General features: G+C 40.5%; 1 non-coding gene across 1 annotated transcript; it reads left to right on the top strand.

Moving 5' to 3' along the window:
- Positions 1–265,496: 265,496 nt before the first annotated feature.
- Positions 265,497–265,603, top strand: LOC138762549 (U6 spliceosomal RNA). Its single transcript, XR_011356956.1, has one exon. It is a non-coding gene; the product is annotated as a U6 spliceosomal RNA (small nuclear RNA).
- The last annotated feature ends 22,755 nt before the right edge of the window (positions 265,604–288,358 follow it).

Here is a 288,358-nt window from a genome sequence, read left to right as displayed (position 1 = left end):
ACCTCAAAATCATCCCCTGTATAGGTTCATGATAACCAGTAACCTGTTTGGCTGTCCTGTCAGCCGCCGTGTTTCCCTTCCCTTCCTTTGTGTTTTCTAGGGAATGGCCTGCCACCTTAATTAGGCTCAGAGCCCGGGGAAGCATGACCGCCCTGACCAGTCTCCGTAAAACCAGATCATGACGGACGTTTTGTCCGGCAGCAGTCCGAAAGTCCCTTCTTATCCAGCCTGGTGCTTCAATATGGACTGCACTCCAAGCATACGCAGAGTCAGTATAAATGTTATCCTCGTATGAGCCCTATCACTTCTGCTAATTGTGCTGATGCCGGTTGGGGAATGATAGAGGACTCTACTAGATAGGGTGCATCATCCACCCATCCTACCACTGCATATCCTGCCACATTACCCTCTGAATTCCTGTGGCAACTCCCGTCTGTAAATAACTCCCAATCCACCAATGGGCTCGGGCGCTGAAGGCTTCCTGATCAGGTAGGAGGTTTGGATCTAGAGCTCGGGCTGCCGATGGTTTGGACTGAAGTCTATTAGCTGTGGAGGCTGAGGAAGGACTGGAGGAGAATCCACAGGCACTCAAACTCTGAAGGGACTCTCGTTTGCTTCCTTTTCTCTGTCTGTAAGGGGCGCCAGGCAATTTCTGCTAATGCCGTATCTTTGTCTGGCTTACAGGAGACTAAATGCAATGTTGTGCAATGTTTTATTACATGAAAAAAATAAATCTTGAATCTTGAAAATGGTGACAGTGCAAACAAAAATCCTGCTCGAAAATTAGGTGTTTTCCTGCGAATGCAAAGAAACAGGTCACAGCTCTTTTAGCACACGCATTTGATAAGATGAAGTTCTGGAGAAAAGATATCATGGCTCTCAGTGACCATATTTTTGAGGATCAAACAGATTTCTTCTTCTTATATCAATTCCCATCAAATGCAGAAATCAACCTCATGGAGAAATATTATGGAAAAGAACCCTATATTCATGATGCACCTCCAGCACCTGCGTAAAGTCCATTCCTTTCTCTTTCAACTGGGATAGTCATGAGCTACACGTCCCAATACTATTTTCTACATCAAAAAAACTAAATAAGGATTTACTTGATATTAAACTGCACAAAAATTCTTAGCTTTCTTCAATAATCTTTGTATTGTGGAACTTCTTGATATGATCTCAAACTTAACAATGATGTTTCTATTATGTGCCATTTTAACCTCAGTGGAGTTCTGCGGAGAATCTTCCTTGGACAAGTGAGGTATCAAAGATATTGACTCAACTGAAGAGAGATAGGTTAGGTCCACAACATACATATTAAGGTAAATCTTATGTTGAAAAATATCCTGCTCTCCACTTTTTCCCTTTGTTTTTGTTTATTTTCTCTCTCTCTCTCTCTCCCCCCACCCCCGGATTTCTCTTTCTCCCTCCTAATTAGTATTCTCAGCCATTCACTGTAGATAAAAAAAAGCCCACTTTTAAAAAGAAAACACAAAGCCCACTAAAATTAAGGGGAATAACGCATTTTAATTTTTGATGTAATTTTGAGACACAGCACGGTAACAGGCCCTTCCAGCTCACGAGCTTACACAGCCCAAATGTGCCCATGTGACCAATTAATCTACTAATCCCCTTGCGTCACTGGAAACTGTGAGGAAAATGAAGCACTAGGAAGAAACCGCACAAACATAGGGTGGATGTACAGTGAAGGATTTGTGCTAATATTAATCTTTAGTTATTTTTATACATATACATATTATATTATATGTCTTAGTAAAGTTATTTTGTGGGTTGGATACAGGGTCACATACAGATGCACACATGATTCTTTGAGATGGCAGATGGCAAGCCATTTTCAGAGTCAAAGCATCTGGAAAAATAGGGAATTGAATGCTTCATTCAATTGATAGAACAATAGTGTTTGATGAGGAGAAGCACCTGGGCAAACAAAGCTGACTTTAGATTCAATGGACAGTAGGCAGGCCAGAGTCCATTTGCTCACGATTCATACTTTTGAAGAAGACATTATGAACTTCAAAGACAGAAATTATATCATGTGTCATGTGATGAAACATTTTTAGAAACATATTACTGAACCAGAGGCATTTTTAAACCAGAAGACATTGACCCAATGCAGAGGGAAGAAACACATCATGCCAAATATGAATTGGAATTTGAAGCAGCAAAAAGCAGAACATCAGCCAGACAAATTCTTTAAGCCGCAAAAGAATGATTGCAGCACAAATTCATGCTGAGTAACTGATTAGTACTCCAAAGGGAGCAGAAGTGCATTTATTTGCATGCAGTGCACATTCCTCTTACCTGCAGCCCTCTCTAGACAAGCGCCACGGTCAGACTCAAGAACCACGACTTCCTGTTCTCTCAGCAAGAACAGAATTATCCATTGCTTAGCTATCCATAAATAAGAATTGTATTTCTTAAATGCACCATAACAGTCAATTGAGTTCAGTGATTGCACTTATTTCTAGTGTAGCTTTCAACAATGATCTGATTCTGAATGTACAAGACATGGCATCCACTTTGGAGATTAGTTGATAATATTTCACAATGGTTCAATGAAACATACTGTAGCATCTGCCGGCAGATCTCCATTCTTGCATTGCATCATATTTAAGACAGCGAGTGGGTTGATAAGGGCACCTTGAATGGCCGTCAGCAACATTGCTAAACCAGCAGACACATTTTTATTTTCAGAAACTGGATAATTGATTGAGCTCAGGGATGAAGCAACTCTGTCATCATACAGTCTGCTTCTCTGAGGATAGATCTGGCAGGGTTTGTCTCTTTCTATCACTTATTCACTTACATTCAAACTATATACCAATCTCAGTCCACCCAGAGCACTATCAAAATTGTATTTCCAGCACCAAAAAAAGATCAATTTATTTTGCATTTAATAAAGTGACCGTAAATCTCGAAGGACAATTTTCAAGAGAACTGACACTTCACATCTATCCAGCAATCCTCATAGTTCAAGCCCCTTGAAATTCTGTGAGCGAAAATTACAGGGACAGGGAATGAGAAACTATTCCCACCTGAAAGGGAGGGTTAAAATTCAAGGTTCACATGCCAGAAGTGATTACAAAGCACCAGCATCCACAATCACTCGTCCTCTAGGCATCACTCAGCTCATCGACAGGGTTGGAGTTCAGAATCTCTCAACACCTGTTCACTAAACCCAGCAGAAAAGCCTCAGCCAAACTAATTATTTTAGAAGATTGAGCTAGTCAAGCGGATACTTCAGGTCCTTTCTTCTTAGGAGACTGTAGACCTTCTGGCGTAAATCCAGATCAGACCTGCTACACTAAATTGCTAAATTCTTCAACAAGCCATCAGTCATTTAGTGAGATTAAAATTCATGATTAGAACAAAGGAATATCAGGATTGAAAACAGAGACAGGACAAGATGCCCTGGAGCTTGCTTGGCCTTTCAATTCTAAATCTCATACACTTTTCTGTCTATTCCTGAAATCCTTGAATTTCATTAGTGTTCAAATATCAGTCCATCTCAGCCTAAAACATTTCAACAAATGGACATTCAGAACCCTCCTGGGGACAGAATTCCAAAGATTTGCAATTCTTAGAGTAAAGATGTTTCTCCTCATCCGCGTCCCACATGGATGATCTCTTGATTGGAGATTACCTCTCCTGGTTCCTGTTTCTTAAAGTAATTCTTTTTATTCCTTGAAGAATGTGACGGGCCCAGAGGACCCCAAAACCCAGCAGCAATAGAAATGCAACAAGAGAAATAGTTACTTAAACAATGCTTGCTTTTAATCATCTTTAAACATGAAAACCGGATCAAACTCTAATTTACTATTAATTTAACTTAACCTAATTTAGCCTCCTTCTAATCTAAGTGCATGTAATGTATGTATGTAAATTCATACAAGTTCTTTGATTCATAGTCCAATCTCACTTCTCACACCTCCAAGTTCACCGGTATCAGGCAATTCTTATACTGTGCATAGTATTTAACATTTATGAATCTTCACCAGGCTTTGGTGCTTGAAAGGTAAATGGTTACTGCTCAGGAAGGTTCTTGTCAGTTTTCAGAGAGAGATTTTTTGCTTGTTGGACACACTCAAGCTGATTCCTTCAGATCAGCCACTTCAGTGTCTTGCCCATCAGGGTTTTCCAGATGATAACCTATTGCGTTCAGGTTACCACAGAATTCCTTCTCTGTTTTCCTTATCTCAGGCGAAACATTATACAGCCAGCCATCTCCTCTTGTATGGATCACAAGGGCTTTCAACAGGCTGAACTCAAAACTCACAACCTGTCTTCAAAATGGGGTTTTTCCACAAGCTTGACAGCTTGTCCTGTACCAGTCCCAGCTGCTGCTGCTGAACTATAGAACTACAGAACCGAATTCTCTCTCTCTCTCTCTCTCTCTCTCTCACACAGAGAAAACCACACGACACCCCGAACAGCAAACTGCATTCAGACCGACTGTCGAACCGGACACAATCATCTGAATCCATTCATTTGTTGCTTTAATAATCCATTACTCCACAGCATGTCCAATTAACACCTGCTTGTGAAGTCCTTCAGCAAACCAGTTTCTATGTTCTTTACAAAGGTGCTGGAAGCCTGAACTGTCTGGCTTGAGCAGAGCTCTTGCATTTTAAATTAGATCTGTGTTGTAAAGTGATTGTGTTTGTTTGTGACCTTCACTCAAAAAAAATTGCCACAATTTATATCCTTTAAAACATATCTATACACAATATAAAATATGACATAAACCATCACAAGATGGGCTCAGGCCAAAACATTGACAATTTATTTTAGTTTTTTTTGGACCCTGAAAAGACCAGCTGAGTTCCTCCACCATTTCTGTGTTTTTACTACAGTTACAGCATCTGCAGTTTCACCTGCTTCTGGCAATGTTAAACATTGTTGATGCTGGAATTCTCAAAAGCAAAAATATAAGAAATATTCAGTGGGACATTTTCCTGAAATGTTAACCTTGGTTCTTCCTCTACAGCTGATCTACATCTCCAAAATTCTGTGTCAATGCAATGTACCTTTAGGTGTGTAGAATATAGGCCATAGAACAATACAGCACAGTACAGGCCCTTCAACCTATATATTCCAACCAAATAGAAACAATAAAAAAAAATGAAACCCTTCCTACTTTCTAATCCTCTATTTTTCTTTCATCCATGTGCCTGTTTAAGAGTCTCTTAATTGGCCCTAATTTTCTAGCTTCCACCACCACCCCTGGCAATGCATTCCAGGGACCCACAACTCTCTGTGTAAAGAAAAAAATATCCCTGATGTCTCTTCCTAAACATTCATCCCTTCACTTTGTGCAAATGTCCTCTTGTGTTTGCTACTCCTGCCCTGGGAAAACAGCGTTGGCAGTCTATCTTATCTAGGCCTCTCAGAATCATGTAGACCTCGATTAAGTCAGAAGAAAGCATAAAGCTACTTACATTCTATAGACATTTTGCATCTATTTAGGAACTACCTGCATCACGGTTTAGGGTGTCATTATGGCACAGCTAATAAAGACTTAGTTAGGCCCTAACCTCTTGTCCTGTCTGCATGAAGGTTTGTTCCTTTGACCATATAACCATATAACAATTACAGCACAGTAACAGGCAGACTTGGCCCTTCTAGTCCATGCCAAACACTTTCTCCCACCTAATCCCACTGACCTATACTCAACCCATAACCCTCCATTCCTTTCCTGTCCATGTACATACTCAACTTCTTAACAGGAGCCTGCTTTCACCACATCATCTCATTGCACACACCCACCACTCTCTGAGTAAAGAAGACCCCCATCATGTTTCCTCTAAACCTTTACCCCAACTCTCAGCTCATGTCCTCTTGTTTGCCTCTCCCCCTTTCTTAAAGAAAAAAGCCTCTCCATGTTCACTCTATCTATACCCCTATTAAATTTAAATACCCCAATCAAATGTACTTCACCCTGGTTCTTCACTGTTCTCCTACATCCCAAAGATGAATAGGTTGATTACATATTGCTCCTCAAGTTGGGTGAGTGGCAGAACCAGGGAGGTGGGAGACAGTTCACAAGAGGGGTTTAGGATTAGTCTAAATGGGTGCTTGATGGGGTTGGTGACTCACAAGGCTGAAGGGCCTGTTACCAAGCTGGATAACTAGGAACAAAAGGAAGGATGAAACTTTCATGCACATTGTATTTTCATGACCCTGCACATTATAAATTTTTCATGGTAACTTCAAGATTCTTGTATTGTTGTTGAACAGAACGGAATGCAATTATTATATTAAATTTCACTTCGTCAACCATGTGACAGACTAAAATTCACCATCAGCAGAAAGTGCCAAGTACACCTTACAGTCAGAGAAACAAAAGAGACTTCTCCAGAGTCACTGAGTGCCCATGGATTCACCTCCAGCATTCTTGCAGTCTTCGCCACCACACAGCCTTCAGTCCAAACCATCGGCAACCCGAGCTTCAGATTCAAACTTCTGAAATTATCATGAAGCCCTCAGGACCCTTGGCACCTTCTCGCATCCTGATTCTGAGACCTGGTACTCCGCTTCAGCCAGTCTTGAGCCTGTCTCTAGCTGACTACAGCTTGGTGCAAGTCCCTTGACCGCAGTTGCCAGTAGCCTGCAGCCTTTGTGGGTTCCCCACCTTGAACCACCAACAAGCCTGTGTGCTTTTCAGCCTCAGAGCTCCTCGCTGGTCCTCCACTGTGGTCATCGTCCCATGGGTCATCTCTTCTGCTTATCCTTCTCAAACGGGGGTTGGTCTCCTCATTTTCTCTACTCCCTGGAGTCTGAAACCCCTCAAGGCCTCTGCCCGGACGCAGCATTTGTAGGATTTTAAAATAAACCAACTACTTTAACAGGCCATTTAAAGCCAGTATGGAGCCAAAAGCAAGCCCACAGCTCTGTTATTACAGCAGTCCAGGCAGCGCCACCATTTTTATTCCAGTATAATGAACTAATGAGGTTTGCTTCCTGTAAAAAAAATATGGGGGGGATAATGATAGAAAATTTCAAGCTGAAAACAAAGATAATTTCAGATTTGCTGTATCAGGTAGGAAGTTGGAGAAACATTAAATTAACTTTTTATTGAATTTAATTACAGAACGATGCTTAAGTTCAACTGAGCTAAAAACGTTTTGCTGCTGATTTTTGTTTGTACTCAGCATCTGATGCCTCTCATGTCAGTGTCCTACAATAGTCGGCCAACATTGATGGATTCCAGTTGCCCTGATACCGCATTTCCATGGTCACAATGTCCTGGTGAAACCTATCACTATATTCATTACTGACTGTGGCAAGATCAGTGGGGAAGAAGTATGAATGTAGAAAATGAATTTTTAATGACTTGTTCCTCTTCATGCATTTTATGCTTGAAGTAGACATAAAATATGACAGGAAATCTCAAAAATAGGTTATTTTTTTTTTTAAAAAGCATATGATAGGAACATTTTAAGGTGCTTTTTCTGATCAGCAGCCCCAAATCCTTAAAATACACTCAAAAATGTTCAGGAACCAAAATCTTAATTCTGCAGTGTTATTTCACACACTGTATTCCAGAGGACAGAACGAAACAGGGTGTAGCTAAACACTGCATGCTTGATACATTTTATTTCATTTATGTCCAGTGAATCCTTTGTGACCCTATTTGATGTAATTCTTTTACATCTGAACATTTCCATATGGGGAATTCCTGGCCAGAACTGAAGCCATAATGGCACAATCTTGATGCTCCTTTACCCGCATTGCTGACTGCAGCTAGCTACAAAATTTGGCTGATCATTGAGGCCAGCATCATGCACCAACAATATCATTATCAATTGTATGAAGTGAAATGATAGGTCATTTGCTATGTCTCACATGTGAATTGAAGGTTCATTGTTTAAGCTTTGTTCCCAGACCTAAATACATTATTCAGACAATAAAGAGTTTATTGAATGTTGAAATTGGACAGGAGAGTGGATTAAGTTAAAAAAAAGCATAATCTGATTGAATGGGGGATAGTCGGGGGGGGGGGGGGTCGTCAAAAAGTCTGATCTTGTTCTTTTTTCCTTTGTTCTTATAATCCAGATCAGTGCAATGCAGAACCACACTGCATTGAGGTAGAATGTTATCTTCCATTGAATGCACCAAATCAGAAGTGAAGTAAGGTATAAAATTTGATTCCTTTGAATTCAATGAAGCTCACTTAAGTCATAAAAAGTATGTATTTGACGTAAAGTTCAACATGCAAATATCATTCTGTTCAGCACCTAGCTCACAAAAAAAGGATAAATTTCCACTCTACTGTCTTTCAGATGTGTTTTCTATTTTACTTTCCCATTGCCTGTTCAATTAGGTAGAAAGCTCCTGGTATTTATCACATTCATCATGACCTCAGGTCTTGCCGTACTTCCAACACTTAGCCTGGAACCTTAGATGCTAAGGTGATTCAAGTGCCATCCTAAATGGTGCCAATGACTACGTTTCCACCACTCTCTCAGGTATTGCAATCCTAGTACTCACTGCTCTCAAAGTAAAAAAAAATGCCTTCTCAGATCTTTTACCCCTATCTCAATGTTCTCTAATTTCATCTGCCTCTGACATGGGAAAAAAAATTCTTGCAATCTGCCCTATCAACATCACTCAGTTTGTTTACATTTGTTATCTGAATATTGTTCACACGTTCACGCTGTGTGCAGTTCATTTTTTGCTCTACCAATTCGTTGTAATTCTGCTGCACCCGCAAGAAAAAGGAATCTCAGGGTTGTATGTGATGCCATGTATATAACTGACAATAAATCTGATGAGTGTCTCACCAATGCCTTGTACAGCTGTAACATGACATCACTTTTCATGTCCTCAATGTCCTGATCAATGAAAGAAATGTGTGCCAGATGACTTCTTCTCCCTCCTGTCCCCTGGGTTGCCACTTCCATATAACCCCAAGCCTCTATTCTGTTCTATAAATCTCTGGTGAGACCACACTTATTATGGTCAGAATATTGTGTTCAGTTCTGGTCACCTCATTACAGGAAAGATGTGGAAGCAATGGAGAGGTGCAGAGGAAATTTCCCAGGAAGATGCTTGGATTGAAGAACATGTCCTATGAGGCAAAACTAACAGAGTTAGGGCTTTTCGTTCTGGAGTAAATAAGGATGAGAGGTGACTTAATAGAGGTCTACAAGATTATGAGAGGCATAGACAATGTAGTCAGCCAGTGCCTTTTTTCCCCATGGTGGAAGTAGCAAACATCAGAGGACATAGGTACAAAATGAAGGGAGGAAAGTTTAGGGGAGACCTCAAGGTAAGTTTTTTTTTAAACATAGAAAGTTGTCAGTGCCTGGAATGCATTACCATGGATGGTGGTGGACGTTGGAACATTAAGGACATTTTAGAGGCTCTCAGCCAGGCACATGGTTGAAATAAAAATAGATTCAGATTATAACATAACATAAAAATTACAGCACGGAAACAGGCCATTAGGCCCTTCTAGTCTGCACCGAACCAAACACCCCTTTCTAGTCCCACCTCCCTGCACAATGCCCATAACCCTCCATCTTCTTCTCATCCATATACCTGTCCAACCTTTTCTTAAATAATACAATTGACTCCGCCGCCACTATTTCTCCTGGAAGCTCATTCCACACGGCTACCACTCTCTGAGTAAAGAAGTTCCCCCTCATGTTACCTCTAAACCTCTGCCCCTTAATTCTTAACTCATGTCCTCTTGTTTTAATCTTTCCTCCTCTTAACGGAAAGTCTATCCACATCCACTCTGTCTATCCCTTTCATAATCTTAAATACTTCTATCAAATCCCCTCTCAACCTTCTACGCTCCAAAGAATAAAGACCTAATCTGTCCAATCTCTCCCTATACTCTAGATGCTTAAACCCAGGTAACATTCTGGTAAACCTTCTCTGCACTCTCTCCACTCTGTTTATATCCTTCCTATAATTAGGCAACCAGAACTGCACACAGAACTCCAAATTAGGCCACACCAACGTCTTATACAATCTCAACATCACCTCCCAACTCCTATATTCCATGCAATGATTGATAAAGGCCAGCATACTAAAAGCCTTCTTCACCACCCTATTCACGTGAGTTTCTACCTTATGAGGTAGGGAGGGTTTTGTTTTATTTTGCTGTGTATATACAGGACAAAACAACATTGTAGGCCAAAGGGCCTGTACTATAATGTTCTATCTTCTATATTAGGAGTTCACAAATATATATGAGGCAATTGGAAATGAGGTTTAGCAACAAGGCAAACATTAGAAGACTGAGGACTTTGAGGATTACAATTTACTGCTAAAACACATTTATAAAACATCTGTAACAGCACTAATTTACCAAACCTTCAAACAAATAAAGAATGCACTCACTCGTTTCTATCAGCACACCATGATATCTACTTCCTTTATTATTCATTAGACACAACATTGCATTCTTCAACTCCCCAAACACCACCCAGCCAAACTCCTCTGACCTTCTCATTGGCTCCCTGCCACACAGGTGATCCTGATGGTCTCACTCTCCTCCTTCTGCATCTGAACTCCATCACCTGTATTCTGAAGCTTAACACACCCGCGCACGTGCGCTATTACCCCAGTGCGTCACATCACTCACATCATCAGTGGCGGCCTGCACCACTCCTGCCGAAGGTATGAACGTGACTGCAACACACCCTGCATACACTTTACATGAGTTTCCACAAAATTCACACAAATGTAATCACAACCATGGCATTGAAAAGGGGGAAGTGATTAATTGAGTAATTGCTTAGAACCCAGTCCAATTCTGTTTATAGTCTATGCCTTGATGAGTTAGACTTAAGTGTAGAGGGGGCGATAAAAGAATTAGCAAACAATATAAAATTTGGCCGTGTGGAGGAAAGTTTTAGACTACAAAAGAATGGTGAATTGGGCAGATAAATGGTAAGTCAATTTCATTCTGTAGACATATGCCACAATGCAACACAGCAAAGGAACACAATGTAATACGGAAGAGTATGGGTGCCCAAATGGGTTAATAAAGTGCCTAAGTAAAAGTGCACAGGGGATGGCTTTCAATTATTGGCCAAGAGATTGCATACAAGAGCAAGGAGACTAAGCTAGAATTGCTCTATTTAGTTCCTAGCTTGGAGAGAGTGCAGAGGAGATGTTTGAGGAAAATTACTGTAAGATTGTTCAGGGTGGGATTGTTTTATCTGGAATAATGAGACTGAGGGGAGATTTAAGTCAAGTGCATAGAGGTATGAGAATTTAAAATGAACATAGAATACTTAAAGTATTAGGTGGAATTTTTAACCAAAATAGCTAAGAACTGGTGCAATTCACGGTGGACTGTATAGTGTCCATGTGTGAAATTTGATGACTATGGTTATCAAATGCTTAAAGACAAGATAATCAGTAATATTGGTTTGGATCCAAGATCAACTTCGAAATTCAGGTGCTAGTTCTTTTATGTCCAGCTGTGAAGAAAGGTCTGTGGTTCTCAACTGAAAGATGGAACTCAACACAGTGATCCCTCAGTACTGCAGCCTAGTAAATTCTATCTACACATCAAAAGGTGACAAAATGCCATGGATTTCCTTACAATGACAATAATTTACAGTTTCATATGTTTGAATTTGAAATTCTGTATGAAGAACAAATTACACAGCCACCAAATCAAAACATCAGTAAATTTTAATATCTAAAGCACCCAGGACCCAAGATCTAACAATAACCAAAACTAATTTTAAAAATAAATGTTTATGACTTTGTTTCCCGTGGGCCACGCTGTCTAAGGAAAGGAAATTAAAGCATGAACAAAACCTTTCAAATCTAGCAGAAACTGTGAATGATTTAGCATACCATGGATTGTTATCTAGCCTCCTCATCTGATAGAAGCAGGTCCTTTACTTGATAATGTAAAATTTCTATAGCATGTCTTTTGCACATGATGGACCTATCATCAATAAAATGGAATTAAATCTAGTGGACTCTTTTTCTGAAATAAATTCTGTTTGCTTTATACATAACAATGCTCCCAAAACAAATACACAAATGGTGTACAATGGTCATGAAGAATTATTATCCTGACCAAATAAAAGATAACAAATGCAAACACAAAATCCAATTATGTCAAAAGGGTAGGAATCCTAACCTTTAACCTGAAAAGGAAATTCTTGAAATAAAATCAATTCCTTGCCATTTGAGAAATAATTAATTGAAGAACCATAAAGAATAAAATAATATATGGCGTTTTGTAATGGTGTTATCTTTGAACTTTGACTCAATCAGATTCGCTCTCCTGCCCCTGTCCTGCACGTTTTTCTTTTCTTTGTACAGTAATTCAATTCCACTTTGAAGTTATTAATTAACTTATTCACACCACCTTCTCAAGCAGAGTATTCCAGATCCTAATAACTTGCCTTTAGTGTACCAAGAAGACTGATGAGAGCAGGGTTTTTAACATCTATATGGACTTCAGCAAAGCCTATGACAAAGTCCCGCAAGGTATGTTAGTGCATGGCATCCAGATGAGATGACCAAATAGATACAGCATTGGCTTGATGGTAGGAGACAAGAAGTAGGAGGTAGAAGAGGGTTGTTACTCAGATTGAAGGCCTGTGAGCAGAGGAATACGACAGGGATTAGTGTTGCAACAACTGACATTTGCAATCATGATTAACAACTTGAATGACAATGAAGTTAGCGCGGTGAGTAAGTTTGTAGATGAATACATTTGCAGTAAGTTAACACGGTGAGTAAATTTGCAATAAGTTAGCACGGTGAGTAAGTTTGTAGATGAGTAAATTTGCAGTAAGTTAGCACGGTGAGTAAGTTTGCAGTAAGTTAACACGGTGAGTAAGTTTGCAGTAAGTTGCACGGTGAGTAAGTTTGTAGATGAGTAAATTGGCAGTAAGTTAGCATGGTGAGTAAGTTTGCGGTAAGTTGCACGGTGAGTAAGTTTGAAGTAAGTTGCACGGTGAGTAAGTTTGCAGTAAGTTGCACGGTGAGTAAGTTTGTAGATGAGTAAGTTTGCAGTAAGTTGCACGGTGAGTAAGTTTGCAGTAAGCTGCACGGTGAGTAAGTTTGTAGATGAGTAAGTTTGCAGTAAGTTGCACGGTGAGTAAGTTTGCAGTAAGTTGCACGGTGAGTAAGTTGGCAGTAAGTTGCACGGTGAGTAAGTTTGTAGATGAGTAAATTGGCAGTAAGTTAGCATGGTGAGTAAGTTTGCGGTAAGTTGCACGGTGAGTATGTTTGCAGTAAGTTGCACGGTGAGTAAGTTTGTAGATGAGTAAGTTTGCAGTAAGTTGCACGGTGAGTAAGTTTGCAGTAAATTGCACGGTGAGTACGTTTGCAGTAAGTTGCATGGTGAGTAAGTTTGCAGTAAGTTGCACGGTGAGTAAGTTTGTAGATGAGTAAGTTTGCAGTAAGTTGCACGGTGAGTAAGTTTGCGGTAAGTTGCACGGTGAGTAAGTTTGCAGTAAGTTGCACGGTGAGTAAGTTTGTAGATGAGTAAGTTTGCAGTAAGTTGCACGGTGAGTAAGTTGGCAGTAAGTTGCACGGTGAGTAAGTTGGCAGTAAGTTGCACGGTGAGTAAGTTTGTAGATGAGTAAGTTTGCAATAAGTTGCACGGTGAGTAAGTTTGTAGATGAGTAAGTTGGCAGTAAGTTGCACGGTGAGTAAGTTTGTAGATGAGTAAGTTTGCAGTAAGTTGCACGGTGAGTAAGTTTGCAGTAAGTTGCACGGTGAGTAAGTTTGTAGATGAGTAAGTTTGCAGTAAGTTAGCACGGTGAGTAAGTTGGCAGTAAGTTTCACGGTGAGTAAGTTTGTAGATGAGTAAATTGGCAGTAAGTTAGCACGGTGAGTAAGTTTGCAGTAAGTTGCACGGTGAGTAAGTTTGAAGTAAGTTGCACGGTGAGTAAGTTTGCAGTAAGTTGCACGGTGAGTAAGTTTGTAGATGAGTAAGTTTGCAGTAAGCTGCACGGTGAGTAAGTTTGTAGATGAGTAAGTTTGCAGTAAGTTAGCACAGTGAGTTTGCAGTAAGTTGCACGGTGAGTAAGTTTGTAGATGAGTAAGTTTGCAGTAAGTTAGCACAGTGAGCAAGTTTGCAGATGACACTAAAATTGTAACTGGTGGGCAGTGAAGAAGTTTATGCAAGATTACAACAGGGTCTAGATAAATTGGGAATGTGGGCCAAGGAATATAAATCGGACAACTTCAAGGTGTTGCACTTTGTTGGTAGGTTAAACCAGGGTAGAACTTACACAGCTTTATAGAACAGAACAGAGGCTTGGGGTTATATGGAAGTGGCAACCCAGGTGAGAGAAGGGAGAAGAAGGCATCTGGCACACATTTCTTTCATTGATCAAGGCATTGAGGACAAGAAAAGTGATGTCATGTTACAGCTGTACAAGGCATTGGTGAGACGCGGCTTCAGATTCAGAATTATTGCCAAAGGATATACATGACATCACATACAACCCTGAGATTCCTTTTTCCTGCGGGTGCAGCATAATCATCACTAATTGGTAAAGCAAAAATAAACTGCAGACAGCGTGAACATGTGAACAATCAAAAGAACTGTAATCAGATAACAAATGTAAACAAACTGACTGTGCAATACAGGGAGAGCAAAGAAAATCAACACAGTGCAGAAGTAAGAGCCCTTATTGAGTTTGCTGTTGAGAAGTCTGATGGTAGGGGGGTAGCAGCTGTTCCTGAACCTGGTGGTTCAAGTCTTGTGGCACCGATACCTCTTTCCTGATGGCAGCAGCGAGAACAGAGAGTCTTAGGATGTGTGGGTCTTTGATAGTTGCTACTGCCCTCCGATGGCAGCGTTCCCTGTAGATGTACTCAATAGTGGGGAGGGATTTGCCTGTGAGTTCCTGGGCTGTGTCCACTACCTTTTGGAGGGTTTTATGCTCAGGGATATTGGTGTTCCCATACCAGACTGTGATGCAGTTGGTCAGCACAATCCATCACACCTCTGTTCCCAAGGTTTCTGGTGTCATACCAAACCTCCGCTAACTCCTGAGGATATAGAGGCACTGATGTGCTTTCTTCATGATGCCACTGGTGTGTTGGGTCCAGGAATGATCCTCCAAGATAGTTACTTCCAAAGACCTAAATGTGCTCACCCTCTCCACCTCTGATCCCCCGATGATCACTGGATTATATCCTTCTGGCTTTCCTTTCCTGAAGTCAACAATCAGTTCCTTAGTTTTGGTGACATTGAATGCAAGGTTGTTATTGGTGCACCATTCAGCCAAGTTTTCATCTCCATCCTTTATACAACCCACTCATCAGCAAATTTGTAGATGGTGTTATTGTCATACTGTTGAGTAGACCAGGGGGCTAAAAAACACAGCCCTATGGTACTCCGGTACTTATGGAGATTGTGGAGGAGAAGTTCTTACCAATCTTCACTGATTGTGGCATGCAGGTGAGGAAATCTATGATCCAATTACGCAGTGGGGTGTTAATTTCCATGTCTTGGAGTTGGCTGATCAGTTTTGATGGGATGATGGTGTTAAATACCGAGGTTTGCTTGAAGTATTGTTCACAGTTTTGGTCGCCCAGCTAGAAGAATGATATCATCAAGCAAGCAAGATGCAGCAAAGTTATTGCGTCATGAATTACCAGGAGAGAATATACATGTTGGAACTTTCCTCCCTGAAGTGTAGGAGGCTGAATGGGGACCTGATAGAAATTTATAAAATTACAAGGGACAGAAATAAAGAGCCATATAGTTTTGACCAGGGTGATGAATCTAAAACAAGATGATATCGATTTCAAGTGAGAAGGTAAAGATTTAAAGGAGACGTGAGGGGCACCTTTTGTATACAGGATGTGTTGGGTGCTGTGCCCTTCATCACAACATTACAACAGAGGAAGATGAAATAGTTGTAATGTTCAAAATGATACATGGATAGGAAAGGCTTCAAGGGGGATAAGCTGAAGGCAGGAAAATGGGACCAGCTCGGTCAGTGTGGAGATCAGGACAAAGGGCCAGATTCCATGCTGTAGAATTCAAAGCTTCTATGACTTTAATTCTGAAGGTTGTTTTCCTGTACTAGTTCACAAGTGAGCAAACTTCAATTTCAAAATATGCCATGGTGGAATTGTGGTGCATAACCTCAGAGGATCTATTCCTGCACCAAAGCCACAGGGGCACTCAAAAACCAGTATTAAACTTCCTCAATCTAATTTGCATTGAAAATTTCCCCTTTCTAAAAATAGCTCTCTTTCGCATGGCCATAGTTTTTCTTTGGCCTTGTATTACAAACTGTTTGAAAATGTAATAATTAAGGGAAATGTTATTGGATTATAAATTTTAGTGTTTTTTTTTTCCTTCAATTGCCAACAACATCACTTCCAATTCTACAAGTATTCAACATAATGTGGAATTAAAAAAAAACAAACTAATAATTCATTACTGAGTTGTGTTAACTGCACCTTTAACAGTAGCCTGCATATAAACACAGCTACACCACTTACTTGTTTTCAGATTGAATTGAATCGGCATGTTATGTGGATCAATTTGTTGCTAATTTAATACCAAAACAAAAGATATGTGGCATTTATACTGGTGATAAAATGTCAGAGGAGATATCCATCGCGAGACCCCCAGCTTTAAATAGGGATGCCAGGTGAACATACCATGTGACATTGACTTTACTCTCAGGGGATCAGTTCAGCTAGTGACCAATACATTTAGTGGTGTGACTGGGAACGAATTATTTCCTCATTTTTTTCCATTAGACATGCACTTGCTGAAGTTTAACTCATTAAAAAATCTATAACGAGTGGTGCTTCTTGAAATAAATAATTTCGTTTTTGAAAGATCACCTACTTGAAGTGTTATCTCTATATCTTTCTCCATAATTCTGCAGGAACACTGCTATCAGAGAGCAGCTACAATCACCAAGGATCCACACCAGCTCTGTTCTTGCTACAGCCATCAGGAAAGAAGTATAGGTGCCCCAAGACTCACACCACTAGGTTCAGGAACAGCTGCTACCCCTCCACCATCAGGCTCAACAACAAATTCAATCTGGGGCTCATTTAAGTACTCTTACTTTGCACTTTATTGTTTTTTTAAATTCTCTCTGAATTGTACATTCAGTTTCTTTACACTGCTTTATTTACTCACATGTGTAGGATGAGTACAGACTTTTGGACTACCAATAAGTGGTAATTCTACTTCAGGATTGTATGTGATGTCATGTATGTACTGTGACAGATTGAGTTGTGTTTGTATTGCATATAGATATGTTTTTGCGAGATAAACTGGGGCAGATTTTTTAGTGTAGGTCACATACAAACACTTCAAAACAGATCTTATTTAAAATACAGGAGCTCTGCTCATGCTAGACATGTTGGCTCCAGAGCATTTGCAAAAGCTTTAGAGAGTGCCCAAGAGACTTCACCAATGGATTGTTGTTTAGAAAAAAGCAACAGATGAAAGAACATGTCAGAGCTGCAGATTGCCTGGAGTGGAACTTGCTATTCTAAAAGGGTCATGTGGTTTTGCAAGCAGAGAGAGTAAAACAGGGTTTACTCTCTGTGAGAGAGAGACAGAGAGAGAGAGAGAGAGAGAGAGAGAGAGTGAGAGAGAGAAAGAGTGAGAGAGAGAAAGAGTGAGAGAGAGAAAGAGTGAGAGAGAGAGAGAGATCAGTTCTGCAGTTTTACAGACAGCAGCAGGAGCTGGGACTGGAACTGGACAAGCTGGCAAGCTTGTGGAAAACCCTGTTTGGAAGACGGGTTGTGAGTGCTTAGTTTAGCCTGGCCAAAGCCCTTGTAGTTCATGCAAGAGGAGAGGACAGGCTGTCTAATGTTTCAGTTGAAATAAGTGAAACAAAAAGGAACTCTGTGGTAGCCTGAAAGAAAGAGGTTATCATCTGGAGAACCCTGAGGGGTCAAGTTTCTTCAGCAAGACACTGAAGTAGCTGATTAAAATGGAATCAGTTGTGGGCGTCCAGCACACAACGAATCTCTCTCTGAAAACTGCCAAGAACCTTCATGAGTGGTAACCATTTACCTTTCAAGCACCAAAGCCTGGTGAAATTCATAAATGTTAAATTCTGTGCACAGTATAAGAATTGCCTGCAACCAGTGAACTTGGAGAAATGAGAAGTGAGATTGGACTGTGAATCAAAGAACTTTTCTGAACTTACAAACACATTACATACATATGCACTTAGAATGAGAAGGGGGTTAATTTAGGTTAGTTAAGTCAATAGTGATAAGTTAAAGTGTGATTCTGTTTTCATGTTTAAAGATAATTAAAAGCAACTTTTGTTTAAGTGACCATTTGTCTTGGTGAATATCTATTGCTGCTGGGTTTTGGGGTCCTCTGGGCTCAGTACATTACCCTATCAATAAATATGAAATTTGAAATATAATAAATGTTGCCTGACCTGTTGAATATTTCCATTAATGCCTGTTTTAATTTGACTTGTTGTTTCATGTTTTGATTACATTAATAAACTATTTCAATATTGTAAATCATTTGGATTACACTATAACTGATTAGAATTGGCAGAAATGATTTTGATCTTGAAGCAGAATGGATCCTGACAAATTAACAATACATTTAGTTGCAGCTGCTCTCACTTTGTAACAGGACATCCTATCAGGTTTGCAGTCGTTAGTGGCACCCTGCACCAAGCCACAGCACTGCTGCTTGCACTCTCTTTGTAGAATTAATTAGAGGCAGAGCAAAGGGTGGGACAAAGAAGGGAAGAGAGGAGTCATGTCCACTGTTTCTTAGACCATAACCTTGGAGGATACGTACAAAGGGTTCTTCTATTCCGGAGACAGAAATGCCCATCGTTTTTTAATTGCTTACAATGCATATGTGTCTGATGGGACTCCCACTGCTTCTCGTCATATGCTGAGAATCAATGGCAGTATTAAAAATGTCAAAACTGGCATTTGGATAATGCAGATTTTTTTTTCAGCTCAGATAGCAAATTAACCTTAACTTCTCTACTTCCAAACAGCTGAATATGCAGTTTCAACAAGCCTAGAAATCACTTCCTGATGCTGGTTGTTGCCAATTGCAATGCGACTCTCAAGCGTTGACACATCCATCACTGCCGGAGTCTGAAAGCATCCTTAATAATTGCTTCGACTCAACTGTGTAAGGATCCTTAATACACTGCAGGCTTGAATGAATCATCTTTGTTTGCTGATATGTCACCAATACCACAGTTGTAAATGATGAAGCCACATATGGATTTGTCCTTATCGAGTGTGATCCACCATCATTTTCACAGTACATGGGGGGGGGGGGGTGGAATCATTCTATGCCCCTTACCAGAAGCTATCCACCTGTATTGTGGGTAGAAGGAAAGAAGGTTTGTGCCCTCCTTCTTACCGGTCCTGATGAAGAGTTTTTGAGCTGAAAGGTTGACTGACCATTGCCTTTCCTGTACGCTGCCTGACTCATCTACTCCCTCCAGCATTTTGTATATTTCTCTAGTTTTCTAGCATCTTCATATGCTGCTGCTTCCCATCTGAAATGTTCAGGCTCTAGAATGTTTTTAAAGTGAAACACAAAAGTCTGGAGACACCATGGTTGAAGTAAAAACACAATGCTGGAGAAACTCAGCAGATCAAACAGTGTAATATATGAAGCATCACCAACGTTTCAGACTTGAGCCCTTCAACAAAGTATGGACAAAATGTTGGTAGATGCTCTAAGAAAATTGTATGGTGGGGGGAGAAGGGCAGGGGGGGGAAGCACAATCCCACAGGCAGGAGGTAATAAGTAGATAATAGAGGGAGGCCTCACCAGCAAACAAGGGGAGGAGGAATGGCTCTGTGAATGGAGAAGGAAGGGGTGGAGAGCTAGATGAAAGAAAACAAGGGATAGAGAAAAGGAATGGCAGAAACCGAAGAAGTCTAAGTTAATGCCATCCGACAGGAGAATGCCGAAACATAAAATTAGGTGTTGCTCCTCCAAATTACAGTTGTCTTGGTTTGAGAGTGTATAGTTCATGGACAGACTAGTCAGCATGAGAGTCGGGTGCAGAATTGAAATGGTTGGCCACTGGGAGATCCCTGTCACTGATGCAGACAGAGCAAAGGTCCTCAGCAAAGGTCCTCAGCAAAGCACTCTCCTAGCCTGCATCCAGCCACTCCAATATAGAGAAGGCCACAGTGGGAGTACTTGTTGCAGTAGATGATTCTTGCGGATACATAAGTTAAGTGTTGGAAAGACTGTTTAGAGCCCCTGAATATTGGTGAGGGTGGGGGTGCAGGTGCAAGTGTGGCAATTCCAATGGCTGCAGGGGAAGATGCCAAGGGGGCATTTAGGAAAGGGTGAATGGATGAGGGAGTCACAGAGCGAGCAGTCCCTAAGGCAGGCAGAGAGGGAAGGAGAGGGGAAGATGTATCTGGTGGTGTGTTTCACTTTAAAAATTACAGAGGATAATCTGTTGAATGTGGAGGTGGGTAGGGTGTTTTTGAACTTTATTGCTGGTTTTTAGTAACATTTGAGTGTGTGGTGCACTGGAGCAGACTGGGCAGTGGCCCAACCACAATGGAGTCCCACTCACAAGTGCTTTGGCAAATAGCAGGTGCTCCTCCATTCCAAATTGGAAGATCATGAATGGATGCAAAACACACTCTGCAGAGGAGTCAGGTGTGTCCACTAGCAACTAAGAGTCACCCTTACAAAACATTGATAGCCTCCTTTATATGGTGATTGTATGATTGTCTTCATCCACCACATGCTCCCTCTCCTACACTTCCCTCCACTTCAACTTCCTTCTGCTGAAGGGCTTCAGAAAGATTAGGAGAATGGAGAGAGAAATGATAAATGAAGCATATGGTCATGCACTTCCATAGAAAAATAAATGGGCAGACAATTTTATAAATGGGGAGAAAATTGAAAATATCCAAAAGCATAGGGACCAGAGGGTCCTCATGCAGGATAGCTTGAAGTTAAATTTGCATGTTGAGTCAGTGGTGAAGAAGGCAAATGCAAGAGGAATAGAATTCAAGTGCAGAGATGTATTGTTGAGGCTTTATAAGGCATTGGTGCGACCTCATTTGAGTATTGCGCGTAATTTTTGGTTCCTCATTTCAGAAAAGTGCTGACTTTGGAGAGGTTACAAAGGAGGTTAACAAGGATGGTTCCAGAAATGAAGGGGTCATCATATGAGGAATGACAGCATTCATTGGCCTGCATTCATTGGGATTTAGGAGAATGAAGGGGACTTCATTGAAAGGTGTGGACAGAGTCGATACAGAATGTTTGTTTCACTTGGTGGGAAAGTCTAGGACAAAAGGGCACAACTTTAGGTTAACAATGGACAATAGACAATAGGAGCTGGAGTAGGCCCTTCGGCCCGTCGAGCCAGCACCGCCATTTTACAGATCATGGCTGATCACTACCATCAGTACCCCTTTCCAGCCTTATCCCCATAACCCTTAACTCCTTTGCCCACTAGAGTCTTATCTAACTCTCTTTTGAACATAATCAGCAAATCTGCCTCTACCACCCTCTGTGGCAGAGCATTCCACAGATTCACACTTCTCTGGGTAAAAAAATGTTTTCTCATCTCCGTCCTAAAGGGTCTACCCTATATTCTTAAACTATGCCCTCTAGTCCTCGTCTCAGGTTTGAAGGGTGTCCACTTAGAAAAGAAAAGGGAGAGGAATTTCTTCAGCCAGAGGTTGAATCTATGAAATTTGTTGCTATAGACTGTTATAGGGACCAGGTCAATGGGTGTACTTAAGGTAGAGATTGATACATTATTGATTAACCAGGGGATTCTTCTGGCTATCCATCCCGTAAGATGATGATGGTTCTTTTCAGTCAGATTGTGGAGTTTGATATGTGCATCCTGGAGTAGCTAGAGAGGCCATTCCTTCACAGGTAATGCTTGATACAGGTAATCCACATACTTGGCAAGCAGTGCCTGAGGCCTGGAGGGGCAACAGAGGCAGAAGCTCTGCTGTGGCACTTCCCATACCTTTCCTCTGTTGCCTCTTTGGGCTTTTTTTTTTATACCTTTTCTGATAGTGTCCCTCCACTGCGAGCCAGGTCCTCTCATGTTGATGAGGCAATGTCAGCTTTTTTGAGGCTCCTATGCAGAACATCCTTGAACCATAGTCGCTGGTCTCCTCATTTTCATGTACCACTGGACAGTTGTCCATACAAGATGTCCTTGGGCAGTCTTCGGTCAGGCCTTCTGACATCGTGTCCTACCCAACGCAGTTGGGATGACAGCACCAAGGTTGAAACTGCAGGCATTCCTGTTTGAGAGAGGGCCTCGATATTGGAGACCTTGTTTGCCAGGTGATCTTCATCATAGAGCGTAGGTGACGTTGGTGCAGTTGGTCAAGCTGACGTAAATGACTTTGATATGGGCACCATATCTCACATCCTTATAGCAAGGGTGATATGACAATAGCCACGTTGCACTTGGTGGCCAACCTGATGTTCTGTGACCAAGGAGACTGGCGATCTGAAAGGTGACCTGAAGGGGGCAAGTTTCATCAGCAAGACTGATTGAGAAGGAATCAGTTGTGGATGTCCTGAAAAAGGTATCTTTTTTGGAAAACCAGCAAGAACCCTCCTGAGTGGTAACCATTTGCCTGTTAAGCACCAAAGACTGGCGAACTTCGTTAATGCTAACTTCTGTGCACAGTACAAGAATTGCCTGCAACCAGTGAGATTGGACTGTGATCCAAAGAACTTTTCTAATCTTAAATATACATTATATACACCTGTGCTTAGTATTAGAAGGGGGATTAAGTAGTTAGGTAGGTTAAGTAATAAGTTAAAGTTTAATTCTGTTTTCTTGTTCAATTATAATTAAAAACTACTTTTGTTTAAATAACCCTGTGTTGTGGTGCATATCTATTGCTGCTGGATTTTGGGGTCCTCCGGACTCCGTAACAGTGGACATGGCTCATTGGTAGAGGAAGGAATGAAGGAATTAAAGAGCAATTTTCAGCAGTATTACACAGGAAAAGATATTGTTCTAACAAAGGGGTTTTATTCCACACAAAGTCCTCTTTCAGGTACATCAGATGTTAATTCTTCATTGATTGATTAGATTGCATCATTTCCTCTTGTGTTTTTTTTATTTGTGGGATCCAAGCACAATGGAGATGGATCTCACTTTGCATTCACAATCAGATCAAGAAGCCTTTGGAGCATCCAGCAAATCTTATGTTTTAATTGAAGCCATTCATAATGGTAACAATTGCTGGGTAACCAAAGGCAAAAAAAGGTAATTACAGGTATGTTCCCAACCGTTGGACTAGTCATGCCAAAGTTAACAAAAGCAGGAAAAGAGAAATTGGTTAAATATATTTATAAACATTGAGATTATTGGGTGGTTGTGGGCCTCACTGGCAAGAAAATGATTTACTGTGCATTTTCAGGTACCCTTCATAAAATAATGAGACTTCTTGAATCACCTCAGAATATGGAAGACAAGCAGGAGAACAGCAGGAAAGGATTGTCATTTTTTGTGATTCTGGCAAATTGTTGAATGCCTCTCCAATAAAATAATCAAGAAGTGGCCTGATGAATTCTAAATTGCTATTTGAAAGTAGGGAATCATCTAGTTTGAAACATTTGATTGAGTTGTGGAACAATATTGACAATGAAATTGGCATGAAAGTGCCTCTATGTCAAAATAGGCTTATCCCTTTTTCAATGGATCACCAATTTTTGAGGATTTGGAGACAGATGGGGGTATTAAGAGGATTGAAGATTGATTTGAGGATGGGAGATTTATAACATTTGAAAGAATGAGGGAAACATTTGATGTATCTAACAATACTTTATTTTGTTACTATTAATTTAAAACTTTTTTTATCTGGCATAATAGGTTCTAATTTGACATTACCTAATCAAAGTGAATTAGAATGAATGATTTGTAACTTTATTGTAAATACATTTATTTCAGTAATGTATAATTTACTTCAAACTAAGGCCCCAAAACTTTAGGTGCATAAATCAAGATTAAGGTGAGAAATAGATTTAAAAACTCAAATAAGTGAAAAGGTTTGGATAGATTTGTGTAAGAATCATATGACTAAACTGATAAATGTAAGATATAGGTTAGTTCAATCTAATTTTTTTACATCAATTATATTTGTCTCCACAAAAATTTTCTTCTCTTTTAGGGTGGGAGGATAGGTTTGGGGGTGGGATGGTATATATCTCATGTATATTATCTTTTGAAATAATTTAGAACTGAATGTAATGTGGTTTAAAAATTTATAAGGTTTTCGAATAAAAAGAAGTGGCCTGATGTTTTTGTTTCAGATGAAACAACAATGTGCCTTTATAATTGCCGTGAAACCGGATGGTATAATACCTGACTCTGGAAAATAGATGGCTCTTATAATTATTTTGGCACTGCTTGTATGTTCTCCTCGCGTCTGTGTGGGTTTCCTCCAGGTGCTCCTCTTCCCTCCCACCATCTAAAATGTGTGGGATTTGTAGATTAATTGGTGTATTTAGGCAGCACAGACTCGTGGGTCAGAAAGGCCTGTTACCATATTGAATGTCTAAATTTTTTTTAAAATCATGGTACTGTAGCGGGCGCACAGCGCAGTATTGAGAACCGCCACCGTCAATTCACAGACTTACCCGACACATCACAGGCTAGCAGAGCTGGGCGCCAAAGTACAGCGAGTGGATCAGATGAAGCCCCTGCCTAAAGGCGTGGGGCGCTAATGGCCCCATAGCTTTAACCTGCTGGTCCCGTGGACCAGCAGCTGTTCACTAATGAGCTCATTAACAGACAGAGAATCAAAGGTCTGTGTATGTCTCCAATAAACCAGTCTTGAGTTGACTACCTTTGTATGCGTTTGCTTTTATTTAGTAGCATCTACTGTAGTAGCCGCTACAAATTGGTGACCCCGACGTGATATGAACCTGCGGCCTTCTGATTAAATTTTGAATGAATTGTCAGCCTCTGTATTTGTCTGATACAAAAGTAAAGAAATATGATTGTTTTAAAAAATGGGTGAAGTATCCACCTGGTCAATTAATATTCAGCATGCCATTTTGATAGGTATATTAAATTCACTACAAGCAAGGCACTGAAAACAGTGGGCTGGCAAAGCTATTCAAAAATAACTTCAAGGCAACCATACTGAAGTTTATTTGATGCCATGAAGATTGGAAAAGCTCTTTCTAGGAGATTATACACTTCAGCATAAGGCTCTAATAGCTGGGGATGCAATGTAAAACCAATATTGTAATGTAAAACTGGGCGTAAAAGGGAAGGAAATGTAATTTAAATTGCCGCGGGAGCCTATGCAGTGATTAATTAAAATTGATTTAAGAGATAAGAAGATAATTTTTTTAAAACTGAGAAAGGAAGACTTGTGAATTTGAACAGATTGTTTAATCAAAAAGTGACAGGTTCATTTAAATAGCTGCAGGGAGTGGATTATTACTCATCAGCTATCTATGCCTTCATCAACCAGATCAGTTTCCATATTGAAAGTAAGCCCATGTAAACCATGAGGATACTAACCAGGAACTCCTCTCTCCTTCTCAGAAATCCTGCTGTGATTAAGATTAGGGGTAATTAACCTGTTAATTCTGTTCCTCTCTCTAGCATGAGTTTTACCACAGGAATTTGACAACAAGCCAAATATCAGAATAGGTACAGTTAAATTAAATTAGACATACAGCCCAGTAATAGGCCTTTATGGTCCACAAGCCCATGACACCTAAATACACCAATCTACCACCTCCATACTCTTTGAAAGGTCGGAGGAAACCGGAGCATCTGGAGGAAACCCACGCAGATAGCGCCAGATTCGAACCCATTACAAAACCATTGCACTAGCCGCTACACTAACCTTGCTGCCCTCACCATATTGTCAAAAAGCTTGGATTTGTCATAAACCTTGGACCAAAAAGCAAGGTGAGCAATGACTTTAAAAAGAATAGAGGTGGCTTGTGAAGTTCTTGGAGTTGCTTTGTAATCTTTAGTGGCAAGAAAACTGAATATATGCCACAATATTATAATGTTTAAATGATCAGAACACAGATATCTAAGAAACTGTAGAGCAGTGAGGTGATGAAAGAATTGAAAACAAGTTCACAATTAAAAAAATTAAGATATCAGTCATCTAGCCCCAGAACTCTTCGATTATTGTGATGTATACCTCTCTGATTCCAGCAATATGAATTCCACCTAATCTCAGTGCCATATGGATTGTTACCATTTAAATGTGGACAATAGCCATTTTGATGTTCATGCAAAATGAGGATCTCAATAATTTCACAATAATCAAGAGAGCATATTGTCCTAGCTAACCGCTCTCAAATCCAACTCCTCCCCAAAAGATCTGTAAATGTCACCAAAGCAACAAGTTTATCACTAAATCTCACACACACACACACACACACACAATTTTTTTTTCTGTTAACAGCCTCCAAGTCAAAGTTATAAACATAGGGTTTTGTCCTGAATTTACATTATTTTGAAACTACATAGGCTGGCTACAAAGTTGTACAAAACTGCTAAAACACTCGAAAACAAGAGTCTCTGGCATTCAATTTAAGCAAATCAGATAAATAAATTTGAGAATTTGAGAGTAAAAAAAAATCAAGATTTTTCTTAAATCTAGGTGTTTGTATTTTGGCTAGATACCGAAATGCTTTCACAAAGGACCAAGGAGCAGTGGTCCCTCAGAAGATAACATACTGGAAGCTAGAACTAGAGGGTGCATGCACACTGTATCCATCTGGACCATTTCCCAAGCATAAAATACCTCCCGCTGAAATTAGGTCTGAAAATTTAGTTTACCATTACACAAATGGTTGAAAGCATCTAAAATGTGGAATTTAGACCTACAACCCGATAACAGGACATTTCGGCACACAAGTCCGTGCTGCCCAATTACGCTCAATTAACCTAATGTTTAGAACGGTGGGAAGAAACCGAAGCCCCCGGGGAACACCCATGCAGACCTGGGGAGAATGTACAAACTCTTTACAGACACCGAAGGATTCGAATCCCAGTCCCGATCATTGGTTCTATAACAACGTTGCACTAAACACTGCATGAGCTGTGCTGCCCATCTCCAGGAATTTGACTTTATCCTTCTGATGTTAAATATAAATTGAAGAAGCAATTTTGAGAAATACTTTCTTAATATGTCCATCTCCTGTGCAAAGAAGGTACATACTCAATACGAACATTGTTTCAACTATTTTGAACATAGAAATAGCAAAAAATAATTTTACAGAATAATGTTCATATAATTGGAGAGATGTTTTGTTATAAGCAGAAAATAGCCTGATGTGTACTTGTAAAATCAATAGCTGGCCACATTATTGATTGCATCTAGTTATAATTGTTGAACATTTCAGTTGTAGCTCTTAGCCTACACCAAATCTTGTAATTTCTTCAAGAGTCTGTTCAAGTCAGGAATAGCATTCCCACCTGCTCTGCAAATAGAGGGTGCTCAATCACTCACAGTGTTCTTGTGGCCAACTGTCCAAACCCATGAACATCTCATCTACCTGTTCAGGGGTGGGGAAAGGGGTGGAGTGACTCCTCCCATCTCCACTTGATCCCGCAAAAGGCCAACGGGACAATCAGAGGGTAAATCTTTTTCTGTTACAACAGAATCAGGAAGGTGCAACAGTGACTGTACCTCCTGAGAAGACCGAAGTGGGCAAGGCTACCATCCACCATTATATTAACCTTCTATAGGAGCTCTACTGAGAGCATTGTGGCTGGCTGCATTATAGGGTGGTGCAGTTTCTGCAGAAAAATAGGCCAGAGTTCAATCCACAGGACCATAAGAGTGGCAGAGTCTGTCCTTCTATCGATGCGATCTACTGGGATCACTGTCTGAAGAAGGTGCGCAATATCATTGAAGACCCCCCCTTCCCCACTGCACACAGCATCTTTCAGCTTTTCCTGTTGGGAAAGAAATACAGGAGTCTCAGAGCCAGCACCACCAGGCTGAGGAAATGCTTCATCCCACGGGCAGTGAGAATGCTGAACGACCAAAGGAACTGCTCACACTGATCATCTGAGAATCTCATATTCATGTAATGATATTTATTTATTCATTTCTATAGATGAATATTTTTTCCTGCATTGTTTCCATGCTTTATGTCTAGTTGTGTGTCAATGTGTTTGCAAAGTGGACTGGAGGATGCTGTTTCATCAGGTTGTACTTGTACAATCAGATGACAATAAATTTGACTTGATGGTGAAAGATTGCCTGGAAAAGAACAATTCAAAACACATTACTATATGAACGGGCAATTCAGTTTGCTCTGTGTTCTAGTTACCGCCAGAAGTTCTTAATCTGGGGTTGTAATTTCCTCATAATCTGTGTATTCCAAGTGTAAACCCATTAAAGAAAATCAATGAAGAGTCAGATGATTTCTCTTTTTACAGACCTGATGAGTATTTCTAGATTTTTTTTGTTTTTATGAGAAAAGAGACCTCTTAACTTTAAACATAAATGAAAAACGGCCATTGGCACCATCTGCTGAAATTTCTTTCTTCGCACGTGCTTAATATTCCCAAAACAGACCTGTGTGCAAAGACAGCTGAGCCCTGAGGTCACATTGTCTGGTTTCCACCAACTGCAATCATCTTGAGCATCTGGCAGCAGGAGCCCACAAGCAATTATGGACCCACAAAACCAGGAGTGAAGACCTACACCTGCAGTAACCCACAGAAGACTGAGGGCTGGTTCTTGTCTGTCATTCATATTCCCTCTAAACTCATTTCTAGCTCAAGTTAATGAACTCGCTCGGAAATCTGAGAGCATAAACTTCATGATAGCAAAATTGCTGCTGTTTCCAGAACATTCCGGCTGCATTCTGCTGCTTTACCTATTTAATGAAGCTCTTCAACACTAGTCAAATTCCTGCCCCAACTCTAAGTCTATTAAATTAGTAAAATTATTAATTTCAACCAATGAAATCACAATTTTTTACTCAGTGACCATGTCTTCTGCAAAGTATGTAAGGAATACAACTAGGCTGCCTCGTATTTTGCATTGTTCACTCACATGCATTAAGATGCAAGGTATTTTTAAACTTTGCTGTGTGCCAAAGGTTCTGCATGTTTAACATGTGGCTATAACATGGAGGATATTTCTTTTGCGAAAAGCAATTTACCAATTTGTGCAGAATAACTCGGGCTCAACCATTCCGTGTGACAGCTATTTAACAGCTATAATTTAGATAATGGAGGAAGCCAGCGGAGCAAGAGAAATTGAAGAGAGGCATTGTTTGCGTCATAACAGGAGCAGAAAGCCCCTGTCTGCTGGGCAATTTAAGTGAGAATGCTAGGAAAACATAAAACAATGTGTGTGCATACACTGGGGTATGGAGTTAGGGTTAGATATTACTTATATCGTTAGTATTAGACATTCGCCTCATGTCAACTTGCAAATTGGAATGTGCCCAAGAGGAGATGAAGAATTCAGGCAGCTGAGTAGAGATCAAACTGGCAGTATGTGTGGAAATTAATGTAATAGGCAACTGGAACTTGGTCGTCATGCATGCTGACTGAATTGAATTGTTCGAAGCAGTCTCCCACTCCTCATTTGGTCTGCCCAGTGTTGACAGGACCACATTATAAGCAGTGGATAAAGGATGCTAAATTGAACAAAGTAAAAGCATGTGCTGTTTTGCCTTGGATTGTGCATTTTGTGAAGGGAGGCGGAATAAGTTGGATTTTGCCTCTCCTGTTATTTTGCGTGGGAGGTTGCAACAGGTATCTTCATGGATTAACAGCCTGTTACCCTGCGCCATCCTTCTCGTGATACTTACCTCTTGCATTGCAATCTTACACTTTCTTGTCCTTCTTCACTTCCCAGAAAGAGGTTGACTTCCCTGGTTACCACACAGAACTAAATTCTTCAAGCTTCTTTTAGTGTCGTGGAATAAGACAGAAAATGCAATATTACAGGTAATTTCCTTTGGTGTACCATAAGGCAGATAAATCCTTGACATTAGTATTGCCTGACACCCCTTAAAGTGAGAGAAAGGAGAGTCCCTTCAGAGTCACTGTGTGCCTGTAGAATCACCCCCAGTGTTCCCGCAGCCTCTGCAGCTGAGCTGAGCCCTGTTCCATCCATTGGCAACCCAAGCTCCAGACCCAAACCTCCCATCAAATCAGGAAGCCTTCAGCACCCGAGGCCCTTTTTGCCCTCAGCACCCTCTCAAATCCCAGTTCTGATAACTGGTTCTCAAGAGCCCGTCTCCAGCCCACATCTTGGTGTGAGTTCTTTGACATCAATTTTCCAGCAGCCCACAGCCTACTTGAGTTCCTCACTGCATGTACGCCGCTGTGTGTGTCCTTTAGCCACAGAGCCCATTGCCCCTTCGCCACCGAACACCAACCGTACATTCGTCTCCTCTACTTTTCCTTCTCAATGGGGGATGTTCTTCCCATTACTAATGCCCTGCACCAGTCTGCTGCTTCCCCAGAGTCCGCAAACCCTTGTGATCACTGCTGATCTTAGGCACTGCCATCTTGGGCCCAGTCCCTGCAGTCACAGGAACCACAAAACCATAGAAAACTATAGCACAAGAAACAGGCCATTTGGCCATTCTAGTCTGGGCCAAAACTCTAGTCCCACTGACCTGTGCCCATTCCATGACCCTCCAGACAACTCCTATCTCCTATCGATCCAATTCATTCTTAAAACTTAAGAGTGAGCCTGCATTTACCACATCAGATGGCAGCTCATTCAAACTCGCACCACTCTGAGTGATGAAGTTCCCTAATGTTCCCACTAAACTTTTCAGCCTAAAGCCATGCCCTCTCCTAATCTAAGTGAGAACAACCAACTTACATTTACTCTGTCTGTACCTCTCATACTTTTGTAAACCTCTATCAAATCTTCCCTCATTTTTCTATGCTCTAAGGAATAAAGTCCTAACCAGTTTAATCTTTCCTTGTAACTCAATTCCTGAGGATCCAGCAACATCCTAGTAAATCTTCTCTGCAATTTTTCGATCTTACTGATATCTTTCCTGTAATTTGGTGACCAGAACTGCACATAACACTCCAAATTTGGCCTCATCAATGTCTTATACAACCTCATCATAACATCCCACCTCCTATTCTCAATACTGTGATTTATGAAGGCTGGGATGCTAGAAGTTTTCTTTACAACCCTGTCCACCCGTGACGCCACTTTCAGGGAATTATTCCCAGATCCCTTTGTTCCTTCGCACTTCTCAGTGCACTGTCATTTACTGTGTATGTCCTACCTTGGTATGTTCGTCCAAAATGCAGCACCTCACATTTGTCTGCATTAAATTCCATCTGCCATTTTCTGGCCCATTTTCCTGTTGGTCCAGATCCTTCTGCAAAGTTTGAAAGCCTTCCTCACTGTCCACAACGCCTCCAATCTGAGTGTCATCAGTCAACATGCTGATCCAATTTCCAACATTATCATCCAGATCATTGATTTAAACAACAAACAACAATGGTCCCAGCACCAATCCCTGAGACATACCACTAATCAAAAGGCTTCCAGGCTGAAAAGCAATCATCCACTACCACTCTCTGTCTTCTCTCTTTGAGTCCATTTCAAATTTAAAAGAAACTCCTTTGGTTCCTTTAACAGACTATTTAAAGCCTATATGGAGCTGTTGGCAATAGGACTGGATGGTAGGACCCTTCGGGGGAGTGCTGTGTCTCTGCTCCCTGCTCTCACCATGTCCACATCAGCACCAAAGCTGTCGTTACAGCAGCTCTGGCTTTTCTGCCACTTTTTTTTACTGAGACATAATCAAAAATATTCCATATTTGTTGAAATTTGACAAAAAAAACTATATTTCAAAGTGAAAAAATAAAATAGAAAGCTCAGTGTTAAGTAATTGTCAGGTGTTAATTTTTCAGAACTGCTTCCTTCCCATCATTGGACCTTATATTTTGCAGGTTTCTTTCTTCTTTGGCTTGGCTTCGCGGACGAAGATTTATGGAGGGGGTAAATGTCCACGTCAGCTGCAGGCTCGTTTGTGGCTGACAAGTCCGATGCAGGTCAGGCAGACACGGTTGCAGCGGTTGCAGGGGAAAATTGGTTGGTTGGGGTTGGGTGTTGGGTTTTTCCTCCTTTGCCTTTTGTCAGTGAGGTGGGCTCTGCAGTCTCCTTCAAAGGAGGTGGCTGCCCGCCAAACTGTGAGGCGCCAAGATGCACGGTTTGAGGCGATATCAGCCCACTGGCGGTGGTCAATGTGGCAGGCACCAAGAGATTTCTTTAGGCAGTCCTTGTACAATCACAAAAGGGCACCTCTTTATGAAGATTTAACAGGGTGCCTCATGAGTTCGTGGAGGTTTAGAACTACCATGACCATTTAACTTTCGTCTTTCCACAGTTTGTTGCTTCAAAATCAGCTGTAACCAGTTAGAAAAGGAAACTGCTTGGTTGTGTCAGGAAAGGGTAATTTTGACAAGTGAACCATTGTACTAAGAAAACCTCCATGGGCAAAGTGAAAGTTAACAGTTTTATCCATATTCGGGCATGGTTCAGTTATTCTCAAAGTATTCTCAAAGTCACATTTCTTGTGTGATATCTAAACAATGACAGTCAAAGAACTCCCCGAGCTCTTACGTAGATTCAATGGCTAATTACACAGCTGAACATGGAGCTGAACCACGATACTAGCTGCAAGAAAAATGATGGCTCAAAATTGATCGCAGACTTCACTCACCCACCTGTGTTAAGTTAGTCAATATCAATGATGAGATTGGAGGGCTTCATTGCCTTCTGCAACTCCTCCCACTAAAGCAGGGATGGTCATAACAGAAAAATATAAGGAGTCGCAGGCCAAACAATATAAAGCCCGGCAACACTCAAAGAAAAACGGTGTTTTGAGACCAAAAAAAGCTTTGTGCTATTGAACATTTGTTTTCCATCTAAATAACTGTACCACATTACTGAACAGTTTAATTGTTGACATGACAGTAGTTTATTGATGTGCTCACATATTAGTGGGCAATTCTGATCCTGCTGCTCTGAAATTGAATTCAAATGAATACAATAATATTCTTATAACTCTTATTTAAAAAGCTGTGCAAAATAAAAAAACCAGGATACAAATTAAGAACAGGAGAAAAGATCCAGAAAGGGACAAGGCAACCTCCAACATTCCTCCGCAGCTCTCAATGAATACAGTTCATCACCCAAAAGTCCACCTTAATGATTATGATGCAATGTGTCAATCTGTAATAGGCTGTTAAAGATTGGCTATTACAATCAACAGATTCCTTGCAAATCAAACAAACACACTTCCCCTTGACTTCTGTGAAAAAGTATTCATTTTCCTATGTTGTCTGAAATTTTCGATACTTCCTTGCTATTTTTCCTCTTTTCGATTCCATCATGTTTAATCAAGTGAGGAAAACATTTTTTTAATCTGAAGTAAACATTTTCATCGATGAGTAACATTGCAATGGTCAGTCTAGTAATTGTTCAAAATGGCAGCAACATCTAATGTTAAAACTAAGAAGTGCAATTTACACACAGTGCAATACATTGCTGGAGGCCATGTTCTAACGGGTCTCTTAAAAATGGGCAATGGGACGCCATTGTCCCAGGGGTCATAGTTTGGCCACACTCCCTTCTAAAGGAAAGGCAATGCAGAGGGAATCTTTTAAAAAAAAAATCGGTAGGGCAAAGTGAGTACGAGCACATTTTGTTGTCTCTCTCTAGATAAGTGGTTCTCAACCCCTTTCTTTCCACTCAATACCACTTTAAGTATTCCCTATGCCGTAGGTGCTCAGTGATTAGTAAGAGATTGCTTAAGATGGTATGTGGGAGGAAAGAAAAAGTTTGAAAACCACTGATTTAATCGTACCTAATTGACTCGTTATGTGCATGGTTTCATAACTCCAAAGGAAATTGGCCAATGACAATTTTTCTCAAGCAAAATATTTCAGTAATAACTGGGTCTCAAGCAGTCATTCTTATCCTTCCCTTCCCACTCACATACCACCTTAAGCCATCCTTTGCTAATCAAAGAGCACCGAAGGCATAGGGATTATGAAGAAAATCTGTAGGCAGTAGAGTTTCCATGCTTATTGACTGTGTCCCTCTCAGTGGCAGAAGTTATGAATTTGGGAGGTGACGTTGGAGTAGCCTAGAGGAGTGGATGGTTACACTGTAGCCAGGATTCAATTATATAACCATATAATAGTTTATGGCATGGAAACAGGCCATCTCGACCCTACAAGTCCATGCCGGTTCACTCAAACAACTCCGCTAGTCTCGCCAGCTATTCTCCGCCCATAACCCTCTAACCCCCTCCTATTCATGTATATATCCAGCCTCCTCTTAAATGAAAGAATTGACTCTGCCTCAACTATTTTCTGGTGGAAGGAATGAATACAGTAAAACCTCTGGTAATAGGCACCTATGGGGATTTGTAGATGCCGGATATAAATACATTTTCCAGTTGCATGAGATTGTGTGCTGTGTGGATTGGCGGACTAATGGCAAGGGTATGCCAACTTTAAACTTTTTTAATTTTTAACTATTCACGTTCCTCGATTTATTTGCTGGTTGCTTGAGGTTGCCATTGTTTGAATTCCAGAAAACAGAGGTTTTACTCTATTTAGTATCGGATGCCAAGCATCTAGGTGATGCTGAGCTACTTGAGTGTTGTTGGAACTTCAGTTATTCTGGCACGAAAAAATTACTGCATCATGTTCCTGACCTGAGCTGTGTAGATCGTGAAAAGTCCATAGATATCAGGAAGTGAGTTATTCACCACCATATATCTAATTTTTGTTGTGAAGGGGTTACTGAAAGAGTGGATATGGGGAAAGTATTTCCAGTAGTAAGAAAGTCTGGGACCAGAGGCCTCAGTCTCAGAAAGGCCATCCCTTTAGAACAGAGAGGAGGGGAAGTTTCTCCAGTCAGGAGGCTGTGAAAATGTGGAATTCGTTGCCAGGTATGGCAGAGGATGCCAAGTCATTGGGCATATTTAAAGTAGAAGTTGATGGGTTCTTGATTATTACAGTCGTCAAAGGTCACAGGGAGAGTTCTAGTGAACCGGTGCGGACTCGAAAGGCCAACATGGCCTGTTTCCGCTCCGTGAATGGTTATATGGGTATAAGGTGGGAGATGGTGGTTAAAAGAAAAATAATACAAAATTTGAATGGTGGAGAAGACTCAATGGGCTGAATGGCCTAATTCTGCACTTAAGTCTTATAGGTGGTGGGAGGGTTGGCAGTGTGGGTGGTGGCATGTTCATTTCTTCTGTCTCTCCCAATAGTAAACTATTCTGGATAGTGTAGATGAGGCGAGGATTAGGATTAACTGGGATGTCAAAGGGCCACACGATCCTTATCATTTAGGTTCAAAAGCAAGTCTGCTCAGGTTTAAATACATGCAAGTGCTTGCACTTTGAGGATAAAACAAACAAATGTCAGGAAAATGCAGAGGTCAGGATTCTGCAATGAAAAGAGGAAATGCTTTCACAGCTTCCCTGTCATCTAAGGTGTCTGTTCTCGTTCTTTTTTCTTATTTCATATTCACTCCGTGCGAGTTAACTCGTGTAAAGTTTTGAATTAATTCTGCTAATGTCATCATTAGACTTGTGCAGAGGGCAGAGTGTTCCAATTAAATACATACTTTGATCATTTTTATTGTTGCCACAGCCACATCCTGCTGAACTCTTTATAAGTCATTCATATGTCTCGTGGCCACAGCAGCTTTATCTCATTTAGAGTCTATTGAGAGCCTTCAATTTGTTCTGCAGCAAGCCAAAACCTAGCAAATGTTGAATCAGAAATTAGGTGTGACCGCAATTTCACTTAGTTTTTTTCCCAGGTCATTCTGGGTCTTCCCATTTATATACTGCATGACTTGCTGCACTTTCATATCATTTTCTGATTTTTAAACAAGTTACTGGCTGCTTCAGCTATATCTGTGTGAGAACCTCCTGGACTTGTGCCAATGTGCTATAGCTGTGGAATCTTGATGTATGCATCAAATCCAACAGCAGAGCCTGGTTTGGCTGGGATTCCTCAAATCTGCTGAGGGATGTCCATGTCCAATCTTTTTGCAGACCGAATATTAGCATTGATAGGCTTCCTGATTGGCATGGATAAGCAGAAGTTAGTGGGCAGATGCAAAAGGGCACTGGGCTGTGGCAGTGCCCTGACCAGAGGGCGGCTCCGGAGCCTGCGGCGCCGCTGCGATGCTGGGCATTCCCCCAAGCCCGGGTGCTGATTCCTGCGTCTGCCTGAGGCATCTGGCCCTCTGAACATGGCGCCACCACCTGGGATGTATTCGGATTAAACAGTGGATACATACAGAGTCTGAGCGTAGATCCAGCCCATGGAGCATAGAGATCATTTGGGTATCATTGTTCATGCTTCTCTTGATCTCAGTTTAACATGCAGCCACTGTTAAATTCCCCACTAGTTAAAATTCCCCGTTGGTTTATTTCGCCATTTGTTTTTTTTACAGAGGAGCCAGAGCAGCGCTCCAGCGAGCTTTGACAGCATTGCACCTGTACTACAGTTAAATCTACAATATCCGGAATTCAAGCAACCGGCAGCCTCAAAATTGCAGAAAATAAATAGGTAAAAAATACATAAGTTTAAAATTAGTGTGGTAACCAGCATATTCACATATCCGGCATATACCAACCCCCACAGGTGCCAGATACCGGGGTTTTACTGTACTCCATTGGTCATAGCAAACAAGAGTTCCAAGACATAAAGGACTGTTCTGACACCTCTCTCTCCGCTTGCAATATCTAATGCAGCTTTTATAAAACGGTTATTCTGAAATATCTGCTAAGATGGTTCAAGAATAGCAGAGCTGATGTGTGATACCAATTTGATGAGTTCAAATATTCACTTGTGGAAGAAAAATCTACTAAGCATGATGTGGTTCTGGTTTTAGATCAGATGTACAATATCTGCAGGTTTTTTTTGCTTTTATCTGTTTTATTCCATTTATTTTGCATATTTTAGTGCCTCAAAGACATATTTCACAAACCATTGCACAAATTCACAGTGCCATGCCATTTTGAATTTTTTTTGTGTGTTCGTTCGTCAATTTTGGATTTCTTTTGGATTTTTGCAGAGGTTTTCCAAAAATAATGAATTACATTTAAACAGGATTAATGCTTGTGAAAATGGTAAGATTACATCGTGACATTATTAGTCTATAGCAGATTTCTACTTTTTAAGGGTCCAGTACATGAATGAATTGTCATGGAGATTAACAGTTTTACAGCTGGGAAATGGCTCAACTTGTCCAACCCTGTTGTCAACTCAAGCCAGTCCCATTTGCCTGCATTTGGCCCACATCCCTTTAAACCTTACCTATCCATGCCAGACCAGATACTATTTACAGTATTGTTATGTAATAAAACAGAAATGCAATATTACATGAAATTCCCTTTAGTCTATAGGTGACTCCTTTCCTTCCTTCTCTTTTTGAACGGGGGGGGGTTGGGGAGGATGTTCTCCTCGATACTGGTGTCCTGCGCCACTCTGCTGCTCCCCCGGATTCTGTAACCACTCATTGCTGCTGCCGAACACAAGCGCCATCACTTTGGGTCCAGACTCCACTGACACAGGACTTTAAATAAAACATCTTCAGCTCCCTTAACTGGCCATTTAAATCATCCAAGGAGCCATTGGCAGTCGGACTGGGTGCTCCCATGGGGTAGCGATGTGTCTCCATTACAACAGTTCCTGCAGCACCACCAATTTTTTGTCTAAATATCTTTTGAACATTACAATCACTCCCACTTCCTCCTGCAGCTCCTTCCATATACCCAGCATCCACTATGTGAAGAAGGACACCTTTCCATCTTTCCCTCACCTTAAATCTCTATAGTTTTAAATTACCCTAGCTTGGGAAAAGGATGGTGACTATTTACATTTGACAATTAACATTATCTGTACCCCTCATGATTTTGTAAACATTTATAACTTAGCATATGAGGTTGAGGGGAGACATAGCTTCTGTGTTTCTGGCAGAACTCCTGCAATTTCTTTCCCAGGTTAGCTATCAGAAATATCCAAGGATACACAATCAAAACTCTGGGGATGTATCGTCCTTTATACATCTTAAGAGCTCCAGCACCACCTCTTCTGTGATATGGAAACTTCAACCGAGCGACCGCACGGTTAGATGGGCCAAATTGCCGCCCCAGTCGTCCGACTCAAAATGGCACGGGTCCCCCTTCATTCCCAAGGAGAAGTCCTGGGTTGACAACACGTGTTGCCCAGGGGACATCCCCACTTCTGTGTGGCACACCACTGGTCAGGGAGTGAAGCCGCGACGTGCTGACGTCACTTCTGGAAGCCGGAGTACACTTCAGCAGAAGCAGGTGTTTCCCTGCACATAGTGTGAAGAATTCAAACAATAAAGTCAGTTACTGATTCACCCTTGCACCGTGTGAACGCCTTTTTATTGCTGCCGTAGCAGTCGCTACAGTGGGGACCCCAATGGTTCCAATGTTTTTGGAACCCACCTCAAGCGCGACAGAATTCAGGATGCTGCTACCACTACAGTCGCAATGGCTGCGACCAAAGCAGTGAACATGCCTTTGCCGCCCTTCTGGGCAAACAAGCCCAGGAATTGCCTGTAACTGGCCGAGTCCCAGTTCCAAATCAGAGGCATTGTCTCAGAGAAGACCAAGTTCTGGCATGTCATCAGTGCCCTGGACGTCGCCACCGCAACCAAAATAAACTCCTTCGTGGAAAAACTTCCCACGGAGTATAAGTATGAGCAATTCTGGCATTTCTTCCTCGATTCCCTGGAACTCAGCCGGCATGAGCGTGCTGTTCGCATCTTAAATATGCAAGGCCTGGTCGATAGGACCCCCACCGAGCTCATGCACAATATGGTGGCCCTAGTGGATGGACACATGAACTGCTTTCTTTTCGAGGCCCTGTTCCTTTCCAAGTTGTCGGTCCACGTTTTCTCATCAGTTTTAGCACCACACATCTGGTAACCAAGGAGGCAGACAGACTTTTCCATACCCTGCAACTGTGTTCGATCCACGTGCAGCCCATCTACACCATTGGTGCCATCACCTCAGCAGTCCCACCAAGCCCCCCAGCAGTAGCCGTGGCCAAACCACAGCGCAACGAGAGCCCAGACAAACAGAACAAATACTATTTCAACCACCACAGATGGGGCCGAAATGCCCAGTGGTGCACCTCCCCCCCCCCCCCCCCGCGTGCTCCTACCCCACTGCCAAATCAAACACAGCGACAGCATATGGGCAGGCTGGCCACAGATAGTGGCCTTGGCGGTTGGTGATCATAAAGGCCTAATCTACCTTAGGGTCCAGCAGACACGGAGGGACTTTCTAGTCAGCACGGGTGCAGAGATAAGCCTCATCCCACCGATGTATTTTGAGACCAAACACAATCCCAAAGGCCTCCCTCTACAAGCAGCAAATGTCTCCTCCATTTTGAGTTATGGCACCCGTCTGGTCACAATCCACGCCGCGGACACAGTTTTCCAGTGGAAGTACACAATCACGGCCGTGGGACAGGCCCTACTCAGAGCAGATTTCCTACGGGCATATGAACGTGACCGGATGCCATTTGGTGGACACTACCACGTTCCATTCATACCCTATTACTCTGAGGCAATGTCCTTTTCTGCCATTAGGAATCCACGTTTTGGACCAAAACAAGTATGCCCACCTAATGACCAAGTACCCGGCCCTACTGGTGCCAAATTTCCATGATTCCAGACTGCCACATGGCATGGAACACCACCACAGCTCAGTGCCCTAGACGTCCTCTAGCGGTTGAGGGTCGAAGTGGGTAAATAGAAGCCACCGCTACCTTCCTTGCATGGCACTCCAACCTGCCACATCCTCACAGACCTGCAGTCCACCTACTATGTTTTAGTATGGAGAAGACAGCAAGGAACACCCCTACAGTGTCCCTACGAAAGCCCATTCAAGGTGCTGCAGCAGGATGGTGTCGTTTTTACACTGGACATTGGCGGGCGACAGGACAGGTTCATGATCGACTGCATTAAGGCAGCGCATCTAGACTCAGAACAACCTGTCCCAGACCACCAGGTCAGACACAGAGGCTACCCGCCCAAAGACTGCTCAGAGAGTGGCAGTGATTCAGGGTGTAATGGGCCGAGGGACTGCGCAGTGAGATGGACCAAATCTCCATCCCAGTCATCCGACTCAAATGGCAGGGGTCCCCCTTCACACCCACGGTTGATGACACGTGTTTCCCGAGGACATCCTGCTTCTGGGTGGCACACCAACTGTCAGGGATTTACGCTGTGATACACTGACATCACTTCCGGAAGCTGACGCCCACATACAGTGCAAGGAATTCAAACAATAAAGTCAGTTACTAGTTCTCCCTCGCACCATGTGGACATCTCATATTTCTGTAGTGCTGCCATAGCAGTCACTACAACATCACTACTTACTTTCCTGAATTCCGTAGCCTCCATGTCTTTCTCCACCGTAAATACAGATGTATTTATATAAATTATATAAATACTTGGGTAGGACTTCACTCATCTTCTGTGTCTCCACACATAGACATTCTTGTTAATCTTTAAGAGGTTCTATTTTCTCCATAATAACTCTTATGCCTTAAAAATGCCCCAGTGGAATCTTGGGATTCTCCTTAACTTTCGATGCCAGAGCGATTTCATTTTTACTCTTTACCTCCTGATATTCCTCTTAAATAAGCTCTTACATCCACTGTAAAACCCAGCAGCAATAGTAATTCACCAAGACAAATGGTTACTTAAAAAGTTACTTTTAATTTTCTTTAAACATAAAAATATGATCAAACGTTACCTTACGGATGAGTGAATTGTATTAAAATGAATATCTTTCCCCGAATTCAATATCTTTTTCAATCCTTTCCTTGTAGGATTCCTCAAAAACTTTTTTAAAGATTTAAATGCTTTGGTGGGAAATTTTTGTGAAAAGATAAAATGGCGAAGGTATCATTACAGAAACTAACTTGGAAATATGCATTAGGCAGCTTGCAACTTCCTAACTTCCAAAATTATTATGAATCAGCTCAGTTGAAATTTATTAACAAGATGTTTCAAGTGGATAAACCCTTTGATATGGGCCAATATTGAATAATCTCAAATTGCTGAGAAGAGAATGGATTAATTTATTTACCGATGGAATTCTCAGTTATTAAGTAATTATAATTTACTTGTGTTAAAATATTTAATGGAATTATGGAATAAAATAAATGGAATTATCAGTACCCAGTGTAAAATTTTGACTAAAACACCTTTATTTCAAAATAAGCTTTTTCCTTTATGGTTAATTATCAACTTTTGAAGTCATGGGAATAGAAAGGAATTAAATTGGTAGAGGATTGATATGAAGTGGGGTATTTTATTTCCTTTCAAATAATGAAAAATAAGTATGAAATACCTTCGACAACTCTTTTTTCTTATTATCAAGACAAAGCATTATTAGTGGATAATTTTGGGCATACTTTAAGGCTACGTAGACTGTAAAAATTTGAAATTTTATTGACTGATGGCAGTAAGAAAGGATTTATATTACATAATAAGATGCTTAAACTGGATGTTTATAAATCTAGAATGAAGTGGGAAAAAGATTTGGCGATATCTAGTTCTCAGGATGATTGGATGACTATATGTATGTTCAGTATGACTAAAATTGTCAATGTAAGATATATATTAGTTCATTATAATTGTATCCATTAATTATATTTGATTCTGGAGAAATTAAGGAAATATAAATATATTTCATCCAATTTATGTTTTAGATACCATAAGGAGTGGGTATGTTTTTACATTCGGTTTGGTTCTGCGAGACAGTTAAACCTTTATGGAATAAAATTAAGGAATTTTTGGAGGTAATGTTTAAATGTCAAATTTCACTTGTCCCTATAATATTTGTATTGGGATATATTAAAAAAAATTGAGTTTGGAATTAAAATTAGATGAATTTCAAATTGCTTTTTTGAGACTGGCTTTAGCCATAGCTAGGAAATGTCTTGTAATTACTTGGAAAAACGAGACTAATTTGAGTATTCAAAGATGGCATATTGATATGAGATCTTGTATTCTTTTGGAAAAAGATAACATATAATTTATGAACCTGGAGCCTGTATATGGAATATAACAGATTTAGCCATTAATATCTTTTTTCCCATACATTGATGGTGTTGACACAAACCATGGCAAATAACTGGAGGGTATTATGTTAAATGGTCTCCTCTTTTTCTTTTTTTATTTCTCTTGGGGTAGTTTGGGGGGGGTTGGGAGGGGTGGGTGGGATAGGGTTGTAGGGGTGGGGGAATCATATGGGATAAAATATTATGTACTGGCTTGTATTTTGATTGTATGTTTTATTGTGATTTAGAAATATTTTTTAAAAAAACTAACTTATTACTATTAACTTAACCTAACTTAATTCCCTTCTAATTCTAAGTGCACATGTATGTAATGTGTATATAACTTCAGAAAAGTTCTTTGATTCACAGTCCAATCTCACTTCTCATTACATTCGGTTTACCGGTATCAGGCAATTCTTACACTGTGCACAGAATTTAACATTTATGAATCTTCACCAGGCTTTGGTGCTTGAAAGGTAAATGGTTACCACTCAGAAAGGTTCTTGTTTGTTTTCAGAAAGAGATTTGTTGCTTGTTGGACACACACAAATTGATTCCTTCTGATCAGCCATTTCAGTGTCTTGATGAATAAACTTGTACCATCAGGGTTTTCCAGATGATAACTTCTTTCTTTCAGGTCACCACAGAGTTTCTTTTCTATTTCCCTCATCTTAGGAGAATTATACAGCCAGCCATCTCCTCTTGTATGGACCACAAGGGCTTTGAACAGGCTAAACTCAGAACTCACAACCCATCTTCAAAATGGGATTTCAAATAAGCTTCCAAACGCCACTGCAGAAAACCAGCAGCCACGCTCTCTCTCTCTCTCTCTCTCTCTCTCTCTGTGTCAGACTTAGAAAAGCCTGTTTGACTCTCTCTGCTTGAAAAACCACATGACCCTCCTAAAACAGCACACTCCACCAAAAAACTTTGTAGGCACCGTCTTATGCATAACTCTTGCATTTTGAAATTACCTCCATTTTGAAGTGTTTGTAGCTGTTTGTGACCTAATTAAGACCCCACAATCTATCTTCTAAAACCATGCCTATACATAATATAAAATATAACATAATCTGTCACAGTACTCCGATAGATTTACCTGACTTCACTTATCTATTACTGATAACATGCCTCCTTATTTGCTTGACCAGAGCTGAATATCTCTAATATCTCTAGTCATCTTGGGTTCCCTAATCATCCTTGCCCTTCCCTCTAACAGGAATATGCTATCTCTCTTTCAGATATCCTTTAACCTGAAAATAGTCTATCCCAATTAATTTTAAGTAAAAAATTTAAATGCCGGTTTTGAACTCTGGTCCCGATCACAGACATCGTAACAGCAATGCATTACCTTCTACACTAATCGATGTTAGTTCCTGTCCGAATGCCCTCAAAATAGCGTCACCCCAATGTAGGATTTTAATTCAGTGGCCCACATTTTTCCACAACTATTTTAAAGTTAATGGAGTGACAGTCAAAGTGCTCCCCCACTGGCACTTCAGTCATTTGCCCTGCTGCATTTCCTAACAAGAGGTCCAGGGCTGTGCTATTTCTAGTTAGGTCATTTACAGATTGTTTGAGAAAGCTTTCTTGGACATTCCACCCTTTCCAAGCCCTTTGCTCTGTGAGAGTTCCAGTCAATGTGAGGAACTTGAAATCAGCTCCAATCACAACCTTACTATTCCTATAGCTATCTACAATTTCCCTACACACTTGCTGATGACTGAGGGACCAGTAACACTGGACGATGGCTGTTTGGCTTCCTGAACACGTTTGGGTGTATGTTAGGGATTTTGGGTTGGTGTACACTAAAATTACTTTAGAACTCTCCTATCACTTACCGCTTTATAGATGTAATCTATTTTTTGTGATTTCCTGTCACATTTAAGTCTACTAGTATATTGCCCACAAAGCAAGCTGTTTTGGTCAGTCGAAGCATACCTGGGCATGCGCTCAGTGCAGATGTTAGTGAGGCTGCAGAAAATAGCTTGGAAGGCCTTTAAAGATACTGTTAAGAATTTTCCTGGCAACTACAGAGCACCAAGCTGCATCCATCTGATTGACGACAGGCTTTAAGATCTACAACCACAAAGTGCAACATGTCATTGAAAATTTGTTTTCTGCATTCACACTTGGACTTCTTCCCTGTGACCTTGGTGAAGTCAGTGACAATAAAGTGAAAGGTTTCACCAGGACATTGTGACCATGAAAAACCGGTATCAGGGCAACTGGAATCCATCAATGCTGGACGACTATTGTTGGACACTCTCATAAGAGGCATCAGATGCTGAGCCCAAATAGCAGTAGCAAAACATATTGAAGTCAGTTGAACTAACGCAATGTGTCAGCATCATTCTCCGATTAAATGTGCTAAATGCAATAAAAGTTAAGGTAATGTTTCTCCAACAGCAAATCAGAAATTATCTTTGTTTTCAGCTTTAAGTTGTTCATCAGGAACCCCAATATTTGTTCAGGAAGCAAAGCTTTTGAATAAAAATTGTTGTCCAGTGTAATACAACCGCAAAGTGATCACCTCCTTATTTCTTGCATTTAGCTCACCAACTGGGATCACTAGATGGATTTATCTGGATCGTATATGGATAGACAATCACCACTGCTAAGTTCTCAGTGACAAGTAGGTCCCAAGTAAAATGTTACTGAAGGTCTTGCCTATGAACAACCTCGAACAGGAGGAACATTGAGATCTGTGACCTCAAATGCAGCAGATGCATCTGAATTACTTAACTCAATTATTCAGAGCCACAGCCACTCTATTTCAAGCCATGCTATTGCTGATCACTGCTATTTCCTGTGTGATGCCCACCAATCCATTTGGGAATCATCCCAAGTCCACTCTCAAAGAGACTTTCATCACTATTCCTTCGGTCTAGAAGTGCAGCCAGAGTGGGCATGGACAGTTGCCTGCTTCGCAGACCTCCCTGAATATCAGACATTCAGAAGTTGCATTCATTTCCTGACAGAAATCACCCCAAAAAAATTCACTGCAGAGCACTTAACCATAGTTATGGAAGATCCTCATGCCTTTGTCTCTGCAAAAAGAATGCATTTTCTGCAAGCACTCTGCCCAAGGACATTAAATTCTTTTCCAGTACGTGATTTGTAGCATGTCCCTTCAAGAATTGCATGCAAAGATCACATCTGCACTTCAGAATGATTCAATAGAGCAAACCACTATGAAACTAATACTGTCTATCAACTTTAGTCCAGTATAACAAAACAATGCCTTGTACTTTATATTGGAAGAGCTTGCTTTTGTTGCTTCCTTCACAAGGACCATCGGGAAGTCCTGAAGGACTATTTTAATTGGTCCGGCACAATTAATTTTAATTGGCGGCACGGTTGACGTAGCAGTTTGCACAACACTATGACAGCACTATTGACTAAGGATCAAATCTGGCACTGTCTGTACGGAGTTTGTATGTTCTCTCAATCTCTGCATGGGAGTCTTCTGGGTTCTCCAGTTTCCTCCCACCCTCAAAACATAAGGCGGTTGTAGATTATTTGAGGTATTTCGTCGTCGTAGGCCCGTGGGCCAGTAGGACCTGTTACCATGCAGTATGTCTAAATTAAATTAATAATTAATTTGTAAAACCAAGAATAAATTGATACACCACTGCTCCTTTTGCTTCACTTGGCAATATTTGCATGAAAAAAAAGTGGTAAGAAGCTGTGGATAATGAAAGGCTTTTGGTGGGGGGTGGGGGGGGTGACCATTCTGACAATGGACATTCTCATAACAAGATCAGTTGCCGCTCTTCATAAAAGCAGTTCAAGAGCAGCCTTTGAGGGTTGCTCTATAAAAAAGGTATGTTCAGATTTTTCTCCGTGGATGGAGCTGGCCTTGAAGTGGAGGCCCTCCATAAAAACACACCTCAAAAAACCATCACAGTTTCTTTCTAACTGGAGTCGAACAAAAAGATGTTGGATGTTTTAAAAGCCCACTGGTTAATTATATTCCAGCCTTTTTTAATTTGCTCACATCATAGCTCATAATGATGTGTGCAAGAGACATTAAGCTTGAGTACACTAATTCCATAAAATCTGCATTTTCCCCAAGGCTAAACCAACACTGCTTCAGGAGAAGTTAGAAGTTAGTCCTGGAGGTAAAAGAAGCAAATTAGTAAGAGCATAACAGCCTGTATGGACACGTAACAGAAAAAAAAAACTAAGTCGAAGAACACACAAAGTACACAAGAATATATGACATCAAGCAGGACCAGGTCACCAAATCCATTGAGCCTGACCCAATGTTCAAAATGATCATGAGTGATCGAAACTGAACACAACTCGTCTTCTGTGTCACTTCCCCATTATGTTCAATCCCTCTTCATGTATTTATAACTTTACTATGTGTTTATTGTCATTGAACAATGTACTTATGCATCATAATTCTTACTCGTTGCACCCAACTAGGTACTTCATTAAAAAAGATATCTGCAGTAGTATCCATAATTTGAATTAAATAAGAGAGAATGAATACAAAAGGGAAAGATAATAATTTTTCACTATTACCCTAATACAAGAAAAGATTTTGTATGGTCAGACAATCCATGATTTGTGCAACAAGGGGAGGTTTAAGAGTTTGGCACCTATTGGAAAGAAACTGTTCTTGAACCTAGAGGTGCTGGTCATCAGGCTTCTGTAATTTCCGCCTGAAGTAGCAGTGAGAAGAGATCGAGACCAGCGTAATGGGGGCCCTTTATGATACTGGCTGCCTTGTCTTAAGTACTTCCATCTTAGATATTTCTAATGATCTGGCCTCCACCATCCTCAAGGGCAGTGAATTCGAAGCAGTCACTCCCTTCTGAGAACAAAATTTTTTACGGATGTCTGTTTTAAATGACCAGCTCTTTGTTTTGTAGCCATGTCCCCTTATTTATGACTCTCTATGGCATTTGCAAGTGTCAGTTTCAGTTTGTTCCCATGTAGCCATCTAAACAAGTGGGAAACATGCAGTGGATCAGATGATACAGTAAAACATTTCGGTATCCAACACCTATGAGGATTGATAAATGTCGGATAAGTAAATTTGCCAGTTGCTTGAGATTTAGTATTGTTTGGATTGGCAAACTGACCACTAGAGGGTGCCAACTTTAAACTTTTGTATTTTTTTAACCTATTTATATTCTGGTTGCTTGAGGGTGCTGGGTTTGCTTAAATTCCAGATAACGGGAATTTTACTGTAATGCTAATTATTTTAAATGGAAGATTATGGGTGTGTTGTACAGTCATAGATGTTTTATTTTGGCTGAGATATTAATCTTAGTCGGAGATTATTTCAAAGAAAGAGCTGAGGAAATAATCTTGGTGTCCCAGCCAAAATTTATCCCTCTATCAACTTCTTAAAAACGAACAGGCCTCATCACATTATTGATTGCTGAAGTTTCCTTTGTACACATTCCCTGCTGCAACTTCAAGTCAAGTTGTCACCTTACATCGCACGGTAAAGACGCGATAGCATAACCTTTTCTTTTCTCATTATTGCAGTCATAATGTCTCTGCTAGCCCACTTAAAATTTAGAATATCTTTTAGAGAATTCTTTGCCATGTTTCAGAAACATTGTTAATATTAAGGAAGCAGGGTGAATTCACTAGAGTCTCAGACTATCAGTGAAATTCTGACATTGATAGTAAATACTTTCTTTCTTTCTTTGGCTTGGCTTTGCAGATGAAGATTTATGGAGGGGTAAATACTACTGAAAGGAGTATTGGTCAGGATAACACAAAAACAGAGTTAACATTCATTTGAAAAGCTGCAGAGCTGAAAATACATTGGTCCGGTGTCCCGGTTATATTTCTGATATGAAACAAATTTAACTGATTTTTTCCAGTTAGAATCAGCCAAACTATGTCTATTAGGAAAACTACTTTTTTAAGGCTAATTAGGCTGTCTCTAACTTAACAGGCTACATCATGTGCTTATCTCTTGTAACATTGCTTGTGCCATGCTGCAGGTCCATTAGAAAGCAACTACCACAATAAACCATTCTGGTTTACTTGATGGCTGCTGTCTGATCGAGGAATATATTCAGCTCTGTACCAGTTCAGAAGAACAGAGATTAAACTGAATGATGAAGATCTGTTTGTTTGTTTGGCTATAAAATGGCTGTGAGAAATATTATTTTAATAGAAAATGTCAGTTAGAAACATGGGAGAAAGATAATTCCAGGACCATAATATAGCAAGTGAGTATTTACTTCACTGTCAGGGCAGAATCCATTCCAATAAAGACAGTCTGCTCGTAATATTTCTGCACGAGGTCATCATCCAGTAGTCAGGTACAATGGACCACAAGGATGGCAGTAAAACGAGAACAGTTTCAGTAGAAAAATTACCATGGCTGTATTCCTCTAGGGACAGTGAAATGAGCATCAGTCCAATACAAAAAAAAAGGTTTTATGAATGCACAAGTTGGCACTTGCTTTCCTCTGAATCAGGAGTAGAAGGCAAAGTCCAGACAGTCAATCCAATGTATTGCTTGAGAGAGCACTGCCAGAAGCCCCGTTCGCTCCTTTAAAACATCCTCTAGCAATAGCCAAAATGGAGCATGCTCATTCCATGTCCCAAGCAAACAGGACTAAAATACAAAGTACATAATTCTTATCTCATTGGTGAGGGTTTCCTTACAACTAGGGGCCCACATTTTGAACATCATAAGTGTGATAAATCTTTGCATTACTGAATTTTGTTTAATCCAGGATATGTATGACTCAGAACAGGGAGAGACTGAATCAAATGCAAGCACAAAATACCGTTCATATTAAGTATGTATATCATCTGTATGTATAGTTTTTTCTGAATTGGCAAAAAATAAGTTTTGAATTATGGCAGAATTCCATTCACAGTATTGTTTTTTTCAGATGTACGGCACATTAACATGGGCCCACGAGCCCATGCCACCCAATTACATTGACCTACAGCCCCAGTACATGTTGAGGGGTGAGAGGAAACTGGAGCACCAGAGGAAATCCACACAGACATGGGGAGAGCGTACAAGCTCCTTACAGACTGTGAACTCCACTCACTGGGTGCTGTAACATCATTCCCCTAACTGCTATGTAAACCAGGCCACCCTGAAGAAATGTTGACTAGGAAAATAATTGGTTTAATATAGGACCTTGCTAACCAATTTGAAATGTCAAGTTAGCAACATTTCCAGGATCAAGAAACAGAGGCAGAATTCAGGGGCAAAAAAATAAAACCATCTAGTTGGCTCCTGATTTCAGCATCTTTGCAAGTGTCCTGAATCCGGGAGACACACAAGAAGCTAGCAAAGGTGATTTGGTATCCTGTGGACCTCTGTGAATGACAGGGGAAGGTGTTCAAATGATTGTTCTGGTTGACAGGGTCAATTTGCCGAATGAGTAAAGGAGATTGCAAGAAAGATGAAATCGTGTGAAGGCCAGCATCAAAGAAAGAAAAAAATCAGATGTAGCGCAATATTGCTATGTATATATGCTTTTGCGGGTGAGATTATCATTCCCTATTGCTATGGTCTGTAAACAAATTATGGTGATGGTGAGATTCAGGTTTTGATGACCATAAAATGCATTATGCTACTTGAATGACAAAAGTCTATGGCCTCTCCAACCCTCAGCCACTCACTAGCCATTCATACAGCTGTTTCAGATTTGGGACCTCAGTTTCTTTGTCCTATGGCTGATCATTCATGCATCACGTCACCAACACGCTGAGCTCTGGCGTACCTCAGGGCTGTGTGCTCAGATCGCTCCTGTTCACGCTACTGAGCCATGACTGCAACACCAGATCCAGCTCCATCAGTGCTATCAGGTTTGCAGTTGACACAGCAGTAGCCAGTCAGCCTTATCAGCAACAATGATGAATCATAATGCAGGGAAGAGGTGGAAAATCTCATGAAATGGTGCAAGAGAAACAACCTGAGTCTCAACGTGGACAAGACAAAGATTCATGATTCAATTTATTGTCATGTAATAAAACAGTGTCATATTACATGAAATTGCTTTTGCCTGCTGTTAGACAAACAGATTCGCCATTGGCCAAAATTCCCTGAGGCGCCTCTTGCTGTCAGAGAAAGAGAATCAAAAGAGAGTTCTCCCAGAGTCACCGTGTGCCCGTAGGTTTGCCTCCAACACTTCTGCAATCTCCACAGTCACACAGTCCAGTCTAAACCATTGGCAAACCAGATCCGAACCTCCAACAAGATCGGGAACCCTTCAGAGCCTTCAGCATCCTGTCTCATCCCAGTTCCGACACTTGGTACTCCTTCAGACAGTTTCAAGTCAGTCACCAGCAGTCTGCAGCCCAGCCTGCGTCCCCTGACACAAGTCTCCAACAGCCCATAGCCTCCATGGGTTCTTCACCTTGAGCCAACTGCAGCCTGCCGCATGCATGGGTCTTCCAACCTCAGAGTCCCCTTACTGGTCCACAATCGTGCTTACTGTCCTGTGGGTTGTCTCCTCTGCTTCTCCCTCTCAGCCTGGGGAGGGTGTGATCTCGAAGTTTTCTGGTGCTCTATGCTAGTCCTCCCCTTTCCTGGAGTCTGCAAACCCTCGTGGCTGCTGCCGATCACAGGAGGCACGTGGAGAGCAGATACCACAGTCACGGAATTTTATATAAAACTACTGTTCGCACCTTTACTGAGCCGTTCAAAGCCTGTGTGAAGCTGACAGTAATTGACCGGGCAGTTGGACCCTGCGGGAGTTCTGTATCTCTGCTTCTCCCTCTCCGTGGGTCTGCACCAGTGGTAGCGCTGCTGTTACAGGAGATGATTGTGGATTTCAGGAGGACCAGGAACGACCACCCTCCACTACACATCAACTCTGTAGTAGAGAGATTGGAGAGCACCAAGTTCCTTGAATTTAACTAGTGACCTAGCATGGTCATTATCTCCTCATTTATCAGGAAGGCGCAACAGCGACTGCACTTCCTGAGAAGACTGAAGCAGGCAAGGCCAGCAGCCACCAATATGTCATCCTTCAATAGGAGCTCTATCAAAAACATCTTGCTGGCTGGATCACAGTGAAGTATGGTTGTTACAGAGAAATGGAGTGGAAGTTAATCTACAGGACCATAAGAGCAGCAGAGATGATCACTAGAGTCTCCCTCTCCCCCATCAACATGATCTGCCAGGATTGTCATCTGATAACCCCCTTCCAGCCTGCGCATAGCAACTTTCAGCTGCTCCCGTCAGGGAAGGGATACAGGAGGACCAGAGCCAGCACCATTAAACTGAGAAACAGCTTCTTCACACGGTAGTGGGAATGCTGAACAACCGAGCGAACAGCTCACACTAACCATCCAAGATCCTCATATTCATGAAACGACATCTATTTATTTATTTCATTACATCGATGAAATACCTACCCTACATATGTACTGTTTGTATGTGTGTAACGTCTAGTTGTAATGTCTGCATGTTTTTACACCAAGGACCGAAGAACGCTGCACAATCAGATAACTATAAACTTGACTTGATACTTCCCCTGGCTTTTGTCCTGTGAGCAGCCACCAGGATATAATGCTTTCCTGACGAAGGTCCCAGAGCTGAAACACTGACCGCCTTTTACTTCCTATGGATGACGCATGTCCTGCTGAGATTCTCCAGTATGTTTACGTGCTGCACTAGGCCCCAGCATCTATAGATTTTCTTGTTTAGCTCCTTCAGGAAATAATGCTTAAGGGCGAACTTTCAAATCTTGACAGGCCAATTAAATCATTTAAATACAAACTTGGCGAATGAGAGGGAGCTCAAATGCTCTTCTAGAAAGAATGGGACTCAGCTTAATTGTTCTGAGTTTGAGTTTGAGTTTGCCTGGATTTCTCCTGCATAGTTTGGCTTTCTTTCCACACATCCCATACATGAGTTGATAGATTAATTGACAACTTTATATTATCCCGAATGCACTTGAGTGATAGGTAAATATGGAGTGGAATTGATTGTCATGTGAGAGAAGAAAGTACAGAGCAGTAGTCATAAGAATGAGGAGAAAGCATTTATTGACAGCATAGATTTGGTGGGCATATGTACTCCTTCCATGTCATAAGATGAATGAAATATGTAAGAAAATAATACGCTAAGATCTTTGGTACGGTGGAAGGGTATACCAGAGATTCAATAAATTGAATAGTTAGAGTAAAGCAAGGGGGGCAAATTGCAGGTGGGAAATGAGAGACAGAGGAATAGCCCATCAGGGCATTATCAGCTCAATGGTGGCAAATGGAGTATTTGGATACCAAAGATATTAGAAGCTAGTTATCTCTATACAAAGTAAAACATTGATCTCATATCTGACGAACGGCCCAAGTCCGAAACATTGGTTACCTTTTACTTTCTGTGAATGTTGGAAGACCTTCCACATTATTCTCAACCCCAGCAGCTGTAGACTTTATTGTTTAACTCCATAGTTCCCATAAGTGGTCCTCAGAATTGTAAATTTGGTTAGGACTGCAAATGTACCTACTCCGCAAAGTCTTGTGGATGTCTGTTCTGAATGAACATTTGTTGTGTTCTTTTATTCTGCAGGATTTGATCTAAACCATGGCCTGCAAGTCACAGAAGACTTTATCTTGCACTCAAAGCTTCAGTTGTGGTCTTAGCACAAGTTTGGAATGTTTATCTGAGAATTTGTTTTTACTGAGATATTGTGAGAGATTTAATGTCAGAATTAGTTTTTAAAGGACTTTACAGAGAAACAGTTAAAGCCGTAATTTCATTAAAATTGAGATTTGTTAAATGCAAATATTTAAACAAGTCAGGATTTAATACAAATGGGCCATCAAATTAATGCCATATTATCAACTTTTGGAGTTTTGCCTAACATATTTGTTGTGTACTTTTTCTTTTCGCATAGTCAATTTCTTGGAATTCAGATGCTGTGTGGCTTGAGTACAATTGAGCAGCCAGTCAGGAAACTGAATTACTTCTTAGATCTTTTAACAGTGTAACAGATTTGTGTTAACCTTTATTTTAATGTTAAACCATATTAAAGTAAATTATAGAGTTAAAATATTGTATCTGTATTCTTAGTTGTGGGCTGGTACAGAAGCACAGCACATTTATAGAGAACCATTATTTTCAGAAAAGAGAGTTCATACTCTATGTCGAAGTGTCTGGGAAGGACAGAGCTAATGGATTTGAAGTGGGTCTTTGTTGTTAAACTAAACTACAAGACCTCTTGAACAAGAGAAATGAAACAGAGCCATATGAGTGATATACTTAAGCCTTTGAAATAGGTTACATTGTCTTCGGGACAGAAGTATGAAGATCACATGATTTACAAGAAACTGAGGTTGGCAACTGTTAAAAATTCCAGTAACTGTTGCAAGTTTTGGATCAGTTCAGTTGGAGTTGACAGATGTCAAAACCCTGTGACATGCAGGAGCTGAAACCTTGTGAAAGACAGGATTGAGCTACAGTAATCAGAATTGGTGCTGCTATGTGTGTTACTCTTGGGGAAAGGGGAACACAGAATCAGTGGCTTTTGAAATAAGGAAGACCATTTCATTGTCTCTTTCGAAAAGAAGACAGATTTCTACTATTTTTGTATGGCCAGTTCATTTAACCCTTGTCTGGTTTGTGACTTACCATGGAAGAAGATGATCACATTTGTTTAACCCTTATCTGGGTTTGTCAATTCATCATGGATGAAAATAGCCATATTGTGAGTAAAGAGGCTGAAGATATGATGTTTAAAATGCATTATAATTATTTCTGAACTGAGACTTTAAGACCTTCAAGCAAGGCTAAAATGATGTTGAACTTTTAAAGAATGACTTTTCAGAGTAGGACTATAATTACGCACGCACGCAAGCACGCACGCACGCACGCACGCACGCACGCACATCTACATTTGTGCATAGTATGGTTAAATTTAGCATTAAGTAAGTTTAGGGATAATTAAGAAATGTTATGTTGTTGATAGGTTAATGCAAAAAGCCTATTATTTTGCATTTACCATTTTCTGGTGTATTTTACATTGCTGTTTCAGTGTTAGTGCCAACAAAGTCCTTTTAGTCCCAAAAATAATTAAAAGGATTGTTAGTTTGTAACAAGAGGCAGTTAGCACTAGAAGTGATAAAGGAAACAACAATTTTACTGGGTGCAAATTGGAACACTAACAAAAAAATGTAGGAAAGTCTGGGATCTGGAAAAGATTTCTGGAAATGATCCCTGATATCCTTAGATATTAAATATCCAAGGATATCAGGTAATAAGGCAAGGGAGGTGGGGTAGTGCTCTTGATTAAAGATGAGATCAGGGCAATAGTGAGAGATGAGGTAAGACCTAAAGAACAAAATGTTGAGTCCATTTTGATAGAGATTAGGAATAGTAAATGGAAAAAATAACTAGTGTGAGTTGTCCATAGACCACCCAATAATAACTTTGCCGTGGCACAGGCAATAAAACAAGAAATATCAGAGACATGTGGGAAACTTTAACATGCATATAGATTGGGTGAATCAGGTTGGTCATGGCAACCTTGAGGAGGACTTCATTAAATGCATATGGGATGGCTTTCTTAAGCAGCATGTAACTGAACCTGAAAGGGAATCTTGGATCTGGCCCTGTCCAATGAGACAGGTAAAATTAATGATCTTGTAGCTAGAGAACTTCTTGTAAAGAGTGATCACAGTATGATTGAATTTATCATATAAATGGAGGGTACAATATTTTGGTCTAAAACAAGTGTGTTATGCTTAAACAAGGGAAACTACAATGGGATAAGGGAGGAGTTGGCTAGAGTAGACTGGAAACGCAAGCTACATGGAGGAACGGTTGAGGAACTTAGATTTTTCACAGTGCTCAATAAAAATAGACCTGTTAAAAAGCAAGGACAGTAAGGGTGAGGGTAGCCAGCCATGGATAACTAAGGAGATCAAGGAAGGCAGCAAACTAAATGCTCATGCATTCATAGTCGCCAAGAGCAGTGGGAAACCTCCAAGAAGCAACAAAGAACCATGAAGCAAGCAATAAAGAAAGGTAAGGTAGTCTATGAGAAAAGATGAGCACAAAATATAAAACAGGACAGTAAAAGTTTTTATAATTATATAAAGCGCAGAAGGGTGGCTAAAGTGAAGGTTGGAACCTAGGAAGATGTGAAGGGAGAATTGTTATTGGATAATGAGGAAATGGCTGAGGGTTTGAATTACCAATTTGTGAAAGTATTCAAGGTGGAAGACTCATCAAATATGCCTAAAACAGATGTTATGGATGTGATTGGAGGTGAGGACCTTGATATAATAGCTATCACTAAAGAGGTCATACTCAGAAAACTTGATGGCCTGAAAGTAGATAAATCCTCTGGTCTAGATGAGATGCATTGCAGGTTATAGTTAAGGCTTTGGTGATAATTTACCAAAATTCTCTGGATTCTGCACAGGTCCCAGTGATTGGAAGATAGTAAATGTCACACCCCTCATCAAAAAGGATGTAGACAAAAGGCAGGGAACTATAGGCTAGTTAGTTTAACATCTGTTGTTGGGGAAAATACTTGAAGCTATCATTAATAAAGGAATAGCGAGGCATTTGAAGCAAAATGGATCCATCAGGCAAGCACAGCATGGATTTAGCAAATGTAGTTCCTGTTTGAAAAATTTACTAGAGAGCTTTGAGGATATAATCTCAGTAGATAGAGGGGAGCAGATGGACTTTGTTTACCCAGATTTTCAGAAGGCTTTCAATAAGGTGCTGCATAAAAGACATACAGAAGATGAGGATGCATGGAATTGCAAGTGATGTATTAGCATGGATAAATGATTGTTTAACCAATAGAAAGGAGAGAGTTGGGATGCAGGGGTGTTTTCTGGTTGGCAATCAGTGGTGAGTGGGGTGCTGCAGAGGATGGTGCTGGGCCCGCAACTGTACATAAACACCTGGAGGAGGGGACAGAGTGTGGGGTATTTAAAATTTGCTGATGACACTAAATTGAGTGGAAAACCAAACTGTGCAGAGGATATGGCGAGTCTGCAGAGAGATATGGATAGAGTAAGTGTGTGGGCAAGGGTCTGGTAGATGGAGTTCAATGTTGGCAAGTGTGAGGTTATCCATTTTGAAAGGAAGAATGGAAGATCAGAATATTATTTAAATGGTAAATGCTTGCAGCATGCTGACTTGCAGAAGGACTTGGGAGTGCTTGTGCACGAATCATGAAAGGTTGGTTTGCAGATGCAGCAGGCTATCAAGAAGGCAAATGCAATGTTGGCTCTCATGGCTAGAGGGATTGAATTTAGGAGCAAGGAGGTTATGTTGCAACTGTACAAGGTACTGGTGAGACTGGATCTGGAGATCTGCATGCAGTTCTGGCTTCCTTACTTGAGGAAGGATGTACGTGCGGGGCAGAGGAAGTTCACCAGGTTGATTCCAGGGATGAAGAGGTTGACCTATCAGAGAGATTGATGTCTGGAATTTAGAAGAATGATAGGTGATCATAGAGAAATTTATAATTATGAAACGCATAGATAAGATAGGTAAATTGTCTCCAATCTTTAGGGGGACCAAAACTAGGGGTCATAGCTTCAAGATTTAGGGTAATAAATTTAGGACAGAGATGAGGAGGAATTGCTTTTGCCAGAGGGTGGTGAATCTATGGAATATGCTGCCCATCAAAGCAGTGGAGCTGACCTCAGTAAATAGATTTAAGGAAAAGTTGGATAGATTTCTTCATAGTAAAGGAATAAGGGATATGGGGAAAAAGCAGGTCGGTGGAGATGAGCCGAACATTGGATCAGCCATGATCACATTGAATGGTGGAGCAGGCTTGACGGGCAAGATGGTCTACTCCTGGTCCTATTTCTTATGTTCTTAAAAGTGTCTTTCAGATTATTTGGAGTTGTGTGAGAAAATAGGGAAATACCAATCTAGGGAGGGAAAATAGTAAACCATTTAATGTGACACCATTTAAATTTCTCAGCCTGGAGTTCATTGTTTCCAAGGGAGATATTTGCATTAATCAAGATTCAGAATACCTACTGAGTTTATGGCTTCTAGGAGTGACAGTTTGAAGAGGTAGGAGGTGCAGCAGCTTGCCCTAAAATCATAGAAAGCGGCACTTCTGGTCAGAATTATTTGCAACGTGTTGCATGCTGATAAAAATATGTTTTTAATGGTGTGAAATTCAGGACAAGAATCGAAAACAAATAAAAGCCTGAACCATGTGCAGTCTCCATATCTACTTTGTGGCCTCGTACACAAGGTTCAAATTAGAAGAAATATAGCATTCTTGTTATTGTAATTCCATAGTATTTTATTCTGCACAACTCCAGTGGGGGTAACATAGAGGAGATTGAGATGATGCTGGAATTGGAATCCAGGGTTGGTGCCAAGGGAGGGCATCTGCAGGCATTGCCCCCCAAAATGAGGTGCTGTGTCCTCCCCACACAGTCGTGGCCATCAGACCTGCCTCCACCCCCTCCCACATCACTGGCATCTAGGTTGGCACACGTTAGCGATTCTCCACCCAACCCCAGCCATGTCACTAGCGTGGTCAAGCGTGAGTACGCTTGGTGCAATAAAAGAAGTGCCCTCATCTCCTATGTCGGAGGGGCGGATGACGTTAGTGACAGGTAGGTCCTGACACCCAATAGCGCCCCTCCTGTCGACAAGTAGGTCCTGGGTAGCACCCCCCTCCCCACTACGACTGAACAAGCTAACATGCTATTGCCCCCTCTAACATTCATTCTGTCATCAACCCTGTTGGAATTACCTGATTCTGCCCTGCTGCCAGGGATTCTGCAGGGCCTTGCAAGAAATAGGACTCCTGCATATATCTTAAAAGGCCGAGGAAAGTCCACTGATATTCATGCATTTCCCAGCTTCAAGAGGTGCACCAAAGAAAAGGTACAAGGACTGCCTAAAGAAATCTCTTGGTGCCTGCCACATTGACCACCGCCAGTGGGCTGATCTCACCTCAAACCATGCATGTTGGCGCCTCACAGTTCGGCGGGCAGCAACCTCCTTTGACAAAGACCGCAGAGCCCACCTCACTGACAAAAGACAATGGAGGAAAAACCCAACACCCAACCCCAACCAACCAATTTTCCCCTGCAACCGCTGCAACCGTGTCTGCCTGTCCCGCATCGGACTTGTCAGCCACAAACGAGCCTGCAGCTGACGTGGACATTTACCCCCTCCATAAATCTTCGTCCGCGAAGCCAAGCCAAAGAAAAAAGAAATTGGAAGAGCAATCATAGGAGAGTAATGATGAATCTGTGTGCTGAACACGTTGGCGAACAATTATGCTGGAGTCTCTGCAGTGTTTGTACCATGCTTTATATTCAGAGCTGAATGACAAATTCTGCTTTGAAGAAATATGTTGGTGGGGGGGGGGGGGGGGGGGCATGTGAGGATTATTGTCTTTTAATTCACACTGCTATAAAAGATGGTCAACAATTAGACCTTTTAAATGGATATGAATGCCAACGATTGTACATGAGAAGCAGCACAAATTCTTATTCCGACCCACACTGGCTGGCGCCAAATATTTAGAGTTTACTGTTGTAACCTTCACCTGTTCTTGCTCACCTCTCATCTTTGAGCTCATTGATTGGCTCCCCACCCAGCTGGGCCAAGATTTTAAAATTCTCATCCTTGTTTCAAAACTTCCTCATAGTTGCAGGCCCCTCACTGTTTGTGTTGTTTCTTTCCGATTAACAATCCTCTGAGGTGCCTTTGCTCCATTAGTTCTGGATCAGTCCATAACATATCACTGCCCAGAACACTGGGGCTTATCTCCAAAGTCAATTAATGACCCGAGGTCCCTTGCAATCTTCGGGAAATCTTCTAATATTACTCTTTTTTTTTTGTTTCAGTTATAAAAAAGGTGCATTTTAAATTGTTTTGTATGTAATACTTTTCACTAACTGTGGTATGTTAACACCAGCAAAATGGTTGGGTAAAAATATACATCTACTATATATAATTTTTACTTATTTAAAATCATTTTATTTCAAATGAGAGAATTGATGCTGAATAAAATATTTTGTTACAAGCCCAAAGGAACCCAAAACCCAGCAGCAACAGACACTCACCAAGAGAAGTGGTTTTTAAGACAAAAGTTATCTTTAATCAACTTTAAACATGAAAACAGAATTAAACTTTAACTTATCTCTATATTTAACTAACCCAAATTAACCCCCTTCTAATTCTAAATGCACATGTATGATGTCTGTGTAAATTTAAGAAAAGTTCTTTGGTTCACAGTTCAATCTTACTTCTCCTTCTGGATGCAGGCAATTCTTATACTGTGCACAGAATTTAACATGTATAAAGTTCACCAGGCTTTGGTGCTGAAAAGGTAAATGTTTACCATTCAGGAAGGTTCTTGTAGGGTTTGCAGAGAGAGATTTGTTGTTCCAGGATTTCCACAACTGAGGTTCCACCATTAGTCACCTCAAGGTCTTGCCCCATTAGGCATTTCCAGATGGTAACCTCTTTCTTCAGGCCACCACAGAGTTCCCCTCTGTTCCTCCCATTTCAAAAGAAACATCAGACAGATACCACTTCTAGCCATCCACTGCTCTGGAACTTTCTGTTTCCATCCAGCTCTTCCTAGCTTGTTTCAGTCGTGACTGTTCAGTCTCTCTTCAGTGACACACACACTAGCTGGGAGAGCTTGTTAACTTGTCTCTCTCTCTCTCCAACATACAACTGCCTGAAAGCCCATGTGACTCTCTCACTTGCAAAACCCCCACCTTCTTCAGCAAACAAAAGTTCTTCTCCTTGGTCAAGCTGTTGTCTTAGATAGTCAAAACCCAGGAATGACCTTTCTGTGAGCACACTGTAAGTACTTTTTAACAGATAGTTTGTCTCCTACAAACATCGATAATTCATTTCATGATGTCATTTCAATTAGCACCTACTTGTGAAATGTGCATAAATGTCTCCAAAGATCCTGCAATGTTACTGATTATGAATTCTTCAGTATTTCAAATAAGATCTGTTTTAAAATGTGTGAATGTATGTAACCTACTCTAAATCTTACCAAATTCTCCCAAATATTTATCCTCCATTACAATTTATTTAAGGCCTATTTGTTTATTGTATTAAATTAAAATAAAGGATGTTACCATTCTTAAAAATATCAGAAATTATATTCCACAGCACACATTAAAGCAAAAAGGTACCTTGAAATGCTGTCCAAAGCAAATTTGGCATTTGATGTTATGTAAAATGATTTAAGCAGAAGTCAGGGAAGTTCGCTCAAAAGTAGTGAGTGGAATCTTAGTTGGAATTTATTCTTGCTTCCAAAGTGGATATTCCGATCCACTGATCTATCCCATGATGAGCAAAGGTTGCTGAATATGTAAGTAGGTCAATGCACGTGTCCTCCTTTCCTGAAAGTTCCCCTTTCCAATTCTCTTCATGTGCATGTGTTTCCATTGAAGTCAATATGACACAGCATGCAATCATTCTACTGCCTTGCTGCTCTGAATTAATTCTTCCATTTTATGCTAATTTAGTTTTAATAACTTGTAAGTAAGCACATTTGGGTTTGCATATTAATTAGGAGCAATGTAAGTGTGCCTACTATCCTTGCCTGCCTGTCTACCCACCCTCACCTTGGCCAGATGGGGAGAGCTTGTCTCGCTGGCCCTCTGCACCTATTATGACAATGTGGAAGGAAGTTAAACCTAGGGATGTGGTCCATGAAATTCTGTGAATTTTAGCCTTTAGCAATTTTGAGATATTTCAGAACTATTTTTTAAAATATCATTTTTTTTTTGTTTTAAATAACTGACTTTAAAACACACAAGTAATTGAAATGCTGAAGTGGAATAATTCTAGAACGCCACATTTTTGCCTTTGCTATCTGATCTGCAAGCCAAGAATTATCACCCTGAAATCAGGTTGCTCCTCCACTTTGACTCATCACGAGGTTCAAGAGGCAATCCCAGCAGGGCCATGCTGGTAACCAGATACAGTGCCGTCTGTCACTCCTGTAGACCTGCACCTAGACCTTTGGTGACAGCAGCCAAAAACAGTGGGTTTCCATCTGAAGAGCCCACTTCAGCCAGCAAGGTTCACCAGGTTGATTGCTTGCAACAAGCATAAGTTCTGAGCGAAAGCCATCTTTAAACGTGATCACATCATCTAATTTCCATTTCTCTTTTCATAGATGCTGCCTGACCTGCTGAGTACTGTTTGAATTTCAGATTTCTATCACCTGCAGTTTTTTTTTTGATGTTCAAACCCCTCGTCTGTATAAAATATACAACTAATCAAATTGTAACACCTCAGCACCCAAATTGGAATTTGAACTCCAGATTTCAAGAATTTAAAAAATGCAGATACCACATCATATACTGTAGCGTAGGAACATGCTGTTAAATCCATCACGTCGGGGATGACCATGAAGCCAATTTAAACTCTTCCTGGTGAACCTCTTCTGTGCACTCTCCACGCCTTTCACATTCTTCCAATTGTGCAACAACCAGCACTATATACAATGCTCCAAATGTAAACAAACCAAAGAGATCAAGCTGCATCATGACTTTCTGCCAATTATGCTCAACACCCTGAATGCTGAACACCTTTTTCACCACTCTATTCACTTGTGTTGCCATTTTCAAGGAACTATGGACTTACACCCCGAGATCCCTCTCTGCATCAATGTTCCTAACATCCCTACCAGTTTCCTCTAACAGTTGACCTGCGTCACACATGTGGAGATTAAAGTCCATCTGCTATTTCTCTGCCCATGTTTCCATCTGGTCTGGATCCTGCTGAATCATAGGAAACCTTCCTTATTATATGCAGCTCTACTACTCTTTGTGTTGTTTGCAAAGTTACAAATCATCTAGCTTTTCATCCACATTATTTAAGTCTTATCATGAACAACATGGGTAGAACAATAGCTATATTAGCCTGGAAATGCCTGATCTTGCCTGAACTCAGAAGTTAAGCAGTCTCCAGCCTGATTAATAAGTTGGATGGGAAACTGATTGGGAATACCAGGAGCTGGAGGCTCCTTAAACATAGAAACATAGAAACATAGAAGATAGGAGCAGGAGTAGGTCATTCGACCCTTCGAGCCTGCTCCGCCATTCAACGAGATCATGGCTGATCTTAAAGTTCAGTACCCCGTCCCCGCCTTCTCTCCGTAACCTTTAATACCCTTATACTGAAGAAATAGATCTAATTCCCTCTTAAATAGATTTAATGAAACTGCCTCTGTGGCAATGAATTCCACAGATTCACCACCCTCTGGGTCAAGAAATTCCTCCTCATCTCAGTCCTAAATGGTTTGCCTATTATCCTCAAACCATGGCCCCAGGTTCTGGATTTTCCCATCCTTGGAAATATCCCATCTGCATCCATTCTGTTCAGTCCTGCCAGAATTTTATAGGTCTCTATGAGATCCCCTCTCAATCTTCTAAACTCCAGCGAGTACAATCCCAATTTGCGCAATCTTTCCTCATAAGTCATTCCTGCCATTCCAGGTATCAGCCTGGTGAATCGCGTTTGCACTCCTTCCATTGCAAGAACATCCTTCCTTAGATAAGGTGACCAAAACTGCACACAATACTCCAGGTGTGGTCTCACCAAGGCCCTGTACAGCTGCAGTAAGGTATCCTTGTTCCTATACTCAAACCCTCTTGATATGAAGGCCAACATACCATTTGTCTTTTTAACCGCCGGCTGTACCTGCATGCTCGCCTTCAGAGACTGATGTACAAGTACCCCTAGGTCTCTCTGCGCTTCCCCATCTCTTAATCTATTGCCATTCAAATAGTAATCTGCCCTCCGGTTTGTATTACCAAAGTGGATAACCTCACATTGATCCACATTGTAGTGCATTTGCCATGTATCTGCCCAGTCCCTCAATTTATCCAAATCACACTGGAGCTTCCTGACCCCCTCTTCCGTGCACACAACCCTTCCTAGCTTAGTGTCATCTGCAAATTTGGAGATATTACATTCAATCCCATCATCCAGATCATTAATGTAAATTGTGAACAGCTGGGGTCCCAGTACAGATCCATGTGGCACCCCACTGGTCACCGCCTGCCACTCAGAAAATGAGCCATTTATCCCAACTCTCTGCCTTCTACCTGCCAGCCAGTACTCAATCCACATCAATACTTTTCCCCCAATCCCATGAGCCTTGATTTTGGAAGCCAGTCGTTTATGCGGGACCTTATCGAAGGCCTTTTGGAAGTCCAGGTACACCACATCCACTGGCTCTCCCCCATCTATTTTACCTGTCACCATCTCAAAGAATTCCAATAGATTTGTCAAGCACGATTTACCTTTTGTAAATCCATGTTGACTCCGTCCGATCCCTTCTCTGCTAGTCATATGCTCCGCTATTACATCCTTAATAATGGATTCCATCATTTTGCCCACTACTGATGTAAGGCTCACTGGCTTATAATTCCCCGTTTTTTCTCTACCCCCCTTTTTAAATAGTGGGGTAACATTAGCTACCCTCCAATCCATGGGTACTGATCCTGAGTCTATCGAGTTCTGGAAAATAATTCTTAAAGCATCTGCTATCTGAATGGCCACTTCCTTAAGTACCCTAGGATGTAGATTATCAGGCCCTTGGGATTTATCTGCCTTCAATCCCATCAATTTCCTCAAGACCATGTCCTTAGAGATACTGATTTCTTTCAGTTCCTCCCTTGCATTAGTCTCTATGTTTCCCAACAACCTTGGGAGGTTATTTGTATCCTCTCTTGCAAAAACAGAACTAAAGTAAGAATTTAATTGGTCTGCCTAACACTCATCCACCACTACCTTCTATCTTCTATAGCAAGGCTGATTTTGAATCCAATCTACCAAATCTTCATGGAACTTATGAATCTTCTGGATTAGCTTTAAGATGAGGGGCCTTGACAAGGCTTTACTAATGTCCCTGTATTAACGTACACTGCCCTATGCTCATCAATCATCTTCATCACCTCTTCAAAAAGCTCAATCAGTTTTGTAAAATTACATGACCAACCCTGGCATAAAGCCATGAGGACCATCCCTAATAAGTCCAGATGCAAGCAGATCCTATTACTAAGAATCTTCTCCAATAATTTCATTAACATAAGGCTCACCAAACCTATAATTTTCTCATTTCCATTGTCCTTCTTACATAGAGAAGCAACATCATCTGTGAAACCTCACTTGTGGTTAAAGAGGATACTAGAAATGCTAAATAAAAGCAGAAAATCCTGCAAATGCTCAACAGGTCAGATTCAAATTTATTGTCACACATACTGAGGTGCAGTGAGAAAACCCATTTTTGCGTGCCATCCAGCTCATTAGCCCATCTATAGAACAGCAATCAAAACACAGATCAGAGTCCAGAGGTACAGAAAGAGATCAGTAAGTTCTGGTAACATCTGTGAGAAGAACACAGTTAATATTTCAGGCCAAGTCTATATTTTAGAATTGGAAAAGAAAAACAAACCCTCAAACCAGTAAAATATTTAAGTAACTGTATCATGTTAATTTAGACAGACAGCATGGTAACAGGTCCTTCTGGCCCACAAGCCTGTGGCTCCCACATACCCCAATTAACCTTTGACCCCCGTTCGTTTTAAAAGGTGGGAGGAAACTGGAGTGCTGGGTGGAATCCTGTGCAGATGCAGGGAGAACGTGCAAATTCCTTACAGACTGCATTGGATTAAAACCAGGATCAATGGCGCTGTAATAACATTGCACTAACTGCTAAACACTAACTATTTTGTAGTGATCACGGGATATAGGTGGACCAGACAAAGCAATATCGCTGAGAGAGTGAAAAATATGTAGTAGCTGTCTCACTCTCCAACTGCCTTTACTTCATAGTTTTTTTTTCTCTAAATGCTCCCATAAACCCATCTCTACAGCTTATCGACATGGCCTCAGCCTTTAAGGGATACTTCCGTTGCCCTAATATCCTTCTCCCATCTTCTCTGCAATATATAACCAACTTAATTTCTCTTTCCCAGTTCTGATGAATGGCCTAGCATCCGAGATGTTAACACTTTGTCACTTTGCACAAAAGCTGCATGACCTGTGAGTGCTGCCAGCATTTCTGTTTCCGAGCATCTGCTGGATTTTTGACAATCAATTCCACATACCAGCAAAATATTTAAATAATTGAAACATTTTATTTCATATTACTGGTCCTAACCATATAACCATTGCCCAACCTCTCTACTATCATTCATGTTGATCTCTAAATAATAACTGCAATTACCCATCTCAGTCATGAAAAATTAATCACGTGGGGTCTTTTTAATGGTGTCAAAATATCATTTTAATGTATTTGCTTTTTGTGACTATTTTGTCATTTGATGTTAAAAATTAAATACATTTGGAGGTTTCCAGATGGGCAACTACTCTGAGCTATCAGTTTTCATCAGTAACGGTTTAGAATTCAGTGGTTCTCAACCTTTTCTTCTCACTCACATACCACTTTAAGTCATCCCTGTGCCACTGGTGCTCAGTGATTAGTAAGGGATTGCTTAAGGAGGAATATGAGTGGGAAGGGAAGGTTGAGAATCACTGCTCTGGACTCAATGTTACTGAAATATTTTGCTTGAGAAAAATTGTCACTGGCCCATTTCCTTTGGAGTTAATAAAACTGTGCACATTTTCACTTAATTAGGTATGATTAAAACAGTGGTTTTCAAACATTTTCTCTCCACCCACATACCACCTTAAGCAATCCCTTACTAATCACAGAGCACCTATGGCATAGGGAATACTTAAAGTGGTAAAAGGTTGGGAACCACTGGTTTAGATAAAATTAACCTCAACCATCACCACTACCCCTGAAGATGAACTTCATATCCAATTTTCAGCTGTCCTTTAGCTGTGCTTTATCCGGACAGCTCCAAAATCCGGCAAATGGGGAGAGAGACGGCAGCGCGAGTCGGGGTGGAGGGGGAGGGGGAGAGACTGGCAGCATGAGTCGGTGGGGGGGGGGGGGTGGGGGCAAGAGACCGGCAGGGTGACTCGGGTGGGTGGGCGAGAGACTGACAGAGTTACTTGGGCGGGCGGGTGAGAGACCTGCAGCGTGACTCAGGCAGATGGGGGGGAGACACCAGCAGTACAAGTCGGGCAGGCGGGGGGAAGACTGGCAGAGCAAGTCAGGGGGGGACCGGCAGCGCAAGTCGGGCGGGCGAGGAGGGAGGAGACCGGCAATGCGAGTCAGGTGGGCGAGGGGGGGGGGGAGACGGTAGAGCGATGGGAAGGGGGTTGGAGTCTATACGGCAGCACAGTTCGGGTGGGTTTAAATCGGTCCTTCCGATATCCGGAAAAATGCAAAATTCGGAACACGCTGTTCCCCCAAGGGTTCCAGGTAAAGGATCGTGTACCTGTATTAATGGAGCTAGGGCTGGGCATCCTGCTTTTGGACAAATGACAAATGCATCTTTCCAAACACAATTCACTTCCCAACCTGAAACTGAAAGCACACAGATGTGATTTAATGCCATTTATCGGGGCTTGAAAAGAACCTTGTACCTAGTTTGCAAGGCTAGGTTTAGGGTTAGGGATACCAATATAGCAAACTTCATCTTTTGCACATTTGATTCTAATAGACAGTATATACCTAATCAACAGTATACTCATGATTTCAGTTAGGTTGATGTTCATGCACAGCACCTCAATAAATCAATTACAGGCCGTTGATGCTGCTTTGAATTCTGCACAAGAATTAAGAGATAATTGAGGTGGATTTTAATAATGGATGTTTCTCAGTAGCTGGCTTGCCATTTCTCCATTTCTGAGACCAAGATTACAAGCACCTTTGTGATCAAATAAATCCCTCAACTATTCATTATTTATCGTTATGCCTCAGTCTTTCTGACATATGTGAGATGAGTAAAATAAAATATGTTCAATCATAAGCTAAAAAAGGGGGGAAAAAAAATCAGTCTTGCCGAAATGGCTTTTTGGCAAGTAAAAACAAACAGATAACATTGACATTGAATAATGAAGCTGATTATTAAAATGTGCAAATTTTATTGTGGCCAAGGAAGGAAGATAAAATGCCTCATTGATATTTTAAGTGAACCTTGTAGGAATTGGTTAAATGATGAAACAAAGCAAACTTTGAGCAGTGCATTTTGAACATGGCAATTCTATGCAGTCGGCCTGAATAGATCTTTTTTTGGGGTTTGCATTACAAAGTATGCACAAAAGAGTTTTATAACTGCAGCACCAAAATCATCATTCTTTAACCCAAATAAACTTCAAGAGGGACAGTTAAATGCAAATATTTTTCTCACTGGTTGTGGACAATAACAGAAGGTAAGTTCTCTGTACCTAACAATAACCAGTTAGCTGGAAAAATAGACCCATTTGTCCCTGCTTTTTAACTGCATATTTTTTAATATAAATGCAACTTGTGCTTTTACGGAGGAGGTGTTCTGATCACTTGCTGTTGAAATCTAGCGAAAAGTGAAATTGAGCCAGACCCTTTTGGTCAAGATTCACTTTCACGAAGCAACTGCTTGTCCAGTGTTTTCCTCTGGGTAATAACATTATCAACAGAGATGACACGCATCTCCGAATGGCAACAGAAATTGGAGCAAAGAACTGAACCTCCAACCTTCAATTTTAAATCCTAGTGATTCAAGGAGTAAGTTGCTATATATCTGAAGGTTAAAGGATGATCCTCGTGGCATTGTCAGGAGCATGAAACTCTTCTTTTAACTGATAACCTCTGCTACCTAAGTGAAATTATCCATTTCAGTGCACAAACCAGCTGTGACATGAAGGAATGGGTAATGCTGAGATTCAAATGGACTTAAGTTAATTGCACACAAGTTACTGAAAGCCAACATGCAGATGCAACAGGTGGTGAGAAGATCAATAGAAAATCACCAAATAATTGGAGTGCTGGAGTAAAGGGGTCTAACTCTAGTTATAGAGAACCATTGTGAGACAGCACCTTGAACTGTTTTACTGAGAAAGGATGTATTTTTCAAAGACAGAGCATTGTGAAAATTCAATAGTTCTGTTTCAGAAATGTTTGGTTTGCTACATGAGGTAGCATTTCGAAGAATGAGACCATAACCCGTTTGAAACTGGCAAAATTCTTCAAGAGTTTGACAGATAAAATTTCTGCTGGCTGAAGCAGGAATCGTCTCAGAAAAAGGGATAGATAGGCCTTCAATGATTAAGGTGAGGAGAAATTTACATGTGCAAAGGGCAGTGATTCTTTGGGATCCTCCACAGAGCTGTGGAGGCTCAGTCATCAGTTGATTCAAAACAATGGCCAATAGATTTAACAACATTAAGCAAATGATAGGAAAAGAAGGGTAGAGGGGAAAATGGCATTGAGATCCTGATTGGCCATGTCTTACTCGATACAACAAAAAGAAGGCCATTTCACCCCATGTCAGCTGAAAGCAATCCTGATAGTCATGTTCCCAATCTCCTTATTTCCCTCTAGTCTTGGAACTTACTCTTTCTAACAAGTTCATCACTTCCCTTCTTACACTTACTTACTTACACAAGAGAACATGCAAAATGTTGGTCACTGGAGCCGTGAGGCAGGAGAACTTAACTACTTTGACATAATCTTGCTCAATGGCAGAACAGGTCCAAAGGGCCAAGTTGTCTACTCCTACTGTCATTGTTTATAACAGGGTCCTAACCTGTGAAACTGATTGCATCAATCTGTTTAACTTCTTAATGCTCTGAATATCTTAAACACAGTTGCTTCGTCTCGCAACACTTATTATTCACTACACTTATACCCTGCACAGAAGAAATTCATGCAACGGTCTCTGGAGAGTTTGAGCCTTTTATTCTCTGTACTGTGGCTGCTGTAGAGAGTGGTCTTTAAGGCTGTGACCGACTTCCCACAATCCTCAGTGGTGATTAGACGGCAGTAGGGATATCTGCGGATAGTGACTTGCTCTGCTTCCAGTAATTACTATCTGCTTTAAACGCCCTGTCAAAGGAACCGACGGTGGCTCGTTTTAAAATATTCTCATAAAATGTAAACCTTTACTGGATCATTTGCTTTTAAAATATTTTGACAGTATCACTCCACTGGGTTAGTCGTGTCAAACTTTGGGTACTCATTCAGCGAGAATAGCTAAAAGAAAACTACATTTTAAGTGGAAATTCTGGGGGGGGGGGGGGGTCGTCTGATACAGAATCATCTTATATGCCAACATACATGGTAAGTCTGTGTTAGTGGCTGAGAGAACATTCCATTTATTTCTTTTTCCCTGCAGATGGGATAATTATTTCCTCTGCACTTTTAATGGTACTGACTCATTGTGTTTCCACCTTCCTTGTGGTAGGGAATTTGAATCCAATCTACTCTGAGCAAAAACATTCTTCCTTCACATCCCTTTGGCATCTTTTGCCCAACATTCCCTTCTTCTACTCCGTGAACAAGTGCAAACAAATTCTCCCCATTTACCCTATTTTGACTTGGTTGCTTCTTTCAAATCTCCTTCAATCTTCCTTGGTCAAAAGTGAACAAACTCAATCTGATTTTATAGCCGAAATTCCTCTGTTGATGGAACCTTTCTAATAAATCTTGTCTGCACTTCTTCTGAGACCTTTCATCAAGTGGTACTGAGGGAAGAGATGAATTGTTGGCTCCATCAAAGGCTTTGGACAAATACAATGGGTCAAAGGTTTAATGCCGTACAATGAGGATCTATGACTATAATGGCCACTAAGTTTCAAGAACTGCTTCACTGTTGGATAACAAGTCTGTGCATTTCTAGGACTTCCTACTTGCACCACTTTTTTTCTTCTTTGACAGAATAACTATCTCAAAATACATGATATCATTGGAAATGGATCAAATTAATCTTTGATTCATTCCAATTGATAATGAAATGCTACCTTAGCAACTATTTAATTGTTAAAATTGAGAAATTTGTTAATGTCTATTTTTCTGGCACCCACAATTTCAGTCCTGCTCGGACAAAATCTGATCTGCAAACATAATCATACGTTGGGAATTCCAAAGAGAAACCATTAACATTGAGGATAGTTCTATCCCATTCATCCTGTCTTGTATTTATATATTTATATATGCTGAAAAATTCTGTCATGCTGGGAAGAGAAATAAAACACAAGCAAGCTGAAGTCATCCTAGATAATTAAGGCTAATTGCAAGCATGAAAGTTGCATCAATTTCTTTTCTGCTTTTAAGGTATCAAAATTAAAGCTTAAAACCACCATCTTTTATGCATATTAGAGGCATAAAAATAGAAAATGCAGTTGTACAAGATTTTTAATTCTTAATGGATCATGTCATACAAAGGCAGTGAAAGCTGCCACGTTTATAGTTACATCAGCTCAGACAGTCCCCAATAAAAATCGGACTTCTCTAAAATATAAACACGAATAGACTGTTCAACCCCTCAGCTTGTCCTATCATTTCAAGTGGAAAAGCTGATCCATACCACAGTAACCAAAGGTCACAACACAGAATCATCAAAAGGGCAACAGCACAGAAACATGCCGTTGGGCCCATCTTGTCCATGACGCACATGAAAGATCACAGAATCAGATTATTCCAGCAACAAGAACAAATCCATTCCATTGAAAATCCTTTCAAACACTTCTAGATTTATTATTTTCATGCAGACTGAGGAAAATTACTCTCTCGGTCATATCTGTAGGAGCCAATTGGTGATATGATATTAGAAATGTAGTCCAATCTTAAAACATTTACATCATAGTTCGAGACAAATCTCCTTCCCTATGGTTTTATGTTAGTCTTCCAGAACCCTCCATAAATGCCTTGTGTCCAACCTTTGTTATGATTACATTCTGCAAAAGTTAAACGATCACTTGTCTTCCAAAAATAATTGTTGCAGACCAGAAACATTCAAACAATAGCCTTTTTGCTCGTATAAGTTAACACCCTGCAATTTCTTTAAAGCAAAACATCCAGAGTGAAAGGATAGGGGGACAATGGATGAAATGAAGCAGGGACCAGCATCCAATGACCCCGTCACCATCAGCCCCTTGTGGTTTCCCACACTTCCCTCCAATAAGACTTTGAGCACTTTTCTACGGGAAAGAGAAGCAATGAATAACTAAGACTGGGATGCCTGTCAAACTATTGATGGTTGTATTTGTAAGTCTACAGTAGGAAGGCCCTGCAATGAATGATAACTGAATTGGCACATTTAATATTTTATCATCATGGCCACACTTTCAACAGACAAAACCATCATGGCAAAAGTTTATAACACAATTGTTATATTCAAGGCAAACTCCACAGTTCTCTCACAGAGGCTGCATAGTGAGTCTGCCTGTGTGAACAGAGAGAAGGTAGTGGACTCAGTCATCAGACAGCATATGTGGGTAGAAATGGTGTGATAGTACATAGACATGTTTTGGGGAGATAAATTGGAGTAGGCTTGTTAGTGTAGGTCACATACAAACACTGTAAAACATATCTTATTTTAAATACTGGAGCTCTGCTCATGATAGGCATATTGGGGGGCTCAGCTTGCAAAATTTCTTAGAACAGCAAGTTCCCCTCCAGACAGTCTGCAGCTCCAACAAGCTCTTTCAACAATCCATTAGTGAAGTCTCTTGGGCATTCTCCAAAGCTCTGAGGCACCAGCATTGCTGTCATGAGTTGAGTTCCAGTATTTTAAATAAAATCTGTTTTAAAGTGTTTGTATGTGACCTACACTAACAAACATGCCCCATTTTATCTCCCAAAAACATATCTATATACTGTCACAATGGTCAGTCAACATTTTCCATCAGGACCCTTTAGCAGCACTAAATTGGAAATGGAAAATTCAAGTATATAAAGGCTGGGGTGGAGAAAAGGAGGGGACCAGCTGTGGAGGGGTCAAGAGATTATAGGGCACCAGGAAGAAGGATGTGAGAGAGATGGAGGGACAGGTAGAAGAGAAGAAGACGAAGGAGAAAGGGGAATACAGAGAGAAAAGTACCAATTGGAGCAGATAAATGCAAAGGTTTATGTTGAGCCTCATCCTGGCAGCCAATGAGACTGAGAACAGACGTGCCTGTGCCGATTAAAAAACGGTAAATCCCCGTTATCCGGAACTCAGGCCACTGCCAAAGAAATTGCGGAAAACACATGCAAATGTGTAAAAAAATATGAAGGTTTAAAACTGGCATCCCGAATGGTTAGTTCTCCAGTTACTCAACACACAATCTCAAGCAATGGACCAATTCACTTCTCCGGCATCTACCAATCCCCATAGGTGACAGATACCAGTGGTTTTACCGTAGCTAGTAACTGAGAATTCTAGCTTGGTGCTACAGGCAGAGTGCTAGTCTGACAGTGCATCACCTAATCTTCAGTACCTCTCAAGAAGTATTATGTCCCTTCTGTCTTGGAGTCTTCGACTCTGCCTTCTGCAGTGTTGGCTTTACTCCCCAGTATGTAAATTTCAATTTTGAAGGATCCCAGCAGAAAAACATTCTGAAATCTTCATGGACTCAGAAATTGGTCGATGCATAAACTAAACGGGCGTCAATGAGTACCTTAGCCAAGGCAAAAGGGGGTCAATCAGAAATTGAGCATCAGTATCATCAGACATACAGAATATAATGGGCATGAAATGGACGAGACATCCACAAGGCTCGAGAATCAGAATCAGAATCGGTTGTTTTGCGGCAGCATTGTAGTGAAAATATGACATTTCATACTAAATCAATGATGCAAGAAAAGAAAGAAAATGAGGTAATGTCCTTGGTTCATTGATGATGGAGGGGAATCTGATGGCAGAGGGCAGAAGCTGCCCTTGTGTTGCTGTATCTCCTCCCTGATGGCAGCAGTGAGAAGATGGGAGTCCTTGAGGATAGAAGTTAAATTCTTAAAACACCACCTGCTGATGAAGTGAGGACTGGCACCCGTGATGTTGCTCGCCGAGTTAACAACTCTCTGGAGTGTTTTCCTCTCCTGTCCATTGGCATCTCCATAGCAGACATCATGAAATCCATCAGAATGCTCCCCATGGAACACCAGTAGAAACTTTTGAGGTAAATCACTGGAGTCCAAATGCCGAAGGCTGAAGAGAAACATAACCTGCTGTGGGTCAAGCCGCGTCATTGGGGGAAAATGATTGGTCGACATTTTGAGTCGAAGCTCTTCACGAAGAATTGAGGAAAGGTTTCAGAGATAAAATGGGTGGCGCAGATGGCGCAGCAGTTAGCGCAACACCATTGCAGCGCCAGCGACTGGGGGCTGGACCAGGGTTCAAATCCCGCATTGTCTGTAAGGAGTTTGTACGTTTTCCTCGTGTCTGCATGGGTTTTCTCTGGGGGATCCAGTTTCCTCCTACCATTCAAAATATACCGGGGGTGTAGGTTAATGGGGTGTAAATTGGGTGGCACGGACTCCTAGGCCAAAATGGTCGGTTACCATGCTGTATGTTTAAATTTAAAATTTAAATTTGTTTTTAAGACAATGTAAAGTTAATGTGGTATTGTGATTTGACACCATTGCTGCCATTTTGGAATGAAGTGCTGTAAAGCAGCCAATCTCAACCTTTTTTTTAGGCTGTGGCCCCTGTCAAACTCTGCTTAAAGTTTATAGGCCCCCTTCCTTGTGAAGCAGTCAAGTTTTGGTTTCTTCCATACTTCTCTCCCGCTGACAACATAAAAAACATTTTTTTTTAATTATAGCACTGAGGTGAAAAGAAAACAAGATTTTACTTCAGTGTGATGTGGCATCCGGTGGGGTGGGGGTAGACATACAGCATGTTAACAGGCCCTGTTGGCCCACAAGCCTGTTTTGCTCAATTACACCCAATTGACCTACTCATAAAAGTCCCTGAATGAGCTCCAGAAATGTTATAATCTACAGGAATTTATAAAAATAGCTGGCGTGTGGGATAAACTTGAAGTCCATGTTTGGTTGATATGAATGTGACAGACTGAATGGTTTAAATTGATATTATAAACCACTATACTATACTATGTCATTTGCTATATTTTTAACTAAGATCACATTGTCTATTAATAACAGCGAGAAAAGTAAATTCCACAAATTATTCATCTTGGTTCACATCCTATCCAGTCCTGATTTGAAGTCTGCTTTTGCATCCAGTAAATTTTGCAGTCATGCAGAAGGGGAAACCTCTTTGGTTGAGAATTGCATTTCCTGAAATAACAAATGAGCCATTTTCCCATTTTATCTTCTCTGTGGCCACATTTCCAATGGATTTTTAGGTGAAGATTGGCCCACTTCTTGTTCAATGTTTTAGGTTCAAGATCTCTGATCTCACTTTTGAACACTTCCATTGCCATACTACAGTTCTTCTATTAAACATTCCATTCTCTCCACCTCCAACTTTGTCTAACTGCGTTGAAGTCAAATTTCTCTGCTCATACTTTTTGGAATTTCTCAAGCTGTGCTCTGCTTCTTGTTCTTCTTTCTTATCTTTTCAATTTTATCTTTCTGTTAATCTGCTCTCTCTTCACCCTCCCTTCCATCCTCATATAATTCTTCTTTTACTTGTAAAATGCTCCAAGGCAGAAGGTTATTGGTGCTTAAATTCATAAGGTGGGAACATCTATTAACTTGAGCTATCATTCGCCAAGTTATCAGAAACCAAGTTTGTGTTTGCATTAATACATCTGAAAAGTAAAAAGATGATGGTGAATTTGCTTAGTTATGTCAGGCAACAAAATCTCCATCACAATCTCCATCAGTACCAGAGCACCACAGGGCTATGTTCATAGCCCCCTGTCCTATTCAATTTACACCTATGATTGTGTGGCTTGGTATGACAATAACACCATCTACAAATTTACTAGCAATACCATGGTAGTGCATTGTATAAAGAAAGGCTCTATATACATATAGGATGTATATTGAAATCTTGGCTGAATGGTGCATCAGTGACAACCTTGCATTCAATGTCACCAAAACTAAGGCACTGATTATTGACTTCAGGAAAGCCAGTGATCACTGAGGGATTCAGAGATGGAAAGGGTGAGCAAATTTACGTTCTTGGGAGTTACTATCTTGGAGGATCTTTCCTGGACCCAACACACCAATGGCATTGAGAAGAAAGCATGTCAGCGCCTCTACTGCCTCAGGCATTTGCAGAGGTTTGGTATGACATCAGAAACCCTGGCAAATTTCTACAGATGTGTGGTGGAAAGTGTGCTGACTGGATGCATCATGGTCTGGTATGGAAACACCAATACCTCTGAGCATAAAGCCCTCCAAAAGGTAGTGGACTTAGCCCAGGACATCACAGGCAAAACCCTCCCCACTATTGACAGAACGCTGCTGTTGGAGAGCAGCAGGAATCATCAAAGACCCTCACCACCCAGCACATACTCTGCCCTGTCAGCTGCTATCAGGAAAGAGGTAGAGGTGCCACAAGACTCACACCATCAGGTTCAGGAACATCACCATCAGAATCCTCAACAACAAACTCAATCAGGGACTCATTTAAGGACTCTTACTTGTGCACTTTATTGATTTTCTTTTTGTTCTCACTGCATTGCAGTTTGTTTACATTTGTTATCTTTTTACAGTTCTTTGTTTACGTGTTTTACACTATGTACAGTTTATTTTTTGCACTACCAATTAGTGATAATTCTACTGTGCCCACAGGAAAAAAGAATCTCAGGGTTGTATTTACTCTGACAATAAATTTAAATCTGAACATCTGACTAGTAGCCCATAGCTGTTGTTCTACTCTCTCTTGTTCATTATGTTAGTAGTCAAACATTATAGACCGGTAATTATATCTTCCCTATGTGTTGCAGTTGAGGTAATTATGTACATCCAGTACATTTCATATCAAAGAGCATCCCAAGAATGAAAGTTAATTCAGAAGGCCAGCAAGACAGAGGCACAGAGATATAAGATGGATGATCAGTGAGTAACATTTTTGAACAGCCTTCCTGACAGAGGAGCAAACACAACTGAAAGGAAAAGCAGCAGTTGCTGGGAGGCGATAAAGCATTGTAGATCAAAATTCTGTTCTCTCTCATCCTGACGTGCAACTAATGGTAACTCCCGCTGTGATAGAACCTGCACAGCTAACCATCTGGTGCTTATCAATTAATTGCTATGGCTATATTAGAATCAATGATATTAAAATTTCAAGTACTCGAGTGCCAATAAATACTAATTTATTTAAAACAATTATTTACTGTACGAGCGCTTTAATCTGCCAATGGCATTATGGATACAGATTCATGGTTAACCACAAATCTTTTATTTGTCATGAAAGGCTCTTATTTTCTTGCGCTATTTTGTTAACTTCTTGACTGCCAGAGGGCCCTTAAAATTCATTGTACCTGATCAAGGTTTCTCTGTGCTTATGTTTTTTTTTAAAAAAACATTTTTATAAGGAAACCTGTGCCACCTAATGACACACAATTAATCCATCCCTTCCATACGTTTTGGAGGATGGGAAGAAACCGGAGCACCCTAACCCATGCAGGTCATGGGAAGACTGTACAAGCTCCTTACAGACACCCCCGGATTCAAACCGGCATCACTGGCACTGGAATAGTGTTGCGCTAACCGAGCTGCCCAAGTTCAGTTACCTGTTTAATTAACAGGACATTCAGGACAAGTGCTAAGCTGATGCACTCAAACTCAAATAGCAAGTGCTGATGGGATATGATATGTGAAAGATGCATATTGGTTTGCCTGAAATACGTTGGTCGCCTTGAGCAGTGACGTGACATAAGTGAGTGGTGCCACTTGGGGAAGTGCAGAGAGACCTAGGGGTTCTTGTGCACCAGTCACTGAAGGCGAGCATGCCGGTACAGCAGGCGGTTAAAAAGGCAAATGGTATATTGGCATTCATATCAAGAGGGTTTGAGTATAGGAACAAGGATACCTTACTGCAGCTGTACAGGACCTTGGTGAGACCACACCTGGAGTATTGTGTGCAGTTTTGGTCACCTTATCTAAGGAAGGATGTTCTTGCAATGGAGGGAGTGCAGAGGCGATTCATCAGGCTGATACCTGGAATGATAGGAATGACTTATGAGGAAAGATTGCGCAAATTGGGATTGTACTCGCTGGAGTTTAGAAGATTGAGAGGGGATCTCATAGAGACATATAAAATTCTGGCAGGACTGGACAGAGTGGATGCAGATGGGATGTTTCCAATGGTGGGGGAGTCCAGAACCTGGGGCCATGGTTTGAGGATAATAGGCAAACCATTTAGGACCGAGATGAGGAGGAATTTCTTTAGCCAGAAGGTGGTGAATCTGTGGAATTCATTGCCACAGAGAGCAGTAGAGGCAGGTTCATTGAATATATTTAAGAGGGAATTAGATATATTTCTTCAGTATAAGGGAATTAGGGGTTACGAAGAGAAGGCGGGGACGGGGTACTGAACTTTAAGATCAGCCATGATCTCATTGAATGGCGGAGCCGGCACGAAGGGCCGAATAACCTACTCCTGCTCCTATCTTCTATGTTTCTATTCTAAGTTACAGGGGTATAAGCTTAAGGATGCCCTGAAGCTTAGTGCAGCAACACAGGGGTTTTGTGGGAAAGGATTGCAATAGGATCCTGCTGCCATTTGGCACTGAGAAGTTAGATCCTGTGGATCAGCCCTACAAATACTTGAAGGTATATTGTTCAAAAAAGTCACACAAGTGACATTGGTACGTAGAATGCTTCAACGTGACATGCAAAGCACAGAAGTGCTGGAGAAACTCAGCAGGTCATGGCTTCCGAAGGAAGTAAAAGGCAATCAATGTTTTTGGCCTGGGCTCTTTGTCAAGGATCTGAGAAAAGTAGATGCCTGAATAAAAAGAGGGAGGGGGGAAAAGAGAAGAGAGTAGGGAGGAAGGGGAAGGAGTAAGGAGTACAGGTAAGAGGTAATGGGTGGATATAGGTGGGAGGGTAGAAGAGAGAGGAGCTGAGAAAGTAATACAGGAGAGGGCTAAGAGGTGTAGAAGGAAGGGAAGTGGGTTGGTAGCTGAAGGAAGGGAGATGGGTGTATGAGGAGGGGGGAGGATGGTAAACAATATTAATTCCATCTAGTCAGAGACCTGCTGAAATGTCTACACAAGGGCTTGATCTGCCAATTTGTGGGTGGCATCAATATGCAGTGCTTAAGTCCATGGACTGACATGTCAGTGTGGCAATGGTGTGTGGAATTAAAATTTTTGGCCAATGGGATGTCCTGGCAATTGCAGCAGACAGAGCAAAGGTTCTTAATTCAATCTGTCCACCTGCTAGATTATATAGCAGTTGTGGTGACATTTGTCACCAGTGTTTACAATGCATCATAGATTCATGACACCAATCTGTAAGTGTCATGTAAAAAAATTACCATTAGTTATCAGAATTTCACATCCACCTGATCTTGTGTTCACAAATCTTCTAGATATACACTTTTTGTCAACTAAACCATAGAATACTTGTATCCAAGATGACTAATAAATAATTTTACTTTCATGAATGAAGACAATATCACTTTTTGGGAAAAGTTCATACTTTAATACAAAATTAGGGATCTGGTAGGGGAGGGGAGAGCACAATTGAAGTATTGAGACCTTGTAAACATATTCTTAAAAAAAACCTTTCTACTGGATATTTAAACTTCCTGGACTCACTGGAGAATTATTTGCTTTTGTTACAAATGGGCACACTGAGAAAATAACAGAAGCCTGGCACAAACACAGCTTAATTTGCATTGAAGATATCTTTGCGTGGAACTTTGTTCACTAATGAGGTTCATGCTGCAAATGGTTGACAGCACATTATTCTTCTCTTCTATTACCACCAGGTTCCATTTTGCACCCAGCATTTTTTGCTCTAGGTTTTCTTCATTTATGTCAAGAGAGGTCATTAACCTGATTCATATCCTGCCACCAAAACAGTCAGATAGATGAATGGGGGAGGGGAAGTCAGATGTGTTGTTTGGGGATGCTGGGAAACATAGTCAATTTAATAGCTCTGCTACACCCCCACATCTGATGGAATGTCTGTGTACTCTAGCCACACTCAAGTAATGCTTTGTAGCAACAGGCCCCTCCAATTGTATCTTCTTTCTCAAGACCTCTGCAGTGTCTGCAGCAAAACTCAATGTCTCTCAGCCCTTATTACATCTTGTATTTCATTTGGTTGGCAAATTTTAGTTGCAGTCTTACCTTGCATTGGAGATTTCTGCAGCTGAACACAGTTGATTGGCATGGTGAATGTCACAGTGAAGCTTGATGTACCCACAGCTAATGAGGAATAAATATTACTCAGGTTAATGGAGGCAGCTACAGGAAACAGAGCCCACAAGTCCCAACCTAGACAACAATCAAGGAGCGAAGGACCTGTCTGGAATCAGACACTCACACACCTTGCCAAAGCATTCTGTCATCGCTAGTGAGTTTCAGGAAATTTCGGTGTTCAGAACAAGAAAATAATTCACAGAATGAACAGAAGGAAGGATAACAGCTGTATGCTTCTTGTGCCAGCTCAGCCAATCAGCAAGCTCATAGTAAATCACAAAAGTCTGCAGATGCTGTGATTGCAGTAAAAACACAGAAATGCTGGAGTAATTTAGCTGGTCTCGCGGCTTCCATAGGAGATAAAGATATATAACAGACTGAGCCTTTAAGCAAAGACCAGGAAATTGTCAGAATAAAGACAAAGATGGAAGGGGGAGGAGTCCAGACCAACAAAACGTATTAATTGGATAAGATTGCAGGAGAGGTGAGAATAGATTTTGGATCTGTAAAAAGAGACAGAGGGAAAAGGGGGAGAGAGAAAGTGCCAGAGGAAAGAAGAAGGGGAGGGTGGATTTAATGGAAACCAGAGGGTGTCCAGACAGAAGATGTGGTGTTGTTCCTCTAATTTGCGAGTTGTATCGGTCTGGCAGTGCATGAGATCATGGACAGGCATAACAGAAAGAGAATGGGAGTTGACATGGGTAGCCACTGGGACATCCATGTTATTGTGGAAGACAGAGCCAAGGTGGTCAATGAATCAATCTCCCAGTCTATGCCACTCTGTGAAAGAAGACAAAAAGCTAAGCATATTATCAAATAGACCAAGGTGCAGTGAGATGGTTTGTTTTGCAAGGAGTCCAGCAAGATATCCCTAACATAATACAGCAAGTAAAACACAATGCAGATGTACAAAATTACAGAGGAAGAAATCAGTTATTACAGAGCAAAAGGCAACAGAATTTTACAAAGGTTAGATTAATTCAGGAGTCTGAACATGGTGGGTAAGAAACTTTTCCTGAATCTGGTAACACATGATTTCACCCTCATGAAACTTCTTCCCCACGGGAAGAGGAATAAGTGAGTGTTGCCAGGTTTGATGAGACTTCTAATATGTTAGATGCTTTTGCAAGGCAGCAGGAAGTGTAGATAAGTAGGAAGGGGTGAAAGCAGGAATAATATAACAGCAGGCAGAGGATAAATAGGTGATAGAATGCTGGACAAATAAAGGTAAGGTAGAGAAACAGGTAGAGTAGGAGAACTCAAATGGGGAGGACCTGATGGGTAAATGGGAATAGGTGGAAACAGTTGAACTGGATTGGGTGGTAAGAATTTGAAAAAACATTTGGAAAACCATATCATATTCAACCTGGATAGCCTAACATTAAGTGGCATTGTGCATAATCTAACAATCACAGGAGACTCCAGATCCTAGAATCTGAAATGTAACAGAATAAGTTAATAAAATATATATTTAAAAAGGTTAGGTAGTTTATGTCACTTTTTGTAACACATGTTCCATCTGGTGGAATTGTAAAAATTATTTGCAAGATTATCCAAAGAAAACTTAACTATTAATTTAGCTAAAAGTGAATTTGGGAGTATTTGTGACATATTTAGGACATGTAGTTGGTCAAGTCAAAGTTGCGTCAGTTGAAGTGAAAGTGCTGGTGATTTCTGAATTCCCTATTTCCAGTGGCAAGAAAACAGTGAGAAGGTTTTTAGGAATTATAGGAAGGGTATTATAGGAAGTTTTTCAGGAATTTTGCGGAAATTGCTTTTCCTTTAACCAATATTTTGAAGAAAGGAGAGAAAATCTTGTCAGAGAGCTTTAGAGAATTTTAAAGAAATGCTGTGCCATAGCATTGTTTTAAAATGTCCTGATTTTGACAAACCATTTCCGTTAGCAGTGGATGCCAGTGAGGGTCAGCTGGTGCAGTGTTGTTATAAAAACATGTTAAAATTGACCATCCAGTTCCCTACTTTTTATAAAAATTCAAAGTTCATCAAATGAACTATTCCACAATTGAGAAGGAATTGTTATCTCTAATACTCACTCCACAAAATTATAACGTGTATCTGGGTACAACCCCATGAACCAGTCATGATATTTACTGACCACAATCCTCTGGTGTTTTTGAATAAGATGAAGAATAAAATAGGAGATTATTAAACGGGAATTTGGTCTTGCAAGAATATAATCGGCAAATTAATCACATCAAAGGCACAAATAATGTGATCATAGATTGCTTGTCGAGAAGTTGAAATTATCATGTAAAGGAAATACTTTCATTATCGGGATACGTTGCTGTAACATGATATATATTGTGTATTATTTATAACTGTGGTGATGGCTGAGTTAGAAATTTGTTTAGGTTGTAAAAAATTTTTTAGTTCAAGAGCTAAAATTCCTTTGTAGGGGAGAGTGTAACAGAATGTTAACAAAATATACGTTTAAAAAAGGGGAATAAGATTAGATAGTTTAGGTCATTTCTCACAAGCAAACATCATATTACAGGAATGAAACAAACAGAAACAGAATCTAAAACAAAAGGGAGAAAGGGAGATAAAAAGCTGCTGCTGTCCGTGAAAGGCTGGCTAAGTGAAAAGCCTGCTAAAGTCCCCATTTCAGGAAAGACACTTCAGTTGCTGATTGAAGGAAATCTGTTTGCATGTTGTGACAGAGTATATAGATAGGTTTTTGGGAGATAAATTGGGAAAGGTTTATTAGAGTAGGTCACAAACAAACACTTTAATACAGATCTTATTTAAAATACTGGAGCTCTGCCCCATGCTAGACATGTCATGGCCAACAGTCTTTGCAAGAGCTTTGGAGAGTGCCCAAGAGACTTCACTAATAGATTGTTGTTTACAAAAAGGCAACAGATGAAAGATCTTGTCAGCGCTGCAGATTGTCAGGAACTGTTTTAAGAAGGTCATGTGCTTTGGCTAAGAGAGAGAGTAAAACAGACTTTCTGTGTATGTGTGTGTGAGAGAGAGAGAGAGAGAGAGAGATCACTTCTACAGTGTCACAGCTAGCAACAGCAGCTGGGACTGGAACAGGACAAGCTGCCAAGCTTGTGGAAAACCCCATTTGAAAGATGGGTTGTAAGTACTTTGTTCAGCTTGGTCAAAGGCCTTATGGTTCATGCAAGAGGAGAGGACTGGCTGTCTAATGTTTCATTTGGAATATGAGAAACAGAAAGGAATTCTGTGGTGACCTGAAAGAAAGAGGTTATCATCTGGAGAACCCAAGGGGGAAAATTTCATCAGCAAGATACTGGAGTGGCTGATTAAAAAGGGATCGGTTGTGGATGTCCTGGAACAATGAGTCTCTCTCAAACCTTCCTGAGTGGTAACCATTTACCTTTCAAGCAAGAAAGCCTGGTGAACTTTATAAATGTTAAATTCTGTGCACAGTATAAGAATTGCCTGCAACCAGTGAACTTGGAGGAATGAGAAGTGAGATTGGACTGAGAACCAAGGAACTTTTCTGAACTTACATACACATTACATATACGTGCATTTAGAATTAGAAGGGGGTTAAGTTAGGTTAGTTAAGTTATTAGTGATAAGTTAAAGTGTGATTCTGTTCTCATGTTTAAAGATAATTAAAAGTAACTTTTTTTTTAAGTACCCTTTTGCCTTGGTGAATATCTATTGCTGCTGGGTTTTGGGGTCCTCTGGGCTCGTAACAATGTTCAACAAACAATGACCATCTCTAACAAACAATGACCATCTCTCTGCACCCGCCAAAGATCTTCCTGACTGATAACAACTTAAGTTAAGGTACCAGAGCCTATTGAATGTAATGACCATATAATTCCGTGCACAGAACTGAAAACTGGTCGGTAACAGAGAACTTGGAGAAGTGAACAGTAAATGAGTGGACAGTGAAAAAGTACCATCTTGAAAATGAACTCACACATGCTTAGAATTAGGAGGGGGTTAAGTAACTTAACAGTGATAAGTTAATTATTCTGTATTAGGAAGATAAAACCAATTTTAAGTAGCCATTATCTTGGTAAATTTCTGTTGCTGGTGGTTCCTTGAGTCCTTAGGGCTCATAACAGGAGCAACAAACTATCTGCTGTAGGTACTCAGCAGGTCGAGCAGTATCAGTAAGAAAGAAAAGGTCACTTTTCAGGCCAGAACCCTTCATCAAGACTGAGTGAAGAGGGGAGATGGCTTGTGAAATGTTGACAGTGAGGAAAGGTTTAGACAGCGGAGAGTGGGGATTGGCAAATCAGGGAGAGGTGAACCGCCACAAAGACTCATCTGCACGCTTTAAATGCCAGGTTTTTTTCTCACAATAACTGAATATTTATTTATTTATCTATCCTTTATATTTATTATCTCTTTCTATATTGGAGTAATTCAATGTCTACTAATGTAGTTGAATCTTACGTACCTGTGAGGCTATAGCATGTAAGACATTCTGTGCATATATAGTTATGTATATGGCAATAAATTCATTATCATTACTATTCTTTAAAAATACTCACAGCTCTGTGTTTTAATGTGAGCTGTTTTTAAAGTGAGGCTGGGAGGGTTTTACTTCCTGTCTGTCATCATTACTTCCGGTCGGTCATCTTTACTTCCTGTGTGCCTTGTAGATAGCTTGGAGGCTAGACTGTGCACAGAGGAGAAGCAACAAAGGAAGAAGACAATTCTCCTTCTCCACTTCCATCCATCTACAATATATATGGTTTTGCTGCTCCAGATAGAGTTGTGCTTTGAGCTTGAAGTTGTTGAGTGGTTCTTTCTCAAAGTAGAGGTTTCCATACTATGGGAGAGAGAATTTCAGAAAGTGACAACTCAAATGTTGGTACTAAATAGCAGATTATCATAGAATCGCAATGAGGCCTTAAAACATCCCCACAGAGTCACAGCTCTCTCTGTCTCAATCTCCCTTAACAGGATCAGACAGAGCCTCACAAACATATTCCTTAAATAGGAAAAAAAGATAATAACACTTAGGAGCAGAATAAGGCCATTCAGCCTATCATGTTTGCTCTTTTATTCAAATCATGCTTCATGTAATTTTCCTTTCAATACCATTCTCCTGCCTTTTGCCCTTGACCTCTTAATCCCTGACTAGTCAAAAACATATCAACCTCCCCCTCTAGTGGAAATATCTTCTCCTCATCCATTCTATCTAATCCTTTGAATGCCCAATATGTTTTGGTGAGAACTGATCTACCCCCCCCACCCCCCCACCACTGCTCATACTTCTAAACTCCAGCGAGTACAGGTCCAAAGCAACTAAATATTTCTCATATGTGAATTCTCATTCCTGAGATAATTCTTGTAAACTCCTCCAGGCCCTCTCCAATGCTAACATATCTTTTCTTAGATAAGGAGCCCTTTGGATCTCCACTTTCTGACTTCTCACCTGTTATAAGCCCAGAGGACCCCAAAACCCAGCAGCAATAGAAATTCACCAAGACAAAAGCTTACTTAAACAAAAGTTTCTTTTAATTATCTTTAAACATGAAAACAGGATCAAATTCTAACTTATTACTATCAACTTAAATTAACCTAATTTAACCCACTTCTAATTCTAAGTACATGTGTATGTGATGTATATATGTTCAGAAATGTTCTTTAATTCACAGTTCAATCTCACTTCTCACTCCTCCAAGTTCACTGGTATCAGGCAATTCTTATACTGTGCACAGAATTTAACATGTATAAAGTTCACCAGGCTTTCATGCTTGAAAAGTAAATGGTTACCACTCAGGAAGGTTCTTGTTGGTTTTCAGAGGGAGATTTGTTGCTCACTGGTCACCCACAACTGATTCCTTCTGATCGGCAACTTCAGTGTCTTGCCAAAGAAACTTGTCCCATCAGGGTTTTCCAGATGATAACCTCTTTCTTTCAGGTCATCACAGAGCTCCTTTTTCTTTCCCTTATTGTAAGTGAAACATTATACAGCCAGTCATCTCTTCTTGTATGTACCACAAGGCCTTTGACCAGACTGAACTAAGCACTCACTACCCGTCTTCAAAATGGGGTTTTTCCACAAGCTTGCCAGCTTGTCCTGTTCCAATTCCAGTTGCTGCTGCTGAACTGTAGAACTGGAAGCTCTCTCTCTCTCACTCAGAGAAAAACAACATGACCCTCTTAGAACAGCAAACTGCACTCAGACTGCGGCTCCGGACCTAATCGTTTGAGTTCATTCATCTGTTGCTTTCCAAAACAATAATCCATTACTCCACAACATGTCCATTAACACCTACTTGTGAAGTCCTTATAGGCATTCTTCAAAGTTTTTGCAAAGGCACTCGGAGCATGGACTGTCTGGCTTGAGCAGAGCTCTGGCATTTTAAATGTGACCTACACTAAAAAACCTGCCACAATTTATCTTCTTTTAAAACAACATACAATACAACATAATCAGTCACACACCCCATTTAGAAAATACTCTACCTCTTTATTCCTTCTATCAGAGTGCATGACCATAAACTTCCCTAAGCTGAATTCCATCTGTGATTTCTTTGCCATTTCCCTAATTTGTCTAAGTCCCTCTGAAGTCTCCTTGCTTCCACAACATGACCCACTCCTCCACCCATCTTCGCCCCATTCATAAACATGGCCAAATACCATCAATTCCATTATTCAATTCATTTATCTACAGAGTGAAAAATAATGAACCCAACACTGTCCCCTGTGGAACACTTTTAGTCACCAAAAGCCAACCAGAAAAGATCCCCTCCATTCCTACTCTGCCATTTACTGGTCAACCAATTTTCTATTCATGCCAGTACCTTTCCCAGAACACCAATGGATCTTATCACATTCAGCTGCCTCATGTCTGGCACCATGTCAAGGGCCTTCTGAAAATTCAAGTGAATATCATCCCCTGACTCCCCTTTATCTCTCTTGCTTGTTATTTCCTCAAATATCATCCTTAATAATGAAACCCAGGATCTTGCTAACCACTGAAGTTAGGCTAACCAGCCTTCCGTCTTTTGCATCCTGCCTTCTTAAAAACTGGAGTGACCTTTTTTTAATTTTCAGTCTTCTGGAACTATACCCAACTATCAAGAAAATTGGAATGACCTTTACAACTTTCAGTCTTCTGGAACTATCAAGAAAATTGGAATGACCTTTACAACTTTCAGTCTTCTGGAACTATACCCAACTATCATGAAAACTGGAATGACCTTGATGAATACATTCACAATTTTTTCAGATACCTCCTTCATAATCCTGGGGCGCCGCTTATCTAATCCAAGTCATTTATCCACCTTCAGCTTCCCAAAGATATTCTCCCTAGTAGCAGCAACTATGCTCACTTCTGCACCCCAATTCTCTCAAAGTTCACCCATTTCAATTCCCTGTCTGTTTCCCTTGCTGACATGTCTATGAATGGTCTCATGCACTGCTGGACTGAGAGCACCTGTAAGTTGGAAAAACAACACCTCATCTTCTGTCTGGGCACCTTCCAATCGGATGGTGTTAACATCGACTTCCAGTTTCTATAAATACCCCCATCTTCTTCCACCAGTCATCTTTCCTCTCGCTCTCTCTCTCTCTCTTTTTTTCCCTCTGTCTCCTTTCACAGAGCCAAAATCAATTCTCACCTTTTTTCTTATCATATCCAATTAACACTTTTTGACTCTTGGTGTAGATTCCTCTGTCTTCACTTTTTATTCAGATGCTTCCCTATTTTTTGCTTATACCTTGAGGAAGGTGTAAAACTACTATCCATAAAAAGGCCATTCAGAGGCTAAATGGGATCTTTACTGTGATGCATTTGAATAAATTCTTAGCAAAGTCCAGATATTTTAAAAATTGTTTATTAGTGAACACCAAAGGACTAATAATACAGTAGTGATCATTGTAATGTGGTAATGATCACATCCTTGCTAACGTGACTAATGGTAATGACCAGACTCTTTGGTAATGTGATGTGTAAGGGTCAACAGAAAATATTGGAGCCTCACTCACCCACCATCTATCACACCATACCAGATGACGCAGGCTAACTGAAACCAAATGCCCGAAACCCCACGGCATGCACCAACAACCCTAGTGAATAGCGTGTGTGCACCGGAACAAACAGAACTTGTGTAGCCTTCCGACCCCGGGACGTTGCCAACGCCCACAGCCAAACCGTCAACAGCAAACAAAGGGCCTTTGGCTCTTACAGAAGGCTCTAATTATTATGTCTCAAATAATAATTATACAATTATCTTCTTCTTCTTCTTTGGCTTGGCTTCAAATACAAAACATTTCAATAGTACGTACATCTTCATTCTTCATAGGCCAGAGGTTACCAGCACATAGCCTTGAAAAGAGTAATCTTTACCAACAGTCTGGACCAGTAAAGTCTGTGTAGTGGGAAAGGGGCAAGGTCCAAAACACAACAAAATAAAGTCAGTTTTGGGCTTGTCATAGTTCTTTCTAGAGGAGGTCCAGACTTTGTTCAGAAAGCCATTTTTGGTCTTGATCTGAACATGACGTTCAATGTCCCTTTGGATTTTCTAGTAATTTAACACTTTCTTTGTCTTTGTCCATTTACAGAAATCTTGACAAAGACAGATGCACAGATCAAGCCCAAAAGTGAATAACCAGCATCTGAGGTGCCTTTAACAGGAGTCAAATCAAGATTTAAGCCTTTTAACTGCGTTCTTTCTTGCATGGTTACTTCAGCAGAATTTGTTACAAGTTGGGTCTTCAGAGAGACTTTTACTGTTCCCAAGATAAATGATTCTTAATAACGTTATCCAAATATGCTCCTTTTGGTTAGGAACTGGAATAAATCTCATCTGAGGGCACAAGATGGGCCTTTTTTTGGAAGCTTTTGGATACAATTTATCACCTCTCATACAACTTCTTCGTTTAACATTGATTGGTCAGGGGTGACATCTAAAAGAACCAAAGCTTGGACTTCAGAATAGTCTTCATTCTGAGCTCTTTCGCTTGTACTTGCATCAAATATATACATAAGATGTAGATCTTCCTCATGGAGTTTATGTAGTTCCACAATTATGGTGCCTGTCTTTTGGAACTCCTCCAACTGGAAACTCTGAAGTCCCTTCATAGCTGCAGTAACAGACTTAAATGCTCCCTTCAGTCACTTTCCCAACACCATGTGATCTGGTTCTGCCCTAAGCTGAATACCATACTTGTCTTTGTCTGTGGAGGTTGTCAGCTGATAAAAATATAGTTCCTCCCAATCCAGGGATCTGATTTCTTTTAGTGTTTCTGAATCCTGGTGAATAATCACAACTTCTTTCAAAGGGTACTTAACAGGAATGGTTTTCTTCTGTCTGTATCACTCTTCCAAGCTCAATAACTGACTGCATTTGGGCGACTGCTGCCTCCATACAATAACAGATTCCCTTATTTGTGGGAGCATGAGGTAGTGAAAGCTTTGTGTATCCTTATTTTCTACAGAGGATGGATCAACCAAGTGCCTTATGTTCCATGATAAATGGTGTAAAGAGTGCCATTAGCCGGCACATGTTGAATAAAATAGCAAAGTTTATAAAACTCTTTCACAATTCTCAGTACCATTTTCACCCTTTAATCATCTATGATTCATTCGCACATACCAGTTCGTGAGCACGTCCATAAATTTGACTAGTCTGGGTTCCAAAGTGGAGAGTCTGTATGCTCTGTTAGAGCATTAAGCTGCAGTATCACTTTGTTTCTCTATGCAAGACTCAGGGTAATTGGTTTTGATGAAGTTGTCATTTTAAATAAAGAGATTCTTATATTGCTCGCACAATCCAGATTAAAGGGGCACAGAAACATGAATAAATAATGAAGCAGTGCCCTGCCACTTTCATTAATCTGACACCAGTGTTCACTCTGCTTTTGGCTTCAGGTCTCCAGATGTAACAAGTGATTGATAAGTGTTTCTCCTGGTCTTTGATTATTTTAAAGTCGAGAGCTGAAACCAGTGATGGACATTATGCTTTCTACATATCGAAAGTGACATGAACAAGTTGCACCTAACATTTCTCCTGGCATGCTTTCACCTTGCAGTCGTGGAGTCACATAGCACAGCAACACCCCAACTTGTCGGTGCAGACAATGATGCCAATCTTTCCAAATCCCATTTGCCTTTGATTGGCACAAATCCCTCCTAACCTTTCCCAGTGACTCTTAAACATTGCGATTGCATCTTCCGCAACCACCTACTAAAGGCATCTTCTTTGACTATATTAAAAAAAACTGTGAAAAACTTGCATCTCAGATCTCATTTAAGTTTCTTCATATGCACCTTAAACTTATCCCCTCTTGTTTTCAACTCCCCCACCTAAGAAAAAAGGTCCTGACAATATACACCCCTAATAATTTTATAAATCTCTATATGGTTATCCCACATGCTCCTACATTCCAGTGAGAATCACCCTAACATCTACAGTAAAACCCTTCAATTCCAGGCAACATTTCAGTGAATCTTGTTCTGGTGTGATGACTGTCTCTGTGTACAATACTTCAGGCAAGGCCTAACTAATATTTTGTACTATTTCAATACTGAATTCCAACTCCTTAGCCTATTAAGCCAATCATGTCAAATGTTTTCTTCACAAACTTACTGTCAGCATTTACAGAGAACTAGGAACTTGCACCCTTTCAGTGCTCTTGAGGTCCCCCACTTATTGGCAGTGCAAAAACAATTGACTTTTAAACTGATAAAGTGTAAATGTGAATATCTTTTTTAGTATCTCACATGTCAAAATGCCTTACCTTACACTAATCTGGATTAAAAGCTATATGATCCATCCATCTTTCCAATCACCTCATCCTCTTCAGCCTTCTTGCTATATACAGTATATATCCCAACAAATTTTGTGTCATCATTTTGTCCAACTACATTATCTCCCACGTCATTTATAAATGTGACAAATGATAATAGACACAGCACTGATAGCTGAGGTATACAACTGGTTACAGACTTTCAGTCAGGAAAACACCCTTCAATTATTACCCTCTGCACTCTCCCGCCAAACTAATTTTGGATCCAGTTTGTCAACACAGCTTGGATCCGATATTCCCAAACCTTCTGGAACAGTCTATCAAATGGGACTGTTCCAAAAGATCAGAATCAGAGTTTATTGTCATGAACTTGTCACACAGTTTTGGTTGATATGTGGCAGTATTATAGTGTGTAGATATTGCTATAAATTCCATTTTTTAAAATAAATAAATTAATGCAAAAAAAGAAGAGGAAATGAGGTAATGTTCTATGGTCCATTGTCTATTTATAAATCTATGGCAGATGGGAAAAAAAGCTGTTTTTATCGTCTTCAGGCTCCTGTACCTCTTTCATGATGGAAGCAGTAGGAAGAGGGTATGGTATGGTATGGCCTGGCTGGTGAGCGTCCTTGAGGATAGATGCTGCTTAATTAAGACAATGCCTCTTATAGATGTCCTCAATTGAGTGAAGACTGATGCCCATGATGGTGCTTGCCGAGTTCACAACTCTCTGTAGTTTTTTTTTCCTGTCCTGTGCATTGACACCTCCATACCACATATTCCGATTGCTCTCCACAGTGCAACTGTGGAAATTTGCAAGAATCTTTGATGACATACAATTCTCCTCAAACTCCTCATCATATATAGCCACTGGCGAGCCTTCTTTGTGATGGCATCGACATGGAGGACCCAGGATGGATCTTCAAAGGTGTTGTCATCCAGGAATTTGAAGGTCTTAACACTTTCCACTGCTCACCCCTCAATGAGGTCAGGGTCTGAGTTCTCCTGATTTCCCCTTCCTCAAGTCCGCAATCAATTCCTTAGTTTTGCAAAGGTTGTTGTTGTGACACCACTCAGCCGGCTGATCTATCTCACTCATGTACACATCCTCTTTGCTGTCTGTGATTCTGCCTTTGATGGTGGTGTCATCGGCACATTTGTAGATGGCATTTGTCACACGGCCAAGGATGTAAACCGAGTAGACCAGTGGTCTAAGCATGCGTCCTTGAGGTGCGCCTGTGCAGATCATAAGTGAGGAGGAGATGTTATTTTCAATTTGTACTGACTGTGCTCTTCCAATGAGTCAAGGCTTCAGTTGCAAAGCGGATGCAGAGCCCCAGGTTTTGGGTATGATGGTGTTGAATGCAGCTGATGAAAAGTAGCCGATGTAGGTATTGCTGCTGTGTAGGTGATCCAGGGCTGAGTGGAGAGCCACTGAGATTGCATCTGCTGCAATCTGCAGGCGAATTGCAGAGAGCCCAGATCTTTATGGAACCTTAGCTGTGTGGATAAAAATCGCCTTACATGTGGAAAGCAGAGAGTAGTAGTGGAAGGAAAGTATTCTGTCTGGAGGTCAGTAACTAATGGAGTTCTGCAGGGATGATAGAGGAATTAGGGGATATGGGGAGAAGGCAGTAGGTGGAGTTAAGTCATAAATTAGATCAGCCATGATCGTATTGAATGGTGGAGCAGGCTCGATGGGCCATTTTTGGCCTACACCTGTTCCTAGTTCCTATGTTCCTATGGATCTGTTCTGGGAACCCTGCTCCTTGTGATTTTTATAAATGACCTAGATGAAGAGGCAGAAGGATGGGTCAGCAAGTTTGCAGACGATATGAAGGTTGGAGTAATTGTGGATGATGTTGAAGGTAGTTGTAGGTGACAAATAGATATAGACAAGATGCAGTTTTGCAGATATGTGGCAGATGGAGCTCAATCTGGTTAAGTGCGAGCTGATGTATTTTGGATGGACAAACCAGAAGACTGAGTACAGGGTTAATGGTTGGTTACTCAAGAGTGTAGAGGAACCAAGGGACCTTGGGTTCCAAAGCCAAATATCCCTCAAGCTCACCAGACATGTTGACAGGATCATTTAGAAGCCTATGGGATTTTGGGCTTCATTAATAGGGGGAATGAGTTCGAGAGTCCAGAGGTCATGTTGCAACTCCACAAATCTCTGATAAGGACACACTTAGAGTATTATGTTTAGTACTGGTCACCTCATTACAGGAAGGATGTGGAAGCTATGGAGAGAGTGCAGTGGAGAGTTACCATGATATTGGCTGGATTATATGTAAATCTTATAAAGCAAGGTTAGCAGAGCTGAGACTTTTCTCTTTGGAGCGGAGGATGAGAAGAGACTTAATAGAGGTCTCCAAGATTATGGACAGCCAGCACCAGAGGACATATGTACAAAGAGAAAGGAAGGAAGTTTAGGGGAGACATCATGGGGTAAGGTTTTTTACACAGAGAATTGTGGGTGCCTGGAATGCCCTGCCAGGGATGGTGCTGGAGGTTGAAACATTAAGGCCATTAAAGAGATTCTTAGGCAGACAGATGGAAGAAAAATGGAGGGTTTTAGTTTTTTTTAAAGGAATATATGGTTCAGCACCACATCGAGCGCTGTAGTGTTCTATGTTTACTTAGTTGTGAGTTAATTCTGACCAACCTACCTCTCAAATCATTTCATTACACTATACATGAGTGTTTCCAGATGATAGCAGAACACTCTGCTCTGCTTAGGCACCAGTATGATTGATGCCCTTTTGAAGCAGGGGGAAACCTCTGACTACAGCAATGAGAGATTGAAAATGTCCTGCGAACATCAATGTAAACCACATCTATTCCACTGCCTTTATCATTTTTCTGAGTTACTGCCTCAGAAAACTCAAATCAGGTTTGTGGGGCAGAAGTTCTGCCCAATACCATGTTGACTTCTTCTCATCATAGACTAAGAATATGAACATACATCTTACTCCTTAGAATTTTTTCCATCAATTTGGAAGGATACGAGCCAAAGGCAGTGTGAATGGAACTCGCCCAGAATACCACCTTGGTTTGCATGTACAAATTGGGCCCAAATTTAAGTTAACTCATGACACTATGAGTCCTTGTCTACCCCACCTGTCACCCAGCTGCCACTTCTTGCAACACCACACCTCCCCTTCCAACATGAAGCTCCCTCCATCTGTCCATTATCCATCACACCTCTTTGGTCCACCCATCACTTATGGCCCCTGTCACAATCCTTCTCTCTCTCTCCTCTCTATACAGGCTATCTTCACTCCCTACTGTCAATCTTGGTCCAGTATCATCATCTGCCAACTCACATGCTGTTTGACCCACTGAGTTTTTCCAGCAGTTTTTTTTTCCACTTCCTATCTTCTATCTAATTTAATTCACATTTAAAGAGGTACCTTTAATTCCATGCTCTTTCAATTCTGTTAATAGTATTTTCAGATTTTTATCAAATGTCTTGCTGAAATGCTTACCCAGTGACACTCCTCCATCCAGTGATCAAAGCTTTAAATTCATATTCTATTGTCAAAGTACATACATGACATCACATACACTCGTGAGATAAGAACTACCGAACCATAGAAATTACAGCAGAGAAGCAGGCCTGTCAGCCCTTCTAGTCTGTGCCAATCCATTTTTCTGCCTAGTCCCACAGACCTGCACCCAGTCCAGAGCCCTCCATGCCTCTCCCATCCATGTATTTGTCCAATTTCTACTTGAATATTAAAAATGAGTCCGCATTCACCACTTCAGCTGGCAGCTCATTCCATACTCCCATCACTCTCTGTGTGAAGAAGTTCCCCCTTATTTTCCCCCTAAATGTATTCCCTTTCACCCTTAACCCATGTCCTCTGGTTTGTATCTCAGCTATTCTCAGTGGTAAAAGCTTATCCACATTTACTCTGTCTATACCCCTCATAATTTTAAATACCTCAATCAAATCTCCTGTCATTCTTCTACACCCCAGGGAATAAAGTCCTAATCTGTTTAACCTTTCCCTGAAACTCAGTTCCTGAAGTCCGGGGGCAACATCCTAGTAAATGTTCTCTGCATTCTTTCTATCTTATTGATATCTTGCCTGCAGTTAGATGACCAAAACTGCATACAATTTTCCACAATTAGCCTCAACAATGTCTTAAGCAACTTTACCAATAACATCCCAACTCCAATAATCAATACTTGGATTTATGAAGGCCAATATGCCAAAAGCTCCCCTTACAACCTGTGATGGCACTTTCACGGAATTATGTATCTGTATTCCCTGATCGCTCTGTTCTACTGCACTCCTCAGCACAGTTCCCTCTAAGCTGTATGCGCGTGCACATGCATACATTTTGCAACCAGCATACAAAGAAAATAAATGTGCATACAAAAGATTAGTTACCTAAAATAATGTAGTAATTAATAATTATACTTATTGAAAATAATCTCTCAGATAACTGTTTCTGTTAACTAGTTAGTTGGTTTTTCAAATACCACATTTGCATATTATTAACTTGCATCATGTCACCTTTCCTGTTCCGGTTTGTCCAGCTGCAGCTCAGCTGCAGCCATGTTTAGCGGAGAGTGTTCAAATTATAATGTTTACAAAAATCAGTTTCAAATACTGTAGATAGCTTCCTGAGATTTTATTGAAAAAATATTGATTATGTCAAATTCAAATGGAGCGATGGGTGTGAAGCCCAAAATAACCGCAAGTTTGTTTAAAGTTGAATGGCTTAACAAAATAGTAGATACTGCTACACCGAAAGCTCATGAGGTCATGAACGTCAGGCTGTGAGAAATATTTATATACGATTTGTAAACTGGAGTTATCTGTAGTGTCATGATGAGAAAGTTGCTGGAGGATTTGGAGTGGAAAGAAATGGGATGTTATTGGAAACGTAATTTGGCAAGTATATTGCATTTGGACGGTGAGCAAAGGGTTAGCTTTTGATTTCTCCTCAATTGCAGATTGTGACTTAACATTTAGCAATAAACAAGTTATGCCTTATGTCTAAAATATCAGGATCTTACAGGTGAAAGCAGTGTAATAGTTAGATTTCAATTTTTCATGCAAAAAAATATTAAATCCAAACTGAACAGCTTTGCGACCTTGCAAAGTTGATAGACATTGGAGAACCCTTTCTTGTGTTTAGTACGAGGTGTGAGCAAGGATTTAGCCCAATGAATCAAATCAAAAACAAGCTGAGAAACCGTTTAGGTGAATGACATTTGGATATGCTAATGAGAATCAAAAGCTATCAATTGGATGGAAGTTCTATTAGTCTAGATAGAGTTTACAAAGAATGAGTAATTACCAAACACAGGAGAAAGAAAAAAATAACTGAGTGACTTAAATACATATGTTATTCTGTGTAGTTTTATGTCAAATATTTTGTAAACCTACTTTGTGTGAAGATTTTCACAAGAAGCATCTGGGTCATTTTTCAGCTAGCTTTATAATTGAATGAGTTTTGATTTAACTATTTCCAGCAACTTCAATAATAATAATAATCTGTGAATTGATCACATTGCATCACATAAAAATAAGAAATACCCATTGATGTTTTATTTAATGGAAAATTAAACTGAACAATGTAGTTTAAAGTATAGAATCAAATCTTAACTAATTATGTTACTTCGTAGAATGGCATCATACTTGTATGATATTAAAACATGCCTTTACACATGAGAAATAGGCTGTGCCAAAATTATCTTGAAATTTAATTTCAAGTTTACATTTGCACAAGCTTTCAGAGAACATATACTTTTGATACAGGAAATAATTTTTCCCAACAATACTGTTATGAGCCCAAAGGACCCAGCAGCAATAGATATTCACCACGACAAATGGTTACTTAAACAAAACAGAATCATACTTCAACTGTTCACTATTAACTTAACTAACCTAACCTAGCCCCCTTCTAATTCTAAGCACACGTGTATGTAACGTGTGTGTAAATTTAAGAAAGTTCTTTGGTTCACAGTTCAATCTCACTTCTCATTCTTCCAAATTCTCTGGTTGCAGGCAATTCTTATACTGTGCGCAGAATTTAACATGTATTGTTACAAGATCAAACCAGCAACCACAAAGAAGTAATATCACACAGGGGTAAAGATGAAAAATTACTTTATTAACAAAAATTCACCTTCAAACTTTAAGTCAAAATCCCCCTTTTATAACAATGCCCACTGGTTACTATGCAAATCTCTATAACAGTGTAAAACTAATAAATTCCCCAGCCTAAATATAACATATGTAATTAAAGTCTAAGTTATATTTCCAACCAGCCCATAGAAAAGCTTAGAAACAAAACAAACACAAAACACACAAGACTCACAAAATTTCGATCTCAACCGAAGCAAAGATCATAAATAAAATTCACTTTGTTTGGTAAACTGAAGCCAAAAGATCTTTGAGAGAGAGAGAGAGAGAGAGAGAGAGAGAGAGAGAGCACAAAATTCAAAGTTGTCTTCTTCTGTTGCTTGCAGACAGAAGAACAATGGCTTGGTCCAGATCCTTCTGGCTGCCTTCAGAATGTTCATCCCTTTTAAAATGCCCAACATTCTAAACTGTTTTGGGCCTCCTTCCACTCCACAGCACCACCCAGTGGTGGTTTGTCTTCCAACTCCAGAAAATTTTAGATCATTTTCTGCACATGCCCAGTCCGTCTCCCACTCTCTCAGCCATCCACCTTCACCTTGGCTCTCCTTCACCTTAGCTCTCTCAGGTAAACTGTCACTTACCAACACAAAACTACACAACACATAGGCCAATGCACAACACAGAACTCTATAACAGTATAAAGTTCACCAGGCTTTAGTGCTTGAAAGGTAAATGTTTACTGCTCAGGAAGGTTCTTGTAGGTTTGCAGAGAGAGATGTGTGGTTCTAAGATTTCCACAACTGAGGTACCACCATTAGTCACCTCAATGTCTTGCCAATGAAACTTGCCCCATCAGAGTTCTCCAGGTCATAAGCACTTTCTTTCAGGCCACCACAGAATTCCTTTCTGTCGCCCCTTATTTCAAGAGAAACATCAAACAGATAGCACTTCCAGCCATCTGCCACTCTGGAGCTTCTGTTTCAGTTCCAACAAGCTTCTCCTGGCCTGTTTCCGCTGTGTGTCTCTGTCTCTCCATCTGAGATTCAAAACTGTCAGCCACATGTCCTTCTCTCTCTCACTTGCACAATCCTTTTCTTCTCCAGCAAACAATAGGAGTTAGTCTTCTGCTCCCATCTGTTGTTTTAGGTAAACAAACCTCTCAATGACCTTTGAATGAGCACTTTGCAGAGAGGTCAGAAGCCTTGCAAAAAATGTCCAATACAGATGACCTGACTCCAGTCTGTTCATTTTATGACATCATTTCAATTAGCAACCACTTGTGAAATGTGCATAGCATTCTCCATAGTTTCTGTAAAGTCACAGAATATGAATTCTTCAGTATTTCAAATAAAATCTGTTTTAAAGTGTGTGTATTTATGTAACCTACTCCCATTTTACCAATATATCTTCCAAAAACATTTCCAAATATTTCATCACAATACTAAAAATTAGAGGGAAGATTGCTCCTCAGTGCTCTATAATTTACCATGTATGTCCTTGGATTGTCTTTTCAAAATGCAACACCTCACACTTGTCTGAATTAAATTCCATCTGCTATTTTTAGCCCATTTTTCCAGATCCATAGAGCCATAGAATGCTACAGCAGAGAAAATAGGCCATTCAGCCCTTCAAGTCAATACCTTTTTTAAACAATGGGACAACATGAGGTATCCTCCAATTCTCTGGTACCTCACACTTGGCTAAGGACATTTTGAATATATCTTCCAGGGACCCTGCAATTTCTACATGAGTTTCCCTCTGGCCTGGGGGAATTATCTATATTTATTCACTGAAAGGCAGCAAGCACCTCCACCACCTTAACCTCCATATGTTTCATGACACTTCTGTTGGTTTCCCTTCCTTCCTTATCTACAATGCCAGTTTCCTGAGTAAATACTAATGCAAAACAAACTGTTTAACATCACACCCATTACTTGGGGCTTCACACATAGTTGACCATTCTAATCCTCTCGGGGACTAATTTTGCCCCTTACTATCCTTTTACTCAATGCACTTGTAGAAACCTTTTGGGTTTACCTTCATATTGTCTGCCAAAGCAACCGCATGCCTTATTTTTTCATCCACGCAAACTCCTAGTACGCCTACATGGCCTTCCCCGATGGGCTGAAGGACACTGTCTCAATCCGGGATTTGACACAATCGGCCACCCCTCTGATCGCTCTCGAACACCAACAGATACTTTCTCTCACTCCCATCTTGGGGGTTTCTGAACCTGCTGCTGACCACACTCCACCCCTGGCAACTGTTGTCACCCATGATGGACCAGCACCACACTCCTTCCTCCCTTCCCCCAGTGAATTATAACCGGTGATGACAGACCAACCCCACAGGCTGGTCAGGGCACTACAGCTGTGCCCCAGCCACTACCACGTCGTTCGCTGCGATAGAGGTGACCCCCCTGATAGACTTGACCTGTAAAATATGTATATGTATACATATTTGCTTTGCTTTATTGTGATTAGCTACTGCTGGCTAGACGCGCCTCCCAAGACTGATCCTACCCATAACCTTTTCCATGCTCCCCATTCATCCTGCCATGATCAGTCAATGAAGTTGATGGCTGCTCCAGTCTATCAGTTTCACAACCTCAGTCTTTTTGTGGTAATTGACGGGGCATCAGGTGTACTGTGGAGAGCATTGTGGCTGGTTTCATCACTGCCTGGTATGGAGGCACCATCTCTCAGGTCAAGAATAAACCCCAAAGGGCTGTTAATTCGGCCTGTGACATCACAGGCTCCAGACTTCACTCCATCGAGGACATCTACATGAGATGGTGTCTTAAAAAAGGCAGCCTCTCTCCTCAAAGACCCCCACCACCCAGGCCACACCCTCTTCACTCTGCTACAATCGGAAAAAAGGGACAGGAGCCTAAAGATGTGCACTCAGTGGCACAAGGACAGCTTCTTCCCCCCTGCCATTAGATTCCTGAATAATCATTGAAACCAAAGACACTGCCTGACTTTACGAGCTCTAATTTTTTTTTATATATAGTAATGTTGTAAAATGGTTATATGGCTTGGTTCAGCATCATGCTGAAGAACTGAGGTGCCTGCAAGCTCACACCAAGACACAAGAGCAACTTGTCCGTGAACTACTCTTTGCAGACAATGCCACTTTAGTTGCCCATTCAGAGCCAGCTCTCCAGCGCATGATGTCCTGTTTTGCGGAAACTGCCAAAATGTTTGGCCTGGAAGTCAGCCTGAAGAAAACGGAGGTCCTCCATCAGCCAGCTCCCCATCATGACTACCAGTCCCCCCACATCTCCATCGGGCACACAAAACTCAAAACGGTCAGCCAGTTTACCTATCTCGGCTGCACCATTTCATCAGATGCAAGGATCGACAACGAGATAGACAACAGATTCCCCAAGGCAAATAGCGCCTTTGGAAGACAACACAAAAGAGTCTGGAAAAACAACCAACTGAAAAACCTCACAAAGATTAGCGTATACAGAGCCGTTGTCATACCCACACTCCTGTACGGCTCCAAATCATGGGTCCTCTACCGGCATCACCTACGGCTCCTAGAACGCTTCCACCAGCGTTGTCTCTGCTCCATCCTCAAAATTTATTGGAGCGACTTCATCCCTAACATCGAAGTACTCGAGATGGCAGAGGCCAACAGCATCGAGTCCATGCTGCTGAAGATCCAGCTGCGCTGGCTGGGTCACGTCTCCAGAATGGAGGAACATCGCCTTCCCAAGATCGTGTTATATGGCGAGCTCTCCACTGGCCACCGTGACAGAGGTGCACCAAAGAAGAGGTACAAGGACTGCCTAAAGAAATCTCTTGGTGCCTGCCACATTGACCACCGCCAGTGGGCTGATATCGCCTCAAACCGTGCATCTTGGCGCCTCACAGTTCGGCGGGCAGCAACCTCCTTTGAAAAGACTGCAGAGCCCACCTCACTGACAAAAGGCAAAGGAGGAAAAACCCAACACCCAACCCCAACCAATCAATTTTCCCCTGCAACCGCTGCAACCGTGTCTGCCTGTCCCGCATCGGACTTGTCAGCCACAAACGAGCCTGCAGCTGACGTGGACATTTACCCCCCTCCATAAATCTTTGTCCGCGAAGCCAAGCCAAAGAAGAAAAAAGAAGAAAAATGGTTATATGTACATTTGCACTGTGACGTTGCTGCAAAATACTGAATTTCATGACTTGTTCATGACAATAAATTCTGATTCTAATTATATAATAATAAATTAGACAAATAACAAAAAGAAACAATAAAGAAAGAAGATTAGTCCTCCTCTTTCCCACTTTTCCCTCTGGGTCTCGCTGGCCTGGACTTCTCTCTGCGGCTGCTCACTGAATCTTGCCAGGTCTAAGATCTTCTTTAGATGGCCAACTCCGGGTAAGTCCCTCTGCAAGCTTTGAAAACCTTTCTCACTTCCAACAATGCCTCCAATCTTTGTGTCATCTGAAAATTTGCTGGTCCAATTTACTACATTATCATCCAGATCATTGATAAGGATGGCAAAGAACAATGGTCTCATCACCAATCCCAGTCTGAATCTAGTGCTGTTCCTCAGGGATCGGCGCTGGGACCATTTTTGTTTGTCATCTATATCAATGATATTGATGATAATATGGTCAATTGGATCAGGCCGGGCAGTATTTATACTTATTGGTAGTGCAAATTAAAATGTACTCAAGAAAAGAGTGAAATGTAAACATAGAAATATAACAAACTATACAATACAGAATAAAATAAATATTCAGTACTAAATATTTAGTAAATATTTATTTACTAAATAACATACAAAGTAAGAGTCTGTAAATGACTGTAAATGACTCTCTGATTGAGTTTGTTGTTTAGGGTAGAAACTGTTCCTGAATCAGTCTTGCAGCACCTATATCTCTTTCCTGATGGTAGCAGTGAGAACAGAGTCCATTACCTTTTGCAGGGTTTTTTGCTCAGAGGTATCACTGCCCCCATACCAGACTGTGACGCAACTGGTCAGCACATTTTCCATTACACATCTGTCAGAGCTGGCCAAGGTTTTTGATGCCATACCAAACCTTCATAAACTCCTAGTGGAAGTAGTGACACAGACATGCTTTCTTCACAATGACATACATATGTCGGGTTCAGGAAGCATCCTCTGAGATAGTGACTCCTAGGAATTTCAATTGTGCCAGTGATCTCAAAAATATCACCACACACTGACTTTAAATGCCCTTCATAAATCCATGCAGATTTTCATTTTTTTTCCTGACAATCTTAAGGGTTTGAAGAAAAAAAAATAAACCATTGGAGCAGCGCAGCCTATCAGGAAGCTCCCACTAAGGCAGATTGACTAGGGCTGACAGATTGACAGGGTCTAACAGGTTATTTGTAGTAACCTGTCAAGAGCCGTTGAAACCTTGGTAGGCGAGCAGTGTGAGAAAGGATCGCAGAAAAGAGAAGAGGATAGATTCTTCAAAGTGGGCACACCTTGAAGAGACATTCCAGTGAAGCAGTAAAATACCAGATCAGTCAGCATCCTGCAGGCAAAGGGATGTTTTGGGTGCAGGCCCTGCATCAGGTCAGAGAGTGCAGCGAAGAGAGAGTGAGTGCAAAGAGGTTTTAATCAGTGTTTTCCCAAAAAACAATGCAATAATCACATAGCTTTTCAAGCAATACATGGTATTAGATATGCACTAACCCAAATGGGGAGGATTCGCTTTGTGGTGACAAAGATGAATGCAAATTGGTTTGGAAATAGGATTCCTGGATACCATGGAAGATTTTGAACCACAGCATTTCTAAGCATGCTGGTCTCAGTGTGGAAGACTAATGTTCACTTTGAAGCACTGTAAAACCAACAGGTTTCTAAATTATTCATGCAGAATTATGTGCTACTGTAAATCAAAGCCACTAGGATTATAAAAATGTCACATTAGTAATATAAGTAAATTGACTTCTTCAGTCATCCGCATACACTGTCATAAAGTAATTGATGTTCAGTGGTAACAGAGTGATTGGATTTAAAGGAAGATATTTATGACTCAACACTCATTTGGATATTTAGATTCGATACTAACCGACATGCAACGGATGACTCCTCCAGCAATGACAGATTGACGGATAATTCATGAATTTGACCCTGACAGTTTGGTGGAAGTTTGGAAAGGACTAGCAATACTATAAGGAAGTAGTAACAATTGTAACGCCATGGCCTTGGCTTCAGTACGAGTGCTTACAGCAGAAATTTCTGACTATGCATTTTTCACAAAAGAGAGCAACTATTATATAGATCGTATTATGTACCAGACAGCAGCAATAGAAATTAGCCCAGATGGTATTATATTTTAAATACTTTTAACTGTTAATTAACAATAATATAACATCTTATCTAATTTATCTACACATATCTAAACATAACCCCCAACTATGCACAAATATACGTGTGTGTGTGTGTGTGTGTGTGTGTGTGTGTGTGTGTGTGTGTGTGTGTGTGTGTGTGTGTGTGTGTATGGAGAAAGGGGGTGGGGGGAGAGGAAATGCCTTTGCCACTGCAGTTCAGGCCTTATTCAGGAAAAGCAGTTGAAAGTTCAGTCTCAGAAAATCCAATGTTGACATTTAGATTTTAAATTGATGAAACACATAGATTTTAGATAGGTGCAACACCTATGATGGATCTGATGGATCTGATGGATGCAAATAAGTTCACAAAGTAGGTGGGTGAGACCAGGTGACAGACTGTTTATTAACTCATGAAATCCTTGTCGAGGTGCTTCCAAAGCAATATCTTTTTCTTTTAGCCACATTGGGGTTCAACAATTGCCTTCAGAAGTGACTTTTTATTTCCCATGATGGGATTCAATAAGTCCCCTTTCAAAGTAATCTTACCTTTTTTTTAGGTCACAGAGTGGTATTCTCATTCCCCTATAACATGGAGAAATCAGACAAATTGTCTATCACCACACGAGGCTGCATTCAGCACAGTATCCCTTCAAAGGATGTTTCTCCAAATGCTGTTGCCTTAAAATGGCCACCACTCATTTCCCTATAAAATGGGGAAATTAGGCAGATTGTCTCTAATCACACATGAGGCCACTTCAGTACTGTATTACTTCCAAGAGTTGTGCTCCACAGTAGGGCTTCCTTAAAATGGCCCCTGAGCAAAGAATGTACTGTGCCTTGAATATGTGGTCACAAGGTCTCTGCACCTGGGATTTCCAGGGCCACTTCTTCTCTCTTCTGATGTATCTAATTTAGGAACATGCTGTCCTCAGCCTGTCTGTCAGCTCACAGTTAAACTTCAAAGCCTGCAGGGTTTTATTACATTTTTTCTCTTAAAAGTGACAGTCCACACAAATGGAAAATGAACTGAAAATGGGAGCATGTAATAATCGACTCAGAAGCGTCAGGAATGGGTTAACTCCAATTGTTTTTTAAATTTAATTTTAAAAACTCATTTTTTTAGATATTTACAAATTAGACACTACATTCTGTCTCCGATCCCTGATTTTCCTGGAATTCCTGAAGCAACTGTTCTTGACACTTCTTCACACTTGACCACTTCCCATAAAGGCTTAATATCTCTTATTTATGATAATTTGGATGACTTAAGACTTGCCCTATTAGTTAAAATCAAGAATACCTGGGAGCAGGATTTGAATGTTTCATTGTCCCATGAGGTATGGGACTCCATTTTTAATTTGACTAACACTGCTTCATTTATGCACAGCATTGTTTACTGCAATTTAAAGTGGTCCATAGAGCACATATGTCTAAAGTTAATTGTCTCATTTTTTTTCAGACATAAATCAGTTATGTGACAAATGTAAAATAGGTGATGCTTCTTTAGTTCACATGTTCTAGACCTGCCCTAGCCAAGGAGAATTTTGGAAAAATCTTTTTCAAATTTTAGCAGAAATTCTTTAGTTAAAGTTGGAACCTTGCACTTTAAATTTTTTTTGGATCACCTCAAGATGTTTTACTGACTTCAATTCAAAGCCCAATTTTATCTTTAACTTCATTGATAGCCAGACATGCAATTTTGACTACATGGAAAGATAATACTCCTCCTACACATGCGCAATGGCTAAGGGATATTATGTCTTATTTAACTCTAGAAAAACTTAGATATGCTATCAAGGAGTCAAATATTATGTTTCAAAATACATGAGTCCCATTTATGGACAATTATCATAATCTTAAGAATTAGTGTTGTTCTGGAATTTTGGTGCTGTGTTATCCCTCTCCAAGCTAGCGACACATGTCACATACATGTCAACTTTCAACCCTGCTTAGAGGAAGGGGTTTTGAAATGATGTTTTCTCTCTTTCCTTTTTTGGTTGTTAAAGTTTGATTCTGGATTTCCTTATCATGAGAATTGTTTCTATATATTTTATTTAATCTTGTAGTACATTATATAATTGTACTGATTTTTTTAGTTATACTGTAAAAAAAATTTTTTTTAATTAAAAAAAAGAACAAATTAAATTAAATACCCCAATTAACTTACAACCCCTCCCCCCTCCCGTATGTTTTGAAAGGTGAGAGGAAACCAGAGTGCCCAAAGGAAATCCTCGCAGACACGGGGAGAACGTACAACCTCCTTACAGAGACCGCTAGGTTCAAACCTCGGTCGCTAGCACTGCTATAGTATGGTGCTAATCACTACACTAACCGTGCCAGCTTTGATTTGCTTTGGCAGGAGAGATGTGCATTGGCTTGGGCAGTGGGAGATGTGGCAGTACTGGAGGAGAAAGATTAAATGGAGAACAAAATCCATGCAATGTGGCTTCTTGATTATTTTGAGTGATTTCCCTTCGGAAAATTGATTGCTGGACAAGGAAGAACAACCAACCAATTGATATTCATTGGAGGAGGAAAATGATAATATTACAACAAAAAGAATGAGCATTTCCAGAGAAAAGGCAAGGAACATGAGAGCATTATTTATAAGACAGTGTTGACACAGAGGCCACTTTAAAAATAAATTCATTTATAAATTGTTTGATTTATTGCAGTCATTAACCACTACAAAATATCATTTGCTCTTAGCTACGTTTTAAGAAAACAATTATCTTGCAAGTAAAACCTAATCAGATCATTTATTTCTTCAATCTGTGAAAAGATTGAATGTGTTTATTCTCAAGCAAAAGAAAATAAAAGTTCATTATTCAACTGAATTTTTATGAAGAGGATTGGAAATGTGTTATTGATCAAGAAATTGAATAAAATCAAAGCAAGGAAAGTCAAAGCAAGTTAAGAGCTAAAATTTAAAAAGGCTTAACTTTATATAGCTCCATATAATTGAACAGTGTTAATGATTTTGGGCTATTTTATCTCATTCATATTTTTGAAAAGTTGACCGCCATCAACATTCCAATGAAATGATAGTAATCAACTTTGATAGATCAGGGGAACAGAAAAGTTTAAAAAACACCAATGCAGAGTAATGGGCAGCTCCTTGCAGTTCTTGGTCTGTCTGACACTTCCAAAGCAGATTAATTCAAGTCACATTATTGTTATTATGGGGGCATTACTAATGCAGCACAACGTCACATTTGCCTATCAAATAAAAGTCCCTCAAGTGTGCAATTTATTTTTCACATGAAGCTTTTTACAAAAGTTTGGAATTATAAATCAGTATGTAAACACAAAGGTAAAATCTCTCCTCTCCTACTATCTCTGTGCTACATTTTGGAAAGGCAAATTTAAATAGGTGATATACATTGAATGGTAGACAATTGAGGAGTGCAGAGCAACAAAGGGATTTAGGAGTGATGGTAAATAGTACCCTCAAGACTGATACTCAGGTAGATGGTGTGGTGAAGAAAGCATTTGGAATGTTGGCCTTCATAAATCGGAGTATTGAATTCAAGAGTAGGGAGGTTATGATGAAATTGTACAAGGCATTGGTGAGGCCAAATTTGGAGTACTGTGTACAGTTTTGGTCACCAAATTATAGGAAAGATATAAACAAAATAGAGAGAGTGCAGAGAAGGTTCACGAGAATGTTGACAGGATTTCAGGGTCTGAGTCACAGGGAAAGGTTGTGCAGACTGGGGCTTTTTTCTCTGGAGCGTAGAAGATTGAGAGGGGACTTGATAGAGGTGTTTAAGATTTTAAAAGGGACAGACAGAGTAAATGTGGATAGGCTTTTTCAATTAAGAGTGGGGGAGATTCAAACTAGAGGACATGGTTTAAGATTGAAGGGGGAAAATTATAAGGGGAACATGAGGGGAAATTTCTTTATGCAGAGGGTGGTGGGGATGTGGAATGAGCTTCCGGCAACGTGGTCGAGGCAGGATCATTGGTTGCATTTAAGGAAAGACTGGATAGTTACATGGATAGGAGGGGACTAAAGGGGTATGGACCGGGTGCTGGTCAGTGGGACTAGGAGGGTGAGGATTTGTTACGGCATGGACTAGTAGGGCCTAACTAGCCTGTTCTGTGCTGTAAGTGGTTATATGGTTATATGGTTATATGGTTATATAATTATAGATTTTGCCTGTTTGGCCTGTGCTCCTCCCTCTGCCCTCTCTTCCCTCCTCCTGCAGCCTTTCACTTCACTGCTTTTTGCTCAGACTCAAAACATTTGATATATTTTTTTTCACCTCCCTCGGACACTGAGAGACCTCCTGAGCTCCTCCAGCACTTTTGTGTTTTATTACAATCACAGCATCCCCAAACTTTTGTATTTGGCTCCATTTAAATGCAAAAGTAATTTAATTTGCATAAATTCCCCAAGTCAGTTGACAACTCATTTTTTTTAAATATGTAGAAAACCAGAAGAACACTTAAACATCAACAACTTTATTTGCCAGAGGTGTTCAACAGTTGGAGTGTGAAAGATCTTTCAACCAGTTGACTTGAAATTGAATGTGAATGTCTATCTCTATCTATGATGGTAAACAGTGATTGACCTGATAATTTTGAATAAAAAGATTCAACCCTTAGATTCTTTTCTTTGTGGGCCAGGCAGAATTCCTCCTTGTTGGAAACTGTAAATGGTACTCAAGAAGAAAGACACCTACGCAAATGTTGATGAGAATGAAGGTGGAGCCGCTAAAGGATCAAGGAGGTGACATGTACCTGGAGGTGGAGGAGGTTGGGGAAAGGTCCTAAATGAATACTTTGCTTCAGTATTCACAAGAGAAAATGATCTGGATCAGGGTGGGGTCCAGCTTGTGTGATGGACAATGCTAAAATTAAGGAAGATGAAGTGTTGGATCTTTTTAAAAACATCCGGGGCCGGATGCGATATACCCCAGGTTGCTATGGGAAGTGAGGAAAGAGATAGTTGGGACAGTGGCTATGATTGTTGAGTCCTATTCAGCCATTGATTGTTTTATGAAGAGAACTGGAGGTACCAGTGGATTGATGAATGGCAAATGTGGTCACCTTGGATATAAAAGGTAATAAGGAGAATCCTGGGAATTATTGACTGCTGAGTCTTGCATCAGTGGTGTGCAAACCTTTGGAAAGGATCCTCAAAGATAGGATACAGGAGCATTTGGAGAAGTACAGTCTACTCAAGGTTAGTCAGCATGGCTTTGTGCTTCATGAGTCTGAGTTTTTGAGAAGGTTACAAAGGAAATTGATGAATGCAGGGCAGTAAATATGGTCTATATGGATTTCAGCAAGGCATTTGACAAGGTTCCCCATGAGAGACTTGTTCAGAAAGTCATGAGACATTGAATCCATGGAACTTTGTCTGTATGGATAAAAAAAAAATTGGTTTGCATGTAGAAAGCAGAGAGTAGTAGTGGAAATAATGTATTTGGCCTGGATATCAGTGACAATCGGCGTTCTGCAAGGATCTGTTCAGATAACCTTGTTCTTTGTGATATTTATAAATGACCTAGATGAAGAATGGGTCAGTAAGTTTATGGATGATACAAATGTTGGAGTTGTGGATGGTGCTAAAGGTTGTCATAGGTTACAAAAGGATATAGACAGGATGCAGGGTTTGGCAGAAAAGTGGCAAAGATGTTCAATATAGATAAGTCTGAGGTAATGCATTTTGGAAGGACAAACCAGAAAGCTGAGTACAAGTTTAATGGTTGGATACTTAGGAGTGTGGATGAACAGAGGGTCCTTGGAATCCAAATCTATACATTCCTCAAGGTCACTGCACATATTGATCAGATAGTTAAGAGGCTAATGGGATGTTGAGCTTGATTAATAGGGGGATAGAGTTCAGGAGTCAAGAGATCATGTTGCAACTCTATAGAATATTGTCTTCAGTTCTGGTCACCTCATTATAGGAAGGATATGGAAGAGGGTGCAGAGGTGATTTACCAGAATGATGCCTGGATTGGAAAATAAGTCTTATGAGGGAAGGTTTGCAAAGCTGGGACTTTTCTCTTTGGAGCACAGAAGAATGAGAGGAGACTTACAAAATTATGAGAAGCATAGAAAGGGTGGACAGCCAGCACCATTTTCCCAGGGCAGGAATAGTAAACACCATTTAGAAAGTGAAGGGAGGGAAGTTTAGGGGAGGCAACAGGGGTAGTTTTTTTACACAGAGAGTTGAAGGTGACAGGAATGCCTTGCCAAGGATAGTGGTGAAGGCTGAAATATGAGGGGCATTTCGGAGACTCTTAGACAGGCACATTGATGGAAGAAAAATAGAGAGCTACAGGGTAGGGAGGGTTTAATATTTTTTAAGGAATATATAGGTCACAGTATAGGCCCTTCATCGAGGGATGAAGGACCCATACTGTACTATACTGTAGTGTTCTATGTTCTATATTCAAAAGAGAAAAATGTAAACAAATTGACTGCAATATATAAAAAAATAATATTCAGTAAATAAATAATGAGCAAAGTAAAACTCCTTAAACATATCTCTAATTCAGTTTGTTGTTTAGGAGTCTGATGGTGGAGGAGAAGCAACTGCTCTGAACCTGGTGGTGCGAGTCTTGTGGCACCTAGACCTCTCTCCTGATGGCAGCAGTGAAAACAGAATATGCCCTGGGTGGTGTGGATCCTTGATGATTGTGGCGGCTCTATAAGGACCAGTGTTCCATGTAGATTTTTCCGAGGGTGGGGAGAGTTTTGCCTGTGATATACTGTGTGTCCACTACCTTTTGCAGGGATTTTTGCTCAGAGGCATTGGGGCCACCACACCGGGCCATGATGCAGCTGGTCAGAAACACTTTCAGCTACTCACATATAGAAGTTTGCCAAGGTTTCTGATGTCATACCAAACTTCTGCAAACTCCTGAGTATGTCGAGGTGCTGACGTGCATTCTTCACGATGACATTAGTATGTTGGGTTTAGGAAAGTTACTCCGAGAGAGTGACTGTCAGGAATTTAAATTTGCTTACCCTCTCCACCTCTAATCCCTCAATGGTCACAGAATTGTACACCTCTGGTTTTCCCTTCCCAAAGTTTACAATCAGCTCATATATTTTTGTGACATTGAGTGTGAGGTTGTTGTTTGTACACCATTCAGCCAAATTTTCAGTCTCTATCCTGCATGGTGATTCATTGACCCTTTATGCTGTGCACTACTTTGGTTTTCCCCTGCAACCGCTGCAACCGTGTCTGCCTGTCCCGCATCGGACTTGTCAGCCACAAACGAGCCTGCAGCTGACGTGGTCTTTTTACCCCCTCCATAAATCTTCGTCCGCGAAGCCAAGCCAAAGAAGACTTTGGTATTGACAGCAAATTTGTAGATCGCGTTCTTGTCGTACTGAGCCACACAGTCATAGGTGAACTGATATAATATATGGGTATCAAGTGACGACACAAAGTGAGTAGTCCAGGGAGCTAAGTTTGCAGCCCTGTGGTGGTGATGGAGATTGTGGAGGAGATGTTCTTGCCAATTCAAATTGATTGGGGTTTGAAAGTGAGGTAATGCAAGATCAAATTACACAGTAGGGTATTGAGGCCAAGGACTTGAAGTTTAGTGATTCGTTTTGAGGGATGATGGTGTTGAATGCCAATCTGTAAACAAGAAAGAGCATTCTGATGCATGCATCTGTTTGATCAAGGTGTTTTGTGCAAAATCGATCTGTTGCTGTAGTAGGCAAATTGGTCCTCTGTAGTTTCAAGATGCTAATAAAATACCATTGATCCCTTTAACAAACTGCTTTGGGTCATCAACGTCACAAACAGACTTCATGTCCCCAAGGAAGAGCCCTGTGCCTCCGCCTTTTGCTCCACTGGCTCCATACCAATGTCAGACCTGCCACTGCAGCAGCTCCAGCAGGTAGAAAGGAAATGCTCATCTTTCTTAAAGCTGTTATTAGTGCACAAAATTTCTTGAAATACTACCATAGATGAAAATGTTGAACAATGATAATGCTCATTTAATGCAGAATTTATGTTTTTATATGTAAAGGAATGTCATGCAATGCATCATTTTACAAAATGTCATTGAATATAACTTCATTCTTTTTGAGATCACAAAGTTAATGTAATATTATCCTCAGACACTATTGCTTCTCAACACAATTGGAGATCGTGGCAAACCCAATTCCAGGATCGAAAACTTCAAGATGTTGATATTGGCAAGTCCAGATGTGCTGTTTCTCTCAAAACTGGAAATTATTAATTTTTAAATGTTTAATCATGAGAGAGAAGTACACGGCTGTCATCGAAAATATGAACTTCACATCTCAAGTTTGATGCATACAAATGACTCTCCATTGATCATGGTTTATGGCATGAAATGGCAAGAAATGCATTGTATATAGCTGTGTTGTGGAGCTAAACCTACCTATATTTTGCTTTTCAGACATGTTTCCAGGTGAGTTAATTGAAATTGTTGAAATTAATTCTTTGTACTTTTTAATTCCAATTTGTTGCTAAACAGATGGCACTGTTAGCGTAATGGTGAGTGCAACGCTGTTACAGCACCAGCGATCAAGGCTGTGGTTCGAATCCTGTGCTATCTGTAAGAAGTTTCTACATTTTCATGCCTACGTGGGTTTCCTCTGGATGCTCCAGTTTCCTCCCAATGTTCAAAATGTACTGGGGATTGAAGGTCAATTGGGAGTAATTGTAAGGCATGGGCCTGTGGGCCAAAAGGGCCTGCTACCATGCTGAATATCTAATTTTTAAAAATATAAGATATTGGCACACAATCAAAAGATGGTGTCATTCCAAATCGTGTACTTTGAAAGATAAAATGATCACTATAAGCTATTAGCAACTGTGACAATAAACTTGGGTATTCCTTTCAGAATGTCATAACACATCCATTCCAATGACCAACATAAAATTAGTGTTTGAAATATAGTTGCTCACTTGCTTCATGGTGAAACATTTGCTGAAGATCAACAATCTTCCTTATTGTCTCCTGGTGTTAGATTGTGAGTGGGAGAAAATTAAATGTTCACTTGGAAATAATTTTGAATATATAATAAAGCCAAATCATTAAAACAATATTTTATTCAGAGTTATCAATTACACAGAATGATTGATTGGAATGGTTTCATTTATCGATTGATCATTCACTGATTTGTGCTAAGTGCTTTAAATGTCCTTTCAGACAAAGCACAAAGACCAAGTCATACAGTTCCTATCAAGGAACATGGAATATGATAGAACAAGAAAGAATTGTTGAAGCAAATTCCAAAAGAAAATGTCACAAGCCAACTTTATCAATCTCTCCCCACATCTCACATCCTCTAAACCAGGCAACATCCCAGTAAAACATCTCGCTACCCCCTCTCTTCTTTTTAAGGTATTTTTATTGAAGTTGGCAATAATACAACAATTAAACAATTGAAATACAATTACAAGAAAAAGGCCAAAAAAAAAACATGAATCCAAAACCCCAACCATTATACAAGGTTGGGAAAAAATATCTAATATATGGGTATCAAGTGACGACAGCCTGGAAATAGATAGGGCAGCATCAAAGCTTTTAACAACCCTAAGACTTTAGATTTCCTTGAGTATAATTTAATTCTTTTGAGATCACTAAGTTAATGCAATATTATCCTAAATAATTTTGGGCCATGTTTTATTAAATGGATTAAATTATTATAACTATGCCCCACTGCCTCAATTCGTACTAATCTATGAAAGTCAAAACCTTTTAATCTTCACTGGGGTACTCCTCAGGTTGTCCTTTAAGTCCATTACTTTCTGACTTGGTATGAGAACCTTTAACGGTTGCTCTTCGTGAAGTAGAGATTTTATGGGATCCTTAAGAATGGTAATGAACGTAAGGATTCTTTATATGCAGATGATCTTTTCCTTTTTGTTTCTAATCCAGAGGTTTATTTACCAAGCATATTGGCTTTGCTTTCTCATATTAGTCAGTTTCTTGGGTATAAGCTGAATTTGCATAAAAGTGAACTTTCATCTATAAATGGTTTTATATCAAGTTATTCTAATTTTCCTTTTAAGATTATGCAGGAGCAATTTACTTATCTCGGCATTACAATTACTAAGAGTTATAAACTTCTTTTTAATGAAAAATTTTCCACTCAATTTAATCAGGTTCAATTATTATTATTGAGATGGTTGCCTTTATCACTTTCAATCATCGGTCATATTAACTCTATTAAGATGAAAATTTTACCTAAATTTTGTACCTCTTTTTATCTGTACCAGTTCTCATCCCTAAATCTTTCTTTGGATTCACTCGACTCACTTACATCTTCCTACATATGGCAGAGGAAATGCCCTCATTTAAACAGATGCTCATCTTCAAAAAGCTAAAAGGAATGGCGGTCTGGTGTCTCCCAATTTTAGATTAGATTATTGGGCAGTTATTATTGGTCAGTTGATTCTTTTTTTGTTATGTTTTGATAATTTAGTTGACGGCCCTTCATGGGTAGAATTGGAATTAAATTTTACAAAGAATACTTCTTTATTGGCACTTTTAAGGTCCTTTTTATCTTCCTCTTTATATAAATTAACTGATAATCCAATATTAAAACCTAGTTTGAGGATATGGGGACAATTTAGAAGGTTGTTTTGAATTTCAGGATGTTTTCCTTCTCTAGTCCTATTATATATAATGACCTTTTTCTACCTTCATTGCAGGATACAGCTTTTAATGATTGGAACAGATTGGGCGTTAAATGTTTCAAAAACCTCTGTACCCTTTCCAAAGCCTTCAATTACAACATGTAATGAGGCAACCCGAACTGCACCTAGTTTTATAATTGTGACATAATCAAAGTTTTATATAAGTGTAACATGACTTCCTTACTGTTATACTCATTGTCCCAACCAATGAAGGCAAGTATGTCATAGACTTTCTTTACCACCCTACATAATTGCATGGCCACTTTCAATGAATGATGGACCTGGACCCATGAGCCCTCTGCTTTTAACAACCTTGCCATTAACTGTATACATTCCCTTTACATTTGACCTCACAAAATGAAATGCCTCACACTTCTTCAGATTAAGCTCCATCTGCAAGTTGTCTACCTTCAAATGTGAAATATTGAGAGTACAGAGTTTGTATGGTCCTTTTAGGATAAAAGACAAGATTAGCAGGCATAGGAAACCTTGGTTATTGGGGAACTTGTTCGGAAGAAGTGAGGTATATAGCAGGTGTATGAAACATGGAGCAAATGAGGTTCTTGAGGAGTATTAAAAAATCAGGAAGGAAAAAAAAGACATGAGGTTGCTTTGGCAGACAATGTGAAGGAAAACCCTAAGGGTTTCTACAGGTATATTAAGAGCAAAAGGATGATAAGGGACAAAATTAGTCCCCTTGAAGATCCAGGTAGTCGGCTTTGTATGGAGCTAAAAGAGATGGGGGAGATCTTGAATGCTTTGTTTTCCATCAGTATTCACTCAGGAAACTGCCACTGAGTAAAGAAAATAAGCAGTGAGGCTATGGAACCTTTAGAGATTAAAAAGGAGAAAGTGATTGCTGTCTTTAAGCAAATAAAGATGAATAAATTCTGACAAGTTATTCCCTTGAACCTTGAGAGAGGCAAGTGTAGAAATTTCAGGGGCTCTGGCAGAAATATTTAAAATCTCCTTATCCACAGGTGTGGTAGCTTACATCGCTCCGCTGTTTAAAAAAGGCTCCAAAAGTAACCCTGGGAATTATAGGCTGCTGAACCTGACATCAGTAATAGGTAAATTATTGGAAGATGTTTTAAGGGATTGGATATACAATTATTTGGATAGTCAGAAACTGATTAGGGAGAGTCAAGATGGGTTCTGCATGTTTAACCAATCTTTTCGAGCTTTTTGGGGAGGTTACCAGGAAAGTTTCCAAAGGAAAGGCTGTGGATGCTTTCTACATGAAGGCCCCACATGGGAGGTGAGTCAGGAAGGTTCAGACGCTAGGTATTCATGGTGATGCAGTAAAATGGATTTGACAATAGCTGGACAGGAGAAGCCAGAGAGTAGAGGTGGATGATTGCTTCTCAGACTGAAGACCTGTTACTAGTGGTGTGCCACAGGTTTTGGTGCTGGGATCATTGTTGTTTGTATCTATATCAATGGTTTAGGATGATAATGTGGTAAAGTAGATCAGAAAGTTTGCAGATGACGCTAGGATTGTGAACAACAATGAAGGTTTTCAAAGATTGCAGAAGGATCTGGACCAGCTAGAAAAATGGGCTGAAAAATGGCAGATAATATCTAATGCAGACAAGTGTGTGGTGTTGCATTTTGGAAGACAAACCAAGAAAGCACATACATGGTGAATGGTAGAGTATTGAGTAGTGTGGGAATACAGATACATAATACCCTGAAAGTCACATTACAAGTGGATAGGGTTGTAAAGAGAGCTTTTGGCATATTGACCTTCATAAATGGAGTGTAGGAGCAGGGATGTTATGGTAAAGTTGTATAAGACATTGGTAAGGCCAAATTTGGAGTTTTGGTGCAGGTTTGGTTACATAACTACAGGAAAGATATCAATAAGATAGAAAGAGTGGAGAGAAGATTTACTAGGATGTTGGAGGGACTTCAGTAACTGCCTACATCTATAGTAGTAACAGGTCTACAGTGGATGCCCTCTCTCTGGATCCACACTTGGACAAAAAGATTCATATATCAGGATCCTCTTCATCCATTTTAGTTCAGCATTTAACACTATCATTGCCTCAAAACTATCATTGCAAATACCGAGACTTGGGAGTTAACACCCCACTGTGTAATTGGATCATGGATTTCCTCACCTCCAGACCACAATCAGTTGGAGGAGGGGTTAAGAGAGACTACTAGATGAGTGAGTAAATTGCCTGAAGGCCTGTGAAAGGTGAGGGAGCAGCAATTATGAGGGGATAAACAGAATAAATGTATATGGTTTTTTTTTCCATTGATGGTAGGTGAGATGGTAGAGGACATGGATTAAGAGTGAAAGGGGGAAAGTTCAGAGGTAACGTGAGGGGGTACTTCTTCACACAGAGAGTGGTGGGGTGTGGAACAAGCTTCTAGCTGAGGTGGTGAATGCGGGCTCTATTCTAACATTTAAGAAGAATTTGGAAAGGTACATGAATGGGAGAGGTATGGTGGGCTATTGATGGGTGCAGGTCAGTGGAACTAGGTGAAAAAAATTGTTTCGGCACAGACTATTTGGGCTGAAGGGGCCTGTTTCGGTGCTGCAGAATTCTATGATTCTTTGCCCATGACTGTCCTGTTCATATCTGATCTATATCATTATATTCTTTGATAAGCCTCATTACTGCCCACAACTCCATGTATCTTTGCATTATCTGCAAATTTACTAACCCATCCCACTACTTTTTCATCCAAGTCATTTATAGATATCCAACTCCAATTAATGGTCTCTGGCCTCCAGGCTAAAATAATAGCCTTCTTTCACAACCCTCTGTCTTCTATGGGGCAGTAAATTTTCTATCGAAACTATCAACCCATCATAGATCCCATGCATCTGCACTTTCTGAATCAGCATTCCATGAGGGACCTTGTCAACTGCCTTACTAATGACCATGTATCCAACATCCTCTGACCTATTCTCAACAACTACCTTCGTCACCTCCTCAAAAACTCAAATTGGTTAGGCATGACTTGCTCCTCACAAATCCTCATCAGGATAATGGCAGTTATTGTCACTACATTACAGGAAGGATTGAACTGGGAGCTACAAGGAGAGGTTGGTCAAGCTTAGGATTGTTTGTTTTTCTGGAACTTCAGAGGATGTGAGGAATCCTTATAGATGTATAGAAAATTATCAGAGGCCGAGATAGGGAAGAGAGTCTATTTTTTCTCAAGGTGGAAATGACAAATATTAAAAGAACATAGTTCTTTTGTGATAAGAGGGGTGACGTTTAAAATGAGATCAGAAAAATTATCTTTATAATGAGTTTTAGAAGGCAAGATTTTTATTTACACAGGAGAGGTGGTGAAGCAGATATGGCAACAAAGTTTAAGAGGCATTTAGAGGAACGTGAACGGGCAGGAACTGAAGGGATAAAGACCATATTCTGGCAGAACTTTCCCCATTTCACTCTTAATCCATGTCCTCTACCACAGACACCATGGGTCAAAGGCCTATTCCTGTGCTATAATATTTCTAGGTACTGATAGTTTGCATGTTAGGTCCATAGAACATTACAGCACTAAAAAAGACAGGTCCTTCAGCTTTTAGTCTGTGCCAAACCATTATTCTGCCCAGTCCCACTGACCTACTCCCATTCCAGAAACTTGCATACTTCTCCCATCCATGTACCGCTCCAAATATTTTAAAATGTACTGAGGGGGTGTAGATTAATGGGGTGTAAATTGCGTGGCACGATCTTGTGAGCTGAAATGGCCTGTCACCATGTTGTATGTCTGTATGTAAGTAGGTTAAAATTGAGCCCACATTCACCACTTCAGCTGGCAGCTCGTTCCACACGCCCACCACTCTCTGTGTGAAGAAGTTCTCCCTCGGTTCCCCTAAAGCTTCTCCCCTTTCACCCTCAACCCAAGTCCTCTGCTTTGTAACTCACCTAATCTCAGTGGAAAAAGCCTACTTTGATTTACTCTTCTTACCCATCATAATTTTGGATACCTCAATCAGTCACCCCTCATTCTTCTGCACTTAAGGAATAAAGTCCTAACCAGTTTATTCTTTCCCTGTAACTCAATTCCTGAAGTCCTTTCAACATCCTAGTAAATCTTCTTTGCACTCTTTCTAGTTTATTGATACCTTTCCAACAGTTAGGTGAACAAAACTGCACACAATACTCCAAATTTGGCCTCATCAATGTCTTATACAACATTATCATAACATAAACTGAATAGTTTAATTTATGTGCCAAAAGAGCTCTTTCCAACCCTATCTACCTGAGCCACCACTTTCACAGAATTATGTATCTATATTCGCAGATCTCTCTGGCCTACCACACTCCTCAGTGCCCTACCTTTTACCGTGTATGTCCTATCTTGGTTTTTCTTCCAAAATGCAACATTTCACACTTGTCTGCATTAAATTCCATCATCCATTTTTCAGCCCATTTTTCCAGCTGATCCAGATCATTCTATAATCTTTGAAAGCCTTCCTCACTGTCCACCACAGCTCTAATCTTTGTCCCATCTGCAAATTTGCTGATCTAATTTATCACATTATCATCTAGCTCATTGACGTAGATGACAAACAAGAATGGACGCAACATCAACCCTTGAGGCATACCGCTAGTCATACGCCTTCACCCAGAGAGGCAATCATCCACAACCATTCTCTGACTTCTCCCATAAAACCAGTGTTGAATCCAGTTCACTTCCTCACCGTGAATACTGAGTGTCTGAATCTTCCTGACTCACCTCCCCGGTGGGGCTTTGTCAAAGGCCTTACTAAAGTCCATGTAAACAACATCCTCATTAACTTTCTTGGTAACCACCTCAAAAATCTCCAGAAGATTTGTTGAACATGAGCTCCCACGCACAAAGCCATGTTGACTCTCCTTTTAATCAGTCCCTGGCTATCCAAGTACTTGTGTAAACCCAGCAACAATAAAAGACTTGGCATTAGCCATCATCTCAAAATAGCAAAATTATGTTGTCTTCACTCCGTACCTACTGATCTCTCCCTGTAATTCAGTGCTCTCGTTCTGTGCCTTACTTGCTGTATTATGTATGAGATGCCTACAATTCTGCTCACTAAATAGCCTTCATCACCACACCTTGGTACATGGGGCAATAAACTTGATCTTGCTGCCTCTTCTCAACCCTGGAATTCAGATCTGGTTCATATGTATGTTGTAGTATTTTGACCCTTATAGTTTGAAAGAACTTAAAGAATGATTTCATAGCAGGTTTGTATATAGTTACAGGATCTTGTGTACTAATTCAGAAATATTGCTGACTTGCTTTCTGTAGTCTGAAAGCACATGTATACATAATATGAGTACCTTGATGAAAGCATCAGCATCAAGATTCCATTGATTACTGATCTACATCAAGTACTGTTGAAATTGTGATATCCCGTCACTCTAATTTAACATCACTAAATCGTCTTTTATTCTAATTCGTCCACCTGGCTTTTCAGCCTCAACCGTTAGTGATTATATTTATTGACCATTGTGACTCATTACAAAATTCATCTGACCTAAAGTCTTCACTATGGTATGGTTGGTGTAGCAGTTAGCGCAATGCTGTTACAGGGCCAGCGATCGGGACCGTGGTTCCAATCCCAATCTGTCTGTAAGGAGTTTGTACATTCTCCCTGTGTCTGTGTGGGTCTTCCCTGGGGGTTCCCATTTCCTCCCACCCTCCAAAATATTCTGGGGGTTGTAGTCAATTAGGAGTGATTGGGCAGCAGGGGCTTGTGGGCCAAAATAGCTCATTACTATGCTCTATGTCTAAATCCTGTATTTGAATATATTTTCAAGTTCACTGTGCCTTTTGCCAATGACATGGCTCAGCTAATTTAGTTATAAGTGATTGCCCATGATCAAGCAAGCTCCTGCCATGTCAATGCTTTTATTAATGAAATGACCATTTAACCCTGCTCTTATCTGTTTTCTGGTGGTGTGTACACAGCACAATCTCAATTCTTCATTGAGTAACACTCTGAAGATGCATTACCAGAACTGCTTCAATTTTATATCTTAGCTTTAGACATCTTTATTTTTTTCCCAACAATTAAAATATGTTGCTGTTTTAAAGAGACATTTGGGGTGTTGGAGGAAACCCACTGCATCTGCGGTAGTTATCTGTATCCATTTGGTTTAGATTCTCTTTTATAATACTAGCGTTTACTATTACAATGGGTAAACTATGATCTTATTTACATCTTCCACGAACAATATTGTTTCATATTATTTCTCATTCATCAATGCCATTCCAAAATGCCATTCCCATAGACATTGTATATTTTACGTACAATCAATTAGAAGATATTGAACTCCCTCATTAATTAAACGAGAAGCAAACTTCATGATGCACAAAGTCTCAGAAGAGATGATGAATTTGCTGTTAGTCTCATCTCATGTCCTAGGCATACCTTCTCTGCTCCTGAAAACTCTTTTCTCTCTTTTCATTCCTGATGAGGTAGATAAGGTAAATAAAGCCAATGCTTTTTCTCCAGGCCAGGAGTAGCAAACAACAGAAGCCATCAGTACAAAGTGAAGGGAGGAACGTTTAGGAGAGATATCAGGGATAAGTTTCTTTTTTTACCCAGAGAATTGTGAGTGCCTGGAATGCATTGTCAGGGGGTGGTTGTAAGAGCTGAAACAGTAGGGGGCACCTGAGAGACTCTTAGAAATCGAGGCTTATGAGGTAGGGAGCTTTAGTTTTGGATTTGTTTGGAAAGGTATCTATAGGTCGGCTCAACATCGTGGGCCAAAGGGCTTTGTATTTCTTTCATTTAATTCTGTTTCATTTTGTGGCATGATCTGGTGTGTCTTTCTGGCATTTTCTTCTTTTTATTCAAAAGACATTTTTATATGTTCTGAGAACAACTAACATGCACCAAGGACTCCAATGTAACCAGTTTAAAATGTATTATCTATTTTTATGCATGAAGCCTAGATCCTTGACTGTCTGCATCAATATGTTTATACATGTGCATGCATGGTTGGGGGGGGGGAAGGGTGTGTGTGTGTGTGTGTGTGTGTGTGTGTGTGTGTGTGTGTGTGTGTGTGTGTGTGTGTGTGTGTGTGTGTGTGTGTGTGTGTGTTGTACTGGGATCCCATTTGCAGCAAATGTTCTTGTTTCTTTACAGGGTAATATTGCTGCATTGAATTTCCATACTCAATTTGCAACAAGACCTTTGAGATAATGTTAAACATTTAATTAGATTTTTTTGGATGAACTTCTTTTGTATATTATATATTTGTGCTGCATCTGCAAAGATTTTGAAAGAACTACAATCCTGTGCATTCCTGTCAGAATTGGAGATTTCACCATTTCAGTGCCAGTTCTTTTTCACTCACACACACACACACACACACACACACACACACACACACACACACACACACACACACACACACACACACACACACACACACACCCACCCTTCCCCCCCCCCCCCCCCGCAACCATGCATGCACATGTATGAACATATTGATGCAGACAGTCAAGGATCTAGGCTTCATGTTTAAAAATAGATAATAAATTTATACATTTCAAACTGGTTACATTGGAGTCCTTGGTGCATGCTGTTTGGTCTTTCTCAGAACATATAAAAATGTCTTTTGAATAAAAAGAAGAAAATGCCAGTGTGTCAGGTTTATTAAATTAACCACAGCACCCTTCCTAATGGAAAGCCTGCATTCTTAACCCATCAAGATTTTCTCTTATCCATGTTGGCACACATTGAAAGTCCTCCAATGCCTGTCCCATGCCAATCATTAAATTTCAGATGAAGACAGTAGCAGCAAGTTAGAAAATGAGAAGAATGACATTTCAGATGATTTACTGGCTGCATAGATGAATGTAAAATTTAATGTAATTTTACATTGAATGTAAAATTACTAAAACCTCACAGTAACTTCTGGTAGTTGGTTAAACTATTCTGAACAATAGTTGTAATGAGCATTGCGCCTGAATGAACTTCAAGTTTCTCAAAAGAATAAAAAGTTATTCAGCTTCCAACTTTTATAAATAGAAACTGCAGGACTAAGTCAGCTTGCTGGATATGACTCCAATTTTCTCAGTGTGATACGATTGCTGCAGAATAATGAATCGGAGGTCAATCTACAGGACCCTAAGAATGGTAGACAGGATCCCTGGAATCTCCCTCTCCTCATGTCAACATGATCTACTGGGATTGTTGTCTGAAGAGGGCATACAAAATCATCTAGGACACCTTCCACCATGCGTACCAGCATTTCTCAGCAGTTCCCTTCGGGAAAGAGATACAGGTGTATCAGAGCCAGCACCACCAGCTGAGGAACAGCTTCTTCCTATGGGAAGTCAGGATGTGGAACGACCATAGGAACTGCTCATACTAACCATCTGAAGATATTCATGATAAAAACACGCTGAAATGCTGGAGGAAGTCAGCCAGTCTGTCAGCGTCTATAGGAGACAAATATATATTGTCAATGTTTCGGGCCTGAGTTCCTCTTTAAGGAATAAGCAAAATGAGCAAAAAGCAGGAGATCTCAGAAAACAGACAGGGCCGACTGGGGGAGGTGACAAGACCAACAAAAGGCGTGAACTGGACGTGATAAGAGGAGAGGTGAGAATTCATTTTGTCTGTGCAAAAGGAGACAGGAAAAAGGGAGAGAGATAGAGCAGGGGGAAAGTGACAGGGTAAGAAGTGGGAGGGGGGAGGGGTGTTGGTGTTTAACAAAAGCCAGAGAAGTCAATATTAATGGTATTAATGGCATCCAGATGGAGGATGCCCAATCAGAAGAGGAGGTGTTGTTCCTCTAATTTGTGGGGATGGTCTCGGTCTGGCAGTGCATGAAACTATAGACAGACATGTCGACATGGGAATGGGTCAGGGAAATGAAATGGGTTGCCACTGGGAGATCCCCACTGTTGTGGTGGAAAGATAAGAGGTGCTCAGCGAAGCAATCTCCCAGTCTGCACCCAGTCACTCCGATGTAGAGGAGACCACAATGGGAGCATTAGATGCAGTAGATGACCTCTGCAGATTCACAAGTGAAATGTTGCTTCACTTGGAGGACCGTTTGGTGCTCCGAATAGTGGTGAGGAAGGAGATGTGGGCGCAAGTGGAGCATATTGAAGTGATGGAGGGCATATAAAGTGTCCTGGATGAAGGTGGGGAGGGACTGGACCGGGGGGACAAAACAGTTGAGGTAAGCTGAAACCAATTCGGTGTGGCATGTGCATGAGAACATGATGGGTCTACCGGGACAACTGGGTTTGTGGATCTTGGGTAGGAGGTAGAAATGGATGATGAGGAGTTGGAAAAGAATGAGGTTAGAGACCATGCCAGGGAGGTGACTGGACGTGATGATTTCAGTGATGGTGGTTTGATGAATTTTGGTGGGATCCTCTTACGTAAGAGGAAGTATCTGAGTGTTGACATCTGCCTTTGGCCAGATAGAGGTCAGTGTGCCAGACCACAATAGTGCCACCCTTGTCTCGGGGTTTGATGGTGAGATTCAGATTGGTGTGGAGAGGTGAGTTTGGAATAAGTGAGGGGAGTAGTGAAGTCGATATAGTTGATGTCACAAAAGAATCCTTGTTTATTTGTATATATGAAATGCTTGTCTACACGTGTATTGTTTGCCTGCATTTGTGTTATGTCTGGTTGTGTATCTGCATATTTTGCACCAAGGACCAGAGTACGCTATTTTGTCACGTTGTACTTGTGCAATCAGATGACAATAAACTTGATTTGACTTGACTTGACAACTGTTTTTTATACCTTTTTCACAAACATTTAGTGGATGACTTCAAAGCAAGTATCTTTTAAGAGGATTAAGTTCAGACATAACTACTATCTCCAGCAACCTATTTTTTTCTTTAAATTTCATAAAGCATCAACTTCTGAGCAGGTTATGTGGGCCTCAATTCATTTTCTGGAGTTTATCCTGGAAATACTTTTCAGAAAGTTTAAGGGATGAATCTGTAAGCTATCTCTCAGAGATAGCAGACAAAAGTAATGTCTATATTAGTTTTACAATTTCTCTTCCAAATGAATCTGACTCAGAAACTTCCAGAATTTAACCTGAATTTATCCTGGAAATATGCAGTAGTTGGAAGAGGAAGATTATAATTACCCCTTTATTATAAAAACAGAAAATACTAGAATACTCAGCACTGGGCAGCATCTGAGAGGAGAGAAAAGTTAAAGTTTCAGGTTGATCACCTTTCATCAGAAAATTCTAAAATGTAATCAACCTGAATCTCTTTTCACAGATGCAACCTGATATGCTGTACACTTCCTACTTTTAATTCAGATTTCCAGCATCTGCAGCATTCATTCATTTTTGAATCATAAAGTCATAGAACATTACAGCCTTTTGGCCCATCTAGTCTGTGCCAATCTATTATTCTGCCTAGTCCCTTTTACCTGCACCTGGACCATAGCCCTGCATACCTATCCCATCTGTGTACCTGGCCAAATTTGTCTTAAATGTCAAAATCATTATTTTGTATTTTTTCTGTACGTGAATTACTTACTTTCTTCATACGTTAAAATTAATAAATAAAGTTTCAAAAAAAAAAAGTCGAAATCAAGCCGGCAAAAGAACCATGTTGCTTTTCTTTTTCCTGATTGTCCTGCAAAGGACCTTCTATAATTTGACACCACTAGGTTAAGTTGTGGATAAACAATGAAATCTTTGCCCTCCAAATTTCAATTCACATGATGCATAATAAACAGTTAAACTTAAGAGAATACATTATTGAGTTGCACGTAATATTATGGTTCCAAAAGAGAACATACATCCTGCTATTGAACAATCTTCTCCCAAAACTTCATGAACATCAGACTTTTGGAAATGTGCAACAGTTTCTAAGAAATGCTTCTCCCTGTTGACTTGAACTCAGGCCCTTCCATTCAGATCGATATCTCTATGGTGACGTATGATCATTGGTGTGTTGCTGCACAGTGTTCATTCAACAGCCCATTTCACACTTGCATGTGGTCCCAGGAATGAATGGCCAATCGGCTGAAAAAGGGACAAGTGTGAAAGCAAAATTGCCTGAACACCGGCATGAAATGACATTATCTCACGCCGGGGATAGACTGCCTTGACCCCTACTGCAATTCTCGATGTCTGCAGATGCCAGCATTGTAATCAGCCAAGTTTGAAACTGAAAATTACATTTGGACACTTCCAATTGAAGGTAGTATAGTCCTATCCCCAAGAATGTCTCCTTGTAAGTGTGAAAGTCTCCTTGCAGTGTCCCGGTTAAGAGTGGCCAAGTGCGAACCACAATAACATCATTCCTAACCGGGACACTGAATGGCCAATTTACTGGGACACAAATGTAAAATGGACACAATGTACAAATTTTGCAAAAATGTTCAATTGTAAGATTTATGCTACGTACATGTTTAAAATGCTGCTTAATAAAAGAGAAACTTTAATAGACAGTGCAAATAATCAAATTAAAACACATAATTGTAGCTTCATTACTCTATTCACTTCACTACTGTTTAAATGGTTTACTTTGCAACCTCAGCTCATCGACTTAAATCACACAATTAGCATCCTAGAAATTAGATATAGACGAGACTCGCTTGATGATATTCTTAAACAAGCCCAAACATTTTGAGTTTCCAAATGCAAATGAACTTACCAGACCTGAGTTAATTAAAATAAGCTTTTCATATTTGCAATTGCACATATATTATATACAGGTACACGATCCTTTATACAGACACCTAAAATCCGGAAAGCTCCAAAATCCGGCAAGTGGGGACCGGCGGTTGGGGGAGGTGGCCGAGAAACCTCGGTCAAGGGAGGTGGCCGGGTGGCCGAGGGACGGGAGGTCGGGGGAGGCAGCCGAGGGACAGCGGTTGGGGGAGGCGGCCGAGGGATGGGCGGTCGGGGGAGGCGACCGAGGGACGGGCGGTCGGGGGAGGCGGCCAAGGGAACGACGGTCGGAGGAGGTGTCTGGGCGGCCGAGGGACCAGCGGTCGAGGCAGGCGGCCGTTGGGGAAGACTGCCGGGTGACTGGAAAGGGGTGGGGGTGGATAAGCAGCACAATTCGGGTGGGCTTTCTGAAATCCAGAAAAATCCAAAATTCAGAACTCACTGTTCCCCCAAGGGTTCCGGATAAAGGATCGTGTACCCGTATATGTCAAAGCAGGGCAATATTCTAATTTCATGATGTAAAGTGAATAAAGAATTGTTAACACCCATAGGTAGAAAGAGTATATTGAATTATTGCCTAGTAATTACTGTGGGTATTCATTAATTCTTAAGCATTGAAAATTGATGCAATTTACTTTTTTCCAATTTCCTTCATTCTTCTTTTGAGTTTTCATTCTTAAGCATCCTGCCTGCTCCTGATGTTGCCAATAGTCTTGTATTGAATGGACAATCCCACTTCAAAGGAAATGAGTTTCTCCATGTAACATTAAAACAAGGCACACTTTGATCTTCCAGATCTGCATACAAGCCCCTAAATATTTGAGATTCACACCAATAAAGACCAATGAATAACACTCAATGACACACACACACACACACACACACACACACACACACACACACACACACACACACACACACACACACACACACACACACACACACACACACACACACAATTAATTTACCTAACAGGAAGTTCCACTTGCTGGAATCCTTCCTGAATTGACATGAGCCCTCGACAAGCCCACACAGAGATTCTTCTGGCACTACTTCAGATTTTAAAGAAAGACACATTTTAAAATAATGCAGAGACAACCCAAGCAAGCCCAACTTCATTAGTAGTTGCCAGGGATATTCACTGAACAAGTATGGCAACACTGACTGAGTTGCTCCCTTCCATTACATGGGGTCTTGAACATAAATCAACTATTGTTGCAATTTAGTTTGGGGAGAAAAGCACAGAGAGCAGACTGGAGTTTACATATTTACAGCTAGGCTTGTACTAAGTTCTGTATAGATGACTTTATTCAACATTTCTTGTCTCTTCAAAGTCCTGACCAGGTGTTCTTAAAAGAAATAGACTAACAGGAATACTTGGAGACCAACAGCAGCTTTTTCCCTTCCAGATATGATGTGAAGCCAGAACAAGCAACTAACTTGCTTTCTTTCTGTTTGGATCTGAAATGTTAACTCAGGGTAAGGCAGGTAATGCTGAGTAAAGTCAACCATGTAGAATTTCGTATCTGGGCAAAGTGCAAAGTAACACAGCAAACGCCATCTCCCTGGCCTCATAGTCAGCCTTGGGACAACTGAATAGCAAGGGCACATGCTTATATTTATTGACTGCAGCTCTGCTGCAAAACACCACAGTCCCAAGCAAATTAATACCCCAATTCTAAGTCCTGGATATCGCTGTGCTCCTCTGAAACTGGATCCTTGACTTACGACACCTGCTCTCTGGCAATCCTTAATAGTGGTGTCCCATAGGCTGTGTACACAGCCCCTGGCTGTATTCCTTGCACACTCATGACTGTGTGGCCATATACTACTCTAACACCATTTACAGATTTGCAGATAACACCATAATTGAAGGTCAGATCTCAAACAATGATGAAGTACATGAAGTAGTTAAAGAGCCTGGTATAATAGCCCACCTCACTGACAAAAGGCAAAGGAGGAAAACCCCAACACCCAACCCCAACTAACCAATTTTCCCCTGCAACCGCTACAACCGCGTCTGCCTGTCCCGCATCGGACTTGTCAGCCACAAACGAGCCTACAGCTGACGTGGACATTTACCCCCTCCATAAATCTTCGTCCGCGAAGCCAAGCCAAAGAATAATAGTGGGAATATAGCATCCTCTCCCTCAGTGTCAACAAAAATGAAGGAAATGGTCATTGGCTTCAGGAAACAAAGGGGAGCATATGTCCCCTCCTGATTCAATGGTGCTGAGTTGGTGAAGCGCTTCAAGTTTCCTATAGAGACTATCACCATTAAGCTGTCCTCTTCCAACCATGTTGAAGCTACCTCAAAGCAAGTGCTTCCTAGGAAGCACAAGAATATTCATTATATCCTTAGTGACTCGTACAAATTTTTATAAGCTCATCATAACACATATCCTGTCGGAATGCATTACCGCTTGATACGGGAATGACTTTACCCAAATCCACAGGAACATACTGAGGGTGTGAACCCAGCTCAGGCCATTATGCAACCAACCTCCCCTCCATCATCTCAACCTTCCAATGCCTTGGGAGAGCTGGCAGTACATTAAATGACCCAGCCACCCTGGTCACTCTCACTTCTCCCACCAACATTAGTGAGTTAGAGCGGAACTCCCTTTTTATTGATTTGGCTTTGCAAATCAAATTGTAACAAATCATTAAATATATGGGCAAAATAATTGCCTTAAAGTTGGGAAAAGGAGAGGAAAAACAAAATGGTTAATCCTGAGGGCATCGATAGAACGAGGGATAGCATTTTAAAACTGTACCATTTTGGATCGCAGCTCGAAGCTCAAGTCTATGGAAGCTCAGCTGATGCATTAAAATCTCATGACTATTTTGTTTATGTCTAGCCCCTATTGATCATCTGTCAAACATTCTCAGACATGTCTAGCTTTAAGAAAGTTTACCATCATGTAAGCCATTCAGGAGGTGTCTGTCATTTAATATAAAGTACAGTCAGCACATCATGGACATAATTTACATGTTGTTCATCATAGATCCACACTACAAACTGGGTTGAATGATATGACTTCTTTCCAAAATATTCTTAAATAATTCTATCAACTACAAAACCAACCATGTCATGCTAAGACCATAAAATATAACCATATAACCATATAACGACTTACAGCACAGAACAGGCCAGTTCGGCCCTAATAGTTCATGCCGTAACAAATCCCCACCCTCCTAGTCCCACTGACCAGCACCCGGTCCATACCCCTCTAGTCCCCTCCTATCCATGTAACGATCCAGTCTTTCCTTAAATGTAACCAATGATCCCGCCTCGACCACGTCTGTCGGAAGCTCATTCCACATCCCCACCACCCTCTGCGTAAAGAAATTTCCCCTCATGTTCCCCTTATAATTTTCCCCCTTCAATCTTAAACCATGCCCTCTAGTTTGAATCTCCCCCACTCTTCATTGAAAAAGCCTATCCACATTTACTCTGTCTATCCCTTTTAAAATCTTAAACACCTCTATCAAGTCCCCCCTCAATCTTCTATGCTCCAGAGAAAAAAGCCCTAGTCTGTACAACCTTTCCCTGTAACTCAAACCTTGAAATCCTGTCAACATTCTTGTGAACCATCTCTGTACTCTCTCTATTTTGTTTATATCTTTCCTATAATTTGGTGACCAAAACTGTATGCAGTACTCCAAATTTGGCCTCACCAATGCCTTGTACAATTTCACCAATGCCTTGTATAGGAGAAGAAGTAGGCCATTCAGTTCATCGAGTCCACTCCACGACTCTTCCATCATGAGGTGATCAATTCTCCCATTCAGCACTGCCCCCCCCCCCATCCCCCCAACCTGGCCTTCTTCCCATAATCATTAATGGCATGACTATTCAGATACTTATAAATCTCTGCCTTAAATACACCCAACCACTTGGCCTGAGATGTTCACCACTCTCTGGCTAAAGAAATCCTTTACATCTCTGTTTTAAATGGGGGCCCTTCAATCCTGAAGCTGTGCCCTCTTCTCCTACACTACAATGGGAAACAACTTCATCATATCCACTCTGTCCAGACATTTTAACATTTAAATGTTTCTATGTGGTCGCCTCTCATTCTTCTGAACTCTAAGTACAGTCCAAGAGCCATATACTAATCCCTTCATTCCAGCAATCAGTTTTGTGAATCTTCTCTGAACCCTCTCCAATTCAACCACATCCTTTATTAAACACAGAGCCCAAAACTGTACCCCATACTCCAAGTGAAGCCTCATCAGTGTATTATAAAGCCTCAACATTACATCCCTCCTCTTCTATCCTCTTCCTCTAGATATAAATGCAAACAGCGCATTCTCTTTCTTTACCTCCGACTTTGGAGTATCCTGCATGAGGAATTCTGATCTCTTTCCACCTCTGAGTTCTGAATTTTCTCCCCATCAAATCATAGTCTCCCCTTTTATTCCTTCTACCAAAGTGCATGGTCGTATACTTTCTAACATTGCATTTTATTTGGCTAATTTTCTGAATCTTTCTCTCTCTGTTTCCTCATTTCTGTCTGTCCCTCCAACTATCTTTGTATTATCTGTAAACTTAGCCACAAATCCATGTATTCTGTAGTCGAAATCATTAATGTAAAGTGGCCCCAACACTGACTCCTGTGGAAGACTACTGGTAGCCAACAAGAATAGATCCCTTTATTCCCACTCTCTGTTTCCTGGCAATCAGTCAATGATCTGCCTATGCCAGTATCGTTTCTGCAATTCCCTGGGCTCTCATCTTCTTCAGGAGCCTTATGTGCAGTACCCTGATAAAGGCCTTATGAAAATCCAAATGTACTACAGTCACTGCTTCTCCTTTGTCTAGCCTGCCTTGACAATCAACTCAAACAACTTACCAACCCCTGATGTTAGGCTAACAGGCCTATAATTTCCTTTATGCCGGTCCCCTCCCTTTTTTAAGTAATGGAGTGATCTTTGCAATTTCCCAGTCCTCCAGAATCTATTGATTGTTGGATGATCATTATCAATGCCTTCACAATCTCTATAGCTCCTTCTTTCAGTACCCAAAGGCACATTCCATCTGGCCCGGGACAATTATCTACCCTGAAACTATTCAGCTTCTCTGCTGATCATGACCACTCAAGAAGATTCCAACATTTCCTCTTGTTCATGGATGGGAGGGAATTCCTGCTGGAAGAAGTAAGGCAGACTCAGCAGAAAACCTGACTATTGCACTTCTAAGAAAGTCCTGACATGACAGTTAATGAAGGGTTGAGTCATGATTCTATTTTATTTGATGTCGGTACAATTGCAGAGATATTGAAGGATGAAATTAACACACATGAGCACAGACTCCCGAGGAGAACTTTATTGAGGTATTTTGTCACCGTGCAATTTACGTTGCTTCACGTTGAACATAAGATCATAAGAAATAGTATCAGGAGTAAGCCATCTGGCCCATCGAGCCTGCTCCACCATTTATCATGACTATTCTAATGATAGGATCACATCTACCTATCTGCCTTTTCTCCAGATCCTTTAATTTCCCCTACTATGTAAAAATCTATCCAACCTTACCTCCAATATATTCACTGAGGTAGGCTCCACGGCTTCAATGGGTAGCAAAATCCACAGATTCACCACCCTCTGAGAAAAGCTGTTCCTCCTTATCTCCATCCTAAATCTTCTACCCTGAATCTTGAGACTCTGTCGCCTAGTTCTGATCTCCCCCACCAATGGAAACAACTTACCTACCTCCATCTTATCTATTCCTTTCATAATTTTGCACGTTTCTATTAGGTCCCCTCTCATTCTTCTAAATTCCAGCAAGCACAGTCCCAGACAGCTCAATATCTCCTCATAGGCTAATCCCACAACCCTACAATCAACCTCTGCACCACCTCCAAACCCAATACATCCTTCCTTAAGTAAGGAGACTGGAACAGCACGCGGTACACCAGATGCGGCCTCCCCAGTACCTTGTACAGTTGCAGCACAATCTCTCCGCTCATACATTCAATCTCTCTAACAATGAAGGCTAACATTCCATTGGCCCTCGATAGCCTGTTGTCCCTGAAAACCAACCTTATGCGATTCACGCACAACCACTTTCAAGTACTTCTACTCCGCAGCATACTACAATTGCTTAGCATTTAAGTAATAATCTGATCTTCCATTTTTCCTTAAAAAAAAATAGATAGCCTCGCATTTTGAAATAAAAAGTAAACCTTCAGTAAAGTAAGTCTACAATTCACCATTCACTGGCTCTGCATCTGGGCTACTAACAGCAGAAGCCTTCAAAACCTGGAATATAAGCAGAATGTTCTGCACTTCACAGTGAGAAAAAGGAATAATTCCAGAATCCTGTCATTTACTCCTTGCAGCGAGATTTCCAGAGATGCATTTAGAGTGCAACTATGCAGCCTTATACAAGCACAAATCCAGGAAATAAAAAAAAACTGCAGGTGCTGAAAATCTGATAGAATATCATAAAGTCCAGCTACGCTCAGCTGTTCAGGCAGCATCTATGGATAATGAATCAAAACTGATGTTTCAGGTTAAAAACCCATTCTTCATTAGAACAAGTGTTGCTTAACCAGCTGGGTTTTCCCAGTATTTACTGTCTTCGTGCCATTTCTTTAATGCATTCAGTAAAACATATAAAAGTCACACCAAGCCGAGATCCTCTCGAACAATGGACTCAGCAAAGACTCACTAAAATGCATAAGACAACTTCTCATGAAGGTAATTGAAGGTAAAATTAAACAGAATGCTTCTTCTTTTCCCACATAAAAATAGTTTTCACCCGAGACTGATGTGAAATACACGTTTTCCAAAAGTAAAATCCAATGCAATCTGCCATCACCCTCTGCACCACAAAATCTTAGAAAATGAATGACTGGTTGGGAGCCATTCTGCCCTTCATGTCCATGGAAGTCACAAAAAAATGGAGAAGAATGAATGAAGAAGCATAAATGAAACATTGCTTGTCATGTACCAAAGTACAGTGTGCAGACAAAATGCAAGTCTTCCTTGGTGCAGCTTTCCAGGTATGTGAAACCAACCACTGTGAATTTAAGTATAATTAACACTTAAGGAAAAAGAAAAAAAAAATTTAAAAAGAGATCAGATAAATAAATGATGAGCTAGTAGTAAGCAGATAAATAAGAAACAAATAAATAGCTAAATAAATATTTGCAGTGGGAAAAATGGGTTTAATTATTTTTGGTGTTCATTCGGACTTATTATTTTTAAATTTTTAACTTTTTTTTAAAAAGTGGTTTTTGAGTAGTGTTATGCTCCCTCCCTTTTCTCCTCATCCCTTCCCACGAATCGCCCTCCTGGTACCTATGCCTGCCATTCCAAGAAATGCTACAACTGCACCTACCCCTTTTCGCTCGCCGCTCTTTGGGGCCCCAAGCTCACTCGAGAATCTGCAGAGATCATTTATTGGATCCGCTGTTCTCGATATGGCCTCTTCTTCGTCAGAGAGACTGGACGCAGCCGGGGAATTTGTTTCATCTCTATTCTGTATCCTGACTCATTATTTCCAGTGGAGGTTTTCTGGATCGTTTGAGAGAATGAGGCTAAACAGACGAATTGGCATCCGTACAAGAGCAATTTGGAGCTGGTAATCATAATCACACACTTCACAGTTAAACAAAGATTTAAAAGACAATCACTATGAAATAATTTATCAACCCAATTGAACATTTTAAATTTTCTGGCTATTTGTTGAATTCAAATTCTTATTTCAACTCACTGAGCCTGTCCCATCTTCCTTTTCATTTGGTGATCTAATGAATACTCAAGAGGACACACTGATTGTTAATGGTCACACACATACAGCTCTTTTAACCTGCTAATTTTCCAGTATTTCCTGTCAATCTGCTGCTACACGGTATACTGATTTTAATCAATTCATTTGTGGGTCTAAACAGAGCAACGGTGAGCAGTGATCCTCAAATCTTTTCACTCTTGACGCCTTCAAATATAGCCTGATTAGAACCCATTCTCGCTGACAAATCCAATTTCAAGAGAAAAGAAATTCATCTGAGACTTCTTTTGCAAGGGGTGAACAACGCACATTGCTCATAAAAATAATAAATGCCAGAGTTTAAGGGCTATTTACAAAGTTACACTGACGTGGTGGTTATGTAACGAAGCTTGTAATTCAGAAAAATACTAGTTCAAATACAGTTGTGGTGTGTTTAAACAACAAATACTGTTGTTTAAAAAAAATCTGAAAAATTCAAAAAGCCGGTAAAATTTAAAACAATCCCAACTGTCTTTTCACGAGGAAACAGGTTGACAAGAGATAATTTGGCAAACTTACAAGTCCAATAGTACACCAACATGGCAGACTTTCAGGAAATGGCATAGGAAACTCAACATTATATTCCAAGGGTAGTTATAAATAAACAATAAATTCTGCCTTTCCAAAATCAGAAGGGGTGGCGTGGCAGCGCAAGTGATGATATGTTCATTAAATCAAGAAGAAATGAGAGTGTGGTGGCTCAGGATAGTTATGGGGAGATTGACAATCAAATAGGGGCAGGAAAGGGGCAGCATGGTTGTGCCACTGCTCTCCAGGGCCACACCCAAACATGACATCATACATCATAATCTGACGAATGGACCTGCACTTCACACCTGACTACTGCCCGACAAGCTGTGCCTGGCCAAACGAGAATTCCTCATGATGGAGAAAATGAGGATCACGTGCAGGTCCGACAGCCCGTGGGCTTCCCCACTTCACGTGGTGCCCAAGGCTACAGGGGACTGAAGACCGTGTGTGGGATTACAGGCGGATCAACGACGCCACCATCACAGACTGTTACAATATGCCTCATATACATGACTTTAACGCAAATCACCATGGAGCCAGGATATTCTCGAAGATTGATTTGGTTCGAGGGTATCATCATATCCCAGTGAACCCAGAAGACATACCCAAAACTGCCATCATTACATCATTTGGTCTCTTTGAGTTTCTGTGTATGCCATTTGGACGCAGAATTGTGAGGAATGGAGTTTCTCTTTTTGTTCTTGGATGGCATACTCGTCACCAGCCATTCCCACAAGGAGCATCTGGGTTCACTCCGTCGCCACCAACAAGGCGGGTCAATTAATAAACCTCATGAAGTGCAAATTCAAACTGTCCTTGATCGACTTTTTGGAACATCATATCAGCAGCCAGGGTGTTGTCTCATTACCAGCCAAAGTGGAAGCCATCCTCAAATTCACAAAACTGTTCTCAGTCAAAGGTCTACAGCAGTTTGTAGGAATGGTCATTTTCAACCATTGGCTTCTACCATCTGCAGCCCAGATCATGAACCCTCTGTTCGACCTCATGACGTTAAAAGCCAAGGACCTGAAATGGACAGAGAAGGCAACAGCAGGGTTCTAGAACACAAAAAGCACCCTGGCAAAGGCAACCCTGCTGGTCCACCCACGAATGGACGTTCTGACTACATTAACAGTGGATGCATCAGATTCAGAAGTAGGCGGAGTATTGGAGCAGATCATCAATGGACACTGGAAGCCTCATGCATTCTTTAATAGCCACCTATGACCATCAGAGATAAAATATAGTGCTTTCAATATGGAGCTACTGGCCTATACCTGGTGGTTCAACATTTCCACTATTTCGTGGAGGGCAGGAACTTCACACTATTCACGGACCACAAACCACTAACGTTTGCATTCACAAAAGTGAAAATCCATGGTCAGCCAGACAGAAGCACCATCTCTCTCACATATCGGAGTTCACCACAAGCATCTGGTAAGAGTAACGTGGTAGCGGATGCACTGTGCCACTCCTGCATTCAGGCATTTCGATCCCCATCTCTGGGGGTTGACTATATTGCACCTGCTGACACGCAAAAACAGGATTCCAGAGTACCAAACTGCGATCATTGGTCTGAGCCTCGAGGATATTGCCTTTGGACCGAAAGAAACAACTCTCCTTCGTGACGTGTCCACGGATCAACCTCGCCCCATCACCACAGCTGCCTGGAGATGACGTATTTTCGACGCACTTCACAGATTGACACACCCCTCATGTGGTGTTCACCTGCTAGGAAATTGAACTGGCTCGGCAAGTCTCGAGCAGGGTGATGATGTCACCTTCGACTATGCGTGGCGTGGGGGTGGCTGGGAGCCCAGGCTTTTAAAAAGTGCGCGTATCTAACAGTAAACTGTTGCTTTCTATTTGAATTCAACTCGACTACAACTCTTAATTTCACACAGCAATACAGCAACCACATTATCATATATAACACCAAGTTCCATCTATTGATTTCAAACAATGAAGAATACAAAGTTGTTGTTTTGACAAACTCCCATCTTTCAGGGAGTCACTATCAGTAACCTGACATTTTGTAAAATTTTCCTCCGTGCGTTTCTATTTTATGTAATCACTCTGAAATAATTGTGCTTCTGTTTATTGAGATATTTAACAGTTTTTGAACAAATTCCAAGTTTCTGAACTCAAACATTTGGCATATTCAATTGCAAAATTTCATAGAACATTGCCATAATCAAACAGCCAAATCGCTGATTGAAGTCAAACTCGCACCCAATTAAAAATCGTTTGGAGATTAAAAGAATTTTTATCGTTACTTTTATAGGAACATTAAGTAAACTTTTCAATGTGCCACAGGCATATTTTGCTGGCCCTTCACTTGATTCAGTAAACTGAGAAAATAATTGCTGCGAGCCTTTCCATCCAGTACACATGTATCTTTGACCTATGGAATTCTCTGCCCATAGAAGCAGTGGAGGCTACCTCAGTAATAATTTAAGACAAAATTGGATAGACTTTTGCATTGTAGGGGCATTAAGGAATATGGCGAAAGGCAGGCTGGTGGAGATGAGCCTATCATCAGATCAGCCATGATCTTACTGAATGGCAGAGCAGGGGCAATGGGCCAGATGGCCTACTCCTGCTCCCATTTCTTATGTTCTTATGTGCCTCTCTTCACAGATGTGACATAATCATTTTAAGCATTTATTATTTTATTTTTACAAATTAATGTTCAGCTTTGTTTAAAAACACACAAGGAATTTCAGTGGGAAGAGCTATAGAAATGTTACTTTTTTTAAAGCAGTTTGGCACTTTCTCCTCTGCAATGGTTTGGAAGAGATCAGTGTGTGACTTCATGACTAAATGATGATTTTTACTACAATCACACCATCTCCAGACTTTCATGGAACAATAATATGGGCCACTGAGGTGGATTGTAGTACAGCAATGTAAACACAGTGCAGGAAGCAGAGTTACAGTGAAGTCAATTAGAATAGAGCAAAGGAAACAGGATTTTACTCAAGTGAGGGTCATTTATGAGTCCAATGACAGCAGCTATGACATTTTCCTTGAATTGTGAATGTTTATGATCTCATACTTGTTAATATTCTTCCTGGATGAGAGGAGGGAGAAGAGAGTGTGACTGCAGTGGGATGAGTCCTTTAATATGTTGGTTGTTTTCCAAGGCAATGGAAGGTATAAATGGAGGGGGCTTAAGGGGGTGGGAGGTCTGAGCTGTGTGCAAAACTCTATACTGCAGGCTTGCAAGTCCAAGAAATGTCTACCACATAGAGACAAAGAGTCTTCATTATTATAATAAAAACACAAAGCTAAGGAAACTCAGCAGGTCAGACAATGTGCTTTATACCAAAGATAAAGATATATGACCAATATTTTAGGCTTGAGGCCTTTCATCAAGGTACCAAGAGTCTTAATTATTGTTGGCTATATTCAAAACATCATGGTTAATATGGGAATGTTGATTACACTGGAAAATATGGCATCAAGGTAGAAGATCATCCTTTGATGAACTGTAGACAGGCTCAAAGGGCCAACGGGCCTACATTGCTCCTATTTCTTATGTTATTATGTCTATACCATTACAAAAAAGTTCTTGTGGATTTTGCGTGGACTCTTCCCCGGACATTAATGAACAGTAATAAAATTTCAGAAAAAAGCATTTCAAGAAAAAAGGAAACACCTGGCCTGACTCCTTCCCTCCATTCTTTCCAAGCCCCACCACTGATACTTGGAACAATGCAATGCAATTTTTAGGTGACATGATAACATATTTTAAAATTTTCAAATCTAATTAATAGTTGGCATAAATTCAAAACCTGTAATATAATTTGACACTCTTAATGATCTATCTCAATCAGAATCTTATAATCTAAATCTAAATTTGAGTGCAGGTCCCAAAACTGTCATCCATATTTCTATGCCCTTAGATCAGTCTCTCCGTTCCTTGAGGTTAGAGTCTTAGTCTTGTACAGTACAGAAACAGGCCCTTCAGCCCAAGCCAATGACAACCATCAAGCAATCATTCACACTAACCCAATGCTGATCCTATTTTATTCACTTCACTTCTCATTCACTCTCCCAGACTCCAAAACTCAGTTGGATACTTGACAATTTACAATGGTCAGCTGAACCAATCCATATGATTTGGTGATGTGGTGGGAACTGAAGCACCCACAGTAAAGTCACAGTGTAAACACTTAAGTGACCTGAACTTCAAATAATTCCAATGATCTTGTCTCCATAACTGTCTTGAGTAGATAATTCCAGAGATTTACCACCTTACCAAAATGAAATGTTTTAAATGACTGGCTCTTTGTAATTCCCCTTAAAAATTTGACTCTCACTTGAAAATTTACCCTGTCATCCTCACTGATCTAAATTCCAAAGAATACAGATCCAATTTGTTTTGCCATTCTTGACAGGACAGCCTTCTTCAACCAGTAATTAGTCTAATGAACTTTCATTGGACTGCCTCCAATGCTTGTATACTCTTCCTTGGCTAAGGGGACTAAAACTGTATGCAATATTTCAGGTGTGGGGTCAGCCACAGCTGAAACCATTGTACCAAAGCCACTAATTCAATATTTCAATCTCTCTTCACTGAAGCTGTTGTTCCCTTAACTGCTTGCTACACTTGACTGCTATCCTTTTGTTATTCAGGAACAAGAGCACCTAGATCTCATGTACCATAAAACTCCTGGTCTCTGGAATTCAAGCAACTGGCAGTCTCAAGTAACTGGGAAAAAAAAATCAAGCAAAATAAATAAAAGGAATTAAAATAAGCAAGAATAAAATTACAGGTTAAAATGCATATATTTTAAAATTGTAAAAATAAATGTTCTCTGAAGTAACACATAAAACTTTGGTGAAGAAGGGAGCAAATATTCAGCCAGCGGAGTGGCTTGGAATAAAATTGTGTGAAACAGCAATGGCGTTGCCCAGGATGAAGAGCTGGTTAATGCCACTTGCCATTGGGGTGACTCAGAGTGTCTCCTTACGCCTGCTTGGTAAGAGTTTCCAAGGTCAGAGGCTTTATCTGCAAACTCAGTGCTGGGGAGGGGTGGGTAGCGGGGCGGGGGGGGTGGGGGGGGGGAGGAGTTAATCATCTATAATGTCATTGTTCATCTTTCAGGTGGCTCCATGGAGGGGGAGGAACCTGTAAATGCAGTGATAGTTAAATGTTATCAAAGTATATGACTGAAAATAAAGTAAAATACTTTAAGGTTTATATATTAATGCAAGTGAAGTTTGTTCAAGTTCAGTATGGTATTTTACACTTTTGTCTTTTAAACTATTTATTCTTAATGCAGGTGCATTAGTTAGGCATTAAGCAACCAGAAACTACACTTATCTGGCATATACCAATCCCCATAGATGCCAGATACCAGAGGTTTTACTGTAGATGTTTGCTTTTTGAATTGTTGGAAGAAGTATATGTTCCCATTTTTCAGTCCATTTCCATTTGTTTGAGACTGTCACTTTAAGAGAACAGATTTCACTGTTAGTATATATGTAGGAGGACTGTTACTGGAGAGATTTGAGATAAACTTGATAGAGAAAGAGAAAGGAGAGAGACTGGGTGATTTCACACACCACTGATGGAGTCATTATCTATTTTTAAATGCCTATTTCATTCACAACTCTGAAGACAAATATCAAGTTATATTAAAATAAAATATGCTGCCTTGAGGGGTAGGGATGAAGAAATGAGAGAAGACAAATCTCTCTGCAGCTGACTGCCAGTGTTTTTTATTAGATAGCCTGGTTGAACCAACAATATAATTACCAGCTCTTTAAAACTGGAACAGTGCCCTTTGTCAACGCACTGATTTACCAAAGCACAAAGTAAATAATAACACATTGTACAGAGGGAAATGGCAATAACAGACCAATCTATGAGACCACTTCAAAGTGAGGATAACATTTATAATAAGTGAGCTCTGGTTGTGAATTTGAAAAGTAGCCTGTGGACTTGTTTCCATCCAAAGCGAAATCATTCTAAAATTAAACAATCTTATGGGACTGTTACTTATTATTGCTAAATCCAGATTATTGTAACAAATGTCACTAATAGCATCAAAAGTCTGTTACCAGTTTCCAATTATCAATTTCACATCCCTCCTCCTTCTCTTTTAAAAATACCATTTTGGTTATGACTCATTCGCAGGATTCAGTAAATTCCTCTCTGCTGAAGCACAGACATTCTGTGGGGTACTGTCCTGGCAAGGGTGGGTAGAGGTAATGTTGGCCTCAAGACAGTTCATTTCACCTGATCTCAAATCTCTGCTCAGCTGTTAAATATTCCACCACAAGTTTTATCATTACCAATCAGGTGAAAAACACAACTGCAATTTTTTTTAAAACAGGTTTTCATTTCTCATGAGCACCAGTTGCAATTTAAGATGAAAGGCCTGTTCCATCATCAATTTTGAAGAGTTGTTTTGATCACCAGGTTATACTGCTTGTTTCACCAAAAAGCATTCAAACCAGAAAGACAAGATTAAGATGAATCAAATGGACCTGAATGTTGGGTTTGCAATGTGACAGACAGAAGTTGTACATTGTGTCTCCACTGCATGTGTCAGGATTTGGATTCCAATTCTGGCAAATCAGGATCAAATTTTGGCGCCCACTTATATTATCTGGCTGCGTGCCTGAACTCATTCTGTCACAGAGTTGTGTACACAGAAACAGGCCCTTTGGGCCAACTTGTCCTTATCCACCAAGTTTTCCAACAGAGCTCATCATTGGCCCATATCCTTCCAAATGTTTCCTATCCACAAACCAATCCAAATGTCCTTTAAATTCCTCCATTACTTTTTCTGGCATCTTGTTTCACACACCCACCTCAGTCTGGTCCCAGTCTTGTTCCCGCATAGGAGGAGGCTTAAAATGTCAGGAGATAGATTAAAAAGGGACCAGAGAGGCAATTTTATCACAGAGCATTGTCGGTAACTGAAAGGAGTGGGTACAAAGGTGACATTCAAAAGACATATGAACAGACCTATGTATAGGAAGGGTATGGAAGGATATGCAGGGAAATGGGAGTAGCCCAGAATGCCAACCTGGTTAGTTCAGACGAGTTGGACCACAGGGCCTGTTTTGTGTTGTAAGACTCTAATTCATCAAATAAAGAGCGTGGAAACTTCATGCAGATGGCATCTGTGATCAGAAATGAACCCAGGTCACTGGAGGTGAGAGGCAACAAATTTCCTGCATTGAACAACGACAGAAGAAAAGCCAGTAACTGTATGTAGTGGTGACACCACATCTGGCCAGAATAGAATTGACCGGGTAATTTCCCTGCCAATCATGGGTAAATAACTCGCATTAATTTTATCCAAAACAACTCAAGAAAATAAGAGCAGTAAGCTACTAGATCCCTTTTGATTAATATGATTATCCACGCAGGCCTCAACCCTTTTTCTGCGCCATCAGTTGAATAATGTAACTCCACTTTATTCATGATATTCTGGCTGTAAATTAATTAAGGTAGAAATTAGACCTCATTCGATTAACCTTAAATTTGCCCACATTTACCAGGTCAACCCAGTATTACCAGTCGCATGGCTGGTGACTAAACTGGCTCCCCCATCAGGCTTGCCTTGTGCGGAGGGTGCAGGATGACAAACAACACCTGTTAAAGGGCAGACGACTCCTCTTGTAGGGTCAACGCTGTCTAGTAAACATGTGTGTGAAGTGCGGAAAGGGCACTCCTTGCATCAAAGCCTGGTCTGGTCATGAACTGCAACAGAACTTCCCCCAGCTGTCTTGGACCTCACTACGCCATTGAATCCGGAAGGGGATGTTGAGAAGGTGGGTCTGGACCTGTGCAACCCCTTACTCACCTAAAATCCACTCACGCACACGCTGTTCCTTTCTGAGGAGTGGGATATCCTTGCAGTGCCTGTCAAGGATCAGCACATATCAAACCCATCACATTGATTGAAGGGAACTATCATCATCCTATGGGATGGATAGCCAGACGAAGAAGAAGAAATAACCCATTTCAGCAATTGGAACTAAATTTCAGTAGTATATGCAATGTTCACATGATGCTATTCAACACAGTCCATGCATGTGCCCAAGAATGAATTTCCATTCAATTATGTTCAAAGGAACAAGTTTTTTCAGTGCTGCCCGTCTGGCATAATTGCTGCAGTTTTTCTTAAAATCAACTTTATAAACAAACTTTAGTTGCTTAAAATCCTCATAGAATCTTCACTCCACCTTCAACATCATGGCTGATGCTGTGATACCATGAACACTCCACAGAAAGACAGAGAGCATAAATCACAACCTCAGGCTTTGGTTTCTTTGCACTAATATCTCTGACTTTGAGGAATAACATTCATTGGAAATAAAATGCATGGTTTAAATCATATTAAAAATGAAATCAGGTGCTGAAGTATTGAAGATCATCAGGTCCTATGAGATACATATTCCTTGATGTGTCTCATACTTCTACCTAAAGTAATTACAATCAGATCAAGTATTATGTAACTTGCACATCAATCATTGAAGCAAAACTATGCTACTGCAAACTCTTAACTTACAGTATGCGTCTAACATAAATGCCACAGAGGAATTCCTGGGAGATGCCCAAAATATAGCCTGGGGTCTCACAATAATAGTCTGGAAATGCTGACAGCTAGGCTTCAGGGTTCCTGTCACATTCTGCACAGAACTCATTTATGGGTGGCTGCTTGCAAAACCAGCATTTAATGCCCATCCTGAATTGCCTTTGGGAAGACAATGGTGTGCTGTGTTCTGAGTGGTTTGCCAGCTCAGCTCAGATGGTAGTTAAAGAGTCAAGCAGATTGCTGCCAGACTGGAGTTGTGCAAAAGCAGGTCAGGTAGAGGCAAAAGATTTTCTTCAGTGAAATAAATGTATTTTTATGACAGTCTGGTAGATTCACAGTACTGTTGCTCAATCTAACTTTTTAAATATTTCTGGATAATTTAGTAAGATTATTAATCAACATTAAGGTTGCATTTCCACTGCTACGCTGTGCACTCGTAGCATCATATAAACCAATAGAGATAGACAACAGAGTTTGAAATTAAGGATGCAGTTCCAACCTATTTTGTTTTTCCTGATACTTATCATTATTATTCCAGCTCAAAATTTATTTCTTTATAGCACTTAAAAATCCATTTCCCAGATGCCATTTAAACAGGAGTCAAGATAGTAAAGTCGCACATTGAGCTGAATTGATGAAAATAAGATACATAATTCAATGAACTTATCAATTATGTTATCACCTGTTGTGATAATATTGAAAAGAACAGAGCAATATTCCAGAGAACATATACATGACCAGTAGGAAGAATATATAATTTAAAGGAACTCCATCACAATAACTCATTAAGGCATGATGCGGATGATACTAGATACAATTCTGAGTGACTTCCATCATGACCTTGAAAAGTCCCATCAAACACTAACTTGGTCCTGTCAGTGATGTACAGTTCTTAGAAAGATTCCGAGGGATTTGGGCCAAGTGCAGGTAAATGGAACTAATTTGGTTAGACAACATAATCAATATAGAAGTTGGGCCAAATGGCCTGTTTGTGGCTAAAAAACATTATGACTGTGACTGATAATGTTGAGGTACTGGATGGGTTGTTGAGGACAATTTCTATAGTACTTGTGTTGAAATAATATATTGGGACACTGGAAGACATTTTTTTCAAAATGCCACTATTTGTTATCCTTAAAAAAAAATCACACAAGTTGAAAAGTGAGGGAGAAAAATTAAGAGGTGGGAACAGAACATTGTAACACAATTATAACCAGAGAATTAATTTTGTATAATATTAGAACTTAAACAATGCAGCACTATATATAACTTTAACCAGCTCAGTAAATGCTCCACTGAATTTTGAAAGCACAACACTCAGCGAACATGTGCAAAGAAAAAAAGGTCTTTTTTTTCTCTCATGGACACTTATCCTTGATTCTCTTTGTTTGAAAATTTTATTTATCACTATTCCCATAGTATCTTGTAATTATTCAATTATATATAAATAGTACATTACAATACTATTCAATACAAGATGATACAAAAATGTGTATTATTTCTCATCCTCCCCCAAGAAAGGAAACACCTCAACTATATATTACTCACTATTAGTATTTGCCTAACATAATTTTGTATCTTCTGATTATTAATTAAGAGGAGTGGGTGATATGGATGGACTTTTGTTAACAAATTCCATATATGGTTCTCAATTTTTTTAAAATATTTTATTTAAATGGTTCCCAAATCTTATAAAAGTTCCCAATCTGATTCCTTAAACTATAAGTATTTTTCTAATGGTATACAATTTTGTATTTCAGCGTTCCATCTATCCATCATTATAAAATTTTCTATTTTCCACGCTACTGCCAAACATATTTTTGCTACCACTATTACTATATTCAAAAACTGTACTTGATATTTATCTAACTTCAATTTTATATGTGCATCACATATAAAATATTCTAGGGTCTTTTTGTATTTTTATCTTCATACTTTGTCTGAATAATATGCTCAAATCTTTCCAAAATTTTTCCACTTTAAGACAGGACCAAACTGAATGTAGAAAGGTCCCTACTTCCTTGTAACGTCCAAATCATTTATCAGAATAATTTGAGTTAAGTCCAATTAATTTATATGGAGTATAGTATAATTGATGTAAAAATTATACTGTACCATTTGACATCTAATATTAATTGTATTTGTTACACTCTCTTGGCACAACCTTGACCAAAGTTCTTTTTGAATTTGCATATTTAAATCTTTTTCCCATCTTTCTTTTGATTTTTATAATTTTTTCCCCATAGTATCTTGTAATTTTATATACATATTAGTAATATATTATTCAATAAATGTATCTGTCCTTAAATTATCAAATTGGCTTTGTTCCGTGAGTCCTAATTTCCTTTTTAAATAGAATTTAAATTGATAATATGAAAAAATTGTATTATCTTGTATTTCATACTACTCTTTCATTTTATCAATTATCAAATAAGAAGTTATTCTAAGTAAAAGGAATAAGTTGATTTTGTTTTAACATCATCTTAGGTATTCCACTTGCTATATGGATTCTGTTCCATACATTAAGCAAATGCTTTAAAAATCAGTACTTCTGTTCTCTTTTTCAATAACTCATCATTCTATTTATGCAAAAAATGCTCTAAATTAATGTCTCCTTATTTTATTCATTTCAATCTGGACCCACACTGTTTTTTCTCCAATTCGATAACAGGAGGACAGCTGCTTTATAATAATTATTCTTAAAATTTGGTAATCTTAATCCTTGTTCAAATTTCCAAGTCAGTTTTTCCAAAGCTACTCTTGGCATTTTATCTCTCCAAATAAATTTCCTTATATTTTTATTTAGTCTTTTGAACAAACATCTCTGGTATAGGAATGGGTAATGATTGGAAAAATATTCATCTTGATACAATTTATCTGTCCTCTTAAAGTTATTGACGGATCATTCCATTTTTTAAAATTATCCTCAATATTTTTAATAGTGGTAAATAATTCAATTTAAATAAATTATTTAAATTTCTATTTTTTATTCCTAAATATTTAATTGTTTATTTTTGCCACTTACATTTTGTCATTTATATTTACTTTGTGTAAAATCCACATCAACCATAGGCATCACTTCACTCCTATCAACATTTACTTTATAGCCTGTTACTAAACCATTTTCTGCTAATCTAATATTTAGTTTACACAATCATATTTCTGGTTTTGTTAAATAAACTATTACATAATCTGCAAATAAACTAATTTTATATTCTTTATTATCTATCTCAAAATCTTTTTTTCTTCATTGGTCCTTTGAAAGCAGTTATCACAGTGGTAGGAATGTCATTTTTTTCAACAATTAAAGTCATGGTGACCTCCTTAGGAATTGCACAATTAACAGCAGAACAATTAAATCTGGTTGTATTGGAAGGTGAATTTGCTCCTCAACATTTACTTAAGATTTCAGTCAGCAGTGGTATTTATGCTACATTCCTACCACTCTCTTCGTCACCCTCCATGAATTAGTCATCTCCTTTATCTCACAGGAGCTTGGAAAACGTGGACTTTGGACAGCAGAATAGCGAACACTTGTGTTTCTTCTGCATTGCCACAATTAAACTGCAGAAAGAATGAATGGATCACGTGCATCTGACTGGCTCAATTTTCACATTCATAACATGATGACCAATGAAAACTAATCTTCCATGGATCATTTAAATTACAGGTAATAATATGAAGAAAACCAACGGGGGCTTTAAGTTAATTACGTTATAAAATGCTAGGATAAATATTGAAGGGAATAATTCAAAAGCAGATATTGGAATAAGGAGGCACTAATTCAATTACGAAAAAAATGTACGAAAAAAGAAAAAAATGTTTTTGTAAAGTTACTTTCAGATCATTGTTATTTTATGCTGGATGTCAATCATTTGAACTTAAATATAGCTGTGGTTTAAAAAAAACAATTTGTAGATGAGACCACAAGGGGCATAGAAAAGGCAAATGGCCACGATCTTTTTCCAGTGTAGGAGAATCAAGAATTAATTTTTAATTTAAAAAATTTTAGATATACAGCACGGTAACAGGCCATTTCGACCCATGAGTTCATGCCGCCCAATTTATACCCAATGAGCCTACATCCCCAGCGTGTTTCAAATAGTGGGAGGAAACCAGGGCCCCTGGGGAAAACACATGCAGACATGGAGAGAAAGTACAAACTCCTTACAAATAGCGCAGGATTCGAACCCAGGTCCCGATTACCGGCGCTATAAAGGCGTTACGCTAACAGCTAAGCCAACCATGACACACAGATTTGAATTGAGAGGGGAGAGATTTAAAAGGGGTCCCAGGGGCAGATTTTTAATGTAGAATGTGGTGGGTATGTGGAATGAGCTGCCAGAGAAAGCAGGTACAATTACAATGTTTCAAAGCTATTTAGATGGGTACATGGTTCGGAAAGGTTGAGAGGGATATGGACCAATTGCAGGCAAACAGGACGAGCTCAGGTTGGCAACTTGGCTGGGAATGATGAAATGGTGTTGAAGGTCTGTTTAACCTCGTGACTCATGAAAGGAAGAAGCTATGAATAACTGCAAGGGTGTATAAAAATGGCAAGTGAAATTAAATAATGAAAAAAGCACTAGACACATGAATATACCATAAAGATGTTATGTGTCATGGAATAAAGACAGAATAGATGTCCACTGATCCCTGAAGCTAGCAGTAGAGTTAGATAAAATAATTAAAGAGTGTGGGATCCTTCCTTAAGTTCATTGGCTGAGGATATATTTAAAATAACAAATAAAATATTGGCTAAGTCACATCTTAACTACTGCACACAATTCAGAAAAATGTCAAGCATGGGGGGGGATGGGGGGGTAACATGAGAAATGTTCAAAGTTGGTAAATTTGATTCATGAGGTGAAATTGGCAAGGCTCATGTTGTTTCTCTTTGGAACAACAGAGATCAAAGTGAGATTTCATGAAAGTGCATCAAATCATTGGAAAAGGTGACAAGAATAATTTGATTAGCTTTCACAGAGGACAATGCCTTTGGTTTGAGGGTCGATAGAGGAGAGTTGAAAAAAAAAATGTCTTCCAGAGACAGGTAGAGGTCTGGCAATCAGACTGAAATGGTGATGAAAGCAGGTCCCCTATCACATTTATAAAGTTTCTGGATGAGTACCCAATGTCCTAAAAGATAGATTAGATTAAATAACTCTTTTATGAACAAAATGAGAAGAATGGGCCTAATAACCAATTTATGTGTCATGAACATCTATGAAAAGACAATTTCCAAGAATCACCATTTGACTCTAAAGCCTAGTCGTTACATCTGAAATATTTCAATTCGCTAATGGCCAAAGAATCATGACCTTTTGCACTGGGAAACTTTAAAAAATAACTTGCATTTCTATAGTTACAGTTATGATCAAGATGTCTTCTCAAGTACTCTTCAATCAATGAAATAAATCCAGAATTATAGTTGTCATTGTAATGTAGGAATTGCAGGTCACTTTGCCATAGCACATACCATCTTATCTTTTACTGTATTGAATTCAATATTGGCGAGAGTATATACTGTTGCTCTCCAGCCCTTTTACAAAATAGTGGCATGGATTATTTTTTCTTTAAAATCTCATCAGAAGGACAGCAGGCTTCTTTGAGATCACACCAGCAGCTGACCAGATATTTAACTTTCAATTCTGAATTTGGATTTCAACACCATGCCTTTTCCCTCAGGGGAGAGGAGACGGCTAAGGATCAAAACGACGGTAGGTAAACTATAGTTTATGATGTAGGATGTCACCAAAGCTGAAATTATTGTGTGAGAAGACAATTTCCTGTTTGGGACAATGCTGTGCTCAAATGTATTTGAACTTAACTATCATTTCAGTACAAAGGTAAAATACTGAGCAGTCTAAGTTACAATTATTTGTTCAGTCATTAAGGAAGAAACATTTCAGCTTTGATTAAATGTCCCAGATAACTGAACTCAGTGCCTTCTGTAATTTATCAGTTTAAGGGATTAATTTGAGAACACTTCCCTTCTGGTCCCGTCTATAACTAATTAGCACATCCTGTAATTCTATTAATTTGTAGAAACTAGCCTAAGGTAGCTGTGACAAATCAAAGTGAGAGCTTATATAGAATCCTCTTAAAGTAAGCTAAAATAGCTTCATTCTCCTTAAAAGGAATGAAAAGGAATCACTAATTTCCATGCCATGGAAGCAATTCATTTCTATTTGGAAGTGTGAATTTTGTGCATGCAATAGCAAAAACACATTTGTAGTTCTTTCACTGCTTTCAACACTACCAAGAGGCAATCTGAATGCTGCAATAGACAGGTTATTAAAATGTAACTGACATATTAAATGAATGGCTCGAGACAGCCTTGCTGCTCATTGACTGAGTGGCTTCTAATATTAAGTGAAAACCTTCTCATTTTATATGATAAAACATGGTAATGTGGCAGGCTAGCATGAATAACTTTCTCCAAGGGATTTGTACAAGTCAGCTCTGACCTTTGCAGAAGGATTGCTCACCTGGCAGCGATGCCTTGTGATACTGAGTCCAGGAATGGAATAATGGGAAAAGCTCAAATATAAGAGTTGATATTTTTCCATGAGGAGTCATTAAGGCTTAAAAATATCTGCAGACAATTAACAGCCGCAGATTAAATATGCATATCTGCTCTTTGCTGCATCCCTGCAACACTTGTCTTTTCAGGTCCATGCAACAACCCAACATTGAACACATCTCCATGAACACTAGAGCTGTCGTGACTACTGTTCACCCTTCAGTGATAAAAATGATCTTTTTCATTCAAACCATTTTCTAAATCGATCAACTTTCCTCTATTCCTTTTCACAAATTTGTTATTGGTGATTAATAACTGCAGTCAGCTCAGTATGAACATAAATAAATAAAGTTTGAGCCTTTTTGAATGTCCAACTTTAGCATTACAGAAACCTTGCTCTTCCTCTCAGTTTTAAATATTAAATTTGATTTTTTTTAAATTTAGACATATAGACATGCAGCCCAGTATCAGGCCCTTTCGGCCCACTACCACCCAATTACAACCAATTGACCTCCAACCCCCATGCATTTTAAAGGAATGGGAGGGAACCAGAGTGCCTGGAAGAAGCCGGCTCCTTACAGATAGTGTTGGATTACGATAATCACTACGCTAACTGTGTTTGTTCAAATGTCTGAAGCTTTGCTGAAAAGACCATTATTTCTTCCATTAGTTTTCAGAAGCTTCACTTAGAAACAAGGCATTAGACTAGACCCCACAAGATGTGATGAAACACTAACTTGGCCAATTATAGGCAGCAAATCATCCCGAAGGAATCATGAAGGAGTAATGGGCATCATGCATTGACTTGTGGGGTGCATTCAATGTATGGATGCGAAGTGGCAGGAAGTAACTCTACTCAAGCAAAAAGATGATAAATTCCAGGATTGAATGGCTTAGCTCTGCAATATGCATGTTATGGTTCCTGGAAGGCACATTACAGAAGCCTGTCTTTCCATGGAAGGAATAAAGTCACTGTGCTATTTTCTGCAAAATGAGGAGAGAGTCAAAAAGAAAAACCTTGTGGGTCTTAGCTTGTATATGAAAACAGCAATTAATATATACAGCTGCTCTTCATAGGCTACAGCTCAGCCTTCAATGCCATTATTCCCTCAGTTCTGGTCAGGAAGCTACAAATTCTAGGCCTCTGTACCCCACTCTGCAACTGGATCCTTGACTTTCTCATTGGAAGACCACAGTCAGTACAAATTGGAAACATCTCCTTCTCACTGAACATCAGCAAAGGAGTACCCCAAGATGCGTGCTCTATCCATGACTCTGTGACCAGACACAATTCCAATGCCATCTACAAGTTTGCTGATGACATCACAGTTGTCAACAGAATCACGAATGACAATGAAGAAGAGTTCAGGAGGGTGATAGATCAGTTTGTTGAATGGTGCAATGACAACAACCTTGAGCTCAACATCATCAAAACCAAAGAGATGATTGTGGACTTCAGGAGGAAGTCAGGGGAACACAACCTAGTCCTCATTGAGGGCTCAGTGGTGGAGAGGGTCAAGAACTTCAAATTCCTGGGTTTGAACATCTTCAAGGATCTGTCCTGGAGCCATCACATTGATGAAGTTACGAAGAAGGGTTGGCAGTGTCTATACTTTGTGAGGTGTGTGAGGAGATTCGGTATGTCACTAAAAACTCTCGTAAACTTCTACAGGTGTACTGAGGAGAGCCTTCTGGCTGGTTGCATCACTGCCTGGTATCGAGGCGCCAACTCTCAGGACAAGAATAAACTCCAGAGGATTGTTAAAGTGGCCTTTGTTATCACAGGCACCAGACTTCACTTCACTTCATCAAGGACATGTAGTGTCTTAAAAAAGATCCCCACCACCCAGGCCATGGCCTCTTCACTCTGCTACCATCAGGAAAAAAGTACAGGACCCTAAAGACCAACACTCATTGGCATAAGGACAGCTTCTTTCCCACTGCCATTAAATTCCCGAATAATCAATGAACCAAAGACACTGCCATACTTTTCATGCACTCTTATTATTATCTTTTTTTTAAATATATATTTTATATAGTAATGTCGTAAGATAGTTATTATATATGTTTGCACTATGACGCTGCCACAAAACATCAAATTTCGTGACTTATTCATGACAATAAATCCTGATTCTGATTCTGATTACAGATGTTTAAAAATAAATCAGTGAAGGCTAGAAATATAAGAGAGCCACAATATAGGCAATGGTTCTGGAAGATAGTTGGACCACAGATGAATATGAGGAAATAAGTAAGTAGTCAAGTGTTCATTGTGGTAGTTACACAGATTCACTAGCCCAAATACTCCAAAAGATCAGAAAATTATTGGCATTTCTGGTCCTCTGATTTTCACCAGCTATCAATGACACACTTTATGAATTGTGATAATATTCATTCCAACCAGATTTAGTTGATAGTTCTTTTCATTTGAACTCTTCTCATAAGGGTTTAATAGGTAACATTTATAATAAGTTATTAAGATTGCAATCAAGTTCTATGACAAAATTAAAAGGGCCTCGGAAGAAGAACTTCAGTTACATCTTCCAGAGGAATCGTGGGACAATATTTTTTGATTGGTTAAAACATCTTCAGTATGTGCTCATCATTCTTTGATTCTGTTTAAAGTGGTACATCAGGCTCCTATGTCGAAAGATAAATTGGCCAATACTTTTTCTAACATTAGTCCTATTTGTGATGTAAATCAGAATGGGCTTCTCCAAGTCATATCTTTTGGTCATGCCCGATGTTGGAGAGGTATTGGCTAGATATATTTAAGACCTTGTCAGCTATGCAAACTAACCCATTGACTGCTCTTTTTGGAATGATAGTTCCAGAGGTGGGATGAGTTCCCACTTCCATATATCAAGTTGAACCTTTTCTCCATTGTTGGCTAGAAGAGCTATCTTATTCAAATGTCATGTTTAAGTTTAGAGAAAATTAGGAGTTGAACATTTGATACTTCTGTTAAATTTGAAAAGACCTGGTGACCTTTTATAAATTATTTCCACATGACTTAGTTAGTATAATTATTTTCACTTCCTGACTATATTTAATTTTACTTCCTTTCTCTTAGTGAGTGAAGACCATATGATTAATTTTATTAATAAATTCTCGGGATAGGTTGCCCAGTCTTTTTCTCTTGTTTTTCTAAGATTAGGTGGAGTTTTATATTACTTTTTTCTTTTTATTTTGAAGATTTCAGATTGAAGAGATGAGAATATATTTGTTAATTGTGGTAAAATGCAATGTAGTGATTTTTTTTCCCTTTTTCATTATGTACTCCTATTCTCTTCATGTATTGTTTACCTAATTATATGATTAATAAAAAGATTGAAAAAAAGATTATGGATTAACATAAAAATATTGATAGGTTCTGTCTTTGCCTATAGTGTGCACATATCACATTGCTAAACATATTTAATTACCTTACTATTCTATTATTGTTCAGTTATTTGCTTTAAAATCAAGCCACTTGTTTACAACATTTGCTTGCCTCAAAAGACTTCTTTGGATTTTACCCTGTTTCGCAGCTTCCATAGTGATTGTCACAATTTCTCTCTTCTACTCCTTAAACTTTTCTCAGCTCTCAATGACAACTTTATCACACCATCTTCCACAATAGTCTAAATCCTTGAATATTGGATCTTTGGAAATTCCCCAGTCATTACTTCTCCGAGCTTTTAAAAAATTTTGCATTTTCTGATAGGCACCATCAGACTTAGTTCCATGGCAACTCTTAGTTCCATGGAGAACATCAATTGTCCAGCTATCAGCCAAATTTTCTCAAAACCAGGGTTTTGAGCTATAGCTCAACGCATCTCAAACTTCCATGTCGAACCTGGATGGCTACTGCAGCTGAACAGAACCCAAATGTGTACTTAAACAGAATCCGACAGCACGTGTCAACAGAACCCAACTGTACATGTCAAAGGCACTCGACTGTATAACCATATAACCATATAACCACTTACAGCACAAAACAGGCCAGTTCGGCCCTACTAGTCCATGCCGTAGCAAATCCCCACCCTCCTAGTCCCACTGACCAGCACCCGGTCCATACCCCTCTAGTCCCCTCCTATCCATGTAACGATCCAGTCTTTCCTTAAATGTAACCAATGATCCCGCCTCGACCACGTCTGCCGGAAGCTCATTCCACATCCCCACCACCCTCTGCGTAAAGAAATTTCCCCTCATGTTCCCCTTATAATTTTCCCCCTTCAATTTTAAGCCATGTCCTCTAGTTTGAATCTCCCCCTTTCTTAATTGAAAAAGCCTATCCACATTTACTCTGTCTGTCCCTTTTAAAATCTTATGTGTCAGAAGGACCTGATTATATGTATAATTGGATATGTATTCAGACAAATCATTTGGGTATGGGTTGGGCCTCTATTAAGTTGGCTGACAGAGTAACAGACAGTCTATAACTTTAATTTTAAGACCCCATATCAGATTGCCTCATAATCTCTTCTGCCGAAGGGATCACTTTAATCAATCTCCTCTAAAGCCTACACTTACATTTTCCACAAATCTTGTATACATCTCTCAGATCACTCTGTTTTTCTTTGTTTACCTGAAAACTGATGTCCATGGTGGAGCTGGCCAAGTTCACAACTCTGGATTTTTTTTTCCTGTCCTGTGCAATGGCAACTCCATATCAGACAGTGATGTGACCAGCTGGAATGTTCCCCACGGTACTCCTGTATAAATTTGCATGTCTTTGGTGACATATCAAATCTCCTCAAACTCCTCAAGAGGTATAGCCACTGGTGAGCGTTCTTCGTAATTGCATCGACCTGGAAGCCCAAGAACAGCTCTTCAAAGATGTTGACACCCAGGAATTTGAAGTTCCACTGCTGACCCCTCAATGAGGACTCGTTCATGTTCTCCTGATTTCCTCCTCCTAAAATTCATAATCAGCTCCTTAGTTTTGCTAACATTGAGTGCAAGGTTGTTGTGACACTGCTCAATAACCTGATCTATCTCTCTGCTCTTGCACGCTTCCTTGTTGCATTGTGTGCTTCTGGCAATGACCGTGGTGTCATTGTCAAATTTGTAGATTGGTTTTGAATTATGCCTAACCAACAGTTATGGTGTAAAGTGAGCAGAGGAGAACAAGTTGCTACTGATTTGAACTGACTGTGATCATCCAGTGATGAAGTCAAGGATTCAGTTGCGGAGGGGTATGCAGAGGACCAGGGTTTTGAGCTTGTTGACCAGCGCTGAGGGGATGATGGTACTGAAAACTGAGCTGTAGTCGATGAAGAGTAGCCTGATGTACATGTGGCTGTTGCCTATGTGATCCAGAGCTGTGTTGAGAGCCAGTGGTATTGCATCTGCTGGGGAGCAATTGTGATGGTAGGTGAATTGCAGTTGGTCCAGATCTTTGCTTAGGTATGAGTTAATGGGTCCAGATCTGGGCATGACTATCCTCTCAAAGCTTTTCATCACAGTAGAAGTGAGTGCTACTGGGTGATAATCATTGAGGCAGCTCACTCTACTCTTCTTGGGAACTGATATGATTGATGCCCTTTTGAAATAGGTGGGAACCTCTGACTGCAGCAATGAGAGATTGAAAATGTCTGTGAACACTCCATTTAGTCTATGCATTGACCCCAGCAATCCTTGCTTCCAAACTGGAATGATACATATCCTTAAACATTTATTGGTTTGATATGAAATTTCATATGGTTTTTCCAATCTTTGACCAGGACCTCAGCAAAACCTCAGCTGAATAGCAAATCTGGATAATGCACAGCCCCTTACTCAGTTGCCACTGGCTAGCAGATAATATGCTTACAGTGACATACAGAAACTTTTCTGAAATTTTCATAATTTCTTCTGTGTGTCGAACAGTTCAGTAAGAACACCCCAAAAATTTAGGTTTACACAGCGGATTCCCTTTACAATCTTGAACCACAGTGTGAATACAATAATTCTAAGCTTCTCGATAATGGGTTTTACCCTGGACTATTGTCGAGCAATCACTTTCCTTAAGTTGGCTGAGACTCCCTGTGAACATTGCTAACTGCTGCGAATGGGTTAGCAGAATCAATTTTCTCTGGTTCTTGTTGGTGTTGGTTTCTCTTGGACCCCTGCCAGCACAATCTGAAAATCGGGTGTGCTACAACAGAATGCCTTTCTGTCCATTGTCTCAAAAGAATAGAAAGACATGGTCAGCACAACATGCTGCAATTTTTACACATACGTGATTACTTTGGCAATCTTTTAATTGGGGAAATACCCTCTATCAGTCCAAGGAGCAGAGACTAAGCTATTGGCTAAATACTTCTATTCAGCAGCTAATTAATTGATGTACTATGAAAGGCAACGAAAATTGATTCTGCACCATGGACTTGGGCCACATGGTGGGAATCAAGGTATATGAGGTTCAATGTGCTATTTTTAAGTATATGTTTCTTAGCCACAAGACTGGCAAATGAAATGTTTCCTTTGTCTCCTGGTAACCCTAGGCAAATGTGATGTTTTTTCCTGGAGAATGCATATCTTACTTCATCCATCGGTATTGATTTTCTGACAATGCTGAAAAGATGCGAGACATCCAAGGTACTTAGCTGCTCTAAAAGCCTCTGAAGTCAAAGCTATCAATTGGTCAGAAGTAAAGACACAACAGTGGACTTTAATAAGCAGAATGCTGATCTGCACGTGTTCAGACAGTTTCTAGGATTTATTAATTCCTCAATCATGTAGAAATTAATTAGTGCCTGAACCTTGCCCCATTTCCAGATCAATTAACTTGATGGAGTCCCATGGGCTAGTCTTTGCTTTGAAAAAGATCCTCTATTAATTTTGTTTTTTTTTTAATTTTCTTAACATGGGCATCTTTGGTTACGCCACTATTTATCACCAATTTTAGTTTCCTTTGATGTGCCTTAATTGTATAGCTGAGTACTTAGTGGTAGTAATTGCATTGTGTTATAGGTTAGATCAGTGGTAACATTGTGGGTTGACAACAGTGGTTCTCAACCTTGTGGGATAAGAACAGTGACTCTCAACCTTTTTCTTTCCACTCACATACCACTTTTAAGTAATCCCTATGCCATCAGTGCTCTGTGATTATTGAGGGATTGCTTAAGTTGGTAGTATGTGGTTGGGAAAGGAAGGTTGAGAATCACTACCCTAGACCCAATTGTTACTGAAATATTTTGCTTGAGAAAAATTGTCATTGGGCCATTTCCTTTGGAGTTAGGAAACCGTGCACATAACAAGTCAATTAGGTACGATTAAAACAGTGTTTTTCGATTTTTTTCTTTCCACCCCCATACCACCTTAAATAATCCCTTACTAATCACTCAGCAGCTATGGCATAGGGAATACTTAAAGTGGGTTTGTGAGTGGAAAGAAAAAGTTGAGATTTACTGGTTTAGAAGGTGCCATTCTAGCTCTTTTCAAACCATATGAAGTGTAGCCATAAGCACATATGACAACACAATATAATATATATAGTATAGAGCAGGGGTGTCAAACTCAAATTCACGGAGGGCCAAAATTAAAAACTTGGACTAAGTCGAGGGCCGAACTAAATATTTATTGAAAATTTTCAACAACATCTGCATGTTTTCTCTTCTTTCAACATATGCAATGTTAAACTTTAGGATATAACTTTAGGAGGATAATATTACAGGTCAGGAGTAGGTAGCTCAAGTTCACCCTTTGCTTGACCTGAGGGAAACCTATTTGGTCCCTGTGGAGATGTAGTCAGCATTCATAGGCTGTGTCCATTTTGGCCTGCATCAGGACTCAGCATTTCCTGCTCACTCCTCAGGCTCTAGGCCTCTATTCACCCTCGACCCACCATCCCTCTACCTAACCAGTCCTTTACCCAACCTCTACTCACCCCTCACTCCACTCGCTCTGCCTCTACCCACCCCATCCTATACATGCCCCTCTACTGCCTCTCCCCTCAACCTGTTCCTCCCTCTACCCATCTCTCACCCTCTAATCACTCCTCCCCTACTCGCCCTGCCCCTCCCCTTTTACCTCTTCCCTATCCACCCCTCCTTCTACTCATCCCTCCCTCTAACTGCCCCCTGCACCACCATAACTTCCCCTGCCCATTACTCCTCACCTACACCCTCTGCCCACCCCTGCTTACCCACCCACTCAGGCCCAGCGCGCTGCCGATCAGCCTTTGCAGACAGCCACCATCTCTCTCTTCACGTGCAGGGCCGAACCAGCCGTCCCTGGAGTCCGCGCGGGTGCAAGCGCTGAAGGCTGTGGTGACCGGGAGAAGTGCGCTCGCGCTGTGGAAGGGCCGTCCAGTGCCAGTCACGCGGGGGCCTGTGGAAGGGCCGTCCGGTGCCAGTTCGCGCTGCTCGGGGGCCGTGCGCAGCCTGCCATGTCTGTCGCGCCGACAGGAAATCACAGGAGCTCACCCATCCGCCGCACCGCTCGACAGGTGGGAGAAGTGACTGGTTGTGCGGGGAGCCTTCCAACTGGCTTGCCTTCTGATGACATGGACAGACTTCTCGTGTTACAATTTCTCGTGTTACAATGGGGAAGGATGTGCAATGAAGGGGGAGGATGGTGGGGGTGACATTACCAAAAAACAGCATCGGCTCTCGCTGCAGGGCGGGCCACCTCTAATACATTTTTTAAATGATCTTGCGGGCCAAATATAATTATGGCCAGAGTTTGACATGTGTGGTATAGAAGGAGAACTGGGATTGTAAAACAATACCATCTCTATGATTATCTACAACCTACATTTAACCATATAACCGTTTACAGCACGGAAACAGGCCATGTCGGCCCTTCAAGTCCGTACAATAAGGAGTCAAGGAAACAGTAAAAGTACCTTTAACTCAATATAATTCAGGATGATAGTGCAATTTAAAATGTGCTTTCTTTTTAAATTTCCTCATTAATGAATCTTAAACTGAGGTATAATTATGAATGAGATTCCCTGTCAGTTTTTCATTATAATATATTTTAGATTTGCTTTAGACAATGCTCTCTGTAACAGAGTTATGGGAAAGAGGAGCTAAATCGGGATCAAGCTTCTATTTGTTAACATGCATGTTTTCTGCAGTGCTTTATTGGGATAGATTTTTTTGGATTATGACACAAATCTGCAGTTAGAAACGGATTCACATTCCAATCGTATCAATGTTGGTGGGATGGTTAGTGTTGAGGTTAGCATAATACCTTTACAGGCTCAGGGTCTGCCACTGTCAGTAATGAGTTTGTACGTTTTCCCCATCTTCACATGGGTTTCCTCCACGTGTTCTTGTTTCCTCTCATGTTCTAAAGTCATAGAGGATGAGTAGGTTAATTGACCACACGGGTGTATTTGGGTTGCATGAGCTTATGGGCTGGAAGGGCTTGTTACCATGTTGTATCTCTAACTTAAAATTAAATTAACTTTCTACATAAGTACAATTACTTTATTAATTCCTAAATTGTCAAGAGCAATCTGTAGGGATAAATTTTAATAAGGTGAAGGAATTTCAAAGACAGTTAAAGGTTACATGGTTCACTTTTGCTTCTCAGTAAAATTAAAAATAGATGGCCGCTTGTAAGACTGGTCTGATCTGGCTAAGAATTAAAATAGAAATATAACATGTGATTAACTGGAGAAGTGTGAGGGAATAAACTTGACAAATTGGCATATACTTGACAGAGATAATGAAATGCGATGCTCAGTCTGACTGGTAAATGCCGTTGCCTGTTCTAATAAGAAGATTATGATGACTGCAATCTTGACTTAATGGCTTCTAACTATAACTAGTCAATCCATTCTTCCAGCCAACTACATACTTCATATTTACATCGACAGGTGGGAGAAGTGACTGGTTGTGCGGGGAGCCTTCCAACTGGCTTGCCTTCTGATGACATGGACAGACTTCTCGTCCATGAGAAATCATAATACTTAAGCTTCACCCCGTCAGGAAAGACGCATGTTTACGCAGCTGATTAACAAATTGCCACCAAGGATTTTCTGTTGCCAAGAAATTGCTGCCTGCCACACTATTCATTCTAGCATGACCTCAAGGGCTGTTTCGTACCAGTTTCAAGCGTTTCAGCATAAAACGGGGCTGACTCAGCATAAAATGCTGGGCAAACTCAGATTAACTCTGTAAGCTGGTAAGAGCCCTTTCTCCCCAAACTCATGGAAGTTCAAAGCTGTCAGTATGGTTGGGGCGACTAAAATCTTGAGCGTTGCAATGAAGTTCTTGCAGCAGGTTTAACCCAACAGGAAAAAGGATAGGTATTTCAGCCTGAAGATCTAGGAACTCAACAGAAGATTCTTGCTGCCACATTGACTTATAAGCAATCAATTGGATGAGTACAAGGAAAGCCAGAAGCATAGGGGACGGGATCAAAGGTGTCACTGTAGATTTAAGCCGAAGCCCTGTGCCAGAAGCTGGGATCTCTAATTCAAATGAATATTTTTAGTTGCCATGTGCATTGGGATGCAGTGAAAAGTTATGCTATCCAGGCAAGTCAATACTTATTTAAGTATAACTGTTAAAGTCTTCTGACATGCAATATACAAAAGTGCTGGAGAAATTCAACAGGTCCTGTAGTGTCTGTCGGAAGCAAAGGTATATCATCAATGTTTTGAGCCTGAGCCCTTTGTCAGCAGGTGGTGCAATCATTAAAACAAACATTGCATGGACAGTGGTTCTCAACCTTTTTTTTCCACTCACATACCACTGCGACAGAGTATTTCGAGGTGGTTTGGGAGGATTGTTAGAGCAGGTTGCATACAAACATTTTTAAACAGAATTTTTGAAGGACTTTTGCAGAGTGCTATTTTGCAAAAGGGAACAATGTACCAACATTCAGCAGTAGCTTGTCTGGAAGAGCATGTGATCTTTGCAGGCAGAGGCAGAGCAGCTTTGCTCTCAGAGAGGGAGGGAGTGGAGACAGATTTCATTTCCATAAGGACAAGCTGGCAAACTTTGGAAGACTGCCTGTCTGAAAGGAACTCTGTGATTACCTGAAAGAAAGAGGATCATCTGGAGAACCCCGAAGGGTGTAAGTTTCCTCAGCAAGAATGATTAAAAAGGAATCAGGTGCTGATGTCCTAGAACAAAAGGAATCTCTCTCTGAAAGCCCTCCTGAGTGGTAACCCTTTGCCTGTTAAGCACCAAAGCCTGGTGAACTTTATTCATGCTAACTTCTACACACAGTACAAGAATTGCCTGCAACCAATGAGATTGAACTGTGAACCAAAGAACTTTTCTACACTTGTATACACATTACACACTCATGCATTTAGAATTAGAGGGGGGTTAAATAGGTTAAGTAAGTTGATAGTAATAAATTAAAGTTTGATTCTGTTTTCATGTGCAAAGATAATTAAAAGCAACTTTTGTTTAAGAAACCCTTTGTCATGGTGCATACCTATTGTTGTTGGATTTTGGGGTCCTCTGGACTCTGTAACACCACCTTAAATAATTCCTTACTAACCATAGCGAACCTCTGGCATAGGACGCCAGAGGTTCTCTGTGGTTCCTAAGGGATTACTTAGGGTGGCGCGTGAGTGGGAAAAGAAGGTTGAGAACCACTGGACAAAGAGTGCAGGTTTAGAGTTACAAACAGCAGGGTGCAGAGAATGGTATAATTAAAACAGCACAAGAGCATCATCTTTTACCAATGAAATCTCGACTTAAGGGTCAGATAGTAGCAAGAACTGGAGGTTTATGTTCACAGGCTCATAAGTTTAGCGTAGCAGTTAACTCAATGCTATTGCAGTGTAAAGACCAGGCTTCAAATCTGGTGCTGTATGTAAGGACTCTCCCCACATCTGTATGGGTTTCCTCCCAGTGGTAGAATACGGTACTGTGGGCACGTCCTCACAGGGCTGGGCAGGCTGGCCCGCCTTCTTTACCTGTAGCCCTTCCCCATAAGATCCCCTAAAAAAGGCTGAGAGCCCTAGTCTCCTTCCTCATACCTGCCTTGGACTTGAGCCAGCAGCACGTAGAGACACAACAACAATAGATATGCACCATGACAAAGGGTTACTTAAACAAAAGTTGCTTTTAATTATCTTTGCACAGGAAAACAGAATCAAACTTTAACTTATTACTATCAACTTACTTAACCTATTTAACCCCCCTCTAATTCTAAGTGCATGTGTGTGTAATGTGTATACAAGTGTAGAAAAGTTCTTTGGTTCACAGTTCAATCTCATTGATTGCAGGCAATTCTTGTACTGTGTGTAGAAGTTAGCATGAATAAAGTTCACCAGGCTTTGGTGCTTAACAGGCAAAGGGTTACCACTCAGGAGGGCTTTCAGAGAGAGATTCCTTTTGTTCTAGGACATCAGCACCTGATTCCTTTTTAATCATTCTTGCTAAGGAAACTTACCCCTTTCGGGGTTCTCCAGATGATCCTCTTTCTTTCAGGTAATCACAGAGTTCCTTTCAGACAGGCAGTCTTCCAAAGTTTGGTCAATGAAGCCTTTGACTCTAACTTTGTGACTGTGAGTGGTCATTGATTGCACCACAATTTATCGATCAGTTTTAAAGGTGTAGCGTGAATAAAAGCTCTCATGATTGGAGGGAGAACATATGCTTTTATTAGCTTATAACTGAGGGTAGGGTCTTACAGAGGTCTTCCGAAGAGCTCAGGGTTTAAGCAGGAAACCAAGGTTATATATGGGTAGATCGCGGCGGAGCCAGCCATCAGTACAACACTACTAGTGAATCTCAGTTCACTGCAAATTGCCGTGGACAAGGCAATCTGACTGGAGAAGTTAGAGATTGATCCAAAGGAACCAGAAGCCTCCAGAAAGTTTGATATGTGATTACAATGTTATAAGGCCAACTTGAGGCACCATGAAATCACAGCTGATAGTGATCGGTACAACCTGCTCTTCGCAGCTGTGGACCACCGTGTATACCAATTAATTAATGACTGCACTGAATACAAAGAGGCAATGGCTCTACTCCTACAGCAGTACAGAGCCCCGAGGAACAAGATGTGCACATGTTTCCAGATTGACTCCGGACGCCAGAGGCCGGTGAGTCAGTCGACGATTTTGTGAAGGCCATACAGGAGCTGGGACAAAACTGTGGGAGCTGGGACATAACTTCAGCGACCTATCAGAAGGAGCTCATCCACAACGGGCTAGTCACTAGACACCTAGAGAAAGACGATCTGTCTCTACCGGAAGTGATGCAGATGGCCCGAATGACAGAGACGGCCCAAAAGAATGCAGAGGCCTACTCAGCAGGTTACTCGGCCACCAGGTGGGGAGAATGTGCAGCACCATCTTGGGACTCGGGGCCCCTGACTCCTGCTGCTACTGGCGACCACACAAGGTGCAACTATAGTGGCTAAAGCAAATACCCGCAAAACTATTGCCCAGCTCATAGAACCACCTGCTTGAACTGCTGGAGGAAAGGACACTATGCCAGGGTATGTTATTCTAACCCCTACTCTAGCAGTGCCACATGAGGATCGCGACCCACATTGCCATTTTGGCTGACCCACTTCCATTGTCCTTTCCGGTTGGTGAGGAATACAACAAGAACCTATAGAGGTTCCTGGCCACCATAAAGGCCCTCAATCTCACATGTAATAAGAAAAATTGTGTGTTTAATACCAAATGGCTGGCAATCCAGGGGTACGTGGTGGAGCATGGCATCATCACCCCTTCTGGAATGACCTCTATCACAGAACCCCGAGGCTTTAAAAAAGTGCCTGGGACACTTCTCCCATTATGCCCAAAGGATCCCCAACTATGCAGAGAAGGCCCAACCCCTAGTGAAAACCACTACCTTTCCCTGTTGGCAGAGATCAAGAAGGCTTTTGATGGCATCAGGAAATAGATTGCCAAGGTGCACGCCATTGATGAATCTGTCCTGTTCCAAGTGGAAAGTGATGCCTCTGGCTTCGCTATGGCTGCCACACTGAACCAAGCAGGCAGGCCAGTGCCATTTTTTCCCACACCCTCCAAGGCCCCGAACACAGGCACTCCAGCATTGAGAATGAGGAAGAAGCTATAGTGGAGGCCATGTGCCATTAGAGGCACTACTTGGCCAACAGACCATTCACCCTACTGACAGACTAGAGAGCCGTCGCTTTTATGTTTAATAATAAACATTGGGATAAAATCAAAAATGACAATATCACGAGGTGGAAATTTGAGCTGTCCACCTTGAACTGTGAGAACGTACCGGCCTTGCAAGCTCAATGAGCAACCTGAGGCCCCTGCCCAGGGGAACCTGCGTCAGGGTGCAAGTTGATTGCATCCATGCCCTCCATGATAGACTCTTCCACCCCAGTGTTACAAGGCTCTACCATTTTGTGAGGGCCCATAATGCCCTGCTCAGTGCAGAAAGTTAGAGAGCTGACTCGCAATTGTCGGTCTGTGCAGAATGCAAGCCACAATTTTATAGACCAGAGAGAACCCACCTCATCAAGGCCACTCGCCCTTTCGAACGTCTAAGCATGGACTTCAAGGGTCCCTCCCTTCCACAAGTTGAAACATCTACTTCCCGAGCATCATGGACGAGTACTCACGTTTCCCATTCGCCATCCCCTGCCCCAACACGACCACATCCACGATCATTAAAGCACTGCACATAGCACATTGCACATAGCAACCAGGGATCCACCTTCCTGAGTGAGGAGTTGTGGCAAGAGTTCATTTCCAGCGGCATAGCTATGAGAAGAATCACCAGCTACAACCCCTGCAGGAACAGGCAGGTGGAGAGGAAGAATGGTACAATCTGGAAGTCGGTCTTTTGGCCCTCAAGTCAAAAGGGATGCCCATATCCCAGTGGCAAGAGGTCCTTCCATAAGCGCTACATGCCACCAGGTCCCTACTTAGCATGGCAACTAATACAATTCCACGCGGAAAAACTTTGGAGCTCAGTGTTGGGAACTATGGTGCCAGTTTGGCTGATGACCCCAGGGCCAGTGCTTCTCTGGAAGCAGGTTAGAAAGCACAAGACAGACCCACTGATCGAGGAAGTGCACCTCCTGCATGCGAACCTTCAGTATGCACTGGTAAGGTACCTGGACAGACAGAAGGATACAGTGTCCATCCGGGACCTGGCAAGGGCAGGGATCCCAGTATGGGAGTTGCACCCAATACCCCCGGGCAGCCTCAGGGATCACCCTGACAGACGAAGTAGTGATCCCACCTCCAACATGATCCCTTCCCATTGGAGCATTCCCCCTACTGCTGTTACGAACAAATATCATTCTCCCTACACACAGACACCGTTCAGCCCTCAAACACCCATGCGAGCAAACAAGCCACTGTTCCAGTGGATGCAATGATACAGCCAGAAGTATTTTGGAAATCTCAGTGCAGAATAAAATCCCTGTGCCGATGGACATTGCCCTGCATCACTCTGCTGGACTTCGTTCGAAAAAACAAGGGGTGAATGTGGTGGAACATGGTACTGCGGGCATGTCCTCACTGGGCTGAGCAGGCTGGTTCGCCTTCTGTAGCCACTCCCCATAAGATCCCCTAATAAAGGCTGAGAGTCTTAGTCTTCTCCCTCAAACCTGTCTTGGAATTTAGCCAGCAGCATGTAGAGGCAAGTCTGGGTCTTCTGATCAATAAAGCCTTTGACTCTTGCTTCCTGTCTGTGAGTGGTCATTGATCACGCCACACTCCCACCCTCCAAAATCGCACAGGGTTTATAGGTTAATTGCTATGTTTGGGTGGCACGAGCTTATGGGCCTTATGTGCCTCTAAAAAAAAATCTCATCTAACTGCAAGCATTGTTAAGAGACATTGGGGACAAGTCAGATTTCCTTAGGCTTCTGAGAAAGTCAAGTTATTGCCGCAGTTCCATTGCAGCAGCATCGAAGAGGTCAGATCAGATGGGATTAATGGGTCAGTTCCACTAGTTGGGGCAGAAGTCCTTCTCAGTATGCTGACCTCTTGACCCACTTTAAGATTAGTAGCCGAAAAGAGAAAGAACCTCAGGCTTGTATGTGATATCATTGGTGTACTCCGACAACGAGGGCGGCACAGTTAGCTTTCTGCATTTAACTCATGAATTTACAATTTCCATCATGAGATCAAAATATATTATAATTTTTGGCCTTGAAAATTAATGCATATAATTAACTTTTCAAAAGGTATTTGCATGACTTTGTACTGTGACTTAACCAGGTTTTGTTTTTCCCTTAGAAGAAGCTAATTGAGAAGATAATCACTCCAGCCTCATGGCACTTGCCTCTAGCTCTGGTGGTTTTGTGATTCATTGCATTGCATATTCATATTTTTTCCATGGATTCACAACTGAGATCAGAAATTGTGTTCCACCCTTTAAAATAATAATGTGATTATTACTTGATATAATTAAATATTGTGCAATCCAAAATTACTATGTGGAAATAAATCAAAATGAAGACAAAATTAATCCACTTTGCAACTGAAGTTGACTTACCAATGATTGTTAGACATCATATTGGAATATTTGTCATTATATTTGCAGAAATTAAAATGCAATTAGCTTTTGGGTATGTTATATTAATCTGTAAAATATACATGGTAATAACAAATTAATTTGAACTCTTGGAATAACAAATAGAGATAACACTGGAAGGGTCACGTCAGTCAATCATCATCTGGTTAACAATTAACAGGCAATTACATTGAGCAGGATGTTGAATTCACTGTGGAGCATCCATGAATCTGAGATATACATGGATGCACAAACTTAGTGAGTTAGTAAAGACAACACAGCCAGGAAGAGAGGCAGAGATCACCATGCGGGAATGCTCTGTGGCCACCACTCACTCCAACAGATAGAATTCTTTGAGGAAGATTGTGGCTCAGGAGAGCCAGATGCATGGCACCCATAGACGACTGCTGAAGAAGGGAGAAATAAAAAGTAGTAGCTGAACGGTCATAGGACTTTCAGCTGCAAGGTTATGGAGTAGGCATTTAGGACTGCGATGAGAAGAAGTTATTCACCCATAGAATGGTGAGAGTATGGAACTCTCTACCAAAGAAAGTGGATGTGAAGAAAGTGTTACAGGTTATCTTATCTTCTTTGGCTTGGCTTCGCGGACGAAGATTTATGGAGGGGGTAAAAAGTCCACGTCAGCTGCAGGCTCGTTTGTGGCTGACAAGTCCGATGCGGGACAGGCAGACACGATTGCAGCGGTTGCAAGGGAAAATTGGTTGGTTGGGGTTGGGTGTTGGGTTTTTCCTCCTTTGCCTTTTGTCAGTGAGGTGGGCTCTGCGGTCTTCTTCAAAGGAGGCTGCTGCCCGCCAAACTGTGAGGCGCCAAGATGCACGGTTTGAGGCGTTATCAGCCAACTGGCGGTGGTCAATGTGGCAGGCACCAAGAGATTTCTTTAGGCAGTCCTTGTACCTTTTCTTTGGTGCACCTCTGTCACGGTGGCCAGTGGAGAGCTCGCCATATAACACGATCTTGGGAAGGCGATGGTCCTCCATTCTGGAGACGTGACCCATCCAGCGCAGCTGGATCTTCAGCAGCGTGGACTCGATGCTGTCGACCTCTGCCATCTCGAGTGTTATCTTATATAGAGCAACAAAATGCATCTCAATTAAAATACCAGCTTTGACTCAAGCCAGACATTCAGGCACCAGTGATTTTGCAAAGACAATGAAACCTCTTTGGATTTCAAAAGCAGGTGAAAATGAAACATCCAGGCTCAAAGTGCTGATAAGATCTTTCAAGGATTGAGCTTTGGAGCCTTGGGGAGATGTTCTTTTTTTGAGAAAAAAACAAATAGGATTTCTCATTTAGGGAGACAGAGAGAGAGTACGATTGTTCTGCAGTAGTTTTTTGGAGGCTCCAACACGACAAGCATGCAGCCTGTTGAAAACCCCATTTTCCAGATGGGTTGTGAGCCATACAAGAGGAGATGGCTGGCTAGAATGTTTCTTCTGAAATAAGGGAAACAAGAGGAACTCTGTGGTGACCTCAAAGAAGAGGTTATCACTTGGAAAACCCACGATGGGGTAAGTTTCTTCGGCAAGACAGTGAAGTGCCTGATAAGAGGAAATCAGTTTGTGTGTGTCCAATAAGCCACAAACTTCTCTCCGAAACCAACAAGAACCTTCCTGCGTGGTAATCATTTACCTAAAACCACCAAAGCCTGGTGAAAATTCATAAACGTTAAACTCTGTGCACAGTATAAGAATTGCCTGATACTGGTGAACTTGGAGGAGTGAAAAGCGAGATTGGACTGTGAATCAAAGAACTTTCCTGAACAGATATTCATTACATACATGTGCACCTAGAATTAGAAGGGGGTTAAGTTAATAGTAATAAGTTAAATTTTGATCCTGTTTTTATGTTTAAAGAAAATAAAAAGAAACTTGTTTAAGTAACCATTTGTCTTGGTGAATTTTTATTGCTGCTGGGTTTTAGGGTCCTCTGGGCTCCTAGCAAAAGCATTGGGTAGGGAGCCAATGGCTATAGAGATCAACGAATATTGGATGAGGATTGAATTTTGAATCTCAGCTCTGATCAGTTTGAATGGAGGAACAGGATTGAAGGGATGAATGGCCCATCTCTGCTCTGAATTTCAATATCTCGACATTTCAACTTTTGATCAGTATTTTCTGTTTGTTATTTTGAAGTGACATAAGCCCACCTCACTGACAAAAGGCAAAGGAGGAAAAACCCAACACCCAACCCCAACCAACCAATTTTCCCCTGCAACCGCTGCAACCGTGTCTGCCTGTCCCGCATCGAACTTGTCAGCCACGAACGAGCCTGCAGCTGACGTGGACTTTTACCCCCTCCATAAATCTTTGTCCGCGAAGCCAAGCCAAAGAGAAAGAAGACTAATTTAAGCTGTACTTTGTTTTAGGAACGCTTAAAAGGCATGCGGAGTGGAGCAGAGCCAGGACTTGGCAACTGGTGAATGTTGGGAACTCTACTTTGTTTCAGGACAGTTTAAAAGGCAAGTGGAGTCTGTGTTATAGGATAGAGCCAGTAGCAAAATAAAAGGGAAGCACAAGCTGGGTGGCCACCATAGAGCATCCAGTGTGTGTTTTTAGTGTCCCATTGTGGGGATTTAGAGGCTTTGGCTTGAGAAGCTTCAGTGATCAGAGGCTGAGGATGTACTACAGGTAAAGTCCTTTTCATTGTGACCCAGAGTAGGTAGTGGAGATGGTAGTAAGGGCAGTGGAATGCTCCAATTTCATGATGTGGTAAATCTGGGACAGCACAAGTAGCCCTGACGACTACTGTTATGAATCGTGCGTAACAGGCAGCCACAGGCAACCAACCAGTGTTTAATTTTAAAACGCTAATTTTATTTTTAACTCTTAAACTATAGTCTTAGCTTTTAAACTATCATTAACACTAAATCTATCCCCAGCTAAGCACACGTGCGTGTGTGATCTCCCCAAACCATTATAGTCCAGGCCAAAATCTACAAAGTTACTTCAAAGTTCAGTTTTTAAATTCAGTGTTTGACGGCCAGAACTAATAATGAACTGATGGGAAGACTGGAGTTGTGGCTCATACAGACTCATGAATCCTCCTTGTGTGGCCTTTGAATAAATGTCCATCCACATGAACTGTAGTCATAACATTCCTGGTCCTTTTGTAGGAGAGACTCGAACTGGGTGGACTCCATGAAGCTTCCAAGGCCATGGCTCTGGTCTCTCCAAGTGACCTTCACTGTTAGTCACAATCAAAATGAAGCACTTTACTTCCTGGCACTGGGTCAATCCACTGAAAATTGCTGGTCACAAGAGCTGCTTCAAAAAGCTGTTTTCTCTTCAGCCGTCAAAATGGTTCTCCCTTGCAAAATCACGTCTTTCCAAATGTATTACGTCTGAAACAGATTGTGACAAGCCTTCCCTCAGTTGCTGGGCTGTGACTTGTGTTGTGATGGTGCTTGTATGAAATGTTAAATGTTAACTGTGACCATTCAGTTCCTCCTGCCTATACTATCCCTTACAGTAATAATCCTCTTTTACTAAAACAGGAGCTCTTAATACTAGACCTGCAAGAGGTGCGTCCAGATGCAGCTCCTTGCACACCATGCTAGGGAATTGGAGCTGGATGAACTTCAATCATTCGGGAGATAGAGGGATGATAGACAGAAGCTATAAGAGACAGTCACACCAAAGAGGTAAAAGGCAGGTAACTGGGTGATTGTTAGAAGAGGGAAGGGAAATAGACATTTCCCTCAGTAACAAATATACCCCTTGGATACTGCTGGTGGGATGATCTATATGGGCAAAGCAGCAGCCAAACTAATAACCAATGTGGTCAGCTCTGAGCATCAGAAGGGAAGGGTGAAGTTAGGTAGAGCAATAGTCAAAGGGGACTCGAGACTTAAGGGCACAGATAGGAGATTCTGAGGTTACAAAAGAGAATCCAGAATAGTATGTTGCCTTCTGGGTACTTGGGTCCAGGATATCTGTGACCGGGCACAGAATATTCTTAAGGGGTAGGTTCAGCAACAAGAGGTCATGGTACATATCGATACCATTGACATAGGCAATAGATGGGTAGAGGTCCTGCAAAGTAAATTTTGGGAGTGAGGAAAGAAATTGAAAAGCAGGACCTCTTAGGTGGTCATTTCTGGATTACTCCCAGTGCCACAAGCTAGGAAGGTCAAAACAGGAAGATAGCGCAGACAAACATGTAACTGATGAGATGGTGCAGGAGGCAGGGTTTCAAGTTCTTGGGCAATTGGAACCTTTTCTGGGGAACAGGTGACCTGTACAAGTGGGAAAGGTTGCACTGAAGAGGAGCCAACATCCTCGCAAGAAGGGAGGGATTAAACTAGATTGGCAGGCAGGTGGGAACCAAAGATGCAGAGGAAGAGGTGATTAGCACATGAGAAGAGACGGCTGTGTCGAAGAACAGGCAGATGGGGCACAATTGCAGCTAAAGGGTGAGATGCAATGCAACAAGGACAGATACTCAAAAAAAGTGACAAATACAGAGCTAAATATTTTGTGTTTATACGCACACCACATAAAATTAAAGTTGATGAGCTTTCAGTACAGCTATAGATTAGCTGGTATGATGTGGTGGCCATCATGGAGTCAGAGCTAGGCTGAATGTCCAATACAGTGTATCAAAAGGAAAGACGGGTAAGCAGAGGGAGGTGGGGTGGCTCTGCTGGTAAGGAATAACATTACATCATTATAAAGTGGTGACATTGGATCAGAAATAATAGTATCATTCAGTTAGGAAATGGCAAAGTTAAATATAATTTGTTAGCTATTATGTAGAGACTTCCAAACAGTAACCAGGATGTGGACAAAAAAAATTCAACAACAAATAGAAAAGGTGTGTCAGAAGGGCAAAGTTATGGTAGTCATAGGGAATTTTAACATGCATGTAGATTAGGAAAAACAAGTTGGGACTGGGTCTCAAGAGACAGGGAATTTGAGAGTCAACCTCCCTGAGCCAACCAGGGAAATGGCAATTTTGGATTGGGTACTGTTTAATGAACCTGAGTTGATAAGAGAGATTAAGGAAAAGCGACAGTTAGGAAGCAGTGATCATAATATGATATAATCACCTGCAGTTTGAGAGAGAGAAACCAAAATCAGAAGTGTCAGTATGCCTATGAAACAAAGGGGACGACAGAAATATGAAAGAGAAAATGGCAAAAGCACACTAGCAGGGAGGAAGGCTGGAGTTGTGGCAAAAAATAATGAAAGAGCAGGATAAGTATATTTCAAAAAAAAAATATTTGAATGGAAAAATGATAAGAAAAGACAACGCCAAAGAGAAGGAAAAAGAAAGGGTATACATGGAAGCAAAAATTGGTAGAAAGATAGAAGGTTGGGAGGCTTTTAAAAGCATACAGGGGGCAACTAAGGAGGAAAAGATGAACTTTGAAAGCAACCAAACAAATAATATCAAAAATGATATCAAAAGCTTTCTAAAAAAAAGAGTGGCAAAAGCAGATAGAGGACAAATAGAAAATAATGCTGGAGAAATTATAATGGCAGAGGAATTGAATGAATATTTTGCATTAGTCTTCACTGTGGAAGACATTAACAGTATTATTAGACTTTCAAGGGTGTTAGGGAAGAGAGTTAAGTGCAGTCACGATTACCCAGAGAAGGTCTTTGGGAAGCTGAAAGGTTTAAAGGGAGATGTCTCCTGGACAAAATGGAATGCACCCTTCGGGTCTGAAACCAGGTGTAATCAGCAATGAAGAAGGCAATGTTCATATCTCGAGGTATATGATGCAAAAGCAGAGATGTGATGTCGAGGCTTTATAAGGCACAGGTAAGGCCTCACTTATTTCAGGGCACCTTATTTATGGAAGAATGCACTGGCCTTGGGGAGGATTCAGAGAACATTTACAAGAACGATTCCTGGAATGAAGGGACTAGCATATGGAGTTCAGATGAATGAGGGGGGGGGGACCTCATGGAAGCATTTCGAATGTAGGCCTAGACAGAGTAGATGTGGCAAAGTTGTTTCCCATGGTAGGAGAGTCAAGGAGAAGGCACAAATAAAGGGCACCCATTTAAAACAAAGATGCAGAAGAATTTCTTACTGGAATTTGCTGCCACAGGCAGCTGTAGAAGCCAGGTTGTTGGATGTATTTAAGGCAGAGATGGATAGCTCTCTGAAAAGTCAAGGTATTATGGGGAGTTGGGCTGAGTGGGTGAATGGATCAGCACATGATGGAATGGCAGAGTGGATTCGAAAGGCTGAATTGCCAACTGGTCCTATATCTTATGTGAGTTGAAGTCCTGCTGTACCATGCTTCTGGCAATTGAGCCAAAGAAAACATTCCGGACCTTATCCTTCTGAAGGTAGTTCATTAATGATGCTGCCAGCAGGAGGTTGACAACCATCCCAGTACATTAATTTCCACAATGGTGGCTGCAGTTGTTCTTTTCCCCTTCTTGTGTGGGCAATAACGACACTGTCCTCATACAATGACTCCTACACTCTAGAGCAGGGATGGGTAACCTTTTTTGCAAAACTCACATTCCACCTTAAGTATTCCCTATGGCATCAGTGCTCTGTGATTACTAAAGGATTGCTTAAGGTGATATGTGAGTGGAAAGAAAAAGTTTGAAAACCACTGTTTTAATCGTCCCTCATGGACTCGTTATGTGCATGGTTTCACAACTCTAAAGGAAATGGCCAATGACAATTTTTCTCAAGCAAAATATTTCAGTAACAATTGGGTCTTGAGCAATGATTCTCAACCTTCCCTTCCCACTCATGTACCACCTTAAGCAATCCCTTACCATTCACAGAGCACATGGCTTAGGGAATACTTAAGGTGGAATGTGAGCTGTTTTTAAAAAAAAATCCCTACTCTAGAGCCTGATGAGTTGGTGCACCTAATCAGTGGATATCTCTATCAGATCCTATACAACCCTGGGTCTTCACATTTGATGCCTGTGTTAGTTCAACCATTTTCCTTTGAAGGGCTCTATTTTTCCACCAGAAAGCTATAGTAATCTTTACTGTAATTAAATGGTTTATGCATTGGGAACTTGGTTCTAAATATGAATACATTTTAACTATTTTCTATTTTTACTAAAGGTTCAATTAAATATTCCATAAAGATTCAAAATATTTGCTACTTTGCTATGAGTGATATACTGCTGACTGTTTTATGGGTAGGCACTCTTGAAGCTGTTGGTCGATAATAAGGATGAAAGAATTCCTCAGCTCAGGTTATAAGATGATTATTCTGCCTCTGCTACATGTTCTAAACAAAATCAAATCTCGGAGGATCCCATTTGATGCAGAAATTTTGGTCACATTGTCTGAACCATTTGATTAACCTTAGCAATCTGGGAGAGCTTGTCCCCAGAAGAAGCATTCTGAATAATTGAAGCTGAGGCAAAGAAGTTGTTTCAGAAATTTACAAATGAGGAAACAGAAGATGAAGCAATGATGCATCTGAATTTCAACACAGCAAGATTGAAAGAAGGATTGAGGAACAGAGATTAATGTCTGAGAGCTTAGAAAGAACATTGAAGCTAATTGATCTCAGTGTCATTCATACAGGAAAGTACATTTGCCATTGAAAGGGAACAGCATGCACACTAATCAGCGAGGGATCCGCATTGAACAAACTTTTTTCTTGACAGTTTCTAGCAACTTGAGGCTACTATTAAACTCCTGAGAGGCTTGGGTCAGGCACAAATAATACACGAGGTATTCAACATTTTTCACAGGGACAGAGCTTCAGGAAGAATTCTAAAATACTTGTCGTATGTTAAAACTTCTGAATGTTATGCCAACTTTATCAGTAAACAAAATTAACACTTAAAATTGCTGCCATTCTGCTCCTTGCAGGAAATATTCAATATAATGAATAGCACGTTTCAAATGCTTATAAGAAATGGCTGTTGTTTTTCTTTTCAAGCATGAAATTATAACCCAAATATGTTTTATGTTACCAGCAAAAACACAGTTGGGTTGATTTCAGAACTTGATTGGCTGCTATCAACAATTTCAACTAAAGGCATTTGGTATTAATTGCTTTCTGAGCATGACTGCTCAGGTTCGTTGGCTCAAGCTAGTTTACCTCACTTCACTCAACAGTCATATTTACATAAATTCAACTTGCACTGAGTGGGCAATGAATCAAATTATTACATGTTTTAACCTTTAGAACCAGCAGGCCTTTGCTTTGCTCTGCATCTCAAACTGACCATTGTAATTAATGGCCTACCGACCAGCTAAACAAGCTTAAAACATCTATCAGATTGAAATTAAATGTGTATCCAAACAGAAGCTAATCTCCAGTTAAATATTAAATACAAAATAGACCTCACATTGCATTATCTTTAAAATGCACTGACAAAAGGTATCCATTGAAAAAATATGGTTGACATCTGGAGCACACTGGTGGAACCAGATATAATTGCTAAGTTTAAGAGGCATTTAGATGGACAATTAAACAAGCAAGGCATAAAAGGATACAGTCCTAATGCAAGCAAATGGGATTAGTGTAGATGGGCAAAATGATAGGCATGGACAAGGTGGGCCAAAGGGCTAATTTCTCTGTGTTTTATTCTATGACTTTAATGCATTGAATACTAAACAAATGAATAGGCTGGGTGAATTACTTTTGCTCTTCCACTGCTGTGTCCCTGCCAAGCCAATCCTGAACAGAGAAGTAAACAAGAATATCTGCAGATCCTGGGGTCTAGTGCAGTATACACAGCATTCATAGGAAGTAAAGATATTTCAGGCCTGAACCCTTCTTCAGGAGTGTGTAAAATCAGACAGACAGCTGTATAAAAACATGGGGGTATAGGTAAATGGGGGAGGCGAGAGCATAAAGTGGAAGGGTTAAAGGGAGATTGGGGGATTGGGGGAGGAAGGGGGATTGGGGGAGGAAGGGGGAGGAAGGGGGATTGGGGGAGGAAGGGGGAGGATGGGGGATTTGGGAGGATGGGGGATTGAGGAGGAAGGGGGATTGGGGGAGGAAGGGGATGGGGAGGAAGGGGGATTGGGGAGAGGAAGGGGGATTGGGGAGAGGAAGGGGATTGGGGAGAGGAAGGGGATTGGGGAGAGGAAGGGGATTGGGGAGAGGAAGGGGATTGGGGAGAGGAAGGGGATTGGGGAGAGGAAGGGGAGGACCACAGCCTGACAGGTCAGAGTTAATAGATGGACACAGGTGGGTGGGTGTAAGATGTGGTGATATCTAATTACTCGGTGATTATTGGTAAGGAAAATGGCATTGCTCCCTCACTCCCGCATTGAGTCTTCACCGTGAATTGGAGTGGCACATTACGGAAGCAACTACCCCCCTCCCATTTGCAGCAGTATCATGACACGGGGAGGGGGTGTGGCGACTGACTGGGGGAAAGATGGCACCTGACGGAAGGGGTGGTGACTGATGGGAGGGGTAGTTACTGGCAAGGGATGGTGACTGATGGAACGGGTGGCGACTAACAGGGTGGCAACTGGTGAGAGGGGTGGCTATTGATGGAGGTGGAGACAGATGGGAGGGGTGGTGACTGACCGGGTGGCAACTGATCGGAGGGGTGGCGACTGATCAGAGGGGTGGGGCGTGGAAACTAAATGGCTTTTGTGATTGACAGTAAGGGTGGCAACTGACGGGGGTTACCAATAGCTGGTGAGGATCATCGCAGGGGGAGGATCCCCCTTAAATCGCCGGGTTGGCGATTTAACAGGTAGGTCCACCTGCGATTTGAAAGGTGCATCCTGAACCCATGACCCAGTAATTGCACCCGAGTCCCAGGAGAGCTACACAGGTGCTGCAATTTGAAGCACCTCAGGGACCAGATGAGAAATCAACAGCATAAAACATCCAGACATTTAAGGATTTCAATGCTTTGAGGGAGTGACAAACCTGGTGAAGAAATGTTTCATCTCATAAAAATTTTTTTTTGCTCTTTTTACCATCTGTGTCCTGATAGCAAGAATTCAGGCTAATACATGGATTCACAGTGCCCGTAATTCCCTAACGTTACACTAAGTGCAAACTCTTCTTGCATGAGCTAAGAGAACTTGTATCCATGCACATTTACATTGTGCACAGGAAGGGTAAGGGGGGGAAAGTAAGAAATATCAGCATCGTGTTCACATTCAACACATCCTCTTTTCCATAGGATGGGTGCAGTGAGAATTAACTAAGAACCAGCTAGAACAGGGTGGTGGTTAGCACATCACTGTTGCAGCGCCAGCGACCTGGGTTCAGATACTGTGCTGTCTGGAAGGAGTTTGTACGCTCTCCCCATGTTTGCATGGATTTCCTCTGGGCATTCTAGTTTCCTCACACCCTTTAAACTGTATAGGGGTTGTAGATGAATTGGGTGTAATTGGGCATGCATGTGGTCTGGGAGGGCCTGTTACTGTGCTGTAATTTAATTTAAATTTATTTATTTAATTTATATCAGGTTAAAGAACTGATCTAAAACCCAGAGATCAAAACTAGTGAGGCATGACCATGAAAATACATCACAATGTTTTTTTTTATATAATGGTACCAGGAAACTATGGAATTGTCATAAAAGGTCCTTCAAAGGAACTGCCATTCTTATCCCTTATGTGATTCAATACCCATCAATTTGGTTGATGTTCAACCACCTTTTCCATCCAGAGGCAATAAGAACAATAATTTCACCCAGACAGCAATGTTCAAAATCTACAAACAGACACATTTCAATTAAAGAAAAATTGAAGTCATTCATGGCTGCCTCCAGTTCACTCTGTTACCAGCATAATATCTAGAGGAGGGATAAAATAAACACGAACAGTCAAGGAGAAGCTCTCTAGAGGTGTGATCATGTTTTGAGGACATTGGATTTTGTTTAAAGACCAATATGGAGCAGGTAAACCAGAATACAAGCTCTCTAATGGCTACACCATCAATAAAAGAATCATCTAAACACCCATGGATTGATATTTATATTATTCCACATAGAGAAATAGCCCTCATCCGTCAGCTATGGTAGGAGTGGCGCGGTTAGTGCAACGCTGTTTCAGGACCAGTGATTAGTGTTAAATCCTGTGCTGACTCCTGATGTCTGCATGGGTTTCCTCTGGGTGTTTTGGTTTCCTCCCACTGTTCAAAACATACCAAGGGTTGTGGTTCATTTGGGTGCATTTAGAGGGCACGGGCTCATGGGCCAAAAGGGCTTGTTAAATTATGTAGAAGCTTCAAAGGGCCGAGGCATCTCAGGAAGAGTACAGGCCAGGAGTCTGTCAGCCATTATCTCGCAGATAAGCTGGAGAAGCTCAGCAGGTTACACAGCATCCAGAGGAAGTGGAAGGTAACCAATGCTTCTCCTATAGGCATTTGTACATTCTTGAACCCAGCATCTCCAGATTTTCTTGTTTAACTCATTTTAGCTGGTATCTCAGCTGGAAATCTGTGAGGATCAGGGGCATTCTTTATCCACTGAACGTCAGTTGGGAATAAAAAAAAAATTAGTCCTTATCTTGAGTTGAACAAAACCAATCCCCAAATTACACATAAAATAATTTGAAATAAACATTGGATGTTACTTGTTTGTATAGTAACAAGAATAATGAGGTTGAAATGTGGCATTCATCTATTCCAGACTTCTAACCACAGTATTGCTTCTTTCTTCTTTTTCAATCTTTTTATTGATTTTATAATAATAAAACATAGATAAACACATGAGGTATATGGAATACATAATAAGTAGAGAAAGTAACACTTTATACAAAGCTATTATAATCAGTACCCATATCACTAATCACTTCTAAACACTAAATTAAGGAATGATATGAAATATTTTATTATCTACCCCCACTATTAAGATTGGAGTTGTATGCCAAATAGATTAGTACTCTGCTACAGAAAAAGAAAGTGCAAAAAAAGACATAAAATTATCATCAAAATTGTTATTTTTCTAGAAATTCTAAAAATAGTTCACAATTGATCCCCACATATTTTGAAAATTCATATTCATGTTAATTACAGAGCATCGGATTTTCACTAAATTAAGACAAGAGATAATTTCACATAACCATTGAGCATGAGTGGGTGGAGCAGCATCCTTCCACCCAAGTAGCATTGCATATCTTTCCATAAGGGAAGTAAAAGATATTATTTGACATTTAGTTGATATTAAAGTCATGCCATTAGCTCTAAAATAAACCTTTTTAAATTGCAATCATAGGCGATACGTTACCTTGGTATCAGAATAGATAGCAACCTAAAACATTTATACAAATTAAACTATGAACCATTAATTAAAAAAATGCAAGAAGATTTAGAGAATTGGAAAGAACTGCCGTTAACTTTAATAGGAAGAGTAAACTGCATTAAGATGAATGTGTTCACACAAGTGCAATATCTATTCCAAACGTTACCAATTCCCCTGACAGAAAAGTTTTTTTGCAAAGCTGAAGAAAATAGTAAGGAAATTTTTATGTTAAGGTAAAAATTCAAGAATAGCGCTAGAAAAATTAATATGGAGTTACCAAAAAGGAGGGTTATAGCTAGCAAACTTCAAAAATTATGACAGGGCAGCACAGTTAAGGTACTTATCAGATTTTTATCAGAGAGGAGAAAAACTGGACTAGAATTAGACAAATTGGGAGAAAATATCCAGGAACACATACTTTACAAATGAGATGAAAAATTGGTGCAATATAACAATTCACCAGTACTACATCACGTACTTAAATTATGGAAAAGAATATACCTGGAAGAAAAAAAGAAAAATGATCAAATACTAAAAATGATATTAACACAAAACCCATTAATGCCCTTTACATAGAAAATTTATTTTTCAAGAATAGGATAGAAAAGGAATCAAGAAAATAGAAGATTGCTTTTTGGGAAATAATTTATTAACATTTGAGCAATTAAAAGATAAATATGGAATAACAAAAAGTACAATGTTTACATATCACCAGTTGAAAACTTATTTAAAAGATAAACTAGGAAATAGCTTGAGATTACCAGAAAGTAGCAGCTATGAATCAGAGATACAATGATAATGAAAAAGTTTATTACCAACATGTACATCAAATTGCAATATAAGGAAGAGGATGAAACAAAGTATAAACTGAAACAAAGTTGGGAAAAAGATTTAAACACAGAGATAAAGAACGAAACATTGGAGAAGTTAGGTAGAGGAACAATGAGGAACACGATAAATACTAAATTACGTATGATACAATATAACTGGCTACATAGATGATATATAACTCCTCAGATATTAAAAGAATGGGACCCTACAGCATTGGATAGATGTTTTCGTTGCAAACAAGAGACTGGAACAGCATTACATGCAATTTGGACATGTTCAAATGTAAAAGCTTTCTGGGAAGATCTAAACCTAATAAACAAAATCACAAAAAATAATATATCAAAAGATCAAAAAAAAATTCTGTTAAATAATATTAGAGACAAAAAATTAGGACTAAAATTAGACAGACCCCAAATGAAATTTATTATGATAGCACTAGCAGTAGCAAAAAAAATATATTATGACAACCTGGAAAATGGAAACAAACCTTAAAATACAACAGTGGTACAGAAATAAACAAGTGTATTCAATTAGAAAAAAAAAATTACATACTATTTGAAAGACAAGTGTACATTATTTGAACAAATTTGGGAACTATACAAAAAATATGTCAGAGAATGCCGACCACAAACCTCCATCTCTTAAAACAACATAATGATGAGCACAATAAGATTTAAATATGTGAAAGTGGATGATATAACTTTTTTCTTTTTTACTTTTTGTTATTTCTTTGTTTTATGTGTTTTATTTTTTATTGATTCTTGAAGGGGGGTGGGGAAGGGGAGAGGGTTGAAGGGGGGGAAGAAGAAATATCTATGTATATATTGATAATCATCATTTGTGGATGTTATTATTGATATGACTCATAGAGAAAGAAATTTAAAAAAATTTAAAAAGAATTATTGATAAAGTCTGAAAAATCTCTGTCCAGTATTTTCTAAGGCTCGAACAAATACAACATGAAACATGAATTAATGTAGCATCCCTATTGTTATATCTGTCACAACAAGAACTTATAATTGGGTTGATATGAGAGCTCTATGGACAAGTTTAAATTGTAAGAGAGAACGGTGAGCACATAATGATGAGGTATTGACCAAGTTAATGATCAGATCCCAACTCTCTTCTGATATTGAAAAATGTAAGTCTTGTTTCCATGCTATTTTAAAATTTTATCAAAAGGTGCTTCAGACAATTTCATCAACATATCATAAATATTTGATAATAAACCTTTCTCTGAAGGTTTCAAATTAAAAATTGCATCAATAATATTCAAATCTGGAGCATTGAGAAACTCAGATAATTGAGAGTGAAGAAAGTTTCTAATCTGCAAATATCTAAAAACAAATTAAATTTAGGTAAAGCAAATTTGCTTGCTGATTGTTCAAATGAAGTAAGACTATTGTCAATAAATAAATCTTGAAAAAAGTAAATGGGCTCGAAAGAGAAAAACTGCTTAAACCAAAATATTTTCTTCAACACACAGTGAGTATCTGGTTATAATTTAACTACTGGATTATCAATTTATTTATTTAACTTAATTAAAGAAAAAGGTAGTGCATATCCAGGAAGTGTAGTAATAGAAAATTTCTTGCCAATTTTTAACTCCAGTGTGGCCCATGTTGTGCAATCCAGTTGATTATTGTAATACGTCCAAAATGTAATATTACATAGGCTAACTGCCCAATAGTAAAATCTGAAAATAGGTAAGCCAAACCTCCATTTCTTTTAGATTTTGTTAAAAGGGGTTTTATTTAAATGAGATGTTTATTCTTCCATATATATGACGATAAAATAGAATTAAGTAAAAAAAATTAGGAATGAAGCTTGGTATAGTTTGAAAAAGATATAACCAGTTAGGTAAAATATTCATTTTAATAGAATTAATTTATCCAACTAAGGACAAAGAAAGGGATGACCATTTCGATTATAACTATTTCACCTGTTTTAGTAAAGAAAATTTTCTTTAAATAGATGTTTATATTTTTTGTAATTATTAGACCAAGTGAATTGATTTCTTACAAATGTAAAAGTAAGATCAGTAGAAGTAGGTACTAAGGTATTTAAAGGAAAAAAATCACACTTTTATAAAGATTTAATTTGTATCCTGAAAATTGAGAAAGCACAGATAACATGGAAGGAATAGGAGTTTCAGGGTTGGAAATGTAAAGTAGAAGATTATATGCATAAAGAGAAACTTTAAGAACAGTCTCCTTCCACAGATTCTTAGAATGTAGTGGCTCAAGGCTCTAAAGCCAAATCAAATAGTAAAAGACTAAGAGGACAGCCTTGTCTAGCACACGATGAAGATGAAAAGGTTTAGATTTTTGAAAATTTCAAACAAATATTTCCACTCAACCTGGTCAAAAGCTATTTCTGCATCTAAAGAAATAACACATTCCATGACCACAGTGGAAGGGGAATATATAATATTCAGTAACCAATATATATTAAAGTATGAGTAAGAATTTTTAATAAATTTGTCTGGTCTTCTGAAATGATAGATGGCATGATATTCTCTAATCTGTGTGCTAAAATTTTAATAAAGAAATTGGTGTGGTGGTATGTCATTAGGCAGAGATAAAGAACGAGGCAGCCGGACAAAATGGCGCCATCGGGGGTTTCCTCCCCACCTCAGCACCGGGCTCAGAAGCCCACGCTTGGCAACCCACATGACGTCCCAGTGATGTCGGGGCCCCCAACGTGATTCTCAGTCTGGTCCAGGCTGGGAGTATAAGACCAGCCAGGGAGCCTGCAATAAATCAGTTTTGCTCACTGAACTCAACCCATCTGGTTGTAGCCGCCGCTAAATTGGCTTATAAGAGGAATAGTAAGACAGGTCTTTGTTATTTTTCACAATTAGAGACATTGAGGCTTCATAAAATGTCATTGGCAATTTGTCTAAGGACAGTACATAAGTTGGTTGCAAGTGCATGAGAAGATGCCTTGGAAAACTCCCCAGATAATCCATCAAGGCCAAGTGCTTTTGTGGATTGTAAGAAAAAACTTACCTTCATTATCTCCTCTTGTGATATAGGACCATCTAACTGCTTTTCATTATCTGAGGATAGCATAGGAATATTCAACTGATCTAATAAGCTATTCATTAAACTGCTATTATTAGGAAATTCAGAAGTATACAATTTTAGAATAAACATTTCTAAATGTATCATTTATTTATGCATGGTTAATAGTGATATTAACATTGCTTTTTCAAATTTCTGTAATTTTCCTTTTAGCAGCAAACTCTTTTAACTGATTGGCCAAAAGTTTTCTGGATTGTCTCCATGTATATAAAATTGACTCTTACTTCATAAGAGTTAACTTTCGATTGGATACGTCAAAAGTAGATCACATTTAGATTTAGGTTTAGCACGTTAATATAAATCAGGGGTTGGAGTCAAAGCATTGTTGATCTAATTGTTTTAATTCATCAGCTAACTCAATTTTCCTTATTAGCCTTTTTCTTAACATTTGCAGTATAAGATATAATTTGGCCTTTGAAGTAAGCCTTCAAAGCATCACAGACAATCTGCTGGAAGATTCATCCAGAGATGTTAGTTTAAAAAAATTTGATTTCTTCCTCTAAAAATTTCAAAAAAGATTGAAGGGGGCGTGGCCTGATGACGAAGAAAAAAGAAGTGTAATTCCATCTTTCCCCAGTTGGACTAACAAATACCCGAATTAAAGAATTTAGAAAAGTCTTGAAAATTTGTTCTGAAGTTGCCTGAATATTAAAAGACTACAATGACTGTTAATACATAAAATCGAAAGCACAGATTCAGAAGAAACTTCCTTTTAAGAGTACAGAAGAAATTAGGCCTACTTACCAAGTGGAATCCACGGAATCAATTGGACAGCTACCTAAGCAGTAATGCACTCCAGCTCACCTAAGTATTACCCAGCGCCCTCACAAGATGGCGCTGGGCTTCCAATTTTTTCCTCTTATCTTGATCAGCGTGCTCGCAATGTTAAGTGCGCTGTAGAGTTGCTGGAGTCTGCAGCGTCAGGCCCAGTGCGTGACAATGCTGCGGGTCATGGCATTGAGGAAGCGCATCAGAAGACGTGCATGCACAGGCCCCGACTCTGCTGGGCATGTACAATGAATCCCGGGTCCGCGATCTTCTTGATAGGTTCTGGGCTGTCAGTGAAGTTGGTCGGCAACGGGCTGATCATGTTGGGACTGGGTCTGTAGGTATGCAGGCCAGAAGTGACAAAATCATTGGTGGAATTAAAAGAACAGCAAGGGAAAGCCTCTCTCCAAACTGAAGCAATGGAAGAAGAATTATTGACTGCTACTGAAGTGAGAGAAGGTAGGCCTCAAGGAGAGACTAGTGAAACTAGTTTTGATGCTGTTTTTACAACTTTGGAATCTATAGCTCATCAAATGGGTAATAGGTCAACACAAATGTGCACTCAGATTGATCATGGATTTATGAACATGACTGAAAAAATGAATAATATTTGTGAGGAAGTCTCTTCTGTTAAGAAAGATAGTTCTGATGTTAAAGCTGATGACAATAGATGCTTAAATATGGTGGATACAGTTCAAGACAATTTTAAGAAAATGGATGGTGCCTTTTAAGTTTGTAGAGAACAAGTGGAACGTAATAAAGAAAAAATAGAAAAAGTGGAAGATTCTTGTGTTGGATGGGAAATTCAGAAGAAGGACTTATTGAAGAAGATAGACTCTTTGAAAAACCAAAGCCACCGGTATAATGTCAAAATATTGGGAATTTGGGGCGTGCAAGATGGCGTAGGGAACGGACGTGCCTTGCCGGTCTCCCCCAGGCAGTTATATAAATACCCGTTTTAAGAATATTTTTTTTCTGTTAAAAGTTTTTGTTTTGTTTATCAATTGTTTTTAGTTTAAAATGGCAACAAAGATTAAGGAAAATAGAGTTCAAATACAGAACAAAACTACACTCTCCGACTTTGGAAGAAACTCGGCCTACTTGCCCAGACAGAACCACGGAGTCAAGGCTGGAATTTTCTTAAGAACGGAGCTCATTAATCGGACTGTCGGATAAGCTGGCCTTGGACACCCCTCTGAAAGATGGTGATGAATATTGATTTGAAATGTTTTATGAAGATAAATTGCAGTAATTGGCATTGGTTCCCCGTGAGTTTTAAAAATCCAGATAACATTAAAGTTTATTAGTGATTTTTTTTGGATGGAATATCGGAAGGATGAACTTATTATCTATAAATACAGAACAAAATTACATTCTTTGACTTTGGAAGAAATTTGACCTATTTGCCCAGACAGAGCCGGAGTTGGTGCTGGAATTTTCTCAAGAACAGAACTTATTAAAGTTGATTTCGGACTCCTTTTTGAAAGATGGCGACGAATGTTGATTTGAAATATTTGAAATATTTTCTGAAGATAAACATATATATGGAACTCCTTGACCTGCAATAAGGTTTATCAGTGATTTTTTTTTGGATGGAATATTGGAAGAGTGAATTTATTATCTGTGAGTATGCATACATTGCAAACAGATTTTAATAGTTTTGAAAAGGTTTTTTTTTAAACTAAACAACAAGATCAGTTTAATATTGAGAAAATTGGAAAAAACAGAAACTTTTTTAAATTTGGAAACTCAGTAGAAAGAAACTATGAACAAGATTGATGATTTATAAAATTAAAGTCGAAGGAGCAATGTCCAAGAAGAGTTAAAAATTTTGAATAAGTATTTCTTGAAAATAAACAATAATTTCAACTTAACATTGAGAAGATTGACAAAGTGGAAAATTCGATATTAAATTGGGAAGCATAGAAGAAAGAACTTATGAATAACATTGATGCTTTAGAAGATCAAGACCGAAGGAATTATGTTCAAGAAAATTTTAAAAGATTTGAAAAAACTTTTTTTGAAAGTAAGCTACAAATTCAACTTGAGACTGAGAAGAATGAAAGATTCGGTGTTGAACTGGGATGTTCAGAGGTGTTTTAATTCAGTGGATGAAATTCAGGAAGACTTGAAAAAAAAATTTAAAAAAAGCTTTTATTGATTGTAAACAATGTTTAACTCAGTGTTGGGAGGATGGAAAGGGTGCAAAATTTAATATCAAGTTTGGATTTTCAAAAAAAAGAGTTTATGAATAAGATTGGTTAAATTGATGGACCGGGGTTTTATGGATATAAGAAATGATGATTTTTCGGTTTATACGTGTATTTTGTCTGCCTGGGGGGGGAGGGGGTGGTACTTCTGCTCCCGAAAGTCATATGCCACTTGTGGTTTATACCACACCCATTTGGGTTTTTGGGAATTAACCACCACAAGGTGGTTTCCTAAGGGGTTAGGGGAGGTGGGGGCGGGGGTGAAAATTTGAAAATTATTTTGTATCTATTATGTAATATTATACTAAGTCAATTTGAAATGAATGTATGGAGATACTATAAATAAATTTCAAAAAAAAAAATATTGGGAATTCCAGAAGGAATTGACGGTTTGGATACAATAACTTTTTTAAAAAATGGAACACTGAAGCATTGGGATTGGAATTTTTTCCAGAAGGTTTGCAATTAGATAGGGCACATAGAGCTTTGAGAAGTAAGCCATACCCGGACCAACCTCCACGAGCCGTTTTGATTCGTTGTCTACGGTATCAAGATAGGGAAACCATTTTGTGAGTTGCGGTCCAAAATGCACGTAGATATCAGTCTCTGTTGATAATACAAGGAAATAAGGTTTTCTTTTACTTGGATTTAAGTCAAGAAATTATTAAAAGGCTTTTATAATTCATTTCTGCTAAACAACTGCTTTGGAGGAATGGTATAAATTTTCTTTTAGATACCCTGCAGTTTTGAAGATTTTTTATGACAATTTCCAATCAGTTTTTTGAGAATGATCATGATGCTTTAATTTTTGCCAATTCTTTGCCAGACAGGGCTACTGAAAGGCACTCTCCTCCCAAGAGGAAGACATCCGATAAGAAGAATGGAAATGGGAACAGGAAGGCAAATATATCAAAGAATTTGATTGATATTGATGATCCAGAACAGGCTTTGGGATTGAATTCCTTGGGGCTGTGAACTGATTTAGACATAATTTTGTAAGTCCGGTTGGGGGGGTGATGGTCATCGCTGAAGCATTTAGAAGTCATCTGCTACCTGTGGGGGGGGGGGGATTTTATTTATTTCCACACCCAGTTAAGCGAAAAGTTACTACTTTTGTAGTTTCTACTTATCTTTTGAAAAAAAAAACTTTTTTTTATTTTTGTGTAATCTTTATTCTGTTTTGGGAGGGGTTTAGTGGTTGTTTAATTCAGGGGCTAATTTGGCAAGGGGAGCTTCACTTACTTTTATTAAGCAGAGGGTTTTTTAGCCCCACATTTTGTGGATTGAGGGAATGGGGGGGTGGGGTTATTCTGATAACAATGTCTAGTTTGAATTTTGCAACATTTAATGTTCAGGGCTTAAACAATCTGATTAAGCGCAAACGTGTTTTAGCTTATATAAAAATGATGAAAGTGGATATTGCTTTTTTGCAGGAAACTCATTTAACTGAAAAAGAACATTTAAAATTGAAGAGTGACTGGGTTGGTCATGCAATCTCATCTTCTTTTAACTTAAAAGCATGAGGAGTGGCGATTTTGATTCACAAGGAAATAACCATTTGAACTCGAATCTTTGGTAGAAACAGCTGGTCGAACTTTAATGATTAATTGTAAATTGCTTGCTGAGTCATTGTCCTTGTTGAATGTGTATGTGCCTAATGTTGACGATGAACAATTTGGGTCTGAAGCTTTTTTAACTCTGACTCAAGCTAAAGAAAATATTTTGATTGGGGGAGATTTCAATTGTTTATTAGATCCATTATTGGATAAATCTCCGAAAACCTTGAAAAAATCAAAAACAGCGGTCCAATTAGTTTCCTTGATGAAAGATTTAAATTTGATAGAGGTTTGGAGAAGGTTAAATCCTATTGAGAAAGATTTTTCATTTTATTCTTTGGTTCATGATTCATTTTCAAGGATTGATTTGTTTTTGGCATCAGCACATTTGCAATCTCGTTTTACTCAAGCTGAATATAAGAATAGAATAGTTTCTGACCACCCATTGTTACTTATTTTTCGTATTAGGCCAGAAGTTACTCATTTAACTTTTCGTAGGAGGTTTAATGCAATGTTATTGAAAAAAAAGGAATTTGTAAAATTCATTAAGGATCAAATTGCTTATTTTCTGGAATTGAATAGGAAAAACAGTTCAGAGTAATTTTACTTTATGGGATGGCGTTTTTATGTCGTCAAATTATTAGCTATGCATCAAAAGAAAAGAATAAATTTTTGGCGGAGAGTCAGATGTTGGAAAAAACAGGTCGCTGACTTGGAAAAAGAATTTCAGAGGAATTGTACAGAGGATAATAAAGCAGCTTTAACTAAATTGAAGTTACGATATAATATATTACAAACATATCAGTATGAATGTTTGGTCCAAAGATCTAAGCAACATTATCACAAGTTAGGGGATAGAGCTCATAAAGTTTTAGTGTGGCAATTGAAAACAGAACAAGCATCAAGAACTATTAATGCTGTGAGGAAAGATAACTCAGTTACTTTTAAACCTCAGGAAATTAATGACCAATTTTTATCATTTTACCAGAAATTATATACTTCTGAGGGAGTTCAAGATGATGGTTCCATTGAAGCTTTTTTGTCAGATATAAATTTACCAATATTAGGGGAAGATGATGTGAGGAAACTGGACTCTCCTTTTACAGATTTAGAAATAACGGATGTTATTTAACAAATCCCTTATGGGAAGTCTCCAGGAGATGATGGGTTTACTGTTGAATTTTATGAAGATTTTTATGATGATTTGTCTTTTCTATTTAGGGATGTTCTTCAGCAGGTAAGAAAGAACAGGCTTTACCAGATTCATGTTTGAATGCAATAATAAGTTATAGAAAAGCAGATCAAAGCTGATCTGATTAAATGGAAGGATTTACCTTTGTCATTAATAGGCCGAGTAAATTGTATTAATTTTTTCATGGCTTGGTTCAGCATCATGCTGAAGAAGATTGAAAAGAGGGTTGGTGCGAGAAAACAGCCTTGCTTCACGCCATTGTTAATGGAGAAGGGTTCAGAGAGCTCATTGCTGTATCTGACCCAACCTTGTTGGTTTTCGTGCAGTTGGATAATCATGTTGAGGAACTTTGGGGGTCTTCCGATGCGCTCTAGTATTTGCCAAAGCCCTTTCCTGCTCATGGTGTCGAAGGCTTTGGTGAGGTCAACAAAGGTGATGTAGAGTCCTTTGTTTTGTTCTCTGCACTTTTCTTGGAGCTGTCTGAGGGCAAAGACCATGTCAGTAGTTCCTCTGTTTGCGCGAAAGCCGCACTGTGATTCTGGGAGAATATTCTCGGCGACATCCGGTACCGCACGGATGGCATTCTCTTCAATCTGAGGCGCCTGCAAGCTCACACCAAGACACAATAGAAACTTGTCCGTGAACTACTCTTTGCAGACGATGCCGCTTTAGTTGCCCATTCAGAGCCAGCTCTTCAGTGCTTGACATCCTGCTTTGCGGAAACTGCCAAAATGTTTGGCCTGGAAGTCAGCCTGAAGAAAACTGAGGTCCTCCATCAGCCAGCTCCCCACCATGACTACCAGCCCCCCCACATCTCCATCGGGCACACAAAACTCAAAACGGTAAACCAGTTTACCTATCTCGGCTGCACCATTTCATCAGATGCAAGGATCGACAATGAGATAGACAACAGACTCGCCAAGGCAAATAGCGCCTTTGGAAGACTACACAAAAGAGTCTGGAAAAACAACCAACTGAAAAACCTCACAAAGATAAGCGTATACAGAGCCGTTGTCATACCCACACTCCTGTTCGGCTCCGAATCATGGGTCCTTACCGGCATCACCTACGGCTCCTAGAACGCTTCCACCAGCGTTGTCTCTGCTCCATCCTCAACATCCATTGGAGCGCTTTCATCCCTAACGTCGAAGTACTCGAGATGGCAGAGGTCGACAGCATCGAGTCCACGCTGCTGAAGATCTAGCTGTGTTGGGTGGGTCACATCTCCAGAATGGAGGACCATCGCCTTCCCAAGATCGTGTTATATGGCGAGCTCTCAACTGGCCACCGTGACAGAGGTGCACCAAAGAAAAGGTACAAGGATTGCCTAAAGAAATCTCTTGGTGCCTGCCACATTGACCACCGCCAGTGGGCTGATATCGCCTCAAACCGTGCATCTTGGCGCCTCACAGTTTGGTGGGCAGCAACCTCCTTTGAAGAAGACTGCAGAGCCCACCTCACTGACAAAAGACAAAGGAGGAAAAACCCAACACCCAACCCCAACCAACCAATTTTCCCTTGCAACCGCTGCAACCGTGCCTGCCTGTCCCGCATCGGACTTGTCAGTCACCAACGAGCCTGCAGCAGACGTGGACATACCCCTCCATAAATCTTCCTCTGCAAAGCCAAGCCAAAGAAAAGAATGTATCGATTTTAAAACATTTGTTAGAGATTTGGACTAAAAGGAATTTATTGATAGGTTTGAAAGGTAAAATATCGGTTCAAGCCCAAATATATCAAAATAAATTGATTCCTTTTTCATTAAATAATAGATTTTTAAGAGAATAGCAGATTAATGGAATAAAGTCATTGCAGGATTGTTTTGAAGAGGGCTATTTTTTATCATTTAACCAACTGAGAGAGAAATTTGAAATTCCAGTGAATTCTTTGTTTGTGTATTATCAAATTAGAGCATTAGTGATAGATAATTTTGGAAAAGAAATGAAAATTCCTAAGTTAACAAAACTTGAGTTTATGATTTCTCATTCATTAAATAAGGGTTTTATTTCTGAAATGTATGCGTTGTTTCAAGACACCATGGATAAAATAAATTTAGATAAATCTAGCATTAAATGGGAAAATTATTTAATTTGTGATATTAATCTGGCCGATTGTGAGACTATATGTTTTGATGGTGTGACTAAATTGCTTAATGTAAGATTATAGTATGATTAATTATAATTTTTTGCTCCAGTTATATCTAACCGCTGAAAAATTGAAAAAATATAGATTTAGTCATTCAGAGTTGTGTTTTAGATGTGGATTATGTGTAGGAAAATTTTTACATTCAATTTAGTTTTGTGATAAAGTTCAATCATTTTGGCATACAATTAGGGAATTTCTTCAAAATTTTTTTAAGATCCAATTTTTGCTGGGCTGTACTGCCCTATTTAAGGATTTGGGGTTAGAAAAATTTCAGACAGCATTTCTTCGTTTAGCATTGGCTGTAGCACGTAAATGTGTTACAATTTCATGGAAAGACAAGGTTGAGATAAATGTAAATCGTTGGCAAAATGAGTTGAGGTCCTGTATTTATATGGAGAAAATGACATATAACTTGCATGATAATTATGACTTTTTTGTTAAGATGTGGTTGCCTTATTTGAAATGTATGAATTTAGTAATATCTTAAATTGTTGTATGTGTTTCTTTTATTTTCTTAATCCTTCCCTTGTGGAGTTTGCTGAGGGTGGGGTGGAGGGGGGTGGGTTAGCTGTAGTTTTCATTTTTATATTATGGACTTTGTAAAAGTTTCTGTTTTGAAAATATTAAATAAAGTTTTTTAAAAAGGGTAATAAGATTGAATTAAAATGGCAAAGTCTATTAATTTGAGGTATACCAGGAAACTTTAACTATAATAACACAGCAGCGTGATCAGAAATTAGTATGGTCTTGTATTCACTATCAATAAACAAAATAATCAATCCATGAAAAAGTATAATGAACATGGGGGGGAAAAAATGAATACTCCCTGTCTTTTGGTTGCAAAACAAGCCAAACATCCAAAATATCACATTTTAACAAAACTTTTCAATCTTCTTCAGCATGATGCTGAACCAAGCCATGAAAGACCCCAACAATGAATACGCTGTTTACATCCGGTACCGCACGGATGGCAGTCTCTTCAATCTGAGGCGCCTGCAAGCTCACACCAAGACACAAGAGAAACTTGTCCGTGAACTACTCTTTGCAGACGATGCCGCTTTAGTTGCCCATTCAGAGCCAGCTCTTCAGCGCTTGACGTCCTGCTTTGCGGAAACTGCCAAAATGTTTGGCCTGGAAGTCAGCCTGAAGAAAACTGAGGTCCTCCATCAGCCAGCTCCCCACCATGATTACCAGCCCCCCCACATCTCCATCGGGCACACAAAACTCAAAACGGTTAACCAGTTTACCTATCTCGGCTGCACCATTTCATCAGATGCAAGGATCGACAATGAGATAGACAACAGACTCGCCAAGGCAAATAGCGCCTTTGGAAGACTACACAAAAGAGTCTGGAAAAACAACCAACTGAAAAACCTCACAAAGATAAGCGTATACAGAGCCGTTGTCATACCCACACTCCTGTTCGGCTCCGAATCATGGGTCCTCTACCGGCACCACCTACGGCTCCTAGAACGCTTCCACCAGCGTTGTCTCCGCTCCATCCTCAACATCCATTGGAGAGCTTACATCCCTAACGTCGAAGTACTCGAGATGGCAGAGGTCGACAGCATCGAGTCCACGCTGCTGAAGATCCAGCTGCGCTGGATGGGTCACGTCTCCAGAATGGAGGACCATTGCCTTCCCAAGATCGTGTTATATGGCGAGCTCTCCACTGGCCACCGTGACAGAGGTGCACCAAAGAAAAGGTACAAGGACTGCCTAAAGAAATCTCTTGGTGCCTGCCACATTGACCACCGCCAGTGGGCTGATATCGCCTCAAACCGTGCATCTTGGCGCCTCACAGTTTGGCGGGCAGCAACCTCCTTTGAAGAAGACCGCAGAGCCTACCTCACTGACAAAAGGCAAAGGAGGAAAAACCCAACACCCAACCCCAACCCACCAATTTTCCCCTGCAACCGCTGCAATCGTGTCTGCCTGTCCCGCATCGGACTTGTCAGCCACAAACGAGCCTGCAGCTGACGTGGACTTTTTACCCCCTCCATAAATCTTCGTCCGCGAAGCCAAGCCAAAGAATTAATAAATAAGGCTGATTTGTTCAGAACTGCTGGGTTGGAGGGTGAGTGGACTAAGATAGGGTCAAGCCAGCAATTAAAGTCTCAACCCAGCACAACAGAATATACACTCGAATCAGACATATAAAAAAGAAAACAAATGTTCAAAAATTCCCAGATCATCATTATTAGGAGTATAGACATTGGCAAGAACCACCATCTTATTATATAATTTGTCTGATATGATCACAAAATGATCATTAGTGTCAGACGCAACATTATGTTGAACAAAGGGAATGGTTTGGTTCATAAGAATCGACACCCTCTCTGGCTTTAGCCTGAAATGATGAATGCAAGTGCTGCCCCCTCCACTTTCTGATAAGGTGCAAATTATCACCACAATTATCACCTACAAAAATATAACTGTAGTCTTAAACTGTTTAATGCGTGCAAATAATTTGCTTCTTTTTACATGATGGTTAAGATTGTTAATATTCCAACTAATTAAGTTAATATCAATATTCATTATCTCTAGTTGATAATGAAAATTGTTTTGAAAATAAAACACATATTCCGATTGGCTAACATTAGCAAAGAGATCAAGGTAAGCTATAAAGGACTAAGATAAACATGTCAAAGAAAGGCCAATACAATTCCCGAAGAAACTCCAATCCACCATCCAAAACAAAAATTTTGTCCTAAAGAAGTACAACATACTCTAAACTAATTGAACTACTCCCCCTCCCCCATCTTCCTTTGGCATAGCTCCAATTCTAATATAATCTTGTTAGTACTTCCAGACTAAACAAACAATCTGCATTTCACAATCCAAGGACACTTTATGACTCTTTTAAGCTCTTTCACAAGATTGAAAAAGACTGTCCTTGTCCTAAATAAATTCTTACCAGTTGTCATTATTGAAACAGCAAAGAAGAAAACCTGAAACATCCTTACACTTAAAAAAAATCCTGTATTGACTTTAAAGGAAACATAAACAAACGTTATCAAACAGTTTCAGTCCAGTTACTAAGGTCGAGAAATAAACGAAAGGTTTTTCAAATATTCCTGGGCTTCCTGTAACTGAAATTAGCCACTCCTTAGATTTTTCAGGCAGTATTGCTTGAAGACACGTAGGGTATGGCACTGCAGGTTAACAACCACGTTTCTACAGTTCTGACATAACTTCTTTGGAAACAGCATGCTCCTTCAATACTTCAGGGCAGAAGTCTTCTACAATTCTGATGCATGGACCACGATACACAAGTGTCCCTCGATGATGAGATTCGCATAGAATAAGATCTCTAATTTGGTAATGGTGCAGCCTTTGAATAACCGAATGGGGTTCGTCCCCAGGCTTAGGTATTAAATATCTGTGTGCACTGTCCAACTCTGGAGAAAACGGCAAGACCGCTGATCCAAAAGCTTCACAAAGTAAGTCAGCAAAGAACTTAGTGGGCTGCCCGATTTCAGTATCTTCCTTCAAGCCCAGGATTCGTAAGTTTTGCCTTCTACTTCTTCCTTCTAAGTCTACGAATATCTGCATTAATTTCTTAATAGAATTAGTCTACGGCAGATATCCTCCAGATCATCAACTACTCACATCAGCTGTTTCCATTGTTTTTTTCCAACAACAGAGATCTGTTCCTCATAATCATCCAGTTTATCATCAATTTAATCCAAAAAGCCTTTAAATTCATTTGTTGCTAACTTTGTGTTGTTTCAACAAGAATGCAATATTCTCCATTGATAAGGAAATTTCTTCTTCTCTCCTTCCACCTTTAGCACTTCTATAGTCATTTATAAAATAGTTGTGAATAAAGAAACAAGAAGCATATGCATATGCTCAATACAAAGTTATTTTAACCTTAACAAGTTGCTACTCTGTCAATTTCCAGCAGGAAGTATTACTTCTTCGAGAGAAATGACCCCTCTTTGTGCTAATATTAACCCGAGCACTTAACAAGATTGATCAACTTGATGTATACTTCTTGAAGCAAAGAAGAGATATTTAATGGTTGACTTGTCAGAAAACACATGGTCCAGCATAAAATTTTAATCTCAATTTCCTTGTCCGCTCCTTGCTCAGTTTGAATTAAGATATTATTTTGGCCAGGATGTTACAAGATGTTTGTGGTTCAGTATCTCATAAACTCACTAAGATAGTTAAGGATAGCCTGTAATTAAATTTCATCAAACTAAAGAAATTACAGATAGCAAAAGCAGCAATTTTTTGTATACTTATTCCCACAATGTTAGGCAACTTCTGATAAGTTCTGCACTAGAACAACATACGACGTATAGACATCAATTGGACATATGTTACAATAAAAATGCTTTAATAATAGAGGGCCACACAAGCATCCAGAGTAACACAGAATCCTCCAGTCATTTGGGTCAGCTGACTGTCCCATTCTGGTCTTAATCTCCCTTGGCTTCTGGTCATTCTTTATGATTCTCACTGTTTAGTTTCAATGGTGTAGACTCAAGTATCTCCTCATCTGCTTCTCTTAATAAAATCTCCTCACTGGTCTTTCTGAGCCAGTACCAGATCCTTTGATACAGGACATTCCCTTCCATAATGACTTTGTATGATTGTCAACATCCAGGCAGCAGGATAATCATCCCTGTTGTGTTCACTTGGTCTCTTTTCTCAGATGTTTTGTGTCAGTGTAAACTGCAACTTTTGGTTGACCCATGCTGGCATTACCCTGGACCTATTCCTGGATGTTAGTGGGATCATTGCCTTACTTTTTTTCCCATGATGGTTGTGCAAATTGATGTGTCTTGGAAGAAGTTTCTACTCTCTTTAAAGTGGGTGACCATATTTCCATTCTTTAGTAGGTCCCTCCATGGTTGGGATCGTGTGTTCCCTCCTGGGGCTGGGGAGTAATAGGTGCAGAAATGTAGGTCCTGTGGTAAGTCTATGTTCTATGTTTCTAGTGAGTAATCCTCCCCATTTCAGGGGTTGGGATTGAAGTTAGGGGTGTCTTTAGGATTGGGCTCAAGTTAGGCTTCGGGTTGAGTTTAGGGTTAGGTGTGGGGTTCAGGTTAGGGTTAGGTGTGGGGTTCAGAATTTAGGTTATATCACTGAATGTCTCATACAGTGTCGCCTCCTTGCTCAACACCCTTGAGGCAGGTCAGTCCTTGACATCTGTTGACCCTTATATAGAACAAATCCGTCCAACTGCCTCGTGACCAAGAGCAGATACCCTAATTCCTCATTGTGTCATTCAGTGGGTTAGTATTTGGGATGGGGTTCATGTTAAACTGTAGTGGGTAGTGTTTGGGGCAGGATTATGTTTAGACTAGGTGGATAGTGTTTGGCGTAGTGTCAGGGTTGGGATGCTTAGTATTTGGAGTAGGTGATTGATGTCTGTCCCTTTGATTTTGGCTAGGTTCTGTTGGCCAAAGAACTCTGTGGATAGTGGGGGTCTGGAGGAGTTCCCTCTTCTGGAGGCTGCATTATTATGAGGTTTGTACCTGGCAGTGGATGCTGTCCCCTTGTGGGTGAAATTAGAGGTGAGAGCTAGATAGAAGATGTTACCAGTGCATATGTGTTTGTGGCTGGAGATGATGTGGTGGGAGTGTTAGAGGGTTCCTTTATTTGTCAGCTCTGTTAGTTACTTCTCATTAGTTGGGGGGGGGGGGGGGGGAGGAGGATTGGATTTTTAATCCTTTCAGAGTGGGATCGACTATGTGTGTAGCTGTTGCTAAGATTCTGCTAATTCTCAACACAGAGCTAATTTAAACATCCTTATTTCAGTCCATTCAGTGTTCTAGTCTGTCGTAATTCAATCCAGTTACATTCTGCCCTCTTCCTTTGCCGAACTGTCCAAATGATGCAGGTCTCAAGGCCAAGGACCTCTAAGGACTGGACTCCATGTTGTTGGAAATGTCTGCTCACGAGTCTGTGTTGGTCCCTCACTGTAATGTTGCATAATTCCCAGAGGTGAGTTCTCAGACTATTCTCAGTCTCCTCCGTACACAGAACATGGCATTGTTTGAACCTGATAGCATAGACAAGTAATTCTTTGCTCTACCTGGGGCCATTTTCCCATAGTTCTATTTTGTATATTCTTATATATTTTACAAACCCCACATCCATTTTTTTGAACCTCAGTTTGAGGTTGTATGTAGTTTGGCACTGATCAAGAAGTCCTTCAAATTTTGGGCTGTGTGTGTCTAATTTTGCTTTGCTTAAGCCATTCAAACTCACTGTTCTATGACCACTGAGGGCTGTTATGAAAGGTAGTTTAGATGTTATCTCATCTCGTGGCTTGGGGTTCCAAAGACCCTCAAGAAGTCTGATTTTATGTTTAAATCTGTGTCTTGTTTATCCCTTCTGTCTCAGTGCAGTGAAGAGGATGGTGGTGGCCTGGTTAAAGTCCTCCTCTCTCGTGCAAATGCGGTGAAAGCGGGACAGCTGGGACTTAACAATGCCCCTGAAAGTGTGTTTTGGGTGATGGCTGGAAGTGTGTAGGAAGGTGTCAGTGTCTGTGGTTTTGAAATAGACTTGGTGGCTACTTTGTGCCTGTTACTTAATGTCTGTTTTAAAACTGTTGTGTCTAGAACAGTGGTTTTCAAACCTTTTCTTCCCACCCACGTCCCACCTTAAGCAATCCCTTGCTAATCACAGAGCATTTATGGCATAGGGATTACTTAAAGTGGGATGTGAGTGGAAATAAAAAGGTTGAAAAACCACTAGACTAGAAAGTCAACTTTCTGTGCATCTGTAATTGCTTTGACTTTTGATGGTTTAGGATCTGCATGAATTTCTGTCAACTTTGTCTCTGGCATTTCTGGGAACACTCCCCAAATGTCAACCAAGTACTTGTATGGGTAGTTTGGGGCACCTTTGAAAAACTGCCTCCTCCCACTCTGCTTTAGGACAGTGCAAACTTCTGCCGCTTGTCTGCCCCTTTGATTTGGAGGTCAAATTAGTCACTGAACTCTGTCATTTTTTTGTTAGGCCCAGGTGGATTAGTTTGACTAGTGCCTCATCTGGTTTACTTGAGTCAGGGTATTTCTCCAGGACGTTTTTAATTGATTGCATACTGCTTCTATGTTTTGTGTACAGAATTTCAATGTCCATTGTGAAAAGAATGGCATCGGGGGAAATCATCAGTTAAGTGCACTATTTGTGTGAAACGGTATGTATCCTTGATGTAGCTGGGATATTTCTGTCCAATGGGGATTAAGAAAGGAGTCAATGTACTGCCACAGTCTGAAAGAATGGGTCTACTCTGGGGGGGCAGGTCGGGGTGGGGGGGTGGGGGGGGGAGTTCACCAGGTATAGCCACGTGTTCAGGTGTTTTGAGTATTTTGGGCAAGATGTAGAACTCTCTGGTTCATGATTGTGTTCCTTTCAGGTATCTTAGTTGTTTCTCCTTGATATGCTTTGACTTTTTTTAGGCCTTCTAGGATTTCCTTCATTTCCTGCTGTATTTGTCTGAAGATGAGCACTGTCTGTTTGGTGTAGTGTTACTAAACACACCAAAATGCTGGAGGAACTCGGCCAATCCTCTCAGCATCTAAATTAGACCAAAATATATCATTAACATTTTGGGCCTGAGCCCTTCGTTAAGGAAAAATTAGAAAAAGCAGAAGCAGGAAATATCAGCAAGTCTCAGAATTAAAAAAAAATGGAGGAGGAATCCAGACCAGGTATCCAGGTGTTAATTGAATATAATAAGGGACTGCATAAGAACTTATCATGTCTGTGCAAAAGGAGACAGGGAGGGAAGAGACTACAAGGGAAGAAAGTGGCAGGGGCAGGATTTTAACAAATGCCAAAGAAGTTGATATTAATGCCATCCAGTTAGAGATGTCAGAAGATGAGGTGTTGTTCCTTCAATTTATGGGTGACCTCAGTCTGGCAGTGGACAAGACCATGGACAGACATATCGGCATGGGAAAGGGATGGAGAATTAAAACGGTGGTCACTGGGGTGATCCATGCTATTGCGACAGACAGGGCTGAGGTTCTCAACAAAGCGATCTCCCAGTCTATGTCCAGAAACAAGTTTTGGTTCCTGTCGATGGTGACAATGCTGTTCCCCTGTCTGCTAGTTTTATGACTATTTCCCTATTTTTCTTGAGTTCCGCCAGGACCTGTCTCTCTTTCCTCGTCAGGTTCAGTTTACCCCAACTGTGTCTATCAATTTGATGGCTGCTTCATTTTCTCATATGAACCCTAAAATTTCATCTGGGACATTCTCTGTTTTAGGTTGCCACCTTGAGGGTGGAGTGAAAGGTCTCCAGGTGGAGGCTGAGCCCACTGAAGCCATTAAATTAATTTTCCTGTAAAATTTCCTCACATCTGCCTGGATCTGTTGTTTGTGGATTTTCGCAGCGGGTGCAAATGTGAGACTGTAGCTGATCGCTACAAAGAAACACACACACAGTGTGGCAGGTTAAGCCCACTCACTTTTTTAGGGCTTGAAAGGCTGTTTTTATACTGTTTAAGTTCCCGCCGTTTTTGCTGATTGACTGAGTCATCCATATGAATAACATTAGTGGGTGGGAACATCCGTGCATATGAATGCCCTTCTTCCCCAGCCTGTTTCTGCTGAGTGAGCTGGGCAACTTGATCAATGCCATTTTAGGATTGTTGGTCTGATGCTGCCCCAGCTTCTATCCTGACCGGTTCGTTGTCCTGGGAATCACTTTAGTGATCTTTGTCCATGTCTGCTGCTGTGCGATATGCCGGCCCGATCTTCGCAATTGCGGGCCACCAAAAGACCCTTGTTCTGGGATTCATTGGGGGGTGGGGGGGGGGGGGGTTAAATGTCTGGGAAAGGTTTACAATTGTTCTCCTTAGTTTAGGTAAGTGCCACACTTGGCTTGTGGTCTCATTTAGTTTCAAGACTTCATCCACCCCTTACTAACAGCCTGTGCTGTAATCTCCGTCCAATGCATGTTTTCTGGGCTCATGCTAAACTGGTTATCCGGGTATGCTGGGAGGTACTTGGTTTTTATGAATTCATTTACCTCTATCAGGGCTGGCCATTCTCTCTCTGATAGTGCCTGGCTAAAGTTAATTGTGAATGGTTGTTTATGTCAATTGATAAGGCCACCTTTTTAATTTCATGGCACAGTTCCAATTTGTCCAGGATTGAATTTGCATGGACAAATTTTGCTGCTGGATCTGGATAGCTGTCAAATTGTGTGCACCTGTTAGGGCAAGTTTTAATCAGGGAAGAGTCTTCAATTATCAGCACAGGTTTCGTTGACTTAAGTTGCCAATTCACATGCTTCTGCCTGGAGTTAGGGTGCCCAGTTACATCTTCCCTGTGCGGCAGTGCTGGGAGCCTGTTGAGAGTATGGGACAGTGTGAGTGGGTGCAGATGCAGCCACGTAGTCTCCCTCTCTCTCCTGCCTGCACGTCTGCCTGGATCAGGAAGGGGGTGGGGGGGGGGGGAAGTGTGGACCAGGGATAGTGCAGAGGTTCCCCATGGACTGGGCTCTGTCCCTATACGCGCAACCCAGCGAGAAGTGGTGACTTGGGAGCCTGCCTGCAATCTCATGGGTGATTTTCGGTCATACTGTGGCTCGCTGGCTAAGTCACGGCTCCCACTGGCTACGGTCTGGCATGTCATGGCCGGTGGGATTATCCAGGCCACTGACCCTGTGTCTGCTGTGCTGGGATCCTCCCTTGCGGCATGGGGCTGGGTAGAACCGTAGGCTGCGGCCATGCGCAGTCTGGTCCCAAGAGCGGTTCTTGACTCACTATAATCTCAGGATACAGATGCGTGTGCGTGGTGATGTCAAGGGAAGTTAGTGTGTTAGTGGTGGGGTGGTGTATCTTCTCATCTGCTTCTGTCAAGAAAATCTCCTCACTGGTCTCCCTGAGACAGCTCCAGTTCCTTTGATACAGGACATTCCTTTCCATGATGGCTTTGCATGATACCTCATGCTTGACTTCTGCTCTGACTGATGATGTTCCTGATATGTGTTCCCTCCTCACTGTGGTTCACAGTGGCAGCTCAGTGATACTTCTGTTGCAGTGATGTGGCTGTCTTGTGCATCTTCAGTTGTCTTCTAATGTCCACTGATACAATAAAGAACTATAGGAACCAAAAGTAAGAAGGTGCGATCAAATTTGTCTGCTCATAAATCTCTGCACAAGGCGGCTCATCATCCTTTGCTGTCTTGCTGTAATGACTACATTCAGCACTCTCTTAACCCTTTTCACAGTACTGCCTGCCTCTATGTCACTCTGCCACATGTGAGGTGATATCGCCTGGTGATCAAACTGCCAGGTCTTTGAGAACCTAACAATTTGTCTACTGTGACCTCTGGCCCATTATCTGTGATTAGTCGCAAAGCTCAGTCTGCAATGATGGCAATGAATTATTTTCTCAGGCTGTTCCTCTCAAGGCATCTGTAAATCCCCTAACTCTGTACAGGTTTCCCTGTTGAGTTTTTTTTCTCTTGCTGTGCAAAGATGATCATTCTCATTCAGATGTGTTGAATGGACCCATTTGGTTATCTCATTCTTTTTGACATCTGCAAACCTTTGCCTGAAGGTCGAGTGGGATTTCGTTCCCACTTCATCTCTCAAGAGGACATGTGTCTGGGAATAGCTTCTGCCTCCTACTGGATCGTCCTCCATCCTGCCAGAATCACGCACTTCAGGCATTGCATTATTTCTTGCATGGTACCCTCCTCAATCCCCAGTGCCAATGACTGTCAAGAAAATCTCCTCACTGGTCTCCCTGAGACAGCACCAGTTCCTTTGATACAGGACATTCCTTTCCATGATGGCTTTGTATGATTGGTGTCACCTCATGCCTGACTTCTGCTTTGACTGATGATGTTCCTGATATGTGTTCCCTCCTCACTGTGGTTCACAGTGGCAGCTCAGTGATACTTCTGTTACAGTGATATGGCTGTCTCCTCTTGTTGACTGTTTCAAGCTCTGGGTCCTTGGCATCTTACGTCTTTGAGGTAAGCCTACCTAATTGTGTCACCTGCCAGCATGTGTTTACTTGGCATGTCATGACACCAAATCCTTCCACGATCTTGTGCAACTTGTGATCATCATTTACATGTACAATTCTCCTGTTTGTGTTTCAGTGAAGCTTCTCCCATTCAAAATCATAGACAGGACCCAATCACAATTTGTGAATAACACAATCTCTATGTTCATCAGAGTTCTGCTTGGAGTAGATTGTTTCTTCTCTTAAAAATGATTGGTCCAAGACTGCTTGCTGAACCACCTACCTCTGGTGACAGCGCCTCTTTTAATCACCAAAGAATTGCATCACAGGTTCTGCAGTGACTGTTTCCTTAAATAATTTGATTGCTCACTCAGGAGCATCCAGTCATCGCCATTCCACATCTTTCTTGGTTAGCTACTTGAAGGCTTCAAACATCTAGCTCAGGTCAGGCAGGAATTTGCTAATGGAATTGACAAACTCTGGAAAGCCTCATTTTCCTAATACATCTGTCAGGAATGGCATCATTCCTATAGCTTTTCCTAACACACCTGTCAGGAACGGCATCATTCCCATAGCTTTTCCTAACACATCTGTCAGGAATGGCATCATTCCCATAGCTTTTCCTAACACATCTGTCAGGAACGGCATCATTCCCATAGCTTTTCCTAATACATCTGTCAGGAATGGCATCATTCCCATAGCTTTTCCTAATACATCTTTCAGGAATGGCATCATTCCCATAGCTTTTCCTAATACATCTCTCAGGAATGGCATCATTCCCATAGCTTTTCCTAACACATCCGTCAGGAATGGCATCAATCCCATAGCTTTTCCTAACACATATGTCAGGAATGGCATCATTCCCATAGCTTTTCCTAATACATCTGTCAGGAATGGCATCATTCCCATAGCTTTTCCTAACACATCTGTCAGGAATGGCATCATTCCCATAGCTTTTCCTAACACATCTGTCAGGAATTGCATCATTCCCAGAGCTTTTCCTAATACATCTGTCAAGAATGGCATCATTCCCATAGCTTTTCCTAACACATCTGTCAGGAATGGCTTTTTTCTCATAGCTTTTCCTAATACATTTGTCAGGAATGGCATCATTCCCATAGCTTTTACTAATACAACTGTCAGGAATGGCATCATTCCCATAGCTTTTCCTAACACATCTGTCAGGAATGGCATCATTCCCACAGCATTTCCTAACACATCTGTCAGGAATGGCATCATTCCCATAGCTTTTCCTAATACATCTGTCAGGAATGGCATCATACCCATAGCTTTTCCTAACACATCTGTCAGGAATGGCATCATTCCCATAGCTTTACCTAATACATCTTTCAGGAATGGCATCATTCCCATAGCTTTTCCTAATACATCTGTCAGAAATGGCATCATTCCCATAGCTTTTCCTAACACATCTGTCAGGAATGGCATCATTCCCATAGCTTTTCCTAATACATCTGTCAGGAATGGCATCATTCCCATAGCTTTTCCTAATACATCAATAAGGAATGGCATCATTCCCATAGCTTTTCCTAATCCATCTGTCAGGAATGGCATTATTCCCATAGCTTTTCCTAACACATCTGTCAGGAATGGCATCACACCCATAGCTTTTCCTAATACATCTGTCAGGAATGGCATCATTCCCATAGCTTTTCCTAACACATCTGTCAGGAATGGCATCATTCCCATAGCTTTTCCTAATACATCTGTCAAGAATAGCATCACTCCCATAGCTTTTCCTAATACATCTGTCAGGAATGGCATCATTCCCATAGCTTTTCCTAATACATCTGTCAGGAATGGCATCATTCCCATAGCTTTTCCTAATACATCTATCAGGAATGGCATCATTCCCATAGCTTTTCCTAATATATCTTTCAGGAACGGCATCATTCCCATAGCTTTTCCTAACACATCTGTCAGGAATGTCATCATTCCCATAGCTTTTACTAATACATCTGTCAAGAATGGCATCATTCCCATAGCTTTTCCTAACACATCTGCAGGAATGGCATCATTCCCATAGCTTTTCCTAATACATCTGTCAGTAACGGCATCATTCCCATAGCTGTTCCTAATATATCTGTCAAGAATGGCATCATTCCCATAGCTTTTCCTAACACATCTGTCAGGAATGGCATCATTCCCATAGCTTTTCCTAACACATCTGTCAGGAATGGCATCATTCCCATAGATTTTCCAAACACATCTGTCAGGAATGGCATCATTCCCATAGCTTTTCCTAATACATCTGTCAGGAACGGCATCATTCCCATAGCTTTTCCTAATACATATGTCATGAATGGCATCATTCCCATAGATATTCCTAACACATCTGTCAGGAACGGCATCATTCCCATAGCTTTTGCTAATACATCTGTCAGGAATGGCATCATTCCCATAGCTTTTCTTAATACATCTGTCAGGAATGGCATCATTCCCATAGCTTTTCCTAATACATCTGTCAGGAATGGCATCATTCCCATAGCTTTTCCTAATACATCTGTCGGGAATGGCATCATTCCCATAGCTTTTCCTAATACATCTGTCGGGAATGGCATCATTCCCATAGCTTTTCCAGACACATCTGTCAGGAATGGCATCATTCCCATAGCTTTTCCTAATATATCTGTCAGGAACGGCATCATTCCCATAGATTTTCCTAATACATCTGTCAGGAATGGCATCATTCCCATAGCTTTTCCCAACACATCTGTCAGGAACGGCATCATTCCCATAGCTTTCCCTAATACATCTGTCAGGAATGGCATCATTCCGATAGCTTTTCCTAATACATCTTTCAGGAATGGCATCATTCCCATAGCTTTTCCTAATACATCTCTCAGGAATGGCATCATTCTCATAGCTTTTCCTAATATATCTGTCAGGAACGGCATCATTCCCATAGCTTTTCCTAACACATCTGTCAGGAATGGCATCATTCCCATAGCTTTTCCTAATACATCTGTCAGGAATGGCATCATTCCCATAGCTTTTCCTAATACATCTGTCAGGAACGGCATCATTCCCATAGCTTTTCCTAATATTACTGTCAAGAATGGCATCATTCCCATATCTTTTACTAACACATCTGTCAGGAATGGCATCATTCCCATAGCTTTTCCTAACACATCTGTCAGGAATGGCATCATTCCCATAGCTTTTCCTAATACATCTGTCAGGAATGGAATCATTCCCATAGATTTTCCTTACACATCTGTCAGGAATGGCATCATTCCCATAGCTTTTCCTAATAAATCTGTCAGGAACGGCATCATTCCCATAGCTTTTCCTAATAAATCTGTCAGGAATGGCATCATTCCCATAGCTTTTCCTAATACATCTTTCAGGAATGGCATCATTCCCATAGCTTTTCCTAATACATCTGTCAGGAATGGCATCATTCCCATAGCTTTTCCTAACACATCTGTCAGGAATGGCATCATTCCCATAGCTTTTCCTAATACATTGGTCAGGAACGGCATCATTCCAATAGCTTTTCCTAATACATCTGTCAGGAATGGCATCATTCCCATAGCTTTTCCTAACACATCTGTCAGGAATGGCATCATTCCCATAGCTTTTCCTAATACAACTGTCAGGAATGGCATCATTCCCATAGCTTTTCCTAACACATCTGTCAGGAATGGCATCATTCCCATAGCTTTTCCTAACACATCTGTCAGGAATGGCATCATTCCCATAGCTTTTCCTAACACATCTGTCAGGAATGGCATCTTTCCCATAGCTTTTCCTAACACATCTGTCAGGAATGGCATCTTTCCCACAGCTTTTCCTAACACATCTGTCAGGAATGGCATCATTCCCATAGCTTTTCCTAACACATCTGTCAGGAATGGCATCATTCCCATAGCTTTTCCTAATACATCTGTCAGGAACAACATCATTCCCATAGCTTTTCCTAATATATCTGTCAAGAATGGCATCATTCCCATAGCTTATCCTAACACATCTGTCAGGAATGGCATCATTCCCATAGCTTTTCCTAATACATATGTCAGGAATGGCATCATTCCCATAGCTTTTCCTAATACATCTGTCAGGAACAGTATCATTCCCATAGCTTTTCCTAATACATCTGTCAGGAATGGCATCATTCCCATTGATTTTCCTAACACATCTGTCAGGAACCGCATCATTCCCATAGCTTTTCCTAATACATCTGTCAGGAATGGCATCATTCCCATTGCTTTTCCTAATACATCTTTCAGGAATGGCATTATTCTCATAGCTTTTCCTAATACATCTGTCAGGAATGGCATCATTCCCATAGCTTTTCCTAACACATCTGTCAGGAATGGCATCAATCCCATAGCTTTTCCTAATACATCTGTCAGTAACGGCATCATTCCAATAGCTTTTCCTAATACATCTGTCAGGAATGGCATCATTCCCATAGCTTTTCCTAACCCATCTGTCAGGAATGGCATCATTCCCATAGCTTTTCCTAATACATCTGTCAGGAATGTCATCATTCCCGTAGCTTTTCCTAATACATCTGTCGGGAATGGCATCATTCCCTTAGATTTTCCTAATACATCTGTCAGGAATGGCATCATTCCCATAGCTTTTCCTAACACATCTGTCAGGAATGGCTTCATTCCCATAGATTTTCCTAATATATCTGTCAGGAACAGCATCATTCCCATAGATTTTCCTAATACATCTGTCAGGAATGGCATCATTCCCATAGCTTTTCCTAACACATCTGTCAGGAACGGCATCATTCCCATAGCTTTTCCTAATACATCTGTCAGGAATGGCATCATTCCCATAGCTTTTCCTAATACACCTTTCAGGAATGGCGTCATTCCCATAGCTTTTCCTAATACATCTCTCAGGAATGGCATCATTCCCATAGCTTTTCCTAATACATCTGTCAGGAATGGCATCATTCCCATAGCTTTTCCTAACACATCTGTCAGGAATGGCATCATTCCCATAGCTTTTCCTAATACATCTGTCAGGAACGGCATCATTCCCATAGCTTTTCCTAATACTTCTGTCAGGAATGGCATCATTCCCATAGCTTTTCCTAACACATCTGTCAGGAATGGCATCATTCCCATAGCTTTTCCTAATACATCTGTCAGGAATGGCATCATTCCCATAGCTTTTCCTAATACATCTGTCGGGAATGACATCATTCCCATAGCTTTTCCTAATACATCTGTCAGGAATGGCATCATTCCCATAGCTTTTCCTAACACACCTGTCAGGAATGGCATCATTCCCATATCTTTTCCTAATACATCTGTCAGGAATGGCATCATTCCCATAGCTTTTCCAAATACATCTGTCAGGAATGGCATCATTCCCATAGCTTTTCCTAATACACTGTTAGGAATGGCATCTTTCCATATAGCTTATCCTAATACATCTGTCAGGAATGGCATCATTCCCATAGCTTTTCCTAACACATCTGTCAGGAATGGCATCATTCCCATAGCTTTTCCTAACACATCTGTCAGGAATGGCATCATTCCCATAGCTTTTCCTAACACATCTGTCAGGAATGGCATCATTCCCATAGCTTTTCCTAATACATCTATCAGGAATGGCATCATTCTCATAGCTTTTCCTAATATATCTGTCAAGAACGGCATCATTCCCATAGCTTTTCCTAACACATCTGTCAGGAATGGCATCATTCCCATAGCTTTTCCTAATACATCTGTCAGGAACGGCATCATTCCCATAGCTTTTCCTAATATATCTGTCAAGAATGGCATCATTCCCATAGCTTTTACTAACACATCTGTCAGGAATGACATCATTCCCATAGCTTTTCCTAACACATCTGTCAGGAACGGCATCATTCCCATAGCTTTTCCTAATACATCTGTCAGGAATGGCATCATTCCCATAGCTTTCCTTAACACATATGTCAGGAATGGCATCATTCCCATAGCTTTTCCTAATACATCTGTCAGGAACGGCATCATTCCCATAGCATTTCTTAATATATCTGTCAAGAATGGCATCATTCCCATATCTTTTACTAACACATCTGTCAGGAATGGCATCATTCCCATTGCTTTTCCTAACACATCTGTCAGGAATGGCATCATTCCCATAGCTTTTCCTAATACATCTGTCAGGAACGGCATCATTCCCATAGCTTTTCCTAATATATCTGTCAAGAATGGCATCATTCCCATATCTTTTACTAACACATCTGTCAGGAATGGCATCATTCCCATAGCTTTTCCTAATACATCTGTCAGGAATGGAATCATTCCCATAGATTTTCCTTACACATCTGTCAGGAACGGCATCATTCCCATAGCTTTTCCTAATAAATCTGTCAGGAACGGCATCATTCCCATAGCTTTTCCTAATAAATCTGTCAGGAATGGCATCATTCCCATAGCTTTTCCTAATACATCTTTCAGGAATGGCATCATTCCCATAGCTTTTCCTAATACATCTGTCAGGAATGGCATCATTCCCATAGCTTTTCCTAACACATCTGTCAGGAATGGCATCATTCCCATAGCTTTTCCTAATACATTGGTCAGGAACGGCATCATTCCAATAGCTTTTCCTAATACATCTGTCAGGAATGGCATCATTCCCATAGCTTTTCCTAACACATCTGTCAGGAATGGCATCATTCCCATAGCTTTTCCTAATACAACTGTCAGGAATGGCATCATTCCCATAGCTTTTCCTAACACATCTGTCAGGAATGGCATCATTCCCATCGCTTTTCCTAATACATCCGTCAGGAATGGCATCATTCCCATAGCTTTTCCTAATACATTGGTCAGGAACGGCATCATTCCCATAGCTTTTCCTAACACATCTGTCAGGAATGGCATCATTCCCATAGCTTTTCCTAATACATTGGTCAGGAACGGCATCATTCCAATAGCTTTTCCTAACACATCTGTCAGGAATGGCATCATTCCCATAGCTTTTCCTAATACAACTGTCAGGAATGGCATCATTCCCATAGCTTTTCCTAATCCATCTGTCGGGAATGGCATCATTCCCATAGCTTTTCCTAATACATCTGTCAGGAATGGCATCATTCCCATAGCTTTTCCTAACATATCTGTCAGGAATGGCATCATTCCCATAGCTTTTCCTAATATATCTGTCAGGAACAGCATCATTCCCATAGATTTTCCTAATACATCTGTAGGGAATGGCATCATTCCCATCGCTTTTCCTAATACATCTGTCAGGAATGGCATCATTCCCATAGCTTTTCCTAATACATTGGTCAGGAACGGCATCATTCCCATAGCTTTTCCTAACACATCTGTCAGGAATGGCATCATTCCCATAGCTTTTCCTAATACATTGATCAGGAACGGCATCATTCCAATAGCTTTTCCTAACACATCTGTCAGGAATGGCATCATTCCCATAGCTTTTCCTAATACAACTGTCAGGAATGGCATCATTCCCAAAGCTTTTCCTAATCCATCTGTCGGGAATGGCATCATTCCCATAGCTTTTCCTAATACATCTGTCAGGAATGGCATCATTCCCATAGCTTTTCCTAACATATCTGTCAGGAATGGCATCATTCCCATAGCTTTTCCTAATATATCTGTCAGGAACAGCATCATTCCCATAGATTTTCCTAATACATCTGTAGGGAATGGCATCATTCCCATAGCTTTTCCTAATACATCTTTTCGGAATGTCATCTTTCCCATAGCTTTTCCTAATACATCTGTCAAGAATGGCATCATTCCCATAGCTTTTCCTAACACATCTGTCAGGAATGGCATCATTCCCATAGCTTTTCCTAATACATCTCTCAGTAACGGCATCATTCCCATAGCTGTTCCTAATATATCTGTCAAGAATGGCATCATTCCCATAGCTTTTCCTAACACATCTGTCAGGAATGGCATCATTCCCATAGCTTTTCCTAACACATCTGTCAGGAATGGCATCATTCCCATAGCTTTTCCTAATACATCTGTCAGGAACGGCATCATTCCCATAGCTTTTCTTAATACATCTGTCATGAATGGCATCATTCCCATAGATTTTCCAAACACATCTGTCAGGAATGGCATCATTCCCATAGCTTTTCCTAATACATCTGTCAGGAATGGCATCATTCCCATAGCTTTTCCTAATACATATGTCATGAATGGCATCATTCCCATAGATATTCCTAACACATCTGTCAGGAACGGCATCATTCCCATAGCTTTTCCTAATACATCTGTCAGGAATGGCATCATTCCCATAGCTTTTCTTAATACATCTGTCAGGAATGGCATCATTCCCATAGCTTTTCCTAATACATCTGTCAGGAATGGCATCAATCCCATAGCTTTTCCTAATACATCTGTCGGGAATGGCATCATTCCCATAGCTTTTCCTAATACATCTGTCGGGAATGGCATCATTCCCATAGCTTTTCCAGACACATCTGTCAGGAATGGCATCATTCCCATAGCTTTTCCTAATATATCTGTCAGGAACGGCATCATTCGCATAGATTTTCCTAATACATCTGTCAGGAATGGCATCATTCCCATAGCTTTTCCCAACACATCTGTCAGGAACGGCATCATTCCCATAGCTTTCCCTAATACATCTGTCAGGAATGGCTTCATTCCGATAGCTTTTCCTAATACATCTTTCAGGAATGGCATCATTCCCATAGCTTTTCCTAATACATCTCTCAGGAATGGCATCATTCCCATAGCTTTTTCTAATACATCTGTCAGGAATGGCATCATTCCCATAGCTTTTACTAATACAACTGTCAGGAATGGCATCATTCCCATAGCTTTTCCGAACACATCTGTCAGGAATGGCATCATTCCCACAGCTTTTCCTAACACATCTGTCAGGAATGGCAACATTCCCACAGCTTTTCCTAACACATCTGTCAGGAATGGCAACATTCCCACAGCTTTTCCTAACACATCTGTCAGGAATGGCACCATTCCCATAGCTTTTCCTAACACATCTGTCAGGAATGGCACCATTCCCATAGCTTTTCCTAATACATCTGTCAGGAATGGCATCATTCCCATAGCTTTTCCTAACACATCTGTCAGGAATGGCATCATTCCCATAGCTTTTCCTAACACATCTGTCAGGAATGGCATCATTCCCATAGCTTTTCCTAATACATCTGTCAGTAACGGCATCATTCCAATAGCTTTTCCTAATACATCTGTCAGGAATGGCATCATTCCCATAGCTTTTCCTAACCCATCTGTCAGGAATGGCATCATTCCCATAGCTTTTCCTAATACATCTGTCAGGAATGTCATCATTCCCGTAGCTTTTCCTAATACATCTGTCGGGAATGGCATCATTCCCTTAGATTTTCCTAATACATCTGTCAGGAATGGCATCATTCCCATAGCTTTTCTTAACACATCTGTCAGGAATGGCTTCATTCCCATAGATTTTCCTAATATATCTGTCAGGAACAGCATCATTCCCATAGATTTTCCTAATACATCTGTCAGGAATGGCATCATTCCCATAGCTTTTCCTAACACATCTGTCAGGAACGGCATCATTCCCATAGCTTTTCCTAATACATCTGTCAGGAATGGCATCATTCCCATAGCTTTTCCTAACACATCTGTCAGGAATGGCATCATTCCCATAGCTTTTCCTAATACATCTGTCAGGAACGGCATCATTCCCATAGCTTTTCCTAATACTTCTGTCAGGAATGGCATCATTCCCATAGCTTTTCCTAACACATCTGTCAGGAATGGCATCATTCCCATAGCTTTTCCTAATACATCTGTCAGGAATGGCATCATTCCCATAGCTTTTCCTAATACATCTGTCGGGAATGACATCATTCCCATAGCTTTTCCTAATACATCTGTCAGGAATGGCATCATTCCCATAGCTTTTCCTAACACACCTGTCAGGAATGGCATCATTCCCATATCTTTTCCTAATACATCTGTCAGGAATGGCATCATTCCCATAGCTTTTCCAAATACATCTGTCAGGAATGGCATCATTCCCATAGCTTTTCCTAATACACTGTTAGGAATGGCATCTTTCCCTATAGCTTATCCTAATACATCTGTCAGGAATGGCATCATTCCCATAGCTTTTCCTAACACATCTGTCAGGAATGGCATCATTCCCATAGCTTTTCCTAACACATCTGTCAGGAATGGCATCATTCCCATAGCTTTTCCTAACACATCTGTCAGGAATGGCATCATTCCCATAGCTTTTCCTAATACATCTATCAGGAATGGCATCATTCTCATAGCTTTTCCTAATATATCTGTCAAGAACGGCATCATTCCCATAGCTTTTCCTAACACATCTGTCAGGAATGGCATCATTCCCATAGCTTTTCCTAATACATCTGTCAGGAACGGCATCATTCCCATAGCTTTTCCTAATATATCTGTCAAGAATGGCATCATTCCCATAGCTTTTACTAACACATCTGTCAGGAATGACATCATTCCCATAGCTTTTCCTAACACATCTGTCAGGAACGGCATCATTCCCATAGCTTTTCCTAATACATCTGTCAGGAATGGCATCATTCCCATAGCTTTCCTTAACACATATGTCAGGAATGGCATCATTCCCATAGCTTTTCCTAATACATCTGTCAGGAACGGCATCATTCCCATAGCATTTCCTAATATATCTGTCAAGAATGGCATCATTCCCATATCTTTTACTAACACATCTGTCAGGAATGGCATCATTCCCATAGCTTTTCCTAACACATCTGCCAGGAATGGCATCATTCCCATAGCTTTTCCTAATACATCTGTCAGGAACGGCATCATTCCCATAGCTTTTCCTAATATATCTGTCAAGAATGGCATCATTCCCATATCTTTTACTAACACATCTGTCAGGAATGGCATCATTCCCATAGCTTTTCCTAATACATCTGTCAGGAATGGAATCATTCCCATAGATTTTCCTTACACATCTGTCAGGAACGGCATCATTCCCATAGCTTTTCCTAATAAATCTGTCAGGAACGGCATCATTCCCATAGCTTTTCCTAATAAATCTGTCAGGAATGGCATCATTCCCATAGCTTTTCCTAATACATCTTTCAGGAATGGCATCATTCCCATAGCTTTTCCTAATACATCTGTCAGGAATGGCATCATTCCCCTAGCTTTTCCTAACACATCTGTCAGGAATGGCATCATTCCCATAGCTTTTCCTAATACATTGGTCAGGAACGGCATCATTCCAATAGCTTTTCCTAATACATCTGTCAGGAATGGCATCATTCCCATAGCTTTTCCTAACACATCTGTCAGGAATGGCATCATTCCCATAGCTTTTCCTAATACAACTGTCAGGAATGGCATCATTCCCATAGCTTTTCCTAACACATCTGTCAGGAATGGCATCATTCCCATCGCTTTTCCTAATACATCTGTCAGGAATGGCATCATTCCCATAGCTTTTCCTAATACATTGGTCAGGAACGGCATCATTCCCATAGCTTTTCCTAACACATCTGTCAGGAATGGCATCATTCCCATAGCTTTTCCTAATACATTGGTCAGGAACGGCATCATTCCAATAGCTTTTCCTAACACATCTGTCAGGAATGGCATCATTCCCATAGCTTTTCCTAATACAACTGTCAGGAATGGCATCATTCCCATAGCTTTTCCTAATCCATCTGTCGGGAATGGCATCATTCCCATAGCTTTTCCTAATACATCTGTCAGGAATGGCATCATTCCCATAGCTTTTCCTAACATATCTGTCAGGAATGGCATCATTCCCATAGCTTTTCCTAATATATCTGTCAGGAACAGCATCATTCCCATAGATTTTCCTAATACATCTGTAGGGAATGGCATCATTCCCATCGCTTTTCCTAATACATCTGTCAGGAATGGCATCATTCCCATAGCTTTTCCTAATACATTGGTCAGGAATGGCATCATTCCCATAGCTTTTCCTAACACATCTGTCAGGAATGGCATCATTCCCATAGCTTTTCCTAATACATTGATCAGGAACGGCATCATTCCAATAGCTTTTCCTAACACATCTGTCAGGAATGGCATCATTCCCATAGCTTTTCCTAATACAACTGTCAGGAATGGCATCATTCCCAAAGCTTTTCCTAATCCATCTGTCGGGAATGGCATCATTCCCATAGCTTTTCCTAATACATCTGTCAGGAATGGCATCATTCCCATAGCTTTTCCTAACATATCTGTCAGGAATGGCATCATTCCCATAGCTTTTCCTAATATATCTGTCAGGAACAGCATCATTCCCATAGATTTTCCTAATACATCTGTAGGGAATGGCATCATTCCCATAGCTTTTCCTAATACATCTTTTCGGAATGTCATCTTTCCCATAGCTTTTCCTAATACATCTGTCAGGAATGTCATCATTCCCATAGCTTTTACTAATACATCTGTCAAGAATTGCATCATTCCCATAGCTTTTCCTAACACATCTGCAGGAATGGCATCATTCCCATAGCTTTTCCTAATACATCTCTCAGTAACGGCATCATTCCCATAGCTGTTCCTAATATATCTGTCAAGAATGGCATCATTCCCATAGCTTTTCCTAACACATCTGTCAGGAATGGCATCATTCCCATAGCTTTTCCTAACACATCTGTCAGGAATGGCATCATTCCCATAGCTTTTCCTAATACATCTGTCAGGAACGGCATCATTCCCATAGCTTTTCTTAATACATCTGTCATGAATGGCATCATTCCCATAGATTTTCCAAACACATCTGTCAGGAATGGCATCATTCCCATAGCTTTTCCTAATACATCTGTCAGGAACGGCATCATTCCCATAGCTTTTCCTAATACATATGTCATGAATGGCATCATTCCCATAGATATTCCTAACACATCTGTCAGGAACGGCATCATTCCCATAGCTTTTCCTAATACATCTGTCAGGAATGGCATCATTCCCATAGCTTTTCTTAATACATCTGTCAGGAATGGCATCATTCCCATAGCTTTTCCTAATACATCTGTCAGGAATGGCATCATTCCCATAGCTTTTCCTAATACATCTGTCGGGAATGGCATCATTCCCATAGCTTTTCCTAATACATCTGTCGGGAATGGCATCATTCCCATAGCTTTTCCAGACACATCTGTCAGGAATGGCATCATTCCCATAGCTTTTCCTAATATATCTGTCAGGAACGGCATCATTCCCATAGATTTTCCTAATACATCTGTCAGGAATGGCATCATTCCCATAGCTTTTCCCAACACATCTGTCAGGAACGGCATCATTCCCATAGCTTTCCCTAATACATCTGTCAGGAATGGCATCATTCCGATAGCTTTTCCTAATACATCTTTCAGGAATGGCATCATTCCCATAGCTTTTCCTAATACATCTCTCAGGAATGGCATCATTCCCATAGCTTTTTCTAATACATCTGTCAGGAATGGCATCATTCCCATAGCTTTTACTAATACAACTGTCAGGAATGGCATCATTCCCATAGCTTTTCCGAACACATCTGTCAGGAATGGCATCATTCCCACAGCTTTTCCTAACACATCTGTCAGGAATGGCAACATTCCCACAGCTTTTCCTAACACATCTGTCAGGAATGGCAACATTCCCACAGCTTTTCCTAACACATCTGTCAGGAATGGCACCATTCCCATAGCTTTTCCTAACACATCTGTCAGGAATGGCACCATTCCCATAGCTTTTCCTAATACATCTGTCAGGAATGGCATCATTCCCATAGCTTTTCCTAACACATCTGTCAGGAATGGCATCATTCCCATAGCTTTTCCTAACACATCTGTCAGGAATGGCATCATTCCCATAGCTTTTCCTAATACATCTGTCAGGAATGGCATCATTCCCATAGCTTTTCCTAATACATCTGTCAGGAATGGCAACATTCCCATAGCTTTTCCTAATACATCTGTCAGGAATGGCATCATTCCCATAGCTTTTCCTAATACATCTGTCAGGAATGGCATCATTCCCATAGCTTTTCCTAATACATCTGTCAGGAATGGCATCATTCCCATAGCTTTTCCTAACACATCTGCAGGAATGGCATCATTCCCATAGCTTTTGCTAATACATCTGTCAGGAATGGCATCATTCCCATAGCTTTTCCTAATACATCTGTCAGGAATGGCATCATTCCCATAGCTTTTCCTAATACATCTGTCAGGAATGGCATCATTCCCATAGCTTTTCCTAATACATCTGTCAGGAATGGCATCATTCCCATAGCTTTTCCTAATACATCAGTCAGGAATGGCATCATTCCCATAGCTTTTCCTAATACATCTGTCGGGAATGGCATCATTCCCATAGCTTTTCCTAATACATCTGTCAGGAATGGCATCATTCCCATAGCTTTTCCTAACACACCTGTCAGGAATGGCATCATTCCCATATCTTTTCCTAATACATCTGTCAGGAATGGCATCATTCCCATAGCTTTTCCTAATACATCTGTCAGGAATGGCATCATTCCCATAGATTTTCCTAATACACTGTTAGGAATGGCATCTTTCCCTATAGCTTATCCTAATACATCTGTCAGGAATGGCATCATTCCCATAGCTTTTCCTAATATATCTGTCAGGAACAGCATCATTCCCATAGATTTTCCTAATACATCTGTAGGGAATGGCATCATTCCCATCGCTTTTCCTAATACATCTGTCAGGAATGGCATCATTCCCATAGCTTTTCCTAATACATTGGTCAGGAACGGCATCATTCCCATAGCTTTTCCTAACACATCTGTCAGGAATGGCATCATTCCCATAGCTTTTCCTAATACATCTGTCAGGAATGGCATCATTCCCATAGCTTTTCCTAATATATCTGTCAAGAATGGCATCATTCCCATATCTTTTACTAACACATCTGTCAGGAATGGCATCTTTCCCATAGCTTTTCCTAACACATCTGTCAGGAATGGCATCATTCCCATAGCTTTTCCTAATACATCTGTCAGGAACAGCATAATTCCCATAGCTTTTCCTAACACATCTGTCAGGAATGGCATCATTCCCATAGCTTTTCCTAATATATCTGTCAAGAATGGCATCATTCCCATAGCTTATCCTAACACATCTGTCAGGAATGGCATCATTCCCATAGCTTTTCCTAATACATCTGTCAGGAACGGCGTCATTCCCATAGCTTTTCCTAATATATCTGTCAAGAATGGCATCATTCCCATATCTTTTACTAACACATCTGTCAGGAATGGCATCATTCCCATAGCTTTTCCTAACACATCTGTCAGGAATGGCATCATTCCCATAGCTTTTCCTAATACATCTGTCAGGAATGGAATCATTCCCATAGATTTTCCTTACACATCTGTCAGGAACGGCATCATTCCCATAGCTTTTCCTAATAAATCTGTCAGGAACGGCATCATTCCCATAGCTTTTCCTAATAAATCTGTCAGGAATGGCATCATTCCCATAGCTTTTCCTAATACATCTTTCAGGAATGGCATCATTCCCATAGCTTTTCCTAATACATCTGTCAGGAATGGCATCATTCCCATAGCTTTTCCTAACACATCTGTCAGGAATGGCATCATTCCCATAGCTTTTCCTAATACATTGGTCAGGAACGGCATCATTCCAATAGCTTTTCCTAATACATCTGTCGGGAATGGCATCATTCCCATAGCTTTTCCTAATACATCTGTCAGGAATGGCATCATTCCCATAGCTTTTCCTAACACACCTGTCAGGAATGGCATCATTCCCATATCTTTTCCTAATTCATCTGTCAGGAATGGCATCATTCCCATAGCTTTTCCTAATACATCTGTCAGGAATGGCATCATTCCCATAGATTTTCCTAATACACTGTTAGGAATGGCATCTTTCCCTATAGCTTATCCTAATACATCTGTCAGGAATGGCATCATTCCCATAGCTTTTCCTAATACATCTGTCAGGAATGGCTTCATTCCCATAGCTTTTCCTAATACATCTGTCAGGAATGGCATCATTCCCATAGCTTTTCCTAATACATCTGTCAGGAATGGCATCATTCCCATAGCTTTTCCTAATACATCAGTCAGGAATGGCATCATTCCCACAGCTTTTCCTAACACATCTGTCAGGAATGGCATCATTCCCATAGCTTTTCCTAATACATCTGTCAGGAATGGCATCATTCCCATAGCTTTTCCTAATATATCTGTCAAGAATGGCATCATTTTCATATCTTTTACTAACACATCTGTCAGGAATGGTATCTTTCCCATAGCTTTTCCTAACACATCTGTCAGGAATGGCATCATTCCCATAGCTTTTCCTAATACATCTGTCAGGAACAGCATAATTCCCATAGCTTTTCCTAACACATCTCTCAGGAATGGCATAATTCCCATAGCTTTTCCTAATACATCTGTCAGGAACGGCATCATTCCCATAGCTTTTCCTAATACATCTGTCAGGAATGGCATCATTCCCATAGCTTTTCCTAACACATCTGTCAGGAATGGCATCATTCCCATAGCTTTTCCTAATACATCTGTCAGGAATGGCATCATTCCCATTTCTTTTCCTAATACATCTGTCAGGAATGGCATCATTCTCATAGCTTTTCCTAACACATCTGCAGGAATGGCATCATTCCCATAGCTTTTCCTAATACATCTGTCAGGAATGGCATCATTCCCATAGCTTTTCCTAATACATCTGTCAGGAATTTCATCATTCCCATAGCTTTTCCTAATACATCTGTCAGGAACGGCATCATTCCCATAGCTTTTCCTAATACATCTGTCAGGAATGGCATTATTCCCATTGCTTTTCCTAATACATCTGTCAGGAATGGCATCATTCCCATAGCTTTTCCTAATACATCTGTCAGGAATGGCATCATTCCCATAGCTTTTTCTAACACATCTGCAGGAATGGCATCATTCCCATAGCTTTTCCTAATACATCTGTCAGGAACGGCATCATTCCCATAGCTTTTCCTAATACATCTGTCAGGAATGGCATCATTCCCATAGCTTTTCCTAATACATCTGTCAGGAATGGCATCATTCCCATAGCTTTTCCTAATACATCTGTCAGGAATGGCATCATTCCCATAGCTTTTCCTAATACATCTGTCAGGAATGGCATCATTCCCATAGCTTTTCCTAATACATCTGTCAGGAATGGCATCATTCCCATAGCTTTTCCTAATACATCTGTCAGGAATGGCATCATTCCCATAGCTTTTCCTCACACATCTGCAGGAATGGCATCATTCCCATAGCTTTTCCTAATACATCTGTCAGGAATGGCATCATTCCCATATCTTTTCCTAACACATCTGCAGGAATGACATCATTCCCATAGCTTTTCCTAATACATCTGTCAGGAATGGCATCATTCCCATAGCTTTTCCTCATACATCTGTCAGGAATGGCATCATTCCCATAGCTTTGATTTTTACAAGCCAAATCTTATTTTTTGCTTCTAGTACATTGAAGATTTTTGCATTACTCGCATTGAGCAGATCATCTTCTACTGACCTCATAACCATATAACCATTTACAGAGCGGAAACAGGCCATGTTGGCCTTTCGAGTCCGCACCGGTTGATTGATTTTGTGCACCCTCTTCATGCAATGGTCCCATTCTTCTTCTTCTTAACCAGGGTCTCAATATCTCTTGAAAACCAAGGTTCCATACACCTTCTGTACATCTTACCTGTAATTCTTTTTTCAAGCTTTGCCAATATTGTTGCTACAAAATAGTCTCTCTTCAGAACTCCATCAAGGTCTGAACATGATGATTTTTGAAAGTAAGCAATCACTTCAGGCCTGCATCCTTTAAGTATTGAGAAATCAGTGATATACCTTTTCAAACCCATCGGCTCCTCTGTAATATTTCCAAAGTGGCCATGCTATCTTTCTGGTCCACACCAATGATTTCATACCTTTCCACCTTTCAACCACAACAACCTCCAGGAAGCACCTCTTGCCTGCTTCCTTGTAGTTTGTTAACTCCTTGACCAGAAAATCCAAGTATTATGTCAATTAGGATAGTCGCACCTTCCATTCAGTATTCAGATTCGAGTAGGAAAACTAAATTGTATAGCTTCATCAGGCAAATCTTCTGACACCATAGCTTGGTAAATTTCTCTCATTCACTCGCTTTATTAAATTAAATAAAAATTTACAGAATCAGAACACTATATCTAATATGCACTTACTCCAAAATGACCTGATGGTTTCTGGCAAGACCTTTACCAGAATAATGCAGCAGAAGGTGCATGTGACAAATTTATATTGTACCTGTTCACTTTATAAGCACTGTTCTTTGGAATGTAATGGACAACCTCATTATGAACTGTTTTAAAAGGAATAGAGCATTTGCCTTCCCCTTCATTCACCAAGATCTTTTACCTTGGTGCCACTGTCTCGGCTTTTTTCACATTTACTTTACAAAAATACACTAATCTCTGCCTTGTAGACTCTCAGCATTTGAATCTTAATAGTCCAGTAGGACGGAGAAGATTCACTTCTCTCTTCTTACCCCAGTGCTAAGTGGCTGAGACAGTGAGACATTCACATTATTCTACTCATCGTTTTGGGGAAATATCATCTCTGCATCCACGTTGTAAATAATGTTTAAGAATTATTTTTTACTCAGACCTCGACAAAATTATTTGCCTATCAGACAATCAAATAGCTGGGAAAAATGGAGACCAGTTTAGATCCCTTCACACAAAAAAAAAGAATGAGAAAGCATTATTTGATACTTCTAAAATAACCTGGTGATGTTTTAGTAAAACAGTGGACAATGTGTTTATTCAAAGAAGATGAACTATTTAATTTGCCTCCATGCTTAACTCAATTTCAAAATAACCAAAAGGAACTTGAGCAAAACACAATACCAAAACATTTACTAATTACATTGGGTACAATAATCAATTTCTCGGTAAATTAAAAGAAACTTTAAAAGTTTTAGCATCTTGCTAAATAAAATAGAATTGAATTGTTCATTCAAGCAGTGAAAAACTTTGTTCTGCATGCCATCCAAGGAAATCTATTTCAACATAGTACACTGAGCTCCTGTGGGAATTTGACACCCATAATTCTTTCCAAAAATTTCTAATTTTAGGGCATTGGCAAGTAGAATGAAAAAAAATTCTAATCTCACATAAATCTGAAATAGCAGAATTTATTCTATTAATTTTTTTGTGAAATCAAACATAAATGATGCAAAAAATTCTATTGGACTATCCTACATCTTACATTTACAATTTTAGTCATATTATTCCTACAAAAATCCATTCATTCTTTTTCATTTATTTGTGTATTTAAATCTACTTCCCATTGTAATCTCGATTTATACACCCCAATATACGAGCTTTCCTTTGAAGTAAATTATACATTACAGAAATAAATTTATTTACATTTCTATTACAATCAGTACTTCCAATTCATTTTGACTGGGTAATGTCAAGCTCTGACCTATTTTACGAGACAAAAACCCTTTAACCTGATAATAACACAATAAAGTATTGGATTAGGTACGTTAAATTCATTCAAACATTATAAATTCCCATTCTCAAAACAGTCCTGAATCCTCTTTACACCTTTCTATCTCAAAATCTTCAAAAATTGATTATCAGTTGAAAATGGAAAAAGTTCATTTTGACAAAGGAGCATTTTTCAAGATATTAAATCTTTCATTATCAATACCATTCCACAATTCAACCAAATGTTTCAAAATAGGCGATTCCTTATTTCCAACTAACAATTTGGTTAGAGGTGGGTAACATTTTGTAAAGAATTACAGGGGTCAAATTCCGACAGGATCCAATGTTATTTTTATTGGGTAATATTAAATTTATAAGACCCAAATTAAAATTAAATATGTATCAGATTGAATTTGTGCAAATTGCTTTAGCTGTTTCTCAGAAATGTATAGCAATATCATGGAAGTCAGATTTAGATACGGAGAGATGGCATGCAGAACTTTGTAGTTGTATACCATTAGAGAAGATTGCCTATAGTCTGGAAAAATAAATTTCACCTGTTCTGGAAAATATGGTGCCTTTATTTACAAAATGTGGGTTTGTATATTTAAGCCCCCACTTCTTGGAAATCTCCAATCAGAATTTATGTTATAAATGTTTATCCTCTTGGTATTCTCCATTTCTTTTCTCCTTTTCCTCCTTTTTTCTTTTCTCGATTTCTTTTTTTTTACAAGAGTTTTGGTAGAGGAGGGGAGGGAGTGGGAGAGGGTGGAAGGGTTGGGTGGAAGGAGTTTTCTCTTTTTTTTAAATATATACCACATGCAATATTTTTAAACAATTTTAAAATTTTATGCAATATAATTCATATTGTGGTTTAACATTAATAAATAAAATATGTTCAAAACAGTACAGTGGGCAACACAAAATAAAGTTATAGCACTATAATAAAACAAAAATGCAGGGTAGTGTTAAGGAGAAAAATATAGTTAAACAAAGAAAGGCATCATGTTATACCAGTGGTTCGCAACCTTTTTTTCCCCACTCACATTCCACCTTAAGTAATCCCTTACTTATGAAGAGCATCTATGCCATGTGGTAAGTAAAGGATTACTTAATGTGAATGGAAGAAAAAAAGGTTGAGAACCATTGTACTAATGGGATGTTCATTTAATAGTCTGACAACAGAAGTAAAGAAACTGTCAGTTAATCTGGAGATGCATTTTCAAAGTCTGAAGAGAGAGAATAGATTGTGACCATGGTGTACTCTGTAAGACAGTGGTTCTCAACCTTTTCTTTCCACTCCAATACCACCTTAAGTAATCCTTTACTAACCACAGAGCATCTATTCTATGGCATCGGTGCTCTGCGGTTAATAAGGGGTTACTTAAATTGGTATACGAGTGGAAAAATAAGGTTGAGAACCTCTGATGTAAGAGAACAGTCACAAACTTAATTTATGAACTTAATGATGTTCAAATCTTGCAGTGTTGTGGAATTACCCAGATACATGCAGCAGAGTCTCAATGCTCCAAGATCCATCTGGATGTCATTTTCAAAAAGTTCTTTCAGACAAATGTATCCAACTGAAGGTGAATGTCACTCATACGTGAGCAAACATTCAGTATGATCGAGAGCTCTGCTTTAACAATACAAAAGACAGCTACAAAATGATTGTGACTATTTCTCCAATTGCCCCCAGTAGAAGTCCAAACCCAAGTCTTAAGTTCACAAAGCCTACAGTTTTCTATCCCACCAGCAGCTGTCCCTCAGCTCCCTCCCCATCCTGGCATCTCTGCAATACAATATCCATCAATTGTAATTTGTTTGTCTTTTTTTATATATATACAAAAGTTTATTTAAATGAAAACATGAGAAAAATACACAAATTATGCACAGAACTACATCTAAATATACTATCACAGTAAAACATTTGCGATTAAGTGGTAAATCAATACTACCCCTCTGTTACGTACAATTAACAGCTTCAGATTAAAATCCAGTTATCTCTATTGACAACACACTCAATACCCTGGGGGCCCACCATTTCCTCAGATACTGTGTGCTTCCACTCTACCACCACACAGGCCCAGAAGTAATGCCAAAGGAGGGGCAGACAGCCAGCTCGCAATGAACCCTTGAATGCTCGCCACCTCAACCCGCATATAGCCAGCTTGGCCAAGCCCAGCAACAACCCCACAAAGAAATCATCCAAGCGCCCGATTCCCAAATTCATTATTCTTTGCCACCCAGTGCCCAACAATTCCTACAGCTTGTCAATGTTTTAACTGCCATCTACTTGTAGCATTTCTTGTTGCTTTTACCTCCAGTCCCCCTGCCTCCAAGCAGAATAATTTTGTCATATATTGGTTAAAAATCAAGTTCTCAGCTCCTGTGCACTATGCATTAGTTCTCTTAACACAAAAGAATCCAGCATTAACACACAGAACATGCTTTGTACATCCACACACAGGCAGTTAATTATTTTCTCAGCACCGAAGGATTACTGCTGCCCAAAAGAATAGTAATTTTGTGTCCTATTGAGTACCTGAATGAGCAGAATATAAATTCTCAATTGTTTCAAAGTTGCACAAAATTTGCAAAACCATGAGGCAAATTACCTCAATATTTTGTTAAATAGTTTGATCAATTTTGAGTTAATTTCACTTTATGCTTTGCATTTAGTGTTTGCAGTATTTTGGCATAAGCAGTATTCTCAGCATTTACACATGATCCTACCCACTTTTAAAGCAAATAATTCTCATGCAGATGAAAAAGGAGAGAAATATTCTCTGCCTTTGTGACTTACATGCATTAAAAGTATCAAATCAAGATACTATTACAATCATAATTTTAGTAAAATTCCATATAACTCTTTGCAATGTCATTTTCTCCACTATTATGTTTTAAATTTTATTTTTTTTTTAAATTAGACCTCCAGATGGTAACAGGTCATTTTGGCCCACAAGTCTATATGGCCCAATTTACATCCAATAAACCTATACCCCTGGTACGTTTTGAAGGGTGGTAGGAAACCATAGCCCCTGGAGAAAACTCACGCAAGACACAGGGAGAATGTACAAATTCCTTACAGACAGCGCGGGATTTGAACCCTGGTCCCGATTACTGGCGCTGTAAAGGCATTGCGCTAACCACAATGCCAAATACTACTATAGTATTCAGCCAATTCTAATTTTGGGGATATATGCATGTTGCTATGTTACCTATTTTAAATGACAAGAATTCATTGATTGTGAAGGATTTTAAAATATCATAAAAAATGTATTCAGATTTGTGCCTTGACTGGTGATAAGGAATCCTTCTTTTGAACAACTGTCAGTTAACTATAGATTACCCAACAATAATTTTTTTCATTATTTACAGATTAGAGATTTTTTGCAATCTCAACTACATACATTTCTGATGAGCACTGATAAAAATTTAATAGATGTAATTTTTAACTAACAAACTTTTTATAATGGTCCAATATCTAACATTTATGACATGTTGTTGGGATAAGGGATATTCCTTTAGATAGTTTAGATATTAGGTGCTCCTATTTTTCAGTTCATTTTATTGTATGGGACTGACACTTTAAGAGAACAGATTTAACACTTTGGAAAATTACTGTAAACTGGCAGCAGGCTTTGAACAGCGTGTTTCTAAATTGGATACATTTGCAGAGTGAGGAGGGAAGCCCTGGAAATGCCAGATGCCATGTGACCAGTATATTGAAGAAGCAGTGCATGGTTTTGCTTGAGGGTCATTTTAAGGAGACAGCAAAGGAGCAAACAGCTCCTGGAAGAAATATTGTGTGGATTGACCTCATGTGTGGTCATAAACAATCTGTCTAATTTCCTCCTGTTATAGAGGAATTAGAATAAAGGCAATCTGTCTGATTTCCTCTTGTCTAATATAGAAGAATGAGAATACCACTCTGTGACCAAAAGAGTGAAGGTCACTTTTGTTTGGCTGGCCCACAGAAAGGGTTCTACTTATAGTAGAAATACTGCACTTGGATTGTGACCAGAGTGAGAGTCACCCGGGTTCAGCCATCCCACTGAAAGGGTTCAGAAAGCTTTGTGAATATCACTTGCTTCGTGGATCCCCCCACCCCCACACCAAAGAAGAGGGGAGTTTTGGTCGGCACTCATCCAAAAAGGACATTTCATTGGAAATACCTCACAAGGGTTTTGTGAGTTAAACAACATTCTGTCACCCTTGGCCTTTTTTTTACCCACTTCATAAACTGCTAACTTCATCTAAAACCAGCATTTCTCATCCATCTAAGGCCTTCACGTCTCAACCATCTAAAGCCTGTGGGTTGCATCAATTTCAATCCTACATATCATCACGGATTTTCTGAAAATGAACTTTAGACTTTGAACTGCCTTTCGAGAATTGTGTCTTGAGCTGTTGTAGCATGGAGTATTCCACAAACATCAGTATATTCACACATATAGTTGGAGGTTGTTAGATAAGTGTAAATAAATTAGATGAAGTGTTATGACATTGTTAATTAATAATTAAAAATATTATTTTAAATATAACACTATCTGGGCTCATGTCTATTGCTGCTGTCTGTTTATGTAACCGATAAAATTTTAAAAAAGCCTGGGAACAGGACCTACAGCCTTTAATCTCTCAAGAAACTTGGAATGTAATTTTTAAGTTGGTTAATACCTAATCCTTATGTGCCCACCACTCCCTCCTACAATTTATAGTCCATAGAGTTCACATGTCCAAAGTCAAATATCTCATTTTTATGCTGATATATCTCCTCATTGTGATAGATGCAACAGTGGAGATACTTCATTAGTTCATATGTTTAGGTCATGCCAGGGCCAAATACAGAAATACAGATAAAATTTGATATACTTCATTCCAGTTAATTTTAAGCATAATCCTTTAACTTCCTTGTTTGGTATTGTTGGAGAGAGTGGGACAATTCTAATGGCATCTGATTTGCATCTATTTGCTTTTACTTCTTTTAAGGCTAGGTTGGGGGGAGAGGTGTTGCTCAGATGGAAGGATGTTGCTCCACCTTCTCATACTCAATGGGTACGTGATGCTATGCATGTTTAAATTTTGAGATTAGATGCATAATTTCTGATTTGAATTTAAATTTTCAAACACTGTGGGAACCTTTAATTCATTATTTTCATGATCTCTGATTTGATATTGTTACGAGCCCAGAGGACCCCAAAACCCAGCAGCAATAGATATTCACCAAGGCAAATGGTTACTTAAACAAAAGTTGCTTTTAATTATCTTTAAACATGAAAACAGAATCACACTTTAACTTATCACTTTTGACTTAACTAACCTAATTTAACCCCCTTCTAATTCTTAGCACACGTGTGTGTAATGTGTGTGTAAGTTCAGAAATTTTCTTTGGTACATAGTCCAATCTCACTTCTCACTCCTCCAAGTTCACCGGTATCAGGCAATTCTTAGACTGTGCAAAGAATTTAACATTTATAAAGTTCACCAGGCTTTAGTGCATGAAAGGTAAATGGTTACCACTCAGCAAGGTTCTTGTCAGTTTGCAGAGAGAAATTTGTTGTTCCTTTTTAATCAACCACTTTAGTGTCTTGCTGATGAAACTTGCCCCTTCATGGTTCTCCAGAAGATAACCTCTTTCTTTTAAGTAATCACAGAGTTCTTTTTTGTTTCGCTTATTCCAAGTGAAACATTAGATAGCCAGTCCTCTCCTCTTGCATGAACCACAAGGGCTTTGACAAGGCCATCTTCCAAATGGGCTTTCCACCATCTTTCCAGCTTGTCCTGTTCCAGTTCAGCTGCTTCTGCTGGCTGTAACACTGTAGAAGTGATCTCTGTATCTCTCTCTCTCTCTCTCTCTCTGAGAGAAAGCCTGTTTGACTCTCTCAAGTTGAAAAATCACATGACCCTCTTAGAACAAGTTCTCTTCTAAACAATCTGGGGCTCCAACAAGATCTTTCATCTGTTGCCTTTTTCTCAACAACAATCCATTAGTGAAGTCTCTTGAGCAGTCTTCAAAGCTCTTTCAAAAGCTGTGGAGCCGATATGCCAAGTATGGGGCAGAGCTCCAGTATTTTAAATAAGATCTGACCTACTCTAACAAACCTTTCCCAATTTATCTCCCAAAAACCTATCTACTGTCACAATATGAATGCAGAACTGCTACTAATAAGGTAATTTATTACTTTGATTTAGAATTATTTTTTTCTTCTCCTTGCCAAACAGCTTCATTTTTGGTAGTGAGGTTTAGATATTTTATAATAAAATAGTAAAATATTACTGTAACAATTTATTTAAATGAGAATGTGAGGTACCTTCGATGAATTGGTATGTTCTAAGTGTACTGTGTTTTTTTTTAACTTTTAGAATGTACTCTTACGTTCTCTGGATTTTTTGATGTGGTGCTTCAATTTCAATAAAAATATTGAAAAGAGATCATGAAAAACATTCAGATTTGTGGCTTTATTGACAACGAGGTATCCTGTTTATTTTCAAAGTAAATGGAGAACATCATCCCAGAGAAAAAAGACACCGAGTATTAGAATGTAAAGTAAATAATCAAAGAATTGGTTAGAGAGGGGCTAAGCTAAAGAACAGGAGGTAGGGCTTCAGGTGAACAAAAACCTATGGCTCTCATTTATATTGATTCAACGTAACAATAAATTTAGATTGGAATAATAGAGTCACAGAGCTTTTCAGGGTTGAATCAGTCCCTTCAGCCCAAATTGTTCATGCTCACCATTTTGTCTACTTAAGCTTGTCCCATTTGCTTGCATTTGGCCCATCACCCTTTAAACCTTTTCTATCATGTACCTGTCTAAATCTCTTAAATATAACCATTAGAACACAGAATACTACAGCACAGTACAGGCCCTTTGGCCCTTGATGTTCGATCAACCCACGTACTATATTCCTTAAATAAAGTGCTAAACCTTCCCCACCCTGGAACCCTCTTATTTTCCAATTCAGGTAACATCCTGGTAAAACCCCCTCTGCACTTTCCACAACCTTGCTGTAATGAGATGACCAGAACTGAACACAATACTCTAAGTGTGGTCTCACAAGAGATTTGTAGATTTGCAACATGACCTTTCTACTCTTGAACTTAATCCTCTTATTAATGATGCCTAACATTCCATTGACCTTCTTAAATATCTTAACAACTTGTGCAGCGACCTTGGGGAATGTATGGATTTGCATCCCAAGGTCCCTCTGTTCATTCATACTCTTGAGTAACCGACCATTAACCCTGTACTCAGCCCTCTGGTTTGCCCTTCCAAGATGCATCACCTCATATTTATCTGAATTGAACTCTATCTGCCACATTTCCACCTAACTCTGAATCCTGTCTACATCCTTTTGTAATCTATGACAATCTTTAACACCATCCACAACTTCTCTAACCTTCGTATCCTTCTGCCTCTTCATCTAGGTCATTTATAAAAATCACAAAGAACAGGGGCCCCAGAACTTATCCTTGCAAAACTCCACTGGTTACTGACCTCCAAGCAGAATAGTTTCCTTCCACAACTACTCTCTGATTTCTATATGCAAGCCAATTTTTTTTAAATCCAAGCAGCCAAAGTTCCAGGGATCCCATGCCTCATGACTTTTTGAATGAGTATCTCATGGGGGACCTTGTCAAATGCCTTACTAAAATCCATTTAGACCACATCTGCTGCCCTAGCATCATCAATTTCTTTTAAAGTTACCTCCTATAAAAACTCAGTTATGCTTGTGAGGCAATACCTTCCCTTCACAAAGCCATGCAGACTATGCTTGAGCAGACTGTACTTCTCCAACAGCTTATGGATCCTATCCTTAAGAATACTGTCCAATAGTTTACACACCATTGACGCAAGACTCACTGGTCTATAATTTTCAGGATTCTTCCCTATTACATTTTTTAAACAAGGGGACAACCCTTGTCATTCTCCAATCATCTAGCACCTCCTCCATGGCCAAAGAGTACTCAAATTGTATGCACCTCTACTATTTCCTCTAGCAGTCCATTCCAAGTCACCTTTATTTATTGTTCAAACCATGCTTGCACGGTAAAGATGAGTTAGCATTTCTCCAGGACCACGAGCATATTTACATAAATAAAAGTTAGAATAGAAGTTAAACACATTAAAATATTAAGACATATACAATAACAGTCCACAATACCCAAATGTTTTGAAATTTATTTATAGTATCTCCATACATTCATTTCATATTGACTTAGTATAATATTACATAATAGATACTAAATAATTTTCAAATTTTCACCCCCCCCCCCCCACCTCCCCTAACCCCTTAGGAAACCACCTTGTGGTGGTTAATTCCCAAAACCCAAATGGGTGTGGTATAAACCACAAGTGGCCTATGACTTTCGGGAGAGAAGTACCACTCCCTCCCCCCCCCCCCCCCCCAGGCAGACAAAATACACGTTTTAACCGAAAAATCATCATTTCTTATATCCATAAAACCCCGGTCCATCAATTTAACCAATCTTATTCATAAACTCTTTTTTTTGAAAATCCAAACTTAATATTAAATTTTGCACCCTTTCCACCATCCCAACACTGAGTTAAACATTGTTTACAATCAATAAAAGCTTTTTTTTTAATTTTTTTTTCACGTCTTCCTGAATTTCATCCACTGAATTAAAACACCTCTGAACATCCCAGTTCAACACCGAATCTTCCATTCTTCTCAGTCTCAAGTTGAATTTGTAGCTTACTTTCAAAAAAAGTTTTTTCAAATCTTTTAAAATTTTCTTGAACATAATTCCTTCGGTCTTGATCTTCTAAAGCATCAATGTTATTCATAAGTTCTTTCTTCTGTGTTTCCCAATTTAATACCAAATTTTCCACTTTGTCAATCTTCTCAATGTTAAGTTGAAATTATTGTTTATTTTCAAGAAAAACTTATTCAAAAATTTTAACTCTTCTTGGACATTGCTCCTTCGACTTTAATTTTATAAATCATCAATCTTGTTCATAGTTTCTTTCTACTGAATTTCCAAATTTAATAATAAAGTTTCCGTTTTTTCCAATTTTCTCAATATTAAACTGATCTTGTTGTTTAGTTTAAAAAAAACCTTTTCAAAACTATTAAAATCTGTTTGCAATGTATGCATACTCACAGATAATAAATTCATTCTTCCAATATTCCATCCAAAAAAAAATCACTGATAAACCTTATTGCAGGTCAAGGAGTTCCATATATATGTTTATCTTCAGAAAATATTTCAAATATTTCAAATCAACATTCGTCGCCATCTTTCAAAAAGGAGTCCGAAATCAACTTTAATAAGTTCTGTTCTTGAGAAAATTCTAGCACCAACTCCGGCTCTGTCTGGGCAAATAGGTCAAATTTCTTCCAAAGTCAAAGAATGTAATTTTGTTCTGTATTTATAGATAATAAGTTCATCCTTCCGATATTCCATCCAAAAAAAATCACTAATAAACTTTAATGTTATCTGGATTTTTAAAACTCACGGGGAACCAATGCCAATTACTGCAATTTATCTTCATAAAACATTTCAAATCAATATTCATCACCATCTTTCAGAGGGGTGTCCAAGGCCAGCTTACCCGACAGTCCGATTAATGAGCTCCGTTCTTAAGAAAATTCCAGCCTTGACTCCGTGGTTCTGTCTGGGCAAGTAGGCCGAGTTTCTTCCAAAGTCGGAGAGTGTAGTTTTGTTCTGTATTTGAACTCTATTTTCCTTAATCTTTGTTGCCATTTTAAACATCTTTCAGAGGGGTGTCCAAGACCAGCTTATCCGACAATCCAATTAATGAGCTCCGTTCTTAAGAAAATTCCAGCCTTGACTCCGTGGTTCTGTCTGGGCAAGTAGGCCGAGTTTCTTCCAAAGTCGGAGAGTGTAGTTTTGTTCTGTATTTGAACTCTATTTTCCTTAATCTTTGTTGCCATTTTAAACTAAAAACAATTGATAAACAAAACAAAGACTTTTAACAGAAAAGAAATATTCTTAAAACGGGTATTTATATAACTGCCTGGGGGAGACCGGGAATGCACGTCCGCTCCCTACGCCATCTTGCCACGTCCCCCCACAATACCCAAATGTTCTGGGACTTCTGGAGCCTGATAACTTGGGGGAAAAAAAACTGTTGCCAAATCTGGGCGTAAGGGTTCGAGTGCTACGATACCTCTTACCAGATGGTAGAAGGGAGAATAGTTTACATGAGGGGTGTGTGAAGTCCTTCACAATGTTTATTATCTTTCATCTGCATCGAACATTGTAGACATCCTTCATGGTAGGAAGAAGCCCCAAATGATATTTTCCGGTGACTTCACTACCCTCTGCAGAGTCTTGCGGTCTGAGGAGTTACAGCTTCCAGAACAGGTGGTGATGCAGTTGCACAGCATGCTCTTGATAAATCTTCTGTAGAATGTAGTGAAGTTGGAAGGTGGGAGATTAACTTTCCTCAGTCTTTGCAGGAAGTAGAGACACCGCTGGGGTTTCTTGGCAATAGAGCTGGTGTTAACAGACCAGGCGCGATTCATACCAAATGCACTCCAAAGAGCTTGATACTCTTGACGAATGGTGGAGCTGTCAATAGCCAGCAGAGCATGGTCACTCCGAGCCCTCCTGAAGTCAACAACTATCTCTTTTGTTTTATTAACGTTCAGATACAGGTTGTTGGCTCTGCACCAGTCTGTTAGCGACTGCACCTCATCTCTGTATTCTGACTCCTCATTCTTACTAATAAGGCCCATCAGGGTCGTGTCATCAACGAATTTGATGATGTGATTCAAGTACAGTAAAACCCCTAGTACCAGGCACCTAGAAGTGAATTTTCCTGTTGTTTGAGATTGCATGTTGCATGGATTGGCAAACTAATAGCAAGGCACGCCAAATTAAAATACTTATTTTTTTTACTCATTTTTCTTCTGCTTTTTTTTTTTTGCTGGTTGCTTGAGGCTGCCGGTTTCTTGAATTCCAGATAACAGGGCTTTTACTGTACCCACCACCATCTGGGTGAAAAAAAAACTGCCCTCAGATTCCATTAAAATCTTTCCTCTCTCACCTTAAATCTATGCCTCTAATTTTAGATTCCTTAACCATGACTGTAACTCTTTACCTTGTGTATATCCCTCATGAAGGTGTTAACCAATGCTTCTGACAGTTATGTTACAACATAGTACGTCTGGTTTAAATACGTTCTCTGATAGAGCACACAGACATCTGAGACAGTGAGCTCCACAAGTTCTGATTTGTAATGACTGCTCATGTGCTATACAGTCCCCAAACATTCAATACTTCAAATTCTGACTGATCATCCATGTATCATTTCTTGATGCTTTTATCTGAAGGCTTCACACTTCTAAATGGAGATATCATTATGGTTCATTTAATTTCCATAATCACCTGTACTGTAAATGATATCGTTAAAGACCATAGCAGAGTCATCCCTTCTAAGAGTATACAATGACCTGCTCCTTGCCACTGACTCAGGAAGCTCCGCCATTCTAATTCTCCTGGACTTCAGCGCAGCGTTCAATACTGTGGATCACGCTATTTTAATAGATCACCTCTGGCAGAGGGTTGCTGTCAATGGCAAGGCCCTAAATCTTATTTTAGTGTTGGGACTTTCTCAGTCAACATGGTCAAATTTTCATTCTCATCTGCTACCCTTTCCTGCAGGGTCCCACAAGGGTCTATTCTGGGCCCTATTCTCTTCTCCTTATGTATGCTTCCCCTCAGTCATATCATCAAAATCATAGCATCTCCTTCCACTGCTAAGCTGATGACATTAGCTCTATCTCCCCTTGAAGCCTAATGACCAAGCAAAGACAACCAGCCTCAACAACTGTCTGGAGGACATAAAGTGCTGGATGATTCAAAATTTCCTAAATGAAGGCAAATCTGAGATCATCCTATTTCCACCACCCACCTCCCCACCACCCCACCAAAAGTATCTCGAATAACCTTGGTAACTTATCCACCCTCATTAATCCACATGCAAATATCACATGTGATATTCGATTCTACCTTTAAGTTTGACAAACAAGTCAATGCAGTAGTAAAAGCTAGCTTTTTCTAGCTCCTGTTGCCGAAGTCAAATCATTCCTGTCACCAAAAGTCCTCAAGAAAGTTATCCATGCCCTCATTTTCTCCCGTTTTGACTACTCTAATTCTCTATATATAGGAATTAGTCAGTTGTCATCATCCCTTCTGCAACTGGTTCAAAATGCTGCAGCAAGGCTCCTAACAGGAGCCACGGCTCAGAATAGATTTTAAAGTTCTCCGGTTGGTTTACAAAACACTTAAAGGACTAGCACCCTCTTATATCACTGATCTTCTAACTCCCTCTGCCACGTCAAGACCTTGCAGATCGGCCAATTTAGGGCGCTTGGTTGTTCCGCACTCAAATCGCAAGGGGAGATCGCGCCTTTGCAATTTCAACCCCCAAACTGGAGAACAACATTCCTCCCTCCATCAAATCAGCCCCTTCCCTTAATACGTTTAAATCCAGGTTGAAGTTGTAGTTTTACTCGCAAACATTTTGCAGTGATTTTTGATTGTTACCATGTTGTATGTACAATTCTAAACCTCATTATTCTGAGCTTTAAATAGCTGCTTAAGTTCAGATGTAATTTATGATCTGTACAGCACTTTGGTCAATGTGAGTTATTTGAAATGTGCTTACATAACTAAACTAAACTAGTGTCTTCCTCTGAAGATACCACGATACATAATTACATAAAATATCCCATGGAAATCTGGGTCAGCATCGCCCACGGAGAGAGAGGCAGAGTTAACATCCCAAATCAATAATCTTTTATTGGAACCACAAAAGATTAGAAATAAAATAAGGATGTTAACAAAGAACATTTATTTCAAATAGATTAATTCCATATTAAAATGCAAAAGAAAAAAAATTCAAAGTAATATTATTTACAAGCAATAATCCCAATCCATGATTGCAAACAGTTTATCACATCTTATACAGAAAACAATTTATGTGTTCAATTTCAGTTACTTTTTAAAATTGGTTGTTAAAGTTTTGCAATGTATCTTTGTAAGAGAGAAGCAAGACAAGTACAGTATCCCAAGATTGTCGGAGAGTTGCTGAGACTCGGGAAAGGCTGCTGATGGAGAGGAAGTAAATGATAAATGACTACTGGCCAATGGCGTTCACATCCACAGTGATGAAGGTGTTTTAAGAGGGTGGTGTTGAAGCGAATCAGCTCTTGTCTGAGCAGCGACATGGATCTGTTCTAATTTGCCTACCAGAGCAACATGTCTATGGCAGATGCCATCTCACTGGCTCTACACGAAGGCTTTGAAAAACTGGACAGCAAAGATACATACGTCAGGATGCGCCTTATCGACTACAATTCAGCATTCAATCATCTCCTCAAAATTGATCACCAAACACCGGGACCTGGGCCTCAATACCCCAGCGTGTAATTGGATCCTAGATTTCCTCAACTCCAGAACACCATCAGAGAGGATTGGTAAGAGCATTTATTCCACAAGCTCCATCAATAGTGGAGCATCAGAGGCTGTGTTCTTAGTCCCTTGCTCTATTCATTTTACACCTTTGATTGTGTGGCTTGGTAGGACAATCAGACCATCTAAAAATTTGCTGATAATACTATGGTAGTGGGTATTAAAGGAGACATTGAGTCAGCAGACAGGAGGAAGATTGAAAACTTGGCTGAATAGTGAATGAACAACCACCTTGCACTCAATGTTAACAAAATTAAGGAGTAGTTTGTTGACATCAGGAGAGGAAAACTAGAGGTGTATTATCCAGTGATCATTAGGGGATCAGAGGAGAAGATGATGAGCAAATTTAAATTCATGACAGTCACTATTTTGCAGGACCTATCCTGGATCCAACGCATCAACGTCATCATGAAGGAAGTATGTCAGCACCTCCACTTTCTCAGGAGTTTGTGGGGGTTCGGTATGACATCATAAATTTTGGCAAACTTCTACAGATGTGCAATGGAAAGTGAGTTGCCCAGCTGCATCTTGGCATGGTATGCGGGCACCAATACCCCGAGTGGAAAAAGGTAGTGGACGCAGTCCAGTACATCACAGGTTAAAGTCTCCACACCTTCAATAAAATCTACATGGAATGCTGGCATTGGAGAGCAGCAGCAATCATCAAGGATCCACAACATCTCAGACATTCCCTGCTCTCACCTGCTCCCAACAGAAAAGAGGATTAGATGCCACAGGACTTGTACCACTAGGTTCAGGATCAGTTGCTTCCCCTCAGCCATCAGACTCCTCAACAACCAACTCAATCAGATATTCATTTAAGAACTCTTACTTCGCACATTATTTATTGTTGAATATTTATTTTCTGTATTATCAATAAAATACGCCTGAGATTGTCTGATCTTGGAAGCTAAGCAGGATCGGGCCTGGTCAGTACTTGGAGGGGAGACTGCCCAGGAACACCAGGTGCTGTAGGTTCCTGTGAGGGGCGCTGGACAAAATGGCTACTTCCTGCCTGCCTTACGGTAGATAAAAGTTAAAGAATTTCATGAATGTTACATTCTAAATGTAGCATTATGTGACAATAATGGAACCTTTAACCACAAACTACCCTCACAGCCTCTGCTCACCAACCCATTGTGCTAAACTATCCTTCATCGCCAAAATCAGTAAAGTAGGCTTGAGAGCGTAAGGAACAGAAACATTATGTGGCGCTCTAGCATAGTTTAAATTAAGGGGATTTGCAAGGGTAAAATGAGAGTGCTACACTGCATCAAACCACTGCTATGTCTAAGGTTTGAATGATTGAAGCTGACAGATTGTACTTTAGGAAGTGTTTCATTCATGGTGCAGACATCTTTCATTTTGACAAGCACAAAATATAAGAAAGGCTATTTTAGAAAAAAAAACCCGTGGGGAAAAGCGATAGGCTGATAATACTTAATAATGTTATAGGAAAGAAGGAAGATCATTTACAAATATGCCATGATTGATTATAGATGCATGTCATCCTAATCAGGAAGCTTGTTCTCACACTTAATCTGATGTGAGTGAATCATCACTGCACAACCTAATGCTTGAAGTCTAAGTGTTTGGGTATTGCTCCAATATGTGCAAACATCTCGATTTGTGGTGTTAAACAAGGCAGTCTACAGATGCTGAGGTCTACTGCAGTACACAAAAAAGAGTGTTGGAGAAACTCAGCATTTGTGGCGTGCCTATACCTTGGGAAAATGCATGCTGATTTAGTCATTATTCCACACGAGAAGTTCCATGCATTTTTCATGAATTACTTAGAAAGCACTTCAGAAACAGAATTAAATTGGGATAAATTGGATGGGGCTGGAAAATATAACCCAGAAGAGCGCTACACAATTAAGCAATACTCACTTGGTCATTTACAAGTTAGGTCCTTTTATCACGTTGTCATGGCTTCACTGCAGCGCTAACCACTCTGTTTGTTGCATTGATGTTTTCCAAAAGGTCCCATTTTTGTGAGTGAAGCAATGAGGACCTCCTGAAGGGAACATTCAGCCAGTGGTGGAAGTTATTTCACTGCTTTGGAAAGGTTCTTGAAATCTATGCTGCGACATTCAGTTGGCACATGAGCACCTCAGTTGGGCTTGGAGAGGATAAGAGAATTTCTCTGCCTGCAGAAATCCGCATCTGGACTGTCGAGTGCCAGTGGGAAATCACTTAGCCTTCATCAAACTATTTACACAAAAGGGGATAACTTTCAGGTCTCACACAGTGAATGTTTCTACTCAAGCAGGAGCCGGTCGATTTTACAGTCAAAGATCTGACTTTTGCCATGTCAGCTTTGACTCTTGTTATCATGGTGCTGGCTACCAGTGTTTAAAGGTGACTTCAACATGACATAATACTCCAGTAATCTGACCTTTTTATTTACCTTTGTTACTGTACATTATGTTTAATCCTCTAATTGGCTCCGTAGCACCATTCCCATTAATGTAGCTCCTTGTAGTTTCTTCACCCTGCCTTGTTTGAGGGGTTTCCCCTCCAGTCTCAGCCCCTCAATGCCCAGTAGCAGAATGATTCTAGACTATGGTCCTTCCCCACAGTGCCCTTGAGATGGCTGTGCCAAGCCTCAGTGCGTCCCTTGGTACATATTCCTGCAGCCTGGAATGTGCCAGTCGGCAGCATTCCCTCACCAACATTTCACAGTGCATTTTAAAGGACATCTTTCACAGATGATCTACCAGCAGCTCCGGATGTCTGTCTCTGCATGTGTCCTTTGGACAGCCCATAAATCAGCTTGTTCTCTAATGCTGCTACTGGGGATGGTCCGTGACAAAGACTCTTTCCATCGTTCTCCACATATTGTCGATAATTATTTGGAATTGTGACTTTTCGGGCAATGCCAGTAAAGTATTGGCTTTAATAGAAACTTGATTTGGCCACCTCGAGTCAAAGCTAGGTTACTCCAATTGCAAAGGAGCTGCCAATGGACAATAAACCTTAGTCTTCTCTCATGGATTATAATATGGTTGAATCTGGTATATATTAATATTTTACAATATAAAAGTTGAACAATACAATTATGAAATGAGCTACAAGAACAACAAGATAAAAAAAGTTACAAAAATTATCATAAATAAGAGTTCTAAAGCACAATGAAAACAAAATAGAATAAGAACATAACAAAGCAAATTTAATTTCAAAATCCCCTAAACAAGGTTAAATATTATCGTTAATAAAACAAATTGGCATAATCCTGGAGTAGGACAACACAATGCCAAAATTCCACATTAACACTAAATTTTAATGTTATGATAATAGTCCATGAATGGGCCTCATATCATTTATAATTTAATATTTAAAAGTGATGCCATATCTTTTCTTTCCCCCAAATTTAAATGACATAATGTCCCTCGGTCACTGTGCATGTATAGGTGGGGTATTATCTTTCCACTTAATCAAAATTGCACCTCTAGCCATCAACTAAGTAAAAGATAAAATGCGGCATTGAATTGGAGCTAGCAACACATCATCTTCTCGGAATGTTCCAAAAAGAGCAATTAAAGGATTAGGTTCCAATTTTAAATTGAGAATCACTGATAATGTTTGAAAAACTTCTTTCCAAAATTTTCCTAAGCTGGGGCATGTCCAGAACATATTAACTAAAGAAGCATCACCTGTTTTACATTTATCACATTGGGGATTTATGTCCGATTAAAAATGAGAATTTAACTTTAGACATATGGGCTCTGTGTACCTCTTTGAATTGCAACAGACAATGCCAAACACAAAGGGATGTAGTGTTAATCATTTTGATAATAGCATCCCAAACCTCATTCAACAGTGATCTTGCTCCCAGGCATTCTTGATTTTAATTAACAGGGCTGGTCTTAGACGAGCCAAATTGTCATAAATAAGAATTAGTAAGCCCTTTTTAAGAGATATTATAGAAATTAACTGACAATCCTGTTATTTGAAAATATAGTTACAATTTCCAAGCTTTTTTTTTTATTTCAGAGTTTTTCTCTTGCTAGCCTAATTATATCCCATCAGGTCACTCGTCTGAGTGCTACTAGTACCATGTAACCCAGTACTACCTATCTCATGCTTGGGTAGCCAGTGACTAAACCAGCTTCCCCCACCAGGCTTGCCTGGTGCAAAGGGTGGCTAGACATCCTGCAGGATGAAAAACAAGACTTGTCGAAGGACAGATGAACCATCTCATAGGGTCAATGGCCATCTAGCAAACACGCACCATGAAGCTCAGAAAGGACATCCTTGTTGTCTTGGGTAAACTTATACCTCTCATTTTGTTCATTTTAGATTGGTCACAGTGTTTGAGCTACCGAAAGAAAATAGACACACACACCGAGAGCGTTCAGTTTATACAAAAGTTTATTACTAATTTAAAAGCTGATTTCACACTACAATATGCAAGCCCTTTCCAACTGTACTTATCAACGCTTGGACTGGTCCCAACTGCCAAAGCGAGGCAACGACTGCACACTTGTAGTAGGTTGTCAGGGCGCCGGTAGCAGCTTCTCCACCTCCCCTGACCGGGACGTTGCTCGGACTCTGGCTGTTCTTCCTTCTTGAAAAGGGGTGTTCCCACCCCTCGGAGAGTCTAAACTTCAGCAGCAGGACCACAGGCTTATATACCCCAAAAACAATTAATCATGCGCCTACTCCTTCTAATATTTGTCAGTCAAAATCAAATTGAACATTACATTCTACAATTTAGAAGATTAATTATTATGGAACCAGGATGTTATGATTTCCTGGTTTATCTCGTAGATACAAAGACTTATTAAAACTTCTCGAGCAAGACAGGTTGTGACCAATTCGTCAATTTCAGAGTGTTGCATTTGACAACTGCTTTCCCTGGGCCTCACAGTGGAATTCCATTTCAAAGTGTATCTTCAGATAAGTCCCCATGGCTGAGTTTAATTACATCTGCTAGTTCTGAAAGTAAGGTGACCTGCGTTTGACCCAGTGTCGTCAGTTCCACATAAGCAAAAAGCATCTGGGTACATGGTTTTAATCCTACATTACACTTGTATCAAAGCTTTCTCTGGTCATTCACTGCAAAAGAACATCCCCCAGCCATCTTGGACCTCACCATGCCACTGAATCCAGAGGGGATGTCAAAAGGGTGGGTCTGGAACTGTGCAAACCCTACTCACCAAAATCTATGAACACACACGCTGTTCCTTTCTGAGAGGTGAGGTATCCTGATGTCAAACCCCACAAACTGACTGAAAGGAACCATCATCATTCTGTGGACTGGATAGCCAGAAGAAGATATCCTATCACCTTTATCAACCTTCTTTGCAGCAAGAATCTGCTTTCAATAACTGGCAAAGATTGGGTATTAAATGCTTTAAAGACCTTTTTATTGACAACAATTTTGCATCTTTTAAGCAATTGGTTGTAAAATTCAACTTACCTAAAGCTCTTTTTTTTTTAGATATTTACAAATTAGACATTTTATTCAATCTTAGATTCCTGATTTTCCTGGGACCCCCGAGGTGAATATCCTTAATACATCAATTGTGGTCAAATACAAGCTCTTGAGTTAACCACCACATGGGAATAGTGGCAGAGGCGGAATGCTGGCAGGTGAGGACTTTGTTGTAATACAGATTGTCTCTGGGTAGCTGGAGATTCTTGACCACTACAGTATGCAATGAAGGTGCTCACATGCTGTGGTCAGGTAAAAGCTTGTAGGAGTTGGGGGATATTGAAGGAGGATGGCAGATGTTTCTCAATTATAATGGCATGTATCCTTTAATCAGACTGGCAAGTGATGGTGTTTCATTTGATTGTTGTCCTGGGTATTAGAGGTATTGCATTTACCAGGCACTGTTGCTGCCATGCATTTTGTAGATGGCTCACATGGCACTCACCATGAACCAGTGCTGGTTCATGCTGTTCGACTTAATCCAGTGAGGTGGAGAACATTGTCCCTCACTCCTAACTATCCCTTGCATTGGAAACTCATGAATTAAGTCCAGTGGTACAGAATAACCAGACTCTGTCCTTGTTACCTACAATAATTATATAACTTATCCAAATAAGGATATCACCTTGAGGAATTGGTGATGGTGTGGACTGGAAAACACTGATTCGTCAAGTTGTACTGTTACATTTGGATGATAATTGTGCTTGAACTCATGGGAGAAGTGGTTTTCTTGCTGATCATTGATATCTACTTGTGGGGCAAAAATGTTAGTACCCAAATACCTAATGTTGCCCAGGTCCTGCTATGCATGTTCCTTTGCTCTTCATCTCCTTTCTCCTCCTATGTTGCAGAGAAGAGGTCAATGCACTATGGACAGGTTGAAAAGAACCATGAATTAAAAGGTCCTGACTGCAATAGACTGGAGGCATTTAAAGAAGTGCTTTAACAATCTAACAACAGAATCATCCTCATCTATATTCAAGGAGGCTGCATTACAGTCGCTGAGAAAGCAGTGACTGGTAATGGGCCAAATGCAGGCAAATGGACTAGTTCAAGAAAGCAAGTTGTTTGGCATAGATGAATTGGGCTGAATGGCTTGTTTCTGTGCTGTCGAACTCCATAACTATGAATTAAATGAATCATTGCCACAGGATAGGATACAGGCTAATGAACTGATCCTCTCTCTTCCAATTCCATCTCTGATGGTACATAATAATTCAACAAGAACAACAATTCTCCATTTTTTTAATGCATGATATAGCAGTGTCTCTGCCAATTTCATAGCAGAACTGCAGCAGGCAGGAGAAAGAAAGGGGTCAATGACTTGATCCATCACAAACTCACCTATGTTCCATCAATGTGATTTTCTCCAAGCAGGCAATTTTATAATTAATGTTAGGCTTTGAAGCCAGTTAGATACAAGGTTAATTTAAAGTTAGATATCTTTTTGTGTTATATAGAGGGTAGCACAACTGGACAGAAGGACATCTGCTGCGCTCTGACTTCCAACACTGAGATTGCAGTAGCGGACGGAGATTTGCCTTTGAGATACAGCACCGTAACAGGCCATGAGCCTCAATACACCAATTAACCCTCCAAACCCCGAACATTTTGGAGGGTGGGAGAGTTTATGGAGGAAACCCACGTAGCCATGGGGACAATGTAGAAATTCTTCACAGACAGCACCATACTTGAATCAGGGTTGCTGGTGTGGTGTACTAACGTCCCGGGCACTGTAATGGCATTGCTGTAATAGCTCATCTAACCATGCGGGCTTTTTTCAAATTGAATAAGTAAATTAATATAACAGACTATGGTGCTTCACTTAAATAAAATCAAGGGTAGAACCAGATAGGGAGACTTGAAAAATGGGCAGCTTATTCAATTTTGTTCAGTGAATCAAAATCGAAGGTAAAATTACCCCCACCCAGTGAAAACATAACTTTGAAATGAACCACTGATATCTTTATCCTTTCATTATCATACCTCTTGGGAAGTAGCTTTGCCCACACAATAAAGTTAAAATATGTGAATGCCCTTTTTTATATTTTTGTCAGAAACATCATTTTTGTGAGGTCCATGCCAAAACTAAAACCTTCTATGCGCAAATCCCTTCACGCTGGCATCATTTTAAATATACAATTTACAAGTGGCCAATTATCAAGACAAGCTGTCATAATCACACATTGAGATTTTGAACATGAGCTTAGATGTGACATGCACATTAGTAACCAACTTCACATTTTCATAAGAACATCTGCTGTTAATATTCCTATATTCTTTAATTCTTCTAACATAAGCCGCTTCAATTTACATTTAATTCTTTGGTTTATTCAATCCAAACTACAATTTAAAAGGTTAGGTCATGCCAAAAAAGGTTGTGAAAATCCAATAATAATGAGGAGCATTCTTCCCTGATGAATGTGTGCTATGAACGTGGGAAAGCTCGACCAAAGTGTCCAGTAGCATAGTTAATTACAAAACAAGAACATATGGAAAGAAGCTGTTCTCTCTAATTTATCAGAAAGTTTAATTGAGGGTTTAACATATGTGATTTTTTTTTTCTTCAAGGATTACTTACTTCATCACCCACTGGTTCCATCCTCTAGACTTAACTTTTACTTCATTCCTTGAAGAAGGCCTCAGGCTTGAAACGTGGTAATACGTGGCAGATTTCTTCCAGCATTTCTGTGCGTTTTTATTTAACTTTTACCTCCTGCCTGTCTTATTCTGAGAAGCAAAGCTGGGCGATATGTGTTAAAACCAGGGAGGAAGTGGCCTGGAATTTGACGGACTCGATGCAACTTCTTAAATCTATTTAAGAATGATAAGAGTTAAAACTTTAAAAGCTGGAAGTGTGCAAGATTTTACTTCATTTTCTCCAAGTCTATTCATTGAAACTTTAATATTAGCAACATTTGCGATGTAGCTGGAACTGGCTACTTCAAATTATTGACTAGAACTTATCTCCCAAGAGCATATGAATGAGCAGAGGCATAAATGAGGTTCATAAAATCATGAAGAGCAAAGAGAACTTTAGTCATAGTCTTTTATCCAGGGTAGGATCATCTAAAACTACAGGCTTAGGATGAGAGGGGAAAAATTTAAAAGAGACCTGAGAACTCTTTTTCATATGGATGATTGGATTATTCAACAGATATTTAGACAGGTCCGTGGATAGGTGGAAGGGTTTTTTCCCATGTTATAAAACTCTGTGACTCTATGATTAAATTACTTTCCCAAAATTTGGAATTTGGTGAATAGTGGACTTTGAAGTAAGATTTGGTTTTCAATACATGTTGAATTTGTTGATTCCTATTCCTTATCACTGTCGGCAGCCATTATAGGAAGTGAATTTAAAACAGTAGGGGATGGCTGTGATGCCCTCTTTACGATGAAAAGTGTCTGAGTGGATACTGGCATTAAGTCTTGCAAATAAGATCCCTTGAGTTTGATACCAGATGGTGGCAATACGTAAACGGCCAACTGAGCCTGCCAAGGGAAACTTCATCCTGCATATCCCTGGGACCAGTTAAATTTGATACTGACTATTCATTAACTGCTTGTCCTTTGGAGACGAGGTAAATCAATTGTCTAACAATACCTAACGACACCTAAGGCAGATTGCTTCAAGAAGAGAGCCAGATGTGGACATAATGGCATGAAGACGGATGTAAATTGAATAACTTGATCATGACGTGTGTTGTTGGGCAACCCCAGTCGAGTTAGTAAATTTCCACTAGACGACATGACCCACGAGAACAATGCCGGAGAAAAGGGGAAACCCATTCGCGCAATTGGTTCGCAAAATGACACAAACTGTGGGTGAATAGTGTGCAGCTTAATATTGATAGGGTAATGATTGTCACAGGGAAGACAACCATTTTGTGATTAGTTAAGTCAGATTCCAGTGGTGCATACACTTCCATGTTCATGGAGCTCCCTGATCCTCTGTGGAGGTGACAGACCACCCCCCCCCCCCACCCCTCCGCTCCATCGCTACAGGCATGCGCAATGATATAAAGAAACTGAAAGAAGAAGAGTCTGAGCCCTTCATTTCTCAAGCAGAGTACACTGCTGATCCAGATCACACCCCCAAAAAAACCTGGATTGCGGATTGACACCAATCCCACACACAAATAGGGAAACTTTGGAGAGACATTGGCTCGCTAATACCACTGTTGGAGCTGCTGCACCAGAAGCAGAATGCCCATCAGGTCACACCTCTGGCACCAAGGGATATGTTACCCCTGGCATGGTTAGTTAGGATTGTTTACCTTTTGCCCATTATCAAACCGAGAGGGTATCATTTTCAGGGAAAAATCCCAGGTCATGCTTGCAGTGGCTCAAGTTCAACGACCTCGGTCTAGCACCATCAGAAGTCAAGGGGCACTTTGGCTTTGAATCTTCATAATGCTCCTCGCTAGAAATGTCATTTCGCTAACTTTCAATAGAGTTTTAATACTAAGAGTTTTCTACAACAGGCAGTCAAAACTACAGTGGACCATTTCGCATTCTTACGCTAAACTCTGATGTATATCAAGCTCAGTTGCCCTTATTAAATTCAGTGCTGGCCAAGTCTTTTCCTGTCAACGCACAACATTTTCACTCTAAAATATATTTAAATTTCCCCAGCCGCATATGTTGGGTAGTTAATTACATTAATTAGCACTTCCCTTTTTTAAAAGTAGTTACTACATTGCCCACTCCAAAACTCTGGTAAGGAGTCAGATTCATTAGTACTTGAGCATTCATTTCTAAGTGCAATTTTCTCACTCAGGATCCTTGGAAAATTACCCCATCCAGCCTTGATGTGCTATCTTCCTTTGTAACTGAAAACCTTTCATGTTAAAATTGTTCATCAGAACTTCCAGGGTGTACCTCTTTGCTTTTTTGAAGACCACCTCAAGCCATACGTGCATCAGACCCTTTCCATTTTTAATCATTTTCTTTTTATTGTTACAGCTTCTTTTGAAATTTTTAAATTATTTTCTCCTCCTTCTCCCTCTTAGCTTTCCTCTTCTCATTTTATTCTCTGTGGTTTGATCTTCCATAACTATTACTTGCTTTCTAAATTACACTTGTCTGTCACATACTGATGGTTTCCTTCTTTAATGGAGCAGAATTCATCTGTGCTCATTGTCTCTGGGACCATGTCCATTGACGCCCATCTTGAGGTGCAAGGTTTTCCTTCTATTTTACCATATCGCCTTGAATCCTCAGCTTCCCAATTTGAATGGTTTTCTAGTGGGATCTTAGTCCATATAATCTGAGAAAGCCTCCAAGATCCATCAGATTTATTTCATTATTACCACATATTACTATTTATTAATTGAAATTCCCTCTGCCTTTCTCTTCCTTATTAAAAAAAAACTTTTCATTTTGGCTTTGAATGTCATTTCTAACCTTTCATTTCCCATCATGACAAACTTTTTCCCTCTTCCTCTCTGTTTTGCAAGAGTCACATCTTTGGAATAAGAAAGTTTTATAACTGCATTGTTGTATGGTTAACCCCCCCCACCCACCCAGTACCTGGCACTTATGGGGATTGGTAGATGCCAGATAAGTGAATTTTTAAGTTGATGGAGGTTGGTGAACTAATTGTTCGAGGTGCCAATTTTAAACTTTTGTATTTTTAAACTATTTAATTCCTCAATATTTTTGCCGGCTGCTTGAGGCTGCCAGTTGCTTGAATTCCGGATAATAGGGATTTTGCTGTATATATTCAAGACTTGTTATTCCATATTATCAATTGGTCAATCAATTAATCAAAAAGAATCATTTGTAAATCCAGCAAGGGGCTAAACAGTAACCAAAATCATAAAAGGTAATCAATTATATAAAAAGATTCGAGAACCATTCAGCAGGTCTGGCAGCACTGGTGGGGCAGAAAAATGTCAAGCTTTCAGGTCAAGGAAACAAAAAAATTATTGAGAGAAAAGGGAAGAAAAAGCAGAAAGAATGCAGGTCAAGGTTATCAAGGCAACAATTGATTTAAAAAGCAGTTTTAGAAAAAAGTAGGAAAGAAAAAATGAAACAAAAGAGCACGTCTGATGAAGAAAAGAAGCTGTGGCATGAAATTGCTAAATTTAACAGTTAGCCCCTTGGGCTGCAATATGCCTAGAAATTAGAGGGACGTTGTTCCTTGAGCTTCCATTGGGTATGGTTGGAGCCACACAACAGGTCAAGGACAGGGAGATGAGAATGGAGTGGGATGGAGAATTAAAGAGATAGGCAGAGTCTTTAGAGTTCCTCTTGCATAGTGACTGCAGATGTTCCCAAAATTGTTGAATTTGAATATTAAGATTTGTTATTTCAACATTTTAACAATCCAAGTAGTTGGGCATTAATGTTAAAGTTTACAATTTCAGGTTACCAGGCAATATCTATTATAAACCCAGAACATCTACTGTTTCTTGACTATACCTCATTCTATCTCCTTCCCGGGTGGGTGAGCTTCATTCCATTCTACCAGTTTCTTCATCTCCATCACACCTGGATGTGTGATGAAGCTTTTCATGCCAATGTCTTCAATAGGCTTCCCCGTCACCTTAACCATGGTTTCTTCTTCTAGTGTTGACAGGGCTCTCAACCACATCTCATTCCTTGCACTCCTGCTCTCATACCCTCTTCTCCCAGTCAGAACAAGGATCAAGTTCAACTTATCCCCAGCTTCTACCTTGCCAGCCTCCACATACAATGGATCATTCTCTGTAATTTCTACCACTGTCAACAAGATTTAACTACCAGATACACATCCCCCAATTGATCAGCTTTTAATGATCCAAAGGGACTACTCCCTGAAGCACTCTTCTATCTCTACTAACCATAGGATGGCATGGTTAGTGCAGCACTATTACAGGGCCAGCCACCTGGGTTTGCATTCCTGACTGTCTGTAAGGAGTTTGTCCATTCTCCCCGTGTCTATGTGATTTTCTTCTGGCCTCTATGGACTCCTCCCATGTTCCAAAGAGTACAGAGTTGGCTGGTTAATCGGTTACATAGGTATGTATAGGCCGCACAGGCTCATGGGCCAGATGGGCTTGTCTTCTGGACTCATCTTTGTAGGCATAGTTATTTTCTACAAGGGACTAGGCTAAAGAGAAACGCCAGTTCTTTGAAGTGAGATATGAAAGTCTGGCCACGCCATGATTGTAGTTAAAATGCAGAAGTGCTGGGGAAACTCTGCCGGTCTCGCAGCATCTATCGGAGGCAAAGTTAAATTACCGACGTTTCGGGCCTGAGCCCTTCCTCAGGCCTGAAACATTGGTAATATATCTTTGCCTCTTGTGAATGCTGTGTGACCAGCTAAGTTCCTCCCGTAGTTCTGTGTTTTAAATTCCAGTTCAGCATTTCTGTGCTTTGAACACTAGCTCTTTTACCATTTCCCACCATCCAGTTCTCCCTCACTTCATTAAAATGGAAGAGGAAGTATACATTGAGCACAATAAACACACCAATAGCTTGCAAATATTACCTTCTTGTTAACTCTTCCTCTCAATGTACATCCCTGTTGCCATAACAGCACAATTTTCCAATTCCCATGCAATCCCGGCTATCAGAATTTCTAAAGAAGTGAGAACAGTGACAAAACAATCCCCACAATGCCTCAGTTTCGCCTCTTGCTCTTTCTTCTGTAGCTGATGTAAAATTAATTTTAGCCAATGTGAAAAGTGCAACCATGAAAAGAAGCAAATGTTTTGCTCACAGATTTCAGGCACAGGATGTGATAATACAGCCACCTGCACGTGGCGTACCAAAATATTCACATCACCATCACACACTCAGCTCCAAGTGCTGGAGTAGAACATTTTTTGCTCACTTCCACCAACTTTCTTAATTCTAAAAAGACAAAGGCACGTGGCCCAATCCTGGGTCAGCCTATATTGTTCATACCTTGATGAAGGCCTCAAGCCTGAAACATTTGTTATGAAGCATCTTTATCTTTGTTATATAAATTAGTGTTTGACCTGCTAAGTTTCTCCAGCATTTGTTTTTACTTTAATCGCGGTATCTGCAAACTTTCAGGTTTCACTTCGGCCTACAGAGGCTCCGTCTGAAGGCTCAGTGGTTAGAGCACTGGTCTTCCCAACCAGGGGTCACGAGATCATTTCTCGCTGGGGCCTCATTTCTGTGAGGGGTGCTGGACTAAGTGGCGACTCTCTGTCTTCCTTATGGTAGGAAAGTTAAAGAATTTCATGGATGTAATATTCTAAATGGAGTATGAGGTGACAATAATGGAACCGTTACATTATTATTTTCATCAATGTGCTGAAGCATCTTAAATTCATGCCCAATTTGAAGGTCACGGATAGGAAGAGACAACAAAGATGGAAAACTAGTGTTGCTGGTTTAAATGATGCTTTTTTTTAAAAAAAAGGAAACCACGAAGAAAAACAATTTGTTCCAGTAAAAATACCCATTAAAGAAATACAAGATTTGAAAAAAACTAGCAAGTTGTCATTAAAGCCCATACATTTTCTTTTCATTTATTCATTCAGAAAAATTGATATATCGGCATTGTGGGGATTTAATGTCGATCGCTAATCCCCTCTGAATGGAGAAGGCAGTTAACTGTAAAGCAATTTGATAGGTTTGAAGTCACATATATGCCAGATCAGATAACGATGGAAGACTTTCCTCCCAAAGGTCAAAAATGAACCAATGAGCTTTTATGTCAACAAATTTCATGTCACCAAGATCAGCTTTCTGTTTTCAATTGCAGGTTTGTGTAATCACCCAGGTTTAAAAACCCTCAACTCTCATTGTGGGATTTGAACTCAAGTTCAGGATCAATGATCTTTAAGTCTGACTGCATGCCCAGCAACTTAACCACGAATTATATCAGACTCCATTACTCTTCACTAATGCTTGTTAATGAAAGAAATCTGTCGTCCTTACTGGATCTGGTCTGTACTGAACGAGACACACAGCAATGTGTTTGATTCATTATCTGCCATGTGAAATAGTCGCACAAGGATAATTAGTAATAGGCAATAAATGTTGGCCCGATCTACACTGCCTTCATGCAAAATGCATTCGAAAGCACCAAGCAGAAAGGTCAGAAGTTCAATAAATGCACTGGTAATTTAAGGGAAGATAAAGTTTCTAAATTAGCACAGCGGCTGAGAAAGCAGCAATCAATGTTCACTAATTTAATGATTTGGATGAGAATTTAGTTGGCAGGATTAGTAAGGTGGCAGATGGCACAGTCTGCATCATGGCGTGGTACGGGGGCACCGACACCTCTGAGCGAAATGTCCTGCAAAAGGTAATAGACACAGCCCAATACATCACAGACAAAATTCTCTTCATCAAGAGTATCTACAGGGAATGCTGGCATTGGAGAGCAGCATCAATCATTAAGGATCTACACCACCCCGAGCATGCTCTGCTCTCATCAGGAAAGAGATATAGGTGCCATAAAACTCATATTACCAGGTTTAAGAACAATTGATACCCTCCACCATCAGAGTTCTAAGCAACCAACTCAAACGGCGGCTCATTTAAGGACTCTTATTTTGCACAGAATATTTTTTTCTGCTTTGCACAGTCAGTTGTTTACTTTTCATTCATTGTTTGCATTTCCCTCCTTTGCACGTGTGTCTTTTCTGAGCAGTTGTTTTGCACTACCATTAAGTAGAAATTCTGGTTCGTCCAGAGGAAAAAATCTTGAGGTTGTATGTGATGTCATGTATGCGCTCTGACAATAAACCTGAACTTTGTACAGTGGCAATAAAGAAGGTTATCGAAGATTTCACCAGGATCTGTAACAACTGTAAAAAGGAGTCAAGGAATGACAGATGGAGTTTTAACTTGGATAAGTGGGAGATCCTGGTTTTAGAAAGTTAAATGAGGCCAGGACTTTAATGGCAAATGACAGGGCCCTGGAAAGTGCTGAGGAACAGAGAGACCTAGAGATACAAGTTCCCTGAAAGTGGTGACGTAGGTTAACAGGGTGGCGAAAGATGCCTTTCTCACAATTGTCTTGATTCGTCAGGGAAATGATTTGGGACATCATGTTCTTTGGCTTGGCTTCGCGGACGAAGATTTATGGAGGGGGTAAAAAGTCCACGTCAGCTGCAGGCTCGTTTGTGGCTGACCAGTCCGATGCGGGACAGGCAGACACGATTGCAGCGGTTGCAAGGGAAAATTGGTTGGTTGGGGTTGGGTCATCATGTTACAATTGTACAAATTGTTATTAGGACCACACTCAGTGTACTGTGTGCAATTCTGGTTGCCCAGTTACAAATGTGAGGGGTGCTGGACAAAGAGGCGACTCTCTGTCTTCCTTACGGTAGACCAAGTTAAAGAATTTCATGTACGTTGCATTCTAACTGCAGTATTACGTGATAATAATGGAACCTTTACAGGAAGGATGTCATTAGGGCTGCACGGTTAGCACAGCGGTCAGTGCAACACTGTTACAGTGCCCAGTAACCCAGTTCGAATCCGCCACTGTCTCCAAGGGGTTTGTTCATTCTCCCCACTTCTGCATGGTTTTCCTCCGGGTGATCCAGTTTCCTCCCACCATTCAAAAGCAGACCAGGGTTGTAGATCAATTGGGTGGCATGGGCTGAAAGGGCCTGTTACCGCACAGTGTGCATAATTTTAAAATAAAACAGGAAAAGTTGCAGAAAAGACTCTCAAGGGCTGAAAGGCTTGATCAGAAATTCAGACTGGATAGGCTGGGGGCTTTTTTCCCCCTCTAGTATCGGACACTGAGAGGTGACCTTACAGAGATATATTAAATTACGAGAAGTTCAGATAAGGCAAATGGTCTCGCAGGTTTTCCAAGGTATGGGGAGTTCTAAAATGAGAGGCATTGATTTAAGAAGATAGTGAAAAGATTTAAAGGAGACTGATGGAGAACATTTTCACACTAATAGTGCGTGTGTGTGTGTGTGTGTGTGTGTGTGTGTGTGTGTGTGTGTGTGTGTGTGTGTGTATAATGAATATCAGAGGAAATGATAGAGGAGGGTACAATAACAACATTTAAAAGACATTTGGACATGTACATGAGTAGGAAAGGTTCAGAGGGAATATCAGCCAAAAGCAGGCCATTGGGATGAGCTCTTGGATGAGTTGGGTCAAAACTCCTGTTTCTATTTAATACACAAAAGTGCTGGAGAAACTAAACAGGTCATGTTACAAAAATACATAAACAAAATTTCAGGCCTGAGCAAAAAGCAGGCAGGTGCATGAATTGCTGTGTAACCTATAACTCCATTGCTTGAATGCTCAACGCGAGAATGGTGCTGATCTTAAACTGAGCACTGTGGAATTCACAAGAAAAACAGCATCCATAAAAATGTTCGACGAGGAAAACTTTTCAAATTACATGCACAAAGCTCAAGAAAGAGAATATCACGATAAATGCAAAGCTCATACAAATATCACTCTGTCAAGGAGCACAGAAGCTGAAAGAATCAGTGGCTAAGCTGCAAATTTGAACTGACAACTGGACAAAGAAATATAATGTTTGCTGTTTTTTTTTAAAGTACAACTGATAAAAGCACTGATATAAATTTTATGGCTCAGCAAGCTCTCTTTCTTTGTGGAATTGATGCAGGAAACTGTCACAGTGTTCCTCACGAGAAACATCGGGGTTGTGGGGGGGGGGGGGCAGGGACTTCTTCATTTGAGTCCTTGGGCACACTGGAGGTGAGCTGGGCCACAACTGTGTGAGCACCAAGTCACCAGTTGTCACCAAGAATTCTGGAGCTCTCCAGAATCAGAATTTATTGTCCATGCGGGTGTCACAAAATTTGATGTCTTGTGGCAGCATCATGGTGCAAACCTTTATATGAACCACCTCACCAAATAAATAAAAATAGTGCAAGGAAAAAAAGACAAATTAATGTAGTGTGCATGGTTCAATGCTCATTCAGGAATCTGATGGCAGGAGAAGCTATCCTTGTGCCTCTGAGTGCTCATTTTTAGGCTCATATACCTTTTCCCCCATGGTAACAGAGTGGAGAGGGCATGGCCTTGGTGGTGGGAGTACTTGAGAAAAGAGGCTGCTTTCTTAAGCCACTGCCTCTTTTAGATGGGCTCGATGGAGTGAAGACTGGTGCCCATGATGGCGCAGGCCTTTCTTGTCCTGAGGATTGGCACTTTTATACCAGACAGTGATGTAACCAGAAAAATTGAAAGTCAATACTCCAAACTTTCAACCAGACAAAAAGAACAAAGCATGTCTGTGGTGGTACACCACTGGCCTACTGCAGGGGGAAACCTCTGTATCTGCAGGAGTGTAAGGGGACAGGACAACACCTGGCCGGCTGTTAATCAGTCGGCCTCAAGGGATCAAGCCCTACCCGGTCGGTTGTCAATCACCCTCCGGGAATATAAGCCTGCGCCAGCCTCCCGAAACCCACTCAGAGTCACTGCAGCTACAGCCAGCCTGGCTCTGTGGAAGTCTTTGTGGATTAAAGCCTGTTGTACAGTCTTTACCTTGTGTGTGTCTGATTCTGGCTAACAGCGCACCACAATGTCAGAAACACTCAGCAGACCTGGTAGGGACAAACAGAATTAAAGTGACAGGTTGATGATCCTTCATTACAACAGAGCAATTCCTGTTCTCAATTTGTGTTTCAGTTGATGATGTTTGCTCAGGAAGAAGCAAGATCTTCCTACTTGGAGGCCAAAGATATTGTCACATTTTAAATTATATACAGTTAATTTTAATCAATCAAGGGCATTTGACCAAAAATGCTGTCTTGGAGACACCGGTGTCCCTTTATGAAGGCAACTCTAAAGCAATACCAACAACTGAATTGCAACATTTCAGCTGACCCACAGATACAAAAGCAGTTAATGCCACATCTTCCCATGTGAGTTCATTAAGGAAAAGACCAATTGGAAGGGGGATAGCTTGGTACCGGTGGCAGCACCAGCATTTTTTTTCAACCATCATCTACATTAAGACCAAGGAGACTGTTGGCAGGAACCCTAATTACTAACAACTGTAAATCAAGATTCGAAGTTTGCTCAAAGGAGTACTGTGGCCGAGTGCAAATAACCCCAACAGGTAGAACAAACTATTCCTACAGTCTTCTTCAGATACTAGGGAGAAGTCCAGGTGCAGAAAGCAAAAGGTACAGTCTGAGCTTTCAAATGTCCCAGTGGCATTAATTATTACTTTAAACAGGCCTGCAAGTGGTTTGGAAGCACAGCATGGTCACTCTTACCCTGGTTGAACCTATCTTTCATAAGCAGCTTTCAAGCCCAACGCTCTTTCGAGATTTAGGGATACGATCACGTACAAGGCCAATTTGTGGGCCCAAGATGAATTCTCTCTGGAAAATCAATGATTTAACCAGGCACGGGTGATTAGTTTGACAACGTTTTGATAAATAGAGGCTAGATTCCTCTTTTTGCAGATGTATAAACACTTCACATTTTATATTTTTTAAAAATAACTTGGGTAACAGGCATTTTGCCCCATGAGCCTGTGTTGCCCAACTACACCCAATTGACCTACAACCCCTCCCCCCATACATTTCGAATGGTGGGAGGAAACGGACGTGGGGAGAACCTACAAATTCTTTACAGAGAGAGTGTGAATTGAACCCCACTCCTGATCGCTGGCACTATCAGCGTTGCACCAACTGTGATGCGAAACTTGTCGTCTAATGCTAGCTCGGGAATTTGTGCTCGCGCCAGTAGTGGAAATCAGTCCATGCCTTCTTAAAGGAATTGGATAAGCAATCTCCAGGGGCAATAGGACAGATGATATTGCTGAATGGTCTCTTTTTCTGCTGTCAGTGGTGCAGTGTATTGATGGGGAATCCCAACCAATGCAGGTGGCGTGGGAAGCGTGATATTATGAAAATTTAATGGTCGGTGCTGCTCATCAAGTATGCCATGTCTCTTGCAGTCTTTTAACTCCTGCTGAAACCATGCTGTGCCATGTTGGTAAAAAATATGTTCCTTAGCAGTGATCAAGCAATAAAAGAGCAAGCATTAAAGCAGCAGAATAGGTGAGGTTGTTTCATTCCCTGACAGATCAGGCAAATGTCACATTTTGCTGCAGCGACTGGATAAAATAATTAGCCCTCTTCAACCAAAAACTTACATTATTTCCTTCATCTTTTATTAATCACCTTCAGTGAAACTTAAAAAAGGAAAATGAGTGACCTTACCTTGTACAAGCATAAAATTAGCATAGCTATGGACAAGGATAGAAGTAGACAAAATAGTAATGTGTTTACTTGGGGGAAGGACTAATTACAATGGGATTAGGCAGGAACTAGGAGAGCAGATTTAGAACAGATATTCTCAGGAAAAGCAGATAATTAATGTGGAGGATGTTTAAGGACCATTTGTGTGGGGCTCTGGATAGGTTTGTCCCACTGTGACAAAGAAAAGATGGGAGGAAAAGGAAACATGACCAGAGGTTAAGAGAAAGACGGAAGCATAGTAAGGTCGAGGAACCAAAAGACAGGGCTCATGAGATTTATATGGTTGCCTGTAAGGCATTTAGGAGAGCCAGAAGGGGCCACGAGAAGGTAAGTAGAATTAAGTAAAACCCTAAGGTGCTCTATGCATACATGAAGAACAGAAGGGTGGTGAGGCAACTTGTGCCTGGAGGCAGAGGAGGTAGGGAAGGACTTTACACTTCACTGTTCACCAGAGAGAGAGACCTTGGTTAATGTGATCAGTATAGAACAAATTTATGTGTTGGAGTATGTTGAGGCTAGGAAAAAGGATGCGCTGAATCTTCTTCCAAATATTAGGATTGACGATCCCGAGTCTGCATGAGATATACCCTAGGTTACTATAAAAAGCAAAAGAAGAGCTTGCTGGGGCATTGCGCCAATGATCTTTCATCCTCTCTGGCTGCAGTGGAGGTGTACTGCAGGATTGGGGTTTAAAAAAGGTATCAGGAAGAATTCTGGAAACTATAGACCAGTGAGTCTTACAACAGTGGTGGATAAACTATTGGAAAGAATGTTTATTGACAGGATTTACAAACATTTAGAGAAGTATAACCAAAATAGGACGGGGAGGACATTGAGGAATGCTGAGGAACAGAGGGATCTTGGAATAACAGTTCAGCGTTCCTTGAAGGTGGATTCCCATGTACATAGAGTGGTGAAGAAGGCTTTTGCTATGCTGGTCTTTATAAATCCTAGCATAGAATATAGAAGCTGGGAGGTGATGTTGAGACTGTTTAAGACATTGGTGAGTCCAAGTTTGGAGTATTGTGTGCAGTTCTGGTCTCCAAATTATAGGAAGGATATAAATAAGGTCGAGAGGGTGCAAAGAAGGTTTAGAAAAATGTTGCCTGGATTGCTGTATCTTGAATATGGAGAAAGATTGAGTAGAGTGGGACTTTATTCATTGGAGCGTAGAAGGTTGAGAGGAGATTTGATAGAGGTATTTAAAATTATGAAGATATGAAAAGGTTCTTTCCCCTGAGGGTAGGGGAGATTGGAACAAGGGGTCATAAGTTAAGGGTTAGGGGGCAAAACTTTAGGAGTAATATAAGAGGATGTTTTTTCACTCAGAGAGTGGTGGCTGAGTGGAATGATCTTCCAGAAGAAGTAGTTGGAGCAGGGTCAATTCTGTCATTTAAGAGGAGACTAGATGAGTACATGGATGATAGGGGGTTGGAGGGTTATGGGCATAGGAGAGGGTAAGTGGAACTAGTGGAGTTTCACATAAATCAGTACGGACTAGAAGGGCCGATATGGCCTGTTTCCTACTGTAAATTGTTATATGGTTATACGGGCTGTATAGTCTACTCAGGGGTTGTCAGCATGGCTTTGTGAGAGGCAAGGCACTTCTCATGAGCCTAATTGAGTTTTTTTTTAGGAAATAACAAAGGAAATTGATGAAGGTAGGGTGGTAAATAGAGTGTACATGTATTTTAGTAAGGTATTTAACAGGATCCTTCATACTAGACTCATTTAGAACGTTATGAGGCATGGAATCCATAGAACCTTGGCAGTGTGGATTCAGAATTGGATTGCCTGCATAAAGCAGAGGACAGTAGTAGATGGAACATATTCTGCCTGGAGGGATCTGTTCTGGGACCTCTGCTCTTTGTATTCCTATAAATGACCCAGAGGAAGAAGTAGAGGGATGGATCCGTAAGTTTGCTATTGACTCGTTAGTCAATAAAGTGGGTCGCCATCGACTTGTTAGCCAATAGAAGACGGATCTTCAAGCAAGGCTTATAAGTCAAACAAAATCTGGACTATTGACTCGCTGGTTGATGGAAGGATGGATTGGAAGATAATAGAAAGTTGGAAATTGAATTTGGAAGAAGACTGGATCGATTGGGCTCTGTTGAGAGCAGCTTGATAAGCAACAATCAAAACCATTGTTTGAAGCCTTCTGCGTTTATAACAGATTGGAGCTGCTTGTCCATTTAGGATTGTTTTTCTTTTGGAGAAATAGCTGTGCATATTTAAAATCTGAGTGTGGCAAATAACACAATGAAAAACAAATAGCAGCTGCAGCTGCCAAGGGGGCAAGGAGCAGCTGCTAAGGAACTATGTCTCGAGAACATGAAAGTAGCAGAGCTTAGAGTTGAATTGCAAAAACGGCAGTCAAATACAAAGAAATAAATCAAATCTTCAAGCAGCATTGGGGGAGAATATCGATAAAGAAAACAGTTGAGGGATATACATCTCCCAAAATTACTGCAAAAGCCATTAATTGAATTTGAGTCCGAATTCTCAATGGTGGCTGCATCTATGCCACAAGATGGTGGTGAGAAGGATAAATGATCCATAATGGAAGCATCATCTGACATACAGGACCTCATGGGATCTCACAGTAGTGCCTCAAATATTTCCAGCAGGAGGAGCTCTCGAGCAGGCTCCAGAATTTCAAGTGTTGAATCCAAGCATCTAAAGATGCAAATAGATGCAGCAGATCTTAAAAGTGGTAAAGAAAATGCTCCAGTTTGAATCGAACTTAGAAGGAGGAGCAGATAAGACAGACATGGGTGCGACCACATGAAGAGTCCTAGATCAGGACAGACCTCATCAACTTAGCAACTCCATAGTGTAAGGTAAACCAACACTCTACTAAATGCCTAATTGACACAAGCTCTAATGAAAGCTTCATATACTCACGGACTATATGAGAATACAACCTGAAGGTGTATCCTTCCAATTATCATATATTGCTCGCATCCCATTCGCACTCTACCCGTATTCATGACATTGTATCGTACATTTGTTGTTTGAATTGGGGTGGGGGAGTGCTTTGTAAAATATGCCTATATGTACTTAACAAATTGTGTGTACCGGTACTGTTGGGTCAGGACTTCTTGTATCACCTTAAAAGCGTGACCTTGGAGTATTCTGGTGACATCACTCCCATTACGGTTTGGAATGGAGGGCCTCTAAAGTTAGAATTCACATGCAGCCCCCCTCTCCTCTTCCCGAATCTGAACCCAGACTACAAACCTATTGCTACCAAGAGCAGGTGGTACAGCACAGCTGAATGAGGCTTCATAAAGTCTGAGACACAATGTCTACTCAATGAAGGTATTATTGAACCTAGCACCAGCCCATGGAGAGCTCAAGTGGTGGTGTTAAAAGGGGAAAACAAGTCTAGGCTAGGTTTGACTATTAATCGCTTCACACTCCTGGATGCATACCCCCTCCCTCAAATCTCAAACATGGTGAATGATATTGCGCAGTATCAGGTCTATTCAACCATTGACCTGAAAGATGCTCATCACCAGCTGCCAATCCATTCTGAGGACCATCCATATACGGTATTTGAGGCTAATGGTCATCTCTATCAATTCCATAGGATCCCTTTTGTATTGCTAGCGGGGTTTCTATCTTCTAGAGGCAGATGGACAGAATGGTCGATGAGTATGGGTTGAAGGCTACCTTCTCCTACCTCGATAATGTCAGCATCTGTGGCCATAATTTGGAAGACAATGATGCAAATCTTCAGAGTATTCTCCATACAATGGAAGCCCTGAACCTCACTTTATAACTCTAGCAAGTGTGTGTTCAGGACTAAATGTCTGGCTATACTTGGCTACGAGGTGGAGAATTACATCATTGGCCTGATCCTGATAGGATGCCCCCCCTGTTAGAGCTCTCTCTTCTCAGGACCATGAAGGCTTTGAGGAGAGGTCTGGGGTTTTTCTCATATTGCGCTCAGTAGATCCCTCAATACACTGGTAAGGTTCTCCCCCTCCTAAAAGCCCCTCTTGGCTGAACCCCAAGCAGCTTTTAACTATGTCCGAAACCACACTGTGAAAGCTGCCATGCACGCGGTGAATGAAAATGTACCTTTCCAAGAGGAAAGCAATGTTTCAGACATAGTCCTTGCTATTATCCTCAACCAGGCAGGCAGGCCGGTTGCATTTTTCCCTCCCCCTTTGGACATTGCAAGGTCACATGCTCTGGTATCCCTCTGTGGAAAAGGAGGCTCAAGCCATTGCAGAAGCCGTGAGGCACTGGAGACACTACCTGTCTGGTAGGAAGTTTACGCTCTTCACTGAACAGTGCTCGGTCACATTCATGTTCAATAATGTCAAGAGAGGAAAAATTAAGAATGACAAAATTGCTAGGTGGTGGATTGAGCTCTCTACCTACAATTATGACATTGCATACTGGCCAGCAGCCCTTAACGAACCTCCAGATGCCTTATATAGAGGAAGCTGTACCTCTGCACACACCGGCCAATGCAGTCTCTGCCAATCTGCCCTACTCCATGGAGGATATCAGGGAAATTACTAGCTCTTGCCAAGTCTGCACAGAGTGCAAGCCTCACTTCTACCGTCCCGGACCTAATCAAGTCATCCAGGCCCTTCGAATGGCTCAGTGTTAATTTTAAGGGACCTCTCCCCTCCACGAACTGGATCACTTTCTTCCACTCTATCAGTGATGAGTACTCCCACTTCCCGTTCACTATCCCATGTCCAGACACATCCACTTCATACGTCATCAAGGCCCTAGACTCCATTTGGGTATCCCAGCTATATACATAGCGACTGTTCATCTTTTATGAGCGAAGAGCTATGTCAGTACCTGCTGGCAAGGGACATCGCACAACCCCCAGGGGAACAGACAAGTTGAAAAGGAAAACGCCACAGTCTGGAAGTCTGTTAGGTTGACCCTCAAGTCAAATGGCCTTCCAGACTCATGCTGCCAGGAAGTTCTTCCTATGGCACTCCATTCCATCCACTCACTACTATGTACAGCGACAAACAATACTGCTCACGAGCTCCTATTCAATTTGAGAGAAGATCGGCATCGGGCATTATGCTTCCAACCTGGTTCACCACTTCTGGTCCGGTCCTACTCAGGAAGCATGTGAGGAGAAGCAAGACAGACCCCACCCCCACCCCCACCCCCCAGGTGGAAAGGGTGAAACTGTTCCATGCCAATCCTACATACACCTATGTGGAGTACCCAGATGGCAGGGAGGACACATTCTCCATCAGGGACCTGGCACCTGCCAGAACAGAGGGTCCATTGCCTCAAGTGCCCTATGAGCCACTGAGCTCATTCTTGCCACTCCCAGCCCAGGCCTCAGGGAATCCAACTCAGGAGGAAATTGCATTCCCCTTCTCCTTAGAACCAGTAACCCAGCCTGTCACACCTCCCTCGCAAGGGGACCGGGAAGATCCAGGTCCTCCAGTGCTGAGAGGCTCCAGCAGGATCTCCAGACCTCCGGATCACTTAAAATTTGTAAATTATAATTTTCAATTTTTGTCTTCTGAATCAATGTTCTGTCTTCATCCATAGTCCCTAAAATCTGCAGGAAAGGGTGAATGCAGTGAACTGAGATTCACTGTTGATGTTTTGTACTGATGGCTGGCTCCGCCTCCCAGCTCCTGCCCCATCTACCCATATATAACCCTGGTTTCCTGCCTAAACTCTGAGCCCTTCTGAAGACCCTCAATTGAAAGCTAATAAAAGTATGTGTTCTCCTTCCAGTAGGGAGAGATTTTATTCGCACTGCATTGAATTCGTCCATCATTATTGAATGAAGATCTACCGGGATCAATGCCTGAAGAGGGCATTGTGAACCGGTGCGGACTCGAAAGGCCAACATGGCCTGTTTCCGCTCCGTAAATGGTTATATGGTTACAGCGTTACATCCACAATATGGGGGGGGGCCTGGTCTTGAAATAGCCAGGTCTAGTTAGAAAGCCGAGTCAGCTTTAGAACCACAATGTGGGCTTGGTCAAGGACTAAGCAGATTGGTGCAGAGCCAGTGCTATGGCCACAATTCAGACTTGGCTTTCAACAAGGCAGAGGAGGGGCTGAATCAGTGCCATGGATGCGAGTTGCCGAATTAATGAGATAGATTCAAGGAGCCAGAGATCAAACCCCGATGATGGTCAAATGCCATCTTTTGTAGCGTCATACCAGGAACTCCTAGCAAGGATCAGAAATCCAGGTCGACAAAATCACATCAACCTAGGCATGAGAAGACAGGATATAATGGCTGCATTGTTAATTCAGTTACAGAACTCACTTCTCTGCCCAAGATAAATATTCCAATTTTTGATGGTGACACACTTCAATTACAAGGGTTTATGAAAAGCTTTGAACATGTTATTGAAACTTAAGAAGTCACAGCTCGGAGGACTGTTCAGAGTGTTTGCTTCAGTTCACCAGTAGACGACCAAGAGAATTTGTAAAGTGTCGCTAGCATATGAGGCCGAATCAAGCAGGGCCAGCTTTAAGCCAAAATGGATAATTTGCTCCCAAATGGGCCCCGCCCCTAAGGGGGATCTGCACTAGCATAATATCTACTATACACACAACACATTGCAACATACATCTAACACCACATTGCAAGTTTTATAGAGAACAGCAACGATTTTAATTTTCTTCTGAACTCTTTAAAAAGTCAGCTGTGGTTCTTTATACTGTTCATATTGTGACTTTTTTTTAAACTGTCCAAAATAATGACCTACAAAATACCGCATCGCCCAAGGTAACGAACTTTTAAAAATTCAGTCGAAATTTAGATTTAGCGCCACTGATGCTCAAGTTTTGAACGTGTTCACTAATGACACTTAGTTAATGTCAACAAACAATGTGGTGCCATTTTTAGCTGTGATTCCTCGCTGTGAACAAGCTACAGACATACAGTTAATATTTTGTGATTTTTTTTTTTAAGGATTCTGTGGTTCCTGTAAATATGTGTCAGGTCTGTCTGTAAAACCTCTCTCTCCAACACAATGGGGACGTAGAAAGTGTCAAAGCTGTACAGTTCCAAGCTGCTGAGGTCTGTGATGCACTCGAAGAGTGAGCAGAAAGCCCTGATGATGCTGGTTGAAGCAAAAAGCGATGCTGAAGTGTTAATCAGTCAAATGAGAGATTACAAGTTTCTGGTCTCGCTAGTTTGCTGGCACTCCTTACTCTTTCAAGAGAATTTTGAGAATAATACCATGGATGTGGCTACAGGGCTTTCTTCATTTCAAAAGCTTTGTAACTGGTTAAAGACGTCCAGGGAAAAAGGTTTCGATGAAACCTTGATCGATGCCAATGAATACGCCAAAGACTCGGAGTAAACGCTTGCGCAAAAAATAGAAAATTATTTGATTATGAATCTGCAGATGAATCTTAGTCAGATCCAAAAACAGCCTGCAGAGTGCAATCTTTTGATCAAGTGGTAGATAAAACATGGCAAATGCTTGAGCCACAGTTTGAACAACTGAAAAAGCATCATGGGGGGGTGGTTTGGGAGGAAAGGGGGGGGGGAGAAAAAGTCACTGTATATGTGTGAAAAAGAAATAGTGTATATCATGGCTAATGTGATTTATGGTGTGAAAAATAAAAAAATTAAAAAAAAAAAAAAATTATTTGTATTTTGGTGCAATTTTCAGGATCTGTCCAAAGACAACACAAGAAAATGTGCAGCAGATCTGGAAGTGGCATTGACAGATGTCGATCTGACACATGAGAAAAAAAAGTTAAAACCACAAAACTGACTGTTATGGATGGTTACGTGCCTTGTGAGAAAATGGAGGCACTAAAGCTTGCAACAACAGGTCTACTGCATTTCCAAATTTATTTATTGCTCTCCGGATTTTTTTTGACAATCCCAGTGACTGTGGCATCAGGAGAAAGGAGTTTATTTTTCCAAGCTGAAGCTGATCAAAACTTAATCATCAATTCAGCAAGAACATTTAAACAGTTTGGCAATTATGTCCATTGAATCTGAAATTAACAGGAGTTTAAACTTAGACAAAATACTAAAAAACTTTGCAGAGAAAAAATGCGAGATAACTTTTTCATAATAATGACTTCTTTATAATTTATTAACATTGAGTGATGTTTAGAAATCAAAAAAAATCATTAGTTCCTAACAATGCTGTTCATTTACATTTTGAATTTTTGTTCTAAGAAATAATATTTTTACTAAATCATTTTACAGTCACTAAAGCAAGTGGTTTTGTAACTATTCACTTTTCTAAGGTAATCTACACATTTTGTTTGTTTACTTGTAGGCTTACATGTATGCAATTTTATACTAAAATGTGCTTAGATCCATTTGGTCCATTTACTCATGCACTTTGTCAGCACACATTTTGATTGCTTTCCATTCTACCATAGTGATACAAAGTTTAGAATAAATTTATTCATATCGCTAAGATTCTACAGACCTTTTGCTGCGAACCTGGGGCCACGCAAAATAGGTTTCCAATTGGGCCCTGCAGCTCCTAAGGCCGGCCCTGGAATCAAGGATACAAAATGGCCAAGTGGTTATGAGAGAAACATTTTGGTGACAAGCATAGAATTTCTAGAGCTTGTATCCAGAAGCTCTAGAAAGTGATGTGGATCAGTGGTCAGACCCAAGGAAGGTTTTTATGCCTGAGTTGCAGTCCCTGCATCTTCCCAGAACAAAAAAAAATCAAAACCACAGAGAGGGACCTTAGTCTCACAAGCTGCAACCGCAGAAAACACTCAAAGGAATGCAAAACAAACTGCTGGCTTCCACAGATTGAGAGCGCAAGTACACAAATGATTTTAAGTCATTTTAACCCTTACATCCATTCTCCTCATGTATGCTATCTGCTTACTCTCATTTCCCTCCCACCCAAACACATTAGGGGTAACTTCAAGTTCTCCGTGAGTTTACCAGTGAGACATCTTCAGGAAATGGGAGAAAACCAGATCACCTGGAGGAAATCCATGCATCAATGAGGGAGCGTGCAAACTCTACATGGATAGCAGCCCAAGTCACAATGGCGCACGGCATGCTCCAGGTAGGTGGCAGTGTCACTAACTGCTGCATCACTGTGTCATGTTCCTTCCTCTAACTGTTTGCTGGTTGGCTATGGGTATAATGGGCTCACAGATTTGCATGGTCCAAAATTATATTTGAAAAAACCCAAAGTATGTCCTAAAAATAGCCTCTCACAGTATGGAAATCCCAGTATGGAATAAAACTATTGGTCAACTCTTTAAAAGTCTAGGGAACTACATCTCCCCTGCCTTCCTCACATAATTGAATCATTTGATAAGGATCCGCCTTGTTGCTCTTTGCAATACTGCTCCCAAAGCTCGAATGATTCCCTTGTGGACAAGAACAGACTTTTATTTAAAAACAGCAGCTGTTTATCTTGTATAAAAAGGAGAACATTTTCGCAGTGTGATTTGACAATCTCTCACTGATCGGAACAATGAATTTAATGCTTTCACCGTAGCAGGAGCATGGAATTTCTCGCGTTGCTTTCATTATCAATCTGCATTGCAAGGAATTGGGGAATTTCTGCAAGCTTGATTTTTTTTGTTATTGTGATACTGCACAAACCTGACGGGCAAGAAAAGATCAGCTGGTCGATCATAGTGTGTACCTTCCCCATAGGTTTCATTTAACTGGGTCCAATAATAGCACGGGACTGCCCTATACCTCACTTCCTGCTCCACTATTCATACCAGATCCCGAGCTTTGCTGCCCAGTTTGCTTACCTTCTGATTCCTTTAGTGTTCAATAACACTGGACAACATTTTTTTATCCCCCCCCCAACAGGTTTTATTGCTTATTAAAAAAAGGGAGATTATGATAGACAACTTCAGGCTGGACACAAAGATCATTTCAGATTTGCTGTATTACGTAGGAAGTTGGAGAAACACGAGGATAACTTTTATTGTCTTCCGAGAAGCTCTGAGCCAAGCTCTCAGGTTGATGCCACATGTTGCACGACAAATGCGAGGAGACTAGGGTTTGACTTGGTCACCAATTTTACAACCAAAATAGAGTTCAAAGGCTTTCTTCGACATACTACATCTTGAAGCCTTAAATGTATACTTACCACAAATGTAACAGAATGTATTGCATCTGTTGTGACGTAGATAAGACATTTCTGCTGTATTGAAGCATCCTGAAGACAATAAATGCTATTAAGAATACCTAGTTTGCTATTGTCTGAAGAACATGTGCATCAATATGCGTTCAATTTATAATCAATGCAATGCAGTGTCTGCAAATGTGAGCTGCTTTTATATCATGTCTATAAGCATGCCCAGGCATTAGAAACATGAACATAGCATCCACACTCATTGCACACCCAGGCATTCTTGGACTTGCTTTCTGGGCAATATCCCAGTAGACTTAAAATATGATAGGAAATCACAAAAATAGATTACATCTAAAAAAAAAAGCAGTATGCATTTGAATTTTTTAAGGTGATTTTTATGATCAGCATCTCAAAAGTCCATAAAAATACAATCAAAGATGTTCAGGAAGTAACATGTTTGTTGCCCAATGTAATCTTTGGTCTCTATAGAAGAGAATTCCGAAGATCCACATCCTTCTGCATTTGGAAGTGTTCTTTTCTCAGTGCTAAATGAACAAGCTTGTATTCAGAGACTACATTTCCCATACCTGATTGATAAATTGGAGAAAACAGACTTTTGATCCATTTGGCAAGGAGTTGACCCTCTGTCCTTCAAAACTCCAATGAGAATCAACTATACTTCTTCCTCACTATTTTTTTCATGCCCATGAACCAACACTGCTCTCAATTGTCTGAGATCTCAACGAGTCTTATATAATTTCAGCAAGATCCTTGCTTTCGCACTCTAACTCTCTGGCAATAAATCCTCCTCACACTGTAAAATGCACCTTCCTAAGCGTTAGCTTAACTTGCATTTTTACTTGCTGAGGTGAGGTAGCACACCGAGGTGAAAATTGAACTACTCAGCAATGATGTCATGTCACATGATTAAAGACAATTCTCAAAGAACATATTACTGAAAACAGACATTTTGAATCCAAAAGGTGGTTCTTGACCATCCTGTAAGGCACACAGGATTGAATGCCATAAAATTCTGTGAGTAACACAGACTGACAGTGAGTCAAGAAGGGATGACAACTGTACTATTTCTCTTGGTCAAGAGAGGGAGCAGTGCTGTGGTGCCATTTTAAATAGCCACGTGACTGTCCTAATTCTGGACAAAAGAAAGCAAAATCATTCTGGTTTCTGAATCGTAACTCTTGTAATGATTACTTTATCAGAGTTGTAGAAGAAAGCACAAGTACTTAAAATTCCATGCAAGTGGGAGAAAATCATTCATATAAAGAAATAATTCTCTGAAAACTACAAGAAACTCGAGTGTTGAGAAGTCTGATGCCCCGCACCTACTCCATGATTACTGATGAGCATCAATTTAAAACAAATCAATTTAAATTCAAAACAAAACTGATTGAACTTCAAATTCATCTCTTCAGAATTAATCCTGAACTGTAATGGTTTGGGTTTTGTCACACACACACACATTTGGGCGTAATGGGGTTAAGTCAGAGTTAATTTTTGAGTTAAGTAAGAAGTGTTATGTTATTACTAGTTATTAATAAAAATGATTGTTTTGAAGACACCAATGTCTTGGTGAATTTCTATTGCTGCTGATCTAATATGTAACAATACTCATCAGGCCCCCAATGCTCGTTCACCATCTCTGGGCGTCTCCCATTCAAGGGCATCGAGAGAAAATTAGAGAGAAGGCAAGCTCATGAGAGGTTGAGAATTTAGCATGAACACAAAAGGAAATTAGTGTGTTGGACTTGTGGAACTGCCAATCCCTCAATGAAGGAGTCAAAAGAAAGGTGCCTCCTGACAATGCCTCAGTTATGTCCAAGGTTTGAGTACAACCTGGATTACTGGCAAAGGATTGAGGATTCCACTGGGATGCAGTTCTGCAACAAAAAAAATCTTCCTGACAAGGGGTCTGCTGGATCGATGGGAGATTGATTGAAAGAAAATTAGTACCTAACCCAGTTGGCCAACATTCTGATGAAACAAACTTGTTAGTGCTGACAATCACAGGGGGTAACTACCAGTAATGAGGTGTCACTCTAAGATATGCTCCACCATCAATTTTGCAGTCTAACTACCAGGGTTAGAAACGCACCAATTTCAGAAACAGTAAACATTAGGCATGACTTGAAGATGCACTGGTGAGACAAGGGGCACATTGTGCAAATGGTGAAAGACAAAATTAAAATCAATATCAGTGAACTCTTACAGACACACAAACACTGATTAACATTTAAATGAACTTCCAAGTAGAATAATGGATGTAAAAACCTTGAAGTCATTTAAAACTGTTTTTACATTTCTCTCGAGTTGTGCAAACGATCTGGGCAACAGTTAGCGCATTGCAATTATGGCACCAGCAACTCAGGTTCAAAGACAGCACTATCTAGGAGTTTGTAGGTTCTCCCCGTATCTGCTTGGGTTTCCTTTGGGTGCTATGGTTTCCTCCCACCGTTCAAAACATACCGGAGGGTCACAGGTAATTGGTATATTAAGGGGCCATGGGCTCAGTGGTCAGAAAGCCCCATTACTGTACTGCAAGTCTAAATTTAAATTTTAAATGATGCCTTCTTCCAACAGCGGCACGGTTGGCCTAGTGTTTATCGCAACGCTTTTACAGCACCAGTAATCAGGACTAGGGTTCAAATCCTGCGCTGTCTGTAAAGAGGTTATACAGTCTCCCCAAGTCTATGTGGGTTTACCCCGGGGTGGGGAGGGGGGAAGCTCCGGTTTTCTCCCACCATTCAAAACCTACAGAGGGTGTAGGTTCATTGGGTTTAAATTAGGTGGCACGGACTCATGGGCTGCATGTCTAAATTAAATTACCAGTCTCATAAAATTAACATCGTCAAAGGTGGCTAAAAACAAAATGTTTGATATTGGCTAAAAAAAATAAATGCCGGAATACTTGAAAAGTCGAGTAGTATCCTCCCATCACAGATGCTGCCTGAATATTTCTGCTTTATTTCACTATCAGTGTTAACCTGGACGAATTCTCGATTTTGTTCTTGCATGCCAAGGCACAGGAGAGCCTTGCATCTGCCCTAAACATTTGCTGGATCAAATAGCGGGTGTCTCGGCCATAGTAATGGATATTGGTGCTGGCTCCCCACATACAGTGACCAGGGATTGCACCCACCAAATGGAAAATCAGCTTAAATGAGAGTGCGGCTGTGATGCAGGCCATTCTGGGGTGAATTTTCTCCTTTATTTATTTGTTTTATTAATATACAAGCCCACACTCAAATCTTATCCAGATTCTGCACTGGGACTGCCAGATTATTTCCACAGATAAGCATGATTGTTTACATCAAGTATACCACTCAATCTCCCATGCCTCCTTGTCAAAGAAAAGAGAATCAGTTCAACATGTAGCTGGATGTAGCACCATGCCACCATTAGCCGGGAACCAGCTTTGTTCCAGCATCTCTTCATCCATATGTGCTCACTTCGGCAGCACATACATTAAAATTGGAAAGATACAGAGAGGATTAGCATGGCCCCTGCACAGTTATAACACGCAAATTTGTGAGGTGTTCCATATTGAAGGGTGCCATGGATAGCGTAGCGATTAGCGCAATGCTGTTACAACACCAGTGAGCAGGGTTCGAATCTTGTGCCTGCTGTAAGGAGCTTGGACATTCTCCCCGCGTCTGCGTGGGTTTCCTCCGGGTGCTTTTGTTTCCTCCCACCCTTCAAAATGTACTGGTGTAACTGGGAGGATGACACAGGTTCGAAAGCCAAAAGAGACCAGTTTCCTGTATGTCTAAATGACTTGAAGAAGATGCATGTTCCCTTGATTCTGAACATATTTATTCAATAAAATACACATCTTCTTTAGCATCACATCTACTTGTGTGGCTTCTTTCAAATTTATTTAATATCTGACTGTTCACGTACAACCTGATGAAACAGCATTTCACCAGATGACAGTACACACACTACACAATTTTATTTATGTATATATGGGAAGAAGTGATTTCCCAGCCTGCCAGTCCAGATTTTGATGCTCCTGTACCTCCTCTTGATGGTAGTGGGTCAAAGATACTGTGTGCTGAATAAATAGAGTCCTTCACAAGTCTTTGAGCCCTATTCATGGTAATTATCAGCAAAAGAGAAAAGGGAGGCCCCAGTGATATTTATGGCCATTTTAATGATTCTCTCTGTTCCATTCTGGTTTGATGCTTTGCAGATAGACAGGATATTCTCAATTGAGCTCCTGTAAAAAGTTTTCAAATGGGGACTGGCAACGTTGCCCTCATCATCCCCCTCATGAAGTGTAGGCGTTACTGCACCTTCTGGACTAATTATGAGGCATTGCGGGTCCAGGATGGTTCATCTTTTATATGTACACCAAGGAAGTTTATGCACTCCACTCTCCCCATGGAAGAACCATTGAAGTGTAAAGGAGAATGGTCAACCTTTGTCTTCTTCAAGTCCACAGTTATCTCCTTTGTCTTGACAACAATGAGATTCAGGTTAGTTTTGCACCATCACAGACTAGTTTAGACTTGCGTCTTGAAGATGGAGACCAGAGTTGATCCAGCGATACCGGATGAGATCAGGATTGGTGTGCTATGCATGAGCCATGGCGGTGAAATCAGTGGCTGTAGTGGAATGTAAGGCATCAGTCCAAGACCCAAATTTCTCTGGGTGAGTAGAGATGTGTGACAATAAATTCTGATTCTGTTTGGGCTCACCGTATGTGTATGAAGCAGGTGCTCTGTATAAATGGTGAAAGGACGACCCTCCAATAAAAAGTGGAAATATTTTACTGATGGCCAAGAGTTCTCATCCAAACGTCCTGTACTTTTCCTGAGCTTGGCTGAAAAACAAACAGCAGAGGTTCCCATTGCCCACGAACTCAATGTTCTAACTTTGCTCCCACAGCACTGACAGACGCATCTGTGGTAAGAGAGAGCAAGGCGTTGGGCTTTTGATGTACAAGCATAATCTTCATATCATTGATAGCTCACACAGCATTGTCTCCCAACATGAATAGTGTGTAGGACATGGACTTATTAGATCCTTTTAGTAGTTAGTAAGGGGAATAGAGATGCTTGTAGCATTCGGCAGGAAACGGCAATGAAAATTCATCATTCCTATAAAACATCGCAACTGGCCAAACATAAGGAGTGAAGAAATTCTTGAATTTCTTGCACTTTCAATTCATCAAGCAAAATAACTCATGGCATAACTTTATGTCCAAAAAATATTAGATCAGTAGCACCAAAAACACATTTATTGGGATAGATCACAATGCCAAACTCATCTAGCCTGAGAAAGTGGCACTTGTCCTCCTCTCCATCCACACTTGTGACCAGAAGATCGTTGATGAAAACAAACACAAAAATCGAGTCCAGCAAGTACGTGGTCCATAAACCGCTGAAATGTCTGAGCTGCATTCTGTAGACCAAATGCATTTGCAGAAACTCAAACTTGCCAAAAGGGGGTAATTACTGCTGTCTTCACAACATCAGAAGGCTCATCTGGAAACTATTAGTAACCACGTACTAGATCTATTTTCGCCAATACACGTTTGCCGTGGAGGTTTGCTGGGAAGTCTTGTAAATTGGGAATGTTGTATCAGTCAGGCACAGTAGAATTGCTCAGGACAGGATAATTACCAGAAGGCCACCAATCCACAGTAGATTTTTTTTGAAACCCTAAGCAACAGTGAAGTCCACTAGCTGTCAGATCTGCGGACTATGCTCAGCTCTTGCATGAGGTTGAATTCCAATCGAGACTGTCCAAGGGTAATCTATGACCCCGTGCTTAGGACCCAAATTCTCTATATAATGGGTTACTGAATGTTAAACATCTGTGTGACAATATGATGGTGTCACAAGGTGAGGGAATAATTTGAGCAAGACTCGGAAAGTGCATGAGCCAGGGTGAAGGCTCATCAAGCTGTTGACGACATGGGGGGTGTGGGGAAAGAGGGGAAATAACAGATGCAGCTCACTTGGATAAAAGAGCTGCAGTGCACAATGCAGTGAGTTTTCAAATCCACCAACAATTAAAAATGTGATAAGGAATCTGTTCCCAAAATGGAATTTGCCACATTTGCAACCGTGAAAAATCACTGAAAAAGTTTCTTGAGACTGAAATCCAATGTGAGTGACCTCTGGCCATATGTTTGAATATGAGACCAATTGAGGGCTGGAAGAATACAAAACATATTGGGATATCTGCATTCCTTTGTGGTTGGAGGGACACTCAAATCTCTGCACCAGTATCAACAAGAAATTTTACACTCAAGAGGAAAAAATGACGGCTGACATGCCCATGGGTAGCAGTTGCTTCTACTTCCAGACCTGGTCATTTTCTGGCTGCCAATTGTAGAAGTCTCAAGGTGGCTGACAGCACCAGGCAGCAGCACCAAATCTCTGATGCTTCCAACAAATTTTTTGTCATCTGTCGTCTCTACCACATCCTCAACCACCATGATTCCAACCAGGTCGATGGAAGGAACTCCATTGCATGCCCAAAGCCTGGATCTATCTAGTCAGTGTTGCCACTTGCTGATTCAACTCAGTTACCTTCCATTGAGAAGGTGTTGGTGCTAACTTTGATTGATAAGGTGCTGGTATTTCACAGGGTGCAGCTGAGGAGGGAAAGCAGCCAATCCATCTGTCTTCATTGCGGAGGTCATGATAAAATAAGGATGGCATGATCTGCCAATCGATCGAGGGTGGACATTCAAAAGAGACTCACCTTGGTTTCCAAAAATTGCCTTCGACAGGGTCTGTTCCAGCTAGCCTGTGCTACCTCCTCAACCTCTGTGACGGTTACCCATCGCCTAGGCTGTCGTCAGCTAGTAATTGGTCAACAAGAGACTCCCTAGATGGCCGAGTACGTTGCAGAATAGCCTCCTTAAGTATATCATATTGGAGATTACCATTCGGATTCACCAAGACATCCTCCACTTCATAGGCAATCTGCTCTGGACGACACACCACAAATAAACTATACTTCATCTTCTGACTCGTCACACTGAAGTCAGGGAAACGCACTTCGAGGATCATGAATCACGCTAGAATATTATTTATAAACAGGGGGAGAATTCCCAGTTTGACCTCCTCGACTGCTCCTATGAGGGGTTTATCCTCATCACTACTCATTTTAAACTAGAAGCTCCTGTAAACTCAAGAGGTCATCACTGATTTGCCCGAGTTTACAAACAAAGAACACACTCACTTGTTTCTTTCAGCACACACTGGAGTCAACTTTCTTTATTCTTTTCAGACACAACATTGCATTCCTCAGCCCACCAAACACCACCCAAGCAAATGCCTCAGACCTTCTCATTGGCTCACTGCCACAAGGGCGATCCTGACACTCTCACTCTCCTCCTCCTCCTGCATCTAAGATCCATCACCCGTATAGCGATGGTTATGTGCCGTATTACTCCCATACGTCGCTTCGGCTACATCATCAGCGGCAAACTGCACCGCTCCTGATGCAGGTATGTAAACAATCACAACACCATTTTATGAGCCACTCAACCTCCTGTCATCCAATTGTGGCCAAGGAGGCTAATGACCGTTGTACCATCCACAAATCTGACACTTCTTTAGACATGACTATTTAAGACATATAGGGTATAAACAGCACAGTATCAGGCTCTTTCAGCATATGAAGCTATGCCGCCCAATTACATCCACCCCAATATTTGTTTTTGACAAGTGGGAAGAAACCAGAGCCGCCGGAGAAAACCCATGCAGACACAGGGAGAACGTACAACTCCTTTCAGACAGTACAAGATTCAAACCCTGGTCCCGATCACTGGAGCTGTAACACAAACTGTGCCACCCAGTTCTGCTTGAACTGAATCCGGCAACGTAGTCATGAGTCAGCAGCGTGAACAGTAGTGGCCTGAGAACACAGCCCTGAGGTGAGCCAGCAGGATTGGATGAGCTTTTGCTGCCAACCTGGACTGATTATGGCTCTTCGGTCATGAAGTTCAGAAACCAGTTGCGGAAAGGGGTGTCAAGTCGTTGCAAAGACTGTTTACCCACCAATCTTTGAGGTATGATGGTATTGAACACCGAATTGAAATCAATGAACAACAGGCTGGTGTATGAGGCATCATTTTCTAGGTGGGTCAATACAGAGTGGAAGGTCAAGGCTTCTGAATCATCTATAGACCAGTTTCTTTTTTTTTAAATTTTCACAGCACAATAACAGGGCCTTCTGGCCCATGAGCCTCTACCACCCAAATACACCATTTAACCTGCAAGTCCCGTGCATTATTGGAGGATGGGAGGAAACCAGAGTGCCTTGAGGAAGCCTACGTGCAAACTCCTTACAATCAGCACTTGTTTTGAACTTGGTGGCTGGTATTGGGCTAACATTAACCATGCCACCCCACTTGGACAGTTGGCAAACTGGAGTAAGTCCAATGTCACTGTAATGTGCAATTTGCTGCGTTCCATTACCAGTTGTTCAAACCACTGGGCAGTAGTCGTTTAGACTGGTTACCGTCACTCTTTTGGGCACCGGGATGATGATGGCTTCCTTGAATCCAGTGGGGCAGTGGGCTGCTGTAGTGAGATGTTGAAGATGTCTGTTGCGATCTCCATCAACGGGGCCGCACAGCCCTTCAGCATCTGACCAGTGATGTTATTTGGTCTTGCTGCTTTGCATGGGTTCACCTCAGCTACGGTTATGCAGGGTGACTGTCCTTCAGGGGAAGATGAGGCTTTCTTTGGTGTCACATCATTTTTCGCATCAAACCATATTTAGAAGATATTCAACATGTCAGAAAGGGAGGGAGGATTCATTGTCGCTGACCCACAGGATGGGGAGGGGCTAACAGAAACTAGAGAAGTTGATATTAAAGCCACATGGTTGGAGGGTGCCCATCCTGTTGTTATAGCCATATAACCATTTACAGCAGGGAAATAGGCCATGTCGGCCCTTCGAGTCCTCACCGGTTCACTTGAACAACTCCTCTAACTCAACCCTCCCACTCTCCGCCCATAACCCTCCAGCCCCCTCACATCCATGTACACATCCAACCTTCTCTTAAAAGACAGAAGGGACCCTGCCGCAACTATCTCTTCTGGAAGATCATTCCATTCTGCCACCACTCTCTGAATGAAAAGGTATCCTCTAACATTTCTCCTAAAGTTTTGCCCCCTTACTCTCAACTTTTACCCTGTTATTCCAACCTCCCCTGCCCTAAGGGGAAATAGTCTATTTACGTCTAATCTCTCTATTTCTTTCATAATTTTAAATACCTCTATTAAATCCCCTCTCAGCCATCTACATTCCAATGAATAAAGTTCCAGTCTCCTTTCTCTGTCCTCTAGATGTTGTAAGCCAGGCAACATCCTTGTAAATCTTCTCTGCATGCTCTCCACCTTATCTCTATCCTTTCTATAATTTGGAGACCAGAACTGAACACAATACTCCAAACCTGGCCTCACCAATGCCTTAAACAGCTGCAGCATCACTTTCCAGCTCCTATACTCTATACTATGATTTATGAAGGCCAGCATACCATATGCCTTCTTAACCACCCTGTATACATGGGAATACACTTCCAATGAACTCTGTACCATAACCCCCAGGTCCCTCTGTTCCTCTGCGTACCTCAATGCTCTCCCCTTAACTGCATATGTCCTATTTTGGTTATTTTTTCCTAAAATGCAGAACCTCGCACTTGTCTACATTAAATTCCATCTGCCATCTTTCAGCCCACTCTTCCAAACAAACCAAATCCTTCTGTAATCCAAGAAAACCTTCCTCACTATCCACCACTCTCCCTATTTTCATGTCATCTGCATATTTGTTTACCCAGCCAACCACACCCTCCTCTAAATCATTAATAAAAATGATAAACAAGAGACCCAGCACTTTTCCCTGAGGAACCTTGCTTGTCGCAGGCTTCCAACCTGGCAGACAGTTGTCCACCATGACTCTCTGCTATCTATCTTCCAGCCATCACTAAATCCATGTCACTATCTCTCTATTACTGAACCTTCCTTATTAACCTTACATGTGGAACCTTACCAAAAGCCTTACTAAAGTCCAAATAGATCACATATTTTTCCACTTTTTTTGTCACCTCCTCAAAAAACTCAACAAACACGACTCATTAAACACGACTTTCCCTTTACAAACCCATGCTGGGTGCCCCTAATCAATCCCTGCCTATCCAGATAGGCATATATACTATCTCGAAGAATACCCTCCATAACCTTCACCACCAAAGTCAAACTTACTGGCCAATAATTACTTGGCCTACACCTTATGCCTTTTTTAAACAACAGAACTATATTTGCAACCCTCCAATCCCACGGCACCACATCTTCCTCCAGTTATCTTTGAAAAGTCACTGTCAAAGCCCTTGCTATTTGCTCCTTGACCTCCCTTAACTTCCTGGGGAAAATCCAATCAGGATCAGGAGACTTCTCTACCTTTATTGACCCAAGAAGATCCAAAATCCTCACTTTACTAATCCCTATCCTCTCCATAACTAAGCCATTTGCCTCACTTACCTCATATAGCCCAATGTCCCTTTCCCTCATGAATACAGACAAGAAAAAAATCATTCAATATCTCTCCCATCTCATACAGTTCCTCAAATAGTCTACTGGTCGCATCATCCAGTGGACCTACTCTATCCTTAACTCTCCTCTTATTGTTCACGTATCTGTGAAAACCCTTAGGATTCACTTTCAGCTTATTAGTTATGGACTCCTCATACCTTATTTTTGCCTTTCTAATTTCCCTCTTAAGGTTCTTCCTGCAATCCAAGTAATGATCATACATCTCCTCAATCCTCTGTTTCTTATATTTAGCATAGGCCTCCCTCTTGTCCTGAACCAACTTCCCAATTTTTCTAGAAAACCACGGCTGCCTTGAACTTTTGGTCTTGCCTTTTGGCCAGACTGAAACAAAGTTCCTGTACTCTCAAAATTTCACCCTCCACATCCTTTCTGGCAAAAGATCAGCCCACACAACACTCTGCAAATCCCTTCTCATCTCTTCAAATCTGACCGTCGACTTCGGACCCGACCTATCCTTTTCCATAATTAAGCTAAAGCTAATGGACCCATGATCACTGGATCCAAAGTTCTCCCCAACGCTCACCTCTGGCACCTGCCCCATTGCATTCCCAAACAACAGATCTAATACCGTTCCCCCTCTAGTGGGCATCATCACATATTGCTGCAAAACGCAATCCTGAACTCAATGCATAAATACTAAGCCATCCTGCCCTCTTACTGATTGTGTTTCCCAATCTATGTTTGGAAAATTGAAATCCCCAACCAACATCACTCTATTTCTACTGCACATCTCAGCTATTTCCTTGCACATTTGCTCTTCTAGTTCTCTTTCTCCATTTGGAAGCCTATAAAACACCCGCATAATACCCTTCTTATTTTTTTAATTCTACCCACACTGCCTCCCTCGATGAGCCCTCCAGTCTATCTTGCCTCAGAACCGCTGTAATATCTTCCCTGACAAGTAATGCCACACCTCCCCCTTTTACTCCACCAATTCTATCACATCTAAAGCAGCGAAATCCTGGAATATTTAACTGTCAGTTACAACCCTCCTTCAACCACGTCTCACTAATGGCCACAACATCATAATGCCACATGTCAATCCACACCTTTAGCTTGTCCAGCTTCCTTACTACACTCCTCTCATTGAAATAAATACACCTCAGAGATTGCCCACATCCTACCTTCTGCCTATCACCCTTTCTTCCATTCTCACCATTCTCATTATAGCATCTATTACTTCCTGCCGTTCCACCCTCAGATTATTTAAATATGCCTCTATCCTTTGTCAACAAACCCTCTCCTTGCTGTCCTGCCTAACCTGAATCCCTGCCCCCAACCTTACTAGTTTAAAGCTCCCCTGGCAGCCCTAGCAAATGCCCCCACCAGGAGTTTGGTCCCTCTGGGATTTAGATGTAAACCATCATTATGTTATAGGTCCCATCTCCCCCAAAAAAGGTCCCAGTGGAACTTGAAATCCTGTCTCTTACTCCACCCCTTTAGCCATGTATTTAACTTCCACCTGATTCTATTCCTGCCCTCACTGTCACGTAGCACAGGAAGTAATCAGTGATTACACCCTTAATGGTCCTTCTTCTAAGCTCTCAACCTAACTCCCCATCTTCATTCTGCAGGACCACTTCCTCATTCCTTCCAACATGTACCACGACCTTAGGCTCTTTACCCTCCCCTTTTAGGATGTTCTGGACACACATAGCTACATCCCAGACCCTGGCAACAGGAAGGCAAACCACCATCTGGTTTTCCTTATCGCGTCCACAAAAAACTCTGTCAGTCCTCCTGACCATTGAATCCCTCATGACTATTGCACTTTTCCTTTTATCCCTACCTTTCTGGGCCACAGAGGTTGACACCACACCTCTGCCCACAAATTGCTCCAATTTGTAGGTGATCTCAATCTGGCAGTGCATGAGACCATAAACAGACATATTAAGGAGGGAAATGGGGCGGGGAATTGAAAAGGGTTGCCAGACAATAACTCTCATTGCTTTCTCCAACTTACTCCTTCAAGAGGACCCCACCAAAACTCATCAAACGACCCCACACTGTCCAGTTCTACCTCCTGCCCAAGATCCACAAACCAAATAGTCCAGGTAGACCCACAGTTTTCACATGCTCCTACCCCACCAAACTGGTATCAACTTACTCAACTCCGTTTTCTCCACCTTGGTCCTGTCCCGCCCCACCTACATCCATAAGACTTCACATGCTTCATTTCAACAACTCCCATTTCCTGAACTCAACCGCCTAATCTTCACATTTGACATCCAATCACTAGACATCTCCATCCCCCACACCAAAGACCTCAAACAGACCCAACCAATCCCCCTCCACTGCCACCCTCATTCACCTGGCAGAGCTTGTCCTCACCCTCAAAACATTCTCCTTAGAATAAACCAAAACTTCACTGCTTCACAGGGAAGAGGGTCCATAAAATTTGTAAAGAGGACTAAGATATGATCCTTTTGTTCAGTGTCTTAAAGGTCACTGTCCAGAAGAACATTTTGGGCCATAGCCAAAACAAAAGTTGATGATGACTGACCACGAGTCATCTCTTATTTATGTTTTATTAATTTTTCTCAAATCATTTAAAACATTTTTAATGTTTAATTAGTTTTGAACAGTTTTTCAATCCTTTGGAATGTTTTTGGAAACATACATAGCTTTGACAGCTATCTAAGCAAGAGAACCTTCTAAGCTGGCCATCAAAGCTTTGTTCAAAAATTTCAATGTATTCCTCCCTTCATGGGATTTCTCACAGATTTATTGCAGTGCATGGTTCTGCCAAAAATGACACAACCTGTTTTCTCCACAAGTGTCCACTGGTAGTCCAAAAAAGTAGAGTTCAAATTTGTCTGGAAAACATCACTAATAGTTGGAGCATCTCTACTTACTGTCAATCATGTCCATCCAACAATTTTCATGAAGTGACAATCAAACCACCTACATTGCAGGTCACTGTCAACCTAAACCTTACTTTGCAAAACAGAGCCATTTAATTTTACTCCTTTTACTCCCTTCCAAACACATCACTCCTCAACTCAGGGGAAAACAAATCCTTTTAGATTAGAGTGCTTTTCTCAAAGGCATAATTTTACTCATCCTGTTCACCTCAACTCAGCATATCCATAATAAATGTGATCTCTTGGTTCCAAGAAAAACAAAGGATCTTGCTTCAATTTCTGTCTTTGCGATGCCATTCATTAAATTGTGATCGACATGCTAAGTTTTGAACAGAATAAAATAAACAGTGCTCACTTTACATTAACTGAGCAAACTATCCATCTTTAATGTCTCATAAAATGGACTTGCATAGTAAATTTATGCTGGCGCTTCAAAGAAATGCGATTTGATTTCAATACAGATAAGGGTAGAGTAATGTGCCTTTCAGCAGTTCTTTTATTTGTACATTCTTCTTATTTCACAGACATCCAAGAAAATGAAGCCTCTTTAATTAATCAGCAGCATTCCAATGATGGAAGTGACTGGTAAGGTTCCCATATTACGTGGTAACGATACTGCACATGATCTGAGTGTAGTAATGTTTCAGTGTAAAAGATATGATCCTTTTGTTCACTGTGTCTTAAAGGTCACTGTCCATAAGAACATTTAGGAACAGGAAACACTCATAACCATCAAAGTCAACACATTAGTTCAGTTGACAGATTCTTCACCATATCCCTAACAACACAGTATACTCCTCAATCGCCTCTCATTCCATATGGCAACCTTATCTTAAAATACTGCTCCCTCACATCGTCTTTTATTCCTCATCCCCATTTGCCTTGAAAATATGGTGGTGCAAACCACTACCTTGAATCATTCCATCTCCGTCAATACATTCCACTCTCTGGGAAAAGCTGCCAATGTATTGAAGGACCCATTGTAACCCAGTCATACTTCCTTCTCCCTTCTCATTAGGCAGGTGAAACACGAGCTTGAAAATGTCAACCTCCACTTTATTTCCCACTGATAGCAAACCTTTGAATGGGCCTCTCATTGGCAAAAAGATGATGCCCTTGAACTATTTTAACTGTACATTTTCCTATACTCTACATTTGTCCTGGTAACATAACATGCACTCTTTGGCTCACTTTTACACAACATTCAGCTCTTTTGTTTTATTATTCTGCTATCTGCTGTACTTAAGCACAAGTGGACTTGCCTGTATAGCATACAAGACAAAGCTTTTCAATAGTATCTTGCAAATTGTGAAATAAAGCCTTTCTGGTGAAGGTATTTCTATATCTGCAATCAGGAATTACCAGGAGTTGGTCCTCAGCGATGACAATATCAAGTGAAACATTTCCAAATCAGCAAAATTTCTGACTTTGAAAGAAACCAATGCCTGGTGATGCTCCCATGCACCTGCTACTTACCCTTTCCTTTGGTCATCGCCACGAGTTAGGGAGGTGCTGCAGAATACCCTGGGTGAGAAACTGCAGTGCATTTTGCAGATGGTTCACACTGCAGCTACACTCAACTGGTGATTAACGGAATTAAGGTTTTGGGTGATCGATGGGGTATCAGTCGAGCAGACTGCATGGTCCTGGAATAGTGTTAAACCTCTTGCATGTTGCTGGAGCAGATTCATCTTCGAGAAGTGGAAAACATTCCATCTCTTGCCTTTTGATCGTGGAAAGTCTTTGAGATGTCAGGACCTGAGTCTCTCTCAAAGGATATGCAGACTGGGCCCTGCTCTTGTAGTCACAGCATTTAACTGCCTCACTCATCTATGTTTCTGGTGAGTGGTGAAGACACTCTCAATTTCACACCCATTATTTTCCTGCAGTTGTCAATGACGAGGGACTTGGTGATAGAAATGCATGTACTTTTTTTTTAATTTTAAATTGATAATGTAGTGGACAGTGATGTACTTCATGAATTCATCCATTAATAACACAAATTTGTACTCTGGAAAAGCAAGAATGTGCAACTGGAGATATTCATTTGCATACATGCCCTTCAACCAAATTCAAAAGGCAAAGGGAAATGGGCTCAATGTAAAAATTACTGACTAATTAAATATTTCCTATTTTACAGCAGAAGGAAAAGGTAAAGTTATTTCTGTTCCTCATCCTTACTTCTTACCTTTTTTTAAAAAAACACATTAAAATATTTTGTCAGTGCCTTCAATCATTTTGCTGTCTCTTGTTTGCTTCTCTTGTTGAGGGATTGATTCCTCGAGCTTGCCAGTGTCTGGTAGTTTGCCCGTTCTTCACTTTGAATCTAGACAGAGAATTCTGACTAGCTATCCAAATCTGAACACGTTAAACCCAAGCACAACCTTTTGTTTGTCATTGATTTTTTATGGGATTCAGCTGTGGATTGTGATTTGGAATCCTGGAAAATTCCTACTTCTTCAACCTCAGAGTGCTGAATATAATTAAAACTTCTGTGCCTCCAAACCTTTTCTGTGGTATGGGTTATACATTCTATTAGTTAACTGTATGGCTAAAATGCATTGTTTGGGTAAATGGGTAACTTACGGACTTTTCCTCAACTTATATTGTGGCGTTCTGACTCTCCTTTGCAAACAATTGCCACTCTAATAACCCGCTTTCCATATTTTAAAGCAAATGGCACATTTATGAAATATTTAGGTTTAAATAAATCAAGAGGTTAATAATAAAAAATGCTGTTTAAGTCAAAGACCAATAGGTCCAAGAATCCAAATGGCCTCCAACTACTTGCACTTCTTCCTGTAGCCACAGGCAGCAATAAACCCTGGCTGCTTCTGACCCCAGATGCAACAAAAACAGGATTCCCCTTGTCCTCATCAACTACACCACCAGCCTCCACATCCAACACATCCTCCATAATTTCTGTCACCTAAACCATGATCCCTCCACCAGACACTTCTTCTCTTCCCCTCTCCACCTCCCATAGGGTCCACTCACTCCATGACTTCCTTGTCAACTCATCCCTTCCCATTAATCTCCCGCTTGGTACCTTCTCCTGCCACACTTGTGTCACCTCTGCCGCCACCATCTGGGGCCCCAAACAGTCCTTTCAAGTGAAGCAACGTTCCACATGTAAATCTGAGGGAGTTATCTACTGCATCTGGGGCTCTCGTTGTGGCCTTCTCTACATTGGAGAGACTAGACGCAGCTGGGAGATCGCTACACTGAATGCCTGCGCACAGTCTGCATCAGTGACAGGGTTCTCCTAGTGGCCAACCATTTAAATACTGTGACTCATTCTGTCCATGGCCTTATGCACGATTAAACACAAACCACCCGTAAATTGGAGGAGCAACATCTCATTTTTTATCCAGGCATACTCCAACTAGATGGCATTAACATGGACTTCTCTGCTTCCTGTGTTACAGAGTTCTGTGTTGTGTATTGGCCTATGTGTTGAGTGGTTTTATGTTAAAAAGTGACAGTTTGTCTTAGAGAGCAAGGTGAAGGTGGACTGCTGAGAGAGTGGGAGACAGACTGAAAATGATCTAAAAATTTCTGGACTTGGACGATAAACCACCACTGGGTGGTGTTGTGGAGTGGAAGGCAGCCCAGAGCATGAGTCATTGTCTGGAAGACAGTTTCGAATGTTGGGCATTTTAAAAGGGATGAACATTCTGAAGCAGCCAGAAGGATCTGGACCAAGCCAGTCGTTCCTCTCTCTGCAAGCAACACATTAAGACAACTTTGAATTTTGTGCTCTCTCTCTCTCAAAGATCTTTTGGCTTCAGTTTACCAAATAAACTGAATTTTGTTTATGATCTTTGCTTTGGTTGAGATCGAAGTTTTGTGAGTCTTGTTTGTTTTGTGTCTAAGTTTTTCTGTGGGCTGGTTGGAAATATAACTTAGACTTTGATTATGTATGTTATATTTAGGCTGGGGAATTTATTAGTTTTACACTGTTATAGAGATATGCATCGTAACTAGTGGGCATTGTTATAAAAGGGGGGATTTTGAATTAAAGTTTGAAGGTGAATTTTTTGTGAATAAAGTAATTGTTCATCTTTACCCCAGTGTGATATGCTGCCTCTGTGGCTGCTGGTTTGATCTTGTAACACCTGCAAGCCTACTTACTCCCTGTTCTCCCTCTCTTCCTCATCCCTCTGTCTTCTTTCCTCCAGCTGTTAAGGAAAATAAACCACATGAACTATGTACTATTCATTATGTATTCATTAATCTATTACCATGTAACAATTTACTATGTACTTCACCATTATATTTACACTATACACACTATATAACAACTTACAAATTAACAATTTACTCACACCATGTTACATAAGTAATAATTCAGTACATATTTACTACCCAATGCCACAGTAAATGAGTAAAAGATAAGGTGGCCGGACATGATGAAACACGTGGTTCAAAACAAGATTAGATTTATGGGTGAGAAATAATTGTGGTGAGACAAGGGATGTCATGCTGCTGAGATATGTGTTTATGAATGATTAATTGCAGAAATTTAATTGTCACGAATACAATATAAAACGAGGATATGTCGTGTTCAGTGGGCAGTCAGTGACCAGCTCACTGGCTGCCACAGCTATTGTTTGCAAATAAAAGTTTAAAACTTCTTGAAAAACCTTCTGTATCTCCTGGTCATCCTTGGCGTCCGACCACTGTCCACTCCCTTCCCTCTCTATTCACAGAGTTGTTCCCCCCCCTTATTTGCTGTTGTTCCCCCCCACCTTATTTGCTGTTGTTCCCCCCCCCCTTATTTGCTGTTGTTCCCCCCCCCTTATTTGCTGTTGTTCCCCCCCCTTATTTGCTGTTGTTCCCCCCCCTTATTTGCTGTTGTTCCCCCCCCCCTTATTTGCTGTTGTTCCCCCCCCCTTATTTGCTGTTGTCCCCCCATTTGCTGTTGTCCCCCCATTTGCTGTTGTCCCCCCATTTGCTGTTGTCCCCCCATTTGCTGTTGTCCCCCCATTTGCTGTTGTCCCCCCATTTGCTGTTGTCCCCCCATTTGCTGTTGTCCCCCCATTTGCTGTTGTCCCCCCATTTGCTGTTGTCCCCCCATTTGCCGTTGTCCCCCCATTTGCCGTTGTCCCCCCCTTATTTGCCGTTGTCCCCCCCTTATTTGCCGTTGTCCCCCCCTTATTTGCCGTTGTCCCCCCCTTATTTGCCGTTGTCCCCCCTTATTTGCCGTTGTCCCCCCTATTTGCCGTTGTTCCCCCCTATTTGCCGTTGTTCCCCCCTATTTGCCGTTGTTCCCCCCCTATTTGCCGTTGTTCCCCCCCTATTTGCCATTGTCCCCCCCCTTATTTGCCGTTGCTCCCCCCTTCCTTATTTGCCGTTGCTCCCCCCTTCCTTATTTGCCGTTGCTCCCCCCTTCCTTATTTGCCGTTGCTCCCCCTTCCTTATTTGCCATTGCTCCCCCCCCTTATTTGCTGTTGCTCCCCCTTCCTTATTTGCTGTTGCTCCCCCTTCCTTATTTGCTGTTGCTCCCCCTTCCTTATTTGCTGTTGCTCCCCCCTTCCTTATTTGCTGTTGCTCCCCCCTTCCTTATTTGCTGTTGCTCCCCCCTTCCTTATTTGCTGTTGCTCCCCCTTCCTTATTTGCTGTTGCTCCCCCTTCCTTATTTGCTGTTGTTTCCTCCCCTTCCTTATTTGCTGTTGTTTCCTCCCCTTCCTTATTTGCTGTTGTTTCCCCCCTCCTTATTTGCTGTTGTTTCCCCCCCTTATTTGCTGTTGTTCCCCCCCTTATTTGCTGTTGTTCCCCCCCTTATTTGCTGTTGTTCCCCCCCTTATTTGCTGTTGTTCCCCCCCTTATTTGCTGTTGTTCCCCCCCTTATTTGCTGTTGTTCCCCCCCTTATTTGCTGTTGTTCCCCCCCTTATTTGCTGTTGTTCCCCCCCTTATTTGCTGTTGTTCCCCCTTCCTTATTTGCTGTTGCTCCCCCTTCCTTATTTGCTGTTGCTCCCCCCTTCCTTATTTGCTGTTGCTCCCCCCTTCCTTATTTGCTGTTGTTCTCCCCCCCCCTTATTTGCTGTTGTCCCCCCCCTTATTTGCTGTTGGTTCCCCCCCCTTCCTTATATACCTAGCACCTCCTGCCTGTGGAACTGTGCTCCTCCCCTTTCCCCTCCCCCCACCATTTTGTTCAGGCACCTGCCGACCTTTTGATCATACTTTAATGAAGGGCTGAAGCCTGAAACATTGGCTATTTATCTTTACTTTTGCTATATAAAGTACATTGTTTGACCATCTGCATTCCTCCAGTATTATGCTTTTACTACAATCAGTGTCTGCAGACTTTCATGTTTTACTCATGTCAAGCGTCCCATCAGGCTCAAAGGAAGAGTGTGATTAATTGCCTGGAAGTGCTTGTTACATAGTAATGGACAACATTACGTTCTCATTAGCGAGATCAACACTGGTTGCCCTTCCCTAAAAATGTCCTTGAGAAGGAGAAGATGAGCCACTTCATTAAACTGTTCCATTTCTTGTCGTGAATCTTCCCTCACTGACTGCCTGACATGTTTTCCTGGTTTCTAAACACCTCGCAGTGAAAACCTCTCGTCTCTATAAGCCCTACACATCTTATAAGCTTCATAGTGTAAAAACATTTCACAAACTCTGCCATGGGTAAACTTCATCTCATGCTGGTTTAAACTAGAAGATGCTTTATTCTCTCCAAGCTTTCACAAATCATTAATCAGAACCTTTGCTCTGACAACCTTCCAGAAAAACACAGCAATACCTTACTATCCCAATGGCAGATGCACATGAACCAACAAGGTGAAATGCACAATTTCTTCATTCTGATTGACAACAGGGAAATACCAAAATATTCTGCTTTTATCTCAACCAGCAGATGTTCTGGGAGGCTTTGGAAGGGATTAGCGGGTTGAATTCTGCAAATGTTTCTCATTCTCTCAGCTACTTAGTGGGGTAAAGACAGGAATAGCGCCTGTTTGAATTTTGAGCATCTTTTAACTATGCCCCCAACCTCACCAAATTAAAGTACCCCCTCCCCCTCAACTAACTCAACTCAGGTAAATACATTTCCCTGCCTCTTCACCCTCTGAAACCCCTAAAACCTCAGCATTAATTTGCCCAGGCTGTGCCACAAAAAGGTATCACAACTGTACTGTGATGGTAATTACCACAAAAGTAATGGAAAATGCTACAACCTGGACAGCAATCTTCCAACACAACCATTAAACACACACCTCTACCCCAGCAATTTGAATAATGAAGGAACTGATGATCATCTGAGGTAATAAATGGAAATGTGCTGTGGAAACTAACCTTCAACAACAATAGCAGAGAAGAAGAGATGCAAATTACAGAAGATGACAAAACGCCAGGTCACTGTGAAGGGAAATTTGTGGGTCAGCAAAATGTCCATCATGAGGAAAGACTGACCAGCCTGGGGCTGTTTCTCTCTGGAACAATTTAATTGAAAGGCATGGAATGTGGAGAACTGCAGCAAAGAACTAGGAAGAGCCAACTTCTGTTAGCAAAGGTGTCAACACTAAGTGGGAAAAGAACGTAGAACACGACAGCACAGCACAGGCCCTTTAGCCCACGATGTTGTGCCGACCTATATAAACCTCCTTAACAATCTAAATTTTCCCTACCCAACACTCACAATCCTTTATTTCTCTTTCATTCATGTGCCTGTCCGAGAGTTTTTCTTTCAATATCCCTGCACCACCACTCACGGCAATGCATTCCAGGCATCCACTACTCTCTGTGTCAAAAGCTTACCCATGACATCACCCCTAAAATTTCTTCCCCTCACCTTGCACAGATGTCCTCTGGTGTTTGCTACTGTTGGCCTGGGAAAAAGGTGCTGGCTGTCCATCCAATCTATGCCTCTCATAATCTATTTAATCACCTCTCATCCTTCTTTGCTCCAAAGAGAAAAGCCCTAGCTCTGTCTCATCAGACTCATTCTCCAATCCTGGTCAATTGCCTCCGCACCTTCTCTAAACCTTCCACATCCTTCCTGTAATTAGGTGACTAGAACTAAACACTATTTCAAGTGTGGTGTAACCAGAGTTTTATAGAGCTGCAACATTACCTTTCAACTCTTGAACTCAATTTTCCTACTAATGAAGCCTAGAATTCCATAAGACTTCTTAACTCCTTAATCAACCTGCGCAGTAACCTTGATAGATCGATGAATTTGGATCCCTCTGTACTTCCACACTATTAAGAATCCTGCCATTAACCATATACTCCACCTTCAAACTCCACCCACGCTTATCTGGTTTGAACTCCATTTGCCATTTCTCTGCCGAACTCTACATCCTGTTGCATACTACAGCAACCTTCTGCACTATCCACAACAACTCCAACCTTTGTGTTATCTGTAAACTTACTTACCCATCCTCTAATTCTTCACCCAGGTAGCTTATAAAAATCAAAGAGCCCAGAACAGATCCCTGCCGAACTCTACTAGTCACTGACCTCCAGGCAGAATAGGTTCCATCTAGTACTACACTCTGGTTTCTGGAGGCAAGCCAATTCTGAATCTGCACAGCCAAGGTTCCATGGATCCTATGCTTCATGGCTTTAGGAATAAGTCTACCATGAAGGATTTTCTCAAATGCCTTACTATAATCCATATACACTACATCTACTACCCTTTACTTATCATTTTATTACTTCATCAAGAAATTCAATTAGACTCATAAGGCATGACCTTCCCTTCACAAAGCCTGGTGACTATTGGCTTTGGCCATTTCTAAAAAAAATATTTGGATATTACATGGAAATCTGATTTAGTTTTAGGAATGCAAAGAGGGCATATTGAAGTGAAATCTTGTGTTCCTTTAGAAAAGATAACAATTTGAGGGATAAATATCAATATTTTTTGTAAAAGTATGGCACCCATATTTAAAAACTCTTGGTATTAAAATTTAATCTCCCAATCTGCTCTGGTGGACGTCTCCATTTCCACAGCTAAAAAGTTGATTATAATTGTGTTTAGTGATGAACTCCTTTCTTTTTTTGTAGGTGGGAAGGGTAGGAGGGAGGGTGTTAGTGGGGTGGACAAGAAAGGTTGGGGGAGGTGCTTTCATTTAATTATATAATGTTTATATTGATATACAACTAATGTCATATGATTTAAAATTGTAAATAAAATATTTTTAAAAAGGATTCTCTATATGCTCATAAATCCTGTCCTTAAGAATCCTCTCCAACAGGATCCTCTCCAGTCCTTTGTCCAACACTGACACAAGACTAACTGGTCTACAATTCCCAGGATTTTTCCCTAACATTTGCCATTCTCCAATCCAACTATACCTCCCCTGTGGTCAGGGAGGATGCAAATATCATCGCCAATGCTCTTCTCCCTTCCTGTTGTAACTTTGTTTATATAGCGTCTGGTCACAGGGAGTTATCTATCCTAATGTTTTTAAAGAAGATCCTGCACATTCTTTCTTAACCTCAACTTGCTCCAGCACATACGTTTGTTCTATATTGTCCTCACATTGTCCAAGTTCTCTCTCCCTGGTGAACATTGAAGAAAAGCATACATTTTCTACCTCCGCTACCTCCTCTGCCTTCAGGCACACATTGCCTCCTTTATCTTTAAGTGGTCCTAGCTTTATTCTAGTCATCCTTCAGTTTTTTTAAGTATACATAGAATGCCTTAGGATTTTCCTTAATCCTATTTGCCAAAGCTTTCTTGTGACCCCTACTAGATCTCCTAAATCCTTTTGTCAGTTCTTTCCTGAGCCCTTCCTGTCTTTTGCTTTCCTAAACCTTATGTATGCTTCCTTTTTCCTCTTAACTAGCTAGCTCACCTATTTTAACAACCACAATTTCCTTAATATTTTCTGTCTTAGTGGGACAAACCTATTCAGAAATCTGCGCAAGTGGTCCCTAAACATCCTCCACATTACTTCTGTGTTTTTCCATGAGAACATCTGTTCCCAATTTACTCTCCCCATTTCCTGCCAAATACCATAATAATTAGCCCTTTCCAAATAAAAACTCCAAATTTTGCCCACAGGTAAGCTAAAGGTGATGGAGTTGTGGTCACTGACACAAAAGTTCTTCATTGAGAGATCGGTCACTTGACCAGGTGCATTATCCAGTACTAGATCCATTATGGCCTATCCTTTAGTTGGCTTGTCCATATGTGTCAGGAATCCTTCTTGGACACCCATAACATATTCTACCCCATTTATCCTTGTAGCAAGGAGGTCCCAGTCAATTTTAGGGAAGTTGAAGTCTCCCATAACAACAAGCCAGCAACTTTTGCTCCAGTCCACAGTCTGCCTACTGATCTTCTCCTAAATGTTCTGAGGGATATTGTGGACCAATTTTATACTCCCAGTAGAATGATTGCTCCCTTTCTCTGTCTGACTTCCACCCACACTGACATGGTACGCAATCCCTCCACAGTGTCCTCCCTTTCTGCAGCGATGATACTATCCTTTGTTAGTAAGGCTACCATCCCCTCACCATATTTTTACCTCCTTTCCAATCCCTTTTGAAACATCTAAATCCAGGTACCTATATCAGCCAATCCTGTGTCAACCAAGTCGCTGTAACAGCCACAGTATCATAATTCTACATACTAATTCATGCTCTGTTCATCTTCCTTATTCCTAATATGTCTAGAATTTAAATAAACACATTTCAAACCCTGCAACTGATTGGATTCATGCTCCCTCCACTGCCAGTCCATCCTCACCATCTCACTACACATTGCATCAACAATTCCACCATAAAACTCTATTTTCTGCCCTATCATTCTGTTTCCCATCCAATAGCTAAACTAGTTTAAAGCCTTCCAATACAGGAGTAAGCCTCTCTGCCAGGATATTGGTGCTATTCCATTCAGGTGTAACCCATCCTTTTTGTACAGACCATATCTTTCACAGAAAAGATCCCAATGATCCAGAAATCTGAACCCCTGCCTCTTAAACTATTCCTTCAACCGCAGATTAATCTGAATTGCTGCAGGGGTTTTTCTTTCTGATGACAGGTGGAGATGTCAGATAACAGGTGGAGGATCTTTTTCACCCCTGGAGTTGGGAGAGTCCGAACTCCACTGCCTGAAAGAGTGGAAACAATAAAACAATCAACATCGCATCTGTGGGTGAGAATTAATGTTTCAATTTGAAGACTTTTCATCAGGACATCTCCATTGTTTTCTCAGGTCAACTAGGGTTGGGATACAAATGCCAGGCATGGAACTCCTCTTCCTATAAAAGGTTTAAAAAAAAAGACCCTAAAAATATTACCACAACTGAAGTTAACATGGTTCAAAGTGCAAACAATTAACTCACTTGGAGAAGGTCAGGCCTTTAGACTGTTCAGGCACTTTCAGATTGAGAGCTTAATGAGATAAACAAGAGTCTTCACACCAATGACTACACACCAATCATCAAGTGTAATTTTCACTAATTCAATTTTATTCTCCTTACATTCTAATCACCTCCCTCTGGATTCATCCACTCACATAAACACCAGGGGTAATTTGGAATAGGTAATTGTTCTACTACCCTCAAGTCTTAAGGGGAAACCGAACCATATGGAAAAAAAAAATGCATGTGGTTACAGGGATAACATCCAAACTCCAGATACATGTCACTGAAGGTTAGAACTGAATGGGGTTTGTGGGTGCTACGAGACAGTGGATCTATTATTCAGTGTTCATCAGCTTCAGGAATATCAGTAGGTGAAGAGAGGCCAGGCGTCCTCCTGTTCCCCCATAGAATCAGACTCATCCACACCCCTTCCCACTCTCCTCTGACAAACCTGCCTTTTTTTTAAAATCCCTCTCACAATCCTCACACTGCCATGTCTGAATCCAACCAATGATTCACCATTGATCAGTTTACAACCTGTCTACTTGCCTGAAAACTTTTAATTTTCCCACTTGTAGGCATGAAAGCTGCAGAATATCTGCAGAAAGGTTCTGGCTCCAAGTTCAGCCAGTTTCCTGCTTAATAGATCATTTCCTGACCAACCCCTCACCAATGCATAAAACTGGACTGAATCGTTCTTTCAGAATTTTCTACTTTCTGTGTCGGAACAAAGTTAATAAAGCAATTAATAAACTTAGAATTCACTCACCTTCTCAAAAAATCCAAATTGAGAGGGTCTAATCTCTTTTGCAGTTGTGGGTGTGTATTTCTCATGTAATGAGGCAAATTTCACTTGTGCTGTAAATCAGGGACCAGCTATTTATTGGCTTTGTGGTTAGCAGGATAGCTCATCCTGGCATGAACAATGTGAGACTCAAGAGGATCTTAACTAGAGTGAGATGTGCATTTAATCAGGATGTTTGGTATCCAATCCCATCAACAATGGGCAGGTCATCACAGACTGGCACTCAGAGAGCAATGTGAAAATTGTACAAACCTTCTGAGGGAAACGTGCTTTCTCTGAAACCTATTTCTGGCTTGAATGGAAACATTTAAAGATTCAATCTATAACCTCACTTCTGGAGGTGAGTCAGATTTCCATCTGTATTTGCAGAAATACCACCAGCCCCACTTTTCATGAAGTAATGTCCTGACCAGAATCTGTACAGCCCCATCCTTCTGCCTTGAACCTGACCCCTGGCCTCATCAGCAACCATTTCACTCCCACAGCTCCACAAGCAGTTCCTTTACACCACACATGTCAAACTCTGGCCCGCGGGCTAAATTTGGCCCGCGATATAATTATATTTGGCCTGCAAGATCATATTAAATATATATTACAGCTGGCCCGCTGGCCATCGCGCAAGTATAGCACATGCACAGCAGCAGGCACCACCAGAGTAGTTTTTAGCACTACCCGCCGCCTAGCCCCGACGGACCCGCCGCCTAGCCCCGACGGACCCGC

This window comes from Narcine bancroftii, chromosome 4, assembly GCF_036971445.1.
Source record: "Narcine bancroftii isolate sNarBan1 chromosome 4, sNarBan1.hap1, whole genome shotgun sequence".
In the NCBI taxonomy this organism is placed as follows: domain Eukaryota; kingdom Metazoa; phylum Chordata; class Chondrichthyes; order Torpediniformes; family Narcinidae; genus Narcine; species Narcine bancroftii.
Note: the sequence above shows the minus strand (reverse complement) of the source record. Positions and strands in the feature narration are given on the sequence as shown.